The 270,823-nt window shown below is 58.8% G+C and overlaps 16 protein-coding genes and 3 long non-coding RNA genes across 24 annotated transcripts; 10 read left to right on the top strand and 9 right to left on the bottom strand.

The window, feature by feature from the left end:
* Nucleotides 1-1,934: 1,934 nt before the first annotated feature.
* On the top strand, nt 1,935-10,028 carry Slc5a5 (solute carrier family 5 member 5). The gene is made up of 15 exons (XM_059244937.1): nt 1,935-2,291; nt 2,880-2,945; nt 3,111-3,162; nt 3,267-3,334; nt 4,008-4,162; nt 4,414-4,554; nt 4,632-4,761; nt 5,431-5,519; nt 5,714-5,826; nt 5,894-5,964; nt 6,266-6,352; nt 6,431-6,612; nt 7,899-8,023; nt 8,978-9,093; nt 9,924-10,028. The coding sequence occupies exons 1-15, from the start codon at nt 1,935-1,937 to the stop codon at nt 10,026-10,028; spliced, it is 1,857 nt and encodes a 618-aa protein (XP_059100920.1).
* A 7,665-nt stretch (nt 10,029-17,693) lies between these two features.
* On the top strand, nt 17,694-22,417 carry Ccdc124 (coiled-coil domain containing 124). Its single transcript, XM_059244396.1, has 5 exons — nt 17,694-17,796; nt 20,512-20,681; nt 21,508-21,682; nt 21,762-21,876; nt 21,975-22,417. Exons 2-5 carry the CDS (start codon nt 20,523-20,525, stop codon nt 22,177-22,179), a joined length of 654 nt encoding a protein of 217 aa, XP_059100379.1. The 5' UTR covers nt 17,694-17,796; nt 20,512-20,522; the 3' UTR covers nt 22,180-22,417.
* Nucleotides 22,418-35,811: 13,394 nt separating this feature from the next.
* Kcnn1 (potassium calcium-activated channel subfamily N member 1) lies at nt 35,812-46,975 on the top strand. The gene is made up of 8 exons (XM_059244600.1): nt 35,812-36,291; nt 36,590-36,685; nt 37,467-37,885; nt 39,809-39,950; nt 41,443-41,553; nt 43,059-43,186; nt 44,472-44,541; nt 45,903-46,975. Exons 1-8 carry the CDS (start codon nt 35,899-35,901, stop codon nt 46,146-46,148), a joined length of 1,605 nt encoding a protein of 534 aa, XP_059100583.1. The 5' UTR covers nt 35,812-35,898; the 3' UTR covers nt 46,149-46,975.
* Nucleotides 46,976-49,300: 2,325 nt separating this feature from the next.
* Arrdc2 (arrestin domain containing 2) lies at nt 49,301-52,566 on the top strand. 2 transcript variants are annotated; one of them, XM_059244778.1, is made up of 8 exons: nt 49,301-49,675; nt 49,777-49,843; nt 49,940-50,087; nt 50,447-50,549; nt 50,627-50,883; nt 50,965-51,130; nt 51,565-51,722; nt 51,988-52,566. In XM_059244778.1, the coding sequence occupies exons 1-8, from the start codon at nt 49,402-49,404 to the stop codon at nt 52,039-52,041; spliced, it is 1,227 nt and encodes a 408-aa protein (XP_059100761.1). In that variant the 5' UTR covers nt 49,301-49,401; the 3' UTR covers nt 52,042-52,566. The 2 variants fall into 2 exon arrangements, with proteins under 2 accessions (XP_059100761.1, XP_059100762.1); XM_059244779.1 differs by having other exon boundaries at nt 51,991-52,041.
* A 12,186-nt stretch (nt 52,567-64,752) lies between these two features.
* Nucleotides 64,753-80,980, bottom strand: Il12rb1 (interleukin 12 receptor subunit beta 1). Its single transcript, XM_059244493.1, has 20 exons — nt 80,916-80,980; nt 80,454-80,735; nt 79,968-80,069; nt 79,780-79,902; nt 78,013-78,161; nt 75,578-75,640; nt 74,889-75,003; nt 74,299-74,468; nt 72,925-73,061; nt 71,221-71,287; nt 70,834-70,959; nt 70,493-70,575; nt 69,927-70,157; nt 68,931-69,108; nt 68,378-68,512; nt 67,214-67,369; nt 66,519-66,653; nt 66,224-66,320; nt 66,042-66,123; nt 64,753-64,986 (listed from the first exon to the last, which is right to left on the bottom strand). Exons 1-20 carry the CDS (start codon nt 80,978-80,980, stop codon nt 64,771-64,773), a joined length of 2,712 nt encoding a protein of 903 aa, XP_059100476.1. The 3' UTR covers nt 64,753-64,770.
* A 235-nt stretch (nt 80,981-81,215) lies between these two features.
* Nucleotides 81,216-86,818, top strand: LOC131894157 (uncharacterized). Its single transcript, XR_009374856.1, has 3 exons — nt 81,216-81,272; nt 86,305-86,336; nt 86,661-86,818. It is a non-coding gene; the product is annotated as an uncharacterized LOC131894157 (long non-coding RNA).
* A 6,832-nt stretch (nt 86,819-93,650) lies between these two features.
* On the top strand, nt 93,651-105,729 carry Mast3 (microtubule associated serine/threonine kinase 3). 2 transcript variants are annotated; one of them, XM_059244347.1, is made up of 26 exons: nt 93,651-93,795; nt 96,144-96,232; nt 96,299-96,368; nt 96,799-96,877; nt 97,014-97,171; nt 97,240-97,315; nt 97,582-97,791; nt 97,944-98,045; nt 98,117-98,249; nt 98,492-98,550; nt 98,936-99,021; nt 99,099-99,307; nt 99,551-99,689; nt 100,775-100,907; nt 100,991-101,156; nt 101,278-101,379; nt 101,625-101,747; nt 102,222-102,331; nt 102,500-102,636; nt 102,876-103,129; nt 103,322-103,537; nt 103,700-103,926; nt 104,059-104,181; nt 104,269-104,405; nt 104,450-104,658; nt 105,144-105,729. In XM_059244347.1, the coding sequence occupies exons 1-26, from the start codon at nt 93,707-93,709 to the stop codon at nt 105,665-105,667; spliced, it is 3,960 nt and encodes a 1,319-aa protein (XP_059100330.1). In that variant the 5' UTR covers nt 93,651-93,706; the 3' UTR covers nt 105,668-105,729. The 2 variants fall into 2 exon arrangements, with proteins under 2 accessions (XP_059100330.1, XP_059100329.1); XM_059244346.1 differs by having other exon boundaries at nt 93,652-93,795; nt 104,480-104,658.
* A 2,701-nt stretch (nt 105,730-108,430) lies between these two features.
* Pik3r2 (phosphoinositide-3-kinase regulatory subunit 2) lies at nt 108,431-116,788 on the top strand. The gene is made up of 16 exons (XM_059244665.1): nt 108,431-108,525; nt 109,830-110,543; nt 112,528-112,614; nt 112,789-112,839; nt 112,923-113,054; nt 113,151-113,349; nt 113,847-113,932; nt 114,071-114,179; nt 114,265-114,363; nt 114,445-114,625; nt 114,711-114,836; nt 115,092-115,234; nt 115,331-115,507; nt 115,702-115,773; nt 115,875-116,045; nt 116,135-116,788. Exons 2-16 carry the CDS (start codon nt 110,222-110,224, stop codon nt 116,337-116,339), a joined length of 2,160 nt encoding a protein of 719 aa, XP_059100648.1. The 5' UTR covers nt 108,431-108,525; nt 109,830-110,221; the 3' UTR covers nt 116,340-116,788.
* Nucleotides 116,789-118,419: 1,631 nt separating this feature from the next.
* On the top strand, nt 118,420-123,847 carry Ifi30 (IFI30 lysosomal thiol reductase). The gene is made up of 7 exons (XM_059244582.1): nt 118,420-118,586; nt 119,773-119,955; nt 120,051-120,125; nt 120,214-120,306; nt 122,412-122,564; nt 123,263-123,316; nt 123,589-123,847. The coding sequence occupies exons 1-7, from the start codon at nt 118,461-118,463 to the stop codon at nt 123,652-123,654; spliced, it is 750 nt and encodes a 249-aa protein (XP_059100565.1). The 5' UTR covers nt 118,420-118,460; the 3' UTR covers nt 123,655-123,847.
* Nucleotides 123,848-124,993: 1,146 nt separating this feature from the next.
* Mpv17l2 (MPV17 mitochondrial inner membrane protein like 2) lies at nt 124,994-126,996 on the top strand. The gene is made up of 5 exons (XM_059244786.1): nt 124,994-125,199; nt 125,416-125,586; nt 126,585-126,661; nt 126,739-126,867; nt 126,949-126,996. The coding sequence occupies exons 1-5, from the start codon at nt 125,013-125,015 to the stop codon at nt 126,985-126,987; spliced, it is 603 nt and encodes a 200-aa protein (XP_059100769.1). The 5' UTR covers nt 124,994-125,012; the 3' UTR covers nt 126,988-126,996.
* A 361-nt stretch (nt 126,997-127,357) lies between these two features.
* Nucleotides 127,358-131,446, bottom strand: Rab3a (RAB3A, member RAS oncogene family). Its single transcript, XM_059244787.1, has 4 exons — nt 130,236-131,446; nt 129,449-129,567; nt 128,616-128,740; nt 127,358-128,065 (listed from the first exon to the last, which is right to left on the bottom strand). The coding sequence occupies exons 1-4, from the start codon at nt 130,521-130,523 to the stop codon at nt 127,875-127,877; spliced, it is 723 nt and encodes a 240-aa protein (XP_059100770.1). The 5' UTR covers nt 130,524-131,446; the 3' UTR covers nt 127,358-127,874.
* Nucleotides 131,447-135,598: 4,152 nt separating this feature from the next.
* On the bottom strand, nt 135,599-159,256 carry Pde4c (phosphodiesterase 4C). 2 transcript variants are annotated; one of them, XM_059244298.1, is made up of 16 exons: nt 159,215-159,256; nt 153,822-154,027; nt 140,911-141,090; nt 140,496-140,532; nt 140,351-140,418; nt 140,227-140,276; nt 139,993-140,099; nt 139,511-139,604; nt 139,019-139,164; nt 138,837-138,935; nt 138,157-138,321; nt 137,978-138,077; nt 137,634-137,788; nt 137,056-137,178; nt 136,750-136,830; nt 135,599-136,255 (listed from the first exon to the last, which is right to left on the bottom strand). In XM_059244298.1, the coding sequence occupies exons 1-16, from the start codon at nt 159,254-159,256 to the stop codon at nt 136,046-136,048; spliced, it is 1,863 nt and encodes a 620-aa protein (XP_059100281.1). In that variant the 3' UTR covers nt 135,599-136,045. The 2 variants fall into 2 exon arrangements, with proteins under 2 accessions (XP_059100281.1, XP_059100280.1); XM_059244297.1 differs by having other exon boundaries at nt 136,750-136,932.
* Nucleotides 159,257-161,520: 2,264 nt separating this feature from the next.
* Nucleotides 161,521-165,492, bottom strand: Cist1 (colon, intestine and stomach enriched 1). The gene is made up of 4 exons (XM_059244494.1): nt 165,405-165,492; nt 163,430-163,720; nt 162,179-162,339; nt 161,521-162,087 (listed from the first exon to the last, which is right to left on the bottom strand). Exons 1-4 carry the CDS (start codon nt 165,490-165,492, stop codon nt 162,040-162,042), a joined length of 588 nt encoding a protein of 195 aa, XP_059100477.1. The 3' UTR covers nt 161,521-162,039.
* A 1,230-nt stretch (nt 165,493-166,722) lies between these two features.
* Iqcn (IQ motif containing N) lies at nt 166,723-181,919 on the bottom strand. 2 transcript variants are annotated; one of them, XM_059244943.1, is made up of 4 exons: nt 181,850-181,919; nt 177,422-177,545; nt 173,232-176,705; nt 166,723-167,774 (listed from the first exon to the last, which is right to left on the bottom strand). In XM_059244943.1, the coding sequence occupies exons 3-4, from the start codon at nt 176,682-176,684 to the stop codon at nt 166,800-166,802; spliced, it is 4,428 nt and encodes a 1,475-aa protein (XP_059100926.1). In that variant the 5' UTR covers nt 176,685-176,705; nt 177,422-177,545; nt 181,850-181,919; the 3' UTR covers nt 166,723-166,799. The 2 variants fall into 2 exon arrangements, with proteins under 2 accessions (XP_059100926.1, XP_059100927.1); XM_059244944.1 differs by lacking the exon at nt 181,850-181,919 and adding an exon at nt 180,846-181,079.
* Nucleotides 181,920-184,745: 2,826 nt separating this feature from the next.
* Nucleotides 184,746-186,903, bottom strand: Jund (JunD proto-oncogene, AP-1 transcription factor subunit). The gene has a single exon (XM_059244295.1). It carries the CDS (start codon nt 186,336-186,338, stop codon nt 185,313-185,315), a length of 1,026 nt encoding a protein of 341 aa, XP_059100278.1. The 5' UTR covers nt 186,339-186,903; the 3' UTR covers nt 184,746-185,312.
* A 19,580-nt stretch (nt 186,904-206,483) lies between these two features.
* Nucleotides 206,484-211,596, bottom strand: Lsm4 (LSM4 homolog, U6 small nuclear RNA and mRNA degradation associated). 2 transcript variants are annotated; one of them, XM_059244761.1, is made up of 4 exons: nt 211,308-211,596; nt 208,358-208,399; nt 207,055-207,334; nt 206,484-206,844 (listed from the first exon to the last, which is right to left on the bottom strand). In XM_059244761.1, exons 1-4 carry the CDS (start codon nt 211,308-211,310, stop codon nt 206,753-206,755), a joined length of 417 nt encoding a protein of 138 aa, XP_059100744.1. In that variant the 5' UTR covers nt 211,311-211,596; the 3' UTR covers nt 206,484-206,752. The 2 variants fall into 2 exon arrangements, with proteins under 2 accessions (XP_059100744.1, XP_059100745.1); XM_059244762.1 differs by lacking the exon at nt 211,308-211,596 and adding an exon at nt 208,623-209,494.
* A 5,286-nt stretch (nt 211,597-216,882) lies between these two features.
* Nucleotides 216,883-218,614, bottom strand: LOC131894315 (uncharacterized). Its single transcript, XR_009374882.1, has 2 exons — nt 218,346-218,614; nt 216,883-217,041 (listed from the first exon to the last, which is right to left on the bottom strand). It is a non-coding gene; the product is annotated as an uncharacterized LOC131894315 (long non-coding RNA).
* Nucleotides 218,615-235,964: 17,350 nt separating this feature from the next.
* Nucleotides 235,965-238,889, bottom strand: LOC131894512 (uncharacterized). Its single transcript, XR_009374935.1, has 2 exons — nt 238,655-238,889; nt 235,965-236,271 (listed from the first exon to the last, which is right to left on the bottom strand). It is a non-coding gene; the product is annotated as an uncharacterized LOC131894512 (long non-coding RNA).
* Nucleotides 238,890-239,617: 728 nt separating this feature from the next.
* On the top strand, nt 239,618-251,819 carry Pgpep1 (pyroglutamyl-peptidase I). Its single transcript, XM_059244700.1, has 5 exons — nt 239,618-239,731; nt 241,883-241,935; nt 248,433-248,549; nt 249,659-249,891; nt 250,427-251,819. Exons 1-5 carry the CDS (start codon nt 239,698-239,700, stop codon nt 250,617-250,619), a joined length of 630 nt encoding a protein of 209 aa, XP_059100683.1. The 5' UTR covers nt 239,618-239,697; the 3' UTR covers nt 250,620-251,819.
* Nucleotides 251,820-270,823: the final 19,004 nt, after the last annotated feature.

A 270,823-nucleotide genomic window follows, 5' to 3' on the forward strand; every position in this document is an offset into this window, starting at 1 on the left:
AACCAAAAGTTCCGTGGTCCTCCTCTCACCTGAGCTGCCGTCTCCAGCTGGGGAGTGGTGTCATGGTTCACAGTTCTCTGGACAAGGGAATTCTGGCCACACCCAGTGCTCGAGTTGCATGCTTTGGGCATGGAGCTGCTGCAGCTCTTGCAGGGGACCTGGGTTGGTCTCCAGCACCTGTTAGGCCCACATCTGTGACTCCGGCCCCAGGGGATCCAGTGCCTCTAACCTACAGGCACCCGCATTCACGTGCACCCACCGGGTCACCCGTATACACACGGTTTTAGGGTTTGTTACTGGTAGCGTGGGCCTGCCTGGCCTCAGATTCTCCTGAATGGGCTTTAAAAAGACCTTCCTGGTGGTGTGGTGGTGGCTCATCCCTGTAGTCCCAGCACTCGGCAGCCAGAGCAGGCGGTTCCCCAGGTCCAGGCCAGTCTGGAAAAAACAAGCAAACCGCACAGAGCTGTGCGAGCCCTGGGCTGGACTTCAGCCACAGCTCTGAGTGATGCTAGAACATTGGGCACAAATCTCTGCTGCTCGCTGTGACTAGTGTTGGGTCCCCACGTGTCAGTTGACACTTGAAGCCTGCCTGCCTCTGCAGAACAGTCCTGGTTCGGGAAGCTTCCCTCCAGTCCAGTTCGCTCCTGGGAGATGCCCGGTGCCGGTCCCATCTCTTAGTTCTGCTCTACCCATTCTCAAGCATTTTGAGGACTTGAAGGCCCTCAGCTCAACGTCCTCAGGACACCCGCCCTCCCGCCCTCCACACCAAGGCTTAGGAGATGGCTCTAGCCGGTCGTCCCAGCAGCCCCTCAGGCGCCTTCCTGTCCCAGACCCCTTGCTGCTGTGGGCCCTGATCCGCCTCAGACGGGACAGCACCCGTCCCACCATTGGGGAGCAGGGCCCTCCGAGCCGGTCTATAGCCTGTGGCAGAGGCTCCCTCCACTTGCTAGGTCACCCGAAACGTGGGGGGCTCGACAGGGGACCAACCCTGGACACCCCAGGTTCCCCACCAGCTCATCCAGGAAGGGTCCCACGGTGACAGCTCCTGAGCCGCAGGCTGCCTCGTCCCAAGCGGGTGAAGTCCTCAGTCTCTTAAAGCTATGAAAACGCCAGAGTACCAGCAATTGAGGGAGAAGATGGGCGCCCAAAGAACAAGCCAATGAGTTTGTGGAGGCAGGGAGGTCCACACTTGTCATCCCAGCACTAGGGAAGCTGAGGCAGGAGGATTGCCATGGTTTCGAGGCCAACCAGTGGGAAGGAAAAGGCAGGAAGACGAGGAGGCCAGGCCAGGTGTGGAGCATACTCCTGTCACCCCGGCCGGAACTCACACACACACACACACACACACACACACACACACACACACACACACACACGGAGGTAGGTGCAGACTGCCCTTGTGCAGACGGGGAGAAACTGAGTCCTAAACAGAAGGGAGAAATTCTCCAAATGTGTCCGAGCGCCTCCCACCGGGCTTGGCTGGAGGGCGAGGTTGGACAGTTCCCTGCCCCACACTGCGGAAAAAGGCCCATGCCCGCTGGGGGAGGGACTCAGTCGAGCGCTTTTCGGAAGCCCCCGAGAGGGAACCCCAGCGCCGGGTACCAAGCCGGGCAGGCTGCGCGAGCGCGGGTCTGAGCCTCCGTTGCCCCGTCTGCCCACAGCCCTGGACGTGGGAGAGAGTGTCAGGACACCAGTGTCGCGGAGCACCCCCCACCCTCGCCGCCCGCACCCCTGCAGGCCCGCCAGCCCCAGGGCGGAAAGGGTGCGGGTCGCTCCCGCCTCCCAGGCGGGGGGCGGAGCCGCGCTGACCCCGGAGCCCGATAAATCCGCGGCGCGCAGCCGGGGACCGACGGCAGGGCCGGGGCGCGCACGCACTGACCGAGCGAGGGTCCCGGACGTCTCCGCACCCTCCCCGCACCCAGTCACCTGTCCCCATGGAGGGCGCCGAGGTCGGGGCGCGGGCCACCTTCGGGCCCTGGGACTACGGCGTGTTCGCGGCTATGCTGCTGGTGTCCACGGGCATCGGGCTGTGGGTCGGCCTGGCCCGCGGCGGCCAGCGCAGCGCCGACGACTTCTTCACCGGGGGCCGGCAGCTGGCGGCCGTGCCCGTGGGGCTGTCGCTGGCCGCCAGCTTCATGTCGGCCGTGCAGGTGCTCGGGGTCCCCGCCGAGGCGGCGCGCTACGGCCTCAAGTTCCTGTGGATGTGCGCCGGCCAGCTGCTCAACTCGCTGCTCACCGCCCTGCTCTTCCTGCCCGTTTTCTACCGCCTGGGCCTCACCAGCACCTACCAGGTAGGGGACCGGGCCCGCGGGAAGGTTCCGGGAAGATGCCGCGGGCGCTGGGCACGGCCAGGAAGGAGGAAGCGCCAGTCTGGGTCCCACAGCCCGGACAGCCTCGGGGCGGCGGCCGCCCGCCGACACCGGTTCCCGCGTGCGCCCGGGCCCCCCACCCGCGCCCGCACACGGATCAAACGCCTGCTGCGAGGCCAGGGTCCCGCAGTATTTCCCAACCGCTCAACGCGTAGTGAAAACAGGAGGGCGCCGACCTGCAGTCTCAGCACTGGGGAGGCTGAGGCAGGAGGATTGCCATGAGTTCCAAGCCAGCCTGCACTCATTAGGGAAGCCCCAATCTCAAATCTGCGGGAGGAGGTGGGCACCCTGCAACCGTCCAACAAGAGTAGTGACACTCTGAAGGCTGATATCTCAGTACTCGTGTAGCTCAGGCAGGAGGATTGCCTGGAGTTCCAAGCCAGCTTGGTTTGCACAGAGAGACCCTGACTCAAAAGAACTCCGTGAGCGCAGGGAGAGGAGGGTGAGAAAGAACGGTGAGGGTGCTGGGGGTCGTGGCCGGTGACCCCCCCGCCCTGGTTCCCTCCGCAGTACCTAGAGCTTCGCTTCAGCCGAGCAGTGCGGCTCTGCGGGACGCTGCAGTACCTGGTGGCCACGGTGAGCGAGCTGCCCGCCCCGCCCCGCCCACGGCAGCCACGCCCACACCAGCCACGCCCGACCTGACCCACGCCACGCCCGACCTGACCTACGTCACGCCCACACCGTCCGGCCCCGCCCCTTCCCCGGCCCCGCCCCCCGCCTCACCGCCCTCCCCACCCGCAGATGCTGTACACAGGCATCGTGATCTACGCGCCCGCGCTCATCCTGAACCAAGGTCTGACTGGCGGGCGGGGGAGGGGCCGGGAGTCCAGGAGCCCAGGCTGGACCTCGCAGGAGCAGGCGGAAAGCCGGAGGCCTGACGGGAGGTGTGTTTTGCAGTGACCGGGTTGGACATCTGGGCGTCGCTCCTGTCCACGGGAGTAATCTGCACCTTGTACACGACCGTGGTGAGTGGGCCGTGGCCGCTGCGCGGTCTTGTGGGCGACCCCAGACGGGCAGCACCATCCCAACTCCCCGCCCCCCGGGGAGCCCCTGCCTGCCGGGGGGCCCCCACGGCCTCTCCTACCTGAGGCTCATGGGCAGGCACGTCAGGTGCAGCTGGACCCCGCAGCCCTGAGGGCCCCCATGCGCTGGGCTCCCCGGTCCCCAGGTGTAGCCTCCGTCTTTCCAGAGTGAGCTGGATTTAGCTGGAGCTGGCGACGCTCCGGCCTGCTCTCCTCTGGGTCCGCGGCTGTGCCACCTGAGGGGCCGGCACGCTCTGGCGCCTCTTCCTGGAGAGGCGGAGATAACCCGCGTGAGACAACAGATGCAGCGGCTGCTGTCACCGCGGCCCTGGGGAGGCCGAGGTTGCAGGCTTGCAGGTTCTAGGCCAGCCTTGGCTACGCACGCCTTAGGAAACAGGAAGGGTAATGAGAACAGGTACTGGAACGTCCGCCGGGACGGCCGGGCATCTTTCCCGTTCATTATCTTACCACCCGCGGGGAGGCACACTGTCCCCATTTACAGGTGGGGACCCGGGGTCCCACAAGCCAGGCGAGGTGGAGTCGCAGCCCCTCCTGACTCGGTGCCGGGGCAGCTCGGGGCAGGCGTGACCGCGTCCCCCTCCCCTCTCATGCACAGGGCGGTATGAAGGCCGTGGTCTGGACAGACGTGTTCCAGGTGGTGGTGATGCTCAGCGGCTTCTGGGTGATCCTGGCCCGAGGCGCCATGCTCATGGGGGGCCCCGGGAACGTGCTCCGTCTCGCCCAGAACCATTCCCGGATCAACCTGATGGAGTGAGAGACGGGGCCTCACTGTGTAGCCCAGGCTAGCCTCACATCGGTGCCTCAGCCTCCCCAGCACTGTGATGATGGAGGATAGTCTTTGAGTACCTCCTGTGTCTCAGAAGCGAGCAAAGCTCAACACAGAAAACCCGTACTCACACTTCAAAACCCACTGCCAACGTCCCCTTAGGATCCTGACCAGCGTGGGTGATCGGGGAGGAGACGTCCTCACGCGGCGCTAACCCGCCTCCTTCCCTACCCAGCTTTGACCCTGATCCCCGGAGCCGCTACACCTTCTGGACGTTCGTAGTGGGCGGCACGCTGGTGTGGCTCTCCATGTACGGCGTGAACCAGGCCCAGGTGCAGCGCTACGTGGCTTGCCGCTCCGAGGGCAAGGCCAAGCTGTGAGTATTCCGGAGCGGGGCCCCGCAGAGCGGGCACGGGCTGCCCTCGCCACACTCTCAGACCACCCCACCCCCAGGGCCCTGCTCGTCAACCAGCTGGGCCTCTTCCTGATCGTGGTCAGCGCGGCCTGCTGTGGCATCGTCATGTTCGTCTTCTACAAAGACTGCGACCCGCTCCTCGGGGGACGCATCTCGGCGCCAGACCAGGTGAGCGGGCTGCACCCTCGTCAGATCCCTGTCCCTTCCCATCGGGACAGGGCTCAGAGGAGGGCCTGGGAGCAGGAGGGAGCGTGGGCGCAGCGGGGACAGGCGACAGGGACGCCAGCCAACCCAGAGCCGCAAAGATGCCCCTGAGGACCGCATGACAGCACAGTGATAGGACCGCTGAGACAGGGACACCAGAAACAGAGAGGAACCACCCACCCACGCCCGCGCGTGACCGCCAGGGGCCCTGTCCCCACCCCCGCGCGTGACGGCCAGGGGCCCTGTCCCCACGCCCCGTGCGTGACGGCCAGGGGCCCTGTCCCCACGCCCCGTGTGTGACGGCCAGGGGCCCTGTCCCCACCCCCGCGCGTGACGGCCAGGGGCCCTGTCCCCACGCCCGCGCGTGACCGCCAGGGGCCCTGTCCCCACGCCCCGTGTGTGACGGCCAGGGGCCCTGTCCCCACCCCCGCGCGTGACCGCCAGGGGCCCTGTCCCCACGCCCGCGCGTGACCGCCAGGGGCCCTGTCCCCACCCCCGCGCGTGACCGCCAGGGGCCCTGTCCCCACGCCCCGTGTGTGACGGCCAGGGGCCCTGTCCCCACGCCCGTGTGTGACCGCCAGGGGCCCTGTCCCCACGCCCCGCGCGTGACGGCCAGGGGCCCTGTCCCCACAGTACATGCCACTGCTCGTGTTGGACATTTTTGAGGACCTGCCCGGAGTCCCCGGGCTCTTCCTGGCCTGTGCCTACAGTGGCACCCTCAGGTGAGTGCCCTGCTCGTCCCCAGCTGTGACTCAGCCTTGGGGGGCTCTGATCCACACTGACTGGCCATCTCCCCGAGGATGCAAAGTTCTGCCCATTAGGCAGAGGGCCTGCAGCAGGACAGTGTGAGGGCCGGTACCCAGGCAGCTGCTCTGTGCCCTGAGGCCACGCCCTTGTCCTCCTCCTCCGCCCGCAGCACGGCATCCACCAGTATCAACGCCATGGCGGCCGTCACTGTGGAAGACCTCATCAAGCCGCGGATGCCTAGCCTGGCCCCTCGGAAGCTCGTCCTCATCTCTAAAGGGCTCTGTGAGTTTGGGGGGCCGGGTGTGGGGCCGGGGAGGTGCTCCGCACTGACTCCCACCCCTCCCCACAGCCCTCATCTACGGCTCGGCTTGCCTCACGGTGGCCGCTCTGTCCTCGCTGCTGGGAGGCGGAGTCCTCCAGGTGAGACCCAACCCCACCTGCCCTGCACCCCCAACGTGAGTCCTAGCCGAGGCTCAGGGAGATGCCCAGGCCGCTGGGGACACCAGAGGGTGGGGCTTGGCGTGGTGAGCGCCTGCCGTCCCAGAGGCTGATGCAGGAAGGTGAGGAGTTCAAGGCTAGCCTTAGCTACATAGAGAGGTCCAGGGCATACCTGGGCACTGTCCCTGTCGTTGTCTACCAGCCTTCGGGCACAAAGAGGATTGGGGAAACTGAGTCCCGGGCGGTGGTAGCTAAGCCCAGCCTTCCTCCACCTGCCTCACAGGGCTCCTTCACAGTGATGGGCGTCATCAGTGGGCCTCTGCTAGGCGCCTTCACGCTGGGGATGGTGCTCCCAGCCTGCAACACGCCGGTGAGTGGGGCGGGTGTGGGCGTGGTCTTCGGGGGCGTGGTCCGGAAGCGCCGCCCCTCACGATGACCCCGCCCCCAGGGCGTCCTGTCCGGGCTGGCTGCAGGCTTGGCTGTATCCCTGTGGGTGGCCGTGGGGGCCACACTGTATCCACCCGGGGAGCAAATCATGGGGGTGCTGCCCACCTCGGCCGCCGGCTGCACCAACGCCTCAGTCCTCATGGGCCCACTCGGGGCTGCCAACGCCTCCGGCAGGGTCCCCAGGTGAGCAGCCCCGGGTGGGGTGCAGGGTGTGATGTCAGGGTGTCAACGGGCAGGGACTGGGAGCCGGGAAAGAGCATTGCCAGGGGGTAAACACAGTCTGTGCAAAGGCCCTGGGGCCACGTTTAGATTCCGGAGGCTACGGGGATGTGAGCTGAGTTTAACAGAAGGACGGAGGGGCCAAGGCAAAGGAATTACCTAGCTTTCGGCTTTATTTAATTTTATTTTAATAGTTGGAGACAGAGTCTCATGTAGCCCAGGCTGGCCCCAGAACTCTGTGAACAAGCCCGTGATCCTCCTGTCTCCACCTGCTGCGTGCTGGGATGGTGGGTGTGGCCCATCATGTTTGGGTACTTTTTATTTCTTTCTTTTTCAATATTATGTTTTTTATTGGGATGTAATTAACACCCTTCACAACTAGCCATAAAAACGTAGGTTTAGCTGGGTGTGGTGGCAGAAGCCTGTCTCAAGATGGAGGCAGCAGGTGAGATCATAGATCACCCTTGCTGCAGAGGTAGTTTGAAGACAATTTGGGCTACATTAATAAATTAAAATTTTTAATTCTCCCAGCTTCTGGGAGGATCCATGTTTTGAGTCTGTGGATTTATCTCTTCTGGGCTTTTCGAATGAACAAAATCTTAGAATATATGGGCTTTTGTGTCTTGACTTGTTCAGAAAGTTCACCCATGATTATCTGTGAGTGAAGGATATACCATTGTTTTTTCCCTTTTTGTGGTTGAGTAATATTCCACTGAGTGGATATACCACATGTGTGTAACTGCTCATCAGTTAAGGACGTGCGGCTGGTGTGCCGGTTGGGCTGGTGTGAACAGAATTTCAACAAACCTTTGTGCACAAAGCCAAGTGTGCATAAGCTTCTCCTCCCAGCACTCAGGAAGCTGTGACTTCAAGACCTTCTTAGACAACTTAGCTAGGCCTTGGCTCACAAGGAGGCCTGGGCTGGGATGAGTTCAGTGGTTGAGCACTCTCCTAGCATGGGGGAGGACCTGGGTTCCTTCAGAAAAATAAGAAGAGAAAATGCTCCATGGCCACCTGAAACCTCCCAGGCGTGGTCAGGCCCCGGGATGTTTCTCTGTGCCTGCCTCTGCTTCAGAGGTTGACCAGAGGGTTTTTCCCCTAAGCAATCAGTTCCATTTAATTCCGAGATTAGTGGGGAGCCATGGTGAGTGGGGAGAGCCGGCACGCTGAGTCTGAGTGACGCCTGAGCTGGCAGGGTGGGCGGAGCGTGTGCTGTGGACGGATGTCTCCTTACCTCCTCCCCGCCCCAGCCCTGGAGTGGACGCAGGCCGCCCTGCCCTGGCGGACACCTTCTATGCGGTCTCTTATCTCTACTACGGGGCTCTGGGCACGCTGACCACCGTGCTGTGTGGCGCCCTCATCAGCTATCTGACGGGTGAGTGCGGGGCCTCCATCGAGGTCAGCCGTTCATCCTCCTGCCTCCACCCCGACTCCCCAAAAGGAGAGCTGGAAGGGGTCCCCTTCCGCTGTGAGCTGGCACCTTCGCGTCATCCCCGAGGCACCCTGCGCCCCAGAGGCCGGTTCTGTTTTGCAGACGTGGGAACTGAGGCAGGTCCCTCCTGGAGAGTCCCAGCTAAGGCCCCGGGGTGTGGGGCGCTGTCCGCGGTCCTGAAACCAAATCTGCGTGGGGAGGCTCCTGGGCCCCACAGATTTCTGTTTGCCTGGGTTTGAGATGGGGAGTGGGGTCCTCATTCTGTAGCTCAGGCTGACCCTCACACTCGTGGCAATCCTCCTGCCTCAGCTTCCTCAATGCTTGCATGGCATGTGTGCACGCAACCCATGCCATGCTTACTTCTCTTGATTCACATATTTCCTTTTGAGACAGGGTCTCATGTAGCCCAGGCTAGCCTCAAATTCATTATGTAGCCGAGACAGACCTTGACCTTCGGATGCTCATGAGAACATGCACTGCCATGCCTGGTTCATGTGTTCTGGGGACGGAAGCCAGGGCTCCGTGTGTGCCGAGTAAGCCCTCTGCCACTGAGCTGCGGATCCGTTGATAACCGACCACAGCCCCAGCCTGGGTCCCGCTCTGATGGAGCGAGTTGACGCCCTCGGGTTTGCTGAACTTCTAGACACTAGGGTTGAAACAGTTTGTGGACTGAACGCTGGACACTGCCAGCTTGCTGAGAGGTGGTACCCACCTGTGATACCAACACTCTGGAGGCAGAGGCAGGAGGATTGCCATGAGTTCCAGGACAGACCCTGTCTCAAAAAGAGAAAAACAACCTAGAGTAAAGCCAACCCGCCTCCTCAGGAGTGGGCAGCCGTTGGGTGGCCTCGGGGCTGGACGGGCCCGACCCTGAGTCCCTGTGCTCCTGCCCCTCAGGCCCCACCAAGCGCAGCTCCCTGGGCCCCGGACTGCTGTGGTGGGACCTCGCCAGGCAGACGGCGTCCGTGGCCCCGAAGGAGGACGCCGCCACCCTGGAGGACAGCCTGGTGAAGGTCAGTTCCAGCTCGGGTGGCTGGGCACCAGGGCCGTGGGGACCCGGCGGGTGCAGCCTCGGGGCCGGGCAGATTCCTCTCCGCGGTTACAGCGCTCCCTTTCCCAGGGGCCGACACAGATGAGCACTGTCTATTTTTACCATATCTGTTTTTTTAAACAATTATTTCCTGCCTGTGGCGGGGGAAACTGGTTTCCACTCGAGAGACACTTCTGAAGAATATTCTTAAGATAACATTACTTAATTCAGAATTACATAAGAAACGGGGGGCGGGGCTGGAGCCGAGCCCGGGGACTGCAGAGCCCATGCCCCGAAAGTGGGAGACTGTCACCTCCTGAGAGACCAGAGTGACACAAAGAGGCTTTCCAGCAGGTGACCCCAGAGACAGGAACGCAAGGCCAACCTCAGCAGGCCTAAGGCCTCCAGGGCCCGTGAGAGCCTGTCTCAAGTGACAGTGGCCGCAGAGGACCCGGTCCCTGCCCAGCACCTGTGTCTGTAGCTCCAGGGGTCCCCTTCTGGCCTCCGCAGGCCCTGGGCCCGCACACACGTGCTAGCAAACACCCATATCCATAACATAAAATAATAATAATAATAATAATAATAATAATAATAATAATGTTATGAACCTGGGTGCGGGCCTGGTGGTGATCTCAGCACTGAGGCAGGAGGATCACTGCAAGTTCGAGGCTCCGCTGATACAGAGACCCTGACTAACAGCCTGAGACCGCAGGGCTGAGGCTCGGTGGAGCGCATGCGCACCACCGGGTGGCGGCGGCGGGTCCTCGGGGACCGATCTGGGGCGGGCATGTGATGTCCTCCGCTTTCTCCCAGGGTCCGGAAGACATCCCCGCTGCGACCAAAAGGACGCCTGGCCTGCTGCCAGGCGACGAGGCCCACCCGCTGTCCCCGGGCCGCGATCTCGAGACCAACCTCTGAGGCCCAGGACGCCAGGCGCGGCCGCGGACCTCTCTGATCGGCTGGACGGGAGCGCGCACCCAGGCCTGGCTGGCACTGGCTCGCCCCCTCCCTGTCCCCGGGTCCCGGTTCTGCATCCGCCGGGAGGCCGCCCGGAGCCTTGGGACCTTGTGGAGCTGCGGTCAGCGCTTGCGTAGGCCCCGCTGCTCCTGACAGCCGCCGGGGCCCATTCCACAGGCAGAGAAACTGAGGGCTGTCAACCCGACACCGGGCAGGCTCAAAGTTCAGGGGCATCCTCGGCTACGTATTTGAGGCCAGCCTGGGCTACAGGAGGCCCTGCCCCCAAACAAACACATGTAGGTTACCTGGCCTGCACTTTGATCAACAGGGAAGGGCTTGCTCAGCACGCAGCAGGCCCAGGGTCCCAGCCCCACCACCGCGAAGGAGTTTTTTAAAATAGTGAAGGGACGCAGACACAGGGAAACCGAGGCAGAGAGAGAGTGAGGTGTCTCCACAGAGCCCCCAGGGTGCGGGAGCGGCCGGGGACTGCCACGGGTTCGATTCTCAGAGCCCCACGAGACACACGGACATGGTGACACCTTGAGTGCGGACTTGTGTTTTGCAGAACTGTCAGAGAACGTGCTTCTTTTGTGATCAGCCACCCAGCCTCTGCTAATTCCTCACAGCTCCCACGCTTCCCACCCTTCACGTCTGGGTACGCGCTAGGCAAGCGCTCTACCACTGAACTGCACTTAGATCTCCATATGTTTTTGTTTTTGTTTTGGACACAGGGTCTTAAGGAAGTCTGGCAGCTGTCTACTGATCTCTCCACACTTTTGTGTATATCAATATTTCACTCTTTTTCAATGCCAAGTAGTATTCCATTGTGTGGACATACCACAATGTGTCACTCATTCCCAGCAGGTGGATAGCTAGCTTGTTTCCAGCTTTTGTCTACAATGAATAAAATTGCTGTGGGTTCATGTGCAATGGCGTATGACAATCAATCGGCTATCAGTATCTGGGCTCCACATCTGTGCAGTCCATGAACCCATAGACGGAAAATATTTGAAAAAAAATTTATCATTGAACCTATTTTGGGGTCCTGGTTCCCTAGGCAAATAGTGTAAGAAGTATCTACAGAGAGACAAATCCACTCTAAGTTAGGGAGTCCACAGGAACAAGCCAGCTATGGTGGCACACACCTGTGATCCCAGCCTTCAGAAAGCTGAGGCAGGAGAGATGCTATGAGTTCCAGGCTCGTGTGGGCTATGGAGTGTTTTCCTGTCTCAACAACAGACAAACAGGCGGACAGAGGGACAGCTGGTGTCATGACCTGGTGAAGATTTGTCGCCATGCCAAAGGCTCTGTCCCCAGCACAAGAAAGTCTAGAAGACTGTGTACGAGGGGGGGGGCTCTGTGCAAACAGGATGTGTGGGGGCCCTGAGCAGGACCACGTCCTGGAAGCCACACCCCTCAGGCCACCGCACCTCAGTTTCTCCTGAGGAACTCGTTTAGTCGGTGGCCATGGCCTGGCTGACTCCTGTGGCGGTGTTTGTTTATTTTGGGGGGCAGGACTGAGGTAAAGGCACATGTGGGCTGGCCTCTCAACTGCTCTATAGCTCAGAATGACCTTGAGTGCCTGATCTTCCTGCCTCCACCTCCTCAGTGTTCACTTTGTCGAGCAGGAAGCTCAGAAGCCTCCCACATCCTCTCCTCCAGGAACCCACCATTCCCTTATTTTATCTGTCTATTTATTTATTTGTTGGTTTTCTGAGACAAAGTCTCTCGGTATCACCCAGGCTGGTCTCGAACTCACAGAGACCTGCCTGCCTCTGCCTTCAGAGTGCTGGGGTTAAGAGTGTGAGGCCCCGTGCCCAGCCATCGCTCCCTTATGTGTTTAAAAAGGTTGATGCCTTTATTTGTGTGTGGAAACACACACCAACGCTGGGCATACGCAAGCCAGACAGCTTGCAGGAGTTGGCTCTCTCCTTCCACCACGTGAGACTGGAGGATCGAACCCAGGTTCTCAAGCTTGGCAGCAAGCTCCTTTATCTACTGCGCCCTCTCAATGGCCCTCTTTTCTGATTCACCCTGGCCTCGATTATTTTTCTTATCTCAATGGCAAACATCCCCAGAGCAGCATTAACTGACAGCCAGGGTGGGGGCAGCCCTGCCACACCTGGAATCTATATCATGTCTGTCCTTCGGTCACCTGACACAAGGCTGGCAGCCGGATCCACTCCCCAGCTCCCATCAGCCTGATTTCCTCAGTTCCTCATTTAGCACAAAGGCTCTATGTCTCTGAAGGGCTGTGGGATGTTATCTGCTCCTCAGCATGGGGAGCTGCTCTTGGGGAATTTTTCCTCCTCTTGGGTTTGAATGACCCGGGCCTCGGAGCTCCAGGGTCCCCCTGGTCCCTGGGATAAAATCCCACATGCCTCCGTCCGGTGTCCTTCACAGCTGGCTTCAATCTCTTAATATTGTTTTTAGCATTTTTGCACGCACAGGCCCCTGGCTGTTTTGTGCGGCTCTCTCCTGTGGTGGGGCTCTTTTGAGCAGGAATTCTAGAAGCTTGGTTGAAGCTCCACCTGCTGACTCACCAGACTCTGGTGACCCCTTCAAGAACCGCCTGCGGCCCTCCGGGACAGAGCACAGAGCCCTGGCCTTCCTCTCCTGTCCCCGCTCCCGTTGACTGCCCAAAGAGCCGGGGGGGGGGGCTCCCCTCAAGGGCTCCCCTCCAGGGCTCCCCTGCTGATCTGGCATCCTTGGCTGAGGCCAAGGGCCTGCTGACATTCCTGTTAGCTCTGGGGCAGCAGGGGCGCTGTCAGGAAGCCAGGAGGGACTGGGCCGCAGCAGACAGGAAGCAGTTAAGTTCCTTGGCAGCATGGGCTCCAGGCTTGGCTGGCTCCAGGACACCTGTGATGCAGAAACGCAACCACCCGGCTGAGTGGTCCACTCCTGTCTTCCCAGCACGTGGGAGGCAGAGGTAGGAGGACCAGAAGCTGAAGGTGTCATCCATGGCTTCATGGAGAGTATCAAGCCAGCCTGGGCTACCTGAGACTGTCTCAAGTCCTAGGCAAATTCGAGATTCAAGACCTGCCCACAGTCAGGCCTCACAGTGGCGGAAGTATTGGGGCTTCCTCAGAACTGGGGCTCCACACACACACAACATCATCCACTAGAATCTCCGGCTCTCCATACTGTTTTTGCCAAGACCTGCCGAGGCCATGGTTACTTAGCGGGAGTTGAAATCGGTTGACCTGGGAACACAGAGCCTGGCCAGACCCTGCTCTGTGCTTTACTAAAAACCCAGCGTCCGAAGTGGGGAGCATGGCTCAGCAGCAGAGTGCCTGCTGGTCATGTGTGAGTAGAAGGCATGACCTGAGCTGATCTGGTTACAGTGGGTGGCCAAGGTGCTGGCCTTGAGTTCAAAGGCCCCTCCCCGAGCCTGAAGCCCAGTGACAGACACAAAATGCTGTCTGCTCCTTGATGGGGTGGATGGTTTTCTCGAATTCACCCATCATGGGTGGGTGAGCCTGGACCATCAGGACTTTTAACAAGCTTCAAGAACAACCTCACCCCCACCATTTCTTCTGTAACAAAAATAAAAAGACAAATTCTAAGGGCCGGAGAGATGGCTCAGTGGCTAAGAACACTGGCTGCTCTTGCAGAGGACCCAGGTTCGGTTCCCAGCTGCCTCATAGCTCCAGGGGATCCGATGCCATTTCTGACCTCTGAAGGCACCAGGTACACATGTGCACATAATTAAAAATAACAAAATAAATATGTTTTAAAAGAAAAAAACTTTCAAAATGAATAAGATTAACATTTATTGAGCTGGACAAGGTGGTGCACACTTTTAATCCCAGGACTCAGGAGGAAGAGCCAGGCGGATCTCTGTGAGTTCGAGGCCAGCCTGGTCTACAGAGTGAGTTCCAGGACAGCCAGGGATACACAGAAAAACCCTGTCTTGAAACAAACAAAAAAGGAAAGAAAGAAAGAAAGAAAGAAAGAAAGAAAGAAAGAAAGAAAGAAAGAAAGGGAGGTGGGGAAGAAAAGAAAAAGGAAGGAAGAGTGTGGGGTTGTTTTGGGGCTCCTCAGTTTCCGCCACTGGAGCTGTGCTTGTCCAGAGAGACCCACAGGGTGTGTGATGCTGGCGGAGAGTCTGCAGGTTGCCCCCATATCAGCAAGCACACGGCCCACGTTATCCAGGGCAGTAGATTGCAGCTGGAGAGGAGAAGAGGGTCAACCCCAGAAAGCAAACAGGCCCTTGGCCTCTGCTTTGTGTCCCCAGGGGCCTTGTCACATGCTGGGCTTCGTGCCCATCCAGCCCACCTCGCATCAGGCTCCAGGGCGGCTGCTGGATCTGGTCCTTTCTCAAACATTTGTTTTGAGACAAGATGCCTGCAGGTGAGTCACGGCCAGGGCAGCTGAGGGGAGAGGGCCCTGGCAGGGCCGCAGCTGCACAGGCCCCAGGGCCAGATGAGAATCTGGGGTCACTGAGGAGGGACCAGCACAAGGCTGTGTTAGGCCAGGGGCCCAGAAATCCTCAAGGATTCCCATCCTGGGCTCCGGGAGGAACCTGACATACCCTGGGTGACAGCCACAGGCGCAGAAGTCCCCAGAGCAAAAGACTCCTGAAAAGTCCAGAACAGGCCAGGGCCGGGGTGACTGCCACAGTCGGCGGTGGAACGTTCTGGGACTTGGCAGAGGTGACAGGTCCCTAGAAAAGAAGATGCCAAGTCCCTGTAGACTGGACACCGTGGTAAGTTTCATTTTACATTTTTCATCAACTTTGATCGAATAAACCAGGCTTAGGCCCGGAGAGATGGGTTCAGCAGCCAAGAGCACTGTCCTTGCAGAGGCCAGAGTTTGGAGCCCAGCACCTCATGGAGGCTCACGACTGTCTGTGACTCCAGTTGAGGGGATCTGACACCCTCCTCTCACCTCGGTGGGCCGAATGCACGTGGCACACAACAGACACGCAGATGAAAAGGTCACACACACAACATTTAAAAAACAAAACATGCCGGGCGGTGGTGGCGCACACCTTTAATCTCAGCACTCGGGAGGCAGAGCCAGGCAGATCTCCGTGAGTTCGAGGCCAGCCTGGGCTACCAAGTGAGTTCCACGAAAAGGCGCAAAGCTACACAGAGAAACCCTGTCTCGAAAAACCAAAATAATAATAATAATAATAATAATAATAATAATAATAAATAAATAAAAAACAAAACACACCAGGCATGCCACTGTCATCCCCCACAGGCACATAGAGAGAGACCGAAGCCCCTCTGGGACTTGCTGACCAGTCCAGCTACACTGGTGACCCCCAGGTGCAGTGAGAGCCTCAAAAGAGGGAGGGCAGAGGAGGAAGGAAGCTGCCCAGCGCCAACCTCTGGGCTCCACACACCGAACAAACAAATAACTTAGAAACGCAATAGAAAACAATAACACTCAGGCGGTGGTGGCACACACCTTTAATCCCAGCACTCGGGAGGCAGAGGCAGGCAGATCTCTGTGAGTTCAAGACCAGCCTGGTCTACAGAGTGAGATCCAGGACAGGCACAAGACTACACAGAGAAACCCTGTCTTAAAAGATCAAAAACAAAAACAAGAAAACTATAGCAACAAAAATAAAATCAAAGCCAGGCTTGGTGCACAGTCATCTCAGCACTGGAGAAGTTGAGGCAGAAGGATTGCCACAAGTTCCAGGCCAGCCTGGGCTGCAGGGAGAGACCCCGCCTCAAACAAATGAAGCAGCAAACCAGATTAATCCTGTTAGGTTTTATCTGAATTCCAACAAAAAAAGAAAGAAATGGAAGTCGCTTCCTTCACACCTCAGCATGTGGGGCGAGACCCACCCCGGCCCGTGAGGAGGTCCGGAGGGCCCCCTGCGACCCACCCCGGCCCGTGAGGAGGTCCGGAGGGTCCCTCTGGCGCGGTGAGCTGGCGGTGACAGAGTCACCCAGAGTCTGTCTCTGCCTCTACCAGAGACTCACTTGGATGTCTGGGTTCATGCTAGCGGACCTGACTCCATTCTCTCCTCTTTTTTCATAGGGGATGAAGCTAGGGACAGCCCCAGCCTCCGGGGATCCCAGGCGGCCCCCGCCACCCCGCCTCCCTGCAGTGTGAGATAGCCCAGTTTGCTCTGGCTGCGGATGGCTGGGCTTGCTGACCGGGTAGCCGACCTCAGAGCACCTCACGTGCAGAAGATTAAGGCCCGATTCTGAGCAGACGAATCTGCAAGCGTGTGAAAAATGTACCTTTTGGGAGGAGCATGCAGAAGGTCCTTCAAGGTGTTTCCCAAGGTGCCCTCTGGGGCGGGGGGACCCCTCCTCCCCCGCCTCTTCTCCCTACTCCTAGTTTTTGAGGTGCTGTGGTCCCCCAATCCAGGCTGTCATCATGCTTGGCCAGCACGGCACTGGGGTAGAGTGAACTGGGTCTGTTCCCAGGCTGTGGCTGTGAGGGCAGCATCTCAGCAGCCCTGCTGTGACCTAGGGGAACCGTGTGCAACCGTTCCCACGGCTCACTGGGGTTTAACGCCATGCTATGCCAAGGGGCCTCAGTGTTTAGCGGGAGCTGGAGTCTGCAGGCCGCCTGGTCAGCCTGTGCTTAACTGAAAATGCACGACTTGAGCTGGGTGTGAAGCCCCCACTCCTGTCACTGCCTACGTGGGCCGCGTGGACACCAGGGTTTGGGGACAGCCTAACCTCCACAGCAAAACCAACTTCACAGAAAGCGGTGGTCGCCTGGCGGTGGTGGCGCACGCCTTCAATCCCAGCACTCGGGAGGCGGAGGCAGGCGGATCTCTGTGAGTTCGAGGCCAGCCTGGGCTACACAGAGAAACCCTGTCTCAAACACTAAAAAAAAAAAAAAAAAAAAAAAAAGACAAGACAGCGGTGGTGGAGGGGCTCAGTGCGCACAGTGCTTGCGCTCGGTTGGCGGAGTGCTTACCTAGCATGCATGAAGCACTGGGTTTCATCCCCAACATAGCCGGGGTGCGCGGGGCCCACCTTCACCCCAGGCCAGCCTGCCCTCCACGGAGACCCCTGTCCCCACCTGGACAGGTCACCCCGCCGCTCGAGGCCTGTCTCCAAACACACGGGATCACCGTCGTGTCGGAGCAGCCCTGCGTGGACTTTGCCACTCAATGGAATTAAGACGTTCAATAGCAAACACTGGCTTTATCGGGACAAACGTTTGCGTTTCTCCGGAGGCACCAGGTCCTGCTGTCACTCAAGCCCAGCCCGCCCTTTCCGTCCCTAGGGCGGAGCAAAGAATGCTGTTCTCGCTCTTGCCCTGAGCTGGGGTAGCCATGGGCCTGAAGTGCCAGGAAAGGCCGGGCCGCATCCCCGCGTGGGCCACGGTCGCCCCCTGGCGGCCGGGCCGCATCCCCGCGTGGGCCACGGTCGCCCCCTGGCGGCCGGGCAAACAAGTCCGGGCCGCCACCCACAGCTCCTATGTGACGCCGGCGCTGCCATCTTTTCTCCGGGCAGCGACCAGCTTGGTAAGGTCATTTTGTGTATTGTAGCTTTATCTTCCGTCTGTGTTCACCGGTATCTGAAACGAGGCTATAAAATGATATTTTGAGACATTTTTTGCTTAGAAAAAAGAAGAAAATCTGGCAACATTGGGTGAGAACTTTGGGTTAGCGGAAAACTGGCCGGCAGTGCCTCTACCAAGATGGCAGCACCGGAGCACGTCATGAGCGGCGCGCCACCGGCAGGCCAGTGCGCAGGCCCCGTGACGTCACCGACGCGCGACCGGGCCGGTGCCGGGGGAAGAGGTAGGAGCGGCTGCGGCGCGGGCGGAGCCGGGCTGCGGGGCTCGCTGGGCGGGCGCGGCTCGGCCTGGGGGTCCTCCCCGCGGGCAGGCGGGACCGGAGGTGGGGCGCCCGGCGGTGGGCGCTCCCGGCGCAGGCGCGGCAGATCGCGGGCAGCGGAGCCGGTTCCCGGGCCCGGCCCGAGCCGGAGGGCTTCCTGGAGGAGGAGGAGGGGGGGGGAGGCGGCGCTCCCGCGACTTCTGTCCCGCCGCGCGGCCGCAGCCACGGAGAGCCACGTGGGCACTTTTTGAGCGGGGTTATTTGGACCCCCGGGCTCATTTTGTAGCCGAGGCTGCCTCGAGCTCGGTGTCGTCCTCCTGCCTCAGCTTTGCCAAGCGGTGGGGCACCAGGCGTGCGCCGGCGACGCCCGGCCTGGCAGCGTCTCTTCCGCGGTGGTCATTTCCCAGGGAACCGAGGTGGTGCGGGCCCTTTGCGCACGGCCTCCTCGGTGCTCCTCCCCGGTGCTCCCCGGTGCTCCCCACCTGCCGGGACGATGATGACCACACAGTGGTCACTCGGGCAGGAGGGCCGAGTTCCAGGCCAGCCTGGGCAGGACAGCGGGCTCTGGGGGAAACTACCCCCCGCAGATGTCTTAGAAAGAACTCCCCGGTCGTCGCTCTCTGCGCCCAGGCTGCCCTGGCTCTGCACGGGCCGCCACGCCCACCCCGGCCCTGCAGTCCCAGTTTCCGGGTTAGAGAAGGAACGTAAGCCGGGCGCGGTGCGGCTGCCACGGGGAGAAGGTTCAGAGACTCCGTGGAGTTGGGTACCTCAGTTTCCCCAGTGTCCGGGAGACTGGCCTCGCTTCTGAACGTGTTCCTGGGAGCCCCAGAGAGGGGCCAGTGGGATTCAGGATCTGTTTGGGGTCCCGCTGGGGAGTCCCTGCCCCACGGCGGGTGTGTGTCGATTCTGCGGCGTCCCTGATGAGGAAACCGAGGCACGCGGGAGCGCCTTGGCCAACGAGGGGACCCAAGCCGCTCTGGTCCCCACTGTGCTCCGTCCCTGTCTGGTGGACTGTCTGAAGCAGGACAGGTCTTAGGAGCCGGGTCAGGGCCTGCCGCCCCAGCACGAGCTAGCCTCCTGTCGTCCGTCCGTCCGTCTGTCTGTCACACACACACACCCCTGTTGCGGGCCACCCCTGGCGAGTAGGGCAGGGCCCATACTACTGATAGGAATGGAATGGTTTTGGCCACGTAGCCAGCTCTCAGGACCCCTGCCCACATGGGGACCACACCGGCTGTGCCCACAGTGCCTAGCCCAGCCCTCACTCACCCGCAGCAGCTGAACAGGGCTTTGTAAGCCAGATAGGAGTGTGTCCTGAGCCCTGCCACCCTTCTCTTTCCTACTCCTCACTCACCACTGGAGCCTCCGAGGACCCCTGTAAACATACAGCCTCATTCCTGCCACAGGACCTTTGCACGCTCTGAGCTGTCTGCCGGGAATCCTCTGCCGATAGGATACACAGCTATGGATGCACAGGGTTTCCAGTAGGGCCAGAAAGAGGGGACTTCACACACACAGAGGGCTTGAGGGTGGTGATATCCTGGTGGTCCTGGGCCACAGGGTACTCTCATTTTGCTGCTGCACTGAGCTGGAGATGTGGGGGAGGCAGAGAATGTTCCAGAATAGAGCACTAGGCAGTCTGGAGATCTCAGGCCCGGCGTGCCGCTGCAGGCCCTGGGCAGGTGGGCTCTGCGGTGGGTGTATTTCGGCTGTGGCTGCTTTTTGATACGGACTCATTGTGTAGCCAAGATGGCCTGAAATGGGTGATCGTCATGCCACAGCCTCTCGAGTGTTTGGATCACAGGGGTACCCCACCACACCTGATACCCCAGCAGCATAGCCTCCCCCTCACCTGAAGGCCAGACTCCTCAGCTTGTCCCCTTACACTGGGGTGACTGAACCATCCCCACAATTAAGGTTCTGGGGGCTTAGAGTTGAGTCAGTCGCCACACAGTGCCTCCCCGAGGCACCCTGTGTGTCTTTCCATCTGGTGGGATCCAGTGTGAGGTTCTGTAGGGTGTCCCCCATCTGCACAGATTTCTGAGTGAGGGAACTCAAATTTGCAATTTAAAATAGGGTTCCCAGATGGCAGTGGGAGGGGAGTGCAGGGCGCCACTACAGTGTGACTTGTAAAAGCCAAGGATGGACACCGGCGGTGATCAGATACACTCAGTACAGCATATGCTACCGTAGACTGTCACTCCGCACTCCATGCTGATCGACAGCAGCCAGAGCGGCCACGTGGTGTGTAATCTGTTGATGGGAAATGTCTCCATGGACAAAGTCAGAGAGGGGAAAAGGGCTGGGGCAGGGGACAGGAGCGGCTGCTGAGACAGATGGGGTCTTCTGGACGAGGCATTGGTAGTCTTTGTACAACAATGTAATTGTAGTTAAAAAAATATTTCACGCCGGGCAGTAGTGGCGCACGCCTTTAATCCCAGCACTTGGGAGGCAGAGCCAGGTGGATCTCTGTGAATTCGAGGCCAGCCTGGGCTACCAAGTGAGTTCCAGGACAGGCGCAAAGCTAAACAGAGAAACTCAAGGGTAAGAGAAGATTGTGTTGTCCAGTCAACCTAGGCTACATATTGAGACCTTGCCTTTAAAAAATCGCTTTTGTATATGGTGTGTAAGTCACGGGGTGGGTGCCGACCAGCCCCTCTTGCCATGTCCTCCCTGCAGCCTGCTGAGGGATGCCCAAGAAGTTCCAGGGCGAGAACAGCAAGTCGGCCGCTGCCCGAGCTCGGAAGGCTGAAGCCAAGGCGGCAGCTGATGCCAAGAAACAGAAGGAGCTGGAAGATGCTTACTGGAAGGATGAGGACAAACACGTGATGCGGAAGGAGCAACGCAAGGTGGGTGGGGTGGGTCCTGGGACCGGCTCTAGGTAGCCGTGGAGGGATGCGGACCTAGCGGCCAGCCGAAGTGGCCTGCCTTTTTTCCCCGGCCTTGTGACCCGGGTCGGTGGTCGGTCCGAGCAGGGTCTACCTTTGAGCCCCGGGTCCCGCCATCGGCGGCCTGAGGAGTGTTGGGGGCCGTGCTGACAGGTCAGCCCACCAGGTGGCAGCAGAGTCGCAGCCTCTGCTGGGCTGGTGAGATGCCCAGCACCAGCTTCCTTGGCCTTTAGGGTTTGTGGACGGGTCTCCGTGACCCAGGCTGGGCTGGGATGCCTACGCTCGGCCACTCCTGCCTCAGCTCCTCCCGCAGCTCGGGGTACTCCAGGCTCACACCATGATCAGAAGTTCTTTGTGTCTCCTACTCGATACTGATGACTACTTGGTCCTGGGCTCTTGGAACTTTCCGGAAACTGTGCCTTCTTTGGGGGCAGGATCTACTGGCACACGACCCGGCCCAGGCCCTCTGCCCTCGCCACAGAAGAGGTCCCAAGGCCAGGAGTGGGGTCTTCAGAACCTGTGGGGAATCCCTGAGGGCAGAGGAGCCTCAGGATGATGCTGCCTCTGGCTTAGGGAGAAACTGAGGCAGACTCCAGCAGCAACTGCGAACCCAGACAGGCTTCCTTGCCCCGCGTTGGGGCGGAGGCCCACGGAGTGCCCTCGTGAATCATTTTCGCTGCCCAGGCCCATCTGCACAAGGGTGCCCGGGCGGGGGTGGAGAAGGAGGATCAGCACCCATTTGGGTTCCACCCCTGGGCCCCCCGTGGTGACGCTGTTGCTGTCACAGGAGGAGAAGGAGAAGAGACGCCTGGAGCAGCTGGAGCGCAAGAAGGAGACGCAGCGGCTGCTGGAGGAGGAGGACTCTAGGCTCAAGGGCGGCAAGGCCCCTCGCACGGTGCCTGCCAAGGTCACGCGCGCGCAGATCGAGGACTCCCTGCGCCGAGAGCAGCGCGCGGAGCCAGGTAGGCACGGGGCCAGGGCGGTGCGTCGCTAAGGACCTGGCCCACGCCGCATGCTCACATCCCGCCCCTGTGCCCACAGTGGAGAAGGCCAAGAGCCACCTGGAGCTGCCGCTGGAGGAGAACCTGAACCGGCGCGTGCTGGACGAGGGCAGCGTGGAAGCTCGCACCGTGGAGGACGCCATAGCCGTGCTCAGGTGGGCGGGGCCCGCGGGAGGCGGGGCCGGGGCGGGGCCTGGACCCGGGGCGGGGCGGGGCCTGGACCCGGGCTGGGCGCTGACTCCAGGCCCCACAGTGTGGCAGAGGACGCCGACCGGCACCCCGAGCGCCGCATGCGCGCGGCCTTCACCGCATTCGAGGAGGTGCATCTGCCGCGACTGAAGCAGGAGAACCCCAACATGCGGCTGTCGCAGCTGAAGCAGCTGCTGAAGAAGGAGTGGTTGCGCTCCCCCGACAACCCCATGAACCAGCGTGCGCTGCCCTTCAATGCGCCTAAGTGACGGAACCAGGCTCGAGTCCAGCTTGTCCAGGTCCAGCTCGTCCGAGTCCAGGCGTCCCCCTCCAGCCAGGCCTGCCTGGGGACCCAGGGAGTTCCGAGCCTGGGGCACTCCCAGCTGCGCCACCAGTCACCCTCAACAATCCAGAGGGTCCCCGCTCTGAGCAACACCTAGCCCCTGTGCGCCCTGTGGAGCCCGGCTGAGCACCCCGCCCAATAAAGGCTGTGGTGAGGCTGCCCGAGGCCCGTGTCCACTTGTGTGGTGGAGACCTCTGGTGAAGGGAGGGACTGTGTGGTGACCACGTCCGAACCACTGTCCAGACCTGCCGGCCCCGCCTGGACAGCGGGCAAGGTGACTGGGAAGTGGCTGAGGCTTGAGACCACACAGCAGCAGGGGGAGCTGCAGACTACTCCCCAGCCTGAGGTGTGAGGCAGGATTCTCCCAGCTGACAGTCAGGGAGCATGAGGGTGCTGGGCTGGCTGGAGCCGACAGGTGGAGGCCATTGGCCATGAGAGGGAAGAGCATAGGATTCGAACCCAGAACTGCCTTCTCTAGCTACGTCAACCCTGGAGAGCAGAGAGGGAGTCTGGGGGAGACCCACCAGCCTCTGTAGGCAGTGAAAACTGCATGCCAGTATGTGGAAGGCTGCCCTGCACCCTGGCCACATCCCTGTCGGCTGGATAGGAAGTGTGGTGGGGGCGGGGCAGGGCAATCAGCAGCTCTTACTGAAGAAGTGGAGCCTCCGTCCTGCTGGACGCCTGCCCAGTGGTCCCAGGGCATCAAGATGGCCCATCATGAGGAGAAAACGGCACATGGGTGGGGTGGGTGGAGGGACTTATCAGGTCCCACCGTGGTGACACCTCATACACGAAGTTGTCACCTGCCACTTGCTCCCTTCCCACCCCCTATTTTTTTTCTTGGATTCTCCCTACACAGCGACTGTGTCACCCTCAAGACCGGTGATCTATCCGTACCTTGTACCAAGAAAGATGCGGGTCCCTGCAGGTGTCCCCAGCTTCCAAAGGGCCAGGACTGGTTTTGATCAAATGTAAATCTCATGAAGTGGGGCTTTGAAGAGTGTGAAGGAGTTCTGCACCCCTTCAAGAGAGGAGGTCCCACTGACAAAAGCCTAGCTTGCCGTTAAAGGGAGAGTGTTGGTGAATGGACATGGCTGGAAAATGGTCTGGGGTAGTAGGCCATGGGAAACCAGTGTGGCAGGATGGGTCGGGGACATGGCCGAGCGACAGCACTTGGCTGCATGTGTGAGACCCTGGGCTCAGCCCCGGACTGGAAAGTAAAGAAATCCTAAATTAGGCACGGGGGTACACGCCTGCCACCCCAGCACTCGGGGCGCACGCCTACCACCCCAGCACTCGGGGCACACGCCTGCCACCCCAGCACTCGGGGTACACGCCTGCCACCCCAGCGCTCGGGGCCGCACGCCTGCCACCCCAGCACTCGGGGGTACACGCCTGCCACCCCAGCGCTCGGGGCCGCACGCCTGCCACCCCAGCGCTCGGGGAGCGCACGCCCCCACACGCCTGCCACCCCAGCGCTCGGGGCAGTCAGTTCATGGTCGTCTTGGCCCTATGGTGATGAAGTGGCCAGTTTGGGCTGCAGGATTCTAAATGGGTTGTGGGGATAGTGGTTCACCAGGGGCACCCCGGGAACAGGACTGGGGGTCCCTGGCATCTTGGAGAAGCCCTGGGCGAGGCTCGGTGAGGGTTAAGGGAGGGAACAGGAAGGCGCCATGCAGGGGGCGTGGCGGCGACGTAGCAGCCTGGCGTTCACACAGCTGGCCTGCACCCCTGAGCGCCATGCTCTCGGCTCCAGGTGCCTCAGCTACAGAACGGGCCTTGGTAGCTCCCCATAAAATGGTGTTCGCCTCCACCATGGCTGCGACTAAGATCTTAGGCAAGGTTATTCTGGCTGTGCTCTTGGGAGGCTGGAGTAGAAGGATTTCCTGGAGTTCAAGGTCAACCTGGGCTATGGAGACATAAAAAAAAAATATTCAGGAAGTTAGAGTTGGCTCGGTAGGTAAGATTCCACCCGGGTTCGATTCCGGCACCCACATGGCAGCTCACAACTGTAGCGACAGTGCCCGGGGCTCCGGTGACCTTTTCTGAGCTCTGCAAGGGCACCAGATCCACGCGTGGCGCGCACACATGCGTATGCACAGTCACGTGCGTCCAGACAAAACACTGCACACGTCGACGTTGGAAATCAGAGGCAAGGTCTGGTTAACCAAGATTGACCGTAAACTGATCCTCCTCGCTGGGAAGGGCACGCACCCTGCGGAAGGCGTCCCACGGACCCGCGGACTCCCCTGGTGACAGAGGAGGACGCCAGCAGGGGGGGCAGGGGCGTGGGGCCCACTGCAGAGCCAGTTCCCGCAGAGCAGACAACGACCAAAGCCAGTCTGAGGCAGGAGCACTGCTGTAAGTTCAAAGCCAGGCTGAGCCACATACAGAGACACTGTGTCAAAATAAAAAATGACGCAGACAGGAGCGGAAAGACCAGGCGGCAGCCTTTGTTCTGCAGAAAAACTGCATCTCCCGGAATCCCGGCCTGCGCGCATGCGCACTAGCGGCGGGGAAATCCCCGGCTCGGGATGCTGTGAAAGGGGAGTTCCGAGTAGTTACCAAGGAGACCAGCTCGCCCTAGCAACCACGCACCGCGCATGCGCGGAGGGGTCCGTTCTCTCACCTGGGCTTTCCCCCTGTGTGTGTGTGTGGGGGGGGGGGGGATGCCCCGCGCGCATGCGCCAGCCGCTGCACGTCCCCGGGGACTGGGGAATCCTCCACCCCAGCGCCCACGCGGTCCGGGGAAACCGGCTCCAACCAGACTGGAGCTTCCCGCGAGGGCGGCGGGGGCGGGCTGCCAGCGGGGTCTTCCCCACGATCCCGCCCGCGGTCGCCATGGCAACCGCGCGGGGGCTGCGAGTCAGGGCGACGGGGAAGCCGGGCGGGTGTGCGCATGCGCCGCCGAAGCCGGGGTCCCCCTCCGCGCGGATGCGGCGGAGACCACGGGGACAAAGGGACCCGCGGGGCTGTGAGCAGAGCCGGCGTCCCGGGCTCGCCCGCCCCGGGAGCTGCGGAGCGGCCCTGCACGGCTGCACGGCTGCATGGCCCTGCACAGCTGCACGGCTGCACTGCCCTGCACGGCTGCACTGCTGCACGGCCCTGCACGGTCCTGCACGGTCCTGCACGGCCCTGCACGGCCCTGCACGGCTGCACGGCCCTGCACGGTCCTGCACGGCCCTGCACGGCTGCACAGCTGCACGGCTCTGCACCGCTCTGCACGGTCCTGCACGGCTGCACGGCTGCACGGCCCTGTTCAAGGCCAGCGCGGACCCCGTGAGGCCGCGTCTAAAGATGAAAATAGAATGCAGGACGCAGAGCCTGCGACCGTCGTTCGGCTCCTCACCCCTCATCCCTCTGTGCCTTCTCATCCTCCACCATCTCCCCGGACCCCCCATCCCCCTCCACTTCCCCACGTGCCCATCCCCCGGCCGTGAACTCCAGCCGAGTACTAGAACGTGCCGTGCGCACGGAGCTCCGCGCCCCTCCCGGGGTTCCTGGCCTGGGGCTGCGCCTCCGATGTCCGCCAGGACCCGACCTGGCTGCGCCCTTCCCGACGCATCACGCAGATGCATCTGCGCTGGCCGTGCGCCGAGGGGCAGTCTCCTGTCGTGGGCCGCCGCGAGGCTACCTTTAGGGACGAGACTGCCTCGCGCCCTTGTCCTCAGCACAAAGCTTCCTTCCATCCCTCCTTTGTGAACCGGGGCGGCCCCACTGTTACTGAAGTTTCGGGGACGCCCTGCGGAGGGCACGAAGGACCTTCCGGGCCCAGGCGTCTCTGCGCAGCGCCCCTTCCTTGAGGCCAGGTCACCCCAGATGCAGCTCCCGCCCCCCAAGTGGCCTTTGGCTCCTCTTTCTCCTGGGGAGGAGGAAGGATGCACCGGGAACCGAGAGCCTCGGGGACCTGAAGCCCTGGCGAGGTGGCCCGTACGGACGCCGGGAGGGGGCGGTCACCTCGAGGCTGTGAAGAGGGGTGGGAGCAGTTGTCACAGGGCGGAGCTGGCAAAAGGGTCCAAGTGCTGTGGTCTCCAGGCTGGACCGGTTCCGAGGGACGCCGGGGTTAGCCAGGGGTCACCCAGGGGTCTGGGAAAGACAATGGGGCCTGGGAGAACTCAGGCTGGTCTTCTCGCTTGCAGGGGAGGGGGGTGCGGCCCGGGATGTGTCACGAGGCAGATGGTCCGTGAACCGCGGCTCGGGGACTCCGCTCAGGTCGACGTAAGGTTCAGGGTCTCCACAAGGGTGGGAGTCCTTTGTCCCCACCGCTTCCCGACTTTCTGCCTCGGGACGGCGTAGGGAGGGGTCGGGGGCAGCACGCACCCGCGGCCCTCCCAGCCGGGGACCCCGAAGTCCCCTCCTGTCCTCCCCGGCCTTCCCGCCGCCCCGCGGTGGGAGGGGCGCTCACGGCCGCGCGTGTCGCCGGCGCATCCCAGCCCCGCCCGTCCGCGGAATCCCCGGCCACCGCGGAGCGCGGCGCAGCTCACGACATGCTGCGGGGCTGGGGGACCGGCGGCCAGAGGGGACGGCTATTTTTAGAACAAATGGAAGAAAAGGGGAGGAAAAAATACAAACACCAAAATAACAACCACAACGAAAACTGATGGAGGCTCTCAGAGGCCTCGGCGCTCCCAGGAGGAAATACCCCTGCCTCAGCGCGTGGCAGAAGGTGGGTGGGTGCTCCAGGGTGTGGCCTAGAGGGAGGGGCTACGAGGGGGCGGGGGGGACGCCACCGAGAAGACAAAGCGAGGCATAGCTAGCCGCCCACATCTCAATTTAGAGAGCCACCCCAGAGGAGGGCTGGGGAAACTGAGGCTTGGGTCTGGTCGAGATCACCAGAGGGTCTCCGGCCTCTCCCCAGCCCAGGCTCTGCTTGCCCGCGCCTTCAGCACTCCAGACCCCCGGAGGCGCATTGTTCTGTCTGGGTGGTTTGACCTTCACGGTCCCGCCACCCCGGCCTCCGCCGTTAGGGGCGCAGGGGGGACCCCGGCTGCGTGGGCGGCGCCTCCCAGTCAGACACGGGAACGGAGAAGTTTCTCTGCCTGCCTCTCCGGTCACTTAGACCCCCTCCCCTCCTAACCAGGACCTTCCTGCCCGGGCCGCGTCACCAGCTGCGGGAGTCTCCAGGCGTCCCTCCCCTTGACCCTCCCCTGCCCGGGACTCGTCCCCGGCGGCCTCCTGGGCTCGGCTTCCTCCTGAAGCGCAGTCCCCTGGGGGAGGCCACGCTGCCGCGCCTGGCTGGGGTGAGGGCCGGGATTCCCTGTCGTAGCCTCAGTTTCCCCCGTCTGCAAACTGAGCGCTTTAAGCCAGCGGCCACCGAGGTGGCCCCAGCCCTTGGAGTGTCCTGGGTCGCTGTCTTGGGCCTCGGCGAGGAGCGCGCCGGGAGCCGGAGGGGAACCTGACCGTCCCCAGCGGCCGGGGTCCGGGGTCCCCGCTGCGGCGGCGCGCACACCTCGGTTCTCACGCCCTTGCCTGGCCGCCTGTTCACTTGGTTTTGCTCTTGGGCCGGGACGCAGGGGCTCCAGCAGCTGAGGCCGGAGACTGCTGGTGAGTTACAGACCGAAGTGGGGGGAGCGGGATGACAGGGTGATGAGGTGGGGGTGTCTCTTTACCGGGTTTCCCTAAGTCGACCTGCGGGAACCACGGGGTGTCCCTTCGTTTCCCCAGACCACCGGGAGCTGAGACTGCCCCAGAACAAACCCTGAGTCCCCGAGGAAAGGGGCTGAGCTCCAGGGTGAGGCTGGGGACTGCCGGTCACCCAGCGTGGCAGTCCTCGAGACCCCCGTAGCCCCTTCCTCGGGCATGGGCTCCTGCATTTGGTGGGGATTCCCTCGGCTGTGGCGGGTGGGAGCCTCGGAGATGACCCACAGGATTTTCCTCTGACTTTCTCGGAGTCAGCCCCCTGCGGTGGGTAGCTGGGAGGTCCAGAGAGGGTTAGTACTCACCCAAGGTCACCCAGCGGGGGGGGGGGGCAGAGCACTCACGAGCTCCCACAGATGGGGTCCTAGCTGGGTTTTTCCCGTCCTGCTTTATCCTTGAGCGTGGGGTGTGAGGCCCCCCAACCTGGTTCCCAGCAATTAGGGGGATTAAGTTAGGGTCCCCAGGGCTCACGAGAGACCTGGCGACGACGGAGCTTGGAGGCTGCCGGAAACCTTAGCAGAGAAAAGCCCAGGGGCAGGTGTCTAGAGGGGCGGGCAGAGTGACCTTGGCTGCCCTGCCTCTCCAGCCCCAAGGAACTGAAACCAGAGCCCCTACCCCGCGGCCACTGCCCCTTGCCCACAAGAGAGACGTGTCACGTTCAAGTTCACAGCACCGAAGGAGGGGGGACCGGGAGGGGGACCAGGAGGTGGAGGGAAAGGGCCCAAGGCTCGGGGGTGAGGCCTCTGGCATGGGCCTGGGGGAGCTCTGAGGACCCCCAAGGCGTCATGACAAATGAAGCGTTTCATCGTATTTTGGGAGAAAGCCTCACCAACGAAGCCCTGGCTGGCTTTGAACTCAAAGGCTGGCCTTTCTCTGCACCCTGAGTGCTGGGATTAAAAGCGTGGGCCACCTCGTCCAGCTTGGGTTTTTTGTTTTGATTTTGTGTTTGTTTGTTTCTTTGGCTTATTAAATACAGTATCTTACTTGGCCGCTCGGGCTGTTCTGGAACCTGAGATCTTCCCACCTCAATGGGCTCAAGCTGGGGGTCTCCACGCTTAGGAATCAATAGATCTTTAGCTGGATGGTGCACACCTCTAATCTCTGCACTAGGGAGGCAGAGGCAGGTGGATCTCTGTGAGTTCGAGGCCAGCCTGGTCTACAGAGTGAGATCCAGGACAGCCAGGGCTACACAGAGAAACCGCATTCCCCATGTGCCCTGGTGGCCTTCTGTGTCAGAGGTGTCCACAAGTGCACAGCCAGGGTTACACAGAGAAACCCTGTCTCGAAAAACAAAACAAAAGAGGAGTGCTGTGCTCCTGTCCCATCTGGTACCCATGTCTGATCCTTACAGGTGCAGAGAAGGAAAGCCACAGACGGAGCTGTTCCACTGCTGAGGGGCAACTTGGAGGGACTGAAGAACACGGGCCTCAGGTGAGTGGCTTCCAGAGCCCCTTGACCCCCAGGGTGAATTTCCTGGCCCTGGTCACCGTTGGGGGTAGGAAAGCTGGTAACTGCCAGGTCTATGGCTGGGGCCTTTCATTCCCGTGCTTGGGAGGCAGAGTCAGGAGGATTTTAGGTGGGAGACCAGCCTGGGCTACGGATTGATACTTTGTCTCAAAGAACAGTAACAGAAAAGAAAGGCAGACGGGAGGCAGCTAAATGGTGTGAGAGAGAGCGTAGGACCCGGGTGTGGATCTGCCGCACACACCGGAAGGGCAGGGTGTGACCAGGAGGATGGCGGGGCTCGCTGGCTACCAGCCCAGCTCCAGGCTCGGTGAGAGACCCTGCCTCAAGGGATCGACAGACACCTGACACTCTGGCCTACTCAGAGACACCCCACACACAGACAGAGAGAGACACAAACACACACAGAGACACACCCCCACACACACAAAATAATAAACAACGCCAGCAGGCCGGGCCCTGGAAGTCCCAGCACTGGCAGTTGGATACAGAAGGCACCGAAGTCTGAGGCTAGCCTTGTCTCTAGTGAGTTTGAGACCAGGGTGACATGAACCTTGTCCCTATAAACACACACACACACACACACACACACCAAAACTTAAATTCAATTAAAACATTTGAAAGAATTAATTTTGATTCTTTTAAAGCATGTGTCTGTGTGAGCATCCGCGTGTCTGTGTGGTGCAGGTGGCATTATGGGAGGTAGCCTCTCCATGTGGGTGCTGGGAACCCCACATGGAGCAGCTGGTGCTCTTGCTGAGCCGTCTTGTAGTCCTTAATTAAAAAAACAAAAACAAAAACAAAAAACCACTTTAGGCTCGGTGGCGCACGCCTTTAATCCCAGGCTCAGGAGGCAGAGGCAGGCAGGTCTCTGAGTTCGAGGTCAGCCTGGTCTACAGAGTGAGTTCCAGGACAGCCAGGGCTACGCAGAGAAACCCTGTATTGAAAATCAACAACAACAAAACTTTAAGAGTTTATTTCTTTTCATGAGCATTTTGTGCATGTATATCTGTGCATCACATGCAATGCCGCCCTCGGAGGCCAAGAGGGTGTTGGGTCCCCTGGAATTGGAGTTGCAGCTGCTAGTGAGGTGGCCTGTGGGCATCAGCCCTCTCAATTAGATATTTTAAAAGGTCTGGGGCTGCTGCTCACTTGGCAGGGCTCTTGCCTGGTCGACACCAAACCCTGGCTTCCATTTCCAGACTGGGAAAACTAGTCACGTGGGAGACGGAACCAGGAAGATCTGAGGTTGAAGGTTATCCTTGGCTACATAGTGAAGTTGAGGCCAGCCTGGACCATATAAGACCCTGTCTTGAAACATGAAAGCAAGGGCCGGGCAGTGGTGGCTCACACCTTTGATCCCAGCACTCGGGAGGCAGAGGCAGGTGGATCTCTGAGAGTTCGAGGCCAGCCTGAGCTACAGAGTGAGTTCCAGGACAGCCAGGGCTACATGGTGAGATCCTGTCTCAAAAAAAACAAAAACAAACAAACAAAAAAACCAATCAAGCCGGGTGGTGGTGGCGCACATCTTTAATCCCCGCACTCAGGAGGCAGAGCCAGGTGGATCTCTGTGAGTTCGAGGCCAGCCTGGTCTACAGAGTGAGTTCCAGGAAAGGCGCAAAGCTACACAGAGAAACCCTGTCTCGGAAAACCAAAAAAAAAAAAACCAAAAAAAAAAACAAAAAAACAAAAAACCAATCAAACAAAAAAGAAAACAAAGGAAAAACAAAATAAAAAATTTAAAGACCTACAAAAACAATGGCGAAGCTCCTGCGGTTAGGGAAAGGCCTGGAGCAGTGAAGGCTCCGGAGGACACCGGCAAGCGCGGGGACGCCCTCTCTGCGGTGGGTAGCGCTCTGTCCTCTCCGCAGCCGTGGAAACCGGTTCAGAGAGGTGGGTGGCCTGCTCAGTGGCACACGGCCTGCCGCCCCTCAGCCTCCACTCCTGACTGACGTCTAAGGTCGGCCCTGAGCTGGCGTAGCGCACTGTCAGCCAGTCAGCAGACATGGCCGCTATGTGAGGTCCACGGCGGCACTGTGTGCACGGTACAGACGGAGACCTCACCTTAAAAACAGCAGTGTCGGTTCTGAGGAAGGTCGCACCGGAGTTTGGGGGCAGAAATGCGGGTTTGCACAGGGTTTGAAACTCGCTGGGCGTGTGAGTGACCCGGTGTCCACAGAGCTGTGGGAAGCCGTGGGTGGCCCGGCTCTGAGTGTGGGGACAGAGGGAGGCCCTGCTGCATGCAGGGCGAGGGGGCCTGTGCCTGATGGCGATGCTTTGCTCGCTGCTGGGGGGTGGGGGCACCTTCCTGGAGCGCCCGGGAGTGAGGCCCCAGGGCTCCCTGTCACTGGCCTCCTGTCCCTGCCCAGGGCTGGTTGGGGGTCTGCGTTGTCCCCGAGGGTACAAGCTCTGTGTGCAGGAGGGCCAAGGACGCTGATGGGTAATTCCAGACCTCTGAGCCCCAGAGAGCCAGAATCAGCTCCCCAGGTGTGTGCCTCCCACTCCTGTGATGTGCTTCTCCCCTGTGATGTGCTTCTTCCTCCTGTGATGTGCTTCTCCCCTGTGATGTACTTCTTCCTCCTGTGATGTGCTTCTCCCCCCTGTGATGTGCTTCTCCCCTGTGATGTGCTTCTCCCCTGTGATGTGCTTCTCCCCTGTGATGTGCTTCTCCCTCCTGTGATGTGCTTCTCCCTCCTGTGATGTGCTTCTCCCTCCTATGATGTGCTTCTCCCCTGTGATGTGCTTCTCCCCCCTGTGATGTGCTTCTCCCCCCTGTGATGTGCTTCTCCCCTGTAATGTGCTTCTCCCCCGTGATGTACTTCTCCCTCCTGTGATGTGCTTCTCCCCTGTGATGTGCTTCTCCCCTGTGATGTGCTTCTCTCCTGTGATGTGCTTCTCCCTCCTGTGATGTGCTTCTCCCCTGTGATGTGCTTCTCCCCTGTGATGTGCTTCTCCCCTGTGATGTGCTTCTCCCCTGTGATGTGCTTCTCCCCTCCTGCTCCAAGGCAGTCGTGACCCGTTCCCTCTCGCTCTTCTGTGTTTTGAGCCCGGGCTGTGGCCAGGCTGGCCTGTACTTCCGACCCTGCGGTCTGGGGGACAGGTGTGGCCCCGAGACCAGCTGACTTCAGAGCCCGAGTGTGGTGGCAGGAGGAGTGACCAGGTTCCGCAGTGTCCCTCGGTCCCCCCAGGGCTGCCCAGCCCCGGGAGGGCCTGCTGCGCGGCGGTCTCCGGAGGACAGTTCCTGTCACAGGCGCCCACGGCGTACCCGAGGCTCCGCAGCCCAGGTCTAGGACGAAGGTGCAGCGTTCACTCCCTGCCCTGTCGCCACCGCTGGCTGCTAGGCGACCTCGTGCAGGCGCTCCTGGAAGGCAAGGTGGCCCCAGGGGAAGGGCGATGCAGCTGAGGCACGCGGCTGCGAGGCAGTGACGTCCTCGGTTGGGCTCGATGGTGAACGTGGTCAGCGTGGGGGCCACAGTCGGTCCTGGGCACCAGGGGGTGCGTGGTGAGTTAGGGACCGAAGGAGGGCAAACCAGGGCGTGACCCCGGTCCCCGGGAACTGCAGGTAGCTTGGTCAACGTTCATCAAAGAGGCTGAAGATGCGGCTCGGTTGGTTGAGTGCTTGTAGCTCGGTTGGTGGAGTGCTTGTGGCTCAGTTGGTAGAGTGCTTATAGCTTGGTTTGTAGAGTGCTTATAGCTTGGTTTGTAGAGTGCTTATAGCTTGGTTTGTAGAGTGCTTATAGCTCGGTTGGTAGAGTGCTTATAGCTCGGTTGGTAGAGTGCTTATAGCTTGGTTTGTAGAGTGCTTATAGCTCAGTTGGTAGAGTGCTTGTGACTCAGTGGGTAGAGTGCTTCCCTGGTGTTTGTGAACCCCTAGTTCCATCATGGCTCAAATAGGGCTTGATGGCACCTGCCTGTCCTCCCAGCACCCAAGAGGTAAAGACAGGAGGATCAGGAGTTCAAGGTCATCCTCAGCTACAGTGACTTAGCCTCCCACACAAGGAAAAAAAAAATAGATTCCTGGGTGGTCCAAGTAGGTTGCAGTCAGTGAGAAGGGCCTGTGGCCACAAGGGTGAGGTGCCCGGGGGCAGGAGGTTCAGGGGCTGGAGACAGAGCACGGTGCTGCCCGGCCCAGCCGGGTCGCCAAGGCCTGTCACCCCAGGCTAGCCCTGTCTGGGTCCACCTGTGCAGATGTGGCAGTGACCCCTGGGCTGACGGTCACTGTGGCTCCCATAGGAAGTGGCTGATCCTGGATCTGAGCTGTGGGTGGCTCTGCTGTGGCTCAGCGCCGCCCCCAGCTCCTGGGCACAGACCTGCCGCCCCCCTCCACCCTCCACCCTCCACCCCCCACCCCCGCAGCCCTCCCTGGGGAGCTGAGAGGCCTGGAGGGAAGCGTTGCCCCGGGCGTGCATGGTTTGGGGGCAGGGGGAGAATGGGGCCACCCCTTAGGAGACACCTGACACCTCAGCACCCTAGCGAGAAGGCCGAGGCAGGAGGATTTCAGTGAGTGAGTTCGAGATCAGCCTTGGCTGGGTGGGGTGGCCCAAGCCTGTCCCACGGGCGCAGGAGGGAAGGAGCAGGAGTTCTAGGTCGTCCTTGGCTACAAGCTAACCTGGGCTATCCGGTGAGTTCTGGGCAGCCTGGGCCACACGATGAGTCTGAGGCCAGCCTAGGCTACATGAGACCCTAATTCAAAACAAACTTGGACGTGGGAGCCCGGCAGGGCTGGCCGGGTGGGGGCGGACGGCAGGTGTGGGGTCCCCCAGCCCCATGGCTCCGGATCCCCGGAGCTCTTCCTGCCCGCGAGGCTGTGGGGTTCAGGACCGCTTGTCGGTCCCCGGCGGCCCGCGCACCGGCCGGTCACCGGGTCCCCTTCCTGCCGAGCGCCCGGGAGGGAGCTTTAAGCGTGGGCGGGGCCTGCGGGGTCATGGGGGCGGGGCCTGGCGCGCTCAGCCAATCCAGGGCGCCGCTCCTCAGGGGCGGGCGCTGTCCCCCACCCCGGCCGGCCGCGGCGGGGACGCGCTGGCACGCGGGTCCAGGTCCCCGCCGTCGCCGCAGGCACCGGCGCGAGGGAGCGGGAGGTCGGTAATCGAGTCCCCGGGCCACGCGACTGGGGACGCAGCTGCGGGTGGCGTGGCCGCGGGATCGGAGTCAGGGACGCGGGAGAGCGGGTGCGCGTGTCCCCTGGTGAGGGGAGGTTGCGAGTGGGGGACGCTGAGTCCACGAAGTCCGTGCACATAGTGGATGTGGCACGGCCGGTGACCTGAGCACATGCTCGCGGGCCAGTAAGCTCCCTGGCAGCCGATGGGCAAAGGGCAAGCAGAGCGGGTCACCCCGAGGAGCCAGTGAGCCTGCTGAGGAGGGACCTGGGGTCCTTCCTCGCCTCATGCGTCCCCCGGCTGCTGGGGAGGCCACCCCGCACAGTCCAGCGTTCTGGGAATTTTCCTCGTGGGCCGTTCTCACTGTGGTTCCTGTGAAGGGGTGCGGGGAGGTGGCCCCTGCTTGAGACTCACAGCAAGGGACACCTATTGGTCCGATTTTATTGTATTTTATTTTGAGACGGTCTCATGTAGCACAGGCTGTCCTTGAAGTCCAGAGCTTCCTGCCTCGGCCTCCCCAGTTGCTTAGGTGGAGTATGTGGCACCGTACCCGGCACAGCGGCTCACATCTGTCATTCCAGCGCCTGGTGTGTGCCTAAAGGCCGTCCTGGGCTGTCCAGCCTGTTTTTAAAGTAAATAAATGAATAAACGAAATCACAGAGGGACGGGGGAGAGCGAGGAGGAGGAAATGGGCAGAGCTGGTGTTTCGGGCCAGGTGAAAGAAGGGCACGGGTTAGTCACCGGCCTGGTGTCCCCAGCTCACAGCCCACCAGGACCAGCCTGGGTTCTGCCTGTGGCCCCACCCCGCGGGTGGGTGCTCACCAGCTCCAACACTGCCCGGCCTCCCTCAGCTTGGTTCTCTTTATGAAGTGGGAGCAGGATTTGCCCCGTGCTGGGACAACAGACAGTCCTTCTGACTGGAGGCTCAAAACGCAGAGTGAGTGCAGGTCTGGTCATGCAGGTGAATTCCCCCTGCCCACTGTGGAGCCGCCATCCTGTGTCCAGGAGAAGGCTGTCTCCAGGGAACCAATGGCACCTCCTGGGCTGCGCTTGGCACGCGTGTTGGGCAGCTGAGTCACAGCCCCAAACTGCTTCTTCATCCGTGGGGCGTGGAGAGTGGTACGCAATGGGTCTGTCGGACCCACAGGCCACCACCTCACCTGCAGCCGCTTCAGCAGCTTAGGGGAAGGGGTGGATCCAGGGCATGCTGGTGTCTGAGAGGCTGGGGTACCGGGGACCGCAGAAGGCTTTTGAGCAGAAGGCGAACACTGACCAGCTCTTTGCAGATGCTAGTGTGCTCTGGATTCTCCCGGGCCTTGGAATGTTCTGGAATGAGCGTGGTGACGTTCAGTTTTCTGTCTCCACAGGTCTGTTTGGGAGCCCCGCTACTGAGCCATGCCGGGCCCCCACAGGCCGGCCACAAGTCCAGCCCGGGGAGGCAGGTGGCCATGAGTAGCCGCAGCCACAATGGCAGTGTGGGGCGGCCTCTGGGCAGCGGGCCTGGATTCCTGGGCTGGGAGCCTGTGGACCCTGAGGCAGGCCACCCCCCGCAGCCTGCCCAAGGCCCAGGCCTGCAGATGGTGGCCAAGGGCCAGCCTGCTCGGTTGTCACCTGGTGGCCCCAGGGGCCATCTCCAGGAGCAGGAGGAAGAAGAGGAAGAGGAAGACGAGGAGGCCCGGCCGGGATCTGGGAAGCCCCCGACGGTCAGCCACCGCCTGGGCCACCGCAGGGCCCTGTTTGAGAAGCGCAGACGCCTCAGTGACTACGCCCTTATCTTTGGCATGTTTGGGATTGTCGTCATGGTGACAGAAACAGAGCTGTCCTGGGGTGTGTACACCAAGGTAGGCCCTGTCCCCACATCTGCTCAGCCTGGGGTTGGGGGCCTTAGCTGGGCCCCACGAGCAAGGACGAGGGATGCAGGAGGGAGATGCTGGTGTGGCTGCACGCACAAGTTGCCAGGAGCTGCAGGGGTGTGTGACACTGGGCCGTTCTCTGGCCCCTGCCAAGTCCCTTACGTGGCGCCCGAGGAGCTCTGGGGACAGACCCCATCTGGGCAGCAGTTGTCCCCACTTAACGGGTGCCTGGGTGGCAGTGCCTGGGTGGGTGCCGGGCAGTCCGCAGCGTCCGCTCTCTGTGCAGGAGTCCCTGTACTCGTTCGCCCTGAAATGCCTGATCAGCCTGTCCACCCTCATCTTGCTCGGCCTTGTCATCCTCTACCACGCCCGAGAGATCCAGGTTGGTACAGGGAGGCAGCGCCCGGCACAGGGTGGGCCTCTGGGATAGCGCCCCACCCTCGACCCCCAGTTCCCACACCTGTCCGTTTTCCAGGGCGTTGTTTGCTGTTTTTTGAGTCAGGGTCTCGCATAGCCCAGGCTGGAAACTACTGATTTTCCTGTCACCGTCTCGGGCGCTGGGTGACAGCCAGCAGACGGGGTCAGGGCAAGATGGAATTGGAAAGGGCATTCTCTGTGGTCCCGGTGGTCAGACCGGGCACCTAGGTGAGCAGTCTCCACCCAGCCTCCCTCCTTTTCCCTTTCATTGTGTGTGTGTGCACGTGGCCGCCATTTCTTTGGGTCCCGGGACTTGAACCCGGGTCCTCAGGCTTGCCAGTGAGCACCTTTGGTTGGCTTTCAGTTAGGACTGGAACTCAGAAACCAACATGCCCCATCATCCTAGCACTTTGGAGGCTGAGGCAGGAGGATTGCTGATGGTCCAAGGCCAGCCCAAGATAAGACCCTGACTCCAGATGGCCAAACAAACGAGCCGGACGGGGCGTCTGCATCTGTCATCCCAGCATTTGGCCCACTGATGTGTGAGGACCAGGACTTCAGGGTCATCCTTGGCTACATAGGTGTTCAGAGCCAGCCTGGGCTACATGAGACCCTCTCTCAAAAATACACAAACAAAAAATTTTTGTCTAAAATCCTGAGCTGGGTGAGGCTGAGACCTAGGCCAGCACTCCCACTGAGGGGTGGCCCCATGCTCGAGGGACCCACCAGCCATCCCCTCCCTGCAGCTGTTCCTGGTGGACAATGGTGCTGATGACTGGCGCATCGCCATGACCTGGGAGCGAGTGTCCTTGATCTCGCTGGAGCTGGCCGTGTGCGCCATCCACCCGGTGCCCGGCCACTACCGCTTCACGTGGACAGCGCGGCTGGCGTTCTCGCTGGTACCGTCGGCCGCTGAAGCCGACCTGGATGTGCTCCTGTCCATCCCCATGTTCCTGCGCCTCTACCTGCTGGCTCGGGTCATGCTTCTGCACAGTCGCATCTTCACCGACGCGTCCAGCCGCAGCATCGGGGCCCTCAACCGCGTCACCTTCAACACGCGCTTCGTCACCAAGACACTCATGACCATCTGCCCTGGCACCGTGCTGTTGGTCTTCAGCATCTCCTCCTGGATTGTGGCTGCCTGGACAGTGCGCGTGTGTGAGAGGTGACTGACCGCGGGCCACCTCCTTGAACCCAGACCCCAAGTCCCCACCTCACTCCAGACAGCCTTCCCATCCTCCAACCCTGATGCCAAGTCTCTACGTCCGTCCTGTGACCTGCAGGGTAGACATCACTGGCTGAGGACTGTGTCTGCCCCTGCCTGTGGCCTCTGTTTTCCCACAAAGACCCATCACTCTGTCCCCAGCCTTCTCCAGGCATCCCACACTGGCCTCTGAAATCAGCCCAGCAGAAGGGGCCACAGGCTCAGAGCTGTCCCCACCCTTGGTCCCTGTGCTGACACCCCACTCTTACTTCTGGGGATCTGGGGTAGGACTCGGGGCTGTGGCCACCGGGTACAGGCTCAAGTTTAATGTTAACTTTCCCTCCCTATCTCTGGCCTTCTGGACCCCAGGGGGAGCATGTGGGTCCCACCCTCATCTGAGCCACCTCTGGCCCCTCCACCCTGCACCCCCCCCCCCGTGACCCCAGCCACCCATCCACCAGTGTTACTCCACCAGCCAAGAGTTTAAGATTAGCTGCGAGGGAGGGAAAATACAGAGGAGGAGACTGAGGTCCTCAGGGGTCACAGGATGTGCTGGGGTCCCCTACCCGCCTGACCAGAGACAGGTGCAGCCTCATTGGCACAGGAGTGCCTCGGTGGCTATGAGGCCCATCCGCCCGATGCCCAGTCGGGAAAGGCCTTGGTGCGAGACCCATGCTCAGCTGCCCACGCTCACTCTGTCTTCCTGTCCTCAAGGCGTCAGACTGGTTCTCAGGGAGTCTGATGTGCCCACTGCTGTCCCTGTCACCCAGACCCACTCATCAGAGTGGGACCTCAGGGTTCTCCTCAGGCCACCCCCCTGAGCCGGGAGCCCAGGAGAGGGAGCACGCAGCCTCTTAAATACCTCTGCCGCTTGCCACCTCGCCCTGCTGTGACCCCACAGCCCTGTCCCTGCATGTCCTCTCCCCACACCTGGGTCACATGGAGCATCCCCGTAGCTGCAGTCTGGAATGGAGACAAAGCCTGTCATCATCCCAGCACTAGGGAGATGGAAGCAGGAAGATCAGGAGTTCAAGGTTATCCTTGACTACATAGCAAGCTTGGGGCCAGCTTGGGCTACATGATGCCCAGTTCCAAAAAGAAAAAAAAAAAAAAAACATAACTACAGAATGATCTCTGGCCAGGAGGGGTGGTGCACACCTTTAATCCCAGCACACAGGAGGCAGAGGCAGGAGGATCTCTGAGTTGGAGGCCAGCCTGGTCTACAGAGTGAGTTCTAGGATAGACTCCAAAGCTACACAGAGAAACCCTGTCTCCATAAACAAAAACAAACAAACAAACAAAAAAAACAGAATGATCTCTGGAAAACTCAGGATTGTGGTAAGTCCCTCACCACCACCCCCAGAGCCACTTCCTGCCGTCCCAGCCCCGGGCCGGGTACCCGGTCTCCACAGCTCTAGTAGGTGAGATGTCAGGATGCCTTTCCAGCAGAGCTCTACTGTGGGTGTCCCTCCCACACCCAAGGCCTCAGGCTGGGGACAGCACGTCCCTCAGCACGGTTCTCCTCTCTCCTCACATTACAGCCACCTGCTGGCTTTCTGTCTCCCCAGTCCTGTTCCTCAGGCCTCGCTGGCTGTGGTGTGGGAAGTGCTTCCCAGTGTCTAACCTGAATGCTTGTCTTCCCTATGTGGCTGTGCCTTGGGCCATCCTTGGCACTGTCATGGGGTTAGGGAGGGCAGACATGGCGGGTTGCAGGTGAGTGTCAGGGAAGGGAGAGGCTGGAAGGACCACGGGGGAGGAGGCGAGCACGGTGCCCCCACCCCAGTCCGTGAGCACCCAGGGAAACAGTCCCCATGCTAGGCATGTGATGGAAGCCCGCGGTCAGGGCAGCGTAGATGACCCAGCCCTGTCTATCCCCAACCCCAGGTACCATGACAAGCAGGAAGTGACCAGCAACTTCCTGGGGGCCATGTGGCTCATCTCCATCACCTTCTTGTCCATCGGCTATGGAGACATGGTGCCGCACACCTACTGTGGGAAGGGCGTGTGTCTGCTCACCGGCATCATGGTGAGTGCGGCCCCTGCCTGCGCAACCCTGGAGACAGGGACCTCACCCCTTACCTGCTCTGTGTGTTGCAAGGTTTTGTTTAGTGAGTTCTGGGGCCACCTCACCGTGCCCAGAGGCCCCAGCTGACCCCACATCTGATCTCAGAGAGCGCCTCTAAAAGTTGGTCTCTAGCACCTCTAGAAGCCCAGGAAGGAAAAGCTCTCACCTTGGTAGGTGTGGTCCACTTGGGACATCGGATTTCCCGTTTTCAGCAACGGTTTTCTTGTCTTTGTTTGAGACAAGGTCTCACTGTAACTCTGGCTGGCCTCAGACTCAGAGAGATCTGCCTGTGTCCGCCTCCCGAGTGCTGGGACTAGAGGTGAGCGCTAGTCCCACAGGCTAAACAAGTTTTCTGGGCCACCCAACTGTCTGGACCCCCAGGCCACCATTCCTGTTGAAGCACAGTGATGTATTCTTGCAAAAATAGGATCATGAGCCAGGCATGGCGGCACACGCCTGTCATCCCAGCATTTGGGGAGCTCAGACAGGAGGATGACCCACGCCATGTGGGCACCTTGTGAGATGCTGTCTCAAAACAAAATTAAACTAAAATTAAAAAGTTCTAGTCCACGTAGACTTCAGCTGGGTCTTGCCAGGCCCAGCTTGTGTGCCCCTTTCTCCCGAAAAGGCTTTGTGGCGTCTTTGCTAATTCACTGGCTGAGTTCCACCCAGAAGGAGAAAGGGGGAAAATGAGTATGGGCCCGCCCGCCCGCGGCGAGACCCGGAGCAGAAGCCTTCCATCCCAGAGAGGCCTGCAGGGATACACAACTGCATTCCCTAATGGGCCAGCCCCCTTCCAAAAAGTTCTGTGGTTAACCACAATCCCTTAATGGACACAGCTTTAAAAGCTTGACTCCTGCGAGGCTTGGTGGCGCACGCCTTTAGCCCCAGCACTTGGGAGGCAGAGGCAGGCGGATCTCTGAGTTCTGTCTCAAAAAGCAAACAAAAAAGTATGACTCCTTCCAGAAAGCTCTAGCCAACAGCGTGAGCCACACCCCAGACCCTTATTTTGACAGCCTTACTTTTGCCTTTGGGGCGCAGACGCTCACACTTCGGTCTCTCTCATATCCGGTCTCCATCACTTTCTCCTAGGAGAGAACCCACAGCTGTGTATTCCTTTGTACTGCCTGTGGCTCCCTCCCTCTGTCCTTTATCCTGACTCTGTAGTATTCCTCACAGAATTTTCCAGCTAGTTGCTTTGACCTTGTCAATATGACTTTTCCCAAAAGGAAGTTTCTGGGTCCTTCAAAGGCTAACCTGACCAGAAATGAGACATCAGGGCGGTCTCTGCACTATGCCTGGGCCCAGCAGCTGCCTCCTCCCTCCCTGGGTGGAGGGCACCCCTTGGGTATTGGCAGTGCCCTGTTTCACTGTGGCGGAGGGGCAGGCCCCGAGGGCTTCTCGGAGGAGGGTGTGCCTGGCGTTGGGACTGACATGCCCTCGTCCCACACAGGGAGCAGGCTGCACTGCCCTCGTGGTGGCCGTCGTGGCCAGGAAGTTGGAGCTCACCAAGGCCGAGAAACACGTGCACAACTTCATGATGGACACACAGCTCACCAAGCGGGTGAGCCCCCCCTGCAGGCCTTGGCGTGGGGGCCAGCACGCCTGTCTGTGGGTCACCGCAGCGGCTATGGCAGAGCTGCACCAGGCTCAGCCCCATGTCCACATGTGTTGGTGTCGCACACCTGTTGACTGTTCAAAGGAGAGGCACTCCGGAGTGGGACTTGGGCTTTCTGGCAGTAGGGAGGAACATTTCTGTGACCTGAACGTTGAGCCTCTGTTCAGAAGCATATTTGTTGATTGTACACAGAGGTTGTGTTTGGTGGACAAGTTCCTCATACCAAAACCCCTTGATCTAATCTATGTTCTGGGAAGGAGTCCTCACCCCCCACAACAGTCCCTATGGTGCATGGTCTGCAGCACCCAATAGTAAGGCCTCAAGTGTGCCTGAAAGTCTTGTGACCAAAGTCATGTAAGGGATGGAAAAATCCCTTCATAAAACAGCTCCGTAAATCATAGACAACAATCACTGTTCTCTACTATGACTTCTTCGAGGTCCAGGTACCTTCAACAAACCCGGGTACATTCTCCCGTTACCCTAGTGCAGTGAGATGCAGTGGAAACAACTGTATCTCTCCAGTGTCCCCTAGATACAATGACTCTACCAGACCCCATTACACAAGAACACAGTGCTACCAGCTTTGTGCAAGCTGCTAAGTGCATGGCGTGAACTTTTCAGCATTTGCACATTGCCCTTTGCGTCCGTGCCTCAGTTTCCCCATGTATAAAATGAGCGAGGGGCTGGAGCCCAGTTGGCAGAGTGCTTGCTTTACATGTACAGAGCACTGAGTCCCACCCAGCACCACATGGACCAGGCATGGTAGTCCAGGCCTGCCATCCCGGCACTCAAAAGCCAGAGGCAGGCGATCAAGGCCAGCCTCAGATACATAGTGAGTTTCAGGCTAGCCTGGGCTACATGAGACCCTGTAAAACAGTGGTTCTCAATCTTCCTAATGCTGCGATCCTTTAATACAGCTCCCCATGTTGTGGTGACCCCAACCATACAATTATTTTTGTTGCTACTTCGTAACTATAATTTTGCTATTGAATCATAAAGTAAATATGAATCATAAAGTAAATATCTGTGTTTTCCGATGGTCTTAGGCCACAACCCACAGGTTAAGAACCACTGCTGTGCTGGGCGGTGGTGGTGCACGCCTTTAATCCCAGCACTCGGGAGGCAGAGTCAGGTGGATCTCTGTGAGTTCGAGGCCAGCCTGGGCTACAGAGAGAGATCCAGGACAGCCAGGGCTACACAGAGAAACCCTGTCTCAAAAAACAAAAACAAAAACAAACAAAAAGAAGCTAGCGTATGCGAAGCAGCTAAATTCCCATTTCCAGTATTTGAGAGTCAGACACCCAGGTTATGTGAGATGCGGGCACGCGCCTCTGGCTCACAGTGCAGAACCCCGACGGTGGTTCTGGGATTTCCAGAGGTTTCTAGAAGTTTGTAGAAGTTTGAGGCCACCTGATGACGACCCTAAGGAACTGTTCTCTTCTGCTCCCCAGGTCAAAAACGCCGCTGCAAACGTTCTCAGGGAGACGTGGCTCATCTACAAACACAGCAGGCTGGTGAGGAAGCCAGACCACGGCCGGGTGCGGAAACACCAGCGTAAGTTCCTCCAAGCCATCCATCAGTAAGTCGGCACCTTCGCAGCCCTTTCCCTGCGCCCGGCCCTCAGCCACACTCCGCTGTGCCCTAGAGCTGACCCCAGCAATGTTGGCGAATTAGGAAAGATTCCGGAAGAGGAAAGGGGCGGGGCTAAGCGGTAGTCTGTCCAGGTGGACATCCCTGCGTGAGTCACCTGTGCCCTCAGATGGCAGTCTGGTGTGGGTCGCCTGCCCTCCACGCCCTTCCTCAAATGCTACAGTAGTTATTGAAGCCAAACAAGGTTGGATTAGGGCCTAGAGGGGGGAGGGGCTGGGGGGGGAGGGTGCAAAGCCCAGGCTGAGGCAGGGAGGTGGGGGGCTAGGTAAGAGAGCCCCCACAACCCAACTAGAGTTTGAGCTCCTGGGAAATCAAATAAATAAAACCTAAAAATGAGCAGTCCTGGAAACATACCCCGAGGGCAGTGCGGTTTGGGTGGGTGAGTCTTTCCGGTTCTGGTGGTCCTCTGGAGGCCGCACCCGGGCCTCCATCCTCACGGGCTCCTGCGCTGGATGTGGATGTGTTCTGTGTGTCTGTCTGCCCCTCTGTCCTTTTGCATTTTATTTTTGCCTGCGATGCTACGATGCTCAGCGGGTGCCAGGGTCACGCCCTCTGGGGGAATCCGCCCACAGCAGCCCCCTCCGTGGGGAACAGCACTCCAGGGGTCAAAGGGCACCATGCCTGACCAGCAGCCAAGGGGTCAAGTCCCGTCCGTATCCTGACCCCTGTGGTGCTGCCCTTGCCAGCCTGTGTCCTTGGCAGGGTATTTTCTGACCACGCTGCCCTGGGAGGCAAGGTGCCCGGCACCCGCCCCTCACAGGCCGCGGGATGAATGATGGGCAGCTCACCAGGGCTGCCTGAAATCACTGGGCGGTGGTACAGACGTGTCCCTAGGGGCTGGCCTCTCACCTTATGCGGCAGCCCCGGACCCCCCGCCAGGCGCTGGGGAGTCACCCGGGGACGAGTGCTGGTGGGCACGCAGCATGCTGCTACATGGGATTAAAATTGCGTTGTGCTTTTCTCTCTCTTTTTCTCTGCTCTGCCGGCTCCTGCCAGGGCTCAGAAGTAAGTCTTGGGCTGGTTGGAAGACGGGGGACACATGATGCCCATGGGGAGGGGCACACCACAGGTGTGTCCCTAGTGGGCAGAGAATATGTCCGTCCCAAGGGTGGGGTGTGAACAGGTCCTTGGGCCTGATCTAGACTCGCAGATGCATCCCAGCCTCAGCCCTGTAGCCTGCTGTACGTGACCTACCCTCACCCCTGTCTCCCCAGGCTGCGGAGTGTGAAGATTGAACAAGGGAAAGTGAACGATCAGGCCAACACGCTGGCCGACCTGGCCAAGGTGAGCATTGGGCAGGCCGGGAGAGGAGCGGCGGGGGACCCAGAGGGTCGGGTGTCCCGTCAGAGGGGGCTGGGAACTTACAACGCCGCATCAAGTGTTTCTGTTCAACTTGGCTCCACAGTTTAAGTTCACGATTAATATTCCAGGCACGAGTCCACAAACCAGGGACTCCTGGCTTCTCCAGGGCTGAGGCAGGAGGATCCTTAAGGCCAGGAGGTCAGGAATAGCTTAGGCTACATAGAGACCCAGTGTTGAATATGTATGTACAGCCCAGGAATCTGTTAGTGCTCCACCCTGAGCCACGCCCCCAGCCCCTCACTGGGGATTCTAGGCAGGGCTCCACCTCACAGCCCTGTTCTACCCAGTAATATTTTCTGAAGTTGTTAAATTATTTTTATTGTTTTTTGAGACAGGGTGTCATGTAGCCCAATATGGCCTGGAATTCACTTTGTAGCCAAAGACAGCGTGGAACTCCTGGTCCTCCTGCCTCAGTTTCTGGAGTTCAGGGATGTTAGTGAAAGGTCTTAGTGGTTTATTTCACATTGTTTATTCTAGCACTCAGAAGGTGCGGCAGGATGATTGCTTTGCAATCAAGGACTATGCATTTACGCAAGACTACATACCATGTCTGAAAATATACACACAAATAAATAAGTAAAAATAAAAGTCAAACCAGGCATGGTGGTACACACCTTCAATCCCAGCAGAGGCAGGCGGATCTCTGTGAGTCTGAGGCCAGCCTGGTCTACAGAGTGAGATCCCGGACAGCCAGGACCACACAGAGAAACCCGTGTCAAAAAAAAAACAAAAAAGTAAATAAAAAGTCAAGCTGGCTGGGCGGTGGTGGCGCACACCTGTAATCCCAGCACTCGGGAGGCAGAGGTTTGCAAGAGTGAGGCCAGTCTGGGCTGTATAGCGAGTTCCAGGACAGCCAGGGCTGCATGGGCTGCCCTGTCTCAGTAACTGCAAGAGCAGAGAAGAAGGCTCTGACCCCTCTGAAGGTTGGCTGCGGTCCTGGGTATCTCCAAATGTCACACCCTGGTTTCTTTAACAGTGGGGACAGGCGAGGTCCCGCCTGGGCGAGGATGTGGCAGCCCAAAGGACAGTGGCGGGGTCAGCGTGGCTTGAGCCTCAGCATCTGTCCGCTTGTCCCCAGGGCCCTGCGGCGGTGTTCGCGCGCCCCCTGGCGGCGAGTGTGGCGCCTGCGGCGGGACCGCGCCCCTCGGGCGCCGCCTGCTGGCCAAGGCCACGTCCCACACCGGCCGGCTGCTTTAACAGAAACTGCCCCTGTCCCGCTCTTCCGGCCCCGTGGTGGCCTCTGATGTCCTCAGCCCTCACTCGGTCTGCCTCCGTCTCCGCAGGCGCAGAGCATCGCGTATGAAGTCGTGTCCGAGCTGCAGGCCCAGCAGGAGGAGCTGGAGGCGCGCCTGGCCTCCCTGGAGAGCCGCCTGGACGCCCTGGGCGCCTCTCTGCAGGCCCTGCCGGGCCTCATCGCCCAAGCCATATGCCCTCTGCCACCGCCCTGGCCAGGGCCTGGTCACCCGGCGCCAGCCACCCAGAGCCCCCTCGGCCGCTGTGTGCCCACCGCGGGGTCGGACTGCAGGTGACTGCCTGCTGCTGGTCCCCGGACTGCTAGATCGTGGCCATCATGTGGCCACCGCGGGCTCCTCGCCGTGCTGACCACCAGACCTCCGGGTTTGTAAGCCTAGGCGGAGCTGAGCAGAGAGAACTGGCGTTCATCCCCGAGGCTGGACCGTGGGATCTTGCTGCCCCTGGCTGTCCCAAGCCCCCGGAGGGCAAGGAGTAGCAGCATTTCTAAGTAAATCAGGAGCTACCAACCCGCCGTCTGCTCACATGGCAGAGGGGGCCGCGCGCACCTCCCCAGAGGAGGTGGATGCCCCAGCCTGGGGGGTCCTGGAGTCCCTGTTCTGTACAATGCCTCTTCTTCAGGATCTCATCAGAGGGGTGAGGCCACTTGCCCGCAGACACACCGCAAAGGGCGGACAGACTCCACTCCCTGGTCCTGAGGTCAAAGTGAGGGCATGTGGGAGGGTCAGACTTGGAGGTGGTGGAGGCCAGGGTCCTTCCAGGCCTTGGGCACTTGGGGAACACTGGGATCCTGACAGGGATGGGTGGCCGGTCAGGACCCGGTGTGGAGCCTGATGAGCCACCTGGTCTCGGGGGATAGTGGCCCTGCGCCGGCTGCCTGGAGGCCCGGCTTGTGGGGAGGAGCTGCTGGGTGGAACTGGGCTCCACTCCCCTGCTGCAGCCCCGCCCCGGAGCCAGGCGGTGGGTGCTCCCTCCCGAGACTGCCCAGAGGGCCTGGGGAACATGGGCTCACCCTGTGCCCTGTAGGAGGCGACTGGGGTCAAACAGAACCGGGAGAAATAAACAGGGCCGGCCGGGCGGTGGCAGCCCTTTAATCCCTAGCGACACAGGGGACTTGGGGGGCAAAAATAAACAAGCCTGGCGGTGACCTGGGCCCCTCGGTGGCGACATTTGACAACAGTTCCTCAGACTCCGCACATAAAGGTTGGGGCATGATCCGAGGTGGGTGCGTCGCAGGGAGGCGGGGCAGCGTGAGTCCGCAGGGCCGCGGGGGGGCCCGGGTGGCCCCCGCCCGGGCCTGAGTGCGAGCGAGCGATCTGGGGCAGGAACCGGGGACCCGGGCCGTGCAGCTGGGTGCCCTGTGCGGTGCAGCGTGGGCGCCCTGTGCGGTGCAGCGTGGGCGCCCTGTGCGGTGCAGCGTGGGCGCCCTGTGCGGTGCAGCTGGGCGCCCTGTGCGGTGCAGCGTGGGCGCCCTGTGTGGTGCAGCTGGGCGCCCTGTGCGGTGCAGCGTGGGCGCCCTGTGCGGTGCAGCTGGGCGCCCTGTGCGGTGCAGCGTGGGCGCCGTGGGCAGCGGCTTCACCGCCGCGGAGGCCCACCTGCGGGTGCTGCTCCCAGGTGAGCTCGCAGGGGCGCCCTATGCAGCAGACACTCAGGAAGCTGAGGCAGGAGGATTGCCCGGAGCTCAAGGCCATCCAGACAGAGTTCCATGGCGGGACCCTGTTAGGTGTGGCTGCACACGTCTGTCACCCCAGCACCGGGGAGCCCGAGGCAGGAGGATAGTTCACAGGAGTTGGAGGGTAGCCTGGGCTACAGTCACAGAAAACATCAGGGCTGCCAGCGGCGGATGACCCAGTGCAGGCCTGTGACGACCCGGACGCAGAGGTCACGCGGGGGGACCCCTCGATTAAAGCGGGGATTCCGGCCCCGTGCAGGCGCTGGGAACCCCGGGTGGGCTACGGAGCCTTCTGTCCAGGACCTCCAGGTGCCGGGGCCCAATTCTCTCTCATCTCGGCACCCAGAACCCTGCCTCAGTTTACCTCGCCGTGTCTGCTGCGCTGGGTCCTTCCCTGGAGTTGGGGAGGGTCTGGTGGTGTTTGTGGGTAGGATGGGAATGAGCCAGCCTGGGGTACCCCGATGGAGTTCCCACCGCAGCGCCTGCTGCGTGCGCCGGGCTCCGGGCCCCTCACGCACCCAGCAGAACCAGGCCTCAGTGTACCCGACCGTGAAGTGGGCGGGGCAGAAGCGGGGGCTGCGCTTTCATCCTGGCGGAGGGTAGATCTGTGGGAACCCAGGGGAGCCCTGACGGCACCTGGGGGAGGTGGCGGCGACCGGGTGCTGCGGGAGGGCCTGCACTCGGGCCCCGCCCTGCCCGCCCGGCCGACCCCTTCCCCGGGGACCCGGCGGTTCGGGCCCCAGTGCACGCCCCGTCCACCGGGGGGCGCGCGCGGCCCGCCAACGCCGGCAGCACCCGAGCCACGCTCCGCGGCTCGCTCCTCGGGGAAACCGAGGCCCCGGGACGGGTCAGGCCGCCCCCGGCGCAGTGCAGCCCCGAACTCGCGGTGTCAGAGCGTCTGCTGGATTCGAGCCGGGTGTGCACGCGCTCCACACGCCGCCTCTGCGGCCCGGGCCCACGGAGGTGGGATCGAGCCCGAGACGCTGTCCTTAGACGGGGTCCCCTGGCCGACGGGGGCCCAGCTGGGGAAGGCGCCACTTCCTGCCGCGGCGATCCGCACCGCCCGAGGACGCGGCCCGCGGGGGAGACGCGGCTCCCGGGCCGGGCTCAGCTCCCGCCCCGAAACGACCCGACGAAGTGAAAACCGCCGCCAGCCGCACGCCGGAGGCTGACGCGGGCTGTCCCCAAAACAAAAGCACGCTGTGTGCTCGGCCCTGGCCCCACTCCCGGGCCTCAGTTTCCCTGCGGACCCCGGCTCTGCGAGACCCAGCCGCCGACCCTCGCCGCCCACTGCCCACGGGGCCACGCCCCCTCCGTGCTATTGGTGAACATTGTTCCGGTAGGCGAGGCTTCCTCGAGGCCACGCCCCCGATGCTACAGGCCGGAGGGGCGGGTTTCCCAGGCCACGCCCCTCACACGCTATTGGCGGCTTCCTCAGGCCACGGCCCTCGAGGAGCCTATGGCCTAGTTCAGCCAAGCCGGGCTTTCCAGGCCCCGCCTCCTCGCCGCGCTATTGGTGGAGTCTGTTCCGGGAGGCGCGGCTTTCTCCTCAGGCCATTCCTTCGCCGCGCTATTGGCCCAGTCTGTCCTAGGGGGCGCGGCTTTCTCTCTCGGGACCCGCCCCTGGTGGCGTTTTTGACGGAGCCTCTTCCGGTAGGCGCGGCCTTTCCCGCAGGCCCCGCCCCCGCCCCGCCATATAAGAGCGCCGCAGCCGCGGGTCCGGAGCGGTCCTCGGGTCCTGCGGGCCGGCGACTTCGCCCGCGGAGTTCGAATCTGCGGCGCTCCCGGACTCGCGGTGCTCCGCGTCGCGGGATCGAGCCCCGCGTCGGCCCGCCTTGGGGTTGGCGCCGGTCAGCGCGATGCTGTTCGACAAGGTGAAGGCCTTCGTGGTGCAGCTGGACGGGGCGCGCGCGGGCTCCGAGCCTGCGTTCCGCGGGGGCCAGGCCGTGGCGGGCCGGGTTCTGCTGGAGCTGGCGGGCGCGGCGCGCGTGGGCGCGCTCCGGCTGCGCGCCCGGGGCCGCGCGCGCGCGCACTGGACGGAGTCGCGCAGCGCGGGCGCCAGCACCGCGTACACGCAGAGCTACAGCGAGCGCGTGGAAGTCGTGAGCCACCGCGCCACGCTGCTCGCGCCAGGTACGGGCCGCGGGGCGCGGGGAGCCCCGGGACGCGGGACCCCGGGCCGGGCGCGCGGGCAGCCCCCGGCCGCGGACGCTCAGCCACTGTCTCGCCCCTAGACTCCGGGGATGTCGCCACGCTGCCCGCCGGACGGCACGAGTTTCCCTTCAGCTTCCAGCTGCCGGTGTAAGCTCCGCGGTCGCCCCCGGCCCGACTCCTCGGGACGCCCCGGGACTCGCGTGCCCCCGCCCCCTGCCCTGAGCCCCACTCTCGCCACCCCAGCTCCCTGGTGACCTCCTTCGAGGGCAAGCATGGCAGCGTCCGCTACTCCATCAAAGCCACCCTGCACCGGCCCTGGGTCCCCGCGCGCCGCGCCCGGAAGGTGTTCACCGTCATCGAGCCCGTGGACATCAACGCGCCCGCCCTGCTGGTACGGTGGCGCCTGGAACCTGCCGGGTGCACACCCCGAGGGCATCCCCCTGCCGGCGCGCTCTGCGCCCGCGTCTCGCCCACCCTCGGCCTCGGATGCCCGGTTGCGAACAGGGCGCCACGGGGCTTGCAGGGCTTTGTGGTGTTGGTTTTTGTTCCTTTCCTTCTTAGTTTTAGAGGTCTCTCCGGCCTCCGCTGCGGGAAGAGAGGTGTGCGCCGCCACGCCTGTTCTGTTCTTAATCTTATTCAACCTAGGACGGGTGCCAATCCCCCTGCCTCAGCTTCTTCCTGAGACTGGGGTCCTTTGACATAGAAGCGCCAAGTGTCCAGGCGCCCAGAGCGACCCTCATGTCCCCACAGGAGCCCCAGGCTGGGGTCCGGGAGAAGGTGGCGCGGTCCTGGTACTGCACCCGTGGCCTCGTGTCCCTGTCGGCCAAGATCGACCGCAAGGGCTACACTCCAGGTAACAGGTGGGGCTGGCTGCTGCTGGAGCGGGCAGTGAGCCGTGGGGAAACTGAGGCAAGCCGCCCCGTGCTGCAGGCGAGGCCATCCCTATCTTCGCGGAGATTGACAACGGCTCCACCAGAGCCGTGCAGCCCCGCGCCGCCCTGGTGCAGACGCAGACCTTCATGGCCCGGGGGGCACGCAAGCAGAAACGCGCTGTGGTGGCCAGTGTGGACGGGGAGCCCGTGGGCCCTGGTCACCGCGCGCTGTGGCCCGGCCGTGAGCTGCGCATCCCCCCCGTGGGCCCGTCCATCCTGCACTGCCGCGTGCTCAGTGTGGACTACTCGCTCAAGGTACCCCAGCAAGCCGCCCTACCCCTCCTGTTCGGCCGGGCGGGGCACAGGTGGGCAGTCCGCATGCCGCTGCTCCCTCAGGTCTGCGTGGACATCCCAGGCTCCTCGAAGCTGCTGCTGGAGCTGCCGCTGGTGATCGGCACTGTCCCCCTGCACCCCCTGGGCAGCCGCTCGGCCAGCGTGGGCAGCCGCTCGGCCAGCTTCCTGCAAAGCTGGGGCCTGTGCCCCCGGATGGAGCGGCCAGAGGGTGAGCACAGCCAGTCGCAGCGGGGTGGGGTGGGGCAGAGGCACGCCCGGGCCCCGCCCCTCCAGTCCTGGGGTCCCTGTGCGAGCAGGGTCCGATCCCAGCACCCAGCACACCGAGGCCAACTTCCGCTACTTAGTCATTGAGAAGCCGGGCAGGGCTGAGGAGACCCAGCCTCTAACACCAAGCCACAGCCGGGCGCCATGGCGACAGGCCCTTGAAGCCAGGCAGCCACCGAGGCACACAGCGAGGTCACTGTGTGCCGCTCTGCGTGAGACCCTGTCTCAAAAACAGAATGGGTCCCAGCTGAGGCAGGAGGATTGCTACAAGTTGGGGGTCAGCCTGGGCAACAGCGACACTGTCCCTAGTACAGTCATGTCACCCCGGGGCCCCCCAGAAGCCAGCCCCAGGGCCTCACCGTCCGGTCTCCCTTCCAGCGCCTCCTGAGTACTCAGAGGTGGTGCGGGGGAGCCAGCCGCCAGCCGCCTCCCAGGGCCCCTGCCCCGCCCTGGGCGACCCCGGGGCGACCCTGGAAGGGCCCTACTTCGCCTGTCTCCAGGAGTTCCGCTACCGCCCGCCTCCGCTGTACTCTGAGGTACGCTGCCTGCACCCTCTAGCTTCCGTGGGGTGCCTGGTGGGTCGGAAAGCTGATAAGCGAGCAGGGTGTGACGACCGGGCCTGTTGTCCCTCCAGCCCTGGGGAGGCTGAGGCAGGAGGATCACAAGATCAGGCCAGCCTGGGCTACATGGCAGGGCTTGTCTCAGATAGAAAGCGAACTCCTACGCTTGTGTTGGGGCCTCACACCTCCTGGTGACCGCTGGCAGGTGGGAGGTTGGCTCACTGGGAACTCTGTCTGTCAGGAGGATCCTAACCCCCTCTCAGAGGCCGTGAGGCCGCGCTGCATGACCTGCTGAAGTGAGAAGCGACGCCTCGGTACCAGGTTCACGATTCTCGGCCACTGGCGTCGGCGGGCGGTTTTGTGGGAAACAGTGAGGCCAGTGTCTTCCGACCTCGCACAGCACTGAGGAGCAGCACGTGACTTCTGTGGACCGGCGTCCCCTGAGCCTTCCAGTTCTCTGCATCTGACCAGTAGACTTCCCTGGAGGACTGTAGCCAGGGAGAGTCCAGGGTTAATACTTGGTCCCTTGGAACCAGAACCAGAGGGGAAGCAGAAGGCTTCCAGAGGGCATCCCAGCTGAGGCTTTGACGTTTGAACAGGAGCTCGGCACGCAGACAAGACAGGAAATGGCTGGAGCTCAGAGCGCCCACCGCCTCCATCCTAGGGTGGGGAGCCCAGGTGTGCAGGGCTTAAACATGGCCACACTGTAAGGTGAGCAGGACGGAGGCCCAGGGACAGACGTGTAGGGGAAGTCAGTGAGGTCCGGGGTTCCAGCTTTTGAGGACTGGGGACGGGGTGAGTCCAAGCTGTGTGTGTGATCTGCCAGGAGAGGCTCTGCTCAGGATGGAGACGCGGTGGCCTGGCGGGACCAGAGGGAGACTGGGCAGCTGGGCCGCGTCACAGCCGGCCGGGGACCTGCCGCCCCTCGTGTGAGCGATCCACCACCTTTGTCCATTAAAAATGAAAATATAGAAGTGGGAGAGACTGAGTCTCCTGTCCGGCCGCTGAGGCCAGAGCGGCTCCGACCCTGTCAGGACCTGATCTGGGGTGCCCCCCCCCCCCAGCCCTGCTCTGGACCAGTTCCGGCTGCTACTTGATCTTTAAGACGCGTTTGTTTTACTGCACGGCGCTCACAGAGGCGGGAAGGGGCCTCGGGCCGGAACCCGAGCACAGTTGTGAGCCGGGGTGGGTGCCGGGACCACGGCCTCCGAGATCGTGTTTGCGTTTCTAAGGCTTCCAGAGTGACTTTACCGCCTTGGGTGTGGTGTCTGCACGGGGTCCCCGTGCACCGGCCTGTGAACAGTTAAAACCAGGTTGAGCACTGAGGAAGCTGAGGCAGGAGGCTGCCTGGTGAGCCTGTAGCGGTAATAACGTCGATTCCGTCAATTACTATTTAACCCCGGCACCGGGGAGCAGGTGGGTGTAGGCCGTGGTGAGGAGCCGCCCTCACCAGACCCCGACGGTCTGCAGCCGCCGGTCCCCATCGCGGGTCGGGATCCGCCCCAGCTGCGCTGCGGGACGGGGACAGTTCAGGATGGGGCCTCTCCGCCCGGCCCGGGGTGACAGGCACGCAGGGCAGACACTCGCTCCGCTGGCAGCCGGTCCGGCCGGGCGGCCGTTCAGGAATCTGCCCACAGCCCGGCCGCCCTCGCCGTCTGCCGTGTCTCCCGGCACATTCTGTCCGCAGCAGGAAGCCCTGGGGTGCCGGGGAGGGGGCTGCTGTCCTGCTGGGCTCTGCTTACAGGACACCCTGTCCCCACCTCGCGCCCGCGCAGCCTCCAGGGTCCCCTCCCAGCTCGGGCTCGATTTTCCTGGGGAGGCAGAGGCCCCCAACCCCAGGGCCTTTGCACCTGCTCCACCGCGCGCAGCTGCTCCGACGCCTCCAGACCCCCGTTTGTTTTTGTTTTTGTTTGCTTTTGAGACAGCCTCGTGTAGCCCAGGCTGGCCTTGAACTCCTGATCCCCTGCCTCCACCTGCATGGCGGGCTGCATGGTTTATGTGTTCCTGCGCTCTGTCCACTGCGTCCCAGCCCTGAGAAAGTCCCAGAACAGCTGAGGAGGAAGCGGTGACCGGCCCGGGCCACTGGTGCCAGCCGTGGCCAGTGTGGGAGGGGAGACAGCCCGGGGAGGGACCTCAAGAGAGCCATCCCCCTGCAGGAAACCGCGGCTGCTCACGGCCAGGGCATGCAGGAGGCCCCAGCCCGGGGCGCAAAGCCCCGCAGGGTCTGCCCCGGCCAGCCCCGCCCACTTCCGGGCTCACGTGACCACGGGCTGGCCGAGCCTCGGCATTGGCTCACCGGACCCGACGGTGCCAATTAGACGGGGGCGCGGCAGAGGCAGTCCTGGGCCGAAGCCCGCTGCGCGGTGACCAAGTCGGTGGGGCGGGGTCCGGGGTCACCGGGACGGGAGGGACAGGGTCCCGGCCACACAAAGCGGAGCCTGGAGGAGCTGTGTCTGGAGTTGGGGTTTGGAGGGATGAAGAGGAGTTTGCCGGGGAAGGGCGTTCCAGCCCCAGGGAACGGCAGTCACCGATGCTGGGGACAGCCCTGGGGGCGCACAGGACCGGGGCTAAGCGGGGTGGCCCGAGGAGGCTCTAGGGATGCAGCCGCAGGCCGGAAGGGCTGGCGTTTCCTCAGCTGTGAACCTTTGGCCCAGGGCAAGATCAGGGGTCAGCCGGACTCGCCCTTCCCGACCAAGCGGGCAGCCCCTGTGGGCACTGCACTGGGCACTGTGGTCGGGGCAGGGGTGCTGCCCGGCACAGCACTGCCTGGGGAGTGCAGAGTCCCTCCCAGGAACAGGCTGTTCCCTGCGTGGGCAAACAGACAGCGACGGTGGGGGCGGGGTCAGCGCCCAGGGCGCGGGAGGCCGCCCCAGGTCTGTGCTCCGCGGCCCTGCCGGTTCCTGGTGGACGGGGACCCCGGGACCCCGGGGCCCCTAAACACAGACCCCAGATCCAGTTTGGCCACGTCCCTTTCCAGGGCCTTCTTATTCTTTTCTTTTCCTGATTTTTGAGACAGGGTTTCTCTGTCGCCCTGGCTGTCCTGGAACTCGCTTGGTAACTCAGGCTGGCCTCGAACTCAGAGATCCGCCTGCCTCTGCCTCCCCAGTGCTGGGATTAAAGGTGTGTGCCACCACCACCGCCTGCCAGGATGCCTCATTCTTGCTGGCACACTTCTACTCACCCTTCAAAATCCCACGTATACCTTTTTCTCTACCGCACTGGGCTTGGCTTCCTCCCTGCCTCTCCCAGCCCCACCTCTGCCCAGCCTGGCTCTGACCCCCACAGGTCAGGGTGTTTGTGTCTTGCACGGGTCACTGTTCCTCCGTCCTGATAAGGCTGAGGTGGGTCAGGGGACCACAGGACAGAGGAAGGACGATAGGGCCAGGTTTCTCAAGCACGCCCACCTCCTGGGTCCTTAGACACACTCACCGGCCACACAGGCCTGCGCATAATTAGCTGTTTTGTTTATTTGTTGAGGCTTGCCTGGAGCTCATGGTTATTCTCCTGCCTCAGCCTGCGGAGAGCTGGGCTCTGGGGCCAGTGTGGGAACTTGTTGATCTTGAGAGACATCACCAGGTGTCTGAATTCAGCGCTTCCACCGGCATCGCGGCAGGGGGCCAGCGCTGGCCCTGGCGGAAGCCCTATACCACCTTGAACCTGCAGCGCCCGCCCGGGGACAGTGTTTACCAAGTATCAAGTGACAGCGGCAGCTGAGACTGACTGGGTCACAGGAGGTAGTGGTAGTGCCAGCGGACGCCTGTGCTGCCGGTGAAACCCAGCCGCTGCTGGCCCGGCCCGGCCAGGTTGGCTGCCAGATGCCCGAGTCCAGGTGGAGAGGACGTGTGACGAGCTGATGGTGTTCTGCTTGGATCCAGCCTTGTCTGCCATCTGGCTGTGCCGCCGTGGGCAGTTCCTCAGCCTCTCTGGGCCTTGGCTTTCTCCCTGAAGTGTAGAAGTGTCTACCACAAAAGGCAGGCTTGCAGCTGACTCCGTTTCAGATGAACCCCAGACTTCCTTTTTCTTCTTTTTTCCTCCTGTTTGGGACAGTGTTTCACTGTGTGACTGAGGGTGGCCTGAAACTCCCAATCCTCCTGCCTCAGCCTTGTTGGATCAAGGTGTGAGCTTGCAGAGAAGGTGCCTGGGGGAGATGGCCTGGCTGGGGCATCACAGCCTCTGCAATCCCAGGACATTTGCATGCTCTGAGTGCTTCCCATCAACAGGCAAGAAGGGCCGTGAAATGGTTCAGCAGCCAAGCCTGAGGACCTGAGTTCGATCCCTGGGACCCCAGTGGCAGAAGGAGGGAACTGAATCCCACAAGCTGCCCTCTGACCTGCACATGAGCAGCAAGGCATGTGTAGTCCCTACCCCCTAGACAAAATGAATAAATATAATAAATAATAAAATAATTTTAGAAACATATTCAGAAGCAGTATAAACACTCACACACAACTTAGTCAAGTCCTGCCAGAGGGACACAGCTGGGTACGGACCCTTCCAGAGGCGCCAGGGCCCCAGGCAGGTCCCGGGGTTGTAGAGGCCAGGATGGTTTGGGGGGCTGTTCCAGCCTCAGTGGTGCTCAGGGGCAGAGACCTGGCTTCCATCCACTGAGCCAAAAATGAATAAATAAAGAAGAAAACCCTCCTGGTTTGGAAACTCAAGCTGGAGGTCAGAGTTTCGGCTCTCCTTCCCCATAGCAACCGGTGCCTGCGGGGCGGGGTACAGAGCTCCCCAGCACCCGGACTCGCCTGTAACAGATTGAGGGTGCAAACCCAGGCATGCCTCAGTTTCCTTCCCCCTCCGCGGGGGGCAATGAGCTCTCTGGCCTGGGTTGGCGTGGGTGACAAAGTTGGGGGGAAACACACTTGTTCTCTCTTTTGTTTGTTTAGGGTTTTGTTACTTTGTTTGTTTGTTTTGAGACAGTGTCTCGTGTAGCCCAGGCTGGTCTCAAACTTACAGAGATCCATCTGCCTCTGCTTCCAGGGTGCTGGGATTAAGAAATAATTTATTAATGGGATCAAGCAATGATAGTCATTATCATTATTATTGCAACAGAGTCTCACTATGTAACCCTGGTTGGCTTCTAATTCATGGCAATCCCCCTGCCTCAGCCTCCCAAGTGTTCAGACCCAGGTGCAGTTGCCATGCTTCAGGCTGTGACAAGTAAGCCTGGAGATGGACTGAGCGTGTCTTCCTGCCGTCGGAGTCTATTTTAATCTGATCTGTGGCACCAGAGAGTCCGTGTCTACGGTTTCTGCTGGGAGACTGGGGCTCTGAGCACATCAGGGCAGCAGGGACAGCCATGTCCCAGCAAGGCCACCCAAGGTCAGCTCTGGGACCGCCGATGTTCTAGAACAGTATTGGAGCAGAGCAAACCCCAGGCCAGGCTGTGGGGGTGCACAGCGTCCTCCACCGTGACCATCTGGAGACTCGGGTCCCGGGAGACGCAGGGATGAGGGCGACATGGTGACCAGAGCTACCAGCAAGGAAGGTGATGAGGACAGCCATACCCGGGCCATGCAAGCCTCTGGGCCTGTGTCAGGGCCCCTGAGAAACCCCCAAGTACATGGGGAACCTGGGGCCCGATGCCAGGCGCCGCCTGGGTCCCTGCACCCGAACACTGGGTGCAGCTTCTGTGGAGGATCGATGGACACATTGTGTCTCTCAGTCACCCTCTGCTGTGTTTCCTGAAGCAGGATCTCTGAGCACCGAACCCAAGGGGTTCTCCTGCCTCGGGCCCTGGTGCTGGGGTGATGGGTGAGCACCCACCTTTCACAGCTTAACGCCAGTGCCAGGGGATACGAACTCAGCTCTCCCACAGCAAACCTTCAACCCTGAGCCACTTCGCCAGCTTTGTTTGGTGGGCTGGGGCATGGGTGAGCACTACGGCCAGGTTGTCGTGGATCTGGGGCTGGCCCGTGGATCAGAGCGCGTTCCTGGCTTCTGGACATGCCTGGAATTTTCTGTGACGCTGAAAGGTTCAGAATGACTTGAGGATCCAGCTAGGCTGGGGCCCAGGGAGATCCCAAGTCTGTCCCAGAGACACCAGGAGCACAGTGCGGGCACGGTGGGCCGTCCAGGTGGACACCATGTGGCCATGCTCGGGGGAGGTGGGGGTGAAGGATTTGGTTGTTGCAGGGAGGTGGAAGCTGAGGGCCTTGGGGCCTTCAGGATGCTCGTGAGTGAGAAAGAAGAGGAGGAAGAAGGGACTTGACTATTTGAAATAGTGAGTGTTTGAATTACACTTTAATTTTACTTATTTACTTGTGAGGTGAAGTACCAGACCACACTGCTGAGGTCAGGGACCGCTTAGAGTCAGCTCTTGTCCTCCTCCATGTGGGTCCCAGGGATCGAACTCAGGTCCTCAGGCTTGGCACGAAGCAGCTTTACCCATCAGCCATATTGCCAGTCTGGGACTTGCTTTTTATTCCTACATCACCAGAGAAGTCCATCATCAAACCAGGAAAAATTCCATTCTCTACTCAGGCATGGAGGCATTGGCCTGTCATCCTGACATATGGGAGACTGAGGCAGGGGGATGGCTGTGAGTTCCAGACCACCCAGAGAACTACAGAGTGAGACCTTGTCTCAGACAACAACATCAAAGAACTGGTGTGGTCTGCATTCAAACAGCTGGGTGTGCTCAAGGTCATCCTGGGCTATACAGTGAGTTTGAGGCCAGCCTGGGCTATGTAGGGAGCAGAGGGCGGCACAGGGCCCAGCACTCTGGGGAAGAGTGAGGTGGCAAGACTGGTCCTACTGGACCCTGGGAGCAGTTCCACAGCCATGGTTACATCAGGGAGATTGCCACAGGGAGAGGCGCACTGGCCAGCGTGTTGGAATCCGGGGCCCTCGAGCTCAGGAGCTCTACCCCACAGTGGAGACTTCCTACCCCACGGTGGAGACTTCCTACCCCACGGTGGAGACTTCCTACCCCACGGTGGAGACTTCCTACCCCACGGTGGAGACTTCCTACCCCATGGTGGAGACTTTCTACCACAGTGGAGACTTCCTACCCCACGGTGGAGACTTCCTACCCCACGGTGGAGACTTCCTACCCCACGGTGGAGACTTCCTACCCCACGGTGGAGACTTCCTACCTCACGGTGGAGACTTCCTACCCCACGGTGGAGACTTCCTACCCCACGGTGGAGACTTCCTACCCCATGGTGGAGACTTTCTACCACGGTGGAGACTTCCTACCCCACGGTGGAGACTTCCTACCCCATGGTGGAGACTTTCTACCACGGTGGAGACTTCCTACCCCACGGTGGAGACTTCCTACCCCATGGTGGAGACTTTCTACCACGGTGGAGACTTTCTACCCCACGGTGGAGACTTTCTGTCCTGGTGGGGAGGGGCACCAGCATCCAGAGTGACTTTGGCCAGGTGTGAGGGCGTGTGCTCACAGTCCTAGGACTCAGTAGAGGCAGGAGGATGGTGAGTTTGAGACCAGCCTGGGCTATTAGAGGGAAACGCTTTCTCAAAAACACTGAAGAAAAAATAAAGAATAATGTATACAGATTTAAATAAGGATAGCAAGGGAGAAAAATCCGTGCTGTGCAAGTGTTAGGATCTAAGTTCAAATCCCTAATATACACTTAAAAGCTGGGTGCAAGCCGGGCCGTGGTGGCGCACAAGAGGATCTCTGTGAGTTCGAGGCCAGCCTGGTCTACATAGGAGTTCCAAGACAGCCAGGACTACACAGAGAAACCCTGTCTTGAAACCCCCCACAACAATAAATAGATAAATACATAATAAATGAATAAAAGTTGGGAGCTGACCCAGGAGGGCCACAGAGGTCAGTACTATGAGAGGCACCGTCCCAAGGAACAAGGTGGGGCTGGCGGGAGACTCAGAGGGCAAAGGTGCTTGCTGCCAAGCCTGACCGCCAGAGTTCGAGCCCCAGGCCCTACACAGCAGGAGAGAACCGACTCCCAAAAGTTGCCCTCTGATCTCTGCACAAGCCCTCAAGTAGATTAGTAAAAACACAATGAGAACGAAGGTTGTGGTCCCAGGGAAAGACACGAGACGCTGACCCCCTTCCCACCCCAGCTTCCACATGAGTGCAAGTACACACACACACACACACACACACACACTTACATACACAAATGATTTTTAAAAAATCAGGCCTTTTTGCTCATCACAGGATGCCTTGAAGAAAACTGCTCTGGCCGGGCGGTGGTGGCACACGCCTTCAATCCCAGCACTTGGGAGGCAGAGGCAGGTGGATCTCTGTGAGTTTGAGGCCAGCCTGGTCTACAGAGTGAGTTCCAGGAAAGGCGCAAAACTACACAGAGAAACCCTGTCTCGAAAAATCAAAAAAAAAAAAAAATTAAGAAAACTGCTCTGGCTGAGGGTCTTCCGTTTTTCACAGTGTGTGTGTGCACAAGAGTTCACTGCACAAAGAGGCCAGAAGAGGGCGCTGGGATCCCTGTACCCAGAGTCACAGGTGCTTGTGAGCTGCCGTGTGAGTGCTGGGAGCTGAACTGGGTCCTGGGCAAGAGCAGCTGGTGCCCTAACCACTGAGCCCTGAGGAATGAAATCTGAACCCCCCCCCCCCCTTGGCTGCAGGATCCTGACAAGCCAGGCTTTGTGAACATTTTTGTATTTTCTACTTAAGATGGTTTTGTCGGGATGACCTCACCGTAAGCCAGAGGATGTCTGTCGGTGTTAGCTTTTGTCAACTTGACACAAGCTGGTCGTTTGGGAAGAGGGACCTCAGCTGAGAAAATGCCACCGCCAGACTGGCTGCAGGGCATGTTGACTGATGGTGGGGGAGGCCAGCCCACTGTGGCCCTGGGGTCCATAGGAAAGCGGCTGAGCAAGCCCGTGAGCAGCACCCTCCACGGACTGCACCAGCTCCTCCTCCAGGTCCTGCCCTGTGTGAGCTCCTGCCCGACTCCCCAGTGATGGACAGTGACGTAAACCCTTTCCTCCCCAAGCTGCTTTTGGTCACGGTGTTCATCACAGCAACACAAGGGACATCCAGGACACTGTCTTCAGTCAGGGAAGGGACGCAAGCGGCACACGTGAAGGACTCCTGTGCCGCACACGAGGGGAGCGTCTGAGGGAGGAGACCCCCACGCCAGCTCCCACCACTTGCTCCTGCGTCCTCACGGATCCCCCCGGGGCGGCCGCACAGGCGGAAGGCGGGACCTGAGTTCTGCGCGGCTCCAAGTCCACTGCGAGTCCCCAGAGGAAAACGGCGTCATCCTCCCTGCTCCGTGCCACCCCTCAGGCCTGCACCCTCACCACGGGGCGGCTGTGACTGGGGCGGGGGAGCTGTCACCACAGCCCTGGTGGCCCGAGCCAGCAGGGACCTCGGCCACGCTTGGTCCGTGTCGCCGAGCCGGGGCCCAGGGCCCTGTCCCCCACCCCCTCTCCCGCCGCCCCGGGCGGTGTCACCTGGTGCGCCGTCTGCAAACCGATACCGGCCTGCAGCCTCTTGTGAAACCGGGCGCCACGGTTTCCGCCCGTGAGAAGTCCCCAGGCGGGCTGTGCGGGGGTGGCGGGTGAGTGGGCTAGCCGGAGTGGCCGGCTCTGTGCCTCAGTTTCTCTACCGTCAAGTCTACGCAGCTCATAATCCACCCAAGTCCCCGATCCTTGGGCTCCGCAGACCTGGCGGGGCGCGCTCTCAGGGAGGACCCCACACCGGCCCTGGGTCACCCCCTACACATGTGCAGCCTCGGACCCCAGACCGCCCCCTCCGGGAAGCCCCGGGTCGGATGTGGGGGCGTGTGGCCCAGAAGCCCCCGGCTTCAGCCCGCGCCCCCCCCCCCCCGTGCAAACGCGGACTGTGCGTACCGGGAGGAGGGGGGGGGACGGACCGGAGCGGGCGGGAGGAGGGGGGGGACGGGACCGCGGGGTTCCCAGCAGCTCCCCAGACGGGGAAACTGAGGCTCAGAGAGCAGAGGAGCAGCAGAGTCAGGAAAGGGACACCCAGGGCTTCCTGCGGCTCCACCCACTCCTGGCTGCTCTGGAGTGAGACAGACAGACAGACAGACAGGCAGGCAGGCAGGCACCCCAGTGAGGGCTGGGGGCGTGGTCAGGGTGGAGCCCCGCCTAGAATCCTCCAGTGAGGGGCTGGGGGCGTGGTCAGGGGTGGAGCCCCGCCTAGAATCCCCAGTGAGGGGCTGGGGGCGTGGTCAGGGGTGGAGCCCCGCCTAGAACCCCAGTGAGGGGCTGGGGGCGTGGCTCAGGGGTGGGGCCCTGCCTAGAATCCCCAGTGAGGGGCTGGGGGCGTGGTCAGGGGTGGAGCCCCGCCTAGAACCCCCAGGGAGGGGCTGGGGGCGTGGTCAGGGGTGGAGCCCCTGCCTAGAATCCCCAGTGAGGGGCTGGGGGCGTGGCTCAGGGGTGGAGCCTAGAATCCTCCAGTGAGGGGCTGGGGGCGTGGTCAGGGGTGGAGCCGCGGCGGGGAGGGTGGGGACCCTGCGGGCGAGGCCGCCCAGAGCGTCCTTCCCCGTGAGCAGCCCAGGCTAGCTCCCCGTCCGCTCAGCCCGCAGGACGCTGACTGGTGTGGTCCCCCTCGTCCACCTTACTGTCCCCACCTACCGGAGGCAGGTGTGGAGCCTGTCAAAAGCAGGGGCACGCGCTGCCTCAGTTTCCCCCCCCCCACACACCTCCCCGCGTCTGTCTGCCCTCCGGCCGGGTGGACCGTGGCGGGCTCTGGGGAGCATGCCGTGTGATTTAAGTCACTGCGTTCACACACCACTTGCTCACTTAGAGTGCACACCCCGGCGGCACTTAGCACATCCACGCGGTGTGCACACAGCGCCGACTAATTCCAGAGCGTCCCTCACCCCGTGTCTGTCTCCACGAGCGGCTCCTCCTCTGTCTGGGGATTAGACCGTCGGACCCTTGAGATCCATGGGTCACTTACCAGGGTCTCTGCGCTGCTGCTGTCAATCACCTGCACTGTGCTTTTGAGGTTTTTTTTTCCTTTTCACTGCTGAGTAATACTCCGCTGTGCGCCTAGAGCACATTTTATTTCCCTGCACATGTGCCTTCCTGGTCACTGCGACCCTGCTGCTCAGACCTGCGGTGATGACGGCCGTTCTGCCCCCCTTCCTCCCTCTGTTCACTTCTCTCGGCTCCCCTTCCTCCCTCTGTTTACTTCTCTCGGCTCCCCTTCCCTTCACCTTTCTTGTCCTGTTGTAGATGGAACCCAGGATCTTCCTCCACCCTCTAACCAGGAGCCACGCCCCCAGCCCCTCATTGGTGGGTCTCAGGCTGTCACTGTCCCTGAGCCACGCCCCCAACCTCTCATTGGTGGGCCCTAGGCTGTCACTCTGTCCCTGAGCCACGCCCCCAGCTACTCATGGGGGTCCTAGGCTGTCACTGTCCCTGAGCCACGCCCCCAGCCTCTCATTGGTGAGTCCGAGGCTGTCACTCTGCCCCTAGGCCCTCATTGGTGGGTCCAAGGCTGTCACTCTGCCCCTGGGCCACGCCCCACCCTCCCCGGGGTCCGAGGCTGTCACTCTGCCCTGGGCCACGCCCCACCCTCCCCGGGGTCCGAGGCTGTCACTCTGCCCTGGGCCACGCCCCAGCCTCCCCGGGGTCTGAGGCTGTCACTCTGCCCCTGGGCCACGCCCCAGCCCCTGGGCCACGCCCCAGCCCCTCCCCGGGGTCCGAGGCTGTCACTCTGCCCCTGGGCCACGCCCCAGCCCCTCATTGGTGGGTCCGAGGCTGTCACTCTGCCCTGGGCCACGCCCCCAGCTACTCATGGGGGTCCTAGGCTGTCACTGTCCCTGAGCCACGCCCCCAGCCTCTCATTGGTGAGTCCGAGGCTGTCACTCTGCCCCTAGGCCCTCATTGGTGGGTCCGAGGCTGTCACTCTGCCCCTGGGCCACGCCCCACCCTCCCCGGGTCCGAGGCTGTCACTCTGCCCTGGGCCACGCCCCACCCTCCCCGGGGTCCGAGGCTGTCACTCTGCCCTGGGCCACGCCCCAGCCTCCCCGGGGTCTGAGGCTGTCACTCTGCCCCTGGGCCACGCCCCAGCCCCTGGGCCACGCCCCAGCCCCTCCCCGGGGTCCGAGGCTGTTACTCTGCCCCTGGGCCACGCCCCAGCCCCTCATTGGTGGGTCCGAGGCTGTCACTCTGCCCTGGGCCACGCCCCAGCCCCTCCCCGGGGTCGAGGCCGTCACTCCTCCCCTGGGCCACGCCCCAGCCCCTCATTGGTGGGTCCGAGGCTGTCACTCTGCCCTGGGCCACGCCCCAGCCCCTCATTGGTGGGTCCGAGGCTGTCACTCCTCCCCTGGGCCACGCCCCAGCCCCTCATTGGTGGGTCCGAGGCTGTCACTCTGCCCTGGGCCACGCCCCAGCCCCTCCCCGGGGTCGAGGCCGTCACTCCTCCCCTGGGCCACGCCCCAGCCCCTCATTGGTGGGTCCGAGGCTATCACTCCGCCCCTGGGCCCTCATTGGTGGGTCCGAGGCTGTCACTCTGCCCCTAGGCCCTCATTGATGGGTCCGAGGCTGTCACTCTGCCCTGGGCCACGCCCCAGCCCCTCCCCGGGGTCCGAGGCTGTCACTCTGCCCTGGGCCACGCTCCAGCCCTCCCCGGGGTCCGAGGCCGTCGTCCGGCAGCAGGAGCCTGTTGGACGCCTGGGCTTCTCCCCGACCCGGAACTGGACGGACGTCTTGGTCACCATGCGCGCCGGCGCCGTCCTCCCACCGCAGCCGTGTCCTCCGGAGCCCCGCCCCCTGGACCCCGCCCCCGCCCTCCCACCGCAGCCGTGTCCTCCGGAGCCCCGACCCCCGGCGGTCACACGGCCCGTCCGTCCGGCTCTCGGTCGTGTTTATTCAGCGTCAGCCCTCCGCGCCGCCCCGGGCGCCTGCGTCGGGGGCTCTAGAAACAGACGCCGTCCAGTGCTCCCGGCGCGTCAAGCCGGGCTGCGGAGGGCGCCCTCTGATGTCCCCCGTGGGCGGTTTCTGGGCTCCCGTCTGATGTCCCCCGTGGGCGGTTTCTGGGCTCCCCTCTGATGTCCCCCGTGGGCGGTTTCTGCGGATGGTGGGAGGGGCGCCGTCACGCAGGCCGGTTCGCACCCTGCCGGCGCTGGGCGGCCTCCGGTGAGCCGCTCGCCCCCTGCGGCCTCGGCAGTCCCGGCCCCCCGGCCTCCGGGGCCCGCGCGGTGTCCGGGACGGCGGCGGCGGCGTCCGAGTCCCGGGCCTCCTCCACCACCAGCGTCTCTCGCGGGCACACCACCTCCGGGAAGTCCGCGGGGCCGCGCCACTGCCAGGCCTGGAAAGGGCACAGCCAGGCTGTGGGCGGGGCCAGGCTGTGGGCGGGGCCGGGACAGGATGAAGGGCTGTGGGCGGGGCCGGGACAGGATGAAGGGCTGTGGGCGGGGATGGGACGGGCTGTGGGCGGGGCCGGGACAGGATGACGGGCTGTGGGCGGGGATGAGATGGGCTGTGGGCGGGGCCGGGACAGGATGACGGGCTGTGGGCGGGGATGGGACAGGATGAAGGGCTGTGGGCGGGGCCGGGACAGGATGAAGGGCTGTGGGCGGGGATGGGACGGGCTATGGGCGGGGCCGGGACAGGATGACGGGCTGTGGGCGGGGCCGGGACAGGATGACGGGCTGTGGGCGGGGCCGGGACAGGATGAAGGGCTGTGGGCGGGGATGGGACGGGCTGTGGGCGGGGCCGGGACAGGATGACGGGCTGTGGGCGGGGCCGGGACAGGATGAAGGGCTGTGGGCGGGGATGGGACGGGCTGTGGGCGGGGCCGGGACAGGATGACGGGCTGTGGGCGGGGCCGGGACAGGATGATGGGCTGTGGGCGGGGCCGGGACAGGATGATGGGCTGTGGGCGGGGATGGGACGGGCTGTGGGCTGTGGGCGGGGCCGAGACAGGATGAAGGGCTGTGGGCGGGGATGGGACGGGCTGTGGGCGGGGCCGGGAGAGTGAAGCTGGGCGTGTGGGCGGGGCCAGGACAGTGAAGCCGGGTGTGGGCAGGGCCGGGACAGTGAGGGGGCAGGACAGAGTGAAGCTGGGCGTGGGCGGGGCCAGGTGTGAGTGACGCGGGTAGGTGGGCAGAGCCACGCCCCTGGGCAGATGGTCCCATTCTCAGGAGTCTTCCCTGTCCCCAGCCCGCGTGACCATCTTTGGATGGACCAATTGGAGCTGGCCCGGACCCGGGCGTCAGCCGGTGCGGAGGCCGGAGCCCCCGGGCCGGGCAGAGGAGGCCCTCAGGATAGGATTCTAGAGCCCGCGGCCCGGCTGTCCCGACGGCGGGCGGGCGGGCCGAGCTGGACCGTCCGCACCCTCCAGTCCGGAGCTGGAACCTTTACCTGCTTGCCCTGGCTGCCCGGGAGCTCCACGGCCGTGCTGGCACAGGGCGTGGGCAGGGGTGGGCACAAGCGCCAGGCGGCCCTGGGAGCGAAGGGCGGCAGGTCAGGGCCGGGGTCCTCCCGCCCTTGCAGCCCGTCCCCGCCCGCGGGGCCCCAGGTCACGTCGGGGAGGGCGAGCGTACCTGTTCAAGCCCACGTATCCGAGGCCGCCCACGAGGAGGACACTGGCGAAGCTCCCCAGGGACGCAAAAACGATGGCCAGCCGGGACATCCGCACCTCTGCGGGCCGGACGGCTCGGGGTGAGCGCCCGCCCGCCCCTCCTCCCCACCCCGCGGGGTCAGCGGGGACGCGCCTGGGAAGGGACTGTAAGCTTGGTTTTGAAGGATGAATAGGAGTTTGACACGTGGGGCCCAATATTTCGGCGGGAGGCGGGCGGGAGCACCTCCGCCGCGGGCCGGTGAGCCGGCCGCACTCACCGAGCGGGAAGCGCTGCGGGAGGCTCCAGGCGCCCGGGAGCCGCGCCGTGTCCGCCCGCACCTGCACCCTGTACGCGCCGCCGCCGCGCAGTCCCCGGAGGGTCACGCGCGTCTCCGCGGGCGGCACGAGCCACTCTGCGGGGGGAGGCGACGTGGGTTAGGGTCGTCCCGGGACCGTGGGCGAGCCTGACGCCGGGGCGCTGCGGGCCCGCGCTGGTCCCGAGGGTCGGTTCCCCGCACCCCCAGGGCAGCTCAGCGCTCCACCCGTGCGCGGACACTCAGGACCGGGGCTGTGAGAGGCAGCAAGAGGCAAGCACAGGATGCCCGCTCGGTGCAGGTCCTGGGGAGGCTGAGACAGGAGGATTGCTCCAAATCTGAGGACAGCCTGGACTACAGAGCGAGGCTCAGGAAGTCAAGCGCCAGGCCGGTGGTCCTCCGAGAAGGCCTCTCCTGCCCCGCCGGACCAGAGTTCGACCCCAGGGCCCGCCCGCAAGCTGTGCCCTGGCCCACGCGTACGGACACCACGCGCTCACACACAGTGACCAGTCAGTGCCTGATTACAGCGTGCAAACCACAGGAGCGGGTTGGTGAACCGCCCTCACCGGCCGCGGCGCAGTCGGCCCCGCCCACGGCTCCCGCGGCCCCGCCCACGACCCGCCCACCGCCCCCGCGGTCCTGCCCACGGCCCGCCGCACCTGACGCCCACTCGCCGTCCTCAGCCTCGCAGCGCACGACGTATCGAGTCAGGACCCCCGGACAGCCACCCAGCGGGGACGGCGTCCACTCCACGGACACCGAGTCCCCGCTGTGCTTCCTCACCGACACTTGGCGCGGGGTCCCGGCCACCGAAGCTGCACAAAACCCGTCAGCTGTGGGGCTGCGGGCGGGAAGGCCCCGCCCACCGCGGCCCCGCCCATCAGACCACTCATAGACACGCCCACCACGATAGCCGCCGTCCAGGCCCCACCCACTGCCCTGGCTCCGCCCACCTTTCTAACGCCCGCACTGGGTTCTCCATATAGCCTAGGCCACACCCACTGATGTGCTCCAACCATAGCGCTAGCATTTTGCCCGCCCACAGCCCTCAATTCCGCCCACAGTCACGGCTCCTCCTACAGCCCCAGCTCCTCCCACAGCCCTGTGTCCGCCCACAGCCTCGACTCCGCCCACAACCCCGGCTCTGCCCACAGCCCTGATTCTGCCCACTGCCCCAGTTCCGCCCACAGCCTCGGCTCCGCCCACAGCCGTCTCTGCCCACAGCTCCGGCTCCATCCACAGCCCTGGCTCTGCCCACAACCCTGATTCCGCCCACAGCCCGGCTCCGCCCACAGCCCTCAATTCCGCCCACAGACCCAGCTCCTCCCACAGCCCCGGCTCCGCCCTCAGCCCTGATTCCGCCCACAGCCCCGGCCCCGCCCACATCCACGGCTCCGCCCACAGCCCTGATTCCACCCACAGCCCCGGCTCCGCCCACAGCCCCGGCTCCGCCCACAGCCCTGATTCCGCCCACAGCCCTGATTCTGCCCACAGCCCCGGCCCCACCCACAGTCCTGATTCCGCTCACAGCCCCGGCTCCGCCCACAGGCCAGGCCCCGCCCACAGCCCCGGCTCTGCCCACAGCCCCGGCTCCGCCCACAGCCCCGGGCCCGCCCACAGCCCCGGCCCCGCCCACAGCCCTGATTCTGCCCTTAGCCCTGATTCTGCCCACAGCCCCGGCCCCACCCACAGCCCTGATTCCGCCCACAGCCCCGGCTCCGCCCACAGCCCCGGCTCCGCCCTCAGCCCTGATTCTGCCCGTGGGTCAGGTGACAGACACTCCAAGGTCACCGAGAACACAAACCCACAGACCAGTTACTCACTGTTACCCCCGAAGTAGTAACCGGACAGCACCGTGGACCACAGCAACGGCTTCTCTGGGTTCTTGGAGGCGAAGACAGCGACGCGGTAACACCCCTCCTGGTGCAGGCCGGGCCCTGAGCTCCAGCTGTGCGTCACTGGAAGGACCAGCAGAGCGGGCACTGAGTCAACTGCCCTGGACTGTCAGTGCTTGCCTAGGAAACTCCTACTCATGCTTCAAAGCCCTTAGCCTCTCCTGGATCCCTCATGCCGTTCCTCCAGCCTCGGCACTGCGGGAGCAGTTCAGCTCCAGACTGTCCTCTCCAAGACCCCAAAGTGTGCCCCAGGGCTCCCGCCCAGGCTCAGGATAAGACGGGATCACCGGCTCTTCTCCGACCTCATTAACTCGCCACCAGCAGCTGTGAACTGGCACCTTCCCTGGCGAGCGTGACGGGAGACTCATTACCCCGGGTGTGACCCGCCCAGGCGGGCCCCCGGGGACCGGGCCAGGGCTGCAGGTGCCCGGCCTCCTCGGGGTTCGGCCTCCGCCGGGACCAGGTCTGCAGAGTGACCTACCCGTCCCGGCCGGGCCCCCGTCTTCCGGCCCAATCAGGGCGCAGTGGGCGTGGCTCCTGCCGGGGCCCACGGCCTGCCACTCCACGCAGTAGGCGGTGCCCGGGGCCTGGGCCGCCCAGTGCACGGCTGTCTCGTTGCCTCCCACGCTGATGTTCGGGGTCCTCATCTCGGGGGGGAGCTCTGAGTGTGACAACGGTGACCAGCGCGTCAGTGACAACGCGCACCCACACTCGGCCTCTCTGAGCGCCAACTGCATGCCAGGCCATACTTTGCAGGAGCCACCTGTTTACAAATGGGGCTCTGCTCTTCGTTCCTGTTTTTGTTCCGAGACAGGGTCTCTCTGTGTAGCCCTGGCTGTCCTGGATCTCGCTCTGTAGCCCAGGCTGGCCTCGAACTCACAGAGATCCCCCTGCCTCTGCTCCTGAGTGCTGGGGTCACGGTTATGCGCCACTGTGCCCAGCCGTGGGTCTCCCTTTCGGTAGATAAAAATACTTCAGGGGCTGCCAAGATGGCAAAGCAGGTAAAGGCCACTGCTGCCGGCCTGGCAGCCCGGGTTCGATCCCCGGGCTCTGTCCTCCACGCACACACCCTGGCAACCGTGCCCGCACCAAACGGTGAGCTGTGCACAGGGGACCGTGCGACCCGAACCTGTCAGCGCAGCACCCGGGAGGCCGAGGCAGCGGCCTGACTCCAGGCCAGCCTCAAAGGGCACAGTAACACTTCCCATCCTCCTGCGGTGGCGGGGGTGGCGGCGGGGTGGGGACACGGACAGGCGCCTGCAGCTCCCACCGGGCCGGAGGCCGTCGGACCCGGGGCTGAGGTCGGCGGCCACCGAGCCGGCTCTGCGCCCAGTCAGATTAAAATGCACCAAGGACTGAATTCTCCGTGCGCCCTGCTCGCGACGCCGCCGTCTTAGGCTCACTGTGTGTGTGTGTGAGGAGCTGGGTGTGCAGGATCGAACCCGTGCCCCCGCCCCCCGGCCCTGGCACCTGAGACATTTAGGGCAGGAAGGTGCCACGTCCGGCTGGGGCTGAGGCCGAAGCGAGTCTTGGTGACCACTACCAGGTCGTAGGCAGCCCCGGAGAGCTTCAGCGGCTTGCCCAGGGACACGGTCTTCGAGGTCTTCCTCTGACACGCGCAAGACAGCATGTGCACGCGCACCAAGTGCTGCGCCTGCGCACCAGGCCTGACTCCCCGGCAACCCTCGGGGACAGGGGGCTGCGAGGCCTGCAGAGCAGGAGACGGGCATGAGGACCGGGACACAGCCTGGAGAGCCCGGGACGCCAGGGGGCGCGCCCTCCCTGCTCACACCCGCCTCCACAGCTCCCCGTACTGACAGAGACCGGGCTTACGTAGCCCAGGCTGGCCCAGGATGACCTTGACTGCCTCCCCCTCCTGCGGCCACCTCCCTTGTGCTGTGGTGACAGCTGCTGGCCACCATGCCCAGCCAACCTCGAGTTGACCCCAAAACCTGTGGCCTCTGCCACGCTGCTCTCTTCTGCCCGGGCCAACCACAGCCCAGGCTGGCCCAGGCCAACCACAGCCCAGGCTGGCCCTGTCACCTGCGCCTGCATGGTCAGATTCCGCCTTCCACCTTGGCCCAGGGGCTTCACCAGGAACTTGACCTCAGGCTGGGGAAAGGGTTCTGCAAGGAGAGGGAGACAGTCCCAGAAACAGGAAGGACGGGGTGGCCGCCCTCCTCCCGCCCTCCTGTGCCTGAAGTCTGAAACTTGCTTCCACATCCTTTGTTCCTTTTGAGAGAGGGTCGGGCTATGGAGCCCAGGCTGACCTCAAAAACACAATCCTCCTGCCCCAGCTTTCCTGGCGTTGGGATGACTGACATGTACCGTCTCACATGGCTCTGTGGACCCTTTCCTGGTGCTCGTAGCCCAGGGCCTCTCACCAGGTGGAACACACACAGAGATGCTCCAGCTGCTCCAGGGACCCCCAGGGGCCCCCGAGGAGAGGCGCCGCCGCCGCCGTATCTGGAATTCCTGGGCCATGCTCTCCGAAGGGCAGAGGCAGGACTCTGGGGAGAGGCAGGGTATGGATCACAGCGTGGGCACACTGGGGCTGACCAACTGTGTGCTCCACTGTCCCTGGGCCCCTCTGGCCGCTTCTGCTCCTTTGCTGGAGTCCTGCCCCCACCCCCCGCCCCCACCCCCACCCCCACCACGACCCTGGTTCTTTTACACCTCACTCTGTGGATTACAGAATAGGAATAAACCCACACTGAGCCACAGGGCAGGCTATGAGCCCTGCATACAGTAGGAGATTCATTAATGCTCACCAGAACTGCTGCCATGAATGTCCTCAATCACACCTAAGCCAGAGTTATTCTGGGGTCCACAGTCATACTAAAAGAGAAAGAGACTGGGTGTATGACTGGTTTTAACTTTGTGGCCCAGAAATGAGCTGGGGGGTGTGCTCCAGCAGGGAGGCCACCACCAGATCTGAGGACTGTGGGGGGGTGCTCCAGCAGGGAGGCCACCACCAGATCTGAGGACTGTGGGGGGGTGCTCCAGCAGGGAGGCCACCACCAGATCCCAGGACTGTGGGGGGGGGTGCTCCAGCAGGGAGGCCACCATCAGATCCCAGGACTGTGGGGGGGGTGCTCCATCAGGGAGGCCACCACCAGATCTGAGGACTGTGGGGGGGTGCTCCAGCAGGGAGGCCACCACCAGATCCCAGGACTGTGGGGGGGGTGCTCCATCAGGGAGGCCACCACCAGATCCCAGGACTGTGGGGGGGGTGCTCCATCAGGGAGGCCACCATCAGATCTGAGGACTGTGGGGGGTGCTCCATCAGGGAGGCCACCATCAGATCTGAGGACTGTGGGGGGTGCTCCATCAGGGAGGCCACCATCAGATCTGAGGACTGTGGGGGGTGCTCCATCAGGGAGGCCACCATCAGATCTGAGGACTGTGGGGGGGTGCTCCAGCAGGGAGGCCACCATCAGATCCCAGGACTGTGGGGGGTGCTCCATCAGGGAGGCCACCACCAGATCCCAGGACTGTGGGGGGTGCTCCAGCAGGGAGGCCACCACCAGATCCCAGGACTGTGGGGGGTGCTCCAGCAGGGAGGCCACCACCAGATCCCAGGACTGTGGGGGGTGCTCCAGCAGGGAGGCCACCACCAGATCCCAGGACTGTGGGGGGGGGTGCTCCAGCAGGGAGGCCACCATTAGATCTGAGGACTGTGGGGGTGCTCCAGCAGGGAGGCCACCACCAGATCCCAGGACTGTGGGGGGGTGCTCCAGCAGAGAGGCCACCACCAGATCCCAGGACTGTGGGGGGGTGCTCCAGCAGAGAGGCCACCACCAGATCCCAGGACTGTGGGGGGGGGTGCTCCAGCAGGGAGGCCACCACCAGATCCCAGGACTGTGGGGGGGGTGCTCCATCAGGGAGGCCACCATCAGATCTGAGGACTGTGGGGGGTGCTCCATCAGGGAGGCCACCATCAGATCTGAGGACTGTGGGGGGGGTGCTCCAGCAGGGAGGCCACCATTAGATCTGAGGACTGTGGGGGTGCTCCAGCAGGGAGGCCACCACCAGATCCCAGGACTGTGGGGGGGTGCTCCAGCAGAGAGGCCACCACCAGATCCCAGGACTGTGGGGGGGGTGCTCCATCAGGGAGGCCACCATTAGATCTGAGGACTGTGGGGGGGTGCTCCAGCAGGGAGGCCACCACCAGATCCCAGGACTGTGGGGGGGGGGTGCTCCAGCAGGGAGGCCACCACCAGATCCCAGGACTGTGGGGGGTGCTCCATCAGGGAGGCCACCACCAGATCCCAGGACTGTGGGGGGGGGGTGCTCCATCAGGGAGGCCACCATTAGATCTGAGGACTGTGGGGGGGTGCTCCAGCAGGGAGGCCACCACCAGATCCCAGGACTGGAAGTGAGTGGGAAGGCAGAACCACCGGCTCTGGGGATGCAGACCTCAGCTGGGTGATATTGATGGTGCTAAGGTGACCTTTGACCTGGGAAACACTCACCAATGTCCAATTTGTTGTGGGCGTCCGGCGTCTGATCTGCACCTCAGTCTGGACCTCATCGGAAACATTCCAATCCAGGCGTAACTGGCCGTCTGAACGAGACACTTTGACGTCTCCCGGGGGAGGGCTGACCTTGACTGGGGGGAAATTTGCCCCTGACTTGGATGTAAATCAGAAAGTTTGCCCGGTACCAGCCGTGGCGGCGCCCTGCTGAGGGACCCTGCACACCTAGCTGAGGCCCGCATTCTGTACCCAGAGTTAGGGGACAGGGGTCTTGTCTCAGCTTTTGTTTTTGTTTATCCAGTCAGGGTCTCTTGTAGCTGAGGCTGGCCTTGAACTCATGATCCTCCTGCCTCCCAAGAGCAGGCGGGACAAGCATGCACCCCCACGACTGATTTATGGGGTGATAGGACGAAATCTTAGGGCTCCACGTATGCTAGGCTCTTGTCTACCTGCTGACTTATGTCCCCAATACAACGATTTTAAAAGATAGATTGTATTAAGGGGCTGGAGAGATGACTCGGAGCTTAAGAGCACCTGGGAGAACCCAGCTTCGGTTCCCAGCACCCACATGGCAGCTCACAACTGTCTGTAACTGCAGCTCCAGAGGATCCAGCACCCTCTTCTGACCTCCCTGGGCACCAGACATGCAGGCAAAACATACACACATGTAAAAAATAAATAAATAAGCCTCAAAGAACAAAACACTGGGGGCATGGTAAGAGGTGGAGTCCCGCCTAGAACCCCCCAGTGAGGGGCTGGGGGCGTGGCTCAGGGGTGGAGCCCCGCCTAGAATCCCCAGTGAGGGGCTGGGGGCGTGGTCAGGGGTGGAGCCTAGAATCCCCAGTGAGGGGCTGGGGGCGTGGTCAGGGTGGAGTCCCGCCTAGAATCCCCCAGTGAGGGGCTGGGGTGTGGCTCCAGGTAGAGTATGAGGAAATCCCGGTCCCATCCTCAGCCTTATCCATCCCCCTGAAACAAACATCTTGCTGGAATATGTTCCCACTGACAAGTGAACTTCTTTCTGCCCTGGTTAATTGTCTGCATCTGGGAGTTCACTCCAGTGGAAGGGTGAGCAGTCCCCCTCACTAGCCTGCCCACATCCGTCCCCGAACCTGCCCACAACCCACATCCTCACACACGCACGAACACCCAGTACAGGACTGTGTCAGATACGCTGAGTCATGAAAACACAGTTCCCAGGGGGGCTCACAGGACTGTGGGGAGCAGAGAAGCCGCTATACCAGAAGGAAGCTAAGAGCCCAGCGCCGGGATATTCCCACGCAGCAAGACACAGTGCTGCCTGGAGCACCTCGTGTCACAGGGCTGTGTCCTGGACCTGGGGTGACGGAGGGACAGGTAAGACAGAGAGCTCACTCCAGTGGAACAGGTACAGGGATATCGCCAGAGACTTCAGGGTCCGGTTGCCGAGCCGAGACTCCACCCAGAACGTGACGTTGGACAGCACAGGGACACCAGCCTGCTCCGAGAACTGCACAGTCCTGGACCGGCCTGCAGGGAAGTAGCAGCAGCGCCCACCTTCAAAGCTGCAGGAGAGTCAGTGATGAGTCAGAGGAGTGGGTGGGCGGGTGGGGGTGAGGGGATGGCAAGACAGAACCATAAAAGGAGTTTGAGAATGAAGAAAGACCACAAAATGAGTCGGGCATTGTTTAATCTCAGCACCCGGGAGGCAGAGGCAGGTGGATCTCTGTGAGTTCAAGGCCAGCCTGGTCTACAGAGCGAGATCCAGGACAGCCAGGGCTACACAGAGAAACCCTGTCTCAAAAGACCAAAAGGGGGAAAAAAAGACTAGAAAACAACATGCCCTCTCTCCACCCCTTGCAGTGACATGCTGTCTCTCTAACCATCTTACATGACAAAGATTGGCAGGAATCACGTTAATCATGAGCTCACATACAGATCTGTGGGGATCTGGGAGACGTGAGGTTGCGGGGATGGGTCCTCACCAGCACCTCAGGAAGTGAGTGACATTGTCCTCAGAGTTGTCATACTGCCAGGAACATTCATATTCGGCTCCGGAAACCCTGTAGCAGCTCAAGTTCCTGGGTCCTGACAAGGAGCCTGCGAAAGATTATGGAAGTCTGAGAAGTGGGGTTCTCCTAGCAGACAGCACCCCACGTACCCAGCATCCCCTGCCCTCGTCCTGCCTCCCCGTTTGCCCTGGATTTTTTTTTTTCCGAGACTGGGTTTCTCTGTGTAGTTTTGGCACCTTTCCTGGAACTCACTCTGTAGACCAGGCTGGCCTCGAACTCACAGAGATCCGCCTGGCTCTGCCTCCCTAGTGCTGGGATTAAAGGCATGCACCACCACTGCCCAGTGCTGTGCATTTGGAGCGTCTCTATTTGGTTCCTTTTGTGAAATTTGTTAATAAATAAAAATGTCCCACAGAGTGAGAATGCATAGCAGGTGATTTCCCAAACGCTGGGCCACGTGAATAACAGGGACTTAAACCCTGTGGCCAGGCCGCAAAGGAGAGGGGTTGAGGGGACCTGTGCTCAGGGCAGTGCCTGGAAGGGACAGGCAGGTGTGGCTGTGTGGGGCCTGGGGTCTGGGGACCGCAGGACGTGGAAATACACATGGGGACAAGATGGGCAGAGCCCGGTGTGGCTCTCAGCCTGGAGGGGCTGTGCCAGACCTGAGGCTCCATCTGGGGACAGCGGCAGCTTCTCAAAGCAGCAGCTGCCAGCTCCGCAGGAGGCTGAAAGACAAGAGAAAACAACGACGACGTCCGACGTCCGTGTCACAGCACAGCGGGACTGTGAGCCCGGGGAGGGCACGGGTGGGCAGCAGCCTGCCTACCTCCTTTTCCGCCACAGACCCCCACCTCGCCAACCCCCACGCACCCTTACCCCCACCCCTAACCCACCCCGCACACATCTCCCCACCCGTCCGTGGGGCCGTCTGTCTGTCCTCTCCTCGGCCCTCACACCTCTCACTACCCCAGATTCTAAGCCCCCTCGGGTCCCTGTGGCTCCAGGGCGCACAGCATGGGACAGGGACAGACGGGACAGTGCTGCCCTAGAGCACCCAGTGGCGGGGGAGGTTGGGGCACACGGTGAGTGCACCTGGCTGCTGGCAGTGGGGACTGGGGACAGCCCCCCCCCCATGGTGCTGCCCTGTGAGCAGATTCACTGTGGTGCTTGGCCCCGGGGTCTGCCCTGCGTGAGAGTGTAGGACACTACAGGCGAGGATCTGCCCCACTCTGGGAGCCTCCTGGATTCTGAGGTGACGGGCACACTCCTCATCCGTCCCGTTCTCTCTGGTGACCCCAGCCCTGCAGCTGAAGCCATCCTTCCCGGCCATGCTGTCCCCATAGGAATCTGGGGTCCCTGCCTCTCGCTGTGTCCCCGAAGGCCTGCGGCCCTTTGGTGTGAAGTTCTGACCATCATCACCCCCTTGTGCCCTCCATCAAGCTGAAATGGAGGACCAACAAGCTGCAGATCCCCGGCCTAAGAGGAATGCAGAGGCACAGAGAGGCATAGAATGTGCCCAGAGTCACACAGCAGCCATGACAGGTGTCCTGAGAGCCTGCCTGTACAGACCCCATGTAAGTGTGTGTGCTGTGGGCTGTATGTGTGTATGCTGTGTGCTGTGTGTGTGCTGTGGGCTGTGTGTGTGTGTGCTGTGTGTGTGCTGTGTGCGTGCTGTGGGCTGTGTGTGTGCTCTGTGTGTGTGTGCTGTGTGCTGTGTGCTGTGTGCTGTGTGTGTGGGGGCTGTGTGTGTGCTGTGTGTGTGCTGTGGGCTGTGTGTGTGCTGTGTGCTGTGTGCTGTGTGCTGTGTGCTGTGTGTGTGCTGTGTGTGTGTGTGCTGTGTGTGCTGTGTGTGTGCTGTGTGTGTGCTGTGTGCTGTGTGTGTGCTGTGTGTGTGCTGTGTGCTGTGTGTGTGCTGTGTGCTGTGGGCTGTGTGTGTGCTGTGTGTGTGTGTGTGCTGTGTGTGTGTGCTGTGTGTGTGGGCTGTGTGTGTGCTGTGTGTGTGTGTGCTGTGTGTGTGTGTGTGTCTGTGTGTGTGTGTGTGCTGTGTGTGTGTATGTGTGTGTGTGTATGTGTGTGTGTGTGTATGTGTGTGTGTGTGTATGTGTGCTGTGTGTGTGTGTGCTGTGTGTGTGTGTGTGTGTGTGCTGTGTGTGTGTGTGCTGTGTGTGTGCTGTGTGTGTGTGTGCTGTGTGTGTGCTGTGTGTGTGTGTGCTGTGTGTGTGTGTGTGTGTGTGCTGTGTGCTGTGTGTGTGCTGTGTGTGTGCTGTGTGCTATGTGTGTGCTGTGTGTGTGCTGTGTGTGTGTGCTGTGTGCTGTGTGTGTGCTGTGTGTGTGCTGTGTGCTGTGTGTGTGCTGTGTGTGTGCTGTGTGCTATGTGTGTGCTGTGTGTGTGTGTGTGCTGTGTGTGCTGTGTGTGTGCTGTGTGCTATGTGTGTGCTGTGTGTGTGCTGTGTGTGTGTGCTGTGTGCTGTGTGTGTGCTGTGTGTGTGCTGTGTGTGTGTGTGCTGTGTGTGTGCTGTGTGTGTGTGTGCTGTGTGTGTGTGTGTGTGTGTGTGTGCTGTGTGTGTGTGTGCTGTGTGTGTGTGTGCTGTGTGCTATGTGTGTGCTGTGTGCTGTGTGTGTGCTGTGTGCTGTGTGTGTGCTGTGTGTGTGCTGTGTGTGTGCTGTGTGTGTGTGTGCTGTGTGTGTGCTGTGTGTGTGTGTGCTGTGTGTGTGTGTGCTGTGTGTGCTGTGTGTGTGTGTGCTGTGTGTGTGCTGTGTGTGCTGTGTGTGCTGTGTGTGCTGTGTGTGTGCTGTGTGCTGTGTGTGTGCTGTGTGTGTGCTGTGTGTATGCTGTGTGCTGTGGGCAGTGGGTAGAACATGCGCCCTCACATGTGCCTGCCTGCGAGGCCTTGAGCTGTTCTTATTAAAAAGATGGGACACGGGAATGGGCCAGGCCCCTCGGCAGAGGAGAAAAAGCAAACCAGTCAGACCCCTGCAACCATGGCCAAGGAGACCCCGTCTGACAGATGGCGCTCACCTGGACCTGGAGCTCTCTCTCCTCAGACCCCTGCCTACCCAGGAGATGTGGGGTGCGCACTAGGGAGGGAGGACTCACCACTCAGCCGGCAAAGTGGGAGGAAGATGAGGATGTGCAGGCTGGTCCCCCGCAGCCCCATCAGTTCCACGGGAGCCGTGAGGCTCCAGGAGCTTCTGCACCGCCAAAGGGGCCCAGCCACCCTGTCCCCACCCCGGAACACGCTGACGCTGAGAAGGGGAGGAAAGAAAAGAAAGAAAAACTCACCGTTTCCCCTGCCAGTCAAAGGGAAAGTGAAAGCCAGGAAGACAACCGCCCCACCCCCACCCCAGGTGTTACCCCCACACCTGGTTTATGGGGAGCTAGGCACGGAGCCCAGGCCTTCCTGCAAGCTAAGCAGAGACCTAGAAACTGAGGCCCAGCCTGTGGGTTACATTTTAAAGTCCTTTTCCCAGTGCCTGGGAGGCTGAGACAGGGGCTGGCCGTGGGTCTGTGGGCATCCTGGCCGTGGATCTGTGGGCATCCTGGCCGTGGATCTGTGGGCATCCTGGCCGTGGGTCTATGGGCATCCTGGCCGTGGATCTGTGGGCATCCTGGCCGTGGATCTGGGCAGCCTGGGCGTGGATCTGTGGGCATCCTGGCCGTGGATCTGTGGGCAGCCTGGCCGTGGATCTGGGCAGCCTGGGCTTGGATCTGTGGGCATCCTGGGCGTGGATCTGGGCAGCCTGGCCGTGGATCTGTGGGCATCCTGGCCGTGGATTTGTGGGCATCCTGGCCGTGGATCTGTAGGGAGCCTGGCCGTGGATCTGTGGGCATCCTGGCCGTGGATCTGTGGGCATCCTGGCCGTGGGTCTGTGGGCATCCTGGCCGTGGGTCTGTGGGCATCCTGGCCGTGGGTCTGTGGGCATCCTGGCCGTGGATCTGTGGGCATCCTGGCCGTGGGTCTGTGGGCATCCTGGCCGTGGGTCTGTGGGCATCCTGGCCGTGGGTCTGTGGGCAGCCTGGCCGTGGGTCTGTGGGCAGCCTGCTCTCTGTAGACTGTCTCAAAGGAAAGAAAGAAAGAATTTTAAGCGGTATGACTTTTCTCTGGAGATGTTCTCAGAGCCAGGCACATGGCGCACGCCTTTAGCCCCAGCACTCGGGAGACAGAGGCAGGTGGATCTGAGTTCCAGGACAGCCAGGACCACACAGAGTTAAAAATCTCCAGATTTCCAGGGCTCCGACAAGGGACACAGATAATAATCTTTTTGGGAAACTGAGGCCATGGGATGAGCTCACGGTGCTTTGGGAGGGGCCCCTTGGGGAGGAGCTGTGTCCCCAGCACAGCTGGCCGGGTTGGCCCAGGGTCAAGCCTCCTGAAGGCTGAGGTCAGAGCCTCCGGGACAATGCGGCTGTGTCTCGGCCCTGGCACGGGGCCACCTGGACCCTGTGACCCCAGGCCGACCGACTCCAATGGCGCTGGGGGGGAGGGGGGCACGGGGGCGGGGGAGGGGGCGGGGGAGGGGGGAGGGCAGGTGCAGGGGCACGCTCGGGAGGCTGAGGCAGGAGGATTGCCAGGGAGGGAGGAAGTTCGTGGAAGACTGTAGCGTGGGCTTCGCCCCTGTGTGTTCCCAGCACAGCCCTGTCTCGGAGAGGCCGCGCGGCTTGCGCCACGCCATAGCGGGGAAACTGAGTCCGGAAGGCCCAGCTGGAAGCACAGAGGTGGATTCAGGAGCTCCGCGGGGCCAGACTTGGCTTTTGGCCTTCGTCGGGTCCGCCAGCGTTGCCTTCACACGCGCGCGCGCACGCACACGCGCGCGCACACACACAGCACGCACACACGCAACACACACACGCGCACGCACGCACACAGCTGCCTCAGTTTCCCCAACAAGCCGCATATGAAGGCAGGCCAGGCTGCGTGGTGAGGGCCGGATGTGGCCCTCGTGGGCCTGGTCACGCCTCTCAGGTGACAGGCTGAGGACTTTGAGCCTGGAGGGCGTGAGCAGGGGGTCCGGGCGGGGTCGCGGCCCGCGTGTCTCCCCAGCGGGGCTAACCACCGGCGCCCCACTTCCAGGGGCGGCGAGCGGGAAGAGACAGGCCAGGGCCGGAAACCGCGGCGGAAGGAACCACTGATGTCGCCGCCGGGGACATAATTCCTGTGCCCGGGCCGAGCCTCAGTCCGGGGGTGTGGGGGGGGGACGGAGTCCGCGGGGACCTCCACGAGCGGCCCGCTCCCTCACTGCCCGGCGTGGGGCGGGACCCAGCCCTCGCGGACTTAGTTCGTTGACGTTGTTTGGCGGCCGCGCCTTGCAAACAAGGCCGCCCCCCCCCCCCCCCGGCCCTGGGGAGCCCGCCCGCCGGTGCGCACCCGAGAAGGGAGGACATAGGCCATAAAAGACGTCCCCGGTTCCGGAACGGCCACCGCCGCACCGGGGGAGCTGCACGGAGGGGCCAGTGGCCCCGAGTGGTAAGCCAGTGAGCAGCACAGCCCCGGAATACTACTCAGCCGTCAAAAAGGAGGGCGCACCTGACAGCGCTACGAGGTCGGTGGGGTCTGAAAAGCGTGAAACTGAGTGACAGCCAGCAGACCAAAGACCCCGCCCACGGGGCGGGGCCGACGGCGGGGATCTCGGGGGTCTCTTACGGCGGCGGGGGTGACGAGTGCACCAATGTTTGTCTGGGGCAGACTCAGGCGGCCCAGGCCGGCCTGCAGCTGTAGCCGGAGATGACCTCGGTGCTGGGAGGGAGCGCCAGCACGAGGACCGGGGGCGGCGTGCGGGGTGCGGGGATCCACGCCGCCCTTCAGGGGAGATGCCCGGCGCCTGCCAGCCCAGCGCTTCGGAGGCTGGGGGACCGCCGGCAGCTACCAGGGAAGCCAGCCTGGGCTACCCGGACCCCGTGCAGAGAACTCTAAAAACAAACCGGTTTAGAACCAACTTTTCCTTACAGGCGGCGTCGCGGGGCGTGGCCGCGCGGAGGCCGGGGGCGGGCGTCGGCCTCACGCCGGGGGCGTGGCCTCGCGGTCGGCGGAGCCGCGGCGCCGGCTCCGGGCCCGGGGGCGGGGCATCCCGGGTCAGCTGACCCGCAGGACCAATGACGGTCGGGGGCGGGGCCGGAGGGCTGGGGTGGGGCGGGCCCGGGGGCGGGGCATCCAGGGTCAGCTGACCCGAAGGACCAATGACGCTCGGGGGCGGGGCCGGGACCGGCGGCCTGGGGCGGGGCCGGGCGGCTGGGGCGGGGCCGGGCAGCTGGGGCGGGGCCGGGGCGGGGCCGGGGCGGGGCGGGGCCGGGGGCGGGGCCGGCCGCGGGGACACTCCGCGATGGACGAGCCGAGCCTCCTGCGGCGCCGCGGGCTCCAGGTGAGTCCCGGCGCGGGCGGAAGCCGGACAGTGCCTTCGGGGCGGAGAAACTGAGGCAGGGAGCGGGGAAGGCCGGGAGCGTCCGACGGCGCCTCTGCCCACCTGCTGCCCAGAGCGTTTTGCGCGCGATGGGAAGGGAGGGGTCTCCGTTAGACGGATGGGGAAACTGAGGCTGGGCCTCTGTCGTGGGGAGAAGGAGCTCCAGGGTCCCCACACCACATCCGCCGGAGGCGCCGGGCTCCAGCGTGCGCAGCCTCTGAGGTGGACAGAGCCCGCCGCCGGCCAGGGTCGTTGCTGGCAGCCAGCCCCCTGCCTCCGGCCCCTTCCACAGATGTGGAAACTGAGGCTCTGCGGGGGACGGCCCCGCACCCCCGAGGCTGTCCGGGCCACAGATCTGTTTGACAAGGACCAGCAGGGTGGGAGTTCGGTGGCTTCTCCGAGCCCCCGTTTCCCGGTTCACCGCGTTCGCGCCCCCGGGAAGTCAGAACGAAGGCAAGTGCAGGGCGCTCCCGGCGTGGGACTCCGGGAGACGAGGCCTCTGGCCTCCCTGGGCCTCAGTTTCCCCATCTGTAACATCTGGTGGTTCAGAGGCTGGGACCACACGGCTGCGCGGCCGACAGGAGTGCGGTGGGGACCCGCGCGCCGCCGGTCACCTGCGTCTACTGAGCGCCTGCTGTGTGCGGAGCCCCAGCTGCCCTAGCCCCGGGCGAGGAGGGCGGGGAGGGCCGGGTGCAGGGCCGGGCACAGGGCGGGGAGGGCCGGGCGCAGGGCGGGGAGGGCCGGGCACAGGGCGGGGAGGGCCGGGCGCAGTGCGGGGAGGGCCGGGCACAGGCCGGGCGCAGTGCGGGGAGGGCCGGGCACAGGCCGGGCGCAGGGCGGGGAGGGCCGGGCACAGGGCCGGGCACAGGCCGGGCGCAGGGCGGGGAGGGCCGGGCGCAGGCCGGGCACAGGCCGGGCGCAGGGCGGGGAGGGCCGGGCACAGGGCCGGGCGCAGGGCGGGGAGGGCCGGGCGCGCAGGGCCGGGCACAGGCCGGGCGCAGGGCGGGGAGGGCCGGGCGCAGGCCGGGCACAGGCCGGGCGCAGGGCGGGGAGGGCCGGGCACAGGGCCGGGCACAGGCCGGGAGTTTGGGGAAGTGAAAATTAAGCAAAGCGGCTCCCGGGGGGGGGGGGGGGGGCAGCGGGGCGGGTCCCCCGGGAGCCCAGCGCGGAGACCCGGGGAGGCGGAGTGGGGGCGGGGCTGGCGCGCGGCGGGTGTCGCCCGGGCCTCGGGTAGATGCGAGCCCGCCCTCGGCCTCTTAAAATAGAGACGCCGCCTCCGGGTGAGCAAATGGGGGCGCGGCTGACGTCAACAAGCGGGACCTGTTCCACGCGGGGGGTAAATATTTTCAGATGACAGGTCCCACGTTACACGCGGGAAAACTGAGGCCCGAGCTGTGTGGCGCTCCTCAGGGTCGGGGGTGGAGGGCAGCGCAGGGAGGCCCGGAGGGGGCTGGCAGGTCTGCAGCCGGGCGTGCTGGCGCACACCTTCAAGCCCAGCCCTGGGTAGGCTGAGGCAGAAGGGTCCCGGAGTTCAGGGACAGCCTGGGCTCCCAAACAGCAAACAATCCCGAAAATCCCATTTCTCAGAGCTGGGTGCGAAGGATAGGGGTGAGCGGGCGGCGAGAAGCCTCCAAGGGTAAAGGCGCTGGCGACCAAGCCTGAAGACCTGGGTTCGATCCCCAGAGCAGACATGGAGATTGAACAATGGACAGTCTCCACAATCCGTCCTCCGATGTCCACGCACGCGCCGAGGCAGCCGGCACACACACACACACACACACACACACACACACACACACACACACACGTAGGGTAAACACGAACAGACAAACTTCGGTGCCAAGACAATGTGGAGCCACGGCAGGTGCCGGGACGGGACAGCCTACCGACAGGAGACAGAGGACCTCGGGGACACCGAGTCAGGAGTGGGAACCCCTGTTACAGCCTGGGCTAGGGTCAGCGCTCGGCCAACCTTTGCAAACTGGCGTCTGCGATCGGGAATCCGGGCCTTTGGAGTCTCCGCCAACCAAGAGCGGGCTGCCCGTGACGGCCAGTGCCTGAGACTGGAGGTCCAAGGCTCCATTCCCAAGTGCTGGAGGAAAGCCCTCTAGTAGCCAAGGCTGGCCCTGACGCCTCACCTTTGTCTTGTTCCCACCTCCCGAGCGGGCACCACCAGGCCTGGTTGATGGCGCTGGGGACGGAGCCCAGGCCGGCCCGCCGCAGCCTCCGGGGTAGCTGGACGGCAGGCGATGCTCTCCCGTGCCACAGGATAGCCCACATGGGGGTCTACTCAGCCCTGTGTTCACGGCGATGCGGCATGCCTATCATCCCAGGAGTTGGGAAGCTGAGGCAGGAGGATAGTGTCGAGTGCCGAGGCCTGCCGGGGCTACAGAGCCAAATCCCCACCAGTCAGGTAGCTCCTGAGGGTGGGGTCGGGGCCGCCCTGCTCGCAGGGTCAGTTCCCTCCACTGTGAGATGGGCCGCCCGCCGGGCCGGCTCCTCCACGCTGTGTGGCCGGTCCGCAGGCTGGGCCAGCACTGGGGGACAGCACTCCAGCCCTGGAGGAGCCGACATACGACAGTCAGAGGGCAGACCAAGTCGGTGGCTCAGTGGGTAGGGTGCTTGTGGCTCAGTGGGTGGAGTGCTTGTGGCTCAGTGGGTAGAGTGCTTGTGACACAGTTGGTAGAGTGCTTGTGACTCAGTTGGTAGAGTGCTTGTGACACAGTTGGTAGAGTGCTTGTGACTCAGTTGGTGGAGTGCTTGTAGCTCAGTAGGTAGAGTGCTTGTGACTCAGTTGGTAGAGTGCTTGTAGCTCAGTGGGTAGAGTGCTTGTGACTCAGTTGGTGGAGTGCTAATGGCTCAGTAGGTAGAGTGCTTGTTGCTCAGTTGGTAGAGTGCTTGTTGCTCAGTTGGTAGAGTGCTTGTGACTCAGTTGGTGGAGTGCTTGTGGCTCAGTGGGTGGAGTGCTTGTAGCTCAGTGGGTAGAGTGCTTGTGGCTCAGTGGGTAGAGAGCTTGCGAGCACGCATGAAGCCCTTTGGCCCCAGCACTGCGTACACCGAGTGTGCCCCTAGCATTCAGGAGGTGGAGACAGGAGCCTCAGGAGTTCGAGGCCAGCCCAGAGAGAGGGCCAAGGCGACACCTGCCGCGATCCCAGCACTCTGGAGGCTGAGGCAGGAGGATGGCGCGTTCCAGGCCGTCAGCCTGCGCTGCCGAGAGAGGCCCCAAGTAAACAACAGCCGGGAGCGGGGCGTCCGTGTGGGAGCGGCCGCGGGAGCAGCTGGCGAGCGGCCGGGAAGCAGATGGCGCGGGGACGCAGCGGGCCCACTTCCGGGAGCTTTCCGGCCCGGCACCCCGCCAAGTCCTTCGGTGTCTTGGGGGGCGCTGAAGATGCCGACGCCGGGCTCTGGGGGACCCGCTGTTTTCTAAGCGCGTTCACGGGCACAGAGAGGCTGGGCGGTTGACAGACGCCACACAGCGGCTTCCCCAGATCCGAAGACGACGGCCACGACCGGGGTGCCAGGCTGGACCCCCGCGCCCTGTGTCCGGCGTGGTAGTGGGGGGAGCCGGAGTAAGACACACTCCTCCGGGAGTGGACAGGACAGGAGACCACGCAACCCCTGGCCGCCCCGAGTCCAGCGCCGGGCGGTTTCCGCCCCCTCCAATTGGCTATGGGGACGGTGACGTCACTGGTTGCCATGGCAAACGCCCGCCCAGGGACGTGGGCAGCCCGGAGCCCACCGCTGTAAAAATAGTCGTGTCCCCAGAGCGGCCGCCCCATGAGTTCGTCTGTGGGGCTGGGGTGTCTGGAGAGTTGTTTCCCAGCCCTCCCGCTCTGCGTCTGTGCCTCAGTTTCTCAACCTGTGCAGTTGATTCTGCTTAGGCCGGTGCTGGACTGAACCAGCAGGAGTCCCCTGGTTAGCAGTGCAGCCTTCCTGAAATCAAGCCCACTTCACAGCCGGGGAAACCGAGGCCTGGCATCTCTAAGGCCTTCGCAAGGCCGCACGCAGGTCTGGGAGTTAGGAGATTCTAACAGAGCTTTCTCACAATTTGAAAAAACCTCCCTGACGCAGGTGGTGGCACAAGTCTGTCCTAGCAGCAGCTGAGAAGCTGAGGCAGGAGAATCACAATGAGTTCCAAGCCACCCTGGGCTACATACAGAGAGTCTGTCCCCAACACAAAGCCGGGGTCAACTACAGTCAATCCACCTGTCACGAAGCTGGCAGCCGGTCTCCTTCCCTGGGATCCACAGTGAGAAAGGGAAACCCATTCTTGCAAGTTGTCACACATGTCCGTCACACACGTGCGCGCGCGCACACACACACACCCCCCACAGATTTTCCATATGTGTGTGCTCAAAAAGAACTCTGCAGTCCCAGTGGACCCCGAGGCCAAGGTTCTCTTTTGCCTTGTTGTGTGTAGGACAGAAGCCAGGGTTGGTGTAGACCAATTTGTTTGTTTTTCCAGACAAGGTTGCTCTGTGTCACCCAGGTTGTCCTGGAACTTACTCTGTAGACGAGGCTGGTCTCGAACTCACAGAGATCCGCCTGCCTCTGCCTCCCGAGTGCTGGGATTAAAGGTGTGCGCCACCACTGCTCAGCTCTTTTCATTATTTTTATTACATTCATTCATTTATCATGTATGGGCACGTGCACGCACAAACACTTGTGAACGAGGACAACTTCCAGGGGTCGGTTCTCTCCTTCCACTGTGTGGGTCCTGGGTGGTCAGGTTTGTCACCAAGCACCACCTACCCACTGAGTCATCTTGCTGACCCCATTTGTATTTTAAATAGTCCACTCACCTGCCCCCGCTGGCAGGGTCAAGCACTGGGCTTCGGGCGGCTTGGGGGCGGGTGAGAAATACTCAGGGGAGAGTGGCAGGCCACCTTAGGTGTGAGCAGGTCTTGACATGGCTGGGCCACGAGAGGCTGATGTGGGGTGCAGTGGGTGGGAGACTTCCTGTGCTGACCCCACTTTCTCTGTCTCATTTCAGAAAGAGCTGAGTCTTCCACGCCGGGGGCGCGGGTGAGTAATTTATTCAATGATTAATACAACTACAACATTGCCTTTCTTTTGCCGTGTGTGTGTGTGTGTGCGCTCACAAAACTAAAACCAAACAAACAAAAACCGTCCTCCACCTGATTCTTTGAGGCAGGGTCTCTCAATCAAACCCGGAGCTCAGCAGCGTGCTCTGGCGCTCTGTGATGTCCGCCTTCCCAGGCTGGGATTACAGGTGGGCCACCAGCCCCCGTGGGTTCTAGGGATCTGAACCCTGGTCCCCATCGTGCACAGCAATCACTTTAACCACTGAGCCTGTCCCCAGCACTCCTCTCCTTTTTTCTTTTAAAGAATGTTCCTAGCTTGGGATCCAGCCCAAGCATAGTTGGTGGCACCTGCCTGTGATCCCAGCGGCACCCTGGAGGCTGAGAAAGGAAAATGGGCAGTTCCAAGCCAGCCTGAGCTACATGAGACCCTGCCTTAAAAAATAAATAAAAATGAAAAAGCCACTAGCTGCAGGGTTTAACTCCACTGCAGCAGATTCGAAAGTCAAAGGCTCTTGAGATTGCTCAGTGCGGGAGGCAACTGCTGCTGTTCTCGGCACCCAAAGCGGTCCCACAAGCTGTCCTCCGACCTCCAGGTGTGTGCAGAGAGGAGCTCCCTTTCACTAAATAAATAAATGTACAAAAAGAAAAAGATTCGATCCTCAGCGCTAGGGAGGAAAAGTTATGAACTATTACCTTCTAACCCGAGTACATTGGAATGGGCTTGCGTACCCCGTGACAGGGACTCGCTTCCTTTCGGCGCCCGCCAACAGAATCCATGAGGCTGGCATCATCTGGGGAGATTCGGAGCTCAAAGAACATTTTGTTCTGTGCGTCCCGGGTTTACAGATGGATAAACAAAGCCCGGGGGTGGGGCTCGCCTCCTGTTCACTGAGAGCAAACAGCCCGGGATACCCCACCTTCACAGGCTGCGTGAGCCTCAGCTGGAGACTGAGGCGCTCCATGTTTTATCTTGTGCTGGGCCCTCCCTGTGGAGAAACAGGGGAAGGAGACGATTCAGCCCCTCTGGCTCTCGGGTTCTTTTGTTTGTTTGTTTTTCGAGACAGGGTTTCTCTGTGTAGTTTTGGTGCCTGTCCTGGAACTCACTCTGTAGACCAGGCTGGCCTCGAATTCACAGAGATCCGCCTGCTTCTGCCTCCCGAGTGCTGGGATTAAAGGCGTGCGCCACGACCGCCCGGCTCTGCTCTCCGGTTCTTAATGGGGACACAAACGGTGAAATGTGTGTGTTCAGGGGAAATTAAACAGAGAGACAGAGAGGCTCTGGGGGTCACTTGGAGGAGGTGAGGTTTGATCTTGGAGAGGACGAGCAGCGGGATGGGGCGCCGTAGGGACAATAGCGTTCCAGAGGGACTGGCAGTGGAGGAAGAGCTGGGTGGGGTAGAGAAGAGACTTGGGTCCTCAAAGTGGGGTCTCTGTGGCCCCCAGTCATGCGCACTGTGGCTGGGCTGGGGCGGGCCGGACCTTGCCCCGAGTGCGCCGTAAGGGACCGGGGGCGGGAGGAGCGCAGGGCACCGACCTCGAGGGTAAAGTGAGGGCCAGAGCCCTCGGGAAGCTGCCAACCCCGCACCCGTGCTGTACGTGGCTCGGCCCTGGGCTGTCAGGGACCAGGTCTGTGGGGCAGCGGCGATCGCAGGGCCCGGTCGCCTTTCCTTCCGACGCGTGGCTGGGCGAGCTGAGTGTCCCAGGGCCCGGGCCAGGAGGCCAGTCTGCAGCCTCCCCCGCCAGCGCGGGTCCGCTAGCCTGACTGCGCACGCGCCCCGTCGCTTGGTGCTCAGCCCCGCCGCACCGCGAGAGGCCCCGCCTCTGTCCCCACCCCCAACACAGTTCTTCGGTGTCCCAAGAGCCGGTCCAGAAGCCGAGCCTACTCTGAGGCCCCTGCCTCAAGTCCTGCAAGGCGCTTCCATGCGCCCCGCCCATCGAACACATTGTGAGGCCACGCCCCACCGGCCACAAGCCGTACTCAGCTAGGCGACGCTAGGCTCCGCCCTCTTTAGAGTACGCTTTTCTCCTCGGAAGCCCCGCCCCGCCCCCATAGACCCGCCCCGCACCCCATAGACCCGCCCCGCACCCCATAGCCCCGCCCCGCTCCCATGCCACAGACCCCAGAAGCCCGGCTCCGCACCCATAGCCCTGCCCACAACCCCGCCCCCAAGCCATAGCCCCACCCACACATGTAGCCCCTCCCGGGCCTTTAGTCCCGCCCCTCGGTCCACCTGCTGCCCCGCCCGCTGCCCCGCCCCACACCCGTGGCCCCGCCCCGTGGCCCCGCCCCCGCCAGCCTCCGGCGCGCGCGTCCCTCTGTCCATAGTCCCGGAGCTTCTGCTCGCGCCCGGTGCCACCGGGCGTCGGTTCCCTCGGCGCCGCCATGAAGTCCCGCAGGGAGAAATTGCTGATCCCCGCGCTGACGCTCGAGTGAGTACCGAGGCCCAAGCCCCGCGGTGCGGCCCCCGGGAGCCCGCGGGGGTCACGCCAGGTCGCCGCGCGGTCACCGCCGCCTCTGTCTTGCAGTCTGTCGCCGAGCAGCCAGAGCCCCTGCCTGCTGAGCCCCGGCAGCCCGTGCAGCCCATGCAGCCCGTCGCTGGGCCTGCAGCCCTGGAGGTGAGTGGCGCCGCCCCGCACGCGCGCCCGCCCGCCCTCCGCTCGGGCCTTTCACACCCCCTGGCCGCCCCAGGCCTCGGTGTCACCCCCTTCTCGGCTCCCGACCCCGCGGGAGCTCCCAGCTGCAGGCTGGGCGCGGGGCAGGTGTCCAGGCGACACCAGAACTTGACTTCCCGAGACAGGTGCCGGATTCCCAGGGCCCTGCCAGGTTGTGACCTCGAGGACCCGCCGGAAACTCCTCCCTCTGGTCTGCGCTAGTCCGAAAGCAGCCAGTTTACCGAGGGCCGCTCTGCCCTGGCCGTGTTTCCCAGCTGAGGAAACTGAGCCTCAGAGGCAGGCCTGTTCCGATTCCACAAGTCCGGGGGCCGGCGTGGCCACCACACCCTCCTGAGAGTCAGCACCACCTCGGTGACTGCTGGGCCGCTTTCAGAGGCTTACCGCCCGAAAGTCAAGAGTCTTGACTTACCTGGGAGCTGTTTACACCTTAGGATGAATGAGCTGCTCCGCACATTCTGTGGATTTTGAGTGGAGAAGACACGTAGCACCATGGGGTCCACACTGAATTCTAGACCATGATTACCTTCATTCACTCAGCAAACACTGTCTAGGCACCTACCAGCACTCCAGGTAAAAAGTCCATAGTGGAGAACAAGAATAAGTGAGACCCTCAGAGCGTTCTCAGTTGGCTGGAGGAGGTGGCCAGGGAACAGAGGATGACTAATGAATATGTTCAGTGCTGACCTCTTGGGGAGGTGACTGGAGATGTGAGCAGATTTAGGTGAAGAATAGCCCCAGGACTGAGTGTGCGGTGGTCTTGGGGCAGGGTGGGGTTTTTCTTTAACCCGCCTTTTGAGGGGAATAAAGGCCTTGTGGGGAAAGCTGGAGTGCCTGGAGCTGGCTGGGTTTGCCCAGTGACAGCCAGAACCTGCTGTCGCCACACTTCTTGAGGAGCAGGTGAAGAGGCCCAGGAGCACCCTGGGAGGTAGTGTGAGGACAGATGCATCTCTGAGCCCTTGGCTCCAACCCATGGGAGGGCAGACCAGAGGGAGGGACCCTGGGTTGGGGATGCCTGCAACTGAACAGGTTTTACCTGAAGGAAATGGAGGAGGCACTGTTGGGGAACCAGGTAGTCGCTGTCCCCACCAGAGGGCAGCAGAACCACTGCGCCGGCGGCCACACAGGCCTCAGCTTCTCCCCCTGCACTGGAACAGGATGGATCTGATTTGCTTAGCACCCTCTGGTCCAGGTGCTGTAGGAAGAAGATGCTCCTGTGTCCCACAACCCCTAAGGCCCCAGATCTTGTGCAGCCCACCCGCCTCTCCATCTCCATCTCCGCACTTGCCACTGCCCTGCTCAGAGTTCTCCCTCCTTTTCACGTTTGAGGCCTCACCAAGTCCGCAGAATGGAAGCTTGCACGAGCTTCCTTCCATACACCAGCTCACTTAACTGAAACCACTCAGGGCTGATTTCCTTGGGCTTTTTGTTTTTTGATTTTTTTAGATGCTAGGCAAAGGATCTGCATTTCAGCCACGCCCCCAGCCCCTCACTGGAGATTCTAGGCGGGGCTCCACCCTGAGCCACGCCCCCAGCCCCTCACTGGGGGATTCTAGGCGGGGCTCCACCCCTGAGCCACGCCCCCAGCCCCTCACTGGGGATTCTAGGCGGGGCTCCACCCCTGAGCCACGCCCCCAGCCCCTCACTGGGGGATTCTAGGCGGGGCTCCACCCCTGAGCCACGCCCCCAGCCCCTCACTGGGGACTCTAGGCAGGGGCTCCACCCCTGAGCCACGCCCCCAGCTCCTCACTGGGGGATTCTAGGCGGGGCTCCACCCTGAGCCACGCCCCCAGCCCCTCACTGGGGATTCTAGGCGGGGCTCCACCCCCGAGCCACACCTCTGATCCTTGATTTTTTGAGACAGACTGTTTTGTTTCGTCTATTGCTTTGTTTGTTTGTTTTTTAGACTTTTACCTCAAGACAGGGTTTCTCTGTGTAGCTCTGGCTGTCCTGGAACTCAAAGATCTCCCTGCCTCTGCCTCCCGAGTGCTGAGATCAAAGGTGTGTGCCAACACTGCCTGGTGAGAGAGCAGTTTTTTGGACAGCTTAGGTTGTAGGCCAGCCTGGCCTCAGACTTCCCGTGATCCTCCTGCCTCAGCCTCACTAGTGTTGGTGGAAGGAGTGCGCCCTGCTGAGTGCTGTGTGATTCTGAGTGCCTGTTTCCTTCAGAACTTTGAGACCCTCAAAGGCTTGGCCTGAATCTTTCTGCTCGCACTGTATGCTCCGGCAGGTATGCAGCAGGTGCTTACATGATGCTCTGGTGTGGATGAATGGGAAGGACTCTGCCGTCCTTCAGGGTGGAAGGCCATCTCGAGTTGGCCCTCTAGGACACAGAGACTGCCCCAGGGCCTTGGAGGACAAGCCCTGATGGAAAATAGATTTACCTGTGGAGCCAGAATATGGGGCTGGGGGACAGTGGGCGCGCCCTGTGGCATGTGGGAAGAGGTGACAGGAGGGGTTGGTCAGAGTAAGACACACCTAGGCTTTTGCCGTTTAAGCTGCAGCCCCAGCAGAGAGGCAATGCCAAAGGTCCAGAGCTGGTCACGGGTGGTATTGGACCCTGCCCCAAGAATGTTTCCTCCAGGCTGGGGCCTTGCTGGAAAAGCAGTAGGGAGCCGTGGAGCAAGTGTGAGCAAGATGTGCACTCAGCCGCTCACTCTAGGCAGTCACTCTGGATTAGCACAGCCAAGTTCTCCAGAGCTGGAAACTGAGGCCAGGGGGCTGGGAGATGGGGCTGCCAGGGAAGTGGGGGCATGGAGTGGGCAAGGCTTTGGGACAAAGGTCAGGGGTGTGTGTGGAGGTGAGCCCCCAGGCACAAGGGTGGGTGGATGGCTCTTCCTGCAGGGGAGGCCTATGAAACCCAGAGCCATCCCCATTTGGGTTCCCAGAGTCAGGAGGCTCTGAGCCTTTTGTAGGGGATTAAGACCTGACACCCAGAGGCACAGTAGACACTGTAATCCTCTTTGTCACATCTGGCCCCTACAGGCCCCGTCCTTGGGACTCACAACATGTGCTCTAGCCCACCCACTTCTCTCCAGGGCCTACCATGATGTGGTCCTCAGCTTTTGTCCCTGGAAGCCACCCAGCTTCTCGCTGGAGTCCTCATCCTCCACCCAAATTCTAAAGGTCTTTGCTTTCCAGGACAGACACGGGGATCTCAAGCACCATCCACAGCTCCCTGTTGCTCTTTCAATAAAACTGAATCCTTAATGCAGCCTGTGTGGATAGCAGCACCCCAGTCTGTGATCCTCTTATCCTCATTCTCTTCTTTCTCAGGGCCGAGGTCATCATGTGCCTGTCTGCCTGTCTGTCTGCCTTCTGTTCTAGTTCTTGAGAAATATAATCCAGTCAGGCCTTGAGTTCCTAGTCTTCCCTCTTATGTCCTGTGATGACAGGTGTATGCCACCAATCCCAAGAGTGATAAGGTGCTGGGGATGGAACCCAGGGCCTCCTCATGCTAGGCAAGCACTCTCCCAGCTGGGCTACATCCCCTCTTTCTTTGAAGTTACTCTTTGAATTTCTTCATTGTTTCCTGTTTATTCTCTCTCCCTTCTGAGACCGAGGACCACAGACCCCTCCCCCAGGTCACCCCTAGGTGTCCCAGAGGCAGGCAAACTGTAGATGTTCAATAAATGTTTATCGAGTGAATGAATGAGTGGGTATGGGTTTGTGCTCCAGCCAGCAAGGGTGGGGGGCACCAGAAGTGGCAGTGTCTGGGTGTACCTTGAGAAGAGGGATGGACTGGGGACACCCTGGGCTCCTGTGCCCCGGTTTCCTTGGCTATCTTCTTGTCCCAGGTATGGGGCCTTGGCTTAAATCCCAGTACGGCAGGGATAGAATGTCTAATGGTCAGAATGAGCCCCACTGGCTGCCTGGGACCTGCGGGAGAAGGACGTACTCCTTTGGTAACTAAGTGTGTGCGGCTTATCGCCTTTGCAAACGGCTTTTGTGGCGGCGCACGCCGGGCCTGTGTTGCCGCCACGCCAGGTTACAGATGGGAAGGAAGGGGCAGCGCCCGCGGGGCAGGCTGATCCCTAGGGACAGCGCGGCCAAGTCCGCACCCGCCGCCCAGGCCCTAGCAACGCCCCGCCCTCACTGCACAGGGCCCTAGCAACGCCCCGCCCATGCTGCTGAGACCCATAGCAACGTCCCACCCTCATCCTAGAGCCCCTCTCCCTGTGGCTACAGCCCTAGCAACAGCCAGCCTGTTGCTGAGGCCCATGGCAACGCCCCGCCCTCGCTATGCAGAGTCCTAGCAACGGCCAGGTAACCACGCCCCCTCTGCTCAGACTCCTAGCAAAGTCCTGCCTGTGATGCTGGGGTCCATAGCAACGTCCACGTTCGCTCCGGAGCCCTAGCAACGCCCGGCGCCATCCGTCAAGGCCCTCGCGACGCCGGGCGCCAGGCGGGTTCCAACGGCGCTCTCGCAGCGCTTCCGGCAGAGCCATAGTAACCACGGCTCCCTAGCGGCAGGCCCTGGCAACGCCCCGCCCCGCCGCCCTCCTCCATAGCGACGCCCCGCCCCTCTTGCTCCGCCCCTCGGCTGGGCGGGGCTCCCGCCGAGCTTCCTCCTTGCCGCCCGGCGCGTTCCCGGTAGCCCGCGGCCGCCGGGCCGCTCCACGGGGCTCAGGCTGAGTGCGGCCGGTGCGGCCGAGGCCCCGGCGCGCGGGGGGAGGCAGCATGTCGGACCCCAGCTACTGGACGGCAGTGGCGGCTCCCGGACACCGCAGCCGCTTGGCCAAGGGTGCGCTGCTACAGCGTTCCAAAAGGTAGGGGCGGCTTGGAATGCGGGGTCGAACGGGGGACGCCCGGGATTCGAACCTGGGACTCGGGCTGCGCAAAGCGAGGGATGTGGGAAGAATGAAGCGGTCTGTGCTGGGCGCTCAGCGGAAACGTTGGCGCAGAAGCAAATACTCATGGCCCAGGCTGACGAGTGGGTGGCAGGTCTGCAGCCAAGGCATGCCTGGCTTCTCCTCGGCCCAGGTCCTTCTCTGTAAGGTACAAGGCCGAGTGAGAGATGGTGCCTCAACTAGACCCAGGCTCAAATTGCGGTGTAGTACTACCGTGCTGTGTGACCCCAGGGAGTTCCCCAACCTCTCTGTGCTGGGGTTTCTCGGTGTTTAGGTTTGTCTAGATAGGCACAGTCTGAGTTGCAAGGACCATGAGTGCTGAATCCAAAGCTTCGTTTGTGCCCCAAGATACTACGGTGCCCTGCATGGCTTACGGGCCCATTAGAGCTTGCATACAAGGAGCTGTGTAAGCAGGCGGCGTTTACTGCGTGCTCAGGAGGGATGGTTCCAGGTTCTCTGAGGGGTCCAATATGGTTGTTTTCAAGGCCTTGCCTGTAAGCATGAGGGAGAGGAACCAGCCAATCTCATTGGCCACCGTTGCAGGACGTGGGGGCAGCCGGGGGCAGGGAGAGGGTGTGGCTGCCTGTGTGTGTGTGTCGTGTGCAGAGGGGGGGGCGCAGGAAGTCCTGCAGGGACCTTTGGGTTCCGCTTCTGCACCCACACCTCAGCCTAGGGGGCAATTCCTCCACTCTATCCGCAGCCCCGACTTCCCTGAGTGGGGAGCAGGCACAGTCCCCGAACCCGGGCTGGTGACTACTGTGTCCCACACCTGTGGCTCAGCGGCCCTGGGGGCGTGGCCTCCCGCAGCCAGGCTCTGAGCCTGCGTCCCCCAAGTCCACTTCCACAGGACCTGCTGGGTGTCCCGATGGGGAGACAGAGGCTCCGCTTCAGCTCCCGAGCTGAGCCTGGCTCCCGGCCGCTCTCCTGCCGTGCCCTTCGCGGCTGTGATGCCTCCCCTTTTGGCCTGCAAGCTGTGCCCCTCATCACCCAAACCCCCCTGCCTCCGCCAGGCCCTGCCTGTCGCTCCCTCTCTGACACTTCTGCAGAGCTGCGTTGGCGAGGGCTGTGTGGGCCGCTCTCCTTGTCTGTCAGAGCCGCTGTTGCTGGGTGACTGGAGGGGCCGGGAGGAGGGGGCAGGAACCTAATGGCTTCAGCTCTGCCAAGGGGGAGGCGAGACTCAGGGCCCAGTGGGCAGAAGGGGCCAGAGGCCTGGGCAGGGGCTCAGGGCAAGTGGCCAAAAGGGACATGGGATCCGGGGAGGGGAGGGGCGGGAAGTCAGAACATGGACAGTCCTACCTCACAGTCACCATGCTGACTTTGGGTATTTTCATTGGGTCAGACTAGCTTCTTGTTGTCTGTATGTAGCCCAGGCTGGCCTCCGACGCACAGAGAATTTGTTATTAAAGGAGTGTACCACCGCACCAGGAAGTAGTTAGCTCTTTGGGATCTTGGGAAGGTGGGGACAGCAGCTTCAGGGACAGGAGTACCTGCTTCCCACAGCCATGGGCTCAGGGCCACCTCCTGTCTCCCCGCTGACTTCAGTGTGCCTGGCAGGGGTCATGGTGTAAGGTGAAGGGCCAGGGGCTGGGAAGAAAGAAGGCTGGAAAGTCTGTCAGTGTGTCCTGGTCATGTGCCAGTGTGCCCATGAGGCTGGACGGGCTTCCTCCAACTGTTCTCATGGATCGAGGCTGGGAAGGAAGACTGAAACAGGCCATCTCAGGAGATCAGGCATTGAGACGCCCTCCAGATCCCAAGGCCAGCCTGTGCTACATGAGACTCGGGCTCAAAAACAAGAAGAGATGTTTGAGCCGGGCGGTGGTGGTGCACGCCTTTAATCTGCACTAGGGAGGCAGAGGCAGGAGGATCTCTGTGAGTTCAAGGCCAACCTGGTCTAGAGAGCGAGATCCAGGACAGCGAGGGCTACACAGAGAAACTCTGTTTTGAAAAACAAAAACCAGCCGGGTGGCGGCAGCGCACGCCTTTAATCCCAGCACTGGGGAGGCAGAGGCAGGAGAATCTCTGTGAGTTCGAGGCCAGCCTGGTCTACAGAGCGAGATCCAGGAAAGGCTCCAAAGCTACACAGAGAATCCCTATCTCGAAAAAGAAAAACCGAGAGGGATGTTGGTAACCCCAGCGGGTCTCAGAACCTCCTGCTCGCCGAGGGTGGTAGTGGTTGGTCTCACGCGGCCTGCAGCCAGCCCGAGTGCACTCCGTGCTGGGCCCCTGGCCCCTGAAGCTCACCATCTAACCAGTCCTTCCCTCCACAGCTGCCGCAGTGGAAACCGAAAGAGCTTGGTTGTGGGGACGCCCTCGCCCACCATCTCCAGGCCGCTGTCGCCACTCTCTGTCCCAACCGGTGAGTGGGGCGATCCAGGCGGGTGGCTGGGCCCCAGCTCCACCCTGACTCACCCCTCCTCAGCAGGCAACAGTCCCTTGGACAGTCCTCGGAACTTCTCTGCTGCAGCGGCCCTCAACTTCCCCTTCGCCCGGAGGTGGGTGTCCTCGCCTGGTGCAGGCCTAGTGCCCCTCACGGGGCAGACCTGGCCCTCACTAATTTCCCCCCTTGTCCCCTCCTGCCTGGCTCTGGTGGCCTCCCCCGTGGCTTCTGCCCTGGTAAACACGTGACCCTCCACAGCCACGTCTCTCATGGTGACAGGTAATTCGGAGTCCCGTGAAGGAAACGGGGGCTGCCGCTGTACTCGGAATCACTAACTCACTAACCGCATCACTTGCTCACTAACCAAGACATGGTGTGCCCAGGGCCTTGGGTTGTTGGGGGCCGTGATCCCCGAAACAGCCGACAGGTCAAAGCCTGTGTGGCACACGCACCAGGGAGGGCTTCCTGGAGGCAGTGTCTGAGGAACAGTGCTCTGGGCCTGGCCGCCTGCGGTCCTTGATCCATCTGCCCCTGACCCTCCCCAGGGCTGACGGCAGAAGATGGTCGCTTGCGTCTCTCCCGTCCTCCGGCTATGGGACCAACACCCCCAGCTCCACCGTGTCGGTACTGACAGCTGCCCGGGGGTGGACGGGGGCTCCGGGGAGGGCCCTCGGGGGCCGGGACGCCCTCGGCGGGCTGGGCAGGGAGCGGCCTGGGGTGCGCAGTCCGCGGTGACCCCGGCCTTCTCCCTGCTGCCCAGTCAAGCTCCTCTTCCCGGGAACGTCTACACCAGCTTCCCTTCCAGCCCACCGCGGACGAGCTGCGCTTCCTGTCCAAGCACTTCCGCAGCTCGGAGAGCGTGGTGGACGAGGACGGCGGCCGCTCCCCGCGGCTGCGCCCCCGCTCGCGCAGCCTCAGGTAGGCCTGGGCGGGACCCCGCACCCTGTCGGGCCTTCGGTGCCCCTCACCCGCCTGTCGCCTTTCAGCCCCGGACGCACCTCGGGGACCTTCGACAACGAGATCGTGATGATGAACCACGTGTACCGGGAGCGCTTCCCCAAGGTGTGCGGCACGCCGGCCGCTCTGGGCCAGCCCGCTGTCAGTCACCAGAGCCCCGCCCCTAAGGTCACCAGAGCCCCGCCCCCGGCCAGGCCCGCCCGCTGTCAGTCACTAGAGCCCCGGCCAGGCCCGCCCCCTAAGGTCACCAGAGCCCCGCCCCCAGCCAGGCCCGCCCCTGTCAGTCACCAGAGCCCCGCCCTCTGATGTCCTCCGGTCCTTCCCCTCCGCCCACCCGGCCCGCCCCTGCCACTCACCCTGCCCTCCCGCAGGCCACTGCGCAGATGGAGGGCCGGCTGCAGGACTTCCTGGCAGCATTCGCCCCTGGCGACCGCCTGGCCCTGGCTGACGGAGTCCTGGGCTTCATCCACCACCAGATTGTGGAGCTGGCACGGGACTGCCTAGCCAAGTCGGGCGAGGCCCTAGTCACCTCCCGCTATTTCCTGGAGATGCAGGACAAGCTGGAGCGGCTGCTGCAGGATGTGCGTGGGGGCGGGGCCGGCGGGAGACCACGCCCACGGGGTGGGCGTGTTTGGGTAACGCCTTCTTGGGCGGAGTTGCAGGCGCTCCCCACCGGGATGGGCGGGGCCTCGTCTGCGGGCGGGCCTCACCGGTGCCCCGCCCCCCGCCGCAGGCTCACGCGCGGTCCGACAGCGCCGAGGTGGGCTTCATCGTGCAGCTGGTCCGCAAGCTGCTCATCATCATCTCGAGGCCCGCGCGGCTGCTCGAGTGCCTGGTGAGCCGCCCCCGGGGGTCCTGGGGCTTGGGGACCGGCGAGGTCAGCGGCTCACGGCCTCTCCTGCGCAGGAGTTCGACCCTGAGGAGTTCTACCATCTGCTGGAGGCTGCGGAGGGCCAGGCCCGTGAGGACCAGGGTGTGAAGACTGACCTGCCGCGCTACATCATCCGCCAGCTGGGCCTGGCCAAGGACCCGCTGGAAGGTGAGCAGAGCATCTGGATTCGAACCCATGGCTCCCTGCCACCACGGGGTAGCGCTCACTGAGGCACTGGAGCCGCTGTCCGCCAGTCCCTGGCGCAGGGAGGTACTGGGGTCTGCTCTAGTTGGGGACACCTGGAGCACTAAGGTCCAAGTCGTGCTTTTCTGGAAGACTAATTCTTGCTCTTGGACTGTACAGTGAAATCCCACTTAAAATAAAAAAAGAAATACTACCTCGTTTGACAGAGATCCAGCCTCTGGATGACCTAGATGAAGACCAGTCCCCAGCTCCTGCACACCCTGAGGTGAGCTAAAAGCTGAGGCAGGCATGCTTTATCCTTTCCTGAGTGGCTGGAAGAGGGGGTAAGTACTGAAGCAGATGCTTAAACAGGTGTGATTTTGGGGGTGTAGCTGCAGTGTGACTGCCCCTCCATAGAGGTCTCCCACGCATGGGCTCAGCTGGAAAGAGCACTGAAAATGTGGGTCTTGAAGGGTGTATAGGAGTTTACCAGGAAGCAGGCTTTGTTAAAAACAACAACAACAACCAAAAGAAAAACCCAAAAACCCTAAGAAACTTGCATACTGGTTTGACAAGTTTGGGCAGAGAGGAAGTAGCCTGGCCAGTGAGATGGCAGCTTGACTTGGGAACAGCCTTGCAGTGGGGGACCCTGAGCCCCCTCTTCTGTGTAGAGCCAAGGCCTGGGCGGTCCGTCCCGGAGGAAGCCGTGTGAGAGCGACTTTGAGACCATCAAGCTTATCAGCAATGGAGCCTACGGGTGAGTCCTGGGTCCCCCTGGGGCGGCCTGGGCTCGGTACCGGCCGGTACCGCTCAGCTCTCCATTCCTGTGCCCAGGGCCGTCTACCTGGTGCGCCACCGGGACACGCGGCAGCGCTTCGCCATCAAGAAGATCAACAAACAAAACCTGATCCTGCGCAACCAGATCCAGCAGGTGTTCGTGGAGCGCGACATCCTCACCTTCGCCGAGAACCCCTTCGTGGTCGGCATGTTCTGCTCCTTCGAGACCCGCCGCCACCTCTGCATGGTCATGGAGTATGTGGAAGGTGCGGCCCCAGGCTGCCATGCCCCCCACATTCCCACCCCGGGCACAACTGGAGGTTCAGAGTAAGGAGCGTGGTCCCTGGAGAGCTCAGGATGCGGGCCGGGCCGGGAGGGGCGCGCCAGCAGGTAAGAAGGCCGCTGGGCGAGGGGGAGAGCTTGCAAGCAGTAGGCGCCCCCTGTGTGCAGAGGGCCATGAGAGCTCAGCCTCGCTGGGCGGAGCCCGAGCCTGACCCGGTTCCGTGCAGGAGGCGACTGTGCGACACTGCTGAAGAACATGGGCCCGCTGCCTGTGGACATGGCGCGCATGTACTTCGCAGAGACGGTGCTGGCGCTGGAATATCTGCACAACTACGGTATCGTGCACCGCGACCTCAAGCCTGACAAGTGAGCGGCCAGCCCGGCAGGGTGCTGCTGGGGCGGGGCTGGGTGCTGCTGGGGCGGGGCTGGGTGCTGCTGGGGCGGGGCTGGGTGCTGCTGAGGCGGGGCTGGGTGCTGCTGGGGCGGGGCTGGGTGCTGCTGGGGCGGGGCTGGGTGCTGCTGGGGCGGGGCTGGGTGCTGCTGAGGCGGGGCTGGGTGCTGCTGGGGCGGGGCTCTGAGCAGCTTGGGGCGGGGCTCTGAGCAGCCTGGGGCGGGGCTGGGTGCTGCTGGGGCGGGGCTCTCAGCGGCCTGGGGTGGAGCGGAGCTCTGAGCTGAGTTGGGGCGGGGGAGCGTCTGGGGGGGCCTCAAGGGCTGCCTGAATATCCCAGTATAACTACTTTAGCATCACAGAGACCCTGCAGACAGAAAGGCAGGGCAGATGCACACATTGAGCACCTACTCTGTGCAGGGGTAAGGGTCGCTCATTTGTTTAGTACCATCTGTATGTGAAGCAGGAATTGCTGGTGTCTCAGCTGTTTGCTACGTGGAGATGTGGGCAGAAGCGTTCAGAACCTTGTGCTATTTGCACTCGGCTCAGCTGATATATTTGGCACCTGCTGTTTATCTTGGAGCTTGATGTTCTGTGCAGCTGAAACAGTGCACATACACAGTAGTCACAAATACGTGCTTCTTCACACAGCTTAGACATACAGGAGGAGCCACATGAATGAAAAGCTATGTATACAGAAAGTGAGCTTCAGGGGGTGTTATTTTTAAGCAGTAGATGTATTTACAAGGTGCATGAAAATATAAGGTCATAGCAGGACATGGTGGCACACATCTGTTATCCTAGTACCCAGAAGACTGAGGCAGGGGTTCAGGAGTTTAAGGCTAGCCTGAACTACCTATAGTGAGTTTGAGGCCACCCTGGGCCACATGGGGGAAAAAAAGATTTTTTAAAAAGGACATGCATGCCGACATGGGCTACCTACCTAGTGAGAACTGGTCTCAAAACAAAACAAGAGCAATACGTCCAGTGGGGGCTTCAGTCTTGGCCACCATGCAGGGCTGCGGCCTCCCCTCCAGCCTGAGTGTCCTGGCCTTGCCCACAGCCTGCTCATCACCTCCCTTGGCCACATCAAGCTGACGGACTTCGGCCTGTCCAAGATCGGCCTCATGAGCATGGCCACCAACCTGTACGAGGGTCACATCGAGAAGGATGCTCGAGAGTTTGTGGACAAGCAGGTGCGATCCAACCCAGGGGCAAGACTGAAAAGCCTACCTCGCCAGTTTCCCCCAGGCCGACCTCATTTCCCTGTTCCGTACAGGTGTGTGGGACGCCCGAGTACATTGCACCCGAGGTGATCTTCCGCCAGGGCTATGGGAAGCCGGTGGACTGGTGGGCCATGGGCGTCATCCTGTATGAATTCCTGGTGGGCTGTGTGCCGTTTTTCGGGGACACGCCTGAGGAACTGTTTGGACAGGTGGTCAGTGGTACGTCTTACACAAAGGCTGTGACACTGCTAGGCGGGCTGGCCACAGCGCTAAAGCACTTGGAGGGACTTGTTGGAAGGTGCTAGAAAGGGCATCCTGTTCCTCCTCCCGCTCTTCTCAGATGAGATCATGTGGCCAGAGGGAGACGAGGCACTTCCCGCCGACGCCCAGGATCTCATCACTAGGCTTCTGCGCCAGAGCCCAATGGACAGGCTGGGAACTGGTAAGTCAGTGGGGGTGGCTTCACTCATGGCCCTGTTAACCAGGCTGTGTGGAGGAGGGAGCTTGCAGTAGGGTTTTGAAGAGTACATAGGAGTTAACTAGAAACTGTCTAAGACTCTGAAGACAGTAGCTGGGTCTGGTGCTCACTGTTTTCTTGACCACATTCCTGGGTCTGTTCTGGCCCCATCCAGTGGAGAGGGAGGCAGCCAGTGGGGGTCACACAGGGCTCAGCCTGCATGTCTACAGGGGGCACTCACGAGGTGAAGCAGCACCCCTTCTTCCTGGCCCTGGACTGGGCGGGGCTTCTCAGACACAAGGCGGAGTTTGTCCCACAGCTTGAAGCTGAAGATGACACCAGCTACTTTGACAGTAAGTGAGGCCCTCAGCATGCAGACCGGCCCTCACACCCCCCCCAGTGGGGTCCTCGGGATGCAGACCGACCCCTCACCCCCCCCCAGTGGGGCCCTCGGGATGCAGACCGGCCCCTCACACCCCCCACAGTTGGGCCCTCGGATGCAGACTGGCCCCTCACACCCACCCCAGTGGGGCCCTTGGAATGCAGACTGGCCCTCACCCCCCCCCCCCGGACTCAGTGCTTGTCAGGGTCCTCCCTGTTTCCTGGTACGTAAAACGGGAATGAAGCTCGGCGTTGAGACACCTCATTTTAGATGCACAAAGCCTGAGCTGTGGCCACACAGCTTTTGGGGACACAGTGGGATCTGCTCTGAGGCTGGAGACGCCTCCTGTGCTGGCTGGGCCAGCCTCCTCCAGTCCCTGCATCACGCACAGGCCTGGGCCCCTCAGGGTGTCCCCAGCTGCTCCACTGCTCCCTCACTCCCACAGCTCGCTCTGAACGTTACCGCCACTTGGGCTCTGAGGACGACGAGACCAATGACGAGGAATCTTCTACGGAGATTCCCCAGTTTTCCTCCTGTTCCCACCGCTTCAGCAAGGTGGGCTGGCCAGCGACCTGCGCTCCTGAGTCCGTTGGCCCGTGTGTTTGGTTTGTTTCTGAGACAGGGTTTTGTTCCGCTGTCCACCTCCCGCTGCAGCCTCCCTGGTGCTGGGATGACTGACAGGCGTGTGTCACGGTCCTCTTACTGACACTAAAACCCTCACAGGTTTACAGCAGTTCCGAGTTCCTGGCCGTTCAGCCCACCCCCACCTTTGCTGACAGGAGCTTCAGTGAGGACCGTGAGGATGGGTGGGAGCGAAGCATGGCAGCGGACCGTGGCCGCCGGCTGAGCGCAGACCTCCGGTAGGTGGGCTGAGGAGTTAGAGAGAGTCAGTTACAAAATCTGATGGTGAAGGAGCTTCCCACTGGCCGAGTAGAAAAGAATGAAATGTAAGTGGTCTCTGGCACGGTGGCTCCCATGGCCCCTTCTGTCCAGACTCAAGAGAAACAACGTCTCTGGAGAGTGGGAATTGGAAACTGGGATTTTCGGGTTAAATAGTTCTCCGAATGTGGCTGAGTGGCATGGCTCCTCCCTCCACCAGGCTGCGGTCGTGGACAGGTGCGCCCTCCTGCCAGCCCTCCTGCCAGCCCTCCTCCTCTCTGCCCGACCGGGGCCCCAGCCCGTCTCTCCTAAGCACCATCAGCTTGGACACGATGCCCAAATTTGCCTTCTCTTCTGAAGATGAGGGAGCAGGTTCAGGGCCTGCTGACCCCAAGAAGCCTGTCTTCATTCTGGGGGAGCCTGACCCTGCGCCCCCAACCACCCCAGTGACACCCAAGCCTTGCAGCCTCTCTGGTAGGTGGGCCTCAGGGAAAGCTCTCCAGAGCTGTCTGTCTGTCCGAGATGGGTTTTGGAACAGGAGCGGAGGTTTCTCCAGAATCAGACTTTTATAGTAAGGTGGCCCTGCACCCCCAGAACCCGCAGCCTAACTTCATACAGTTGGGGGTGAGGTGGAGAGGTGCCAACCTCGCCCATTTGTCCCCTCAGCTGACACAGCTGTCCTCAGCCACGCTCGCCTTCGAAGTAACAGTACGGGCGCCCGGCACTCGACTCCTCGGCCCCTGGATGCTGGCAGAGGTCGCCGCCTGGGAGGCCCAAGAGACCCTGGGCCTGAGAAGCCCCGGGCCTCCCCTGGCGGCGGGGGCGGGGGCCGAGTGCCCAAGTCGGCCTCCGTATCCGCCCTGTCCCTCATCATCACGGCAGGTAAGTCTGTCCCACACTGTTCCAGCTGGCTTTGCCGCGGGGTGGGGCGGGGAGATGGTTCGGGAACTGGCCTAGTGTGCACTGAGCTCCTAGGTGGGGCCCTGTGCCACCGTGGGAGAAGGACACAGACCCACGCGCAATGTCCCCGCTGTCCCCCCCCAGACGATGGCAGCGGGGGTCCCCTCATGAGCCCCCTGTCGCCACGCTCGCTGTCCTCCAACCCGTCCTCCCGAGACTCCTCCCCCAGCCGGGACCCGTCTCCCGTGTGTGGCAGCCTGCGGCCCCCCATCGTCATCCACAGCTCAGGCAAGAAGTATGGCTTCAGCCTGCGCGCCATTCGCGTCTACATGGGCGACAGCGACGTGTACACGGTGCACCATGTGGTCTGGGTGAGTCCGGGCCGTGGGACCCCGCCCTGCCCCACAGCTGGGGGAAACTGAGGCCTAGCAGCACTAGGCTCAGGTCGCACACGGGCCTGCGGGTGCGGCCTGGGCCTCTGACCAGCTGGACTGTGCCCGCAGAGCGTGGAGGAGGGGAGCCCTGCGCAGGAGGCGGGACTGCGCGCCGGGGACCTCATCACGCACGTCAACGGGGAGTCGGTCCTGGGCCTGGTGCACATGGATGTGGTGGAGCTGCTGCTGAAGGTGCGTGCGACGCGGACCCGGCCGCAGCGTGTCCCCACTGTGCACCCGGGTCTCAGGGCTCTCGGTGACTGCTGTCCCCTCCCGCAGAGCGGTAACAAGATCTCCTTGCGCACCACGGCCCTGGAGAACACCTCCATCAAGGTGGGGCCCGCGCGGAAGAACGTGGCCAAGGGCCGCATGGCCCGCAGAAGCAAGCGCAGCCGCCGGCGCGAGACCCAGGATCGGTGAGCAAGGCGGGCAGTGGGGCCCCGGCGCCCCGCCGGCTCAGCCTCCTCACGGTCACCCTGCGTGTCCCCAGGCGGAAGTCTCTGTTTAAGAGGATCTCCAAGCCTTCTGTGCTCCACACCAGCCGTAGCTTCTCCTCAGGCCTCCATCACTCTCTGTCCTCCAGCGAGAGCCTCCCTGGATCACCCACGCACAGCCTGTCCCCCAGCCCCACCACGCCCTGCCGCAGCCCTGCGCCCGACGCCCCCACAGGTGGGTGGGCTCACAGCCGGGGTGGCCTGGTAGCTGGTGCCCTTCATCCCAGCACTGAGGCAGACAGGCAGACAAATGAAGAGTCCGGGTCTACATGGCAGATCTCAGCCTAGCCTCGGCTTCCTGAGCCTGCATGGGGATATGAACATGTGTGGTGTACGTGACAGGAGTCAGTAGGGAGCCCGGGTGTGTGCTTGAGCTGAGGGGATGGCATAATGACCTCACGTTGACTGTCCACATGTTTAAGGGTCAGTCACAGCTTTGAGGAAGGGACAGGGTTAGGGTTAAGAGGAGGCAGAGGCGGCTTCTGGGAGGAGGGGTAAATGATATCTGGTTTTGATGGATGAGTAGGAGTTCACTAGGTCTAGGCCAAGGGCACTTCCCTGTGGGGATGAAGGGTAGGTGGTAACAGTGGAGGGCATGGGCTGTCGCCAGTCCAGGCCCCACCACCAGGAGGGACACTAACCAGTCCCTGTTGTCTGCAGACTCCGCGTCCCCACCCAGTGTCTCCCCAAGCTCCAGCAGCCCTGCCTCCCCTGCCACGGGCCACACCCGTCCCAGCTCACTGCACGGCCTGGCGGCCAAGCTTGGACCACCTCGTCACAAGAGCGGCCGCCGCAAGTCCACCAGCAGTATCCCACCATCCCCGCTGGCCTGCCCCCCAGTGCCCACGCCCCCGCCACGCTCGCCATCGCCCCTGCCGGGGCACATCCCCATACCCGCGCGGTCCCCTAGGCTACGCAGGGGCCAGTCGGCCGACAAGCTGGGCCTGGGCACCAGTGAGCGGCTGGACGGGGATGGAGGCCGGCGTGGCCGGGGAGCAGAGGCCGAGCTGGTTGTCATGAGGAGGCTGCACCTCTCTGAGCGCCGGGACTCCTTCAAAAAGCAGGAGGCGGTGCAGGAGGTGAGCTTTGATGAGGAGCCTGGACCGCCTCGGGCAGTGCCCAAGATCGCTGTGCAGGGTGCAGAGGGCACTCCGGGAACCCCGGGGCCAGCCACGAAGGACTGACTGCCACCCCTGGCCACAGTTCCCCACGGAGTCATTTCCACAAGGTCACACCTGGATGGGGTTCAGCCTGGGACACATGCCTAGAGGGTGCTCCCCCACCCAGGAAGCGCTGGGATGGGGGTGCCTGTGACTTGTACATAGAAGGCCTCACAACTAATTTATTACTTTTTATAAGCAATAGCCAGGCTGGCCGCCCTGGTGGAGGAGGCTGTCTGTCTGTCTGTCTTGGCCTTGGGCCCTGCAGTGCAGCCCTCAGACCCTGTTCTCTGGGCCAAGGCAGAGCACTCTGGGTAACTTGTCTTCTAGTTTGTTCTGTCCTTCCCACGTATGTGTGTGGACTGTGTGTGTCCCCTTCCCACTGCCAACCCAAGACCCACCAGGGCACACAGATTCTGTTTGGACAGAGACTGGGAGCTGGGTGTGCTGGCGCATGCTGGTGATCCCAGAACCAGAGAGGCTGGAGTGGTGGGCTGCACGCTGTGTCGATGGCGGTCCTCAGGCTGGTCCTACACTCTGCCTCTGGTCCTGCATGCTTCAGCTTAGAGAAAAGTGTGGGAACCAGGGGCTGGATGAACAGGGGTTCTCCAGATCGGGGTGGAACAGCCCATGGCCCAGTACAGGAAGTAGCCGGCAACCCTGAGGGCACCATTACAGGGAGAGAAGTGTCCCCTGCAGGGCTGGAACTGACACCCCACACCCCAAAACCATGTCCATGTGGGCATTCCCACCATGGCCAGCCAGGACCATGCGATCTCCTTGACTTCGGCTTTGCTGTGTGGTTCTGGGGGAATGTCTTGCCTATTCTGTGCCTGGGCTGCTGTGTTTACAAGACTAACCCCAGTGACTTGAGCACTCCCGGATCCCCCCGCTTTGTGTGATCCAAGCAAATGAGGCTCCAGAGGCCGGTCCCACCACGGCCCAGTGAGATTCCAGGCTCAAGACAGGTCATGAGGGAGCCCAGGTTATCCCCCATGATGCAGTGTGATCCAGCGTTCATCTAGCAGGGTTGCCCGTGATGCAGCACTGCCCACCCCGTCAGGGGTAAGGGGATTCCAGGCTGAAACCCGCTCTGCACCCTCCCTGACTCCAGCCAGCACTGCCTGCTGGAGGGACACCAAGGCTGTGCATGACTAGCCCTCCGCCCATCCTGGAGCTGGCACTGAATAAAAGCCCATGCTGACATCCAATCCTGGTGTGTGCATTTGTGAGTGGCTGGGGAGCTGGCAGGGGATAGGGGACAACTGTGGGCTCAGTGTCTGAGGTGGGTTTTGCAGGCTGTATAGGAGCTTGCTTAAGCACTTCAATCAGGCTGCATTCCAGCTACCTAAAAGGCTGGGTTCCATACTAGGCAGAGCAATGGGGCAAAATCTCTAAATTAAACTGAACAAAATAAAGTGTTTCCAGGCATGACAGCATACACCCGCAATCCTAACCCTGGCTGGCTGAAGCAGGAGGGTCATGAGCTCATGCAGCCTGGGCTCATAACAAGACTGTCTCCAAAGCTGCTCTTCAGAGGACCTGGTTGATTCCCATCACCCACACGGCAGCCCCAGTTCCCGGGCACCAGGTACTCACGTGGTGCAGACATACACGCAAGCAAGACACCCGGGCACAAAACAAAAAACAAAGCCAGGCGGCGGTGGGCGGTGGCACACACCTTTAACTCGGGAGGCAGGTGTATGTGAGTTCGAGGCCAGCCTGGTCTACAGACCAAGTTGGTCTACAGGACAGGGCTACACAGAGAAACTAATAAAAACTACAAAGCTCGGTGTGTGGTAGCACTTGCCTCTAACGCCAGCATAGTCTACACGGTGAGAGACCCTGTCTCAAAAAAAGTCATTTCGCTCTTTAATTAACAAGTCCGTTCATCTTCCTGTATTTTCCCTTAAAGAACACTTGATGTGAGTGTGCACCACCTGAGTGCAAGTCCTAGTCCCAGAGACACCAGAGGAGCGCGCTGGGTGGGGACCTGAGCCCGGCCCTCTGCCTGGGCTGCAACCCCCGTCTCCGTTTTCTACCCAGGTCTGTACGCTGAGCTAGAAAATAATAACGCCCTCCGAAATGAGCCGAACAAGCTCGGCTATTTCCGGTGCTCCCCACGCCAACTGCCAGGGCCTGTCGCTATTTCCGGAAACAATCGTGCTTCCGGGCTTCGGTTCACCTCGTTCTCGAGCGCGTTGGGCCGGAGACGCTTCGGCTGTTTCCGGACGCCGAGGGTTGCCATGGGAGCGCCTTCGCCTCTTGCGGCCGCCTAACCCGACGTGCTTCGGCAAGTTCCGGAAGCTGTCGGCGGCCGCCGAGCGTCAACTCGCAAGACCTGTGTTGGAGACCGTTCGGTTCCTCCAGACACGCTCCTCGGTGCTGCAGGTTCACAACTTCGTAAAAACAAACCGGCTGTGCCGTTCGGGGATGGGAGTCCAGCGGGGCCGGCCCTCCAGCTTCCGAGCGGACGCTCGCTCTCCTACCCGGCCGCGGCTCCCGTTCCCCGAGTCTAGCTCGACCGTTTCCGTATCCTCTCGACTCTCCCCGCCGGCCCAGCAGCCCCTCCAGGGCGCTCCCGACTCGGTTGCTCTCGGCTGTTTCCGGCCTCCCTCGGCTGTCTCGTGGCAATCGGCGGCCGACCATTCCCGCGGGAGTACGTTCGGCTGTTTCCGGACCGCATACCCGCGCGCTTCGGTCTCCGAGCTCCAGCTCGGTGCGGGGCGGGGGAAGACCCGCCCCCCAGGCCCGAATGCGTTCGGCTATTTCCGCCCGGGGGCGGGCCCGGCGGCTTGGAACCGCGGCGACGGCGGCTGACGCAGGGATCCCGCGGCAGCGGCGACGGCGGCGGCGGCGGTGGCGACGGCGCCCGCGACTGGGTGAGTCGATGGCGGCGGCGGGGACATGAGGAGCGTGGGGGGCGCGCGGAACCCGTCTCCGAGTCGAGCGCGGAGCGGTGTAGCCTGCGGAGCGGAGACGGGGTCTCCAAGGCCGGGAGGTCCCCGCCCGCACCGGGGCCGAGAGCGGGGAGCTTCGGGGCACGACCCGGGTCCGGCCACTTCCGGTGTCCGGGGTGATTTCGGGGTGCACGAGGGTCTAGCCGTTCTTGTGCGTGAGCACAGAGGCTGTGCGTGCCTCCTGGGCCCCACCTTTTGCATGGGGGGTTCCGCGGTACACCCCGCCTCCCGCGTGTGCAGACGCGCACGGCGCGGGGGCGGGCAGGAGGCTCCCTTAGGAGAGGCCTCCAATCCTCAGTTTCCCTACCCACAGCATGCAGGCCACAAGGGGCCGGACGGTGAATCACGCCAGGTACCCGGGACCATGAAGCCCCAAACCCCAGTAGGACACCTGCCCCTGGTCCCAAGATTTGGGGATGAAGCCTAGACCCTCCCCTTGGCACGATAAGCGCCTATTGGATGGCGCTTTTCTGAAAGCCACTGTGCATCCTAGGCGGGCGACTTCCACCCTCAGGCCTTTGCCAGGACCAGTCTGCCTGTCCATGTACTGCTCTGTCCCCCAGGAGGATGCACAGAGGACCGAACTGCAGGCTGGAATGGGGACCCAGGCCAGGACAGCTGGAGAACGTCACCACCTTGCAACCTGCCCTGGTGGTGCCCAGCTCCTGCCCCCATCCTACTGTGGCACTAAGGTGCCCGTGGTTCTTCCTGACACCTCCCCTCTCCCTCACATCACCAGAGGGCCCCAGACTAAGGCAAGCTGGGACACCCCTGCACCCTGCAGCGAGCCGAGGCTTCTGCTTCCTTGGATTCCCACCCAGGCCTCAGCTCCTGCTAGGCCATGTCCACTGCTCAGCTGGCCCAACCCCTCCTTGGGGTCCCCCCAGTTCCCCCGTTAGTCCCCAGGGCACCATTCCTGCACTGAGTCTAATAGGTCATGTGGTCGCTGCCTTTGTTCCTACCTTGATCTTGAGCTTGGGTGTGTCTGTGGTCTGGTCGAACCTTAGCTTCCTTCTAGTCAGTGGGGTCCTCCAGAGAGCTCCAGACCTGTCTCCCCATCCCTAGTGGGGACAGGGAAGCATTTAGCTCCTAGCAACCCTGAAGGAAGCCTGTTAGTGTGCCCTCTGCATATGGGCAACTGGTTGGTACTCAGAGGGACAGCGACCAGCCCCACGGTTGCTGGGGGATTCTGGCAGGGCTCACTCTGCCTTGTCCATGTCCTCTAGGCTGGCGTCCCTGGCTGAGCATGGTAGCAGCCTGTGGTCTGGGTTTCCTCGTCTGGTGTCAGGCACACCCTGAAGAGCCAGCAAGCTTGGGCACCCACGGCCCAGCTTGTGACAGCGTGATCTACCTGCCGGAGCCTGGCCATCTGATGGGGGACACAAGCTGAGTGATTCAAGGAAACACCAGGAACATCCGCCTCGCACAGGTGACTAAATGGTGGACTCTGTGACAAGTGGCTTTTAGTGATGGCCAGCTAGGCATGAGCGGCCCCCGAGGTCGCCTGTGACTTCTGGAAGTAGAGCTCTGCAAGTCTATCAGTCGGGCTGTCCCCGCCCATGGGGCCTCGGGAGCCCCCGGGAGCCACGTGACTGTCCAGACCCCACCAGACCCAGCCATGGCGGGCGCAGACGGCTTCCAGTACAGGGCTGTGTATCCGTTCCGCCGGGAGCGGCCTGAGGACCTGGAGCTGCTGCCTGGAGACCTGCTGGTGGTGAGCCGGGTGGCCCTGCAGGCACTGGGCGTGGCAGACGGAGGGGAGCGCTGCCCACACAACGTGGGCTGGATGCCCGGCTTCAATGAGCGCACCCGGCAGCGAGGGGACTTCCCTGGAACGTATGTGGAGTTCCTAGGGCCCGTGGCTCTGGTTCGACCAGGACCTCGCCCACGAGGCCCCCGTCCGTTGCCTGCCAGGCCCGTGGATGGGCCCTCCGAGTCAGGTGAGCAGACACCTTGGAAGAGGGACCTGTCCCTGCGGACCTTCCGGCTGTGTGGTTATTTACGGAGGGTCTCTGCTGGGACCCTGCTGTCAGTGAGTTCAGCCCTGGGGACAGGTCCTGGTCAGGCTCCTTGTTCAGGAAGTGAGAATGTGTCACCCTGGTGACAAGTGTGGTGAGTTGCTGAGGGTGGAGGCCCCCGGGCAGTGTGCACGGCTTGTGCAAAGGTCCTGAGGCAGGCTCCGGAGGCAGCCAGCAGGGAGTGCAGAAGGGAACTTAGAATTCTGAGTGCTTGTGTGTTCTGTGGACACGGGCCTCCTGCCAGCTGCGGACAGTGCTCTCCATGGGAGCCTCTAACCTGCTTTCACTCAGCCTCAGAGGCAGCACATTGGGAAGCAGGGACCCTACAAGCCTGTTGCCAGACAGGGTGGCACGTGCCAGTAACCCCAGCCTTCGGGAGGCTGAGATAGGAGGGTTACAGAGCGGCCTGGGGCTACTTGTGAAGAACTTGTGTCCAATGCAAACCGCATAGCTGGAGCCCCTCACTTGGGGTGGATCGGCAGTGCAGCTGAGGCCTGGGAGGTTGGCTCAGGCCACGCAGCATCTGGTGTCCCCAGAGCCCAGCCCTGGCCCTGAGAGCCCAGGGCCCCAGCCCATCCGGGCTCTCAGCCAGAGCCTGTGGCTGCCCCAGTAACAGCCGCCTCCCTCCCCAGGCTGGCCAGGGTCCAGCCACCTCATATGCCCCGCCTCACCCTCAAACCTTCAGGCCTGAGGTCTGCTCTCTGCAGCCTCAGTTTCCCTACCAGCAAAGGTCCCACCTCCAGGCCCTGAAGAACCACCTGGAAATGCTCAGCATTCCCCTGCATCTCTCAAAGGGGGTGAGGCCTTTACCCGGTTGGCATTGGGGTCCTGGGCCGTCGTACCCCTCCTCCCCCACGGGCAGGGTGCTGTCCACCTCCTCTCGCCCCCTGCCTGCTGGTTTGGGGGGTTTGTTCTTTCATTTTCCATGCAGCTGGGCCAGCTCCACTCAGAGAGGCCCCACAGGCCCTGGCTTGCCTCTGCTGCGTGCCAGGGCGTCCGTGCCGAGGGCCAGAGCCAACCCAGATGGGCGGGGCATGCAGAGCCTTGCTGAGGCGGGACACCTGTGCACAAAAGGCCATGCAGGGAACCAGGCCCTCCTGGGAGGGGGCTGGGCTGGGGCCCAGCTTAGTTGGGGTGGGGGAGGGTAGGAAGCCAGGTTGGGGAGCTTGCTATCCCAGTGCTGGGGAGACCAGGCTGTGGGTTTGGGGCCCGTGTGGGCTACGTGTTAGGACCCTCTTTTAAAACGGGGGGAAAAAGAAAGAGGAGGCGGCCCAGGCCTTTATGCCCAGCACTGTAGGAGGCAGGGTGGGCGTATCTGAGTTCAGGCCAACCTGGTCTGTATATTGAGACCCTGTCTCAAAAATAAAACCTAAAACAAAAGAGATACTACCATCTGGCTGTCTCCCTCGAAGTTTAAACCCAGACAGGGTTAGCCCCGCACTCAGGGTTGCAGAGCAGGCCACAGTGGAGTTTTGGTGGCTGTCACAAAAATCCCTGTGAAACCACACACATGTCCAACCGTACACGTTCTCAGGGAGCAGGCGTTGAGAGTCGTGGCAAAGGCCGGCTTTAGTTCTCTGCCTGTTCCAGCCTGGTACAGGAACTACTGCCTCCTCTCTGGTTTGGGAGAAAGGTGGTGTGTAGCCCAGGCTGGTTTGGACCCGGCCACCCTGCCTTCCACCCCTGAGTGCTGCAGGTCTCCCCCACGCCTCGCTCTCACCTCTTGGGGGGCCACTGTTGCTGGTCTTCTCGATTCCTGGTGGTAACTTGAGAAATCATTTCCCTCTAATCCAGCCTCCTTGTGGCCCCAGGTTCCCAAGCCAGGCCTCCGCCAGCTGCAGCCACCCACGCTGAGTCCAGCAGGGCATAGAGGGGTGGGGGCTCATGTCCTGTCCCGTCCCTCCAGGCCTGGCGCAGCTGGCAGAGCAGTTCTCCCCACCTGACCCTGCTCCGCCCATTCTGGTGAAGCTGGTGGAGGTCATTGAGCAAGCAGGTGAGGTCCCGGTTGACTGTTGGCGGTGGAACTCATGCCCACCCAGGGCCATCCTGGTCTCTGCACGGGAGGAGGCTGAGCCTGGCCGCTGTGGGAAGGGGTGACACCCAGTGGGGAGGTGGCCTGGGCCCCATGTGACTTGGCTAGTCAGTCTCATGGGTCTCTTTCTCCCAGGGCTGGACGCTGAATGCTACAGTAGGCCGGAGCTGCCCGCACCCCGGACAGGTCGGGTTCTGCTTGCTCTCCTCTGATGGGAAGGGTGGGCACGGGCACCAGGCTGGACTATGACGCCTTGTCCTTGCCTGCAGACTGGTCCCTGAGTGACGTGGAGCAGTGGGACCACACTGCCTTGTGCGATGCTGTTAAGGGCTTCCTGCTGGCGTTACCTACAGCTGTGCTGACTCCTGAGGCTGCAGCAGAGGCGCACCGGGCGCTGCGGGGTACACCCTGGGAGGGATGAGTAGGGGAACCAGGCGGTGGGTCGGTGGGTGGTCACTGGCCTGGCTGACCAGCCCTGGCTGGCTCTCTGCCTGCAGAGGCTGCAGGACCCGTGGGACCGGTGCTGGAACCCCCAACGCTGCCACTGCACCAGGCGCTCACACTGCGGTTCCTGCTGCAGCACCTGGGCCGTGTGGCCCGCAGAGCGCCTGCACAGGCCACAGCTGTCCACTCGCTGGCCAGTGCCTTCGGGCCTCTGCTGCTGCGTGCCCCTCCGCCCGGGGGTGACACTGATGGGTGAGTAGGCAGGACCCTTGACAGCAAGGGCCTGGGGGTGTGGTCAAAGGCGTGGGTGTGGCTCCATTGGGTGGGCAGGGCTGGGAAAGGCCCCTTTAGGGACAGAAGGCTGGGGCTGAGCCACAGGGGGGCTGGGGCCTCTGTGTAGGCAGAGTAGTCCCAGCCAAGGGGTGCTGGGAGGTACTTTCTCTGTGGGGTGGGACCCTGCTGGTTGGGGAGGAAGCAGGGACCAGACCTCCGGTATCTGGGGGCTAGAGTGAGGGGCTGCAAGCAGAGAGCGGCAAGTCCAGCCCGCGCCTTCCACTGCGATGTTGCTTCTTCGTTTTTTCTCACGGTGAGCGTGTATGGAGCACCGATTACGCGTGCCTCGCCACACCTGTCTTCCCACTGCCAACTGTTACCCTCCGCGCCTGCTGCCCCAAGTCTGTGCGCACGTGGGATGGAGGACATGGCACACAGCTGTCACTCCAGACCCTGACGCCCCCACTTGCCCCTAGGAGTGAGCCTGGGCCCGACTTCCCCGTGCTGCTGTTGGAGAGGCTGCTGCAGGAGCACGTGGATGAGCAGGATGCCGCCCCCCCAGGTGACGGCCCTCTCACCCGACCGCTGTTCCCGTGGGTGGGCAGTCTGTCCTGTTCAGTTAGTGCTTAGTACTTGCATGTTTTCTGCAGGTTCAGTATGCACTTGGTGCGTAATGCATGCATGTTTTCCTGTCTCCCAGCACTACCACCCAAGCCCGCTAAGGCAAAGCCGGCCCCCACAGCCCTGGCCAATGGAGGGAACCCGCCCTCACTTCAGGATGCAGAGTGGTACTGGGGGGACATCTCCAGGTAGTTTTTCTGCGGTGGAAGGTGGTTTGCGGGTGGGGGTGGGGTTGGACAGGCCGGTCAGTGGCTCCTTGCCCGTGTTCCTCAGGGAAGAGGTGAATGAGAGGCTCCGGGACACACCCGATGGGACCTTCTTGGTCCGAGATGCATCCAGCAAGATCCAAGGAGAGTACACGCTCACCCTCAGGTGGGGCTGATGCCCAGGCAGGGGGCGGTGGGGCTGTGGATTTGGGGCCTTCTATGGTGCTGACCCCGCCCCCCAATACAGGAAAGGCGGGAACAACAAGCTGATCAAAGTCTTCCACCGGGATGGCCACTACGGCTTCTCAGAGCCCCTCACCTTCTGCTCCGTGGTAGAACTCATCTCCCACTACCGCCATGAGTCGCTGGCTCAGTATAATGCCAAGCTGGACACGCGCCTGCTCTACCCTGTGTCCAAGTACCAGCAGGTGCCTTCTGCTCTGGGGGCAGCATGAGCTTTGGGCTGGGCCTGGGTTTGGAGTGAAAACACTGATGATGTGTCGTGGGTCCCAGGACCAGGTGGTGAAGGAGGACAGCGTGGAGGCTGTGGGCGCCCAGCTCAAAGTTTACCACCAGCAGTACCAGGACAAGAGCCGAGAGTATGACCAGCTATACGAGGAGTACACGCGGACCTCCCAGGTACCTGGGCTCTGCACACGGGGGACTGAGGTGCACAGGGGTGGCCCAGACCAGTTCTCCTGACACAGTGCCAGACACTGTTCCCTCAGTGGTGCTCAGAGTTCCCAGCAAGGACCTGAAGGAAGGATGTGTTTGGAGAGTGGAGCTGAAGGATGTCCCCTGAAGGAGACAGACAGTTGGAGCAAAATCACCTTTCACTACTGCTGAGGGCCTTTCCGGGGGTTCTGGGAGTTACTGAGATCACCCCATCCCCAGGAGCTTCAGATGAAGCGCACCGCCATAGAGGCCTTCAATGAGACCATCAAGATCTTCGAAGAGCAGGGACAGACGCAGGAAAAGTGCAGCAAGGAGTATTTGGAGCGCTTCCGGCGAGAGGGCAATGAGAAGGAGATGCAGAGGTGCGTGGGGAAGGCGCCCGGGGTTCCACGAAGGAGCTTGGTGGAAAGTGGGGTGGGCTTTGGAGAGAGCCGGCGTTTACCACGCCCCTCCCGCAGGATCTTGCTGAACTCTGAGCGGCTGAAGTCTCGCATCGCGGAGATCCATGAGAGCCGCACGAAGCTGGAGCAGGACCTGCGGGCGCAGGCCTCGGACAACCGCGAGATCGACAAGCGCATGAACAGCCTCAAGCCCGACCTCATGCAGCTGCGCAAGATCCGGGACCAGTACCTCGTGTGAGTGGCGGCGCCGCGCTTCCGCCCCCGCGCACCAGGGGGCGCCCGCGCGCACCATTGCCGACCTCCGCCTGTGCTGGCGAAGCCGCCGGGTCCCTGATGCCCCCTGCGGCGGCCGGAGGTGCTGCACTCGACCCACTCTAGCCTGCCTCAGTTTCCCCCGCACACAAGCTCACCTACTTCTCCCCTGTCAGGTGGCTCACCCAGAAGGGTGCCCGACAGCGGAAGATCAACGAGTGGCTGGGAATCAAGAACGAGACTGAGGAGTGAGTGGCGCCCTGCGGGCGGGGGCTTGAGAGGGGAGGGCGCGCGCGGGTCGCCGGGGGCGCGGGGTGAGTGACCAGGGCCTCCCCGCCTCACCCCACAGCCAGTATTCACTGATGGAGGACGAGGACGCCCTCCCCCACCACGAGGAGCGCACGTGGTACGTGGGCAAGATCAACCGCACGCAGGCGGAGGAGATGCTGAGCGGCAAACGGGACGGGACCTTCCTCATCCGGGAGAGCAGCCAGCGCGGCTGCTACGCATGCTCCGTGGTGTGAGTTCCCGCTGGGGTCGGGGTGGGGGGACGGGGACGGAGAGCCCGCCCGCGCGCGGCCGCCGCTGAGCCGCTGTCCCGGCCCGCAGGGTGGACGGCGACACCAAGCACTGCGTCATCTACCGCACGGCCACGGGCTTCGGCTTCGCCGAGCCCTACAACCTGTACGCGTCCCTGAAGGAGCTGGTGCTGCACTACCAGCACGCCTCGCTCGTGCAGCACAACGATGCGCTCACCGTCACCCTGGCGCACCCCGTGCGCGCCCCCGGGCCCGGCCCGCCCACTGCCCGCTGAGCGCGCCCGGCCTGGCCTGTCCACACCCCTGCCCCTCCCGGCCCGGCCTGCCGTGTTTACAGAGGCCGCGGGCCGAATGCCCGGGCGCCCCAGATTTTCAAGCCATAGCCCCGGGCCGGGGCAGGAAGGAACTGCGCTGGGCTGTTTCCAGGAACTTGGCCTGGACACTCGGGGCCGGGCGGGACCCGCCCCGCAGACCCCAACTTCCCCTCTAAAGGTCGAAGTGAAACCAGCGGCAGGGGGTTACCCGCAGTGCCGAGTCCCCTCTCCAGAAGGCAGACTAGGACTCCAGCCACCGCCTGGTCCTGCCCAGGACTGTGCAGTCCCCTCCCCTTGGGGACAAGGACCCTGGGAGTCACTGCCCTTGGACCCCACACCTGCCTAGGGCCGATGGGCAGCGGGTTTTGTACGGTACGTTTATTGATACGAATATGAAACATTGTACCTGTCGGCTGAGTGTCTTTGGGGACTGGGGTCCTCGGCCCTGCCTGGGGTCACGCCGCCATACACACCTGTCATTTCGATTCCCAAACAACTCAATGTGCCCTCCTCTCCATTTCAACCCTCAACACCAGAGAGGTCAAGACTTCGTCCAGGGTCACACAGCATAGCACTGCAACTCAGAGCCCCTGGCCTGTCTGGGGACCCCAGACCCAAGAAGAGCCCCTCTCTGAGCGCCCCGTTCCAGGCTGCTGGCCGCACCCAGAGGTTTGACTGCTCAGGCAGGCACCAGCTGTGCCTGGTCACACCCACCCACACGATCCACTCCACAACTTCCGTGTCGGGAGAGAGGTGTCAACAACCTTTCAGGCCACCCAGGAGGGTATCTGATGTCCCTGGTCGGCCTGAGCTGAGGTGAGGCCGTGCTCTGACGCCCTGCGCACCTGCTGAACAAGTCCCTAGGCCTTTCCTGTGCTCATTAGCAAAAATAAAACCCTAATAGCCTACCCAGGGGTGGGAACACATCAAGACTTACGCCCAGGAGTACTTGCTGAGTGCTCCCCATCCCCAACTTGCCTGTGTCCAGTTACCCGATTGTCCAAGAGCACCTTTGGACAGCGTCCATCTCTGACCCAGTCCCCTGTGGGTTCCTTTGCCTCAAAGTCCCGAGATGGTCCCAGGCCGCATCCTGGGGCGACTTAAAGGGAAACCCCACCTTGTGATGCCGGAACCAGGAAAGCTGAGGCAGGAGAGTCACAAGCTTGCGTAAGACGAAACATGTTACCTGTGCTCAGAGTGTGGCTCCCCCCTGGGGTTGGAGTCTGCCCAGACTATGTGAGGTTCCGGAAGGCCCCGTCTTGGTTAGAGCAGATCCCTCAGCACATAGGGATTCATGAGCTGTGGGACTCGCCATGGACTCGCCGTGCTCCCAGCAGCCTGCGGTGCTCTGCACAGAGAACCAGTCGCCCCAGCAGACCCCTGCTGAGTGACCAGCCAGGCTGGAATGCCTCCTGCCTGACTTGGTGCGTGCAGAGGCTCCAGTCCCAACCTAGTGAGCTCCGGGCCCTTCCTGGTGGCTCTGTCGCCAGCCGTGTGCCACTCGTGACCACTTTACGGGGGGGAAATTGCGGCTGATGGACAGGGGCAGAGTCGAGGCGCATTCCCGCCCCTCCTTTCCCGTGAGGCTCTGCAGTGCCGGGGATCTTGCCCACACAGTCCCTGGAACAAAGTATTCCGGCTGTGTCCCCAAGCCCGGGCCTTGGAGATGGGAAGTCGCCCTGCCCGAGCTGGCTGGCTTCTGTGCTGCGGTCTAGCCTGAGTCAGCAGAGCGGGGGGGGGGGGGATGTGCTGGGGCTGGTTTGCCCTGGCCTGGGGTGGTGGGGGCTGGAACTAGTGACTCTGCCTCCTGTCCCTGAGTCGGTCACTCTGGAGACCCTCCTGTCCCTGGTCCAAAGCCTCACGGGACGGGACATGCTGGCCGCGGAGGAGGGGACGCTGGACAGCACCGAGTGGCCTCGTGATTTGGGGCGCAACACCTGGCGGGGGTGGAGCCTCCAGGAAAAGAGGCCCTGGGGACGCAGGGGCCTGGGGGCGTGGTCTCGGGGGCGGAGCCTCCGCCTGCTTAAAGTCTCCCGCCTCCAAGGCCCCGCCAGCAGTCCTGCCGGACGTTCCTCCGCGGTCATGCCCCGGTCTCTGCTCCTGCCACTGCTGTCCTTTCTGCTGTTGCTGCTGCTTCCACTTGAGGCCCCCAGAGCAGCCAGGGCGTCTCCACTGCAAGCGTCCTCCAAGGCTGCGGCCACATGCAAGGTAGGTCCTGCGAGGGACGGACGGACGGACAGGCGCCCGCGTCTGGCGCCCGCGCAGACTTCTCCGCGGACCCATTCGGGGAACTCCAAGGTCCCCAAGGGACTCGCGCCCGGAGAAGTCCCCACCCCGCGTCCGGGACTGGCCGAGTCGTTTCGCTTCCCCATCGCGGTGTGAGACACGCAGCTATCCCCTTCCCGCCTTGCCTGAGCATTTATCAACCACCTACGGTATACATCTGAGCCAAGAGCTGAGGGGGAGGCGGGAGTGGGGTGGTTTCTGCGGCAGACCTGTTGAGCCACCGGCCGTCTCCACCCTCACGCAATTCTTGTCGCTTACTGTGTGCGTTCCAACCGAGAAGGGAGGGCCGGCGTGCTTCTGACACGAGCGAACACATGCCCCACACGCCAAGCGCCTTGCTCAGACTCCGGTTCGCCTCCTGCCCTCCCCGGGAACCGGAAGTCTGCATGCATGAGGCACCTCCTGTGTCTAGTCGAGCGTGAAGTTTCCCGGGGTCACTGGAGAGGAAGAATAAATAGAGTCTGCGTGGGTGAAAGGCATCGGCTCTGCTCTGGTGCGCAAAATTACAAAAGAAAAAAAAATGAGCATGCACTTGGCTTCAGGGTGTGCGTCGCCAAACAGGACTGAGAGCAGTAACTAGAAATATGCATGTCTTCTTTTTCTTTTCCTTTCTTTCTCTTATGTCATTGATTTGATTTGGTTTCTTCCTCCTCCTCCTCCTCCTCCTCCTCCTCCTCCTCCTCCTCCTCCTCCTCCTTCTTTTGAGGGCCGCGGTTTCACAGTGTAGCCCTGGCTGTCCTGCAACTCACTCTGTAGCCCAGGCTGGCCTGGAACTCCTCCCTAGTGCTGTGACTAAGGATGTGCACCACCATGCACGGCTAGAAATATGCCTGTCTTAGCGTTTGCCGATGTAGCCAGGACTGTGCATTTACTGAACGCTTACTGTTTGCAGCCTGCCAGTTTCCGTTTTGCAGATAAACTGTGATTGCGGAATGCGATGTAGACTGCAAAAAGCCTCAGAGGGCCCTGGGCGTGGCCCAGCGGGAGACCTCACGCTGAGCTTTCGCAAAGACAGCCCTGGGTCTGAGACTGAACAAACCATAAGCGGCTCAGCGGGGGCGACGGGCCCGGGGGCTGCACCTCACCAGAGGCCTCTCTCCCCCCCCAGGCCCACGATCTGTGCCTGCTCGGGCCACGCCCGTCGCCCCCTGCACCGCGAGTCAATGTCAGCCTCTATTATGAGTCCTTGTGCGGAGCTTGTCGCTACTTCCTGGTCCGAGATCTGTTCCCGACCTGGTTGATGGTTATGGAAATCATGAACGTCACCCTGGTGCCCTACGGGAACGCGCAGGTGCGCGGGAAGCGGGGAAACTGAGGCAGGAGGGTTGCCGCGGGCCGGAGACGCCTAGTCACCTGAGCTCACCAAGATCCGTTGGTGCCTTGCAGGAAAGAAATGTCAGCGGCACGTGGGAGTTCACGTGTCAGCACGGGGAGCTGGAGTGCAGACTGAACAAGGTGGAGGTGAGCTGCCCCTCCGTGAGGCCGCGGAGGGAACGGGGTGGGTAGGGGAGTGGCCACATTGCCCGACCACCCTCGCCTACCTCTGCAGGCCTGCCTGCTGGATAAGCTGGAAAAGGCAGCGGCCTTGCTAACCATCGTCTGTATGGAGGAGATGGAGGACATGGAGAAGAAACTCGGGCCGGTGAGCTGTGGAGGGGGCGGCGCACCGCAGGGCAGGGGGAAGGGACGAGCCGGGGTGGGGGTGGGGGCGAGCCGCAGGGCCTCTACCCCAGGTACACACACACACACACACACACACACACACACACACACACACACACACACACACACCGGCCCTGGGAGCTCCCATCTCTGAATAGAACCTTAGGACTGTGAACCGAACCTGGGACTCCACTATGCAGTCATAGATAACATGAAGAGAGATAAGCCAAAGCCAGGAGCTCCTACTTCCCAGGGCATTGTGGGAAATAACTCAAAGAGGTGATTCAGGCCAAACGGGCCCAGGCTTCCCGGCCTCCTGGAGCTTCAGTGCGGTTGGTGGGAAGGGTGTCTCCAGCAGAGGGAACAGCTTCGGAAACCCACCCAGGCGACCCCGAGTGCCTGTGCAACCGTCTCTGGGCAGTGAGGAAACTGTCTGGGGACGCTCGGGACTGTTGGCGAGATAACAGGTCTTGTATAATATCAGCTGGACCAGCCTTAATATTATACATCCCAGGGGCTCGGAAGAGATCTACGAACGGCGAGGACTGTTTTCAGGAAACAGAATCTCAGCACACCGAGCTCTATAGTCCACTTGCTTTAATTCCTCTGGCATAACATCCTTTATACACAGCTTCAGTTCTGTTCTCGTGCCTAGCTCCTTTCTTGCCTGATTTCTCTCTATATTTATCTACTGCTCCCTCTAAGTTCTATCTTAACTCTGCCTCATCTAGGTCCTTTTCATCTTGTTCTTACCCAGCTAGTACTTCCCCATCTGGCTCTTCCTCATCTTCCATCTCGTTCCTCTAGTACTCTCTTCTAGCCCTTCAATCTAGTTCTTCCCCATCTCAGTTTGTTCCTCTCAAGTTCTTACCCGTCTAGTTCTTCCATTCTCTTTTCTCTTCTCTGTCTCCCCGTGCCCTGGAAGTCCTGGTATATAAGGCCAGGCTTCCAGGCTCAAACAGAGGGGTGATAAGAATCACATAGGGAGCCAATAACCGTTAATTATCATTTGCAACCCCAAAGGGAAGTGACCAATGTGGAAATGAATTAACTAAAGGCTAAATTTGGGTAATATCTAAGAAGAGGGATCTTATGTGCTCAACTATAGTCTTAAACGTGATTGGTAGAAAATGTTAAGAATCTATAAGTTGCCAGGTCAATGGGAGAAAATAAAACTGCCTTCTTTTTTCCAGTGGCTCCTATCTGTCCAAGCTATCTGCCGTTTTTTCTGCAGGGTGGGGGAAGGTATGCTCAGTTGCTAGGCAACCTGTGTACAGCTAGATGCCTCTGGTGATAGTTAAAGGGAGATCTGGAACTGGAGGTAAGGTTTGGGAAAGGAGGAAGTAAAGCTTAATTGGCACATCCGCCAGGCCTTCTCAAACAGGTAGCCTGGGTGGTTAAGTCTGTTCTTAGAGAGTACAGAGGTATCTCTGATAAGGTACTTTCCTCCATCTGGGGATGGACCTGGCCGGATGCTGCCAATGACGATAATTACAGGGAGGCTTGAACTGGGGTTCAGGCTGAGCATAGCTGTCAGCGCAGAAGGTTTTCTAAATATTCTTAGAAGTGGTTAGGTAAGGAGTTAGCAGTCTATAAAGTTAGTAAGGCTGTAAGAAAGGAGGGTCCGAGCTGAATTGTGTAAAGCTATTACTTAACATCCACCTGACCTAGGCGATGTCTCCTTGTGGAATTTACCTTAAATCAGGAGACTTGCATGTGGACTGTTATTACTGCTAGTCCTTGAAAGTGGCCAAGGGAGATAATCTGATTCCAGAGAAAGCCTTTCCTGAGGCTGTTCTCCAAATACCTGGAATGTGTATGTCCAGAGAGTGATCAGTCCACACTGTCAGCCCTTCTTAGGGAACAGTCAATTGGGAAAACTATGAAGGCACACATGATTTTCATAACAGAAGACAGCTGATATATAACAAGCCAAGTCACACCAAAAACTCCTTGGGATTTGGCTTCCTCTGGAGGAATTCCCTGATTCCTCCAGGTAGTGACTTTGCCATAACCAGCTGAGTTCTTATGATCTAGTCCTGCGGCCACAGCAACAGGGGAACTGAGCAAAGCCCCCCCTCACAGTGCCTGCAGGTGTACGCTCCGGAGGTGTCACCAGACAGCATCGTGGAGTGTGCCACCGGGGAGCGGGGCACGCAGCTCATGCATGCCAACGCCCAGCTCACGGACGCCCTGCAGCCAGCCCATGAGTACGTGCCCTGGGTCCTGGTCAATGAGGTAAGAGTCTCAGTTAAGTGTCCCACAAGCTCAAGGCTCTGAGTTCAAATCCCCAGGCTGCAGGTGGTGTAATCCCAGCACTGTTTCCATGGGGCTCCTGGTGGAGTGCAGCTGTGACATGAGCTGCTCTTCCAGAGGAACCAAGTTCAATTCCCGGCACGTTCATCAAGCAGCTTCTACACTCACATACAGACTTCCTCAATTAAAAATAAATGTTTTGTTTGGAAAGTGACTGGAAGATACCACATGAGGGACTGGAGAGACAGCCCAGTGGTTAAGAGCACGGGCTGCTCTTGGAGAGGACCCTGGTTTTATTCCCAGCACCATAAGGAGGCTCACATCCTAACTTCAGTTCCGGGGGGGATCTAGCGCCCTCTTGTGGCCTCCATCAGTGCTGCACAGACACCTCAAGGCAAAACATCCCTCCCTACACGTGAAAGATGATAAACCTGAAGATAATGGCTTAATTAAAAAAAGACTCCAAAAAAGAAAAAGACACCCCATATTGAGCTCTAGCCTCTGCCCACACACAAGGTTTTTATACCCTGATACCAGTGACAAATCATTACCTTTCCTAGTTCAGCACAGCTGAGACTGTCCTGAAACAGTAATCCTCCTGCCTCAGCACTCGAGTGCTGAGCTTCCAGGCTCATGCATCCTCCCCAGCTGTGCTTAACCATATCTTCTGTGGCTTACAGAAACCTCTGAAGGACCCCAGCCAGCTCCTGAGCACTGTCTGTCAGTTGTACCAGGTGAGCTTAGTATAAATAAGTGGGGTTCGCCGGGCGGTGGTGGCGCACGCCTTTAATCCCAGCACTTGGGAGGCAGAGCCAGGTGGATCTCTGTGAGTTCGAGGCCAGCTTGGGCTACCAAGTGAGTTCCAGGAAAGGCTCCAAAGCTACACAGAGAAACCCTGTCTCGAAAAAAAGGAAAAAAAGAAAAGAAAAAAAAAATCAGTGGGGTTCAGCTAGGGGTTGCAGTCTCCCCGAAGGGTCCCGACTCCTAGCCTTTCATCCCCCTCCAGGGACTGGAGAAGCCAGACATCTGCTCCTCCATGGCCGACCCTCCCAGGGAGGTTTGCTACAAGTGAGGGTCATTGTCACAGGAAAAACGAGCCAGCTGCTCAGCTTTTCCAGATGCAGAACCCTCAAGAGATACCACCCATCAACGAGAAAACTCATACATGTCTCACAAAACAGACTCAAAACTCTTCAAGAATCTTGCCTTGTTTTCAAATGGTGCTAAATTTAAATTCATTGAATAAATAATTTAGATTGCTGTGATTCATTTTTCCTGGAGTTATAGTTTGTTTTTGTTGTTGTTTTGTTTCGAGACAGGGTTTCTCTGTGTAACAGCTCTAGTTGTCCTGGATCTCGCTCTGTAGCCCACGCTGGCCTTGAACTCACAGAGATCCGCCTGGCTTTGCCTCCCGAGTGCTGGGATTAAAGGCGTGTGCCACCACCGCCCGACTCCCTTTCTTTTTTTTTTTTTTTTTTTTTGGTTTTTCGAGACAGGGTTTCTCTGTGTAGCTTTGCGCCTTTCCTGGAACTCACTTGGTAGCCCAGGCTGGCCTCGAACTCACAGAGATCCGCCTGGCTCTGCCTCCCGAGTGCTGGGATTAAAGGCGTGCGCCACCACCGCCCGACTCCCTTTCTAATTCTTACAAAACTCCAGCGCACAGGATGGTGTGTGTGTGTGTGTTCACTGTTCCAGGAAAGGCGACAGTGTACAGGCGGGCGGGGTAATCGGAGCTGGAATCCCAGCCTGAGCATCTGAGAACAGTACGATTGCGGAGCAGTTAAAAGCAAAGAATACAGGAGGTCAGGATGTTTGTTTCTAAAGCGACACAAAGTTGCCCTGCAGAGAATACAGGAACTGCCTAGTGAACTGGGCCGTCCGTCTTCCAACCCAGGCACGAGGCACGGCGATCGGGGCAGTAGTTCATGGCCAGCCTGGGCTACATGAAAACCGGCCTCCAGCAGCTCGGACCGGTTGTCAGAGCGGTGTCCACGTACTGTGCCCGGCACACGGGGGAGGGCACGCCAAGGTCAGGCTCGCAGCTGTGCAGACACTCCCGGCCCCGCCCAGTCCCGGAGGCTTTGTGGATAAGGAGCGAGCCGCGCTGCCAGGACCTCCGTCCCCTCCCCCGCTCAGCCGGAGGCGCAAGGCACGCGATTGGTCAGCTCGGCTCGGGGGGCGGGACACTGCGGTCTATTGGTCCGCTGAGAACCGGTAAAGCCGAGGACTTCCGTGTTCGTGGTGACGTAGGGCAGCGCTCTCTGTCGATTGGTTGATACCCCCGAGAGGCGGGGCTCGTGGTTTCCGATTGGTCCGTGCCGCGCAGGGCCGGCGCCGAGGCGTATGATTGGCCCGTGCCGAGGGCGTGGCCGGGGGCCCGCGGCGGAGGCTCCCGAGCGTCGGCGGCCCGGGCTCGGCGGGGCCGCGGCCATGGCTTCCGGCGGCTGGCGCTGGGCTCGGAAGGCGCTGGCTGCCGGGCGTCCGCTGTTCCGGGGCCGCGCGCTGCTCGTCACCAACACGCTGGGCTGCGGCACGCTCATGGCCGCGGGCGACGGCGCGCGGCAGGCCTGGGAGGTGCGCGCGCGGCCGGGACAGAGCTTCAGCGCGCGGCGCTCAGGTGAGCGGGGCCGGTCCGCCGGGGACCCGGGGACCCGACGCCCGCCTCGGGGACCCGGGGACCCGACGCCCAGCCCCGGGGACCCGACGCCCGCCCCGCGGACCCGGGGTCCCTCTGCCCACCCCGGGGTCCCTCCGCCCGACCCGGGGACCCGGGGACCCGACGCCCGCCCCGCGGACCCGCCGGACGGCGCGCCCTGACTCTCTCCGCCCCCAGCCAGCATGTTCGCGGTGGGCTGCAGCATGGGCCCCTTCCTGCACTTCTGGTACCTGTGGCTGGACCGCCTCGTCCCCGCCGCTGGCCTGCGCAGCCTCCCCAGCGTGATGAAGAAGGTCCTAGTGGATCAGGTGGTGGCGTCCCCCATACTGGGCGTCTGGTACTTCCTGGGTAAGGAGCTCGGTGGCCCTCAGAGCTCGCCATGGGTAGACTGGCTGGGGCTCGGAGGAAGGCTGACGGGGGCGTCTCTTTCCTTTGTTTCGTCTGTTTGTTTATTTGCTTTAGTTTTCCGAGACAGGGTTTCTCTGTGTAGCCCTGGCTGTCCTGGATCTCGCTCTGTAGACCAGGCTGGCCTCGAACTCACAGAGATGCACCTGCCTCTGTCTCCCGAGTGCTGGGATAAAGGCCTAAGTCACCTCACCCAGCTTTTTAAAACACCCTGACCAGAAGGAGCCTGGGGCAGAAGAGTTCAGCTTCAGCCGTGGGGAGGTCACAGCCAGAGTGAGGGAGGCCTGCTCAGCTCCATCGCTCCTCCAGTCCAGGATCCCCCGCCTCGGTTTCCCACATCAGTTAACTTAGGTCTAGACAGACATCCACAGGCCGCCCCTGTAGATGGTCCCCGGAGCCTCTCATCTGACTCCAGCCCGAGTCAGGCTGACAGTTAAAGGGAACTGTCACACAGGGCAGGGCTCCCTGTGTAGCCCTGGCTGGCCTCGGACTTGACCATCGTCCTCCGCCTCCCAAGGGCTGAGATCACAAACCATGTGCACTTTTTGTGTACCTCTTGAGGAGTGTCCCTGGGACAGGACAGGGTCATGTGGGCGTGGGACAGACCCTCTGGGGGGTAAGGAGGCCAGGGAACCGCTGCGGAGCTGGAGTGGCAAGGACAGCAGCGTCCGAGGGGTTGTGGGGTAGTTGGGTGTAGATTTGTGGTCAGACGAGGCGTGAAGGGGTTCCTGGGGGGCGGGTGAGGACTGTGGTCCCCGGGGTTCTGGGAAGAGTGGCCCTGACCTCCTGGAGCACACCTAAATCGGGTCACACTCTTCCCCTGACCCGCCCCGGCCTGGGTCGCTGTCACGCAGTCCACCCCTGCACCCGGCCCTGCCAGTGTGGCTGCCCCGCAGCCGCCTCAGCCCTTACGTTCATTCACCTCTTGGTCGTCTTCCCAGGCCTTGGCAGCCTGGAGGGCCAGACCCTGGAACAGAGCTGGCAGGAGCTGCGGGACAAGTTCTGGGACTTCTACAAGGTGAGCGCCCCCCCACCCAGTTCTCCCTCCCAGCCCTGCCCTCCCCGCCGCCCGCTCTCACGGCCCTGCCTTCGCAGGCTGACTGGTGCGTCTGGCCAGCTGCTCAGCTGGTGAACTTCCTGTTCATCCCGTCACATTTCCGAGTCACCTACATCAACGGGCTGACGCTGGGCTGGGACACGTATCTCTCCTACCTGAAGTACTGGGTGAGCTCAGCCCCTGGGCGGGAGGGCTGGGCGGTCGGCTCCGCCCTGTGCCCGGCGTGACCCGCCCTCTGCCGCACACAGGCCCCTGAACCCCTTCCGACTCCAGGCTGTGCGGACTGAACAGGAAGCGCTGTGGAGGAGTATGTGGATGGACGCACTCCCCTAGGGGGTTCCAGGGCAGGCCAGAGCTCTGGGCCTGTCCAAAGCCCAGGCTGACTGAGCCTGGACCAGCCGCCCTTCGGAGTCCACGTGGAGAGTTCCCACGTGGAACGGCCTCCAGCACCCGCTGTCAGTCGGACCAAGCAGTCCCCTGAGGTTCCCTGGACCCCAGGTGACAGAGGCAGAGATGTGCCTTACGGCCTTGGAATGGGGTCTGGTTTGGCCTCAAAAAACTTCATGCGAGGTTGGGCAGCCGTGTGGAAATGTCATTAAATCCTCTTTAATCACAAGGCTGGCTGCCAGGGGCGGGGCGGGGCCGGCAGAGACTCAGCAAGGTCCATTCGCTTTATTGAACGGTGTGTAGTGTTGATAACTTCTAGGGGAGTGGGGGACACGTTTGACACTCATGACGTCAGAACAAGTTGGGGCTATCCCAAGTAGTGAGAGTGAACATATTCCCCGCATCCTATCCATCCCAAAGATACAGTAGCCTGGGGCAGAAGGCCCAGGCCAGCAGGATGCCAGCCTGTCAACCCAGTGGTCCACATGGCAGTCCCCCAGCCTCGGAGCTGGCAGGCCCCATCATCTCCCATCAGCCTACCAGCCTGCTTTGCGGTGACATCTGGTCCCTCTTCATGACCGACAACTGTGGATGGCTTACAAAACCGAAAAGGGGGGTGTCTTAAGGGGTGGGGATCAGGGGCTATAACACCACAGCAGAGCGGGGGTGGGGATATGTACAGGGTGGGATGGGGACGCGCCCAGGGAGCATCCTCAATAAATAAATAAATAGCTACGATAATAAATAGGGTGATGGGATGGGGACTTGCCCCTGGTGTGGGGGTTGCTCAGCAGGCACAATCCTGGTGAGGAGGTGCCTGCTGGTCGGTGAGCTGCGGGCCCTGCTTGGCGCCTGTGACCGCGGGGTCAGCAGTATCCAGCGACTCCGACATCTTCTCACAGATGACATCCACCAGACGTTCAAAGGTCTGCTTGACATTGATGTTGTCCTTGGCGCTAGCCTCAAAAAACTCAAACCCTGCATTGGGAGAATGTAGAAGTGACAGCAGAGGCCGAGGGCGGCCGTGTGAGGGTGAGTCTGCCGGACCCTGCCCTCTAGAGAAGATGGGCCACCCTGCAGACGCCCCTTCCTTCCACCTGCCGCCCAGCTGGGCTCCACAGTCCCATCCAGAGGCTCCAGCCCTCAGACCTGTTTCCCTGGTAGCTGGGACACATTTCCTCTAGGGGGCAGTCGGGTGCCACTGTCACAGCTGCCTAGGCTTGGCTGTCCCTTAGTCTACACCATCCTTCCACACCCGCATGCTGTGCCTGCTCGGGGAAGTGGCAAGGCTCCCAGCATGCACTCCTTTGCCCAGGTTTCGCTTTCTAGTCCAAAAACTTAGACTCTTCTGAGGCCCACCAGTACCAGTCCATCAGAACCACTGCCAAAGCCTCCTGGGGAGTGGCTAGTTTTCACAAGTGTGAACCACCTGGGTTCACGCTCATGCCCCGATCTCCAGGGTGTGTGGGTGTCGGGGGTCAGGGTCCCGGTCCAGCCTGATGAGGGCTGCAGTCCTGTGGGTACTCACCCAGATGGTCAGCGAGCTGCCGACCGCGTTCCGACGACACCACTCGCTCGTCCTCCATGTCACACTTGTTCCCCACCAGCAGCACCTGGGCGTTGTCCCAGGAGTACGTTTTAATCTGAGTCGACCTGCGGGGGCAGCCAGGGGCTGAGGGGAAGCCGGAGGAGCTGGCCCTGCGCTAAGTCCCTTGCTCCTTGGTGACAGATAGGCTTTGCTCCTGAGCTCAGGTTGTCCTGGACCTCTCCATCCCCCTACCTCGGCCTCCCACATGCTGGGATGATGTCTGCTGCTCTACTTCAAAAGCAGAGACGTGACAACTGGTTTGTGGTGCTGCGGGTGGAATCCAGGTTCTCACACATGCCAGCCAAGTGCTCGGCCAGTGGCAAGTGAGCTCAAGTGATGCCCCTGCCTCTGCTTCCCAAGTAGTGGGACCACAGACCCGACCTACCCGTCCCTGGTGAACAGAACATTTAAATACTACAGATCAGTGGGAGCCCTTGTCTCCTTATTGGTCACCCCGTGTTCCTTCCACAACCCCAAGCCTTGGGAACAGACCACGTGGTTTGTCCCACCCGACTCCTGTTCTTCATTTTCAGACGTGCTGGGGATGGAGCTCAAGGCTGTGTCCAAGTCAGGCAGGTACTCTCAACTGAGCTAGGAGTACTCCACCAACTGAGCCACAAGCACTCCACCAACTGAGCTAGGAGCACTCCACCAACTGAGCCACAAGCACTCCACCAACTGAGCCACAAGCACCCTACCCACTGAGCCACTGCTCTAGCCACCTCCAATTCCACTGTTCTGAGATCCTTTTGTTTTCTGAGTGAGCTGCTCACCAGTCCTGCACTGCATTGAAGGATTCCTCGTTGGTGATGTCATACATTAGGATGAAACCCATGGCGCCCCGGTAATAGGCTGTGGTGATGGTGCGGTACCGCTCTTGCCCTGCCGTGTCCTGAGGAAAGGAGATGGTGGTCAGAAGGGACCTCACAGCAGCCCCTCTGAGGGAGTGTGTCAGGGTCATCCAGGCAGCCCCTCTGAGGTCCAGGGACAGTGGGTGAGAAGAGTGGGCTGGGTGGCCTTTGTGCCCAAACATGCCAGGTGCTGCCCAATGCCCTGTGCCACACCCTATGCCAGAAATAGGGACTCACGGCACTGTTAAGAAAACACTCATGCCAAGTAGCGGTGGCACACGCCTTTGATCCCAGCACTCGGGAGGCAGAGGAGGGTGGATCGCTGTGAGTTCGAGGCCAGCCTAGTCTACAGAGCGAGTTCCAGGACAGCCAGGGCGACACAGAGGAACCCTGTCTCCAAACCCTCTCCCCCCACAAAAAGAAAGAAAACAACAAGGCCAGCCTGGTCTACATAGTGAGTTCCAGGGATCCATACAGAGACCCTGTCTCAAAGAAACAAAATAGTCAAAAATATCAAAAAATTAAACCTTGATGTGAAGCCCCGTCCTCCTGGCACTGGGGATATGGCAGCAGGAGGATCTGGAGTTCTCAGGCATCCTCGACTACCCAGCTGCCTGCTCTCACCGGACCACAGAGCAGGACTTGAGAACACCCAGGTGTGTGAGCCCGCCAGCTGCAGGCGGGGCACTTCTCCCCCGGCCCCACGCACCCAGATCTGCAGTTTGATCCTCTTGTCGTTGCGGTAGATAGTCTTGACCTTGAAGTCTATGCCGACTGTGCTGACGAAGGCCGGTGTGAAGGAGTCGTCAGCGTAGCGGAAGAGGAAGGAGGTTTTACCCACACTGCTGTTCCCAATGATCAGGATCTTGAACATATAGTCGAAGTTCTGGTCGGAGGACTCCTTCTGCCCATAGCGTGAGTCTGTGGCCGATGCCATCTGCAGGGCGGGGCGCAGAGGGCCTGAGGGGTGCAGCAGGACACGGCACGGGATGGGCATGCACAAGGGTGCCAGACACTCTCATTCCACCAGGACCCCCAGTGTCACATGGGCCCCACAGCACAGGCCCGGCTGTGACCTTGGCAGGCCCAACACTCCAAGGAGGCTGTGAAGGGAACACCTCTGCAGGTCCCTGGCACCCCAAATCTCCCTGCACCCTGAGAGGAGACTGAGGCGGGCCCCACCTTCCCATCAGTCTTTCATTACCCTAAAGAGACTCACGCGGGAACACCACAGCATGAGTACCTGAGGATCCCCAGTCCTCCCTCATCCTTATTCCTCTCCTGGAAGAACTGGGACCCTGAGGTAGCCGTATCACGTGACAGAGACAGGGCGAACACAGGCTGACATGCACAAATCGCTCGCGCGCATGCACACACAATGAAGCATCCAAGGCAGGCTGACCCAAACTCCTGCCCTGCGTGCGAAAGAGTGGGGCTAGCAGGAGAAAAAAGCAAACACATGATGTTTGCAAGCCCATGCATGTGCACAGCTCACTGCACCCATGCACGATTGCACACGCAGATTCCCCTACATCAGCCAGTGTATGCGTGTGCACCTGGCCATTGACGAGGACGTACCGCACACGCGGATGGCTCCACACGCGTGTCAGCGCATACTTGAACTCGGACCCACGCACACCACGCACGCGCACCATGCACGCACAAGGTTCCACAACCGTGCACGGTGCGCGTCCTGAGGTCACGCGAGCCTATCCATGACCAGCGGGCGCGCACACGCGTGTTCACCCCACGCGCACGCGCACGCATCAGCCTCCCGCAAGGCCTGGCCTTCCCCTCCCCCTCTGTCGCAGAGCCCGGGACCCAGTGCCGGGCAAAGGGTGAAGATTGCGGGGTGCGGGGTGCCGAACGGAGACCCAGAGCCACCACGCCCGAGCCGCGCGCCCCCCTTCTTCCCCAGCTGTCAATCAAACGCGGACCCGCGGTGTGCGGCCCCGGGCAGCGCTCACCTTGCCCGCTCCGAGCTGAGACGACGCTGACGGCGGCGACCCTGGCGACTGCACCGGCGACCGGGCCCCAGGAGCGGCGGCGGGGCTGCAGGCGGCGGCGGAGGCTCAGGCCCCTGCAGTCTTCGCTGACGTCCTGCAAAGCCAGGGGCGGTGCTTTCTATGCAAACGAGCCGTGACGTCAGAAGGCGGGGCCAGCAAGCAGCCGCGGGGCCCCACTGGCCAGCGCGGGCCCGGGAGGGGCGGGGCATGGTGAGCCGCTGGGGGCGGGGCTCTGAGGAGACTTCAAGGTCTTATTGACGGCCGCTCTCGAGCGACGGACTCCACATCCAATCAGCATTCTCTGACGTCTTGGGCGGCCCAATGGTGACCGCCAGGTGTTTGAAGGGCGGAGAGGCCGAGGCCCGGATCCAGCCCCGGCCGCGAACTTGTCCCTAACCCCCCCAACTCTTTAGAAACGTGCGGGACCCCTTCCAGGAGGCACCGAGGAGCTTGGTCTCGTGTAGCAGGCTGGCATCGAAATCGCCAAGTAGCAGAGGCTGACCTTGAACTTCTGCACCTCGCTTACCACAGTTCAGGGCTCAAAAGACCCATTGAAGAAGAAAAGACAGAGATTTTAATCCCAGTTCTCATAAGGCAGAGGCAGGCCAACCTCTGGAGTTCCCGGCCAGCCAGGGATTCACAGTCAGACCTTGTCTCAAAAACAAAACAGAACAGAGCAGGAGTGGAGGACGGGGGTAAGAAACGTCTGTCCATTTCGGTGTGCAGGAGCCCTCTGCACTGGAGGCCCCGCCCCATCTCCAGGGTCTGCAGTTGTAATAAAGAGTAGCGGTCAAGAGGGACGCCACCAAGCAAGGGCTGGTGGCGGATTCCCGTCACACGCCTACTTGGCATGTCCAGAAGGGAGAATTAGGAATTTACAGTCATCCTTGGTTATAATGAGTCCCAGGCCAACCTGGGCTACACAAGATCCTGTGTAGATTAAAAAAATTAAAAAAATTAAAGGGCTGAGGGGCTGGAGAGACGGTTTCAGGTGTGCATGTGTGCACACACATACACGCAAGCCAAACACCCATACACGTAAAAAATCCCTCTCTCTCTCTGGATTTTCAAGACAGGGTTTCTCTGTAGCTCTGGCTGTTCTGGAACTCTCTCTGCAGACCAGGCTGGCCTCCTCTGCCTCCTGCTTGCTGGGATTAAAGGTGTGTGCCACCACCGCCCGGCGTAGGTCTTTCTAATGGGCCTAGGATATTTCTCAGTTTGGTGAGGAGCCTGCATAACTGCATAAAGCCCTGGGTTCGAGCCCTAGCGCAGCATGACAGAGTGGTGTCCGCCTGTTGTCTCACACTGGGAAGAGAGAGGCAGGAGGAACAGATTTCCAAGGTCATCCTCAGCTACATAGTGTCTTGAGGCCAGCCTGGGCTACATAAAACCCTGTCTCAAAGAAAGAATCTGGCTCTGGGCAAAGAAAAAAGGGACTGATGGGTGCCCCGGCTTCTCTGTGCATTTAGGGCTCAGAAGTGTCCTGACCACTGAGTCCCAAAATTGCAATAAAAGACCCAGGAAGCAAAGGCCGTTCAGAGAGGCCACCCCACGCCCTTCACAGTGTGGACACTGGGGCCCAGGCGATCCTGTGTCCCCGGAAGCTGTGCGCAGAAATGCAGACTTCCGGGCTCTGATCTAACACAACGCACTCCTGCACATCTTCCCACCAAGGTGGGATCTGGGGCGGAGAAGCAGCGGACCCAGCCTGGGTGACTTGTCCCTCCGCGTTGGGCCCGGGAGGGTCCCATCGCCTCCATCCCGCAAGGAAGCAGAACTGGCCCCGTTTATAGACCACACCGCCGGTTGCGGAGGCGCCGAGGGACCAGAATAACTTGTCGCCTGGATGCTCGGCCGCCCCCGCGAGGAGCCTGCGATGCTCCGCCCGCTCCGGGGCCACGGGGAAGCTTGTTTATCTGCTCCCCCACCCGCACCAGGGAGCAGGGGAATGCAGAGCCACAGACACAAAATGACCATCAATCTGTTAGGTCGCGAGCGCCCCGCCCACGCGGAGGCTAGGGTGGGGACCGGGAACGGGTTTGAGGACAGAGGGGTGCAGGAAGGAGCTTGAGGCGCCCCTAGCCCGGCTTGGATTTATCCCCAAGGGATAAACTCTGGGGAGGAGCCGTGGGCCGCCTCCGGTGCCCTTTTATTTCAAAATAAAAATAGGGGCTGAGGCTCGGCGAGTAGAGCGCGTGTAGCTCAGTCGGAGGCAAGGCGACACAATTTGCCATCTGTGCACTTGGTAGGCTGAGGACCCTGAGTTCATCACCCTGGACCACTGAGTGAGACTGTCTCATAATATAAATATATTCAAAACAGCCAGGCTTGGTGTCAGAAACCTTAAACCCCAGCAGCGCTTGGGAGGCAGATCTCTGAGATGGAGGTTACGTTGTGAGCTCCAGGACAGCCAGGGCTCCATAGAGACCCCGTCTCAGAAACTAAGTGTGTGTGTGTGTGTGTGTGTGTGTGTGTGTGTGTGTGTGTGTCTGTGTGTCTGTGTGTCTATGTGTGTGAAAAGCCTGGGAGAATAAAAGGACAGGCAGAGGGAAACAGTATGAGTATTTGTCACATCTTTTTTGTTTTTGAGACAGGGTTTCTCTGTGTAGCCCTGGCTGTCCTAGAACTCACTCTGCTGCCTCTGCCTCCAGAGAGCTGGGATTAAAGACGTGCACCCCACTGCCCAGCTTGTCACATATTTTTAAGTTATATTCATTTATTTGTGTGAGAGATGGGGTCAGAGGACAGCCCGTGGGAGTCGGTTCGCTCCTTCCAAGAGTCCTAGGGCGTGAACTCATGTCGTCAAGCTTGGAGGCAAGCGCCTTGGCTTGCTGAGCCATCTTGCTGGCCCAGTAGTTTTATACTTTTGTGTGACTTCCAAATTCTCCCGCAGTGAGCACATATTACATATCTGGAAGGAAAAAGGAACATTCCATGCGTGACCCCAGACGGCTTTTGTGCCTCCTGGGAACAAATATCTGGAACCATAATATTTACAGAGGAAGTCGCCTGCCACCCTGCGCCGCTCTGCTGAGTTACAGACCCAGAGGGAACAGGGAAGGGGAGGGGAAAGGCCTTATGACGCATGCCTGTCACCCCAGCCAAGCACTTGGGAGGTGGGGGCAAGGAAATCAGTCCGGTGTGATCCTCTGCTACACAGTGAGTTGGACTCAGAACAGGCAACAGAACTTGTCTCAACAAGCCAGAAGATAATGATGAACAGGGAATCAGTCATCTGGTACCCAGAGGTCACCAGAACCCAGTGCCCACTGTCTGCGTGGAAGTTTTCAGAAGGCATGAGGGATGGCTTGTGCCACAGTTTCCCCACAAGTGAATGATGGGCCTGACAAGGTCTGTTCTATTTTTGCAGTGCTGGAAAAGGAATTAAGGACTTCCCACATGCTAAAGCTCCACCCCTGAGCCACGCCCCCAGCCCCTCACTAGGGATTCCAGGCTCCACCCCTGAGCCACGCCCCCAGCCCCTCACTGGGGATTCTAGGCTCCACCCCTGAGCCACGCCCCCAGCCCCTCACTGGGGATTCTAGGCAGGGGCTCCACCCTGAGCCACGCCCCCAGCCCCTCACTGGGGGATTCTAGGCGGGGCTCCACCCCTGAGCCACGCCCCCAGCCCCTCCCTGGGGATTCTAGGCGGGGCTCCACCCCTGAGCCACGCCCCCAGCCTCTCTTGTGCCTGCATAGCACCTCACCCCCTCCTCCTCCTGAATCTGGGGACCCACAGCTGAGTTTGCTGAGGCCCTACACACTGGTTTGAGCTCATCCATGAAGCCTACTGCAGGACAGACCGGCACTCCATCTCCAGGTTACTACAGGGAGACTGCATGGGTCCCGCCAGCCGTGTTTAGTGAACGTGTGAGCAGATCGCAGGGAGACAGAGGCGTGGGGGGGCCTTCTAGGAGGGTCACCTGCAGTCTCTGGTGTCAGGAGACACTAGACCTCAGTGGGGGTGGACCCTGCCTCTATTTACAAAAGGGATTCTCCCTGGGGACTCAGTAAAGGTCTGTGGCTGGACGGTTGAAGGCAGGACATCTAGTGACATCTAGACACAGCGACTGGGGGGCTGGGGTCGCTCTGCTCACAGGGCATGGGAACCGGGCTTCCGTCTTCCATCGAAAAGAATCCAAACGAACGAACGAAAGGCAGAGAGAGCCCCAGCCCGGGTGCAGGCTGAGGCAGGAGCAGTGTCGGGGAGGCACCCCCCAGACACCAGCGCCTTTCCAGCCAAGCCGTGGTCAGAGCGGACCCCAAGCCTTGTCTATGCGTAAACCTCGGCTGTCCGCCCTGACGGGTGGGAAGAGAAGCTGGTACCACGGGAATCGCTCCAGAGGTCACCAGCGCCCAGAGGTGCCCAGAGCCTGGCGGTGACTTCGTGGTCCATGCTAGGCTGGCCCCAAATCTTGTTGGATAAGGCAGGCCTTGCACTCTGGGCTGGTCCTGGAGGACAGGCGCCGGGTGACTCTGAGGACCGGATGTCCAGGGCCGAGCCTGTCCTTCATTATCCGTCCTCCTCCTCCTCTGCCTCCTCCAGGGTTAGCTCAAACTGGAACCTGTCAGGGCCCGTGGTGTGGGTGGGGCTGCAGGGTATTCTGCTCTGATACCACTCTCTGTTGTCTTCCAAGGTATCCAGCAGCTCCTGAGCGTCGGGGTGCACCAGGTCGGCCCACGTTTCCCACAGTGGGTGGGCGATGTAGTCAATGAATCCCACCTTAGGGTGACCGCAGAAGGGGCAAGTAAGTCACAGTGAAGCCTAGAATCAGCCCAATCTCAAGGTTATCTGCATGGTGTCCTATGCCTGGAATGCTCATTTCTCAACTCCTATTCAACCTTCAAAACCCTCTTGAAAGAACTCATTCTAGTCCAACATTCAGGAAACTGAAGCAGGCTGATCTGAAGCCAGTGAGTTCTATACCAGACTTCAGACAAAATGAGACTGTCTTCAAAACAACAAATCAGGCCCTAGCAAGGCGGTGGTGGTGCACCCCTTATTCCAGCACTCGGGAGGCAGAGGCAGGCGGATCTCTGTGAGTTCGAGACCAGCCTGGGCTACAGAGTGAGATCCAGGGCAGCCAGGGCTACACAGAGAAACCCTGTCTGGAAAGACAAAGAGCCCACCCTGTAGCGGAGCAGGGGCGCATCCCGGCAGGGGCAGTCACGGGTCACACGGGGCTCCCCACCCCCCGGGCGCGGCCCGGCACACACCTGGGATTTCTCCACCGAGGCCGTGTGCTTGTCACACATGGGGCTGATATCCAGGCCCAGCTCCCGCTCGCGGTCGCCCTGCTGGAAGAACTCGGCCATGATGCGGTCGGTCCACTGGCGGTAGAGCCGCAGCGGCTTGGCGGGGTTGCTGAGGTCAGCGCAGTGCACCAGGCTCTGTAGGACCTGCGGGGCGGGGTGCGGCCTCAGGAGGGCCCGGCCGCACCTCACCACATCCCTGAAAAGCTCAGTGCCCAGGGGCCCTCATCCCCCGGGTGGGGAAACTGAGGCTCCGGGCCGCCGGCGCACCTGGATGCGGTCAGAGTAATTGTCGAGGAGCAGGACCCCGAGGCTGGTCACCCTCTTCGTCTCCACCATGGTCTTGAGATCGGCCAGGAGGCTCATGTGTTTAGACATGTCTGTGGCCAGCACCTGGGGAGGGCACGAAGTCGCGGATGCTGCACTCTGAGACCTGTGCCTCAGTGTCCCCAGCGCGAGAGGGAGGGCTAAAGGGCAAAGCCCGGGGCACAGCCGAGCACAGGGAGCTAGGGCAGGCTTAGAGCCGAGGCAGGATCCACTCCGGGGCCGCCCGGGGTGTGCCCACGGACGCACTCGGGGGTGTCACCCCGCCAGGGACACTCGCCCCGGAGCCATCGGGCCCCAGAGACACACGCCCTGCCACAGCTGCCAGCTGAAGCCGCCCGCCTGTGGGCACGGACGTGGAGGCAGGGGATGGTGAGTTCCCAAATATAAATAACAACCAAGGAAAACCAAAGGCCCGAGCTAAGTACACCATGGCCCCCAATAAAGGAGAGCCCGAACCCCGGCCACCCGCCAGCAGGACTGTCGCCAGTGTGGAGGGGCCCCGCCCCGCGCCGTGACATCACCATGTCTATGACCATCCTGCGCAGACTCAGTCTCTGCTTGGCGCTGAGGTTCCGGAAGAAGTCGCAGTTTTCCGCCTGCAGGAGCTTGAAGCCCACGGCGAGGTGATGGTTCTCCAACACCGACGCGTCATTGTACATCAGCGCCAGCTCCGAGTCTGTGGGGACAGCCGGGCCTCGACCCCACTCCTCCCAACGACAGCTGGGCAGGGGGCGTCCCTGGCCAACTCCTAAGTATGCGGTGAAGCCCAAGCTCTAAGGCCCCTGCATGCAGAAAGCATCCAGGCCCCGGGCGCGCCTCTGAGTCTGCGCGCTAGGGTGATTCGGTCTAGGGTCCCCTCACTCACTGGTGTTGATGAGAAACTGATTGGAGACCCCCGGGTGGTCCACGTCGTGGATAGCGCATGCAAAGACAGCCGCCAAGACTTCCAGATCTGTGAACACGGCCTGGCGGGCCCTGGGCGTCAGGCCCGGGGGTGCCCACTCCACCCCGCGCCCGCCCGCTGCCCTCGGCTGGGCGTGGCACCTGCAGGGCGGGGGTGCCCAGCAGCACGTGCGCAGACTGCACCACATCCGCAGCATGCACGCTGTTGTGGTACGCCACGTCGGCGTGGTAGTGACCCTCCAGCGTGAGCAGGTACGCCAGCAGCGTGTCCGCGGGGATCTGGAACGTCTTGAGCAGGCCCCGCTCCTGGCGTGTCACAGACCCGGCTCAGGCCTGGCTCCGCGCTCCAGTTCGCCTCACCCAACTCCTGTGCATCCCTCAGTGCCCCTTCCCCCAGGACGCCCTGGTGCCGCGGCCTCCCTGAATTCCTCCAACTTTGCCGCCTGCCCCACGCGTTCGGGACCCGCTGTTCCAATCCAGGCCTCTTCAAGGCCAGACAGCGCTGGGCCTTGTCTAAAACAGCTGTTAAGGGCTGGAGAGATGGCCGGTGGCCAAGAGCGCTGACTGCTCGTCCAGAGGACCCGGGTTCGGTTCCCGGCACCCACTTGGCAGCTCACAACTGTCTGTGACTCCGGTTTCAGGGGACGCGACACCCACGGCAAAACACCAGTGTACACAAAACAAATAAATAGATTTATAAAGTAGTCACTAAGCCCAGTAAACTCCTGTCCGTCCTTCAGTGCCCGTCTAAATGCCCCACCCACTCAGGGAAGAGCTGAGGCCTGAACCCCGGGTGTCGGCGGGGAGCAGGGGTGGAGGACCTGGAGGACGCTGAACACCACGGCTGTGAGCGGCCGGCTCCCGCTCAGCTCGGCCACTCGGAACACGTCCAGTCCCCACTTGTTGGTGTCTTCAAGTTCCTGCAAGCGACCAGTCAGCGTCAGGGCTGCGGGGCGGGCGCCCGGGGAGGGAAACTGAGGCCCGCAGCTCCGGGGAGACCCACCTTGGCCAGCTGCCCCTCCTGGTCTGTGTGGACCCCGAAGCGGGGCACGGCGCCGGCGGGGAGGCTGGCGGGGCGCGGCGCGCTGGCCAGGGGCGCGGGGTGGTCCTCCGTGGGCAGCGGGGGAAGCTCCACCTCGGCCGGCTGGTCTGCGGGGGCGGGGGCTCGCACTGCCGCCCACGGGGGAGCCTGCCGCGCCCCAGGCCCACGGTTCCCCCGGGGCCTGGCCAGCCGGGCCGGGGAGACCCCGACTCCCCCACGCGCGTCTCCCCCACGCGGGTCCTCCCCACCGCGGGACTCCCCCACGCGCGTCTCCCCCACAGGATCTCCCCACGCGCGTCTCCCCACGCGCATCTCCCCACGCGCGTCTCCCCCACGCGGGACCTCCCCACGTGGGTCCTCCCCACCGCGGGTCCTCCCCACCGCGGGTCCTCCCCCACGCGACCCTCACGGCCTCTCCGGTCCTCCCCACCGCGGAGGTCGCCGGCCGCTCACCCAGGAAGGTCTGCGCGATGAACTCGGACACCTGGTTCCCCGAGCGGCCGGTTTCCGACAGATGGGTCAGCTCGCGGTTGAGCATGCGCTTGAACTGTGACAGGGCAGGGAGGAGGATGAGCAGGGAGAAGGGGGAGCGGGGAGGAGGGGAGCAGGGAGGAGGGGGAGCAGGGAGGATGACAAGCAGGGAGGAGGGGAGCAGGGAGGAGGGGGAGCAGGGAGGAGGGGGAGCAGGGAGGAGGGGGAGCAGGGCGGAGGGGAGCAGGGAGGATGAGCAGGGAAGAGGGAAAGCAGAAAGGAGGGGGAGCAGGGAGGAGGGGGAGCAGGGAGGAGGGGGAGCAGGGAGGAGGGGGAGCAGGGAGGAGGGGGAGCAGGGCGGAGGGGAGCAGGGAGGATGAGCAGGGAAGAGGGAAAGCAGAAAGGAGGGGGAGCAGGGAGGAGGGGGATCAGGGAGGAGGGGAGCAGAGGTGCTGGGTCCTCGCCTTGTTGGACGCCATCTCGCCCACCGAGCGCCGCGTCTGCAGTGTCTCCAGCTGCTCCAGGCACCAGTCCAGCTCCTCCAGAGTCTGCTGCGCCAGCTCCGAGTCCCCTGGAGGGGGCGGGTCAGGGTGGCCAGGGGGAGCCCTGCCGCCCCCGCCCTGCAGTGGCTGTGTGGCCCAGACAGGCCTGTGACGTGGGCGGGGGCGGCAGGGCTGCGGGTGGGCAGGGGTGCGTACCTGTGTGGGCGGGCGGGCTGCTGCGCGGAGGGGTCCCCAGGAGCGGCTGCCTGCGGACGCGGGCTTCAGGGGGGACCCGACCCCCCAGGCACCCCCGCCCCGGCCTCCGCCGCCCTCCCGGTACCTGGCGCTGCCCGGGCCGTGGGCAAGGGCGGCCACGTTGCCGCGCACGGTCCTGAGACTGGCCAGCACCTGCGGTGAGGGCGGTGCTCAGCTGTAAGGAGGCCCAGCTCCCCGGGTTCGCGTCCACAGGGCGGCGGGGCACCCACCTGGGCGAAGGGCGTGACGATCATGTCTTCTCCATGTCTGCAGGGAAAACCGCAACCTCTCTAACCAACCCCCACGTTACCGTATCTAAAACGGGAAACTGAGTCCCAAGGACAGTCGGGGTCTTAGAGTCAGGGCAGAAGTAATTGTTTCCCTTTTCATCACAGCTACTAGGGAGCTCAATAAAAGTACTCGTCCAGGGGCTGTAACTGGCCTTCCTGCTCACGAACTGGGAACCACTCTGTCCCCAACACCACGGTGTTTGCTACGGGCTGGATGTGAACAGCCCCGGGAACCGCCGCCCCGGGAACCGCCGCCCCGGGAACCGCCGCCCCCGGGAACCGCCGCTTCGGCGGCAAACCCTCTACGAGCTCCTCGGAAGAGCTTCTCAGTTTTTCCAGAGGAGGAAGGGCTCACAGTTCGCTGGCCGCCGAGGAGCTCCGGGACACGGCCTGGGGCGAGGGCTCGTGGTCGCTGTCCGAGCGGTACAGGAAGGACTCGCGCCGCTGGCCGTGCGGACCCGGGGGGTGGAGGGCGCGGCCGCACTGCGGGTCCAGGGGCCCCCTGCCGCTCGCCAACCCATTTTCCAGGTCAAAGCTGAGGGCAGGACCAGAGGGGGAGCAGCGTCAGGGGGCAGAGGCCACCGGTGCGTCTGGAGTGACAGCGGCCGGGCCACCGAGGCGGGCCTGGCACAGCCCGACGATTGGCCCCGCCCCACACAGAGCCTCGCCCCGAGGCCCCGCCCCACACAGAGCCCCGCCCCACACAGAGCCTCGCCCCGAGGCCCCGCCCCACACAGAGCCCCGCCTTTAAGGCCCCGCCCCACACAAAGCCCCACCTCGAGACCCCGCCCCACACAGGGTCTCCCGCCCCACACAAAGCCCCGCCCCACACAGAGCCCCGCTCCACACAGAGCCTTGCCCGCGAGGCCCCGCCCCCACAAAGCCCCGCCCCACCTGAGACCCCGCCCCACAAGGGCCCCGCCCCCACGAGACCCCGCCCCACACAAAGCCGAGGCCCCGAGGCCCCGCCCCCACAGAGTCCAGCCCCGCCCCCACGAGGCCCCGCCCCACACAACGCCCCGCCCCCGAGGCCCCGCCCCCCGACGGCACCCGCTCCTGCGAGCGTCCGTGTAAGGGGTCCGGGGAGCGGCTCCGCCGCTGAGAACACCGGCCGCTCCTCCCAGGACTGGGGTTCGCTGCCCCACGAGGGCGCGCAACTGTGACTCCACTCCCCGGGACGCACGCACGCGTGCTCGCACGCGTTCAGCCGACACACTCACACGTAGAGCAGACACACTTCTAAAGGGAGGAGACGCGTGGGGCGGAAACGGGCGCGGACGGAGGCGCGGTGCCGTGACCGTCCGCCCGGGTCCGGGCCCTGGGGCACACGGCCCTGCTCGTGCGTGCTCAGCCCGGTTGCGGGCACCTTACAGACGGGCGTCGTGACGTCACGCGGGGCGGGGCTTCGTGGGCCTGTGCTCAGGCCCCGGGGGTTCCCGTGAACCCCAAACTCGCCATGCCAATGCCTGCGGGTGGCGGTCCCCTTGCCGTCCCCCTTGAGACGACAAAACTGAGGCGGGGGCGACTGCAGGGTGTTGGGTTCGAATCCCGCCCTCGGGCGCCGGGGGTCCGGGAAGCTGCTTTTCTCTGGCTCTAAACTTAGCCGGGGTTGGCGGGGTCAGGCGGCCGTTCCATGACGCGAGCAGCAGCGGGCGAGGTCCGCGTTCCGGCTGTGGGAACGGCGCGGGCCAGGCGCGGTAAACTGAGGCACCGAGCCACAGAGGGACCTCGGACCCGCGTTCAGGTCCAACCTGCTGAGGACCTGCCGTCGTCTTCAGGCTCGCTCTCGGGGTCCAGGTGGGGCACTCCGTCCGCAGCAGGACCGCCGTCTCCGGTGCCGCCCGCCGCCCGCCACAGTGCGCCCACAAGGTCCCCTGACCGCGATAAGGCCCAGCCCACGAGGTCACAGCGCAGGCCGGGATTCGAACCCCGAAAAGAACCGGGGTCTCCAGCCCTGCCTCGGAAGCCCCGTCCGACCCCACAGCCCCGATCCCCACGAGCTGCACGGGCCCCCGCGGCTCCCCCCCCCCCCAGCTCCCTGGCCCGCTCCGCTCGCCTCACCAAGGCGGATGGGCCACCGTGAAGCGGCGCTGCAGGCGGAGGCTCCGGTTCACCAGCAGCTTCCTGCAGAGCGCGGGGGAGCCGCGCGGGGACCCCCGAGGGGAGCCAGGCGCTGCGGGGCCCTGCATGGCTGGGCTGAGGCCGGACCGGGAATCGGGGCCTTTTAGACGCTCGGGGCGGAGCCCAGGTCAGAGAGGAGGGCCAGGCTCCGCCCATCGCTAGGCTTCTCCCGCCCTGGCGCCGGGGGAAACTGAGGCACCGCACACCTACCACTCTATTCTCTAACTCTATTTCTAATTATATATTTATTGACTGATTTATTTTTAAGACGGCCTCAGGTAGCCCAGGCTGACGGCAAACTCATGGTAATCCTCCTGCTTCAGCCTCCCAAGTGCTGGAAAGATAGATGTTCGCCCCCAAGCCCTGGTTAAGGGTTGGTGCGGGTGTCTGGGCTGAGAACTGCCTCAGTCACACCTGCCGTTCCACCTCCGGGGCACCTGCGGAATCCAAGGACACCCCGACTTCAAAGTGCCTCAAAAAGAGGCATGTGGGCCGGGCGGTGGTGGCGCACGCCTTTAATCCCAGCACTCAGGAGGCAGAGGCAGGTGGATCGCTGGGAGTTCGAGGCCAGCCTGGGCTACAGAGTGAATTCCAGGAGAGGCGCAAAGCTACACAGAGAAACCCTGTCTCAAAAACCAAAACCAAACAACCAAACAAAAAAGGCATGTGGGAGTCGGGAAGGATGGCTGTCCCCTCCCAGGGAGAGGAATCCCTGAGGTAGGGGCAGCCCACCAGCAGGGTGAGGACGCTACCGAGATCGGACCAGTGATGACAGACCCTTTGCCAGGTAGGGGAAACCGAGGCAGTCCAGCTCCAGCCCCCAGGTCCCTGCGTGACCCCATGCACTGACATTCCCCAGGCCCTGCATCTGGACCGTTTCAACAGCCAGGCTGCGTTTCCCCCACAAACATCCGCCCGCAAAAGCGTCCCGCTGGGGCTGCTCCAGATGTCCCCACCCCGCCAGCGGGACCCCACGGCTTGGGAGATAGGGTCTGTGAAGTCTCCAGGAGTCAAAGGACCTAGTCACATTTGACAAAAGTGGAAACTGAGGCTCGCATGTCACAGGCAAAGGAAAGACCCAGAATGCCCAATGGACAGGCGGTACAGAAGGGTGGGGGCGGGGAGACAGCACACACCCCTGCAGCCAGCTCCTCCCTGCATGTCCCCAGGAAGGCGACACCCAGGTTTCCAGTCACCCTGGGGATCCACGGCTGTGGAGCAAGACTTCAGTGGGGACCTGAGTGACGGTGCAGCTGTAGCGGAGTTACAGGTCATGTGTGGGGAGGCTCGGACCCGGCCAGGAAGCCCCTCCAACCCAATCGGACACCTGCTGGGAACAGACTTCGCTGAGCCCGAGATGAAAATACCATCTGTGGCTGCTGGGCCGCAGCTAACTATAGCCATTCCCCAGGGAGCAGAGGTCCCAGCCAGGGTCCAGGGAGTCCTGACATCACTCCAGGCCTGAGGGAAAATCACTGTGGTCCCAGGGGTATTTAGTTCTACCCTCGAAATCATGGAAAATAGAAAGTGAAGACAACCATGAGGTCTGTGTAGCGCAAGAAAACGCTAGCAGGGACAGAGAGGTCGGTCCACTTGCCTGAGGTCACACAGCTGCATGACAGAGTGAGTTCACAGGATCCCAGGTCAGTGAACTCCCATGTCTGAGCCTCTCCACTTAACTCATTAATTATCCATCCCTCTGCAGTCCCAGCACCAGCCTAGCATTAACATTTTATTAATGGCTGTACTATAACAGCTTCATTCAGAGTTAAATCTGTGTTTTATTAATGGCTCCAGCAGTCACGGGGTATTAGCAGCTTTTAATACAGAGTAGAAGCCACAAAACCTGGACCGGACATTCAAAGTCTGGCCCCCCTGAGCTTCAAGGGCCACAGTCCCGCGAGGCCACACTGGACGGCCTCGTGCTGGCCTGTACCGCTGTGTGACTCCGGGAGCGCCCAGAGACAGAACGCCGCGCGGAGCCGCCCTCCTCCAGGCCCTGCTAGGGCTCTCCTCCAGCTCAGCTTGAACTCACACCTATGTAACCTGCCGGGCCCTCAGCCGCCTGGGCTCCAGGCTCTCCTCCACCTGCTGTTCCAGGATCCAGCCAGCCCGCAGTGGACCAGGGCAGGGCCAGGTCCCTCCCAGCCACGCCCAGGCCGTGAACAGGTGAGCGGAAGCCCCTCTTCCGCCCTGCAGGTTCACCCTTCCTTCTGAAACAGCCTCTGTCCCCTGCTGAACACACCTTGCTCAGCCTGTTCACTTCTCTGCTGCTCCACACCGCACTTACATCTTCCAGCTGGGCCTGCCTGACTCCCACCCTAGGACCCGCCCCTAGCAACCTGAGCCCCTCTTTGTAGGTCTCAATCCACACCTGGTAAACAGTAGGTGCTTCATAAATGCGTGCCATCCACTGCTTGGATGAGGAGGCTCAGACTAGGGACCAGAGCATCCATCTCCCAGCCTTGACTTCCCCGGGGGTGAGCCCCGCCCCTCCCACGCGGCTCTGTGAGGCACATTAGCGGCCCAGCCATGTGGGATCTCCCCTCCCCCACCAGAGAGGCCCAAAGGAAGTATGTTTGTTCTTTCTTGAAAATGGAAAATCATGAGTCATTGGAAAGGGTGGGGCAGACCCTACTGGGTCACCTGGGAATGCAGACCCGGTCCTCTGGGCCGAGGGAACCCATCTGTGCCCAGGGCTCTCCAGGGTGCTAGAAGCAGGGTTTGAGGCTGTGGTGCTGGGTGGTTCATGAGTACAGCCGTGCTCAGAGAGGGGAGTAATGAGGTCTAGATCCCCTAGGCTGGACTTCACCCTGGGAGCTTGTTCTGTCCCAGGGCTTCTTCTCAGAGCCACCAAGGACTCCTGTGGCTCCCAGGTGACTGTGCCTGGAGACACAGTCACAGCTGGAGACCCCCCCCACCACACTGTCCTCCTGGGACACTGCCTCACCCCAGAGGAGTCTCTTCATCTCTTATCCTGAATGCCTGTTCTAGAGAGCTCGGGAGCCCCACTCCTTTCTTCTTCCTTCTTAGACAGGGTTTCACACACCCCAAGCCGGCCTCAAACTGGCTATGCAGCTGTGGATGACCATGATGGTCCTCCAGCCCCAGGGTGCAGGGAGGACCGGTGTGTGGAACTGAAGGCTGGGAGCACAGTAGTGATCTGCCTACACAGGCACAGGCCCTGCCCCTCCTCCTTTCTTGTTTATAATATATTCTTGTTTTGTTTTGTTTTTCAAAACAGGGTTTCTGTGTATCCCTGGCTGTCCTGGAGCTCTCTCTGTAGACCAGGCTGGCCTCGAACTCAGAGATGCACCTGCCTCTGGCCCAAGTGCTGGGATTAAAGGTGTGCGCCGCCACCACCGCCGGGCTCCCCAGTCCTTCTTAAGTGCAAGAACGGACCTGTGTTCTGGCCCTCAAGGACCGGGGCAAGTGGCGGGCCGTGGATGAACTGCTTCCCAGCACCATGGCTGTGGGTCCTGCCCTTCCTTAGTAACCTAAGGGCCACCTGGATGCTGGGAGGGGGTTGTAAGGCCTCCTGAACACTTGTGAACATTCCAGAGCAGCCCTCCCCTCTGAAACCCAGCGGAGGACTGGCAAGGACAGTCCCACCCAGCTGCCAACACACCCATGGCCACCCAAAAGGAAACTCAGCCCGTACACAACTGCGTGTGACACCCTCGAGTGGGGACCCGCAGAGACACACATGACCGGAGAGTGGCGGCAGGCTGTACCCTGCGGTGGGGCACTGCAGACTGTCACCTGCAGGTGCCACAGTCGCACCCGGAGCCCACGGCACTGGGCACCCTGAGTCGCCCAGATCCACTAAACCAAGGCCACTTCACCTATCCTCAGCTTTTCCTCCGAGGTGCACTCCTCAAGGCTCCCGGTGTAGCCCCGGGAGCAGTCCCGACTCCTCTGCACCCCGCCAGCCCAGCACCCGGGTGCTCAGCCCCGCCCCCAGAAGACCTGGTCCCCCACAGCCCTCCAGACGTGGCTCAGTCACCTCCAGGCCACGCCCCCGCCCCACCGCCGAGGAGTCAGACCCCGCCCACAAACCTCAGGCCCCGCCCCTGGAGGGATCAGGATTTTACCGCACCGACCTATGCACCCCCTCCACGCGCTCATGGCTCAAGCCCTCGGCCCTCTGCAGACAACGCCCACTTATGCGCCGCCCCATCTCTTCCCGGTCCCCACCGACCCTGCCTTCCTAAAGGCCAGCACCTTCCCTCGCCAAGTGTCCCTCCCCAACTGACACCCTGACCGGCCACCACCGGCCACGCCCACTCCAGGCAGGCCCCACCCAGCCCCTCCACGCTCCGCCTGCTTTCTGTGGGCAGCTAGGCTGCTCCCCGTCCTCCTGCAAACCGCGACCCATACCCATCCGGTAAGTCTCGCCCCCTCGCCAGGCCCCGCCATAGACGTCGTCTCCTCGAACAGGCCCCGCCCAGGCCCCGCCTTCTCAGCCAGGCCCCGCCCTACCACCTACCGGCGGTGGAAGGAGCTGGGCCACGAGCGCCGGGACTTCCCGAGCGCAGGCCGCTCTCTGGGCTCCGGGTCCGAGTGGAAGCGCCGCTGGATGCGGATGGGGCGCCGTGGCTGTCCCCACAGGTGCTTCGGGGGCCGGGGAGGCCCTGCGCGGCTGACACCCGGGGTCTCCATGCGCGGCCCCGGGAGGGGCTGTGCAACAGAGCCGGGGTCCACCCCACGGAGCTCCTCTCCGCGGTGCTGAAGCCAGGCGGGGAAGATCGCAAGACTCAGACCTGAGGCTGTGCCCACTGGTCACCGACGCTCCCTGGCACTTGAGCGAGAAGCCTAGATTCAGGGTCTGGTTCCCAGAGACGCACGCTCAGAGATGCAGGCTCGAGGTCCAGGCCCAGCCAGCACAGGAGGGGTCCCAGAGAGACGGCGAGATTGGGAGTACCCCCTGCCCAGACACGTGCACACAAAGTCACAGGCCAGAGATCCCAAGAGATAAAAGCAGGGGACAGAGGGGAAGCCAGTCACTTCTCTGGAGCACCGCTGCTGTGCTAAGACCCTCATTGCGTCCCCACCCCTGGGGTTAAAGAGCTGGAGTGAAGACCCACCTTGCCTGTGAGCTCAGGGCAGCCAGCAGGACCCTGCAGACACCCCAGGTCTTTATAGCCCCACAGCGCTCAGACCCTCTGCAGGAAGAGATCTCATTGGCCCCAACACACCCCAGGGCTCCACCTTGCAGCCACAATTCCTGCCTCAGACCTCCCAGTTCTAGAAAACTCAGGTTCCCACCCCTCACCACCCCTCCTAGTCTCAGGGGGAATTTCCCGGAGAGTGGCAGAGAGCTGAGAGGACATTTTCCATCCTAATTAGCAGAAGTGTTGGCCCCAGAGAGCGCGGAGGAGATGGCCATGAGAGAGCCATGCCTCAGGCCTGGTGGAAGTCCCCTGAGGGCACTGTGCTGGGAGGGAACCGGCAGGAACAGCCTCAGGAGCTGTTATGAGGGTATGTGACATGGAAGTGACTCCACACTGCGCCTGTCCCCAGGCTGAAGACATAGGGGGCCAACCAGGGACTTAGTCTGTGCAGGTACTTGCCACCAAGCCTGAGGACCTGAGCTTGTCCCAGGGACCCACACGGTGAAAGAAAGAAAATCTCTCTGTCCCTCTATGTGCTCTCTGTCTGTCTCTCTGTCTCTGTCTCTCTCTGTCTCTCTGTCTCTCTCTGTCTCTCTCTGTCTCTGTCTCTCTCTGTCTCTCTGTCTCTCTCTCTGTCTCTCTGTCTCTGTCTCTGTCTCTCTCTCTCTCTGTCTCTCTGTCTCTCTCTCTGTCTCTGTCTCTCTCTGTCTCTCTCTGTCTCTGTCTCTCTCTGTCTCTCTGTCTCTGTCTCTGTCTCTCTCTGTCTCTCTCTGTCTCTCTCTGTCTCTGTCTCTGTCTCTGTCTCTCTCTGTCTCTCTGTCTCTGTCTCTCTCTCTGTGTCTCTGTCTCTGTCTCTGTCTCTCTGTCTCTCTCTGTCTCTCTCTGTCTCTCTGTCTCTGTCTCTCTCTCTGTGTCTCTGTCTCTCTCTCTCTCTCTCTCTCTCTCTCTCTCTCTCTCTCTCTCTCTCTTTCGGTTGGGTTTTGGTTTTGAGACAGGGCCTGTGGTGGTTTGAAGGAGAACGGCCCTCACAGGCTCATAGCCTTGAGTGCTTGCTGGGTTCCCAATCAATGGAACAGCTTGGGAAGGATTAGGAGGTGTGGCCTTGGAGGAGGTAAATCACTCTGTGGACTTAGGTTTCAAAAGTCCAGGAGAGCCTGGCATGGTGGCGCACGCCTTTAATCCCAGCACTCGGGAGGCAGAGGCAGGCGGGTCTCTGTGAGTTTGAGGCCAGCCTGGTCTATGAGTTCCAGGACAGCCAGGGATACACAGTGAGTGAGACGTTGTCTCACAAAACAAAACAAGCAAACAAACAAAATGCCCAGGCTAGGCCCACTCTGTCTGCCTCCTCCTCGAGGATCAGATGTGAGCTCTCAGCTACTGCTCCACACCCCGCCCGCCTGCTGCCTGCTCCACACCATGCCCGCCGCCTGCTGCCTGCTCCACACCCCGCCCGCCGCCTGCTCCACACCATGCCCGCTGCCCTGCTCCACACCATGCCCGCCTGCCGCCTGCTCCACACCATGCCCGCTGCCCTGCTCCACACCATGCCCGCCTGCCGCCTGCTCCACACCATGCCCACCGCCTGATCCACACCATGCCCACCGCCTGATCCACACCATGCCCGCTGCCCTGCTCCACACCCCACCCGCCTGCCGCCTGCTCCACACCATGCCCGCCGCCTGATCCACACCATGCCCACCGCCTGATCCACACCATGCCCGCTGCCCTACTCCACACCCCGCCCGCCCGCCGCCTGCTCCACACCATGCCCACCGCCCTGCTCCACACAACGCCCGCCGACCTGCTCCACACCATGCCCGCCCGCTGCCCTGCTCCACACCATGCCCGCTGCCCGCTCCACACCATGCCCGCTGCCCGCTCCACACCATGCCCGCCGCCTGCTCCACACCATGCCCGCCGCCTGCACCACACCATGCCCGCCGCCTGCTCCACACCATGCCCGCCCGCTGCCCTGCTCCACACCATGCCCGCCGCCTGCACCACACCATGCCCGCCGGCCTGCTCCACACCATGCCCGCCCGCCGCCTGCTCCACACCATGCCCGCCGCCTGCACCACACCATGCCCGCCGGCCTGCTCCACACCATGCCCGCCCGCCGCCTGCTCCACACCATGCCCGCCGCCTGCTCCACACCATGCCCGCCTGCTGCCCGCTCCACACCACGCCCGCCGCCCTGCTCCACACCATGCCCACCCGCTGCCCTGCTCCACACCACGTCCGCCCGCCGCCTGCTCCACACCATGCCCACCAGCTGCCCTACTCCACACCATGCCCGCCGCCTGCTCCACACCATGCCCGCCGCTTGCTCCACACCATGCCTGCCCGCTGCCCGCTCCACACCATGCCCGCCGCCTGCTCCACACCATGCCCGCCCGCTGCCCTGCTCCACACCATGCCCGCCCGCTGCCCTACTCCACACCATGCCCGCCGCCTGCTCCACACCATGCCTGCCCGCTGCCCTGCTGCACACCATGCCCGCCCGCTGCCCTGCTGCACACCATGCCCGCCCGCTGCCCTACTCCACACCATGTCCGCCCACTGCCCTGCTCCACACCACGCCCGCCGCCTGCTCCACACCATGCCCGCCGCCTGCTCCACACCATGCCCGCCCGCTGCCCTGCTCCACACCATGCCCGCCCGCTGCTCTGCTCCACACCATGCCCGCCCGCTGCCCTGCTCCACACCATGCCCGCTGCCCGCTCCACACCACGCCTGCCGACCTGCTCCACACCATGCCCGCCGCCTGCTCCACACCATGCCCGCCGCCTGCTCCACACCATGCCCGCCGCCTGCTCCACACCATGCCCGCCCGCTGCCCTGCTCCACACCATGCCCGCCGCCTGCTCCACACCATGCCCGCCCGCTGCCCTGCTCCACACCATGCCCGCCGCCTGCTCCACACCATGCCCGCCGCCTGCTCCACACCATGCCCGCCCGCTGCCCTGCTCCACACCATGCCCGCCGGCTGCTCTGCTCCACACCATGCCCGCCCGCTGCCCTGCTCCACACCATGCCCACTGCCCGCTCCACACCATGCCCGCCCACTGCCCTGCTCCACACCACGCCCGCCGCCTGCTCCACACCATGCCCGCCGCCTGCTCCACACCATGCCCGCTGCCCTGCTCCACACCACGCCCGCCGACCTGCTCCACACCATGCCCGCCCGCTGCCCTGCTCCACACCATGCCCGCCGCCCTGCTCCACACCATGCCCGCCCGCTGCCCTGCTCCACACCATGCCCGCCCGCTGCTCCACACCATGCCCGCCGCCTGCTCCACACCATGCCCACCAGCTGCCCTACTCCACACCATGCTCGCTGCCCGCTCCACACCATGCCCGCCGCCTGCTCCACACCATGCCCGCTGCCCTGCTCCACACCACGCCCGCCGACCTGCTCCACACCATGCCCGCCCGCTGCCCTGCTCCACACCATGCCCGCCCGCTGCCCTGCTCCACACCATGCCCGCCGCCCTGCTCCACACCATGCCCGCCCGCTGCCCTGCTCCACACCATGCCCACCCGCTGCTCTGCTCCACACCATGCCCGCCCGCTGCCCTGCTCCACACCATGCCCGCTGCCCTGCTCCACACCATGCCTGCCCGCTGCCCTGCTCCACACCATGCCCGCCGCCTTCTCCACACCATGCCCACCCGCTGCCGCGCTCCACACCATGCCCGCCCGCTGCTCTGCTCCACACCATGCCCGCCCGCCGCCCTGCTCCACACCATGCCCGCCGCCTGCTCCACACCATGCCCGCCGCTTGCTCCACACCATGCCCGCCGACCTGCTCCACACCATACCCGCCCGCTGCCCTGCTCCACACCATGCCCGCCCGCTGCTCTGCTCCACACCATGCCCGCCCGCTGCCCTGCTCCACACCATGCCCGCCGCCCTGCTCCACATCATGCCCGCCCGCTGCCCTGCTCCACACCATGCCCGCCGCCCTGCTCCACATCATGCCCGCCCGCTGCCCTGCTCCACACCATGCCCGCCGCCTGCTCCACACCATGCCCGCCGCTTGCTCCACACCATGCCCGCCCGCTGCCCTGCTCCACACCATGCGCGCCACCTGCTCCACACCATGCCCCCTGCCTGCTCCACACCATGCCCGCCCGCCGCCTGCTCCACACCGTGCCCGCCCGCTGCCCTGCTCCATACCATGCCCGCCGCCTGCTCCACACCATGCCCGCCGCCCGCTGCCCTGCTCCACACCATGCCCGCCGCCCGCTCCACACCATGCCCGCCGCCCGCTCCACACCATGCCTGCCCGCTGCCCTGCTCCACACCATGCCCGCCGCCCTGCTCCACATCATGCCCGCCGCCTGCTCCACACCATGCCCGCCCACCGGCCTGCTCCACACCATGCCCGCCCGCCGGCCTGCTCCACACCATGCCCGCCCGCCGGCCTGCTCCACACCATGCCCGCCCGCCGCCCTGCTCCACACCATGCCCGCTGCCCCTGCTCCACACCATGCCCACCGCCCTGCTCCACACCATGCCCGCCCGCTGCCCTGCTCCACACCATGCCCGCTGCCTGCTCCACACCATGCCCGCCCGCTGCCCGCTCCACACCATGCCCGCCGGCCTGCTCCACACCATGCCCGCTGCCTGCTCCACACCATGCCCGCCGCCCTGCTCCACACCATGCCCGCCGCCCTGCTCCACACCATGCCCGCCCGCTGCCCGCTCCACACCATGCCCGCCGGCCTGCTCCACACCATGCCCGCTGCCTGCTCCACACCATGCCCACCGCCCTGCTCCACACCATGCCCGCCCGCTGCCCGCTCCACACCATGCCCGCCCACTGCCCTGCTCCACACCATGCCCGCTGCCTGCTCCACACCATGCCCGCCGCCCTGCTCCACACCATGCCCGCCCGCCGCCCTGCTCCACACCATGCCTGCCCGCTGCCCCTGCTCCACACCATGCCCGCTGCCTGCTCCACACCATGCCCGCTGCCCTGCTCCACACCATGATGGTCATGGACTACCCCGGACTGTGAGCCATACGTTAAATGCTTTCTTTTCCAAGTTACCTTTGTCATGGTGTCTCTTCACAGCAGTAGAACAGTGTCTAAGACAGGATCTCACTTCATAACTCAAGCTGGTCTGGAACTCACTATATAGACCAGGCTAGCCTCAAACTCACAGACATCCTCCTACCTCTGCCTCCTGAGTGCTGGGATTAAAGCCATGCCCCTCCACGCCGACTCCCCGCCTGGTCCCCAGTCCTGCCTTCCACCCCTCCCAAACTGACAGTGGTAAGTTGCTGCCCGCCCTGTATTCTGTCTTGGAAAGCAGGGGTGGGGTGGGTGTAAACATGGGTTCCCATGCCTCTTGGCCTCACTGCAAAGATCAAAACAGACATTACACGAGATGCTTCCACCTTCACTGGTGTGCGCCATGATAAGCCAAGCTCCCATCTTGGTCCACACACCAGTGCCCCCACCCAGACTCTGCTGAGCCCCCTCCTGGGTCCGTTAACACCCCAGCCCCTGTCAGTTCCACCCGGCTGCCCCTGAGATGAGGCTGATTTTGAACTCTTGACCCTTCTGACTTCATCCCTCCAAGTGTCACACCCTGGTTTATATGGTGCTGGCTGAACAAGCCGTTTATCACCCAGAGTCTAGCCCCGGCCCCACCGCCCGGCCGTCCTGGCTAATTTTATGTCAACTCAACACAAGTTGGAGTCAGCAGAGAGGAGGGAGCCTCAACTGAGAAGACGCCTCCATAAGATCAGGTTGTGGGCAAGCCTGTAGGGCATTTTCCTAATTAGTGATGGATGGGGGAGGGTCCAGCCCATTGTGAGTGATGTCATCCCTGGGCTGGTGGTCCTGGGTTCCATAAGAAAGCAGGCTGAGTAAGCCAGGGGAAGCCAGCCAGGAAGCACCATGGCCTCTGCATCAGCTCCTGCCTCCAGGTTCCTGCCATGTTTGACTTCTTGTCCTGACTCCTTTGTTGATGTGAAGGGCTCAAGCAACACACAAATTCTGCCTCCTCTGGCTCCTCACCTGCTCTGAGTTGGGTCCTGGTTTCTCTCTTTCCCTCGAGTTCCGATGGTGAAAACCACATGGGCACCAGACTCTGCCTCCCCTGAGGACCTGAGGCTGCTGGACGGTGGAGGCATCAGCAGGGTCCCTGAGAAATGTCTCCGGATCACACCCCCACCTAGAGGGCTGGCAGGGACCGCTCCAGAATCCACCGGCTCCTGGACTCGCTGGGGAGACAGCAAGAAGTCACGAGCAGGGATATCGCCAAGGGACCCCGAGCTTCACAGAGTTCTCACCAGGACCAAGGCTGAGAACTGTGCCTCAGCTTCCCTGAGTGCATTAACCCTTGGTGAGCAGGCCGTGCGTGCGTGCGTGCATGCATGCATGCGTGCGGTGTGTGTGTGTGTGTGTGTGTGTGTGTGTGTGTGTGTGTGTGTGCGCGGTGCGTGTGTGTGTGTGTGTGCGTGCGTGCGTGCGTGCGGTGTGTGTGTCTGTGTGTGTCTGTGTGTGTGTGTTATGGTTTTATTCCATTTATTTTTATCGACTTATTTGTGGGGAGCACACACATTCCACAGCCCACAAGTAGAGGTCCGAGGACAACTATCAAGAGTTGGTTCTGGGCCGGGCGATGGTGGCGCACACCTTTAATCCCAGCACTCAGGAGGCAGAGCCAGGCGGATCTCTGTGAGTTCGAGGCCAGCCTGGGCTACCAAGTGAGTTCCAAGAAAGGCGCAAAGCTACACAGAGAAACCCTGTCTCGAAAAACAAAAACAAAAACAAAAACAAAAAAGAGTTGGTTCTATCCGCCCAGCCTGTGGACCCCGGGACTGAACTCAGGCAGGCACTTGCTGAGCCATCTCCTTAACTCTACACTTAAAAAAAAAATCTGTGGTGCTAGGTCCTGTCCCTCACTCCTAGTCACTGGTGCTGGGGTTTGAACACAGGGCCCTGGGAGCCATGAGCTGGGCACGCCCCACTCCTGGGCTGTTGACGGGAAGGGAATCGGGATGGCAGGGAGCTGTCCAGTGCTGACCGCAGCCGGCCCCACGAAATGGAGCCTTCCGGGAAGGGTGCGGTCGGTGGGGACCAGCGGGCGGCTCAACCCTCCGCCGCTCTCTCCTGAGCTTCGCAAACGTCTGTCTCCAGCATCAGGCAGAAGAGTAAGTGGGGAAACTGAGGCCTGCCAACACAGCCACAGGGCCAGAGCGGGTCCACGGTGTGGAAGGGCGAGAACAGACAGCGGCTGAGCCTCGATGTGGACCGGGCACAGGACAAGGCTCCTCCCTGCTCTGGATCGTCCGGATCACACCGGCCAAACTGATCCTCTCTCTGCCTTGTGCCCCGGTCGGATCCTTGTAGGACTCACTATAATAGTCACCATTATAGAAAGCCTCCCCAATTCCCAGCAGAGGGCCTGGGGGCGGGGCTTCGGGGTGGGCCGGGGGCGGGGCTTCGGGGCGGGCCTGGGGGCCCAGGGAATGTACAGGGCGGGTCTCAGAGAAAAGTCCCGGGTAGGGCTCAGGGGAGGCCTGGGGCGCGGCCAGAGCAGGGCTTGGGGCGGAGCTCAGGTTCTGTATTTTATTCTGTAAATATTTTTTGGGGATTTTTTTGTGCTGTCCAGAGCCTTGTAGCTCTGTGCGTAACACCCGCTAAGACGCTCCTTGGAGGGTGTGGCCGCCTTTGGGTTGCTTAGACTTTCTGCTTTGCTGGGAATGGAGCCCAGGGCCAGCAGGTGCTCACCAGAACTCTAGACAGAGATGGTGGTGAGTGAGGGGAAGAGTGGATTCAAGCGTGATCAGGGCTTAGGATGAGTGAGAACTCCTTCGCCAACAATCTTAGGAGAGACTAGAGTCAGGCAACATGGAGCAGACCCCCGGGGTAGTAGAGCTTCAGGAAATATGTGTGAGGCCAAGGTTCCATCTGTAGGGAGTTTCTGAGAGTGCTGACCAGGTCTAACCCAGCTGCTGGAGGCCACAGACAGGGGCTGCTCTGCCCTGGGTGAGAAGAGGTGGGAACAGGGTCAAGTGGGAACAGCCTGGGGTGCGAACAGCCTGAGGTGGGAACAGTCTGGGGTGGGAACAGCCTGGGGTGCGAACAGCCTGGGGTGGGAACAGCCTGGGGTGCGAACAGCCTGGGGTGGGAACAGTCTGGTGTGGGAACAGACTGGGGTAGGAACAGCCTGGGGTAGGAACAGCCTGGGGTGGGAACAGCCTGGTGTGGGAACAGGGTCAAGTGGGAACAGCCTGGGGTGCGAACAGCCTGGGGTGGGAACAGCCTGGTGTGGGAACAGCCTGGGGTGGGAACAGTCTGGTGTGGGAACAGCCTGGGGTAGGAACAGCCTGGGGTGGGAATAGACTGGGGTGGGAACAGCCTGGGGTGGGAACAGCCTGGGGTAGGAACAGCCTGGGGTGGGAACAGCCTGGAGTGGGAACAGCCTGGGGTGGGAACAGGCTCAGGTGGGAACAGCCTGGGGTGGGAACAGCCTGGGGTGGGAACAGCCTGGGGTGGGAATAGGCTCGGGTGGGAACAGCCTGGGGTGGGAACAGCCTGGGGTGGGAACAGCCTGGAGTGAGAACAGACTGGGGTGGGAACAGACTGGGGTGGGAACATCCCGTGGTGGGAACAGCCTGGGGTGGGAACAGACTGGGGTGAGAACAGACTCAGATGGGAACAGCCTGGGGTGGGAACAGCCTGGGGTAGGAACAGCCTGGGGTGGGAACAGCCTGGAGTGGGAACAGCCTGGGGTGGGAACAGGCTCAGGTGGGAACAGCCTGGGGTGAGAACAGACTGGGGTGGGAACAGACTGGGGTGGGAACATCCCGTGGTGGGAACAGCCTGGGGTGGGAACAGACTGGGGTGAGAACAGACTCAGGTGGGAACAGCCTGGGGAGGGAACAGCCTGGGGTGGGAACAGACTGGGGTGGGAACAGACTGGGGTGGGAACATCCCGTGGTGGGAACAGCCTGGGGTGGGAACAGACTGGGGTGAGAACAGACTCAGGTGGGAACAGCCTGGGGAGGGAAAAGCCTGGGGTGGGAACAGACTGGGGTGGGAAGAGCCTGGGGTGGGAACAGCCTGGGGTGGGAACAGCCTGGGGTGGGAACAGCCTGGGTGGGAAGAGCCTGGGGTGGGAACAGCCTGGGGTGGGAACAGCCTGGGGTGGGAACAGCCTGGGGTGGGAACAGCCTGGGTGGGAACAGCCTGGGGTGGCTTGTCCTCAGATCCCCTGGGTGCTGGTCCTCTCCAGGAATGGAGACCCCACCCTCAGATCCACCCTGAACCTCTTGCTTGCTGTCCTAACCTTCCCACAGAGTAGAAAGTCCACACCCTCCCCGTGGCTCCCAAAGCCGCGTCACCAGCTCCTGCCTCCCCCAGCCTCACCAGCCTCCTCCTCAAGTTGCCTCAGCGTCTTTGCAGTTACTGCGCCTCCTCCAGGAAGCCCTCCCCAGTCTCCCAGTGGCGCCCCTGCTGCCAGGTCACAGTCCCCTCCTAAGGCATGCTCAGATACTCACCCCGTTTTACTTTTCTCTCTGTCCTTCTTTTCCTCTTTCTCTCCCTCCCTCCCTCCTTCCTTTCCTTATTTCCCTTCTTGGGCAGAGTCTCAAGAAAGCAGTGTACACCTGTCATCCCAGCACTTGAGAGACTGAGGCAGGAGCATTACCATGAGTTCCCAGACAGCCTGGGCTACACAGTGAGTTCATGTCTGAAAAAAAAAGTTTAAGCCATATTCGCACATCCTTTTTTGGTGGGGGAGGGAAGTGGGTTTGTTGTTTGTTTTTGTTTTTCGAGACAGGGTTTCTCTGTGTAGCCCAGGCTATCCTGGAACTCACTCTATAGACCAGGCTGGCCTCGAACTCACAGAGATCCTCCTGGCTCTGCCTGCAGAATGCTAGGACTAAAAGCCTGTGCCACCACTGCCCGGCACAAACACCTTTAATCCCAACATTCCAGAGGCAGAGGCATGTGGATCTCTATGAGTTTGAGGCTATCCTGGTCTACATAAGGAGACCCTAACTCAAGTTGTTTTAATTTTAATTTTAAGAATGTTTCAGTGTAGAAAATATGGGCCTGTGAGATGGCTTAGCAGGTAAAGGGACTTGCCACCAATCCTGATGATCTGAGTTCAATCCCTGTTACCCACATGATAGAAGGAGCAACTCCTCAGCTGTCTGTGCCGTGGTATGGACACCCACAGACCCTAATGCAGGTGTGCATGTGAACACACACATAAGGTACACAAGCAAAATATGATTTAAAAGTTAAATTAAAGAGCAGGAAAGGTCTGTGGAGAAGGCCCAGTGGGTGCAGGTGCTTGGCACTGAGCCTGACGATTCCATCCTGGGGCCCACACAGGAAAGAGCCGACTCCCACAAACTGTCCTCTGACCTCCACGCACCCCATGGCACCCCACCACACACTAACTCAATAAGTGTAACTTTTTAAAGAGGCTGAGCATGGTAGCATAAGACTCTATTCCCCCAGTGAAGCAGAGGCAGGCAGATGTTGGTGAATTTGAGGCCAGCCTAGTCTACACAGCAAGTTCAAGGCCAGCCAGGGAAAGCCTGTCTCAAAAATAAATAGATAATTTAATGGCAAAGACTGTCCGGGCAGCGCCTGGCCAGCCTGTGAGCCTCGTGGGGCTGCCTGCCCTTCTGAGTTCCACAGAAAGCCCTCCCCTCCTCCCCCACCATTCTTCTCTCCCTGCGGCTCCCTCCCTGACTCCTGCCCTCCCCAGCTTTCTCTTTCCTGTTCCCAGCCTCCAGGCAGTGGATGGAGCCCTGCCTAGCCTACATGCAGCCCTGGGCTCCATCTGTAGCACCACACACACAGGAGGCGTGAGCCCTCAGCCTGTGGTCCGGGCACTCAGGAGGCGGAGGCACAGGGGTCAGGAGGTCAAGGTCATCTTTGGCTACACTGAAAGTTTGAGACTAGCCTGGGCTACATGAGACCCTGTCTCACCTGGGAAAAAAAGTATGCACACACAAGAATGAACAATAAATCTAAAACAAATGAAGGGGATTCTGCAGAGATGGCTCAGTGGTTAAGAGCACTGGCTGCTCTTCTGCCGGACTGGATCTGTTCCCAGCACCAATATGGAGGCTCACAACCGTCTGTAACTCCAGTTCCAGGGGATCTGATGTCCTCTCCTGGCCTCAGTAGGCACTGCACCCATGTGGTACACAGATACCTTCCAGCAGAACTTCTATACACATGAAATTTAATTTTTTTTTTTTTAATGAATGAAAACTATCTTGCATTCGGGTCGTGGGCTTGGCTCACTGGTTTCCCGGAATCCTGGGTAGCCTCTCTGTACCCGAGTTTCCCCTGTGAGCTCACGTGGGGCAACTCGGGGCCTTTCAGAACAGGGACCTCAGGCCCGGGGTCCACACTGAGCCCAGATCAGTGCTGCTCACCTCACTCAGCAGGAAGGACAGTGCCGCACCGCACCGCCTCATGGTGCAGGCTTCTCTAGATGAGGAAGGGGGTAGTGAGACCCTGAGTGCCTGGCAGCCAGCTTCCGGAGCCGAGAGCTCCATCAGCAAGAGCAGCCAGGGAGCAGCTGTCTGGAGAGGTTGCTGCACACATCTGGCCAGCCCGAGGGGCTAGAACCCTGGGCCAGGTCAGCTGGGGAATCCCTTCAGCTCCCAGCAGAACTCTGGTGCTTGGGGGGCTCCTGAGACCCCAACTCCCCAAATGCAGGACCCTGTCAAACTGACACAGATCTGGTACTCACCCCAAGCTGCTCTTGTGGGGACCTGTGCATCGTATGTGTTCTGTGACTTCCTCAGGAGCAGGAGGCGCCCCGTCCGTCCGTTCCCCGCAGAGTCCTTTAACTCAGCACCAGACCCGAGCTGAGCCAGGCGGCACCCTCAGGATTGGAGGAGGGGGTAGGGCGGGGTGACCACAGGGCCGGAAGGTGTGTGAGTGCCCATGTGTGACCAAGTGTGTGACCCCGTGTGTGAACACAGGAAGTGGAGACAGAGTGTGGGGGTAGTGGGGGTAGTGGTGCATGGCCAGGCAGAAGGTTTAATTGTTAATGTATTTACATGACACAGGACAGAAATAGCCTGAGACTGAGACCACGTTACCTTGGTATTTGGGGGGTAATGCACCAACCAAGGCCCCTCAAGGCTCTAGGAAAGCTATTCCACTATGCTGTGCTGCTCCAGGTGCTTAATGATCTTCTCTGGTCAAATTTTATCCACAAATTAGAGCTGCAGCCAGAAGTGGGGAACCCAGGGAGCTGGGGCTGGAAGAGGACTGTGGCCACTCTCGTCTGTGGCTCTGAAACAATATTTCACCCCACCCTCCACAGACTGGCCACAGGTCCTCACACCACCTACGACAAGGGACCTCACAGCAGCCAGGGAGACCCCCCACCACAGTGAAGGGCAGGTCCTGGGTCACTCACCCTCTGCTGGAGACACCAGTGGTGGCTCGGAAAAGCTGGCTATCTGGAGGGTCCCCGGCCACAAGCCCAAGCCACCGCAGGAGGGGATGGGCAGAGGATCTGAGGCAGCCAGCACTGTCTGCCCCCGACCTTTGCGCAGGCCATTGGCACCTCCTGCCCCAAGGTTTTGAGGCTTGCTGGAAAAATCCTTCTCCTTCCCTTCACACCCAATTGGCTCTTGTGTTCTTCAATGTTCAACAAGTCCACGCCTCTCCTACCACAGGGCCTCTGCTCACACTGTGTGGGCCTCTCCTACCACAGGGCCTCTGCTCACACTGTGTGGGCCTCTCCTGCCACAGGGCCTCTGCTCTACTGTGTGGGCCTCTCCTGCCACAGGGCCTCTGCTCACACGGTGTGGGCCTCTCCTGCCACAGGGCCTCTGCTCTACTGTGTGGGCCTCTCCTACCACAGGGCCTCTGCTCACACTGTGTGGGCCTCTCCTGCCACAGGGCCTTTGTACGTACTGTGTGGGTCTCTCCTACCACAGGGCCTCTGCTCTACTGTGTGGGCCTCTCCTACCACAGGGCCTTTGTACGTACTGTGTGGGCCTCTCCTGCCACAGGGCCTCTGCTCTACTGTGTGGGCCTCTCCTACCACAGGGCCTTTGTACGTACTGTGTGGGCCTCTCCTACCACAGGGCCTCTGCTCTACTGTGTGGGCCTCTCCTGCCACAGGGCCTCTGCTCTACTGTGTGGGCCTCTCCTGCCACAGGGCCTCTGCTCAACTGTGTGGGCCTCTCCTACCACAGGGCCTCTGCTCACACGGTGTGGGCCTCTCCTGCCACAGGGCCTCTGCTCACACTGTGTGGGCCTCTCCTACCACAGGGCCTCTGCTCACACTGTGTGGGCCTCTCCTGCCACAGGGCCTCTGCTCTACTGTGTGGGCCTCTCCTGCCACAGGGCCTCTGCTCACACGGTGTGGGCCTCTCCTGCCACAGGGCCTCTGCTCACACGGTGTGAGCCTCCTACAGTGATTTGGGTTTGTGGCGTTCCCCAGCTGCTTCCCATTAGGTTTGGGTCATCCTGAGAGAGTGGCCTCTGTCCTGCCAGGACACTGGGTCACACAAGCCCTTGGGGTGAGAAGAGCACCCTGCCTCCTGCCCCGTGGCTCCCTCTGAAGTGCACGCCCATCTCCAGCTGTCACCCCGAGAGCAGACACAGGGTCACCAGGGTGACTCTGGTACAGATGCTTAGTCACTACTGGTCACATGAATCATAGCTCAGGAAGCACCCATGAATACCAAGGACTTCATTTATTTACTTATTCATGTTTTTATGTGTTTTGCCTGCAAGTATGTCTGTGTATCTATCACCTGCCAGTCTCGTGACTGTAGAGGCAGAAAGGGGGCGTCGGGTCCCCGGGAATTGGAGTCGCACATGGCTGTGAGCTGCCATGTGGGTGCTGAGAACCAAACTCTGCTCTGGAAGAGCAGCCAGTGCTCTTAACTGATGAGCCATCTCTCCAGCCCCCTCAATTACTTTCCTTTTTTAAGACAGTCTCATGTAGCCCAGGCTGGCTCAAACCCCCTATGTAGCCCAGGGTGGACTTGAACACCTGGTCCTCCTCTCTTTACCTCCCAAGTTCTGGGATGACAGACATGCTCCATCACCCCTGGATTGACTTGATTTTTTGAGTTGAGTACTAGATGTGTGGGCCAAACTGGCCTGAAACTCCTGGGCTCAAGCCATCCTCCTGCCGCAGGCATATCCCCAGGTCAGCACAGTGGGACTTTTCCAGCGACTGCTTTTCCCAGGCGTTACCCCCAACTCATCTCTAGGCCTCTGACAGTCAGGATTGTAGGCGGTCTGCAAATGGCAGCCTCTGGCTCACACTGCCCTAGAAGAGGAACACACATGTCAGCATTAAGCACCGCAGGGGAACGTCTAATGGGAAGACAGCTGCCCGACCCTGAGGACACCCATCTCACCATGGATACTGTATCCAGATTATGAAAAGCTGGCACATCTCGATTACAGCGTCTGACGGCAGTGAACGCAGAGCCAATGAGCAAGACAGACACAAGCAGACACACGGCAATCACCACGCCCGGGTTCCTGTGTGATGTGGAGATCCACAGGCTGCCTGCATCTGGGGAGAGGAAGGGGTCAGCCCTGGCCAGAGCCACGCCCCCAGCCCCTCACTGGGGATTCTAGGCGGGGCTCCACCCCTGAGCCACGCCCCCAGCCCCTCACTGGGGATTCTAGGCGGGGCTCCACCCCTGAGCCACGCCCCCAGCCCCTCACTGGGGATTCTAGGCGGGGCTCCACCCTGAGCCACACCCCCAGCCCCTCACTGGGGATTCTAGGCGGGGCTCCACCCCTGAGCCATGCCCCCAGCCCCTCACTGGGGATTCTAGGCGGGGCTCCACCCCTGAGCCACACCCCCAGCCCCTCACTGGGGATTCTAGGCTCCACCCCTGAGCCACGCCCCCAGCCCCTCACTGGGGGATTCTAGGCGGGGCTCCACCCCTGAGCCACGCCCACAGCCCCTCACTGGGGATTCTAGGCGGGGCTCCACCCTGAGCCACACCCCCAGCCCCTCACTGGGGATTCTAGGCGGGGCTCCACCCCTGAGCCACGCCCACAGCCCCTCACTGGGGATTCTAGGCGGGGCTCCACCCCTGAGCCACACCCCCAGCCCCTCACTGGGGATTCTAGGCGGGGCTCCACCCCTGAGCCACGCCCCCAGGCCCTCACTGGGGATTCTAGGCGGGGCTCCACCCCTGAGCCACGCCCCCAGGCCCTCACTGGGGGATTCTAGGCGGGGCTCCACCCCTGAGCCACACTCCCGGGCCTATGTTGTTATTTTATAAGCAAGTATATAACTGCATGTGGATTTTTTTATTTGCTTTTTTTCTTTTTTTAATATGGGACCCACCATGTGGCCCAGGTTGGTCTCAAACTTGAGGTAATCCCGCTGCCACCTCCTCCTGGTGTCAGGAATACGGCACTGGGCCCTGCACACAGCTACAACTAGATAAAGCAACCTGTCTTTCTTGCACATAGCTGCGTCCTCAGGAGCCAGCACACGCCAGCAGGTTAACAAGGGCACAGACAGTGGGGTAAGGTGGCTTGTGGGTTGACGCCGGCCACACACTCCCGGGGCTGTGTCGCCCCCTGCTGACTGGTGCCAGAACTGCAGTCAGGTTCCAGCCCACACCCCCAATCCTCACACTTACCCTGGCCAGGACTGAACACGGTGGGTGACCCTTGCAGAACCGAGTTCGTGGACTGGGGCATGGTGCTCAGCTCAGAACCTGGAGAGCCAGAGCTGGGGAGAGAGGCTGTTTCTGGCTCTGGGGAGACTGAGCCTGGGTTTGTACCTGTGGAGCTGGAGTCTGGAGTGGGGGATGAGGGGGCAGGCGATGTCTCTGGACTTGAGGTGGAGGGGGCAGGCGATGTCTCTGGACTTGAGGTGGAGGGGGCAGATGTTGGCTCTGGACTTGAGGTGGAGGGGGCAGATGTTGGCTCTGGACTTGAGGTGGAGGGGGCAGATGTTGGCTCTGGACTTGAGGTGGAGGGGGCAGATGTTGGCTCTGGACTTGAGGTGGAGGGGGCAGATGTTGGCTCTGGACTTGAGGTGGAGGGAGCAGGTGTTGGCTCTGGAGTTGAGGTGGAATCCTGTGCTACTGTGCTCTCCCAGAATACTGTAAAAGCAACACCTGAAAAAAAAGATGGGTGTGTGTGTGTGTGTGTGTGTGTGTGTGTGTGTGTATGAAGCTTGGGCAGCAGGCAGGAGGGTGGGAGGCGCTCACTTTGATCTCAGCCCTGCCCAGCACGTCAAGGACTTGCTTTCTTACCTTTGGCTAACAACAGCGCTCTGAGCTGAGCTTGCAAATGCTCTGGACACCTAAGACAACCCTGCCTGACGCTCAGATCTGGGCTAGAGTGCTACCTGTTACGACTCAGGTACTGATCATCTGTCACACTTCCCAGAAGAGGGAAACTGAGTCTCAGAAAGTTGAAGCATTACTCAGCTCTGCCCCGGGGAGCAGGTACCAGCCCTGTCCAGAGGTTTCAAGAGCCCTGAGAACTGGGGAGCCCTGAATTAGACTAAGATTTGAACTCTGCCCCAAACACTGGCCACACGCTCTACCATTGAGCCACACCCCAGCCTCTGCCAATCCCAGGATTCGGGTGTCTGACTCACTGTCCCTCCAGGCTCCCCGGTTTCACATCCCATCCCTACAGGAGTTCAGAGGCTGTGGAAATAGTTCCTGGTCTACCTCCCGCCATGACTTCCTTCCCAGGTCCAGGTGGCTCCAACCAGGTGTGCGGGGCACAAGGTCACTCATTGGCCGCTTTGCCCCTCCCTTGTCCTTTCTGCCGGGGTGAGCGCTCTGCTTCCTCCTAGCCTCGCCCCACACAGCAGATATGAGGAAATAACATCTAGGTGCTGACCCTGAGTGCAGGGAGGGTATGTCCAGCCGACCCCTCCCACACCTCAGTCTCCCAGGCCCTTCAGCAAAGGAATCTAGGAATGTGAGTCCACACTGAGAAATTTCTGGGGAAGTGAAGCGGACTCAGGTACCGACGTAGTGGACCCCAAGCCAAACCAGAACTTGGGAGTAAATTAAGGTCCTAAGTGAGCTGAAAGTGAGTCTGGAAAGAGGAGGTGTGGCAAACACCAACCCTACTAAGTACCTGGCACTGAGCAGGTCCTCGTGATTTACTGGAAACTAGAAAGGAGAGTAGAGGTGCTTTGGGCAGTGTGCCTGGCACTGGGCTTCCCCCGGTCTCCAAGATGGAAGGCTGGAGGTGCCAGGCCATGTCAGTCAGCCCTGATACGGTCGTTCACGGGCTGGAGCCAGCCTGGGCTTCCAGGGATAAATGTGGGACTTTGGGAATGAAACCGTCCTCTACAATAAACTCAACTGTCTTCAGGAACAGACGGAGGGAATTAAGTCGGGCGCCCCGAACTTCTCCACCCCTGGCCCTTCCCACCATCAGGGGAGTGTGTGTGTGTCCTCTCCACTGCTGGATGGGGCCCCGAAGTGTCGGGGAGGTCCCTGGCCTCTGTCCCAGCTCAGGTGGCCCTGAGGGGTTGGTACAGCCCTGCTGGTGTCTGGGAGGGAAGGGGAGAGAAGGGTCTGAGCTCGGTGTCCCCAGCCCCGCGGTCCCCCGGAGCCACGCCATTTCCCTCCACCAGCTTACCTGAGAATACCAGGACGGCAGAGGAGTCGCCGGGTCTCACTAGCAGCAGCAGGGCGAGCGCCAGGGGCAGCAGTCGGGAACCCGCCATTCCTGCGGACCGCCCAGGCTGCAGGTGCGCGCCCAGCCGCGGCCCGCCCGCCCGCCCGCCCGCCCGCCCGCGCGCGCCCCCTGCCGGCGAGCGCGGGAGCGCAGGGCGCCGGTTCGTTCCCACGCTGCCCTCGGGGACACCGGCGCGTGGCCGCTGGGGACACCCCTGTGTGGCCACTTGGGGACACCCTTGTATGGCCACTTGGGGACACCCCTGTGTGGCCGCTGGGGACACCCCTGTGTGGCCGCTGGGGACACCCCTGTATGGCCACTTGGGGACACCCCTGTATGGCCACTTGGGGACACTCCTGTGTGGTCACTGGGGACACCCCTGTATGGCCACTTGGGGACACCCCTGTGTGGCCACTTGGGGACACCCCTGTATGGCCACTTGGGGACACCCCTGTGTGGCCACTTGGGGACACCCCTGTGTGGTCGTTGGGGACACTCCTGTGTGGCCACTTGGAGACACCCCTGTGTGGTCGCTGGGGACACCCCTGTGTGGTTTCTGGGGACACCCCTGTGTGGTCGCTGGGGACATCCCTGTATGGCTGCCCCAAGCCAGAGAGGAATACGGTCTCTGGCTGCCAGGCTCCCCCAAGCGGGGCCGGCAATGCCTTCGTCTCCCATGGAACCTCCCAGCGTTTTCGGGAGGAGGTACTCTCGTACTCTCCAGCCGAGGGTGGGCTGCCGGGCCGGCTCTCACTTTGTTGTTCATCTTTGGTTTTGAGATAAGGTCTCACCATGTAGCCCAGGCTGGCCGAAAACTCCTGGTGAGTCTCCTGCCTCAGCCACCCAATGCTGAGATGACAGATACCACCACACCCAGCCAGACGCAGGTGTGTGTGTGTGTGTGTGTGTGTGTATGAATGTGTGCTATGTGTGTGTGTGTGTATATAAATGTGTGCTGTGTGTGTGTGTGTGTGTGTGTGTGTGTGTGCGCTCGGGGAAGTCAGAAGACAAATTGTGGTAGTCAGTTTCCTTATTATGTGGGTCCCAATGATCAAACACACAGGCACCTTTCCCAGCTGCGTCATCTCACTAGCCCCAGACACTTCATGTCATTAGCCCTGTGACACACAAGATTTCACGCTAGTGACCTGTGGCCCCTGAACAATAAGGCTCTCCAACCCTGGCTACAGATCCCACACGGGCTGGAGCCGTTGGGACTCATTACCGCTGGCGTGATCTAGACTTCCCCTTGTCTCTTAATTCAAGACGTGACCAGAGGTGGGCTGTAGCGCTCTTTATTCACGAGACCCATGGGGCCACAAGGCCACCATGGTGCCTCTGCCCACAGCCAGGGGCCTAGACACCAGGCCAATGCAAAGAGTAAGCCCTCGAGGTACGGCGTGAAGTGTCCCTGGAGTTGGCCCACGGGCTTCCTGTTCCCAAGAGTGCATCCGTGGTGAGGCAGCTGCGGGTATAATGTCCCCTCCACGTGGCCTGGACCGTCTTGGCTGCAGACTGTTGCTGGCTGATCTGACGGCGGGTCCTGTGGCCCTTCCAGGCTGCCTGGATGAGGGTGGCTGCTCTGTGCTGCTGGCTGAGCAGGGGATGCGGCGGCGGCGGCCGGGGCACCGACGCCCAATGCGAGCCGGACTGGACTGAGACGCCCTGGCCAAAGCCTTGCACCACGCGAGTAGACAGTGTGTGGCCACACACATGGCAGGTGCGTGGCTGGGACCCCACGAGCATCACAACACTGGGCGGACTCTCTGCCCGGGGACCCAGGGCCAGGCAGAGGCTGCAGACATCGGGCTGACAGGACAGAAAGCAGCGGTGTTCGGAGCTGTTCCTGGTGTCAGAGTTCCCCTGGGCTCTGCCACCGTGCCCCGGCCACATGGTAGGGAGCAACACCTGGTGGGCCAGGGCCCGGCGAGTGCAGTAGCCACGCCAGGCAGCCTGGATGATGGTGGTGGCCCTGAGCAGCCTTGCCAGGTTCCGTCGCACACGGTAGCCACGCCATGTCGCTTGGATGATGGTGGCCCACTGATGCCACACCTTCACAGTGCGACGCACCAAATAACCACGTGCACACGCCTGGATGGTGATGATGGCCTGGACGACAACCTTCTCCATGGCACGCACTGATACCAGCAGCTCAGCCGAGGGCTTGTGGTCCAGCGCTGCCTCTGCCCCTGAGGGCTCCCAGGGCCTGTGGCCCCTGCTGGGATGCCATGTGCCTCGGGGTACCCCAGCATGTGCTGTGGCTCTGACCGATACGCTGGGGACTTTGGAATTCCATGACTGGCCAGCAGCCGGGCCGGCATCCACAGGGCCCTGGGGTACAGTGGGGGGTGGGGATATCTTATTATGGCCAGTTTTAGGGTGTGTAACAAGATGGGGTGTGGTGGGGACCCAGGAACTCCCATCAAGGCTTGTTTTAGGCATTGTGATATATTGAAGTCTGTGGCCATAAAGCATGGTGGGGACTCTCTGGGTACCCTCATCCAAACTAGTTTTGGGAGCTGTGACGTGCTGATGTTGGTGGCTGTGAGGGGCAGTGGGGATTGGGGAGCTCCCGTCATAGCCAATCTCAGAGCTGGTGACATACCGAACGTTTTGGTCATGGGTTGTGGTGGGGACCAGGGAACCCACGTCATAGCTAACTCCAGGTCCTGTGACACAAGGCGGCCTCTGGCCTGGGTGTGTGGTGAGGGTAAGCATTGTTCTTGGCTGGCCAGTGTGTCTGGTGTCGTGGGCAGCCTCACCAAGAAGGGGTGATGACTCAAGGGCCAGAGACACCCCTTGAACTCCGGAGGCTGTTTTCTGTCCCCTCCCATCTCCCAAGTGGATGACGGGAGTGATGCCCACCATGGGTGTACCCGAGGACCACTTGTAACTGTCCAATGAGTCCTGAGATTTCTTCTTCAGTGGACTACTGAAGGGTACCAGTCTGTCCATGGAACCTTCTAGAAGTTCTGAGACAAGGCTACTCTGAATGGAGCGGTGGGAATTTTTAGCAGTGAGGGGTTCTCGGTGGTTACTCTTGGTGTGGTTCTGAGGTTCTCCCATCTGGGAGAAACTGGGAGCCCTATTTTTAGTTAGAGGTGCTGAATCAGTCCTCCCTGAGCTCTGGAGAATGCTGGGGCTTCCTGTGCTGACCTCTGACCCTGGAGGCAGCTTGGCTGTCCCATCAGTGTTGGGACTCAGCTGTGGTGGGCCCATGACTGCATTAGAAGCTGGAGGTTGGCTTGAACGGTCAGCCACAGGGGCCTCCTGCAGGCTCGGGGTCCCGGAAGCAGGGCTTTCTGAGGGTAAGGTCTGCACAGGGGTGATGTTATGGGCTGTGGGGTGCTCACCTAAACTTGGGGCCTGTACAGGCACGAGGGTGATACCTCTGGCTCGCCTGGAAGCCTCCTCTGCCAACAAGGCCACTTGGTCTTTGAGAATATTTTCAGCTGCCAGGGTCTCACGTTCATGACACTCACCTCCCGTGGCACCAAGGCCCATCCACGAGATGATTTCGAGACCTTCAGATTTGACAGGGTCTATGCCAGGCTCCAGTGCTGAGGACACTGTGTTGTGGATTTGTCTTGGTTTCAGCAAGGTCGGGTTATCAACACCGACGAGCTTTGTCAGCCCAGGGTCTGAACTAAACTGTGAGGTACTTGACAAAACTGTGGGCAAATGTTGCTGATCCTGAGACACTCTCTGGACTGCGGGGGCTGGTGAGTGGGCACTGGCCAGGCTGGTGACATGGGGTGCCAGGAAGGAGACCCGGGAGTGTTCCCCAGACAGTGCTGCCTGATAGGGACGTGGACTGATTCCTACCAGCATGGACCCTGGAGCCACGCCACTTGCCACAGCACCCAGAGGCATACTAGGAACTGTCCCACTGGCCACAAAACCCAGGCGTGGGCCTAGGGGATGCGAACTTGGCAAGGGTTCTACAGCTGGGCTCAGCTTCTCCCTCCTATCATCCATCTCTTGAGGGTGACAGGGGGCCACGCCGCTGGCCACAGAACATGGAGGGAGGCCGAGGGCCATGTCACTGGCCACAGAATCTTGATGGGAGCTCTGAACCTCACCACTAACCACTGTTTCTGGAGGTAGGTTCTGGGCCTTGACACATACCATGGACTCTGTGGGGACACTCTGGGCCACACCATCCACTATGAACTCTGGGCAGACACTCTGGACCACACCATCCACCATAATCTCTGGGGGGACACTCTGAGCCACGCCATCCACCATAAACTCTGGGGGGACACTCTGAGCCACGCCATCCACCATGGACTCTGGAGGGACACTCTGAGCCACGCCATCCACCATGGACTCTAGAGGGACACTCTGAGCCACGCCATCCACCATGGACTCTAGAGGGACACTCTGAGCCACGCCATCCACCATGGACTCTGGAGGGACACTCTGAGCCACGCCATCCACCATGGACTCTAGAGGGACACTCTGAGCCACGCCATCCACCATGGACTCTGGGGGGACACTCTGAGCCACGCCATCCACCACGGACTCTGGGGGGACACTCTGAGCCACGCCATCCACCACGGACTCTGGGGGGACACTCTGAGCCACGCCATCCACCACGGACTCTGGGGGGACACTCTTTCCTACGCCTCTGATCACAGATCCTTGAAAAAGGTTGAGATTCTCGATTTCAACCACAGGCTTGGGGACCAGTGCCGAGGGCACTTCTCCATTTACAGAATCCTGGGCCAAACCCCCACCTACAGCACCCAATGCTGTGTCTGGAATGACCATACTTGCATATCGGCAACTGGGTGGGACCATAGTGGCCATAGAGAGGAGCTGGGGGTCTAATGTGACAGGAAGAGAGGCACAGGTCTGCGGGAAGCTGGTACCCAGCTGGTTTGGGAAGAATTCAGATGGGACCTGCATACCAGCCATCACAGCTGGCCATGGGCCCTGGCCCACACCTGTAGTCACAACAGCCTGTTCGTGAGTCCAGGGGGCATCCACTGGCAAGGCCCAGGCAGCCATGGGGGGTGGATTGTCCCCCTGGCACATACTTAGAAACAGTCTAGTAGGCACGGGCCCCTGGGACATCCCTGGGGCTATGCCTCTGAACCATGTCTGACATGGGACATTGGCCCCTAAGGTCAAGCCACCATCTTCTGCAGGCGCCATGGACTGAGCTGCGGGACCCGGGGGCCCCTTGCTGGCCTGTGTCAGCTCAGAGTAGACCGTGGGATCCTGAGGGCTGGGCTGGCTCCTGGTACCTGTCATGAGTCTGTCCCCTGGGCTGTCACAGACTCCTAGGGATGGCTGGCCTAGCCTACTCATCGCCCACGGACAGGACCCACCTAGGCTGAGCATGGAGAGCTGGTTCTGAGCTGTACTGCGGTCCTGGTCCTGGTGTGCGGGCTGCTGCGGGCCAAAGGCCGGCTTGCTGCTCCCTCGACCCACGCCACACACCACAGTGGGTGGCAACAGGCTCAGGGTGCCCAAGCTGGCCACAGATGCCTGGGCAGGATTAGGGCAGACCCTGGGAGCCACAAGTGGGGATCTCAGACTGGGGGACACCCTGTTGGCCAGGGGCACCTGGAGCACTCCAGGAACCACACCACTGGCTGTGGTTGGCTGACCGAGGTTTGGGGGTGCCCTGTTGACCACAGATGCATGGGCCAGAGTTGGGGACATAACACTGACCGCAAAAGGCTGGGCTAGGCTTGGTGGCACGCTGTGGGACATGGGGGGCTGCACAAAGTTTGAGGTTACAATCGTGGCCACACAAGGCTGGGTGAAATTTGATGGCATGCTGCAGGGCACAAATGGTTGGAAAAAGTTTGGGGACACCCCAGTGGCTACAGATGTCTGAATTGAGTCTGGATGCCCTGTACCGTGTCGGGGCATGGGAGAGGAGCCAGCTGGTGGCCAGCTGTTCACAGGTGACTGAGCGGCCCTTGGGGCCACGTGGGTAGTGGCACACAGCTGGGGCTGGCTTGAAGCTAACCCAGGGCTCACTGGCTGCTTGCCTAAGACCACCACATCAGCACCAGAGGTCTGGGTAAAGTTTGAGGGTACCTCGGAGGTCATATGTGGCTGGGTATAGATTGGGGACCCTCTGTAGTACAGAAATGGCTGACTAAAATTTGTAGGTAACCCATAATACATCAATGGTTCTGTCAGTGTTGGGGATACCCCAGTATCCATAGATGGCTGGGCTAAAGTTGGGAACACCCTAGTGGCCACAGATGGATGGGCCAGGCTTGGGGCTACCCCAGTGTCCGTGGATGGCTGGGTCAGGCTTGGGGACACAGTACTGGACCCTGCAGGCTGAGATGAGATTGGACACAGCCCTGTGGTCTCTAATGGTTGACTTAGGCATGGTGATACCTCACTGGCTTTAGGTGCCTGGCCAGGGCTTGGGGCTCTCCCATCAGCCAGTATGTCCTGGGGTAGGGTAGGATCCAGCTGAGTGACCCCCCTTAGCTGCAGGTCTCTAGCGTGGATCTGGTGACTCCCCCCACGCCAGGGTGCAGTGGTGTCCTGGGACAGTCCCTCTGATAGGTCTCCAGTACTGTAGTCAGATCCACTATCCGAGTCCCAGTGGACATTCAGGGCCAGGCTGGTGCTCCGGAAGAGGAGGGGCCCAAGATCCAGGGGTGGCCGTTGGAACTGGGGGACCGTGTGCTGAGAACCAGCTGGCCATGTTCTTTCCAGCGGCCCCCGGGGCCTGTGCCTCACCTCCCTGGAGCTTTTCAACACTGGCTGGGAGTCCTGCAAGTCATCCTCCCCGCGACCACCCAGAACTTCTGAAGGCGTCAGGCTGGATGGTGTGGAGGCGCTGGCCGGGGTGCCGCTCTGCAGGGAACTGTGAGAGTCCCCGTTCTGGCTGTGGACAACTGAACCCCTGGGATAGCTCTTAGCTAACACGATCTTTGGGTGTTGCGGGAACGCGGCCAGTAACTCATCCAGAAGGGATACGTGGTGGCCAGTGGCCTGCCCCTGGGGATGGGATGGGGTCAAGGGTACTTGGGGATGCCTTTCCTGTTTGGGGGTGGATGTGCTGGAGACCTTTTGCAGCTTAGGATCTAGGTACACTGACGATGACTGGCCACTGTGTTGTTCATCTACTATAGTCCTCACTACGGTGACTATTTCCTTATCGGCCAGTCTATGACCCAATGGCAGGACCTGCCTAACATTCTGCTTCGGTGATGGAGTTCGACTCTTGACTATGGAAGAGCAATGGCCACAGGGAGACATCTTGTGTGCCCCCAGGTTCGGACACTGGCACGCACCGCCCTGGCAGGCGGTGGGTTGCTGGAACATGGGGTACTTCCCACTGCCCACGCCACTCGAATGTTTGCTGGCCTCCATGTTGCCCTCTCGGTCTGACGCCCATGGGCGGGGCACCCTGCTGGCCAGGGGTTGCTGGCGGGAGCTCGGGGCTGTGCTGCTGGTCACTGATGGCTGGTTACTGCTTGGGCCCACACCATTGGCAACAAGGGGCTGACACGGACAGGGAGGGGGCTGTTGGGAAGATCGCTTGGGGACATGGGGACCCTCACCACACGCCATGGGGTCAAAATCCAATGGCTTCAGGTACAGACCAGAACAGAGTCCTGAACCCCTCTCCCGGGACAGTGTGGGTACTTTGAGTAGGGGACACTGGTAAGTGCTGGTAACCATCCCTCCAGAAAAGGAGCCTATGGGGGACTCTGGCGAGCAGGGTGACCCCTCCAAGGTGGCCCCATCCCCTTTACCCCACAGGATCCCATCGGCCTGTCCGCCCTTCCATGGTAGCCTGACCTTGCTACACCGTGCTCGTACGGGACCCAGCGCAGGTCCCCACGCCACCGACAGGCTTCCGCTGCAAGTCACCTCCACTGGGGCAGGTGCCGCGGTCATCCGGCTTCCCACCATTTTCGAGGTGGCCTTGGGGAGGAAGGCACCCGTTCTCTGGGCCATCTGGGCCAAGGACTGAGTGAACACAGCGCCCAGCTCACCCTGGCACAGAGCCTGGCTGAGCGTGGTCCTCTCGTCCTCTGTCAAGACCTTGCACAGGACCTCAGCCAGCTTGCCCTGTGTGGCTTTGCTGAGTTCCGGACGCAGCTCACCACGGGACAGGGCCCGGGACAGGGTGATGCCCAGTTCACCCCATGACAACACCTTCATCAATGCCATTCCCAGCATGCCTTGAGGCAGGGCCTTGACCACAGAGGGCCCTAATACTTCCCGGGACAGAGCCTGGCTCAGCGCTGTCCTTACTTCCCCCTGAGAAAGTGTCTTGGCTAGGAGTGTCCGCAGGTCCTCAGGGGAGCCTAGCATGGCCACCAGGTCTGCACACAGGGATGCAATGGACGCTGCCAGGTCTTCATGGCAGGACACTGCCTGGCTGGGCACAGGGGGTGGTGCTGGGTTCTGGGTCTGTCCACGGTCACCCCAGGATTCTGCATTGCATACAGGGGGTCCAGTGGGAGTCAGCAGAGGTACCAGCATGCCTTGGATATCTGTGGCCACTGAGCGTGGGTTCTGCGTGGCCTTGTTTTGTGCATGGCTATGGAGCGGGGGCTGGGTCATGTTCCTGTCATCTGGCTTGGCACGGGGTCCGGTGTTAAGTGTCCCAAAATGTTGCCAGAACTGGACAGGTGTCTTGGTCGTGCCTAGGAGTGGCTGCGACTGGGTCTTGCTACTGAGGTCAGTGGCAGGGTGGGCAGCCAAGAGGCACTTGGCCGTTTCGGAGGCCAGCTCGGCCTGAGGCTGGGTCTTCGCCAGCCCCATGGGCAGATGGGCCTGGGATGGGGCCTTGGCCAGACATGTGATGAGATGGGCCAGGGACGGGGCCTTGCTGAGTTTAGTGGGCGGACAGACCTGGCACGCGGCCTTGGCGGGTTTGGTGTTCGTGGTTTTCGAATGCTCAGCAGGTAGACGCAGCTGCGGTGAGCTTTTGGTCGGGTGAGAGGCCATGTGGTGCTGGGAAGTGGGGGTGAGTGGACATGTGTTTGGGTATCCTTCAGGAGGGACAAAGGTCATCCCCGGGGAGCGTGCTTTCGGGGAGGCTGTGGCTGAACATGACGCAGCCGGGTGAGCTCTTGACACAGGTCTGGTCTGTTCGCTCGCAGGTTGGAGCTGGGCCGTGAGTGACATCAGGTGTGCGGCCAGTGGCGAGGAGGACGGGGCGGCAGAGGGACCGACGGGTGGACGTCGTCCCTCAAGTAGGCCCGTGGCCAGCCCGGATATCGGGTGAGACTGTGACAGAGCCTTAGAGACCGGTGAGGACGGAGGGGCTCGGGGATGGCTGGTGGGTGGCTGGACTTGAGAGGAGGCCGTGGTCAGGGGGACAGCCAGCTGGGCCTGGGACAGGGTCACAGTCATCTCTTCCGGCATGTACACCTTGGAGTGGATCTTCACAACCTCCGCCTTCTGCTGGATCTGAGTCAGGGGCTTGTTCCTGTCTTCTGTCACTCTTGTCCACGACAGAGCCCTGGTGACAATGGTCGCATTAGTCTTGGGAGCTGCTTCCTTCTTGGGTACCCTCGGGGGCCCAGGCTTCATCTTTTCTGCTTCCGATGGAGACTTGGCTGGAAGTTTAGGAGCCACAATGTCTCGATGTCCATGGGGTCCACAACTGCCCTTCTCCTCGCCCAAGCACGACTGAGAGGCCACCTTGACCACTGCGGTGGTCTGCTTGGTGCTCACGGCGACCTTGGTGTTTTGGCTGTTCAGGTGGACTTGGGATGGGGTGTTGGGAATGCCAGCAACCACTGGAGTTTGGGGTGGACCCCTGGGACCTGAGGCTGCCACTGTAGGGACCAGACACAGGGTCCTGAGCACAGCAGCCACGGAACGTATCTGAGCTGGAGTCTTGGTTATCATCGCCGCCAGGCGAGTCTGAGGTGAGGGCTTGACTGTGGAGCTCGCCTGGGTGGAGGTTTTGGACGAAGTAGATGCTGCACATGGCTGAGGTTGACTTCTGGTGACTGGACGCATCTGGGGTGAAGTCTTTGCCATCATGGGACCAGGGCCAGTCTGTAGTGGGCACTTACTGATGGGAACCCTCGGGCGTGGTGAGGCCTTGATTGTGGAGGTCACAGCACACCCTGGGGGCTGTACCCTGGCTGTGGGGACCACAGACCGCATATGCGGTGCGGTGCTAGAGAATGAAGGATTGGGTCGTACGTGAGCCAGGGGCCTGGTCACCTGGGAAGTCGGGCAGGTTACTGGCTGGTTCTTCATGACCGTTGCTGGGGATGTGGGGCACGTCTGCATCTTCATGACCGTTGCTGGGGATGTGGGGCATGTCTGTAGCACACTCTTGGGTGCTGTGGCCACTGTGGCTGGGGACTTAGGGGCGGGAGCCACTGGACACACCTTGGTAGGGGTCTTGTTGACTGGATACGTATGTGGTGGGGCCTTAGGGACACATGCTTCAGTGTGGACATGGGTCTGGGTCTTCATGGATCCATGGATGGCCTGGATACATCTCCCCGCTGCTGCTGACTCTGGGGTCCCCAATCTGATGGTCTTGGAAGCCACGTGCCTGCTCTTCACACTGTCCCCTTCCAAGTGTCTGATGAGACAGGAGCTCCTGACAGTCTTGGTCAACATGCAGGGTGGATACTTGGGACCTGTGGGTCTGCCAGTCACAGGCTGCTGTGGCAGGAGGCCACCCTTGTGGACTCTGCTGATACAGGGACCTGGGGCTGCTGTGGTGTGTGAAGGGACCAGGCTGTCATTGGACGGGAACTGAGTTTCCTTGCTCACCATGACTGGCGGCGGGTCCTCTGGGGCATGAAAGCGTACCTGCTGTGGGGGGTGATAGGGGATGTCGTCCTCCTCCTCCCTCTTCGCTTTCTTTAAGGTCATCTTGTTGGAGCGCATCAGCCGGCGCGTGCTGAAGCGACGCCAGGCCTCCTGGATGGCCTTGGCCGCCGTCATCTGCGAGATGAGCTTCTGCCGCAGCCGGTAACCCTTCCAGTTGGCTTGGATGACGGTGGCCGCCCTCGAGACCATCATGTCCATTTCGTCCACCAGGATGTTCTTGAAGGCCTGGCTCTCCACCACAGCCCGAAGGCGGGGCACCTGCTGTGAGGACGCTGCTGCCGGCTCCTTGGGTGGACAGGAGTCACTCTGGGGCTGAGGGTACGGCTTGGCGGCTTTCTCCTGATGAGCAGGGGTTTGCTGGGGCTGGGGGAGGCACGGCCCACCCGGTGACGCGAGGTGTGGGAGCTGGAGTGGGGTTGCCGGCTGCATCGCTGCCATTCCTGAGCCGAGTGGCAGAGCCTGGGGGTGACAGGATGGGGTTTGATGGGGGGGATGGACAGACAGATGGGTGGAGAGTGGGCGGGGGGGGGGTGGACAGACAGACAGGTGGAGAGTGGGCGGGGGGGTGGACAGACAGGTGGGTGGAGAGTGGGCGGGGGGATGGACAGACAGACAGGTGGAGAGTGGGCAAGGGGATGGACAGACAGACGGGTGGAGAGTGGGCGGGGGATGGACAGACAGACAGGTGGAGAGTGGGCGGGGGGGGGGATGGACAGACAGACGGGTGGGTGGAGAGTGGGCGGGGGGGTGGACAGACAGACAGGTGGAGAGTGGGCGGGGGATGGACAGACAGACAGGTGGAGAGTGGGCAGGGGGGGTGGACAGACAGACAGGTGAGTGGAGAGTGGGCGGGGGGATGGACAGACAGACGGGTGGAGAGTGGGCGGGGGGGGTGGACAGACAGACAGGTGGAGAGTGGGCGGGGGGATGGACAGACAGACAGGTGGAGAGTGGGCGGGGGGGTGGACAGACAGACAGGTGGAGAGTGGGGGGGATGGACAGACAGACAGGTGGAGAGTGGGGGGGGATGGACAGACAGACAGGTGGAGAGTGGGCGGGGGGAGGGGGGGTGGACAGACAGGTGCAGAGTGGGGACAACACCAGCGGCCCTCGGCCCTGTGACATGTGGCCGAGGCCGCCCCCCCGCCCCCCCGCAGGCCCAGCCAGCTCCTTACCTTGGAAGGTCATAGAGTTGGAAAAGGAGCAGAGAAGGCGTAATCTTGGAAGTCAGCCTGTACGAGGAGGCCGTCTTCAGTTCTTCATTCCAAGAAATGTGCACAGCAGCACTCTGGGCTGGTTCTGTCAGAAATACCGACGGGAGGAGGGAGGATGGAGCAGGGAGGAGGGAGAGGAGAGGAGGCAGGATGGGGGTGCCTGGGGAGGAGGCCAGTGTCACCCGGCAGTTAACACCTGCACATTCATATAACAGGGATTAGGAGGGTCCCGAGGACACATGCGGGTCGGGGGAGGGGTCCATGTCTTTGTTGTCTAGAAGGGTGAGAACAGCCACACATGCACACACACTCAGCACACTATTCAGCCAGAAGTGCAGTCTACACCAGCAAGATGGCTCAGCGTGGGAGTAACTGGCCAAGCCGGACCCAAGTTCAAGCCCCAGAACCTCCTGAGTGGGAGGAGGTTAGCAGCTCCCGCAAGTCATCTGCGTCTGCATGTACTCCTGGCGCATGCACCCCCCACGCAAATTAATACTCATCAATTAAAAAAATTAGGTCAGGGGCTGGAGAGGGCTCAGTGGTTAGCGGCACTTGTGGCTCTTGCAGAGGACCTGGGTTCGGCTCCCAGCACCCACGTGACAATTCACAACCGTCTGAAACGCCAGTCTCAGCAGATACGACGCCCTCTTCTGGCCTCAACAGGCACCAGACACACATGTGGTACACAGACATACATGCAGGTAAAGTACCTATGCACATAAAAAAGGGAAAACAGAACAATAAAAAACTAGACTACTCCTGGGAGCACACCCCTAACCCACACCCGGGAGGCAAAGGCAGGTGAATCGGTGCAAGTTTAAGGCCAGCCTGGGCTACAGAATAAGACCCTGTCTACATAGATAAATGATAGTCAAATGATCCTAATTTAATTTTCCTACCAAATATGCACCTTTTAAAAATATATTTATTGGTTTTTGAGACAGGGTTTCTCTGTGTAGCCTTAGCTGTCCTGGATCTCCACCACATGGCTGAAATGTATTTATTTGTATTTTATGTGCATTGGTGTTTTGCCTGCATGTATGTCTGTGTAAAGGTGTCAGATCTTGGAGTTACAGACAGGTGTGAGACGCCACGTGGGTGCTGGGAATTGAACCCGGATCCTCTGGAAGAGCAGTAAGTGCTCTTCACTACTGAGCCGTCTCTCCAGCCCTCCAAATATGCACTTTAAACACAAAGACTTGGACGTGTTGAATGTAAATAAGTCGAGACAAATGCACCAGGCCAAGGGCGAGAGCTCCCAGGTTGTCATGACTGTGTCCACAGAAGAGACACAATCAGAAGACCAAGGGTCAACAGACACACCACACCTGACAGAGACCCGGCGGTGCTGAAGACACAGCCGACTAATCCACAGTCGCAGCTGGAGGGGTTTGACTCATTTTTCTTCGTGATACAGTTTCTCTCTGTAGCCCTGGCCGTCCTGGATCTCGCTCTGTAGACCAGGCTGGCCTCGAACTCACAGAGATCCGCCTGCCTCTGCCTCCCGAGTGCTGGGATTAAAGGCGTGCGCCACCACGTCTGGCTATAATCTTTTTAAAATATTGTTTTATATGTGTATCTGTGAGTGTGCGTGTGTGACGTGTGTGCGTGCTTCAGTTACAGGCACGTGCACTTGCTCAGGCTGTTCTCTGGGCACTGGGATCCAAGCTGGTTTTCATGACTGAGGAGCAATTGCTCTTGAGCAGAGCCATCCCCACATGCCTCCCTGCCTTCTGTCGTTTTTAGTTTTTACAATTTATTTCATGTATATGAATGTTTTCTCTGTGTGTATGTCTATGCATTATGTGTATGCAATGCCTGTGGATGCCAGAAGAGAGCGTCGGATCCCCAGGGTGGGAGTTAGAGATGGCTGTGAACCCCTATGTGGGTGCTGGGAATCAAAGTGGATTCTCTAGGAAAGCAGTCTTAGATCCTGAGTCGTCTCTCCAGCCCGTTTTATCATTTGATTTCATTAAAGATTATTTTTAGTGTTATTTATATATGTATCTGGATAGTTTATGTCAACTTGACACAAGCTGGAGTCATCAGAGAGGCAGGAGCCTCAGCTGAGAAAATGTCCTATGAGGTGAGCCTGTGGGCATTTTCTTCATTAGTGATTGATGGTGGAGCGGGGACACACCTGGGCTGGTGGGCCTGGGAGCTGTAAGAAAGCCATGGGAAGCATAAGCAGCACCCCTCCCTGGCCTCTGCATCAGCTCCTGCCTCCAGGTTCCTGCCCTGTGTGAGCTCCTGTCTGACTTCCTTCCATGATGAACAGAGATGTGGAAGTATAAGCCAAATACACCCCTTTCCTTCCCCATTTGCTTTGGGCATGGAGTTTCATCACAGCATAGAAAAACACTAAGACGATGCTGTGTGCACACAGGTGCCCTTGGAAGACTGAAGAGAGCTCCTGGAGCTGAAGTCACAGGCACTGAGCCACCTGCTGTGGGTGCTGGGGACAGCGGACTGAGCCCCACCTGCCGTGGGCGCTGGGGACAGCGGACTGAGCCCCACCTGCCGTGGGTGCTGGGGACAGCGGACTGAGCCCCACCTGCCGTGGGTGCTGGGGACAGCGGACTGAGCCCCACCTGCCGTGGGTGCTGGGGACAGCGGACTGAGCCCCACCTGCCGTGGGTGCTGGGGACAGCGGACTGAGCCCCACCTGCCGTGGGTGCTGGGGACAGCGGACTGAGCCCCACCTGCCGTGGGTGCTGGGGACAGCGGACTGAGCCCCACCTGCCGTGGGTGCTGGGGACAGCGGACTGAGGCCCACCTGCCGTGGGTGCTGGGGACAGCGAACTGAGCCCCACCTGCTGTGGGTGCTGGGGACAGCGGACTGAGGCCCACCTGCTCTCCCATGTGCACCACCATGCCAGCTGCAGAGGGGCCTTCAAAAGGTCTCTTCATGATTATCAGGACAGACAGACAGGGCTGGGGCACAGCAGCATTCCAGCACCAGGCTCACCACACAAGCACCTGATCTCATTAGAACATGCGTGAATGTTGGGTGTGTGGAGGCGAGCCGATCTCTGTGAGTCTGAGGCCAGCCTTGGCCACAGAGCAAGTTCAAAGACAGCCCTGTCTCAAAAAACAAACAGGTGTTGAGGCTTATGTTTATAAAGCCAGTGCTGGGAGGCACAGGCAGGGTCCCAAGGGCTCTCTGGCCACCCTGCCTTGATGACTCAGTGAGCCACAGGCCAGTGAGACCCTGTCTCCAGAAACAGTAAGTGCCAGGCATGTGATAGCACACGCCTTTGATCCCTGAACTAGGGAGGCAGAGGCAGGCAACTTTCTGTGAGTTCGAGGCCAGCCTGGCTGACATAATGGCACCCTGTCTGGTGAAAGCAAAAGAAAAGAAACTGAGTCCAAAAATTGGAGTTACCTGTCCACGGTCACTACAGGGTCCACGACAGAGCCTGGCTCACTGAGTCCAGTCAGCAAGGGTGACCACCAGCCCTCACCTTCGGGTCAGGTTCCAGGGGTGTCCTCAGTCCTGGAGTGGTCACGGTGCCCCCCAGGCCCTCAAGACACCCCTGGCTTCAACACTGAGCCAGGATGGGGTCAGCAGCTGAGCCTCCATTCTGTGCACCCTGCAACCCAGACTGCCCTCTTTATCCAAAAGAACACTCATCTGTGGGAGGACATCTGTGACACCCCAGCATGCGGGGAGGGGCTGCGGGCAGGCTCACAATCAGTAATTGTCACCACAGCCAGTGACGGGCATGTCACTGCACAGGAAGCGGGGTCAGACCCTGAGAACTGGGGAGCACGAGCTAGCATGTGGACTGGCGCTCAGGTAGAGTGCGAGAGGTTACATGTTCCATCTCTAGCACCCCATAAAATCAGGTATGTGGGTATCTGAGGCAGGAGGATTGTTGTCAGTTCCAGGACAGCTTGGGCTACAAAGCTGGGTATTGGTGGTAATGCACGATTGTCAGCCTAGCACACAGGAGGCAGGAGAATAAAAAAAATCATGCTCATCCTCTCCTAGTGAGTTCAAGGCTAGCCTGAGCTACACGAGACCCTATTTAAAAACAAAAACAACAACCACAAAAAACCTCCATTCGACCCAAGACCTGGTGAGGGTACAGAAGAAGGAAATTGAGAAACAGGACTGTGGGGGGTTGAAGGAGGAATGGAGGGGCACCACAGCAGGCTGGGGACAGTTGTGAGCACATCTGAGAAACGGTGTTCCCCTGTTAGTCACACAGGGCAAGCACATCTTATCTCGGCTCACCAGGGTTGGTGCCCAAGAGACAAAATACCGTCAAGGCTTGGGGGACCCCAAACTGTCTCTGACGGGCTGAGCTACCACAGCCCAGAGGACCCAGATGTTCTTGGCAAGAGCGGGGTGACAGATGAGTGGCACCCCACCAACCCACTCACCTGTCCCCAGAGCTGAAGGCACCAGCCCCACTGGCCAGCCTCAGGACCCTGGTACCCAAATGTCTTTATGACTCACGGCTGAGTTCCGACCAATCCCCAGCAGAGTGGAGGGAGGTTCTAGAACACAGACTTGGGCCCCTGGCAGGACAGGAGGGTCTGAGCTGTCATGATGGTTACAACCTATACCAAAACTTAGGGCTCCGAGCATACAGGTGACCCCCAACCTCTCCCCTTGTCATATCCTGATGGAGGTCTGTCACCCCCTGAAGTATCTGCCGGGCCCGCAAGATATTCTAGAGGCGGGCTGGAGAGATGGTTCAGAGGTTAAGAGCACTGGCTGCTCTTCCAGAGGTCCTGAGTTCAGTTCCCAGCAACCATATGGTGGCTCACAACCATCTATAATGGGATCTGAGGCCCTCTTCTGCTGGGCAGGGATACATGCAGACAGAACACTGTACACATAATACATAAATAAATCTTAAACAAACAAACGAACAAAAATATTCTAGAGGCATCCCTGTGGGGCATGAAAAGACACACGGGAATCCTCTAGGGCCCACGGCAGTCATCACACTTCCTGGGAGTTTATGGGAGGGTGCCAGTGAGTTTTAGGCCAGGACTCTACAAACAGTTCCCGGCCAGCCTGGGCTACATAGGGAGACCCTGTGTAGAAACAAACGAAAACACAAAACAAAACAAGTAGGCATGGACTGTGAGCCATGTCTCTGGGAGGCGGTAGGTGGAGTGAGGCCAAGGTTCTGGGCCACCTCCCCAGTCTGGGCTAGCACCCAGCGTGAGTCACAGCTACACAGGCCAAGGCTGACACACACCTTGGCCTGTGCACGGCACGCTCAAGCCAGAACCACTTAGCCCGGCCAAGGGGCTGTCAGAGCAAGGACTGCGGGCCGTCGGAAGGAGGAGACCCTGTGCCCCACCCCCACCTCTCTGACCTTTAGCTACTCTGAGCACTTCTGGTGAGCAACCTTAGCCTGTGACAGACCAGGAAACTGAGGCTCATGTCTCTATATGGGCTTGAATTGCAGACCCAGCCTCTCAGTGCTTGAGAACAGAAGCCAGAGCCCAGGCTGCCTTGGCACATGCTCTGGCACTAAGTCCTTGGTGTTTTGAGATATGGGTTCCCAACGCAGCCCAGGCTGGCCTGGAACTCATGATCCTCCTGCTCCCTGTATCCTGGGTGCTTAATCACAGGCTGCAGTACCCAGCCTGGCTCAGATCAGCTGACTAGAAAAAACACTCATCAGCACCACTTCAGCGGCTCACACCTTTATTCCCCGCACTGGGGAGGCAGAGACAGGTGGATCTCTGCGAGTTCCAGGCCAGCCTGGCTACATGGTGGTACCTTGTCTCACACAACAGGACAAATCTTTATAAAGACCCGAGCTCCATCCAGCACTACAAAAGCAGGAAGAGTCGACTTGGCGGTGCACGGGCATCCCCGCATTCCAAAGGCCAGGGGAGAGTTCAGATTCCGACTGCGTTGTGTGAGATAGGGCTCCAAGCCTGGCTTCTGTAACCTTCGTCCACTCTGAAAGGGACGGGGAGGCAGAACCTAGACCAGGACACTTTGTTCCATAGCATAAGACAGAGGCCCGCAAAGAAAGAGTATGTGTCTGGGGCAAATGGTCCCCTAGCTGGACTCCAGTGCTTGGAGCTCAGGAGAACGCCCGCCCAGCATGGACAAAGGCCTGGGTTCCATGCCACACTACGTAAACCCAGCTTTTGTCATTCCAGCACTCAGGAAACCTCTGCTCAAGTTCCTCTGTTATTACTGACCTTTGTTTTTCTAGACAGGTTCTCACTCTGTAGCCCAGGCTGTATAGGTCTGAAGAACCCCCTGCCTCAGCCTGGAAAATGCTGGGGTGACCAGCATCACCAAGCTGGGCTCAACAGTGCTGTTCAGGGTGGGCAGGTGGGTTGGAGCAGGGAGAACAACAGGAGAGAAAGCCCCTTCTTCTACAGCCAAGGGGGCAGGTACCTACTGGCTTAGGGGGTGATCTTGGACACATGCCCCCCACTAGGACTTACCCTGTGACCCTAGCACCCATGCTGACATCCTGAGGGGACCCCAAGACACAGGGTCTCAACAGCAATGGCCAGGGCTGACAGGAAAGTGCACGACTTGGCGGGTGGAGCCCTAGGGTCCAATCTCCCTGCTTGGCCGTGCCTCTCAAAGGCAGAAAGAAGGCTGTGGCTGACTTGAAGGAGGGCCTTGCCTAGCGTGCCCCAGGTCTGAGGCTCCATCTCCAGCATCCCAAGTCAAGACTCGCTGGGAGTGCGGGCAGGCCTTTAGCCTTCAGGAGGCAGAGGCAGGAGAATCTCTGGCAGTCCCAGGCCTGCTTGGTCTACAAAGCAAGTTCCGGGGCAGCCAGGACTATGTTGAGTGACCTCAAGCCAAGAGCTCAACATCGCTGAACAGTGTTTCCTCAAACGGGAGAACAGGTGCCATGGAGAGGGGGCGTGTCGGGGAGACAATTAAACGCACCTCCAGGACTCTGGGCCGCCACCTTCCCGTCCTGGCCCGAGGTGCCCCGGAAACCAACAAAGGCGAATAAAGCCTCCGACTGAGAACCGAGGCCCCACGGGTGAGGCAAGCGCGTGTGCGCACCTCCTCCCTCTTCACCTCAGTCACCCTCTTCCCAAAGCACGTACCAGCTGTGTTGCTCAGGCTAGCCCAGGAGCCGAGTCCCGGCGCCACCCAGGCCAGAGCCGGCAGCCTGCACCTAGGTGGCGCTCGCCCCGCAGATGTGCAGTCCCGGCCCGCGCCCACGCCCCGCGGGGGAGTTGGGGGGAGGGAAGGGACTGGGGGGGGATGGGAGCGGGCCAGGCCCCGCCCACCGCCGGCCCGGCGGGGGAAGAAGGAGGCGGACAGCCAAGCTGGCGTAACGAAGACTTTACTGAAAACACAAAACCGGCGAACCAAGAATTACGGAACAGGAATGTGGACTCGCAGCAAAACAAAACCAAACAAAAAGAGAGGGGTAGTGTCGGGAGGAGGGAGAGGAGGAGAGAGAGCGGAGGGGGAGGAGTTTTTTTTTTTTTCTTCTTCCCGTTTCTTTAAAAAACCAACACAAGGAAACACACACGCAACACGCAACCAACGTTGTTCCCGAGTAGAAACATAAATAGGGCGGAATCGGACACTCCCGTTCTCTTCCAAAAGGCAAAAAAAAACAAAAACAAAAAGGAAAGAAGGCAGAGCGGAGGCTGCGCGCCTCTAGGAGCCCCTCCTCGGCGGCACAAAGGGGCTGCCGGGGCGCGGGCTTGTGCAACACGCGCGAGGCTGGGGAGACAGAAGTGGCGCGAGGGCGGGGGTCGTGCGCTCGGGGTCCCCACCCGGAGTTAAGGGGGGTCCAGCTTGTCGAGTCCGGGGGCACCGAGTCTCGGAGGAGTCCGGGGTGCCCCCCCACCGCAGCGAGTCCGCGCATGCGCCCCGCGCTCAGGCTCAGTACGCGGGGACCTGGTGCTGGGGCAGCAGCTGGCAGCCGCTGTTGACGTGGCTGAGGACTTTCTGTTTGAGCTGCGCCACCTGCTCGCGCAGCAGGCTGGCGGTGGACGCCAGCTCGGTGTTCTGGCTCTTGAGGGTCTTGACTTTCTCCTCCAGGCGCGAGATACGCTCCAGCTTGCGCTTGCGGCACTTGGAGGCGGCGATGCGGTTGCGCAGCCTCTTGCGCTCCGCCTTGATGCGTTCCTGCGTGTCCATGTCGATGGGCGACAGCGGAGGGCTGTCGCCGAAGCTCGGGACGTCCGGCACGGTCTGCGGCTCGTCCTTGAGCGCGGCCAGGCGCGGTGGATGCGGAGGTGGCGGCGGCCCGAGCGCGCCTGGGGGCGGCGGGAAGGGCACCGGCTCCGCGGCGAAGGCCACGGTGGCCGCGCCCCCAGGGGGCCCGGCGCCACCCGCGAAGCTGCTCAGGTTGGCGTAGACGGGGGTCTCGGCGGCTCCCGGAGTGGCCGCCAGGTCCCCGGGCGCGGGGGGCGCGGGGGCCCCCGATGTGGCCGCGGTGGCCGCGCCCAGCTGGCTCTGCTTGTGGAGGTCCTCCAGCGCCTTGACGAAGCCCTCGGCGAACTCCTGCTCCTCGCTGGCCGCCACCTTCGGGTACAGGAACTGCGTGCTGGTCGGGGTGGTGGTTACCAGCCCGTTGGATTGGATGATCAGCCTCTCCAGCTCCGGCGACGCGAGCTTGAGCAGCCCAAGGTCCGGCGACGCCAGCAGCCCGTCGGGGGCGCCGTCGGGGCGCAGCGCGGAAGGTGCAGTGGCCGACCCGGGCTTCAATCCTGCCGCTCCCTGCTCCGCCAGGCTGAGCGTCAGCGCGTCCTTCTTCAGCATGCTGCTCGTCGGGGGCGCCCCGGGGAACGCGCGGCCCGGGGGCGCGAAGCCACCACCGCCGGGGGCCCCAGCAGTACCGGCGACGCTCGACGCACCCGCAGCCAGGCCGCTCAGCGCCTCCTCGCCGTAGAAGGGCGTTTCCATCCCCGCCTCCCCCGCCGCGCTCGGCCCCGGGGCGGGGGGAGTGGCCGCGGCCTCCCCGGGGGGCCCCGTGCGCCCCCCCGTCCGCTGCCCGTGATGCCCGGCTCCGCTGCCGGCCGCTCTGGCCCGCGACGCCCGCGCGCACCCTTATAGCCTCGGCCCCCGCGATGAGCTCACCGCCCCCGTTCGCCATTGGCCCGAGGTGACGTCGTAGATTTGCATAAAGGGGCGGGGCCCGGGACGCCCTCGCTCCGCGGCTGCTGCGGCCGCTGTTGCCACGGGCGACGCTCGCTACATGGCACAACAGCGCGCTGCATTGTGGGTTGACGTCATGGGGGTGGGGCTGAGCGCGGCCTGGCCGGGTCACCACGCCCGGCGTGGAGTGCGGGGCTCAGGCTCCGTCCTTCTCGCTCTCCCTCCCCCACTCCGTCCCTTTCTCCTCCCTCCGTCCTAGCCTTTCCTCTCTCTCCTCTCTCTGTCTCTCTGACCCATCGTCCGTGTGTCGGTCTCTCCCCTCGTCTCAGTTCTGGCATTTCTCCTGTGGCGTGATGGGCCGGGTCTCACGGAAGCCACGCCCCCTGCGGGGCACGCCCACCGGAGACCACGCCCCCGCGGAGGGCCCAGGCTGCGGGCTGGCAGGTGCGGGCGGGGCAGGGGAGCCCCGAGCTGCGGGGCGCTTCCCGCCCTGTCGGTCTCTCCGGAGCTAAACCTCCCTCCCTGCCTTCCCAGAGGGAAACTGAGGCCGCGCTATGTGGAGTCCCCAGCGTTCATCTGTGAAAAAAAAGTTTATTCTTTGTTTTGAGACAGGGTCTCATCCTCTAACTTCTGCTGACCATGAACTCACGTTAATTCCCCTGCCTCACCTTGCCAAGTGTTTCAATAGCAGGCCTGAGCCGCTTCACCTCGGCATGAAGGTTTTGGTTTTGTTCGTTTTACATTTGACTCCGTGTGTGCGTGTGTGTGCGCGCGTGTGTGCGCGCGCGTGTGTGCGTGTGTGTGCGCGCGCGTGCACCTGTGGAGGTCGGAGGACAGCTTGTGGGAGTCGGTTGTTCTCTTCCACCCTGGGATGGGATCGTGCTCAGTTGTCAGGCCACCCCCCACCCCCACCCCACCCCACCCCACCCCACCCCACCCCACCCCCACCCCCAGGGCCCTGGTTTTGGATATTTTGAGACAGGATCTCACTCTAGCCCAGACTGACTTCTGAACTCCCAGCAATCCTCAGCCTCCGGGGTCCTGGATGATGATGTTTACCACTGGGCCTTGCTTCCAATACGCATTTGATTTTAACTCTGTTTTCTTTGAGACAGGGTTTCTCTGTGTAGCTTTGGAGCCTGTCCTGGAACTCACTCTGTAGACTAAGCTGGCCTCGAACTCACAGAGATCCGCCTGGCTCTGCCTCCTGGGTGCTGGGATTACAAGCCTGTACCACCATGGCCAGCTTGATTTTGACTTTTCGGACAGGCATTTGCTCTATACCCTAGCCCACTAAGAACTCAGGGCAATCCCCTGCCTCAGCTTAGCTGCTGGAATGATGGACCTAGTCCCGCATGATAGGTGGGTCTGGGGTTTGATGTTTTGAGTTTTGACGGTTTTTTGTTTGTTTGTTTGTTTTTTTTGAGACAGGGTTTCTCTGGGTAGTTTTGGTGCCTGTCCTGGATCTCACTCTAGACCAGGCTGGCCTTGAACTCACCAAGATCCGCCTGGCTCTGCCTCCCGAGTGCTGGGTTTAAAGGTGTGCGACACCACCGCCCAGCAAGTTTTGTGTTTTGACAGATGGTCTCACTTTACAGCCCTGGCTGGTTTGGGGTTTACAGAGATATGGGCCTGGCGATGCTGAGCTTAAAGACCGGCATGCAAAGGGTGTACTGGCAATCATCAGTTTATCAAGTACCGGGGTGACAACCTGGGCACCTTACCATGGCGTGAAGTTCGGGGGTGAGCTTGTGGGTTTTGTTTTTGAGTTTATTTTGAGCCAGAATTTCCTGTAGCTCAGGCTAGACTTCAGAACTGATCCCCTGCCCCCACTTTCTGAGTGGGAAGACAGGTGTGCCCCCCAAAGCCAGTCCCAGCCTGAGTGCTCCAGCAAGCCTCTGGGCAGCCATGGTGGTACATTCTTCCGGCTGGCCCTGCCAGGGCCTGAGGTGGGTCCCAAGTGGAGCTGGTGAAAAGATCCCGGCTGGTAATTACCCCCTAATTAGTACAGTAGGCCCGCCAGGCCTGGCTGGTGGGGGGACCTGGCTGGCGGGGGGACAGGCCCCCCACTCAGGCCCCTGCCTCCCACCCCTCACCATGGCCCTGTCTGACCCAGGTGGCGGGCCAGCTCCTTCCTTAGCACCTCCACCTGGTGCCACCGCACACCCCAGCCTTCCCGGCTGTGGCCTCGGGCCCGCACACCCAGCTCGCGTCCCCTGCTGTAGCCGAGGGGTCTCCCGGAACAAGGGGGGACTCCTCCCCGCACCACACAGGACTCCTTTCCCAGGCTGGGCCCCCGAGGGTTGGGCCTGCTGCTGCTGCTGCTGGCCTGCCGCCAGCCGGCCCGCGGGCCGGTCCCGCCTCTCCCCGGGGCCGGTGCGGAGCCGGGACGCCAGAGGCTCCGCCCTGACCTTGGGCCTTGGCCTTGGCCGTGGGGGATGGGCTGGCCCTCTGGAGGCGGCGCCGGTTTGAGCTGGTTGAGGACCTTTCTGTGTGCCTGTTTTCCTATCAGCCCCGGAGCATTTTTGTAGTTACATGGAGACTGTGAAGCATTGTAACGGCTGGATGTTTCCTTGTTTTTCCAGACGGGGTTCCCTGTGTCGCCCTGGCTGTCCTGGAACTCGCTCTGGAGACCAGGCTGGCCTCGAACTCAGGGATCCGCCGGCTGGGATTAAAGGCGTGCGCCACCACCGCCCGGCTGAGTGTTCTCGATTGCATTTCTGTGGGAGAGAGCGTGCTGAGGATCTGTTCTCTCCCATTATGTGGGTCTTGTGGACTGAACTCGGGCCCTCCCGCTTGGCAGCAAGCCCCTTCACCAACGGAGCCACCTCGCCACCCCATCAGTCACTGTTTAATTCTGTTATTTGGAGAAATGTAAGCGGCGAGTCTTGGGTGCTCTTAGCCTCCCCAAAATGTCCCCACTCAGCCTTCAGACCCTCAGTAAGGGCAGGAGGGGTGAGAACGGCTGGGGGCGCTGGGTTGGACCCGAGACCCGCGCCTGGCGTCTGTCCGAGGATGGGGCTGCGGCGGTAACCGTGCCCACGTAGGGCTGTTTTCGTTTCTAACCTGGGCAGTGTCTGGGGAAGGAAATGACCTGCCCAGGGTGCCACAGCCCAGGCTGGAGACGGTGCGGCCCCCACCCGGAACCTGATGTCTCGTGAGCCTGGTTCGAATCCCCAGGCCCTCGGTCCCTGCCACAGTGCGAAGATAAATTTGACTTTCTGGTTTATGTTTTCGGTCTTCACTTGAACCGGCAGAAACCGATCATCAGCTTCACAAAACGGGAAGACCCAAAGGCGGCCCCTGGGAGGAGCTGAGGCAGGGGACTGCCCCGGCGTGTGGGGGCAGACTGTGGGCACGGTCCCCAGGTGGCTGGGCCGTGGGGCGGCCGCATTTTTGGGGGTCGGGTTACCGGGAAGGCCGCGGCCTCCGGCCCCTCCCGCGCTGCTTCCGCCGGCGCCGGGACCGACCGCGACCGCAGGTGTCTGCGCAGCCGCGCCCGGGACCACGTCCTGTTTCTGGGTCGCCGCCAGCTCGTCCAGCCTCGTAAAACCCTCTGCAATGGGGAAACGAAGCGCGCCCCGGGCTCCTCGCCGGCCAGGGCCTGCGGGTGTGGGCCGACACCGGCTGATGACACCGGCGGACACCGGCCCACACCGGTCCACGCCGGCCCACGCCGGTCCACACCGGCTCTCACGCCCAGGGAACTGCGTGCGCTGAAATGCACCTGCCGCCTCCTGGCCGGGCGGCGAGGTTGGCCGGTCCAGGTGTCTGATTTTGTTTCTTGGCCCATCCCACCTCCTACAAGGCCTTTCGGAGCGGGGTGAGTGGGTGGAGGGGTTTAAGACATCTTGCTCTAGGCTCCTTCACAGCAGACAAGTTTTTGTTTTTTGTTTTTCTTTGAGACAAGGTTTCTCTGTGCAGCCCTGGCTGTCCTGGATCTCGCTCTGTAGCCCAGGCTGGCCTCGAACTCACAGATCCGCCTGCCTCTGCCTCCTGAGTGCTGGGATTAAAGGTGTGCGACACCACCGCCCCGTCCGAAGACCGGTTCTGAAACACTACATTTATCTCTTTGGTGTGTGTGTGTGTGTGCGCGTGTGTGCGTGCGCGTGTGTGTGCGTGTGTGTGTGTGTGTGTGTGTGTGTGTGTGTGTGTGCTACAGCCACGTGTGGGTCGGAGGACAACTGTGGCAGCCAGTGGAGTCTGCCTTCTATCGTGTGGGTCCTGGAGACTGAACTCAGGCTCGGGGCAAGGGCCTTTACCTCTGAGCCACCCCACCAGCCAGCCTAGAGAACAAGTCTTTCTGAGGCACTTTCTAAGCCTAGTGTGGGACACACCTGTCTTGAGGCATCGAGAGGCAGTCTCAACTAGACAAAGTCTGAGGGCAGCCTGGGGTACAGGGTCAGTCTCAAAATACAAACGAAAACAAGAATTAATGAATAAATAAGTAAAGGAATGAAGTGTGCTGTAGTAAGCCACTTTCTTTCTTTTTTAAAGACAGGGTTTCTCTGTGTAGCCCTGGCTGTGCTGGATCTCGCTCTGTAGTCCAGGCTGGCTTCGAACTCACAGAGATCCTCCTGCCTCTGCCTCCAGAGCGCTGGGAGTTAAGGTGTGCGCCATCACCGCCCGGCTCTCATTAAGCCTCATCTCTTTTCTGATTTTGCTTCAAAGTACCCTTTGGATCACAGGGATGGAAGGCCTAGAGTCCCATACCAGAGCTCAGGGGCCAGGGCTAGGGTGGGACCTCACAGAGAGCCGTCTTCAGGACAGGGAGCCCCAGCCACACACATAACTGGGTGCTCTTGTCCCCCCACACACACAGGTGTGGGACCCAGCACACAGTAGGTACTCAGTTACTGCAGCCTCGGGGGTGATGTCGGGCCCTGTGTGAGGAGGGGGTTTGCCTCCATCTGACCCAACCCACCTCCAGGTTACAGGGTCTGGGCCAAGGCCGCCCTCCTCCTCCACCTGGAGGCCCGGGACTGTCCCCACCCACGGTGCTGCAGGCCGGTGACAGTCTTCCTGGGGTGTGTGTGAATGGTACAGGCTGCAGGGAGGGGAGAGCTGGCCGCCCTGCAGACAAGCGCCCTGCAGACCAGCCGCCTGTGCTGGAGAACCGGGGACCCTCGGTGAGGAGAACCAGGGCCTGCCCCTCCCCCGGGCAGCCACCGGGAGGGAGGGACTGGTCCTGGGCACCTCCCGACGGCCTTCCCAGGAGGCGGGAGGACGAGCTGGGCTACAGAAGGCACACGAAGGGGCCCCGGACTGGGCAGAATGGGGACCCCAGGAACGTGGGGACCAACGTGCCAGCCGCGGGCTGGGAGCCGGGCCTGGCCAGGCGGCGCGGGGTACCCAGAGGGTGGCCGCGGCAGTGGGGTTCGGCCACCGCGCCCTGGGGAAACCGAGGCACAGGGCCCCATTCTGTCCCCTCCCCCTGCGCCCAGTCCCGGGTCCTCGGCTGGGACGAACTGATTTAGGGTTTGTTTGGGGATTTTTTTTTGGTGTGTTCAGAACGCAGATGCGTCCTTACCCAGTTCTCGTGTAGCCTGTGCCTCAGTTTCCCTTGCTGCGCATTGGCACGGGTGCGCGGTGCAGCCCGGAAAGGGGGGAGAGAACGAGCCTACAGTAGGCGACAGCCCCCTGCCTCCGCTGTGCCTCATCCCGCCCCCCTCCGCCCCAGCCCGCTGCTAATCAAACCCAGCGCTGGGGGAGGGGCGGCGGGAGAGCCGCGCGGGAACACGAGTGGTGCGAGGCCCCGGTCCGTCCGTCAGCACGACCCCCGGGAGCCAGGACCCGGCCACCAGCGGCCGCCCCTCCTCCTGCGCCCGCTCCCGCCCCCTGCCCGGCCCTCCTCCCTCCCTCCTCCCTCCCTCCTCCCTCCTCCCTCCCTCCTCCCTCCCGCACCGTCCTTTGTCCTCCTTTCCCGCCTTTCCTCAAAGCAGCCAATCCCGTGTAGATCTTGAGGCCGCATCGGGGGACCCCGAGTAGCTTGAGCCGTCTTAGGGTCCAGCTCCCCAGTCCAGACTGCCAGCAGCTGCCCAGGGCCCCTCGAGGCAGCCCTGTCTGCCCCGCCTGCCGCAGGGCCTCAGTGCACAACCAGGCAAGCGAGGCCGGGCTCCTGAGCCTGGGGTGCTGGAGAGGACCCAGAGGCCAGGGCACCTTCTGACGCCGCCACCTTACTTTCCCTGTATCCCTTTAGGACCAGCATGGCGATGTGCGCCTTTCCTTCCTTCCTTCCTTCCTATTGCTGGAAATTACCGAACACGCCGGGCTGTGTAGCCTGCCTCCGACTGTAAAAGCACCCGCTGCTCTTGGAGAGGACCCAGGTTCAGTTCCCAGCACACATGTGTGCACACACATGTGCACACACAAACACACACACATATGTGCACGTGCACGTAATTTAAAGTAATAAAAATCTTAGCCGGGCCGTGGTGGCGCACGCCTTTAATCCCAGCACTCAAGGGAGGCAGAGGCAGGTGGATCTCTGAGTTCGAGGCCAGCCTGGTCTACAGAGTGAGTTCCAGGACAGCCAGGGCTACGCAGAGAAACCCTGTCTTCAAAACAAAACAGAAGTAAATGTTAACCCTGAAGGTAGACTGGGTGGCTGACACCCAACTCTCAACCCAGCCAAGGTCCCAGACCCGCCTGTTGTCCTCAGTCCTCCATGGGTTCAGCCCCTCTGTCACCCCCGTCTGACCCATGTTCCTGCCGGGGCTGCCAGGGGTGGGGTGGGTTTTCCAATGGCTGCTTCCTCCTGAACTTAGACAGGCTGGACCTTCAGCTTCTCCACAGGGGTCCCCTTGAGGTGACAGCTGGCACAGTAGTTAATAAAGCAGCAGTATTCGGGGACCTAAGAACTGAACAACTGGACAGCCTGTAGCACAGGTACCCAGTCGACGCCAGCCAGAGTCCCCTCCCCGTCCAGAATGTGTCCAGTCTAGCCTCTACCACACTTAGCAAGAGAAACTGGGAAACTAACCTGTGGGGTTGGATTGGCAGCACTCTGGGTGGGGAGGAGGCTCAGGGACACCGTGAGGTGTCAGGACACAGATCACCTGAGTGTGAACAGCGACCAGTCTCTGGAGTTTTGGGGGACAGAGTGTTTAGCCCAGGCTGACCTGGCTCACTCTCTTTATGGACACCAGGCTAGCCCCACACTCACAGAGATGATCCTGCCTCCTAAGTACTGGGACTAAAGGCTTGTTCCGCCATGTCCAGCCTTCAGTTTAACTTCTTTCTCGTTTGCTTGTTCAATGCTGGGATTAAAACCCTTCAGTTTAATTTTTTAAATTGGAGGCCTTAAGACTTTAAAGAAACCTAGGTAGTGATGTTGCACGCCTTTAATCCCAGCCCTCTGGAGGCAGAGGCAGGCTGATCTCTGTGAGTTTAAGGCCAGTCTGGTCTACAGAGTGAGTTCCAGGACAGCCAGGGCTACGCAGAGAAACCCTGTCTCAAAAAAAAAAAAAAGACTTTAAATAAAACTGAACTCTGTGTTTGGACTTGGTAGAATATTAAACAAAGATCTCATGGGACCAAAGAGAAATCCACCTGAGAGCTGGGCTCTGTAGAGATGGCCCTTTAGGACTGAAGGTGGGAACCAGAACGATGCGCTACTCAGCTGGCTAGAGTCGGCCCAGGCTTCGAGGTACCAGAAAGACCAAGACAGGTCTGGGTCTGTTTTCAAAAGTGCCTTTGTCCTGGTGCACACCTTTGGTGAGATCTGGGCAGGAGCGTGGAGGAGGAGGGTCTCGCAGACAGTAAGGGTGAGCCCCTGTCCGCAGATGGAGAGACAGCAGCAGCACACATCCCTGGGCACCGAGGGTACCCTGTGACAGGCCCCGGGACAGACGGAAAGCGGCGTGGCCTCGTCAGCATGCGAGTGTGCCTGCATGAGTGTCACCGCCCTGCGGCACCCGAGTGTCGACATGCGGGGAGGCAAAGGGACTGCCATGTAAAGGGGAACTGAGAACAAGTACAGCTCTCCATCCCTCGGCGCCCCGGCTTGGCCTTTGGGTGTGAATGAACGCTGCCTCCCGGCATCTCCGGTCTCAGTCCTGCAGCCTTTCCTGGCTGCTCACGTCTGGGAAACAGACTGCGAGCTCACCTCCACTGTTACTGGGGAAGTCGGGAGACGTAACCTCCCCTGGCACCGTCAGACCAGACCAATGGGTCTCCTGGTGAGCAGGGCAGGGATCCCAGGGAGGCCCAGGAACCAGCCAAGACTGACTGGTGAGAGCCGGGTGGGCACCGGTAAGCCTGCCGGAGAGGCCCGATGATCACTCTCGGAGCTGTTGTCTGTCTCGCAGGAGAAACCGCGGCTGTGAATCCATGGCGGGGTGTGTGTGTGTGTGTGCGTGCGTGCGCGCGTGTGCTGTGTGTGTAGTAAAAGGTGGGTCGGCCCTAGCTTGACCAAGGATGAGTGGTGAGGCTCATACAGCTTAGAGGGGCCTCTTGGGAGCAGTTCTGACACTGGGGTCCCAGCAGATGCTAAGACCAGGACCGGGAAGGGTGGCTGGAGAGCAAGTGCAGGCTGGTTCCTCCCCTGTCCCTCCCCATGTGTGACCAGCAATGTAAACCCACCCCACGGAGTGTGAGCAGCACCATGAAGACACACAGCTGGAGAGACCTCCGCGGTTAAGGGACTTGCTCTTCCAGAGGAGGTGGATTCGGTGCCCAGCACCTACGTGGCTGCTCACACCACCTGAAACTCCAGTTCCAGGCAATCCAAGGACCTTCTGGCCTCAACAGGCACTGCACACACACGGCACACAGACATGTATGTAAGTAAAACACATAAAATAAAATTTTAAAAATGCCAAGTTTCACAAATGTATGTTCAGGGACTTACGTTGTTGAATACATCAGGGTGGGGTGGCCCCCAAGGAGCCTCTAGATAAAGAGCTAGTTTAGAGGTTTTAGTCCTGGGGACCCAGGACACCCTGACGGATCTGCTACACTGGCAAGATATGTTCCTCTCTTGGCCGCTGTGGCAGACCTGTCTGAAGGAGAACTGTAGATTCGTGGTGACCCCGAGACACCCTCATCGAAATGCAGACCCAACAGGCTCCCTCTGCCTGGGGAAGGGGGGGATTCCACACCCCTCATGGAGCCACTGAGAGCCCTGGACCCTGACAGAGGCCTGAGATGCCTGTCCTAACTCTCTTATACGTGCCAAGGTGCCTTGCAAACGCCACTCGGGGAAGCTCAGGCCCCTGAACTACATCATGACCGCCAGGTGCAGGGGCCCAACGCACCTTCATGTACCAGTCGCCCACCAGCTCAGAGCTCCTGAGCTGGAAAAGAGACCCGTATCCACCCAGAACCTCGGGCTCTGACTGATGCGATGCAGCCCACCCTCCCGGACCACCAGCCTGTGTGGATGACTGCCGATAGCCTCTCCTGACAGTTGGACACTGAAGGACATCATGAATTACTCAGGCTGCTTTGAAATGGCTGGAGCACTACCAGGAAGGGACAATGGATATCCAGGCTTACACCCAGAACTAGTTAATGATGGCTGGTTTTGGTTTTGGTTTTTCAAGACAGCATTTTCTCTGTGTAGCCCTGACTGTCCTTGAACTCTGTAGACCAGGCTGGCCTTGGACTCAAAGATCTGCCTGCCTCTGCCTCCTGAGTGCACCACCATGCCTGGTCCCCAAGAGGAAGGCTGGCCAGAGGCCTTGAACTTGAGGAAGGCCTCAGGTGCCCTAGGGGCCGGCAGGGCCCAAGTGGTTTCTGAGAAGCTGTGGGGAACCTTGGCCTTAACACTCCCTTTGGCTTAGAAGTGACTTGGAATCAGCCAATGGTTAACTCAGCCTTTGTCAGCCAGGCCCAGGGAGACCTCTGCAAGTCCAAAGACTTCTCTGGAGTCAGCACCAGCAACTAGAAAGTTGCTACATTGATGCTACTCTAACCAAACCCAGGAGGTCCAACCGCAGAAGACAACTGTACAGGAAGGCAGATCGGCCACTGCCCTCCGGGATTGGCCCGGACACACCCAGGGAGGTTCCCCGGCCGGGGCTGGGCAGACCAGGGCCTGACCAGAAGGACTGACTGCCTTGTTCAGAGGCGAGATTACAATGACCAAGCCACCAAGCGTGAGGTCCCTGACGGTCAGAGAATTACCAGACCTGGGACAGCAGGGGTGAGGCTAGCTGGTTCAGATGCTCCTCAATATGAAGCTGGTTTGGCCACTGTGGGAGACTGCAGCAGCCTAACCCCAGGAGCCCACAACCTGGATGACTGGAGATCATGGCATACGCCAGGGCAGAATATGTCTCTGTGAAAGGGGACCCATGGGTTGTGTCCCTTTCTTACTGTGTCCACAATGCACATTAGGTGGCCAGGAAGTCCTTCCCAAACACCAGTAACCCTGACTACTGTGGCTCCCGTGGGTCAGGACCGTGGGAACACTGGATGACCAGGTAACTTTTGACCCCGACGAACAAGCTACCCTGACCTGGGGAAGCCGGAAGCAGGAATCACAACCCTCACGGTCCTCCAAGAAGAATGATGTTTCTAGAACTTCAGGGAGCGGCCCCTATGGAGATCTGAGCTCCCCTGAGGTGCGAGTTGAAGGCAGATCCCCTCAGGCTGCCCTGAGCTGCAGCCAACAGTGGAAGTCCTAAAGCTAGGACGGAAGGGAGGCTGCAAGGTATCACGGAACAGGAGACAGATCTGTCAAGAAAATGCCAGTTCCTTTGTCTCCACCATCCCAAGGACGGTGCCAACTTGGCTTGGGGGGAAAGCAGGTTGTTGGCCAGAACTGGTTCCTGCAGCCCAATGCCAGGTCATCAACGCCCCGCCCGGCACGTGCCCAAGCCCTGCTTCCCACACGTACGTGAGTGTAGCGCCAGCATCACAGTGGGGGCCTGACCCAAATGTTGGGGTTCTGGGTCTGTCTAGCACATGCCAAGGCTTGTCATTTGGCTTTGTCACCCAAGCCGGCCACCCACCTGTGGGCATTCACAGCCGTGGCCCTCAGTGTCACAGGCTGACAGACTGACTATGGGACACAGATTAGCAAGATACAATAAACTGGGCAGTGCTGGCGCACACCTTTAATCCCAGCACTGGGGGGCGGGCACAGAGGCAGGTGGATCTCTGTGAGTTCAAGGCCAGCCTGGTCTAAATAGAGAAACCCTGTCTTGAGAAAATCAAACTCACGGACAGTCAGACTTAACAGACCCAGCTCTTGAGGCCAGGACATTGAGCGTTTTACCCCCACTGGCAGTTTCACCAAAGAGGGGGCACCTTGCAGGGTGGCCCTAAATTCCAACACCACTAAAATGAACCTCAGAACTTGTGGCCTTTGGGTGTGAGTCCTGACCTGACAGGAATAAATGGGGTTTCCTGGCAGACAACCTTAGTGTCCCCTAATTTTCTGTACCCCCCAAAAATCCTGCAAGGAATTGGCCAAACATTAACCCGGTGATCATGTGAGCAGCTTTGTGGTGGCACCCGGAGGCCCCTGCTGGTAGACTGTAGGACACTCGTACATTAGTCCATTTCATGTCCCTTCCACTGTGGCACTCAGACACCCCTTCACACCTCAAGGCCCCTTAACTCCAGGGGGCTCGTCTGACCCCCACACTTAGATAGGTGCTATAGGAGCGTCTGACATCATCAGCTCTACTCTAGACAGGAACTACTGCATTTCTTACAGCCAGAGGCAGTCTGTGGGCCACCAGGAAGACAGCTCGGGGCCGAAGATCAGCATTACATGATTGTAGCTGGGAACAGTGGATCCCGTGTCATGCTGGAGGGGCAGGCTCCAGACACGACCGTTTCCAGGGCGCCCAGGATCAGTGCCCTCACTGAGGAAGAAGGTGAAGGGCCGGCTCTCGGCTCAATGGAAGAATGGTCCGCACGGCAAGGAGGAGCCCTCCCACACGCTTAGTCATAGCTGACTCGGTTTGTCCATTAGAGGCCCAGTCCAGAGCCCTCCAGCAACTGCCAAGCAGAGTGTGAATAAAACCGGGTGTGTAGGACTCTAGTCTCTGTCAGGTGCGGCGTGCGTGCGTGTGCCTGTCGGGAGCTCCTCTGGAATCCTGGCTGTCGGTGGCCGCTGTCTCCTGGACCCTTTGTCCTTTTGTGCGCACTGTCAGCCAGTGAGAAGGGTTGAGGTGGAAGGCAGCGGCCATGGCCTGTGCCGGCTCACTAGCCCCCGGGACACTGAACATTTGTGTGCAGAGGTGCAGTGTGCCTTGCTCAAAACCTGAAGCCATCTGTCTGGTGATTTGTGACCCTGATCTTTTTAAAAATTTATATATATATATATGAGTGATATATATATATATATATATATATATATATATATATATATATATATATATATGTGATTTGCCTGCATGCATGCCTGTGTACCTTGTGTGCCTGGTGTCCTTGGAGGCCAGAAGAGGGTGCTGGATCCCCTGGAACTGGAGTTACAGATGGTTGTGAGCATCCATATGGGTGCTGGGAACCAACCCCGGGTCCTGAGAGAGTTGCTGGTTCTCTTAGCTGCCAAGCTGTCCCTTCACTCCTCCATGCTGTCTCTAAAAGACAGACAGACGGACATGTAGGGTGTGTGGGGTGGGCAGGGACCCTGCTTGCCTGAGAGGCTTGGCGTGTTGTGGCCTTCTGTTCTTACAGGCCATCTCCAGAGCTGGACACACCCTGGAGGAGGCTATGGCAAAGTTCTGCCCAGGGCGTTACTTCTCACCCATGTGCTTGTCCTGTCCCTGTAGCGCTGGCTGAGGCCAGGGACCTTCGGCATTCCTAGCTGTAACACGAATTGCTAAACGGTCTTATTAATAAAAAAAAAAAACCCAAAGCCAGATATTGGGGTGAAAGCTGAAAGACCAGAGAAACAGAACAAGCCAGGCACGTTCTTACCTCTACAAAATCCTCAGCCTCGAGAGAGGGACTTCCTGTTTACTCACGCCTTATATACCTTTCTGTGCCCTGCTGTCTTCCTTCCTTCCTAGTGCTGGGATTAAAGGCATGTGCCACCACACCTGGCTCTGTTCCCAGTGTGGCCTTGAACTCACAGAGGTCCAGATGGATCTCTGCCTCCTGAATGCTAGGATTAAAGGGTGTGCCACCACTGCCTGACCTCTATGTTTAATATAGTGGCTGGCTCTGTCCTCTGATCCCCAGGCAAGCTTCATTGGGGTACACAATATATCACCACACCTGCCTCCTCTCCCGGCCTTGGCATGCCTGGCTGAGTGGTCGAAGCTCCCAGGGAGCAAGGGCAGGCAGGATGCTGGCCGGGCTGGGGCTCAGCCAGGGGCCTCACATCCTGGGAGTAGAAATAGTTAACAAATAAGCAAACAAGAGCCACAGAGTTGGGTGGTGACACCAATCACAGCAGAAAGAGAAGTGTGGGGACGGAACTTCCGGTTCATAGCATTCATTGGTGGATCGATTGTTCCAGAAGGCTCAGGGAAAGGTCCTGGGGTCAGAATGTGAGGAATGAAGGGAGGGGTGACCCTTGGGGGTCCCCAGAACATCACCAGCCAGGGTGTGAGGTTGAGTCATTACCACTCCATAACTTCTCTTCTTTCCTCAGTTTCCCCACGAGTGTGCATCCCCCAGGAAAGGCCTGGACTCAGCTCTGGCCATAACCCCACCAATGCCCCTGTGCCGTCCTGTGATATATGGTTACCCGGCCCTTGAAACGTGCCACCTGCTCCAGGAGACTGAGGGCCTTCAGCTGGACGCAGTTCAGAAGTTAGACTTCCTGTCTCCAGTGATGCCCGAAATCTGCTAAAAATATCCGTGCCCCCTGCCAGGGAGCCAGCTATGACGCTGGCCGGGCTGCAGTGACGATGTTGAGCCCAAGGAGCATCCGGCAGAGCCGGTTGCCATGGTGATGCTGACTCAGAGGCAGAGGCAGGTAGCAGCATCTGGTACCCGTCTGCCCGCCTCTGCCTGGCCAGCACTGAGCATCCTCTGCTGGGGACCAGGGTCGCTGGCAGCTGTGGGGGAGGGGAGACAGGAGACAGATACCGCAGTCACGGCAGGAGGGTGACGTGTGTGTGGTTTGTAATGCCCTTGACTGAGGGCCCATGGGGTGCACACACACGCAACCATCCACCTGACCTTCCCACCCACCCACCCACCACGCTCCCATCTGTCCTTCTGTCTGTCCATCCCTTCACCCCACATTTGCAGAGCATGTCTTGGGCACAAGGTAGTCACTGTGGGGACGAGGGTCTGGGCTGGGTGATCTCATGGTCACTCCAACCCACACCTGGAGCTGGCTAAGACACCACCGGTTCCTCATGTTCCTGTCTGCCCCCCCCCCGCCCCCCGCCCCGTTCCCACAGCCACAGCAGCCACAGCAGCCACAGCAGCCACCGTGCATACCCTTCTCCAGCACCCACCCACTCTCAGCCATGTCACTGGTCCCTGCCCCAGGACCTTTGCTTCTCCAGTTGCTCCAAGGACCCTTTTCTTCTTCAGCTGGCCTCTGGGTGCCATTCTTGGTGACGCTGTCTCCAAACAACAGAGTAAACCAAACAGACTGCATGAAGAGGTGAGCGGGACATGGTGGTGCACGCCCATCGATCCCAGCTCAGGTGAGCAGGGCATGGTGGTGGACGCCCATCGATCCCAGCTCAGGTGAGCAGGGCATGGTGGTGGACGCCCATCGATCCCAGCTCAGGTGAGCAGGGCGTGGTGGTACACACCCATCGATCCCAGCTCAGGTGAGCAGGGCGTGGTGGTGGACGCCCATCAATCCCAGCTCAGGTGAGCAGGGCATGGTGGTGGACGCCCATCGATCCCAGCTCAGGTGAGCAGGGCATGGTGGTGGATGCCCATCGATCCCAGCTCAGGTGAGCAGGGCATGGTGGTGGACGCCCATCGATCCCAGCTCAGGTGAGCAGGGCATGGTGGTGGACGCCCATCGATCCCAGCTCAGGTGAGCAGGGCATGGTGGTGGACGCCTATCGATCCCAGCTCAGGTGAGCAGGGCATGGTGGTGCACGCCTATCGATCCCAGCTCTCAGGAGGTGGAGGCAGGGGGAATCTGCGAGTTTAAGGCTAGCCAGGGCGACATAAAGACCCTGTCTTAACCTGCATGTATGAGGTCCTGGATTTGATCCCTAACACACTGGGTCACCCCAGCACTGGGAGGAGACCCCAGGACTTCGGCCAGGCTACCCTACTTGACAAACTGTGGAGCTAAGGGAGACCTTACATCAAAGAAAAACAGGCTGGTGTGTGGGGGGATGCCTCAGTTAAATGCAATCGCCATGAAGCCAGACCACCCGGGTTCCGTCCCCTGGGACCCACACGGCGGAGGGAGAGAACAGCCCCCCCCCCAGCAAGCTGTCCTCTGACCCCACACACCACGCTTGCACACACAAACCCCATAAATAAATAAACGATAGAAAAACAAACGTTTGAAAAACCAAAGCAGATGCCTCCTGAGGAATGGACCAGACACTGCCGGTGACTTCCACATTGGCACGTGCACACAGAGAGATCACACAGAAATAAGGCGTATCAAAGAATAAAACCCACTCAGTAAACACAAAGCAACCTGGGCTTGCTGAGAACCTGGGGTCAGGGAGGCCGGCTCCCTGAACTAGACTGTCTGGGGTGACTCACCCTCCCTCAGGGAGAAGCAGGTGGGGCAGAGTTCTGCCTTGACCCATGGGGCACCTGCTGAGTGACGGCTGAGGCCAGCACCCAGCTGGCGCGTGCTGGCCCCGGGCCTTTGCACGTGCTGCTCTGGCTGGCCGGGGAGCCTGGGCCTGTGCCCGCCAGAATCCCACCACGGAGCGGAGGGAGCTGTCGCCATCCCTCCCCCCACCTTGTGCACCTTTCTTAGGCCTCCAGAACGATCCAGGGCTTAGCTAATGAGGACAGACAGGCCCATTTGGGGGGAACTTGGCTCTGCAGAGTGACCCCAGGAGGCTGAGAACTCACTCCTGAGCCTCCTGCCTCAGCTGGCTCTGAGACGTCTCCACGAACAAGGTCACAGGCTTCAGAAAAGGACCCCCTCACAGGGGGCTGCTCCAGGGATGACAAGGCCCTGCAGCAGGGAGGGTGGCGTGATGGAGAGGCTGCAGGACGCTGGTATTTTTAGGCACTGAACGAAGCCCTGAAGTATGTCCATGGCCCCTCCCGAGAGCAGGCTGGGTGACTGTTTTGGAGCCTGGTTCCAGCAGAGGCGGGATGGGATGGAGGGCATGAGTCACTGCCTGGTGGCTTCGAGGAGGCCGGGCCCAGGGAGGGAGCCTGCTGGGTGGGATCTCATGTGGGTGCGGTGGCCTTGGTGCTGCCCCCAGTGAGGCTCGGCCTAATGGAAAAATTGCCTGGGTCCCCAGTGGGACACAAGTCGGTCTTCACCAACTCCAGGGCTTGTAAAAAGTAAGGTATAGGCTGGACGGTGTGGTGGCACACACCTTTAATCCCAGCACTTGGGAGGCAGAGGCAGGCGGATCTCTGTGAGTTCAAGGCCAGCCTGGTCTACAGAGTGAGTTCCAGGGCAGCCAGGGCTTTAAAAAAAAAAAAAAAAAAAGAGTAAGGTCTGGACAGCATGAGTGTTCCCAAAGATGCCACTCCATACATTTATTGACTACTTAGTGTTTGTGTTATACCAGGCTGGACCTTGGGTGATCACCATGCTGTGCATTTACTGAGCACTTGCTGTATACCAGGCTAGCCTTAGGGAGACTGCCATGCTATACATTTACCTGCTGTATACCAAATTGGTCACAGGGATGACTGCCATGCCACTATTTACTGTGTTCTTCCCATGTACAAGGCTAATGGCTCACCTGCACCACACATTTATTGATCACCTCCTGCATACCAGGCTGGCCCTAGGGTGGGAACGTCATGTATATGTGTACTGAACACTTACTGCAGTGGAGGTGCAGTTATTATTACACAGCAGGGAAACTGAGGCACAGTTGGGTTGAGGCGGTCCAGGCACCTTAACCAGCACCTCTATGGCTACAGTTGCTAGTCAAGGGCCTTGTTTTGTTGTGTCCTGCTGGGGAGGGAACCCCAGGCCTCCCCACAGGCTGAGGGAGCCGCACCCCTTCCCAAGGGAGGATTTTTTTATTTTTTGCAAGTGTATCACTGAGAAGCCCAGCAGCCCCTGCAAGGCGGAGCCCAGAGGAATGGAGGCTTTGGCAGAGCAGGGCCTCACCGCCCAGGTCCTCACCGCCCAGGTCCTCACCGCCCCGGTCCTCACCAGCTCTTGGCTCCTTGTTTGGCCCTTGAGGCTGAGCCCAGAGGTCACAGGCAACGTCAAGTTCTGGGAGGCGAGAGGGAAGCTGGGTCACCACCCACTCTGGGTTTCGTTATTGTTGTGTTCTGTTATTTTTCTTGAGACAGGGTCTCCCTGTGTAGCCCAGGCTAGACTTGCACTCGCAGAAATCCACCTGCCTCTGGTGCTGGGATTAAAAGCATGTGCCTGACCGTCCACCGCTGTCTATGGCTGGGCAGTAAACACGGGCACCCTCCTGGGGGTGCTCTCAGGAGCCTTGGCAATGTGCTGGGGACACATGCCCGTCACCTGTCACCCAGGAGTGGAGGTGGGATTAGCTAGAGCTGAGCAGGCCTGGAGCCCAGGCAGGAGGGACCCAGCCTGGGTCTCCATAACTGATGGGGGAAGGGTGGCCAAGGAGGAGCCCTTGGTTTCCCAGCAGCAGGCTTGAGCTGCCCACTTCTCTCTGGCTCCCATCCGCAGACATGCCAGCAGGCCCCAGGGAGGCCGCCCTGCTCTTCCTATGGGAAAAGCCCCAACACCTCCCCTCGTCCAGCTCAAGTCTGCTGGCCACAGGGACTCTGCATCCGCCTGCAACACTAACTCTCCAGGTGGCCTGCAGTCTTGTCTCATACACCCCCAACTTCTACTGCTCAGGATCAAACCCAGGGCTGTGTGCACCCTAAGTGTGCTAGGACTCTCCATGGTACCTGGGGGTCAGAGTTCTCCCTTCCACCATGCAGATCCTGGAACTCAAACTCAGGCCGTCAGGCCTGGCAGGAGGCACCTCCGCCCACTGAGCCATCTCACTGGTCCCCATTTTCCAGTCTTGAATGCCACCTGACCTCTTCCCTGGTGGCCTCAACTGGCTGGCCTCTTGTCCCTGCTTCCCCTGGGCAAGGGCCCCACCATGTTGCCTGGTGCCAGTCCCCGCACACTCGGCTAGCCTTGGGGCCACTGTGGGATGTCTTCGGGTCCACAAGGTGCGTGGCCAGGCACCCTGGTGCCCCTCAAACTATAGTTACTGAGGTCTGCCTGCAAGGGGTCAGGAGGGGGCGAAGGGAACATAAACATGGTGGCAAACCACCCGTCATGAAGCTCCGCCCACAGGAGAGCCGTGGGGGTCAGGTGATGGGTGTGGACGCCAGCCCAGCAGGCCTGGTTTAGACAGAAAGATCTGGAAACCAGACTTCAGGAACTAGGCCTGGCTTCTGGTTTCCTTTTTTCTGCAGAGGGGCTGAGGCCGGGTTCCTGGAACTCACTGGGAAGAACACAGAAACCCCATTTGGCTCAGAGGCTTCTCGAAGCCAAAGCACCTAAGCCAGGAGGGTGCACGATCCAGGATGCAAAGGCAGCTGAGGTGACTGTCTTGTGTCCTGTGGGACAGGAATGGGGAGGGACACAGGGGCCCAGGAGGCAGGAGACGGAAGGACAGGGGACCTGGAGGGGCCTTGAGGAGAGGGCCAGGGTACAGATCTAGATCGTAGCCCTGCAGAGTGGCGAACACCTTTAATTCCAGCACTCAGGAGGCAGAGGCATGAGGATCTCTGAGAGAGCTCTAGGCCAGCCTGGTCTACACAGTGAGACCCTGTCCCAAAAACAACAAACCCCAACACTAGATTTTATTCATTTATAGTGTCTGAGGCATGCGTGGCCTTATTCTGCAGCTAAGGATGGTTGGAACTCATGGCAATCCTCCTGTTCCCACCATACCAGGCCAGATACTCACAGATCTGAAGTGTGGGCATAGTGAAGACAAGGTGGAGTCCATGGGCTGAGTGGCTGTACCAGCCACAGTCCTTACTCCGGGGCAGGCCTCAACATGGTGACCTGCCTGCCACGATGTGCTCCCTCAAAGTGCTGCCCAGGCAGGGTGTCACATGGGACCCAGCTGTGGGAGGGGGTGGCCCTGTGGTAGACGGCATCAAGACCAGGCCACAATGCCAGGGCCACCTGCAGACTAGCACTAGGCTCTAGCTGGGAGGGACACAGACCTTCCCAACCAGCTGGTTTGAACTCTTTTTGAGACAGGGCTTCTCTGTGCAGCCCTGGCTGTCTGGAACTCACTGTAGACCAGGTTGGCCTCGAACTCAGATCCACCTGGCTCTGCCTCCTTCCTGAGTGCTGTCTCGCCAAGTGTTCTTTTTTTTTTTTTTTTTTTGGTTTTTCGAGACAGGGTTTCTCTGTGTAGCTTTGTGCCTTTCCTGGAACTCACTTGGTAGCCCAGGCTGGCCTCGAACTCACAGAGATCCACCTGGCTCTGCCTCCCGAGCAAGTGTTCTTGAAGCCCTGGGTTCCAGCCCCGGCACCCCCTGGCTGTAACTCCATTTCCTGGGGGTCTAATAGCATCTGGTCTTCGTGGGCACCAGGCATGCATATGGTACATACACACGAACAGCCACACACAGAAAAATAAGTGTAAGGAGAAAAGTTCAGCCCACACTGTGTCCTGGCCGCCTGCCCTGGGGAAACGACCTGCCCTGACCCCCCATGGCCTGCCTCCGCCTCCACAGTGCTGCATCATAGACCTGGCTTTTTCGAGTGTCATGTAGCCCAGGCTGGCCCGGAACTCCCATTCCTGCTACTGCCTTCTCAGTACGGGGTCCGCTCGACTCTCACCTCTGCTAGGGGACCAGGAGACGGAGACACTGTGGAACTGCTGCATCTGAGGATGAGCTGGCCAGGGCTTAGGGAGGTGATCTGGGTTGGGCGACGGTGGAGGGAAGGGCTGGCTCTGTCTGTGATGCTCGCCTTTATTTTCATAACAAGAGATAAGGGGTCCACTGGGGAGGGACAGGCCAGCCCGACACGTGCTGACCTATGGCTCCAACATGAAACTCAAAACAAGCCTGGAAAAAGCCGGCCCTTCAAAGAACATCCAGGGCTTCAGAGGTGCCTCTGACTTGGAACCTTCCAGAAACTGAGCCAGTGGGAGCCAGGGGCTTCACGCAAAGGCGCCCAGAGGCTAGCCCACCGTCCTGGGCTCTGCTTGGTCTGTGCCTATTCACTGCTTGCCCGCTTGCCGTCCTGGTTTCTTCTCGGGCTGACCACGGCCCGCACCCGGGATGCCACCCCGGCCCCGGCCACCAAACACACCTGCAGGGAGAGAAGAGGTTGTGGCTGAGACACCAGCTTCCCTGTGCAGGGGCCACAAATGGCAGGTGGAGGACTGGTCTGCGGGAAGAGCCCAGGCTGCACCGGACCCCCATGTCCTCGTCTGCCCACAGGGGCCCACACTGCCATGGAGACTGCACAGGGTGCAGAGGGGGTTCCCGGGTGTCCCCCCTGACCCCATCGGGAACCTACCTCGGCCAGCACCACCCATGCCTCGGCCTTTCTGCTGCTTCTGCTGTTGCGGTCCCCCTCGCCCTCGGCCCTTGGCGGCCTCCTCCCGCACCATGTCGATGATCTCATCAGGGATACGCAGGTACTTGATGGTGCTGCCACGGATGTAGCACTCGGGCATCCGCCAGAACTTGTCGCCGTCCCTGGACGTGCAGATCACCTCTCGGAGGTTGATGTTCATCCAGTTGTCGCAGCTCACCAGGTGCCCATTGTAGGTCTCCCCATTCTTCAGCTCCACCAGCTGCAGGAGAGCAGCTGTGTGGTCAGGTCCCGCCCCACACGCCCAGACACACCTGGCTTCTCTTCCTCAAACTACGCCTTTCGTGCAACTCAACAGAAGCTTTAGGGCTCGGCTGTGAGGAGCGGGCACAGCCCTAGGTTCCCTACACAGCGCATGAACAGACAAATCACAACTCCACACTAGCTGGGCATGGTGGCACACACCTGTCATCCCAGGACTCTGGAGGCTGAGGCAGGAGGATAGTGAAGAGACAATGGGCAAGCCCAGCCCGGTCATCTACACGAGGAATATCACACAGCCAAGAAAAGTGGACGAACCTCAAAACTGTTAAGCGACACACACAGACCACATGTTCCTCACTCAGAAATGCCCTTAAGATGGAAAGGCAGACACTGTGGACAGACAGACAGAGGCCAGGGGAAGAACTGGGGACGAGTGCTGAGGGAAATGAAGTTTACTTCTGGAATGAGGCAGAGGTTGAAGTCTGGCTGTGTAAGTCCAGAAACACACTACACGTCAGAGGCGGCATTCCTGTGGTGCTGGGGACAGCACCGAGGCCTGAAGCATTCTAGGCCACCTCTTGCCACTCGGTCACACTCCTGCTCCTTTTAAAAAAACTGAGTCTTACAAGTTGCCCATGCTGGCCTTCAACTCATAGCAACCCTCCTGCTGCAGCCTCCCAGGCAGCTGGGATGACAAGGAGTCACTGTGCTGGTCTTCTGTGTGGTGACGCTGGGGATGGGACCAGAGTTATGTCAGGTGCTCAGATTTTGGGCCTTTTACTCTTACTGTTGGATTGGTCTGTGTTCAGGGAGGGTGTGAGTGTGGAGGGCAGAGGCCAGCTTCAGGGGAGTCAGCTCTCTCCTGCCATCACCATGTGGGTCCTGAGGATCGAACTCAGGTCCTCACACTCGGCCGCAAGCACCTTTACCCCCTGAGCCATCTCTAGCCCGTCCAACATGAACTGCAAAGGACTGGGGTGTGGACACGTGAAAAGAGGTGGCCCGGAGCGGCCGTCCTTACCATGGGGTGATTCTGCGCTGTCTTCAGCAGTGACAAGGGGAGCTGGAAGGCAAACATCACCGTGAGTCCCGGACGCAGGTGTGACTGCAGGCAAGACTACCCGCTGCACATGTGACCCAGGCACGGGCGACCTCACACTGTCCCTCCTGCAGGTGACAGCCACCCACACTTGCCTGGACCATGCTGGCCCTTTCTCCATAACTCCTGCCACCCAGAACCACAGGCACAGGCCGGGGCGTGGCCCTCCATGTCTAGAGGTAGCAACCTTGTAGGCTATTTATCTGCTTGCTCTCCTGATGGCGTCTTGTTATACAGCCTAGGCGGGCCACAGCCTTCTGAACCCCAAGGCTACACAGTGCCTGGGATTTCCGGTTCCATGGTTTTGGGGATGAGGCCAAAGGTTCCAAATCCAGTGGGGAAGGAATCCCTGGAAACACAAAGCACGCCCTGTTGCTGTGCCTCTAGACGGGGTGGCTTGGGGCATCGCCTGGGGCATGGGTGGAAGGGCTGAGGGCTGGTCCAGGACATGGTGACAGAGCAGCTGGTAACACACCTTCCAGACCCACAAACACCAACACAAACTCGGTGTGATGCTGCACACTTCTCACCCCAGCACCAAGGAGGCTGAGGTTGGGGGGTCTTCAACACAGCTTGAGGTCAGCCTGAGCTACATGAGACCTGTCTCCAAAACTACTACAAAAACCAAAACATAGCTGGGTGTGGGGGCGCACATGTTTAATCCCAGCACTCAGAGGCAGAGGCAGGTGGATCTCTGTGAGTTCCAGGCCAGCCAGGGTTATACAGTGAGGTCTCATCAAAACAAAACAAAAAACCCAACGAATCAAAACACAAAACAAAACAAGGGACCCAGACTCCTCAGAAGCCACCAGGTCCAGTATGGTGACTTTGGGTTATGAGAGGACTGGGACCCTGCAGCCCATGGCCCTTCCTCAGAAGACTGGGGAGCCTGGTGGCAGAAGTAAGCTAGAGCACACTTCCGGTAGAGGCTTCCTGGAAGGACAGGAGGTGGAGGATCAGCTTGTGCCAATGGGTGCTGGGCAGACGGCCTTGGTGGTCAGTGACAAGGGTGTCCAGGCTGATCCTCAAATAAATAAATAAGAGCCGCAGCATGGCAGCCTATGATAAGTAGCCTGGGATACATGAGACCCTGTCTCAATAAGGGAACAAACACAACAGTCACCCGTGCACAGCTCCCTGGAGCTGCTGGGGCCCAGCCCAGGCAGGGAGCTGCTGCCAGGCCATCCTGCTGAACTTTTGTCCCTCCCGCCAGGGCCCAGCCACCGCCCAGGGTGCCCTTCCCCAGACTTTCCTTGCCCAATGCTGCTGAGCATGGCCCTCTCTGGCCAGACCCTAATGGCCACCCTGTTTCCACCCACCACAGCAGAGGCCGCTCTGTAATTACAGGGTAATTAGCACCAGTCTCCCCGGCTAGACAGGAGATCAGTGTGGGTGTGGGCTCTGCTGTGGCAGAGAGGGGCAGTAAACACTTGCTGTACACACAGGGGTGGGGACACTGCCAGCGGGGGCACCCAGCACAGGTGCATCCTGTCTAGCCCCACAGGTAAGGAAAGTGTGCTCTGGGGACACAACCCTGAAAGGCTGTGGTGGCCCTCAGTGACCATGTCGGGGGACAGTCCAAACCCATCGTGAGACAGGAAAGGACCAAGTGGGGTTCGTGGAGAAGTCATGAGTTAGTGCTATGGATGGGAAGGCCTGGGTTACAGGATGGGCACCAGCCAGGTGGGCCAGGGTGGACACGGTGCCCGGGAGAGCCACTGGCTTTGGGAGGGTGCGATGTAGCTCCCTCCACACAAAGCACCTGCAGGTGTCACAGCCACTGCCTCTGGGCTCCAGTCCCAGCACCTCCCACCAAAGGAGTCTGTTTCAGGAAAGGAAATTCCTTCTTGGCCATCCTCCAGACTCTGGGGTTCAGTGTGTAGATGAGATGGGTGGAGGCCCAAAGCCGAGGGCTCTGAGTTCAGGAACGCTCAGCTGGGACACTCCTGTCCCAGACTGACCGCAGAGATCTGGGAGTGTCTCTGTGTGATTGCAGGGGGTGGGTCTCCTGCTCTGGACGCCCTGGGCAACTCCTCCAGGAAGGCCAGGGCTCAGGGGCTGGGCGGATGCCGCGTGGTAGGAACGGACTGAGTCTTGGGGGCCCCGGGGATCCCACACCACACAATCCAGGCATAGCGCTGTACTCTGAAGGCAGGATCGGTAGTTCAGGGCCAGCCTGGGCTATGTCAGACCCTGCCTCCCATCCTGAGACGGGTGTGGAGGTGTACACGTGTCCTCCCCACACACCAGAGACAGAGGATGGCGGATCACGAGTTTGAGGCTAGCCTGGGCTACACGATGTCCAGTTTTAAGAGCCAACAAACACAATCGGACATCCTACCATCAAGAACTGAGGAGATGGATTATGTCTGGCTCTGCCAACTCGGGTCAACGCGCCGCTCGATAGAGCACGCAACTACGAGACCCGCCCTCCTTCGCCACCATGCCGTCCCAGGGGTCCGGGCTGGGGAGGCCGCAGCCTGGGGAAAGCACTTCCTTCCTCCTGAGCAGGACATGCTGTGTGTCCCAAGAAGAAACAGCACTCTGTGCTGGATGTGCAGCAAAAACAGTGGGCAGCTACGGCCAGACGCCGTTAGAGACAAATTCGGCCAAAGGAGCCCATGAGACCTGAGCCCCGCCCACTTCCCGGAAGTACAGCATTCCCATCAATGACGGTGACAAATCCCGGAAGCGATCATAGTCCCTCTTCCGGCCGCAAAAACGTGCCCATCCAGAGACAGAGCCGCAACAGCGGCGGGCTGCGACCCTGGAGAGGCCCCGGGGGCCTCCGGCCTCAGTTTCCCCCACCTCTCAGCAGCCCGAAGTCGCTGAGCACGCGCCGCGCCGCGCCGCCCCGCCCCGCGGCCCTCACCATCTTCCCAGGGAGACACTTCCGCCGCTGCACAGCCGCCCGCGCTCCCGTCGGCGGCCCGCCGCGCGCCACCAGCCTGAAAGGGACTGACAGAGACTCCGGCCAATCAGAGAGGAGCCCAGGGGCTCTCACCCAATTGGCGTGGAGTAGGGTGGGGCCTGCGGAGCGCGCCGGCCGAGCGCGCCGTATTCCCACCGTGGGATTGAGGGGGCGGCCGTAAAGTGCGTCGACGGAGAGACGCAAAAGGCCGCGGCGCGCCTCGCGCCCGCTTCAGGTGTATGCTGGGAAATGGCGCCTGCGCAGACGCGGGCCCCCGGGTCAGGTGCGGCGCCACACCGTGGGCGAAGCCGGTTAGTGCGTGTGAAGCGCGCGAGGCTGGGACGCCCGCCGGCCGGCTAAGCCAGGCGGCCGCAGGAATGTGAAAACCGACGGCTGGGATCGTGCTTTGACGCAGGCAGGCCTCCTGGGCAGCTGAAGGTGATCTTCAAGTCCCAGCGTAGTCCTCAGCCTCCTGAGTGCAGGCGTTGTCCGCTTGTGCCGAGCGCAGTGAAGGATGCCTTGTCAGGAGCCCCACCACGCCTGATGACCAAGGCTGCACTAATGACCAGACCCCAGGATGCCCACGGACAGTCTGTAAGCAGAGACCTAGAGAGAGGCCGCCGTGATCTGCACAGCAGCCAGGGCATCTCCAAGATCCTGACCCTGCTAGAGGCTGGACCTGACCTCCATTGCACAGGTGAGCAGCCTTGGGACTTCAGAGTGGACCTGTGCGGTGACATCGGCATGATAAATATAACATTTTTATGCTAACTGTTCGTATCTTCCTTCTCGCTCAGGACACCGCTGTGGACCACCACGCCAGCCCCCTGCTTTTTCTTTTTTCTTTTTGTTCCTCGAGACAGGGTCTCTGTGTGGCCCTGGCTGTCCCGGAACTAGCTCTGTAGACAGGCTGGCCTCCACCTTACAGACATCCTCCTGCCTCTGCCTCTGCCTCTGCCTCTGCCTCTGGCGTTCTGGGATTGAAACAGTGTGTCACCATGCCCAGCCTGCTGCACATTGTGTCTTCAGGTGCCCATGCCCAGAAAGCACTGTATCCACCGAGCCATCTCCCCGGGCTTTCTGTTATTTACTTTTATTTTCTTGGGCTGCTGGGGATGGAATCGGAGCTCAACCCTGAGCTGTCCCAGGGCTTTACCAAGCTGCCGAAAAGCTCTGGTGCATAATGTCGATGGTGATATTCCCCTGTGCCCAACTCTGACCCAGGAGACTCCCTTGGCACCACTACCCAGGGCTCTGTGAGTGCTGGAAGTCTGCACTGTGTCTCAGAAGGAAGGGTGGAGGCCCTGAGCTCTGGCCCCACACCACCAAAACTTAAAATACAAATGAGTAAATACTGGGGAAGTTGAGCACAGTGGTACACGACTGTCATCTCAGCACTGAGGAGGTGGAGGCAGGAGGATCATATGCTATCCTCGGCTACACGTGCAGTTCAAGAACAGCCTGGTCTCCATGACTCCGTCTCCAAAAAGCAAAAGAGAAATGTGGCAGGGGACCCACTGACCTCCTGTCTTAGGTTAGGGATTCCCTGGCAGCCCAGAATCTTGTGAGATGGGGACCAAATGATTCGTGATGTCTCCTGTGGGGATGAGGATTTGGGACACCCAGGGAAGAAGTACCCCATGATGGGGGCCTTGCACCCCAACAGCAAGGCCAGTGAATTCCAGCAGTTGGTGTCAGCCTCCATGGGGAGCCTGGGCTAGCTCACGCTCCTCCTAGTGGGCAGGATCCTTGAGCCCCGAGGTGCTGCTGGGAATCTCACTGGGTCACGTCGGTGGAGCGACCAGGACAGAGCTGCCTGATGGCTACGGAGAACAGTGTCTCACTCAGCGCGGCAGAGGAGGAAATCGCAGGCTGGGCCACCCCTTCCAGCCTTTTCTAGACTTTTCTCTGAACAGTCTTCTTTGCAGATTTCCAAAACTCCCTTTCAAGCTTGAAAGCTCTGCTTGGGCGCCCCATGTGGTGCAATTGCGTCACTTCAGTTTTGTTAGATAACCCCTTTTTTCTTTTTTTTTTTTCCTGGACGACTGGGATGAAACCCAGGCCTCACACATAAGCCGCACCCCAGCCCCTCAATACGGGATCCTAAGCTGTCACTCCACCTCTGAGCCACGCCCCCAGCCCCCTCACTGGGGGATTTTAAGACCCTGTCCTGACCTACTGAACTTTTCACAAGTTTGCTTTTAGAGTAGTCATAGCGGAGTCCTCTGACTGGCCAGACCTGGGGCCTGTTTGCGTGATGACCAGGGAGACACCTAACAACAGCCTCAATTAACGGTCCTCACTGACTTCTTTGCACTTCAGCTCACAAGACAAGATGCAGGGAAGAGTTACCACAGCTGGCTGTGCAGAGAGCTTTGAAGTGTGGCCTGGGTGCTGTGGCTGCAGCAGTTTGGAGCAAGTGCACGTGAGTGCCTCTTCTTCCAAGATGTGGCACGAATCCTAACTGGTCTAATAACAACCCGGAGCCAGATATTGGGGTACATGCTGAAAGATCAGAGAGACAAAGGAGCAAGCCACAGCCACTTCTCACCTCACCAACTCCTCGGCCTGAAAAAGGGGCCGAGCTCCTGTCTCCGCCAGCTGGCCTTATATTCCTCTCTCCTCCCAGCCCTACCATGTCCTGATTCCTCCTCCCTAGTGCTGGGATTAAAGGCCTGTGCCCCCCAAGTACTGGGATCAAAGGCATGAGATTCCCAAGTGCTGGGATTGAAGGCCTGTGCCACCACGGCCTGGCCAATATGGTTAACTAGTGGCTAGCTCCACACTCTGATCTCCAGGCAGGCTTTATTTGTAAGAGCACAAACAAAATATCACATTTCCCTTTTTTTGTCTAAAATAAAAAAAGGTTATAACTAACATAAGAAAAACTATATACAATAAGTACAATAACTATATACAATATATACAGGCAATAATTACATCAACAATGTCTAGTCCATTAACAATTGACACATTCAGAGAAAATGTTCCATATCTGTCCTATCTTGGAGTCTGAAATGTTGTACCTAATTCACTTTCTATTCTAACTTGCATTACAAAAATTGTCTTTTAATGTCTTTCAACCCTATATACTTTACACCTCTTTAGTGAATTTCTTTTCTGAATCTGGTAACAAGGAAAAAGATAACTATAAAGTCTTCAACTCCATCAGAGAACTGAGAAGGAAATAATATTACCTGAGTAAGCAGGAAGTACAATCAAGTCACTTCCAAAGAACTGTGAGTTATGACAGAAACAGCTGGCTGCCTGGACAGTCACCCAAGGTTCCTCTGCAATGTTGAAGCATCTATCTTCAGCCTACAGGCCTAACATATCTGACAGACTTTTCTGTGAAGCAGGATTTTCTAAAGGACCTTCCTACCTTGTCTTGGCAAGGTTTGATAGTCCTGCTTCTCCAGTTTGGACAGTACACTGTCCGTAGTTGAGACAAGGGCATTTTCTTGCCCAGTGGATAACTTTTGCCACAAACAAAGTAAACTCCATATGGAGTTTCTTCAATGCCTATCATCTTCTCTGAAGTAGGTTGTGTTAGGGTCCTAGAGAAATCCCACAAAGACCATCATTCACGTCTCTAGAAAGCTTCCAGCATGCTGGGGCCTGCCATCCATACAAAGGCAAGATGGCGAAGACCCTGAGAGACACGTGAGCTCCTTTTAAGCATAGCTGAAGGGGAGTGTCTAAGGAAGTTAGCTTTGTCCTTGAGTTGCTGTGGAGGCTAGCTGTACAAATTGACCATGGGGGCCAGCTCAGTGGCCCAGGCTTGGTGCGTCTCATCTCCCTTGACCTTGTGGTCAGGGACACCAGTGATCGATTGTCTTTTGTTCACGGCTCCTCCTTAGAAACTGCCTGCTCAGTCTCAGGAAACTGAAATTGAGGCCTGATCTCAGAGAGAAGACTGAGCAGCCTGTTATGGCATCTGCTTGGTCCTCTCAGATTGGTGTAGCCAGAAACAGACATGTCTCATTGTCATAAAAGAAAAAAAGAACCTATGTTCTTGAAACATCTTAAATGCCACATTCTGTAGATGTCTGAAGTGTTTGAAGATGACCTGTCTATCTAAAATATATTTCACTTTGACCTTGAAAACATACCTAACGTGACTACAGTTGTGATTGTAATAGGTGACTAACTACTAACCTGCATTTCCTTATTACCCTGAATAGTTGGTAATAACTTTCAAGGACTAGAAATTTGTATTACACTGTTAAATAATTGTATGGGTATAATAGCCTGAACAAGATTAGAAACATATGTACAATATGTTCTAACAAAAAATCTTAAAATTGTATTAACAAAGATTCATATCAATGTAAAATAGTTAAAATAAATAGTTGCTTTTTAAAAGTAGATCTACCCTTTTATCCTATTATATCTATATCCCCCTCCCCCTTTTTTCTTTTCAGAGTAGATTCAATAATCTACCCTTTATCCTATTATTTTATATCCTCTTTTTTTCTTTTCAAAACAAGAACCCTGAATCTAATCTCCTTTGTATAACTTTTTTCCTGTCCATTACCAATAACAACTTGTAATGTTGCACCCTAAATGATAACAATATCCATAACCCATTGAATGACCAAAACCCACCCACCCCACCACTTGGGAATGTGGGTATCATGTTCTTAAATTTACTTCCTGTTGTCTGGGGGAGATGGCATCTTTAGGGGATTCTGAAAAGAAAAATTTGGGTTAATTGTCAAGTCCTGGGAGAGTTAGCTATACAATTTGTTGTCCGGTGTGTGCATAATGGGAAAGTGCAGGGCTTATCTCAAGTCCTGGCTAGAGTAATTAGTGAGGCTGGATCATCTCAGCTAGTCACCTCAAAATTGTCCTGAGCAGTTTGTAGTACAAAGCCGATCTTTAGTTGGTGATTTCAGCTTAGTGGTGTTATTATAGTCCTGGTGGAATCATCAGTGTGGGGCCCCATCCTCCTTTTGGAGACTTCAAAGATTGCTGTTAGGCTTGGTCTTGGTTCACTGCAGAAAACTTAAACATTTTAATGTCATATGCAGCAGATCTCAAAGAGGTTAAAGGATCGATATTTGTTATGTATATTCAGAGTACAAAAACTGAATTCCTAGCTACCTGATAGAGACTCAAATGTGAAATCATGCACAGGAAGCTAGATGAAGCTTTTTTCTAGAATTAGTACTCTATATGACCATTAATATCATGACAAAAAGTTTGAAATATATACATATTAATCTTATAAAATTTGAGATAATATTTGTAACCTTAAGAGAAGCTTTAAAGAGTCAAAATAAAACCGAAGGATCACGAGATGAGTGGCAATAAAATAGTCCCTGAATTCTGGTTTTTCTTCTGTCCCATATCATATCAGGTGGCTCTTCTGACATGAGCAAAGATTTTGGATTTTACTTTAACAAGCATGCTTGGGTTTAGAGAAGGAGACAGCCACAGCTCCAGTGCACAGCCAGCTTTAATATTTAATTGAACTGGGACTACAAAAAGACCATTTGCCTTATATGTCTGTAGAGAAGAGCAGAAACAAACATTTAGGAAGACTTATGAAATTTTATTCTGTTGAAAATGTGATATACCGACAATTTACACTTTTTCTTGAGACAACTTTTCTGGATGATTTGTCCTTTTTCTTCACATGTCTCATCTGTTCAGTGGTCTTCAGATTCCTTAGCTGGACGCCTTCATTCTCCTGGAAAGACAAAAACAAAACCCTCCCCAACCCTGACTTTAGGGAGGTTCCCTTTTGGCACGTTATATCTGATCAAATGAGAAGCATTTGTTAGTCATGTAAGTTAGTTTAAATCGGGTGGTCACGCTGTTTGCTGAACTATCGCCTCTTCTAATTCAGAGGTCTCTCTCGTTCCAAACGCTGAGTGGATGATGCAATAGAGGACAACTGAGTCACCCGGGTGGCTCAGCAGTCGAGGAGCTTGCCACCAAGACTGGTGAACTGAGTTCAAGTCCTACTACACACAGATTCTCCTTAACAAACATATAATAATTTTGTTCACATTTAAAAGAACAATTTTTATTTTCTTTAACTTTTAGAACTTGGTTTTGTATTACTATTGTATGTCCTGTGGGCACACGTGGGGGAGGGTCCGTGTGCCATGTGTGGCCTTCAGAGGCCAGCTGTGACGCCGGCCTCTCCTCCAGTACTCTCAATCTCACTTTTGGAGGAAGGGTCTCCCACCCATTCTGAAGCTTGCCCGTCTGCCTGTCCAGCCAGTGCGCTCCTGGCGTGCCCCTGACTCCCCAAAGCTGGGCCATGCAAGGCTGTGTCTGGTCTTTGAACTCAGCCTTTTGCTTGTACAGCCCATGCTGTCACCCCACTGGGTCATCTCCCCTGGGCCCCTAAACAAGCAGTGGCCCAGTGGCCCACACCTGTGTGTCTTAGTCACACCTGTTCTATTGCTGTGACGAAACACTGTGACCAAAAGCAGCTTGGGGAGGAAAGGGTTTGTTTGGCTGACACTTCATATTGTTGTTCATCACAGAGGGAGTCAGACAGGAACTCACACAGGGCAGGACCTGGAGGAGGAGCTGATGCAGAGGGCATGGAGGGGTGCTGCTCACTGGCTTGCTCAGCTGCTTTCTTATGGAAGCCAGGACCTCATGCCCAGGGATGGCACCACCTGGAATGGGCTGGGCCCTCCCCCATCAATCACTAATTAAGAAAATGTGTTACTAGAGACCAGCCTGGTCTACAGAGTGAGTTCCAGGACAGCCAGGGCTACACAGAGAAATCCTGTTTCAAACCACCCCCACTCCCCACCCCCAAAAAAAGAAAGATAGAAAACGACTTACAGACAGATCTGTGCAGGCGTTATTGCATTACAGACAGATCTGTGCAGGCATTATTGCCTTACAGACACATCTGTGCAGGCATTATTGCCTTACAGACAGATCTGTGCAGGCATTATTGCCTTACAGACAGATCTGTGCAGGCATTATTGCTTTACAGACACATCTGTGCAGGCATTATTGCCTTACAGACAGAGCTGTGCAGGCATTATTGCGGTTCCCTCTTTTCAGATAACTGTAGTTTGTGTGTCTAGTTGACATGAGACCAGCACACCTGTCATCCCAGCACATACACCCTGAGACAAGAGGACTGCTGTGAGTTTTAGGAAGGATGGGGATCGGGCGATGGTGGGGCTTGCAGCCATGCATGCCTACCGGTGCCATAGCAGCATGACAACTGTGGACTCATTGGTGCTTACTGCGCAGATTTGAGTCCTGCTGCAATGGAGGACTTGTGTCTGTGGCAGGGAGGGAGGGAGGGAGGAAAGTGATAGGTTTCCTGTACCCTGAGAATAAGTAAGCCGGATCAAGCCAAATTAAAAAGTAATATTTGGGCAAAGCTCTCCCAGGGGACCCTCCATCCCCCAGAGACGAGGGGAAGGAGCAGGAGAGAAATCACATGACTGGTCTAGAGGAGGGGCTTAAATACCCTGTAGGTGTGAGCGATGACACGTCCTCCAAAGGCTGGGTTTGTGCCCAATTATAATGCTTTGGATGGAGACTTGGGGGGCTGGCAGCCTCAGGGGAGGAGCTGCTGTGACCACCAGGAGTGCAGAACTGGACTTTTGGGGGTCTCTATGAAAGGACGGGGTATGGGGAGGAAGGAATGGGACCAAGCTGGAGATTCCAACTGAACAGGAAGGAAGGAAGGAGGGAGGGAAGGACATGAATGTAAAGGGAAAGTTGGCGTGGGAGGAGATAGAAACGAAGGAAAGGGGAAGAGGAGGGACGTGAGGGAAATTTGTCAGAGCTGTGTGTGAAAGTGTCTGGATGAAGCCGTCATCCTTCAGTGAACACAGGCTGGTACAGCACACCTTAATCCCAGCACCCAGGAAAGAGGCGGGTTACTGTTAGGAGCCTGCACTCACGCCTGCACATGCGCAGTTCACAGTTCGGGGTCTTGCATCATCAGTGTGCGCTGGCGACTGTGTATGCGCCTTAAAAAGCCGACGCAGACCCCACCCTCCCTCTCTGCTCTGCTCCCTCCCCCCACCACCTTTCTCTCTCTCCAGGCCTGGCTCTCCTCTTTCCCCTCCCCCCTTCCCACCTAATAAAGCTCTGAAAACTCACACTGGGTTCTGTCGTGACCCGGGACCTTTCCACGCGGTAACCAGAGCCGCCACCAGCGCCGTTTATCACCCTTTCATTGGTGCCATGACTCAGGAAATTCCGCTCACTCAGTGTCCAGGGCTGAGTTGGAACCTATACCGAGGACCTGCGACTGCCCGCTACACATTTGCCCAACCGCCACCGCGGCCGCCACCGCAGCCACCACCGCAGCTGCCACCGCAGTACCACGTAGGGACTGTGCTTGTGCGACCGCGACCGCGTCTCCCCACCACACTTGCTGCCGAGATTGGTGAGTCCCCGCCGATTCCCGAGTCTGCAGCCTGAGCTATATTCCTCATGCCGACCCCCGGGGTCCTCGGCTGTGTAGCACAACACATTCTATCTTGAGGAATTATAGGATGCTGTCCGGGCCCCGGGGGTCCTCCGGGTACGTACGTCCCAGCCCTTACCCTTATCGTGACAACGATTCCGGTAATTTGTGCTGTTAATGCTGGTCTGCAGACTGCCTATTCTCAAGGACACTTGAAATAGGAGCCTGGGGATCCCATTTGTTATTTTAATTTTTTATTTTTCTCTCTTGGCGCTGCAGCCATGGGACATAGGGGCTGATACCAGTAAATTTAGCTGTTTCGACCCCAATATTTCACAGGAATTATCTAACTTCTGCCAGTGAACAGGCAAATGAAAAGAGTTGCCTTATCCCCAAGCTTTCTACCGAAGCTCTGAACCCTCCTCCTTCTCCATCTCTGATTCTTTCTCTGCCATATGCAACCACTTCTGTCTGTCTGACTTCGGCTTTCTGTTCTCCAGCAATGGGTGGGCTTTAACTCACCTTAACTCCACCCACTCGTTCTCACGCTGCCCTGAGAAGCACAGACGGGTCTGAAACAGGCTAGAATCCATACAGTAATCAGGATGGCTCTTTAGCCAGAGAAGAGTTCACACCTGCCTCCTGGCGGGTCTTCCTAAAGCTGTCCTCAAGCCAATAAAAAAGAAATTCAAGACAGAATAAAATCCATCTCTTGTCCCCCAGACCTCCCCGACATAGGGCTAAAACTTAAGCATCTGGAGAGCAAGGCTCCTGACCCCACAGGTGGAAGGTTTTTTTGTTTGTTTTTTTTTTGTTTGTTTTTTTAATAAGCAAAAAGTCTAGAATGTTAGGATCCTGCCCTCACCCCTGCACATGCACAGTTCGGGGTCTTGCATCATCAGTGTGCGCTGGCGACTGTGTATGCGCCTTAAAAAGCCGACGCAGACCCCACCCTCCCTCTCTGCTCTGCTCCCTCCCCCCACCACCTTTCTCTCTCTCCAGGCCTGGCTCTCCTCTTTCCCCTCCCCCCTTCCCACCTAATAAAGCTCTGAAAACTCACACTGGGTTCTGTCGTGACCGTGACGTTTCCGCCACCAGCGCCATTTGTCACCCTTTCAGTTATTGACGTAAAGTAGAGGCTAGCCTCTGCTACATGGCAAACATTTCCAGCATTACCGGAATCAAAAGTAACAAATGAACCAACAGTTCCAACAGTGCTGATGTGGGGCATTCCTGTTACCCAGCCTTAGGAGCAGGGGCAGGGGCATTGCTCCAGTGTTGAGGCTATCCTGGTCTGTACAGCAAACACTTCTGAAAGCAGAGAGGGCGGAGAAAGAAAAGAAAGAGCCGGGAGATGTGAGTGATGGCCATGTCTTTAATACCAGGAGGCAGAGCTGGGTGGATCTATCGAGTTTGAGGCCAGCCTGATCTACATAACAAATTTTGGACCAACCAGGGCTACATAGTGAGAAGCTGTCTCAAAAACAATGTAAAATAAAAAATGAAGAAAAGGTGGGGAGCTGCAAGCGTGAGTAAAGACACGTACTGTCCAGACTTGGAGATTCGCAGACCATGCCTGGAGTGGAGGCAGTGAAGGTAGGGCCGTTAGCTCTCACCAAGGTCTGTTATGCGTAAAGATCTGTACACACTGTCGCAGGCAGGCCTGGCTGAGGCCCTGGGGCTGGAGCTACAGGCTGCACTTGTCCTGTTTCTCCAGGGTGTTCACAGAGTTCCTGATGGCGTGCTAGCAGGGGTGTGGCCTGGCTGTAGGTTTGCCTGGTGTTCCTTTTGGTCCAGGTCTCCAGGGAGCGTCTGACTGATGCCAACCAGGGTGATAAACAGCCCCAACTCGCTGCTTGTTTACAGGGAAATGAGGGACTCAGATAGGAACTTAAAGCATGCACCTTCCAAGCACCGGGACATCCATGTGTCGGACATCTGCACACACAACACCCCGAAACCTGCCTTCCGCAGGAACCCTCCCACATACATATAGTTAAAGGTTCTTGCGAGCATTGTTTACAGGTGGGGGGTAATGCGATAAATCCGTGGGAGTCTGGTTAAGGAGTATTAGGGGAATTTATTAGGACATAAACTGAGGAAATACACTCACAAATACAGAATGGAATATACAGCTGAAGTCATCCTCTGATCTGACTGGGAGTGAATCCACCTCGAAGTTCGATCACACCAGGAAGAGGGGCAAAGGAGAAGGGCCGTGACCCTTCTCCCTGTCCTTTTAAGAGGTCAAGTATAATGGCAAGAAGCCCCGCCTCCTTCGGGCCCCATAGCCAAAGGTCATAGGTAGAGCAAATACCACTACATTTCCCTTTTTTGTCTAAATAAGAAAGTCCTAAACTTAATGCAAACTATATACAATAAGAATGATTGCGCCGTGCGGTGGTGGCGCACGCCTTTAATCCCAGCACTCGGGAGGCAGAGCCAGGCGAATCTCTGTGAGTTCGAGGCCAGCCTGGTCTACAGAGAAAGATCCAGGACAGGGACCAAAGCTACACAGAGAAACCCTGTCTCAAAAAACAAAACAAAACAAAAAAACAAAAAAAAAAAACAAAAAAAAAAAAGAAAAGAAAAAAGAATGATTATCAAGTATTGTCCAGGGAAAACAAAGGGTGATAACATAAACAAAAATGCAATTACAACCAACAAGAACAACATCAAACAAGAAACACATGCTAAATGTCCAGAAATGTCCAGATCATAGGTAAATGACAAATTAAGAAGATTATTCAAATAGCTGTCCTATCCTGAAGATTCTAACTCTAGTACTTAATATGTTCTACCTAAGATACAAGAAGACTGTAACTGTAACTATCTAGTCTTCAACTCCATCATAAACCTGAGAAGGAACATAATAATACCTGAGAAAATAAAAAATGCAAGCAAGCAATTACCAAAATTCTTTTTTTTTTTTTTTTTTTTTTTTTGGTTTTTCGAGACAGTGTTTCTCTGTGTAGCTTTGCGCCTTTCCTGGAACTCACTTTGGAGACCAGGCTGGCCTCAAACTCACAGAGATCCGCCTGGCTCTGCCTCCCGAGTGCTGGGATTAAAGGCGTGCGCTACCACCGCCCGGCTTACCAAAATTCTTGTGAGAACAGACAGAGACAGCTGGTAGCCTGGACCATTACCTGAAGTTTCTCAGCACCGTGGGGGCATCCAAATTTGGCTGCAGCCTAGAATATCTGACAGGCCATTTTCAGAAGCAGGAATTTTTTTTGTTTTTTGTTTTTTGTTCTTTGTTTTTCGAGACAGGGTTTCTCTGTGTAGCTTTGCGCCTTTCCTGGAACTCACTTTGTAGACCAGGCTAGCCTCGAACTCATAGAGATCCGCCTGGCTCTGCCTCCCAAGTGCTGGGATTAAAGGCGTGCGGCACCACCGCCCGGCTTAGAAGCAGGAATTTTAAAAGACCATCTTACCCTGTCTTGGCAAGATTCAGCAGTTGCTTTTCCTTGTGTCCCGCTTGTCCAGAAAGGACAGCATTCATACTGTCAGCAGTCGAGGCAAGGGCAGTTCTTTGCCCAGCAGGCCATTTTGTGCCAAGAAGAATACAAACTTCCAAACAGAAATATCTTAGAAGTCCAACATTCTCTCATGTAGTTTTCTCTCTGGGTCCCGCCAAGCCCCGGCAGTCTCCGACAACCCACTTATAAAATAAACACACAGACGCTTATATTATTTACAAACTGTATGGCCTTGGCAGGCTTCTTGTTAACTGTTCTTATATCTTAAATTAACCCAATTCTATAAATCTATACCTTGCCACATGGCTCGTGGCTTACTGGCATCTTTACATATTGCTTGTCATGGCGGCGGCTGGCAGAGTCTCCCTCTGCCTTCCTGTTCCCTCAATTTTCCTCTCTCTTAGTCCTGCCTATACTTCTTGTCTGGCTACTGGCCAATCACTGTTTTATTTATACAGAGCGATATCCACAGCACTCTCGGGATCAGATTGTTGCTGTGAGGAGCAATCGTGTCTCACATCATCAGAGTTCTAAGTTATCAGAACATTTAAATGCCACATTCTCCAGGTCTATGAAGTGTTTGGAGACTACCTATCCATCTGACATATGTTTATGTAAGTCTGGAGAACCTAACTAACATAACTATAGAGATGACAAGCAGAGGTGACTATAAATCTGTAAGTCTTATCTACCTAAATAACCTAAGGACTAAGGCTTCACATTAACAAGATAAACAGTCTGTAAGCAGATGTACCATATAAGGACAATGACCTCAAAATTGTGACAGTACACAAAATAGCTTAAACTGAGGTAGGAATATATAGCACAATATGATAAAAATATCCTTGATCTGTATCAATATACAAAATATCCTAAACGGAGGTAGAACATACATACAGTATGACAAATACAATTTTACATTTGTGTCAATATACAAAATATTTCAAACAGGAGTAGAAATATATGTACAATATAACAATTATAGTTTTGTATTTGTATCAATATACAAATTATCTTAAATAGGAATATAAGAATTGTTTACATTTGTATCAAATATTCAAGAAATATACAGGTGGCGCCTGGCTGTGAGGCATGGGTAGGAGGGTTTCCACAGGAGGAAAAGGCGTGCACTCGAAAAACTGGAAGCTGAGGTGTGAATACAACTTGATAGTAAAAGTGGTAAGTGTAAATAAAAAAGCAGACACACGGTAGAAACTTTGTGAACAAGTGTAAAAAGTATGGGCCAAGGAAATAGAAAACAGATGTTTGTACATTTTTTTTTTTTTTTTTTTTTTGGTTTTTCAAGACAGGGTTTCTCTGCGTAGCTTTGCGCCTTTCCTGGAACTCACTTGGTAGCCCAGGCTGGCCTCAAACTCACAGAGATCTGCCTGGCTCTGCCTCCCGAGTGCTGGGATTAAAGGCGTGCGACACCACTGCCCGGCTGTACATTTTCTTAAAGATATCTTAAAAGCTAGAGGTACCAAAGTAGGACGTCAGCAACTGTGTTAGAATTTGTAGAGATTTGTCCTTGGTAGCTCCTGCCAGGTGGCGGCTTGTGTATTGCAAGAGAGGCCATATGCTAGATGGGACTCGCTAACCGCGGTGAGGCCATCGTCTCGTGCTGATGTACTTGGTTGTCTGTGTAAATGTTACTTGTTTCTGTCTACTAATCTCCCTCATTTTCCTCGAAGAGCCGGAGAGAAAGGCATGGCAAGGGCCGCCTCCCTCTGTCTTGCTATGAGGCCCACAGCATGAGTGGAGCTGGTCTTGGCCAGCAGGCGAAGCCCGCAGCCAGCCAGCAGCTCTGTGAGGGTGAGGGTGTGCATTCTCAGAGCAGGAAGGGCAGAGATGGGGGCTACCGGTGAAGGGGCCGGGAGTTTACTGTCTGCAACTGTCCAGCTCTGCTGAAAGCTGAACAGAGAATCCGAGGTTAATTGTTAATTTTTACAGTTAGAGGAGTTGAAAACGTTTTCTTCAGGAACACTGGCAGCCAAGGGCACACTCTGTGCCCACATCCCCCTCCCTACCTTCCTAAGCCAAGTTCTTCTTCACTGTGATAACTTCAAGGTCTCTCCTGCTGGCCAGCAGCTTCCCACCTTAACCCTTCTCTGTCCTGATACTGCTTGAGAAAAAAGTTGACTTACCAGCCTGCATACTTTGAAAAGTTTTCACTTTAGAACAAAAGTCAAGGACACATTATGTTTGGGAGAAATTATGCTTTTGCTTCCACAGGAAAATAAAATTTACATGGATTTTGGTTATTTGAGTTCAATGGATTACAAATACGTTTCATCATTTAAGAGAATTTATCGCAAATTATTATTGGTTCAGATAAGAAAACTGCTGCTAATCTCAAATGCTTCACATTGCTAGAGGTTTTTTTTTATTTTATTTATTTATTTATTTATTTATTTATTTATTTATTTTGGTTTTTCGAGACAAGGTTTCTCTGTGTAGTTTTGCGCCTTTCCTGGAACTCACTTGGTAGCCCAGGCTGGCCTCGAACTCACAGAGATTCGCCTGCCTCTGCCTCCCGAGTGCTGGGACTAAAGGTGTGTGCCACCACCGCCCGGCGCTAGAGGTTTTTATATATTAATGCAAATATAATTTTTGCTATGATATATACATATATCTATATGTTTCTATTCTTGTTTGAAATGTTCTAAACTGCTGGGAAGAAACCACACGATAAAGGACTTTGATGGAAATTTGTGTGTTGTCTGACAAGCAAAAGAAAGTGAAAGACTGGAACAGTGAAAGGAAAGGAAAAAAATAATTTGTCCATTTCTGGCTGATGCAGAAGAGCAAACACAGAGAAAGGCTGACCTGAAGGCACATGGGAAGCTGTAGAAGGCCTGAGGGGATGTGAACTACGCTGAATTTGAAGGGAAACTGTAAGATATATTGGAGATTTCACAATAAGTTAATTCTGGTTGGTTTTCTTCATTTTAAAAATTAGCTGATGATTCTGCTTTTACAATATTTAGGGCATATATTATATCCTAAAGAATTAAAGCCTCAGAAATTAGAAATGAGAAAAGATGGGTTAAAAACTTTGAATGATTTTCAAATGTTATTAGGAAACATTCAATGGTAACGATCTTATTTAAAATTATCTACTGGTGATTTAGAACCTTTGGATGATATTTTAAAAGGAGATAGTGATGCTAATCCACCCAGACAGCTAACTGAAGAAGAAAGGCGGGTCCTCTCACAGGCTGAGAATGCTGTTCAGTACCAGCAGGTACATTATATCCTGCACACGAGACTGACTCCTATGAAGTATTATGGCAAAATTGTTCCTCTTTTATGATTACATCTTCCTGCTTCACCAGTTACAGTATTATATTCATACTACGAAGGTACAGCATGTCTACTGCCAAAGAGTCCAGTTGAATCTGGAAGATATTTTGGCAAATAGCCTGAGATTATTAGTGCGCAATTCACTTGACAAGAAATTGATTGGCTGTTTCAAAATAATGATTCTCGGGCAATTGCTCTTGCTCAATTTTAGGGTCAAATTGATAATCATTATCCTGCTGATCAATTATTACAATTTGCTCAGATGCATTCTTTTATTTTCCCTAAAGTAGTAATGCAAAGTCCAGTTAAAGATGCTGCTTTGGCTTTTACTGATGGTTCATCTAATGGGAAAGCAGCTTATGCGAGAAATGGAAAGGGGTATGTAGTTCAAACTCCTGCCGCAGCTCAGGTGGTCAAATTGAGAGCTGTTGCTATGGTCTTTCAAGTTCTGAAAGATAATTCACTTAATTTATATACAAACAGTCATATTTATAGAGCTGTTTAAGTTATAGAAACTGTTTCTTATATTAAAACTACTAATAAGCAAATAAGTATGTTATTTCAATAAATTCAGGATGCCATTCATTTAAGAAAATTGCCATACTTTGTGGGACATATTAGAGCACATTCAAATCTTCCTGGTCCGTTGGCTGAAGGTAATGCTTTAGCTGATGAATTTACTCAGTTGATCACTTTTTCTCAAGCTGAGCTTGCTCAGAGATCACATGCTTTGCATCATCAAAATAGTAAAAGCTTAAGAAAACAATTTGGTTTAACAAGAGAAACTGCTGGTCAAATTGTTAAGAAATGTGCTCTGTGCCCACAGTATTTGCCTGTACCTCATTTTAGAGTAAATCCCCAAGGTCTTCTTCCTAATCATTTATGTCAAATGGATGTCACTATTACAGAGTTTGGGAAATTGACATATGTGCATGGGACAGTTGATACTTATTCAGGATTTTTTTTTTTTTGGTTTTTTGAGACAGGGTTTCTTTGTGTAGCTTTGTGCCTTTCCTGGAACTTGCTTTGTAGACCAGGCTGGCCTCAAACTCACAGAGATCCACCTGCCTCTGCCTCCTGAGTGCTGGGACTAAAGGCATGCGCCACTACCGCCCGGCTTATTCAGGATTTTTAATGGCTTCTGCTCAAACTGGTGAAGCTACTAAGCATATAATTGCTCATTGACTGAAATGTTTCTCCTATATGAGGATATCAAAAGTTATTAAAATTGATAATGGATCTGGATATGTTAGTAAAGCTTTTTATCAATTTTGTTCTCAATGGCAAATTGAACATAAAACAGGTATTCCTTATAATCCTCAAGGATTGAAAGAGTTCATGGCAGCCTCAAAATACATCTTCAACAATTAAAAAAAGGGGGAATTAGCCGGGCGGTGGTGGCGCACGCCTTTAGTCTTAGCACTCGGGAGGCAGAGCCAGGCGGATCTCTGTGAGTTCAAGGCCAGCCTGGGCTACCAAGTGAGTTCCAGGAGAGGCGCAAAGCTACACAGAGAAACCCTGTCTCGGAAAACCAAAAAAAGCCGGGCGGTGGTGGCACACGCCTTTAATCCCAGCACTTGGGAGGCAGAGGCAGGCGGATCTCAGTGAGTTCGAGGCCAGCCTGGTCTCCAAAGCGAGTTCCAGGAAAGGCGCAAAGCTACACAGAGAAACCCTGTCTCGAAAAACCAAAAAAAAAAAAAAAAGGGGGGGGGAGAATTATACCCTCAGTCATCACATACTCCTTTAAATCATGCCTTATTTGTTTTAAAATTTTTAAAATGTGGATGCTGCTGGAAAATCTGCAGCTGATCGATTTTGGCATGAAGGCACCACCACAAAATTTGCTTAAGTCAAGTGGAAAGATCCTTGTACTGGTTTATGGAAGGACCCTGACCCTGTTTAATATGGGGGTAAGGACATGTTTGTGTTTTTTCACAGGACGAAATTGAAGCTCCTTGGTTGCCTGAAAGATTGGTGTGGTGTGTGGAGCAGAGAGATGCTGGTCCTGATGTTGCTGATGACCATCCAGAGACACCAGAATGAGACCTATTAGGCCTATGTTCCTGATCCACCGATTTTACATCCCGCAACTTGGGAAGGAAAAGAAATTGTGGTCCCAATTAATGATACTAGGTGTTTAGACTGACCTGTCACCCAAGAGTTCCAGATTGCTCACAGTTTTTCTTATACTGGATGTGGTAAAGGGGTTCCTGTATGTTTTGCAAAAGTATATTACTTTGGAGGGATGGCTTGGAGTGTCTCCAAAACAAGCATTGGGGCATGATAAACAACGTACACATTATACAAAGTTATTGCTTCCTCAGGGTAATTGGATAAGTAATATTTCACCCCCTGAGTGATTTCCTCCATGCACAAAAGAAATGCAAGTATCTGACAAGACTTCGTCATGGAGACGATGTACTGGCGTTGCCTGGCATTGCTCCTTCCTTCCTCCCTCCCTTCCTTTCTTTTCTTTCTTTTGTTTTGTTTTGTTTTTCAAGACAGGGTTTCTCTGTGTAGTTTTGGTCCCTGTCCTGGATCTCACTCTGTAGACCAGGCTGGCCTCGAACTTACAGAGATCCACCTGCCTCTGCCTCTGAGTGCTGGGACTAAAGGTGTGCAACACTGTTGCCCAGGCTGGCATTATTTCTTTAAAGTATCACATCACAGGGACACAGCAGTATATTCTTGATTGGCCGGGAAATCAGGATGATTATAGTGACTCTTATCCTGTGTCTACAGCAGAAACTTGGGACGAAGGACTGTCAGCTGGAATTTGGTATTCCAGTACTGGATCTCCACAAACTTATGTTTGGAAACTTGCTGCCACCATGGGAACAGTGGCAAGACATTCCAGTCGCTTGAAACCTGTTTGTCCTTTGAAAGGAACTGTTTTAGCTTGTGTTAAAATGCTCTATGTTCTTTTAGTTCATGAAGCAAATATTTCTATGAATGGTTCTATGTTTAATGTATCATGTCTTAATTGCATTTTGACTAATTATATTTCTCAAATGGATAATCATCCTCGTGTAGTAGTGTTAAAACAACCTTCTTTTGTAATATTTCCAGTATATATGAGTGATCCATGGTTTGATGATAAAGGGTTATAAGTGATTGAAGAAATCAAGAAAGCTTTAAGCAGACAGAAAGGTGTTGCTGGATGAGTTATAGCAGGAACTGCAGCCCTTGTTACTATCCTGCTACTACTACTGTTGCTTCAATGCCTTTGTCTCAATCCTTCCAGACAGCAGGGTTTGTTAATCAATTGTCTACAAATGTTTCTATGACATTAGAGATTTAAGAAGATATAGATGTGAAAATGGAACATAAATTGAATGCTTTGTATGGTGTGGTACAATTTCTGGGAGATGAGCTCCAAGCCTGAAAACTAGAGTACATTTGAAATGTCATGCTGATTATGAATGGATTTGTGTTACATCTTCTGTGTATAATGAAAGTGCTATTGGATGGGAAAGAGTTAAGGCACATATTAAAGGAATTTGGCATGATTCTAATGAATCCTTAGATTTGGCTAAATTACATGAAGAGATTATAGAAATGGAAAAGGCTAAATTGGATTTTGATGCAGTTAAAACAGCTGAAGATATTTTAGAACAGTTTAAAAGGGCTATCCCTTCATGGTCATCATTTATGTTGCTCTTAAGTAGTGTTGTAGTTATTGGAGCACGTGTCTTAGTAGACATAATCTCTTTGCCTATGATTTTCAAGCTGATTATGAACTCATTATGGAGATTGGGCTCAGAACTCCATGGAGTGAAACTCCGCACATTCCTGACTTGACACCAGAGGCTGGTAGCCAAAGATGGTTAAGTTTTCTTTGCCTCCTTTCAACCTAAGATAGAACATGAATGAGGGAATTCATGCTCCCATGACGGGTAAGATAGGAGTGTGGTAAGGAACAACCTAAGACAGGCACAGTCATCTGAGAGACCCAGTGGAGTCTTAAAATAAATAAAAAAGGAGGAATTGTGGGAGTCCACAAGTGACTCAGTTTCCCAGTTTGAATCTGAAGTCTATTCTGAGTCAATAGAGTTCAGACTTACTTGCTCCAGGGCTGTGAGAAAGTCCTGATTAGCCCAGAGGAAGGAACACATTCTCTAGCTAGATGCCAGCTGCTGATGCCAGCTGCTGACGCCAGCTGGAGGTACACTGAGATAGAAAATGAAACTGCCTGCTGCTTGAGAGAAGGACAGGATAGACAGTGGTTGAATGCTTGTGCTGTGCATTGTTCTACCTCTGTCCTTCAAAACTGTACATAAGCTGGCTGTGAAATAAACTTGGGGCTGTCCGGCATTGACTGGCAGTCCTCTCAACTTGTCTTAATTGTCTCTACAATCCTCAAGCCTCCACCCAGATGCCCAGTGGACTCGTAGGCAGGCTCTGACAGTGTACATATTTTAATCATCCAAATCCTGAGAAATGAAACACATACATCTGCCAAATTTCACTTCTTTGTATACTTTTAGGATTGCTTCCTGCAGATAATGGAGTTTGGTTTAGAAAGAACAAGTAGGACATTTGTTTTTTTACAATTTCCTTAGCTTGTTGCCAAGTGATGTAAAAGTACTTTTTCAAACCTTTGCTGTTTACATTGTGTTTCTTATGAAATTCTGAGACTTCTAGCATGTTACCTATTAATAATTGATCAATCTCATCATTACCTTGTGCTAGAGGACCTGGCAGATCCATATAGGATCCGATATGTGTTATATATATAGGATGTTCCCTATTTATAATGAGCTGTAATATATAAATAATGAATTTAATTATGTGTTATCAGGAATAAATTGAGCAGTTTCAATATGTAAAACAATTATTTCTGTGTATTGAGAGTCAGTAACTATATTGAGAAGTTCTATGAAGTCCAATAGTACCATAAGAATGTGTACAGTTCTGACTTTTGTACAGAATTGTAAGGGCTTTGAACCACTTTACTTAATCTCCTGATTTGTATCTTGCCTTTCTGGATTTATTTGCATCAGTATACAATGTTGGAACTCCAGAAATTGTTTTTTGCCATATAATGTGAGGAAGGACCCATTCAGTTTTTTTCAAAATGAATTCTCTTCTCTTGCTTTTGGGATAACAGTTGTTAATCTCTCCCAAAGAGTTACTGCAGGCTCTTTTCAGTATTCATTATCTTTTCATAAAGAGTAGATTTCCTCATTAGATACTACAATTTCTGCTGGGTTCATTCCTGTAAACTGATGAAATCTTAATTTTCCTTTTAGAATCAAATCAGAGATCTTTTCTACATAAGTCTTTAACTTCTTACTTGATATATGTGGTATAAATATCCACTCCAATATAATATCTTCCCTCTGCATCAAAATCCCTGTGGGGGAGTATCTGGAGGGGAGTATGACCAGAATGCAGTTAAGTTCTGGATTCACACGATCCACATGTGCCTCTCCTATTTTCTTTTCTACTAGAGCCAATTCCTTCTCAGCTTCAGCTGATAATTCTCTTGGACTATTTAAGTCCTTGTCCCCTTTTAGGGTATTAGCCACATTTACTAGTCCATCTTTAGGTATTCCAATGGTGTTCTGTAAGTTGGAAATGCTTCCTAACAATGTTTGAAAGTCATTAAGAGTCCACAATCAATCTCTTCTGAGTTGTACCTTTTGGGGTCTAATTTTTTGGGATCTATCTTATATCCTAAGTAATTAAAAGAATTTACTCTTTGTATTTTTTCAGAAGCAATTTGTAGTCCCCAGCGAGGCAAAACTTTCTTTACTTCTTCAAACATGTTTTCTACAGTACCTAACTGTGGATCAGCTGATAAGATATTATCCATATAATGGTAGATTATAGATTGTGGAAATTTTGCACAAATTATTTCCAACAGTTTTTGCACAAAAACATTGGCACAGGGTAGGGCTATTTACCATTCCCTGTGGGAGTACCTTCCATTGATATCTATTAACTGGCTGAGAATTATTTTAAGTATGCACTGTGAAAGCAAATCTTTCCCTGTCCTTTCCTTGTAGAGGTATAGTGAAGAAACAGTCTTTTTGTTTTGTTTTGTTTTGTTTTTCAAGACAGGGTTTCCCTGTGTAGCTTTGTGCCTTTCCTGGCACTCACTCTGTAGCCCAGGCTGGCCTCGAACTCACAGAAATCCACCTGGCTCTGCCTCCCGAGTGCTGGGATTAAAGGCGTGCGCCACCACCGCCGGGCTACAACTTCTTCTTATATGACCTGGTTACCACAGTTAAAACATTTGATACTTTGATGTCTCCTTCCACCTTTGGAAATAACTTCTCCTATCCAAGCCTCATCACCATAGTTAGGAGACTCAATATTGTTTGTGTATTGGATCCATTGTTCCATAGGTGCTGATCTGATCTTTAAAGTTGTAAGTATTCTTCTGCATTCTGTATTAGCATTATCAAAAGCCAAAGATTGAGTTAATACTTGTCTTAATTCTTGGTCTGATATAGTATTGTTTATAGCCTTGGTCAGTCTTTGTAAAAAATCAGTAAAGGGTTTTTGTTTTTTTTTCAAGACAGGGTTTCTCTGTAAAGAAAAATTTTATTAATTTGTTTATTTATTAATCAGTTTAAGGCATAAAATTATCAAGTAATTTTCCCTCCGATGGAATCCTTGAGAGCTGGCCCTAACAGTCCTAGGTGTTCCCGAAGTCCCAGTTCTCGCGATGGTTTTGGGGTGTAGTAGCGAGTTCGGCCAGCAGGTGTCGCAGGTATAGCGACAGAACAGGTCTGGTGTGGGCTGACTCAGCTCCCTGAATGGGCTGCTGCGAATCACTCACTCACCCAGGCAAAGCCTACCTGGGCAGAGCTGCCCGGATCACAACTGAGGCAGTACGCAGAACAACGGTGGCGGCCGTGCACAGAATGGGGATGTGGCAGCAGGGGAGCCAGGCTGCCAGGAGGGCGTGCTCTCGAGGGTGGTGGCCCAGGTTGTCCCGGAATCGGCAGCAGCTACACCGAACGGTTTTAAAAGTAAAGGAACAGTCTGCTGGTAGTCTCTAACCAGGCTGGGGACTGTGGCCCGGTCCAGCCGCCTCAAGCACAGAGCTAGAAAGGCTCCTATCGTGGGTACCTTTCTCTCTGACGCGGTTCTCTATCCACTGCAGAATGCGTGTGCTTCTGGCAGTGGACACAAGAACTGCTGCCACGTGAGCCACCAGGCCTGGGCAAGAGCTGCCTGGCTTATAGGCTCCCAGCATGGCCGCTGTATGCAGGCGGTCACTTGAGCCCATGACCCCTCTCCCTTTCAAGAGGTCAAGTACAATGGCAAGAAGCACCACCTCCTTCGGGCGCTATAGCTCAAGGTCATGGGTGGAGCAAATGCCAGTTCATGGGGGGAGCAAAGAGGCAGGGAGAGAGGCTGAGAGGGTAAAGTGGTTTCTGCGAGGGTCTGAAGACCTGAGTTCAATCCCAGGGCACAAGTGAAGAGCTGGATACAGAAGTACACATCTGTAATCCCAGCACTGTGTGCAGAGAGCTGAACCTGCCAGAAGCTCACAAGTCACACGCTACTTTGATGCGGTGGGAGTGGTGACCGACACGTGGGTTATCCTGGCCATGCACCAGGCCCTGGGCGTGGTGATGCACACCTGTTATCTCAGATTCAGGAAGATAAGTTCAAGGGCATCCTTAGCTACATAATGAGTTTGAGGCTAGCCTGGGCTACATGAGATCCTGTCTCAGTAAAAACAAAACAACAACAACAAAATAAGAGAACACATGAGCCTTAGCATGGAACCTGTTCCACCCCAGGCCAGTGTCCTTTGGCCCCTGCCCCAGGAATGTGCTGTCCTAGGCACAAATGACCTGGTTTTCGTACAGCGGGCAAAGGCTCAGGGTGGCTCAGGTGGCCTGCCCAGGAAGACAACACAGTGGCTGGCTTCAGGGGACTTTGACCAGGAGGACATGGGGCTCCCGTCCCTCCATAACGAGATGCAGGTGTCTGGAACTCCAGAAAACCTCTCCTGATGCTTCTGTGTGGTCCCAGCTTCCAGAGTGTCCCAAGAAAGTGGCATACAGGCAGCATGCCAGACCAGCAGAGGGGGCTCTGAGTCACCAAGCCCCCCACACTGCCATGGTAGTCTGTCCTGAGAGCAACATCAGCAGGTGATGGGGACAGCATGTCACGGCCAGCACAGGTCACATTCTCTCATTGCCACACTCAGGACCTGGATTTCCAAATCAGATATAACAGTTACAAATTTGTTTTTATTGTTGCTGTTGCTGCTTTGAGACAAGGTCTCAGGAGTCTGGGCTCTGACTTTTTCTTCTCTTTGGCTTATTGCAGAGGAGGGCCTTGGCACAGGGCGAGATTCTGGGGAGGAGCTTCCTCCCCACTGGAGTACTGGGTGTGCCCAGCCCCGGCCCTGCAGGCTGACAGGCTTCCCTCCCTCCTCCCCTCCTCCCTCCCTCCTCCCCTCCTTCCTTTTCTCCTTTTGATCATTCTTTGTGACCCACAGAGTTTAATTAGGGTCTTTACAGGAACATGGCAGCTGTCCCAGGGGTATGCCACTGGGGATAATGCCTCTCCCTCCAGCCGCCGCAAACTGCCTAGAGACCTCAGGTCCCCTGGGCCTCCTTGGGCCCTCTCTTTGTGCTCATCCTGGTAGGGAGATTTTGTGTGTGCACATGGAGGCAAGAGGTCATATAGGGCCTTCCTCTATTGATCCCCACATCAGTTTTTGAGGCAGAGGCTCTCTCTGAGCCTAGAGCACTCCCCTTGTCTGGGCTGACGGGCTAGTGAGCCCCATGGACCCTTGGGTCTCCACCCCTAGTGCTGGTGTTAGAGCCTTGCACAGCCATACGTGGCTGCTTGTGTAGGTTCTGGGGATTCAAACTCAGGGCCTCACACTTGTGGGGGCACTGTCCCTATTGAGGTGTCTCCCCATACCTGCCCCTTGGGGAGTTTTGCTCCACGGTTGGTTGGAGGCCCTCTGAGTACCCCAGGGTTATGACCCCGGCTTTGGGGTGGTCTATGGTTTCTCTCAGCCTGGACTGGAGGTTAGATAAAAGCCAGCATTCCTTGGGAACTTGTGAAGCTGGGTCCCCTCTACGGAAAGGAGTCATTTCCCTATGGCTGGCAGTAGGGACATATGGCTACTCTGTCCAGCTCACCGGCTTCCTGCCCCAAGGGCGGGATCAGAATATTAACATTTCTGTTTGGATTATTATAAAAAGAGGTGAGTTATGGGAGCAAGTGGAGGAACAAGACTGAATTCTCGAGGCTGCTTCAAGCTGGCAGGGGGCAAAGTGGGGAAGGCGGGAGTGAAGAAGTATTGTTTGCTGTCTTCATGGTTTTTACCCTAACCTAGCCCTCCAGCCTGTCCTGGGAACAGAGAGCACAGGTCGACGTATTCTCCATAGCTGCTTCAAGCTGAGCTGGGGAGCAGGTGTCCAGGACCAAGGCAACGGGGCATTTATCATAGAGGAATTTATTGTAGAGGAAGAAAATAGTTACATTTTGCTGCACTGGCCCACCATAAGCCTTCTGCAGGTCCATGTCTCACAGACTGAAGTCAGCAGCCAGTGCCTGGATATGTCAGTCAGCCAGACAGAAGTCCACTGAAACAGATGCAGGCTGAGACGGGAGTTACAATTCATGAAGTTATTTGGACCCTTCAGGCCTGTAGCTTTGGAGACCAGGAGAGAAACGCGCTCCGCAGGAATAGGCATGTGAGAAAGACTCCTGAGCTGGAATCTGAAGAGCAGCTGCAGACTCACACCTGCAGGTTAAAAACCTGAGCTTGTGACCCAAATAGTATCAGAACTGCGTTAATGTTAAGATCTGAAATCTTAAGCATCTGCTGCTACCCTGTCCCGGCATAGGAACGTGCTGTCCCCACCTACCCGAGCAGCCGCTAAGGAAGGGGACCAGGCCGCAACTGAACCTCCACCCTGCCCATGCTGCCCCTAGTAAAGATGGCAGTGAGGTCACACGACCTGTCTGTTTCGACCTTAGCCAAAATGGTGGCTTGATCCCGTGGTTGCCCTTATTTAAGATGGCACTGCCTGATCTCGTGGTTGCCCCTATCAATTTAGGCGCCTGACCACGTGTTCATATTGGTTTTTTGGTTTTTTTGTTCTTTTTTTTTTCTTTTTTTGTCCCAAAATAAATTGAGCAGATAAGGAACAGATAAATTGAAGCGTTTAAAAGTCAGGCAGAAAGAGGTTAATGTGGTCATCTCTCAGGTCCCAGCAGCAGCAGCAGCAGAGAAAAGGCTGCCCGGGAGGGAGGGGTGGGGGCTCCAAGTGGTGGCAAGAAGCTGGGCTGCCGGAGGGGCAAGGCCTGGGTGGCGGTGGGGCAGAACTAGTCAGGTGGCCGGATCTTTGTGTGGGCAGTTCGTGGACTGCTGGGGCTCAGGGCTGCGCACCTAAGTCCCGCGGGCTGAACAGGAGGTCCCGGCAACACAGTCAAGGCGGCAGAGGGAAAGATGTAAGAGAGAATTACAGACAAGGGGAATCAGTAGCAGGGACGGGCAGAGAGTGAGCTTTTCCTGGTGGGCACGGTGCGGAAAGGGACCCGGGACAGGAGATGGGGAGGGAGAGGGAGGGAGGGAGGAGGGTGCTCACCTCCTGGGAGGAAAAGCTGAAGGGTGAGAGAGGGGCGAGTTTTTCCTCTGGAAGAGGCGTCTCCATGAGGACGCAGGGCGGCCCCAAGGGGCGGGCTCAGGACATCAACACCTGCTTGTCACTCAGTCCAAGGCCCACTCGCCTCTGGGGACAAGGCCGGGGTCTGTTCTCTTCTTACGGGTGTTTCTACAGAACCCACAACAGAGGACACAGGCTGGCAGGGGTGTCCCGTGTGCCCGTGGAGTGGTCACACTTCCCTCCCACAGAAGCTCCGAGCAAGCAAGGCCGCCCTGTGAAGCAGATGGAGGGACCACACCACAGCAACGAACAGGACTTAAAATCAGAAACCAGCAAAACAGGGCTTCTGGGAGAGAGGGGTGGGCAGACAACAGAGGGACCGACCCTCTGCGGGAGGCGACAGCCAGGGGTGGGGGGTGGGGGGGTGACTCAGCCCCACAGGCTTGAGGGCCCAAACCGGTAATAAGATACTTTCTGAGGCCAACCTGGGTCTGCCTAAGGGCCTTAGCAACAGCAGCTGAGACATGGTCTGGAGATGCCCTGGACCAATGGGAGGCAGCCATGTCACACCAGCAGAGGCATCTTCACCAGACCTGCCCCGGGGTGGGGGTGGGGGGGGATGGGGATGGGGGGGATGGGGATGGTGAGGGGTGAGGGGTGGGGGGCAGTGGGGGGATGGGGGTGGGGTGGGGTGAGGGGTGGGGGATGGGGTGGTAAGGGGTGGGGGGTGGTGAGGGGTGGGAGGGAGTGGGGTGGATGGGAGTGGTGAGAGGTGGGGGAGTGGGAGATGGGGTAGTAAGGGGTGGAGGGTGGTGGGGGTGGTGGGGGGTGGGGGGGGGGTGGGGGGGGGTGGTGGAGGTGGTGGTGGTGGGGGTGAGGGGTGGGGGATGGTGGGGGGGTGGGGGGTGGGGGGTGGGGTAGTAAGGGGTGGAGGGTGGTAGGGATGGGGATGGTAGGGGGTGGGGTGGTGGGTGGTGGTAAGGGGTGGTGGGGGTGGCAGGTGGAGGGTGGGGGGTGGGGGTGGGATGGTGGGGGTGGGGGTGGGATGGTGGGGGGTGGGGGGTGGGGGTGGGATGGTGGGGGTGGGATGGTGGGGGGTGGGGGGTGGGGGTGGGATGGTGGGGGTGAGGGGTGGGGGTGGGATGGTGGGGGGTGGGGGCGGGATGGTGGGGGGTGGGGGGTGGGGGTGGGATGGTGGGGGTGGGGGTGGGATGGTGGGGGGTGGGGGGTGGGGGGTATGGGGTGGTGGGGGGTGGGGGTGGGGTGGTGGGGGTGGGGGTACCAGGCGTGCCTCGTCCGGAATAAACTGACCTTGTTTCCACATCCCCCCCCCCCCGCTGTGTCATTGACCCTGCGCCTCCTTGGCCCCCAGAGGGAAGCACAGCGCAGGGCGCTGACGCGGTGGGGAGGAGCTTCCTTTAGTGGAGGTGATGCGGAGAAGGAAGTCTAGACCGCGCACAACCAGGTGTGCGGCGGGCACAGGCCCGGGTGGGTCCCCTCCTCTGCGCCCTCCCTCACCTCGTGCTGGGGACATGTGTCCCTTCGGCCAAGGGCTCTCATCGGTGCCTCAGTGTCCTTGTTTGTCAGCTGCGATGAACAGGATCAAAGGGTTCCCGCGTCGCAGGTTCTGGGCTGTAGGTATGCAGTCCGCGCTTAATGGAGGAGGATAAATACATGATCGGCCCGCCCTAGTGTGAGCTTGGAAGTAAACGTTCTCTTCTTACAGGAAGGGAAACTGAGGCTGGGAAGGGTGAAGGGGCACACTCCCGTTGCCCCCTTGAGCACTGGAGGCCGCGCTGGCTCAAGACCAGGTAGGGGGAGAGTCCTGGAGGATAACGGGCGTGGCCAGGCAAGGGGGCGGGGCGAATGGGTAGGGCAGGGCGATGCTGGGGCGGGGCCTAGATGGGGGCCAGGTAGCCCCGCCTAGCATTTCAGCGGGGGGCGGGGCGCGGGGCGCGGGGGCGGGGTCTAGAGTTCAGAAGGGGGAAGTGCTGGAGGGCGTGGCCTGAGCCAGGCACAGCCAGGTCGTGGGTGGGGACGTGGACAGTGGCCAAGGGGCTTTGGAAGGCTCAGGGCGGGGTGCACTGGGGGTACATGAGGACACGTGACCTGAGCCTGGTGGGCTCCAGGATGGGCGTGGCTTGGTAGTCTGAGGAGTCTGGAGCCTACGGGGTCTGAGAAAGGCTCGGGGGCGTGGCGGCGCTCGGAGGCGTGGCGGCGCTCGGGGGCGTGGCTCGGAGCGTCCCCTGTCCCAGGCAGGCCTTGGGGGTGGGGCTTTGGAAGGCTCGGGGGCGGGGCTATGTAGGGGTGCGGCTTCTAAGGGGCGTGGCCTGGAAAATGGCTTGGCCAGGGCGCTTGGTCAAGGACGTAGCCGTGCGCTCGGGGCTCGGCGGAACCGCGGGCCGGCGGCGCAGGGGCGCGCACACGGCTCGGGGGCGTGGCCGGGGCGTGGCCGCGCAAGCCCAGCGTTCGGGGGCGGGGCCGGGGCCGGGCGGGGCTCGCTGGCGGGTCGGTGTCCGCTCCAGTCGCCGCCGCCGCGGTCCTAGTGAGCGCGTCCCGCCATGGAGCAGCCGCGGAAGGCGGTGGTGGTGACCGGTAGGTGAGGCCGGGCCGGGGGCGGCGGGGCAGGTGCTCGCGGTTGCCACAACTTTGCAGTTGTCGCCTCCCGCGACAGCACCGTTCGGCCCTGGTGACCTGCAGAGTCCGAGGTCCTGCGGCCCGGAGTTCGGGACGCGTGGGGACTGGGGTGCAGAGAGGTCCCCTGGCGCGCTGCAGCCCCTCCCCGCACCTCCAGAGCTCCGGCTTGTCCCCACCCCGTGACTCCGGGGACAAAGGCGGGTTTACAGCCAGGAAAAGTCCGGGTGACACATGGTCCACTCAGAACCCTGCATTGTTGGGGGGCCTGCAACCCGGGTTGGCGCAGGTGGAGGGTCAGCCTGCGTCAGCCTGACCCCAGAATGACCCGGGGACTCCTGAGCCCCGCTCCTGCTGTCGCCAACACCCCCGGAAGCTAACTGTACTTATTTCCTGAGACCGGCCTGGGGCCACTGGTGGAGTCAACTCCGCCAGGCCCGGAGGAGGGCACTCAGGTTAACCTCTGCCGGAGAGGCCGCGGGGAGCGAGCTGGGAAACTCCTACAGGTGTGTTGTAACTCAGGAAGGTTGTGGCTGGAAACTGCAGGGAGCGGCTCCCCTGCTGGGCAGGTGTGCGTAGCTGTGCCCCGATCCCTGGGAGCACTGGGGGGCGGGTATTTGCTGGTTTATTGAGAGTCATTCCATCGCTCTGTCCCTCCGACCTGGAACTTACTCTGGGATCCAGGCTGGCTACACTCAGGGTGATTGTTTAGCTGAGCAGTGTGTGCCACCATGACGAGGGGCCCCAGGACGTGGCCTCTACCTGCTGGCCTGAGGTATGGCGGCCATTTCTTAACATTGGCAGCAGGTGGGCCCCTTATCACCTGAGTTACACTAACCCAGGTTCTTTGAAGGTGAGCGCGCGTGTGTGCGCGTGCGCGCGCCTGAGCATGTGGTGGTCAGAGGTCAACCTTAGGTGTCACTCAGGCTCCGTCCACTTGGGTTTTTGAAAAGTGTCTCTCATTTGGGAGCAACTTAGGAGATATTTCTCAACCTGTGGGTCATGACCCCTTTGGGGGTGTCAAACGTCCCTTTCTGAGGGTTCGTCTAAGACCATTGGAAAACACAGATATTTACATTACGACCCCAAATAGTAGCACTCTTATAGTTAATAAGTTGGAACAAAATAATTTTATGGTTGGGGGTCACCACACCATGAGGAGCGTTAGGAAGGTTGAGAACACTGCCCTAAAGCTTGCCGGTTAGGCCAGACTGGTCATTGAGCCCCGAGGATCTGTCTGCCTGTCTCTACTTTCCCAGCCCTGGGGTACAAGTGGGTGTCACCACACTGCGCTTGTGAACTCAGGTCCTTGTGTAACAAACATTTTACTCACTGAGGTATTTTTCTGGTTCTCTTTATTTTGAAACAGGGTCTCATGTCGCCTGGGCTGGCCTGAAACTCAGTTCTCTTGCCTCAGCCTCCAGACACTAGGTCTGAGGTGTGGGCCACGGCTCAGTTGTCTTGGCTTCCTTTTTGTTTTCTCAGTGTGACTGGAACAGGGAAGACCAGCCTACCAAGGGTGGATTTAACCCCAGCGTGTTCTCTCTCTTGCTGTGTACCCTCAGCAAGTCTGCTTCCCCTCTCTGCTTCAATCCTGTCTTCAGAGGGAAAGAAACCAAATGGCACAAAGCCTCAGGAGTCTGTCTTGGTCAGAGATAGGGCCTGGAGGGCGAAGTGGCAGGGAGTAGGCGGGTGTCCAGATAGTCTGGCCTGGAGACATACCCACCCCGCCCCGCCCTGTGAGCTAGTCCTCAGTGCGGACTCATGGCAGCCCACGGTCCCGAGGTCCCAGAGTTGGAAGACAGCAACTCAGTGATAAAATAACCATAGTTGACATCCTGGCTGGAGAAGGAAGTAGCGACCAGAGAGGCCCGTTTCCTGTGGGTCCTACCAGGTGGGACCTGGGAGCCAGGGACACGGGGGCCAGGCTTGGCAGCCTGTGCCTGTCATCCCAGCACTCGGCAGGTGGAGGTCGAAGGGTGTCAGCCTGGAATCCATAGCTGGGCCGGACTGGGAAGGGTGGGGTGATAGACTAGTGTGGGGCTGTGGGGGGGGGGGAGACTTCAGAACGCTGAGGTGGGAAGAGAGTAACGTCTCTTTTCCTGTTTTCAGGGTTTGGCCCTTTTGGGGAGCACACTGTGAACGCCAGCTGGATCGCTGTCCAGGTAACTGAACTGGGGGAGAAGCCTAGCCCAGAGCCGAGTGTGTTTCCACGTGTTTAAATACAGTTTAGACATCTCGGATTCCAACCAATCCAGCTTATGTTTGTTGAGCCTTTTTCCACTTTTTGTTGCTGTTTTGTTTTGTTTTTAGCCTGGTTGTAATTGTATAGCCCAGGCTAACTTCAAACTCATGATCCTCCTGCCTCAGCCTCTTGAGTACTAGAACCATGCCTGGCTGGAAGCCTTTTCCGTCGGGCTGGTGCTGTGGCACAGGCCTTTAATCCCAGCACTTAGGAGGCAGAGGCAAGCAGATCTCCATGAGTTCGAGGCCAACCTGGTCTACATAATGCGTTCTAGGACAGCCAGGGCTACATAGTGAGACCCTGGGTAAAAAAACAAACAAAACTACCTTGAGAAAGGCCTGTGTGTCCCAGCCCATGCTGCCAAGGCTGGAGAGCAGATGGGCGTATTGGGCGAGGGCTTAGCCTCTTAGGAAGGAGGGGACTGACCCTCAGCTTCTGCCCTGGGAGCCTCAGGAGGGTGTCTCTTCCCAGAGCCCGATCCAAGGAGTGACTCCACTAACCTGTGTTTCCTTGCCAGATGGGACATTCAGACAGACAGGCTCGGGAACAATTGAGTGGGGAGAGACAGACGTTTGGTTCTTAGATAAATCAGCTGGCAGAGACGGCAGCCGGACCCGGATTAATTTTAGCCCATTAGCTGTGTGATTTAAGGGTTCCCTCTTCCCACCCAAGACTCCCACGTCCCCCGCCACCAGCTCGTCACCTCCCCACCTCAGAAGTCTCAGTCGCTCCCTTTGCTTCCCACCTGCGCTCTGCCAGCCGCATGGAAGACTCCAGGATCCCGGGGACCTTGCAGATGGGAGTGTGGCCGGGGCCCCTGCTTGCACACCCGCTCCCCAGAGCCCCAGACAAAAAGGTCCAGTGTGTGTCTGAAGACTTGTGTGTCTGGCTTTGTGTGAGTTGCAGACAGGGAGGCTTCACGGGCTGAGTGGACACAAAGCCAGTGTCTGGATTCCTGGGCCCCAGACACCACCATCTGCATGTAAATAGGGAAGAAATCAATTCAACAATCTTTGGGAATTCCCTTAGAGCTTTGGGGCTCCGAGGGGAAACCTCCGTTTTGTACAGACACCCTGACTGTTTCTCATCTTATTCCTTTAAAAAATGTCATTTATTTATGCATCTGTCTATTGTGTGCATAGAAGGGCACACACAGGGGTAAGAGGGCACTGTGTGTGTCCCCAGGGTTGAACCTGGCTTACCAGGCTTGGCCCAAGCTCTGTTACCTGTCAAGCCAGACCTTACTGTCCCCACTCCCCACTCCCCCCCCACCTCTTTTTTTGTTTTTTAAAGTTTTGAGACAGGGTCTCACCCTAGCTAACTTCGAACTCATCCTCCTGCCTCAGCTTCCCCAGTGCTGGATGACAGGTGTGTACCACTATGCCTGGCTCTTTTGACTGACTGATTCATCGATCAATTTTCAAACAGAACCTCACTCTGCAGTCTTGGCTAGCCTCAAACTCAATGTGATTCTCCTGCCTCAGTTTCCCAAGTGTGGGGATCACAGAGGGCACCTCAGTCCCAGCTTTCTCTTCATTCCTCACCCCCAGGTCTCTGCGTGGAGACTCAGGTGGATGTCAAGGGCCAGGAAGCCTCTGGCTTGCTACTGCGACGTCTGTGCCAGAGCGGGCCTCGGTGACAGCCTGAAATGATTACTACCACCATGAGTCTAGACAGACCCTCCAAGGAATCGTGCCAGCAAACAAAGGGGGCTCTGTGTGGGGTCAAGGGACTCGCCAGATGCAGCCTGCAGCCATGCCCAATTTTGTGACTTTTGAGTCTTTTCAGGTAGATGATTGGGGACAATGCCACAGCTGCACCCTCCTGCCTGGTGCTTTCCGGGGTGCTGAGCACTGAGCCAGGATGCAGGGAGTGGGATTTGGGATTCACGCCCCCTCCCAGGAGGGCTGGAACCAGGTGTCAGGGGCAAAAGGCGGTCAGGTGAAGAGTGACACGTCTGTCAGAAAGTGTGTCAGTGCCGAAGGGCTGCGTCTCCCGGTGGACGCTCACGGCCTTCACGGGGACATTAAACACCCGCTTGTACCCACCAATTTTCTGGGTGAAGCCCTCTGCTACAAACTGCTCATCCTGGCCACATAGGAGTCCCTGCCACCCGAGGGGCTGGGAAGGAACTGAGGACAAGTGCATAGCCAGAGACCAGCTATTGATGTGTGTGAGTGTGTGTGCGCGCGCACGTGCGCACGCATGTGTGTGTATGTGTGTGTGTGTGAGTGTGTGCGCGCACATGCGTGTGTGTGCATGCACGTGTGTGTGCGTGTGTGTGTGTGTGTGTGTGTGTGTGTGTGCGCGCGCGCGCACGCGCGAGTTTTCTTTAGTCTGTTTTTTGAGACAGGCTTTCTCTATGTATCTCTGGCTGTCCTGGAACTCACTATATAGACTAGGCTGGCCTTGAACTCACAGAGATTCCTGCTGCCTCTGCCTCCTGAATGCTGGGATAAAGGTGTGGGCCACCACACCCAGCATTTTGTTTGGTTTTTGAGACAGGGTCTCAGGTAACCCAGGCTGGCCTCAAACTCACTGTCAGCCAAGGCTGGCCTTGAACTCCTGACTTCTTGGCCTCAGCATTACAAGGGCTGAGGGACGAGCTGACAGGCAGGTACCATCACAAAGGCACAGCCCTGTACTCGTCTGTCCACTCCTTGTGCTCTGTCCCACGTCAGGGAGTCTGCCGTTGGGAGCAGTGTGGAACCTGTGGGGATGGCGTGAGGAGCCTCCAGAGGCCGGGACAGCCATATGTAGCTGTGTTGACAGACCCCTGAGGCCACAGTGTCATCTGGATCTGTCCCCAGGAAGCTCCTCAAAGATAAAGCAGGTTATGGTGAAGATGGCCCGGGCATGGTGGCACACAGCTGCCACCCAGTACTAGGCAGTCAGAGCAGGGGGTCGGGAGTCCCGGGGTGGCATGTGACATAGTGGCATCCTGTATAGAGACAAAAACAGCTATTTCCTAACTTAAATTTAACTTTTTTTTTGACAGTGTCATTCTGTAGCCCAGGCTGCCCCGCCCCCCACCCCCGTTCCCCCATCTCAGTCTCCAGGGCAGGCATGATGGGTGTGTACCAGAACAGCAGGCTTCGGGACCTGAAGTGGTCCCCAGGGCTGGTGTGGTTCGGTGCACGTGCCCTTGGGTGGGGTCCTGTCCTGAGTGACTTCTTGAAGCAGAAGGGTTGTGATGTTAGTGAATGGTGTGGGCTTTTTCTTTTGGTGCCTGAGCCCTGCTTTCACTTCCTGTTTTTCTTTTCTTTTTTCTTTAAAAAAAAATTTATTTAACCTTATTTATTTTTTTATTAAAGATTTATTTATTTATTATGTATACAGCATGTATGACCAGAAGAGGGCACCAGATCTCATTACAGGTGGTTGTGAGGCACCATATGGTTGCTGGGACTTGAACTCAGGACCTCTGGAAGAGCAGTCAGTACTCTTAACCTCTGAGCCATCTCTCCAGCCCTATTTAACTTTATTTTATACGCATTGGTGTGAGGGTGTCAGATGCCTTGGACTGGAGTTACAGACAGTTGTGAGCTGCCATGTGGGTGCTGGGAATTGAACCTGGGTCCTCTGGAAGAGCAGCCAGTGCTCTTAACCGCTGAGCCATTTCTCCAGCCCAGCTTCCGCCTTTTCTAAAATACAGGTTTACACCCTGATTCAGATAAAGCGTGAGTGACTGAGCATTCATCCCTGGGGCTCTGAGGTGAGCACGGAAAGGTCTGGAGTGTCGTTTGTGTGTTTTGTTGCTTTTTTGAGACAGTTTCACTATGTAGCTCTGGCTGTCCTAGAACTCACTATGTAGACCAGGCTGGCCTCGAACTCATAGAGATTCTCCTGCCTCTGCCTCCCGAGTGCTGGGGTTAAATGTGCACCACATCTGCCTTTTTTTCTTTTTTTCTTTTTTCTTTTTTTTTTTTAAAGCAGGGTCTCATGTAGCTCAGGCTGGCCTCCAATTCACTCACTCTGTAGCCCAGGCTGACCTTGAAGTCCTGATCCTCCTGCCTCTACCTCCCTAGTGCGTGGTGGGGGCGCGGTGACAGGCACGTGACACCAGGCCTGTCCTTTCGTTTTGATTTTTTAAATTAGGTTTATTTTAATTATGAATGTGCGTGCATGCCCGTTACGTGGTGTTGTGTGTATACATGAGTTCAAGGACTCCAGATGCCTGAGGCCTGGGATCCCTTGCAGATGTGAGGCACCTCATGTGGGTACAAGGTGCTGGCCTCAGCTCCACTGGAAGAGCAGTGAGCAAGGCCCCTTACCCTCTAAGCCCTCTCCTACCCTTGTTAATTTTTGAGACAAGATCTCACCGTAGCCTAGATATTTCTGGAACTCACTGCAATCCTCTTGCCTTAGCCTCTGAGTGCCGTGACAGACACACCACTTGCTCCACTGGGGGTGGTTTATTTTGCTTTTCTATTTTGTTAACCAGTGAAGTTCAAAAGTCCATCAAATACAGTTGCCGTGGCGACAGCTTGCCCTCTGCCCCTCCCCTGACGTGCACCCAGCAGGTGGCGCACATCCCCTGCTCTGTCTGTTGGGTTTGTAATTCTTTCATGCTTTTTGTTTGAGTTTAGGGTATTTGCAGAGTCAGGCTCTCCTTGAACTCCTAATCCCCCTGCCTCCACCCTCCGAGTGTTTGGGATGACAGGTGTGCACCGTCACACCTGTGCTGGGGATGGGATCCTGGTCTTCACTGCACGCTAGCTGAGCACTCTGCTGAGTTACAAGCACTGTGCCAGCTGAGCTGCCAGCACTCCTAACAGCTGAGCCGCAGCCCCAAACCTTTTTTCTTTAGTTTCTTGTTGTGTGAGACAGAGTCTCATGCTGTAGCCCTGGCTGGCCTGGAATTCATTATGTAGAGAAGGAGGCTGGCCTTAATCTAGCAGCAATCCTCCTGCCTCAGCCTCTCAAGTGTTAAAACAGTCCTCAGTAATATGACAGTAACATCTGGCTTAACCTCCTTTTTTATTTTATTTTATTTTATTTTATTTTTTGGTTTTTCGAGACAGGGTTTCTCTGTGTAGTTTTGTGCCTTTCCTAGAACTTGCTTTGGAGACCAGGCTGGCCTCGAACTCACAGAGATCCGCCTGCCTCTGCCTCCTGAGTGCTGGGACTAAAGGCATGCGCCACCACGCCCGGCTCAACCTCCTTTTTTATAAAGCCCCCTGGCCCCAGTATTTCATTACAACTGCAGAAATAGAGTAATCCTGTTCTGCCCAGATTAGGACCCCCAAAGAGACCACTGGAGACCAAAGATGTCCAGAATGCAGTAGCAAGGTTTACTTCTTAATACATGTGGGAGCCCGTTCTCGGGTTCCTCGTGGCTTTACCCAGCAGGTCCGCATAGAGGATGATTAGGACCACGGGCCTGAGAGCAGGTGTCTGAGATGGTCTGCACTTGGCTGTGCTGGGGGAGGAGGTCTTTTGCTCCACCCCTTGGCATCTATAAAAACCCTGGGGCAGAGACAGTCAGGGCCCGTTGGAATAGGTTCCAGGCCCTCTTAAGGCTATCCTTTATTTTCTATCTGTTTATCTCCGCGATATTCTCTGCAATAAATCCTTCTATCTAATATTTCCTGCTGCTCACACTCAAGAAAACTCTGGGGAACTGTGGGGGTGGTTGGGTAAACATCCCACAAATACAAGCTAGCAGGGAGCCCCCATCCGCAGCACCCGGCTAATCGAGGCACGGAGGAGAGTTCCTCTTTCTAGGGGAGGTTAACTTTTGAAGACAAAAACCAAAAAATTCTTCAGAGAGGAGGGAGTTAGTACGGGTCTATCCTTGATTGGTCCAGTTTTCCTGAGCTTGGACTTTAGCTTATTTTTTGCTCTGTCAGGAGTTTTACAGCCCATCTCCAAAATCTGGTCATGTTATCTCGGGGGAGGGGGCGTCTCATGGTTAGTCACCACCAGATAGTCTGATTTTGTACCTTTTAAAACTTCTGACTTCACCCTGTCTGGGAATGGGGAACTGACTCGGTTCTGGCTATTTTAAGATGTCCCTTTCCTCAGCTCTCCGGGCTTAGGGGGAACTGGGGTGGGGGTCTCTCATTCCGGATCTTTTTCCAGCTCTGCGTGTCTTCCCTGATCTTTCCTGAAGACCCTGGGCTCCAGCAGCCTGGCATTTCCCGGGTGGCCAGCCCTGCAGTGGTCACGGTCACGAGGGAGATACTGCTGGACCGGGGTGTTCAGTGAGTTGGGTGTAATTAATGCTTTTTTTTGAGGGGGATCAGGGTCTCATGGAGCCGAGGCTGCCTTCAGTTTTTTTGTGTAGCTGAGGATGACCTTGAATATCTGGTCCTGCCTCCATCTCCCAAGTGCTGGGGTGGCAGGTGTGCATCTGAAGCCAGGACGTGCCGCCCTTGCGGCCTCCCCACCCTCACACCATGTCTTCTCTCCCAGGAGCTGGAGAAGCTGGGCCTTGGGGACAGCGTGGACCTGCATGTGTATGAAATCCCTGTGGAATACCAGACCGTGCAAAGGCTCATCCCTGCGCTGTGGGAGAAACACAGCCCCCAGGTGAGCAGTTCACAGGGGCACCCTAGGAGATCCGTGCTCCCCAGTCCTTGCTCAGTCCTGTGAGAAGGCATCATGACCAAGCAGCTCATAAATCCCGGGCTGCAGCTGGGGCGAGCTCACAGTTCCAGAGGGTTAGTCCACAATCATCACGGGGCAGAACCCACCCCCAGTGACACACCTCCTCCATCAAGGCCACACCTTCTAATCCTTCCCAAACAGTTCCATGCCCTGGTGACTAAGCATTCAAATCTATGAGCCTGTGGGGCCATTCTTACTCAGACCACAGCGCCTCCGCACAAGGCCACAGCCGCACCTCACCCTTGAACTTTCATGGATTCTTATGGAAGGGAGGGAGATGGCAGTGACTGGGAACTGCATAGACCCTCTCTGCCCTCCATGTGCCAGCCAGGAAGGGTTTGAGCAAGTCACAGTTAAAGTATGAGTGTGTGAGACCCTGATGTCCACACAGCACCACCAAAGAAAGTATTAATACAGAAATGATGACTTTCAAAACACACCTCAAGCCGGGCACAGGGATGGCAGACACCTGTCACCTTGGCAGTCAGGAATTCAGGGAGAGCCTAGACTACATAATAGACTGAGGCCAGCTTGGGCTATATAAGGCCCTATCTCAAAAGCAAAACAAAAACCTGCCTTGGGCCCCCCACACACACACACATAGGGTTTCTCTGTGTAGCCCTGGCTGTCCTGGAACTCTGTAGACCAGGCTGGCCTCAAACTCAGAGACCTCCCTGCCTCTGCCCCCCAAGTCTGTCACCGTGCCCTGCTGCCCTGGGCTTTATAAACAGCTACATAATATGCCAGGCTGTGGTGGCGCACGCCTTTAATCCCAGCACTCTGGAGGCAGAGGCAGGCGGATCTCTGTGAGTTCAAGGCCAGCCTGGTCTACAGAGTGAGTTCCAGGTCAGCCAGGGCTACACAGAGAAACCCTGATGCGGAAAAACAAAAAACAAAAAACAAAAAAACCCACTAAAACCCCCAAACAAACTATATAATAATCATTTTGTAGCAACAACAAAAAAACTTACATGCTTTTGCGCCTGTGGGTGGGTGTCTGCTCCTGCTAAGCCCCGCCCTTCTGTCCCCAGCTTGTGGTGCATGTTGGGGTGTCGGGCATGGCCACCACAGTGACGCTGGAGAAATGTGGACACAACAAGGGCTACAAGGGACTGGACAATTGCCGCTTCTGCCCCGGCTCACAGTGCTGTGTGGAGGATGGCCCCGAGAGCATTGACTCCATCATTGACATGGATGCTGTGTGCAAAAGGGTGACCACGCTGGGGCTGGACGTGTCTGTCACCATCTCCCAGGATGCTGGCAGGTGGGGTCCTGGGCACACGAGGGGCCGGTGGCGGGTGGGGTTCTGGGGGCTGAGCAGCAGGTGTCCTCCTGTCACCTCCACCTGACCTGAAACCGTCTCCATAGACCAGGCCGGCCTAAACTCAAGAGATCCACCTGTTTCTGCCTCCTGAGTGCTGGGATTAAAGGCGGGCTCCATCATGCCCAGCAAAATAAAAGTTTTAGAAAATGGAGAAAAGTTGCCGGGCGGTGGTGGCGCACGCCTTTAATCCCAGCACTCGGGAGGCAGAGCCAGGCGGATCTCTGTGAGTTCGAGGCCAGCCTGGGCTACCAAGTGAGTTCCAGGAAAAGGCGCAAAGCTACACAGAGAAACCCTGTCTCGAAAAACAAAAAAAAAAAAAAAAAAAAAAAAAAGAAAGAAAGAAAATGGAGAAAAGTCTGCCAGAGTCCCCAGAATTCCTCTAGCCCCTGGGTTCTCCACCACCTCCCAAATGTCCCCCAGCACAGGCTTGCCTGGAACCGACTCTGACTCCAGTGTCTCCTCCTCCCCAACCCAGGTACCTCTGTGATTTCACTTACTACACCTCGCTCTACCGGGGGCGCGGTCGGTCAGCTTTCGTCCACGTGCCCCCACTGGGCAAGCCTTACAATGCCGACCAGCTGGGCCGAGCGCTACGGGCCATCATCGAGGAGATGCTGGGTGTCCTGGAGCAGGTTGAGGGCGACATCAGCTGTTGCCACCAGCACTGACCGCCGTCCACACCCAGGTGCTGTGAGAGGAGACACAGGGGGCCGTGGGAGGGCCTGACTCACATCTGCTCCTCCTCTTGGCGGACCACAGGCAGGTGGACGCAGAGAGCTCTGTCTGGATATCGTCCTGTGTCTGGGGACACAGCCGCTGTGCCCGGGGCTGGGGCTGGGGTGACGTGGCCACAGCTGGGGGCCGCACCCCCGCCATGCCCCTGCCTTGCCCCCAGCACACCCTGCTTTTACAGGGCTGTGGATGGAGTCAGGGCCTTCTCTCTGGCCAGGGTCTCACAAAGTGTCATAAAGGAGTCCGCTCTAACCTGTCCCTGTACCCTGGACAGTCCCCGGCAAAGCCACCTGGAACTTGGCTGCCTTTTCTGTCCCCCACCCAGTGGTAGATTAGGGAACGGAGTAATTTATATTCCCAGTGTTAAAACTTCAGGCTTAGCCCACAAGTGTCTTCTCTTTCTCCTGGAGGGGGAGGCCTCTTTTGCCTCCTGCCCTGAAAACGCCATCACACTTTGGGTCCCTGTAGTGGGTCCCCTTTGCTCAGAAGAGCAAGCTGCTGTCGCCACCGAGGGCCTGGCCCTTCCCTGGGCGGCACTGGCCCTGCCCTGACCCTTCCTTTCCTTGTTTTCTTTCTGAGTTTTTAGAGCGCGATTGTTGTCTTTTTTTTTTTTTTTTTTTTTTTGAGTCAGGGTCTCAGGTAGCCCAGGCTGGCCTTTTGAACTTACTATGTAATCTAGGCTGGTCTCATTTGAACTCCTGATCCTCCTGCCTCAGCTTCCTAAGTGCCGGGAGGACAAGTGTTTGGCAGTACAGAGGGCCCGCCGGGGACCGGAACCTGACAGTAGCGGAACCATCACCCAGCATCTGTGGGTTTTCTCTACTCGAGACAGATGGCCTCTAGTGTCCTCTTTGGGACCCGGGACCAGAGGCTGCGTCGTTGCCCAGGCCTGTCCCTGCATTTGTACCAGCCACAGGGACATCGGGTGAACCGTTTGGAAGTGTGCTTGGGACGCAAGCCAGGCCTTGTCCAGGACTTTGAACTTCCAGGCCTGGAGGAGGGGCTGGATGTGACGTGTGGCCTGGACCCCATCCAAGACAAAGCTCAGTTCCTGCCGCCAGAAGCCACGTACATTTTGGATGCCACCCTCTGTTTTGTGGAGGAATAGAGGGGGACCTCACTGTCCCCAAGTGTGAGATCTGGATTCTCGGATAACTTTTCATCCCTGTACCTTTGTATTGTTGTTTGAGATGGGGTCTCATGTAGCCCAGGCTGGCCCCCCAGTCACGATGTAGCTGAGGCTGACCCTGCTGCCTCAGCCTGCCCAGTGCTGGGTCACATCTGTGGGTGTGGCTGCCAGGTTTAAATTATCAGGGTTCTGTCCCCTGCCTGAGCTCACGCTCTCCTCCAGGGCGAGCACAAGTCATGGCTGCATGTGGGGACTCAGGCGCAAGGGATCCCTCAAGACACTTAGGGACGTCGTCGTCGTGTAGACCAGGCTGGCCTTGCCCTTCTGATCCTCCTGCCTCAGCTTCCCCCAGAGATGATAGGGGCACCACTGCCCCTGGTTTCTGATCCCGGTGACTTTGTTTGGGTTTTGTTTTTTGAGGCAGGGTTTCTCTGCCTGAACTCTGTAGCTCAGGCTGGCCATCCAACTCGTGGCAATCCTCCTGCCTCAGATGTACCCAGCTCCTGGCAAGTCTTCAGGTGGGCTCCAGGCTGCACTCCACTCTCAAATTCCTCAAAGTTTCAGGCAGGACCCTGGAGGAGGGGAGGGGCAGGAGGGCTGGGGAAGATGTGGCCCTGCACCCAAATCCACGTCTCGATCCTTCAGCTCACCTGTGCCAGGAGCACCAGGCACTTCAGCTCAGACACAGGACCGCCCCCAGGCACCCCGCGGGTGTGCGTGCCCTTTTCTAGTCTGTGGAGCTGAGGGGTACCCTGGGACATGGGGCTGGGCTCATTTATTTAGGCATCCATTAAGCAGCCCCCTGCCCTGACCAGAAAACTTGATTATTTTTTTCTCCTTGTTTCTTGGAGGTGGGGCTCAGGGAGTCTGGTTGCCAGGTGTAGGTCTAGCCTGGCCGCATTTGACTCTTGAGGAGCAGGTCACCCCCAACCCTGCTGTTCCTCGCTCCCGTTCTCACCTTAGGAGAAGAGAGTAGGATGAACGGGGCTGCTGGGAGCAGGACAATCCCATAGATGGGCGGAGGCCGGGGGTGGGCAGGGCCAGCATCCTGCAGATGCCATGGCAAAGAAAGCCAGGCTGGGCCCAGTGGTGGAGGAAGAGAAGTAATGATGGGATAGAGTTGAAGCCAGGGGCACGAGCAGGGCCAGTGGTGTCTGGGCTCTCAGCCGGCACGAGAAAGTCTGATTTACGCTGTCAGCTTGGACATTGGTAATGTAGCTTCTGGATCAGTATCTGTGCCCAGGGCCTGCTCCAGTGTCCCCAAGCCCACATGGAGAGGCAGGCCGCAGGGAGCTGAGGCTGGCCCACCATAGTGGGACCCAGATCTTTTGGATTTCTTTTTTTTTTTTTAAAGACAGGGTCTTCTGTAGCCCAGGCTGGCTTCACACTCACTACATGGCTGAGGAAGACCTTGAACTTCCCCTGGCTCCATGTCCCAGGGAGGACAGGTATAAGTCACCACACCTCATTTGGAGGCAGATTTTTTTTTTTTTTTTCTGGTTTTTTGAGACAGGGTTTCTCTGCGTAGCCCTGGCTGTCTTGGAACTCTGTAGACCAGGCTGGCCTTGAACTCACAGAGATCCACCTGGCTGGAGGAGGCAGATCTTTGAAGTTATATTGATAGTGTCAGCTAAAGCTGGGAATCTCAAGGTCTACTCTGCTCATGGCTGGCATGGAAGCCTCCAGAAAACGGTGGCCCCTGAGGCCGAGGGAAGCTGGAAAAGCGGACTCAGGTTGCTTTTGTGCGCAGCTTGGGCTGGGAGCCAGGCCAGCTGCTGTGTACACAGGCTGCTTGTGCCTTCGCCCCGTGGGTGACCTCTCAGTGGGCAAGGGCAGTGCCTCCACCCCGCCCCTTTCCTCCTCCGCCCCGCCCCTTCCCCCCCACCGTCTAGACAGCTCACCTTTGACCTCCCTACTTCTTGGAGAGTCTGAGCCCAGAAGTCCCCTCTGGGTATGAGAAGACAAAGGCTGATTCTTCAGTCTCAGCCAAAGACAGCACAGTCCCCGTGGGGTCCCCGTGGGGTCCCCGTGGGGTGCTGACGGCTTCCCTCTGCATCCACAGGCTGGGGAGCAGGAAGAGGGGGAGTTATGTCAGGTGAAGTGACCCCACAGTGTCGGCTGGGGGTGGGCAGGCGTCTCGTGTTTTATGCATTAGTGGGGCGTGAACCCAACTCAGTGTTCAGGTTTGAAAAACCAAATCCCGAGTGGCAGCTGCACACACCTGTCTGTCGGTGGCTTCTGCACACACCTGTCTGTCGGTGGCTTCTGCACACACCTGTCTGTCGGTGGCGGCTGCTCACACCTGTCTGTCGGTGGCAGCTGCACACACCTGTCTGTCGGTGGCTTCTGCACACACCTGTCTGTCGGTGGCAGCTGCTCACACCTGTCTGTCGGTGGCTTCTGCTCACACCTGTCTGTCGGTGGCTTCTGCTCACACCTGTCTGTCGGTGGCTTCTGCTCACACCTGTCTGTCGGTGGCTTCTGCTCACACCTGTCTGTCGGTGGCTTCTGCACACACCTGTCTGTCGGTGGCTTCTGCTCACACCTGTCTGTCGGTGGCTTCTGCACACACCTGTCTGTCGGTGGCTTCTGCACACACCTGTCTGTCGGTGGCAGCTGCTCACACCTGTCTGTCGGTGGCTTCTGCTCACACCTGTCTGTCGGTGGCTTCTGCTCACACCTGTCTGTCGGTGGCTTCTGCTCACACCTGTCTGTCGGTGGCTTCTGCTCACACCTGTCTGTCGGTGGCTTCTGCACACACCTGTCTGTCGGTGGCTTCTGCTCACACCTGTCTGTCGGTGGCGGCTGCTCACACCTGTCTGTCGGTGGCAGCCGCTCCTGATTTCCGGAGTAATGGAGACAAGCTCAGTGTCGGGATTTCCAGGCTGTAAGGGTCTCCTCATCCAGGCCCTGGAGGTGGAGGCAGGAGAACCCGGGGTTCAAGGCCAGCTCCTCCTACATAGTCAGAGGCCCAACTGGGCTACATGAGATTCTGTCTTAGCAAACCATCAAGTAGAGAGTAAGAGGGGCAGGCAGGATGGCTCAGTGGGTAAAGTCAGTTCCCACCAAACATAAAAGCTTCAATTTGATCCCCGAGCACCACCAGGTGGAAGAGAAAGGCCCCAAAAGCTGTCCTCTGCTCCACACATGCCACGGCACACGTGCGCACTCAGAGACCCACAAACTAAAACGTGGGGGGCGGGGAGTTGGCTGCTTTTAAAGGGTAAGAACTGGAACCTGGCGCCTCTCTATTGCAACTCCAGCACTCGAGGCTGAGGCAGGAGGATGGCCTTGAGTTTGAGTCTAGCCTGGAATACAGAAACCCCTGTCTGAAAAATGAACAAAAAGCAAAAGAGAGGATTACGGGACCGGAAAGATGGCACTGGCCGCTCTTGCAGAGGACCTGTGTTCAGTCCCTGCAGCCACACCAGGTGGACTCACGAGGGCCATGACTCCTGCTCCAGGGGATGCAGCGCCTCCTCCTGGCTCCCCAGACACGGAACTCTCACAGACACAGAATTAAAATAAACTTGAAAAATAACGGGAGACAGGAGACCCTGCTCGGCCTCCTGAACGCTCCTCCCTCAGCTGCTGGGGGAGGCGCACAGTTGGGCGTGGAGCGTGTCAGGGCCCTGCACTGGGACCTGGCTCACTGTGGCCCGGTTCCCTGTCACACTGGGGCTCAGGGTTTCACATCCCAGTCTTGGTTGGGGGACTCTCACAGAGTTTTTCTTTTAAGAGGTTTAACTAATGTTGGGTGGTGTGAGGCTCTTCACGCCCAAGGCTTGGGGTGGCCCAGCCCAGGGAGGCCACAGCCACACCTTGTGAAAGTGCTTCCCTTTGGCCTGCCTGGGGGCCTCGGTAGCTGTCCTGTTTTCTTATCCCATGGAGGGGGCTGTCCTGCCCTCCCGAGCCTCCTCCAGCCCAGTGTGCCTTCTCTTTGACCTCAGTGCTCCTGCTGAGTCCCCAGCCTGGTGTCTGGGACCCCAAGAAGAGATGGCCTGCCAGGCTGTGCCCTGGGACACCTCACACTTTTTACCCAGAAACCAATAAAGTTGTTGAAATGTGTCATTGTGTGTCTGATGTCACCTCCTGGGACTTACACCTGGCTCCAACAGCCAGGTCTTCTATGGCCCCCTTGGGCTGGCCTTGAACTTGTGGACTGAAGCCCATCCTCTAGCCTCAGCCTTTCTGGGTCTGGGGCCAAGGTATGAACCAACATGTGTAACTTCCTTTAGGAGTAGACTGAGATGGACCCCCAGCCTCACCTGGGAGCCCATCCTTATTCTAAGGGTCCGGAGGATCCCAAGGTGGAATCCAGGCCTCAGCTTCCCCGTCTCTCAGCGGCCTCCTGTCGCCTCCACTCACTGCCGGCAGCTACGCACTTGGTTGCTTGGTCAACAATTTCTCTGGTCAGACAAGAACCCAGCTTGACAAGAAGGAAGAGATGGGATGGGGAGAGATGGTTCATGCCAAGCCAGGGCATGTGACTCTGGCCTGGGAACGCAGATCCCTGTCACCCTGACTGTCACGCGCCACAAACTTTTATAGTCACAGAAAGTCATAAACTAGCACTCAGTGGTGGGGACACAGGATGTGGTTCGCAGGGGTTCGCAGGGGCCCTGGCGACATTCCCAGCTGTGAGATCAGCAGATACAGGCCAAGAACTTCAACCGACAGTGAGACACCCAGGCAGGAAGTGCAGTTCTAAAGGACACCTGTGCCCCTCTCTTGTCCATCAGAATGTTGAAACAAGGGACCCGAAACATTAGAGTTTCCCCAGGATTCTCTTGCTGCAAGAAGGAGAAGGCTGAAACCCTCGTGCACCAAAGCTGGAACTTAACTTGCCACTAGCAAAGACTGCACACAGCTCCGACTTCCTGTCAGACCGCCTTGCGGGAGTGACTGGAGCTGAGAGCAGAGGAGGACCAACTCTGTGCGGTCTGACACTGATGGGGTTGAACCCTGAGCCTCGTCTGAGGACCCTGCAGGGCACTCTTGACCCTTCTGATCTTTTTCCATATGGAATAAATCTTGGGCCGGTGAGACGGCCCAGCAGGTGAAGTCCGAAAATCTGAGTTCCGGCCCCAGTGACTTACCTGCTAGAAGGAGAAAAATGATTCCTGTAACATGAGACCCTGACTTTCGTTTATTTATTTGGTTTTTTGAGACAAGGTTTCTCTGTGTAATCCTGGCTGTCCTGGAACTCACTCCATAGACCAGGCTGGACTTGAACTCAGAGATTTGCCTGCCTCTCCCTCCTGAGTGCTGGGATTAAAGATGTGCGCCACCATACCTGGTCAAGACCCTGTCTTAAAACACACACACACCCCTGGTAAACTTCTAGATGTCACTCAAAATGCCATGTTTGGGAGGGAAAGGGTCACACTGTGTGACAGACCTGAATGGGAGTGAAGGTCAAATATTGCTTCTGTGGACCTTAAACAGGTCCTTCCTCCTCCGGGCTGCCTGCTTTCAGGTCTCCCTCTGGCTCTGGCAACTTGCTTCCAAGGAATGTGCAGCTTTTACAAGTACCTCAGACCTGCCCAGACATGTCCCAGGTCCCCCGGAACTGGGAGGGGGACCAGACACCCTGGCTTCTCCTTGTGCAGTACTGATAAGGGAATGGGGAAGTATGATAGAGAGGGAGCCAGAGCCAGAGATGGGACACACAGGGAGCAAGTGAGGAGTTTTAGATTTTCAGCTTCTGGGTTTCATGGTTCTTTTTTCTAATTGTTTTTTATTTTATTTTATGTGTGGGTATTTTGCCTGCATGTGCGTGTGCACTGAGTACATGCAGTGACCTCAGAGGCCGAGGGGGTGTCATTGGAACCATCTCTCCAGCCCCTGATTGTTTATTTTTATTTATTTGATTTTCGTTTTTGGAGATAAGGCCCACATAACCCATACTAACCTAGAAATCACCAGATAGGTAAGGGCGGCCTTGAACTCCTGATTCTCCGGCCTCCACCTCATAGCACCGGTGTTGGTAACTCTTACTTTACCATGAGGGTACCATGGGGCAGAGAGAGCCCTGGCTAGTCAAGATGAAGATGTGGGGTGACCCAGGGAAGGGTCTGTCCTGCTGTGGTATCTCAGTTTCCCCAATTTTCCCTGGTAACTGCTAAACACACACTCGCCTGTTGAGGTTACATATCTGAGTTCAGCCAGGGCCCAACATTCAACAGGCACTTCATTTTTATTTTTACTTTTTCAAGACAGGGTTTCTCTGTGTAGCCCTGGCTGTCCTGGAACTCACTCTGTAGCCCAGGCTGGCCTCGAACTCACAGAGATCCTCCTGCCTCTGCCTCCCGAGTGCTGGGATTAAAGGCGTGCGCCACCACCGCCCGGCTTCAGCAGGCACTTCATAGATGTACAGGCTGAGCATGGGAACCAGGGTCCACGGCAGACACTGGGAATTGCTTTGCTGAGGCACGTGGGGCCTGCAGAGGGTCAGCTGATCAGCCCCCCTCATACCTCCCCCACAGGGGCTCAACTGACACTTTTGTCCCCAGAGTCCTGGCGGAGTCACCCTCAGCAGCACCCACACACTGCCCTTTCTGCTGGGAACTCAATCCCACCCCCTCTGTACAGAGTGGAATGTTTGGACATGAGTAAGCCCACAGAACTGTTGAAAAGATAAGCCATAGAAAAAGAGTGTCCAAGAAGACTCCAGAACACCGTAAGTCTTCAAGGAATTATCGGAGCAAAGGGAATGAACAAAATACAGAGATAGTGTGTTTCCCAAGAAAATAGTGACCAGAATCTTAGTCACTTAAAACCTCCAAGAAAGGAGCCAGGCATGGTGGCGCACTCGGGAGGCAGAGGCAGGAGGATCTCTGTAAGTTCGAGGCCAGCCTGGTCTACAGAGCGAGATCCAGGACAGCCAGGGCTACACAGAGAAACCCTGTTTTGAAAAACAAAACAAAACTTCCGAAAATGGGGCTGGGGGCGTGGCTCAGGGGTGGAGCTCCTGCCTAGAATCCCCCAGGGAGGGTCTGGGGGCGTGGCTCAGGGTGGAGCCCCTGCCTAGAGTCCCCAGTGAGGGGCTGGAGTCAGGACTTGGGGTTCCTACAGTCTCTGTCACACACACACACACACACACACACACACACACACACACAAATGGAACCTAATTTCTCTGTGGTTCTTAGATTTTTAGGCCTGAGCAGGGCGTAGGAGCTCTGAGCACCGTGGTCACAGGCTTATCTCCGCTCTCTGTATCTCTATGAGTGTGTGTGTCTCTCTGTCTCTTTATCTCTGTCTCCCTCTGTCTGTCTGTCTGTCTCTGTCTCCCTGTCTCTGTCTCTCTGTGTTAACCACGTGCTCTGCCTCTGAGTTGTTCCAGCCCTGATGCTTTTACAAGTTTTGGCTATTTGTCCATTGTACCCAGAGTCCCCTGAAGACCACCAAGAGACCAAACCCGATTCAAAAGCAAAGAGTCTGTATTGTTATGAGTTAACTCGGGACTCTCTGTCCGTCCATCTGATGCAGCAGCAGAGCAGGAGAGACTCCAAGTAGCAATGGGCAGGGTTTTTAAACCAGGGGGGCCTGGGGTCTACAGACTACATAGGAACAGACTCAGGATTGGTTTATGCGAGTGGCAATCATGTTAGTAACTTTTAATTGGCTAGGGTTAGTTGGGGGTTTGTCAGGGCTACAGTTATCCATTTGGGGGCAGGCCTGGACAAGTCCCAGGCTCTGTTCTTGAGCTGCCATGGAGGCTGGCCTCACACGTTCACATTGACCCATGAACGTAGCTCTAAGTTGGTGAGGGGTCCCAGACAGTAAACAACTGGCTGAACCTTGAGCAGTCAGAGTACGTGCAGAAAGGGAGCTACTGCAAGGACTACATCTTTTGTTCATGATCCTCCCAGAGACCACTTGCTCAGTCTCAGGAAACTGAAATTGAGGCCTGATCTCTGAGAGAAGACTGAGCAGCCTGTTATGGCGTCTGCCTGGTCCTTGTGTGGCTGAGTAATCTGTATTCTATTTTTTTCTAAACATAATTCTTTACTGATCTTTGGAAATTTCACATCGTGCACCCCAATCTGACTTACCTCCCATCCCTCCATACCCACCCCTCACCCCTGCAGTGTGCCCCCCAATTAATTAAAAACAAAACAACAACCAAAAAAAAAGTCCCCCTCACTCCTCCGTCTTTCCAACATTGTTCCTTCATCCTCGTGGCATCGGGAGCTGCGGTGTGTCACACATCACACCCTTTGTCCACTCAGCACCATCCAGAGAATGTTCAGTGCAATGAGTCACTGGTCTGGTCCAGGGCCTCTGGCACACCATCATCCCTGGACCCTCACTGACATCCCTCTTGGATATCCTGATCCTGCATTGTTCCACAGAACCAGTCCCTTCGCGCACTCCAGCAGGTCGTAGATGGGGTAGATGACAGAATGGGCCAACCCAAGGCCCAGGATGTGGGTCTGGGTGGTAGTCCCAGTCTGGGCTATTGGGACCACCTCCTCAGTCAAGGGGCAGAGTCAGCTCTCTTAGGCCCATGCCATGGGCTCCCACACCTATGGTGCGGGGTGGGACCGGCTGGCGCAGCATGGCCCTTGGATTTGAACGCGCATGGTTCTTACCATCCCCTGTGGTAACATGAGCTGTGGACATCATCCCAGCCCTGGCTGCTGTTGGGCCCCGGGCCCCGACATGGCCCACAGTAGCAGCCTGAGCCTGGCCTGGTGGGCTGCACAGGCCACTTGGATTGGCCTGACACCCATAGAAGTGGAGCCCTTGGACACCAACATGACCACAGGTGGCAGCCCAGACCCCAGATACTGGCATTGGCATTGCCTTCGATGGTTACACCTAGCACCATTATGCACCATGAGGAAGGAGAGAGACAACATTCATGGGTACCAAAGATTTTAATAATTCGCCACGTAAGTGGGTCACATAAGTGATCCATCAGGGCCACAGGACAAGGACTCGGGAGCCTTGTTTCTCCTGACCCCTAAGCAGGGGCAGAAGTGGGTTTATAAACCCAAAAATCACAAGCATTTGTTGCCAAGTTACAGTTAGAATTTTCACCAATCAGGATTTAGAGATTAGGAGCTTCCTTGAGTGTCCGTCACTGTCAACCGATATACTATGCAAGCCTTTCAGTCCAAGCAATCAGATTCGTTCGTTCTTCTGTCGTTAGGACCAGCCGTAATGTTTCTAAAGAACTAAAGGTGCATAACGACTATTTCCATGGTTTAGGGAGGAGGTTGAACAGCCATTGGAAACCTGAACTTTATTTCATCCTGCAGGTAAAATGGAGTCTGAAGTCAAAATGGCAGAACTCAGGCCAAGGTGCTTTTGCCTGCTCCCTTCAGTGGTATCAGGAACCACGAACATCAACACTGACCCTGGCTGTGGTAGGACCTCAGGCCCAGACATGGCCCTGGCGGTAGCATATCCCATGGACACCACAATGGCCACAGGTGGTGGCCCACACTCTGGCCATCCCCATGGTCTTGGTGGCAACATGGGTTGTGGACGTCAACATAGACCCCAGCTGTCACAGACCCAGATATGGCAGTAAGCAGCAGCCCAGGCCCTGATGCCACCCTGGTCCCAGATGGCACATGGGCCACCAACATCAGCCCATGCCCACCGCGCTCGCCTCTTACCACAGCACACAAACGGTTCCACCTCTTTCTCTCTCACCGCTCACCGAATACTAGCTCATCCTGTTGATACCCAACTGCCTGACACCTTGTGGTGCTGGGCAGGCATGCGGGTGTTTCAGGAAGATCGTGAGGACCCAGGCTGCCCTGTGGGTGTCTTTCCCCCGCCTGAGCTGCATGGCCCGTGGTCTGTATTCTAAACTTCACAGCATATGTAACTTCTAAATGTTTTCTGCTTCTGCTGAGGATTCTGGGGTTTTCTACAGTCTGACGGTGGAGACTGAACCCTCCCTTCCGGTTACTTGCCTCTGTTAATTTCTCTTGCACAGTTACTTAGGCATCAACCTCCACATGAGGGTGTAGAGGAGACACAGCCGTCCTCCTCCAGGGGAAGCAATACTTCACCATCAAGTCCGAAGCAGCTCCAGCTTTCCTTCATGGCCTCCCTCTTCCGTTTCCTTCTGTGAGACAGGGTCTCGTGGCCCCCAGGCTGGCCACAAACACACTGTGTTGCTGAGGGCGACCTGGGATTGCTGATCTCCCTGTCCCCACCTTCCACGTGCTGGGGTGACCGCTGTGGCCGCCAGGGACAGGTTGCTGCAGAATATCCATTCACACTGTGTGAAAACGAGTCGCTTTGATTGGTTTAATATAGAGCCGAATGGCCAATGGCTGGACAGGAGAGGTAGGCGGGACTTCTGGGCAGAGAGAGGAAGGGCACTGAAGGAGTCGGACATATGCACAGAGGAGGGGTAACCAAGCCACGTGGCAGGACGCAGATTACTAGAAACAGAATTTGAGTTATAAGAGCTAGTTTGGAAAAGGCCTAAGCTAAGGCCAAGCTTTCATAATTAATAAGTCTCCATGTCGCTATTTGGGAGCTGGCTGTCCAAAAGAAAGTTCAATCGAAACTCACGGCTTAATGCAGACAAGCACTCCACCAACTGAGTCACAAGCACTGTGGCAACTGAGCTATAAGCACTCCACTAACTGAGCCACAGCACTTTACCAAAAGCGTCACAAAACCTCTACTGAGCTATAAGTCCTTTACCAACTGAGCTCTAAAGCATTCTAACATCTAGATTTTAAGCATGCTACTAACAGCCACAAGCCCTCTACCAACTGAGCCACAAGCACTCTACCAACTGAGCAACAAGCACTCTACCAACTGAGCTACAAGCACTCTACCCACTGAGCAACAAGCACTCTACCAACTGAGCCACAAGCACTCTGCTAAGTGAGCCCCAGCCCCAGTCCCATTCACTTTCCTTGACTGTGGTGCTAGGAATCAGTGCTCACCATCACCAGGTGACATACAGACCCTTTCTGCTGGGGACAGGATTTCTTTTCCCAGTGAGCACATTCTTTTTTTTTTTTTTTTTGGTTTTTCGAGACAGGGTTTCTCTGTGTAGCTTTGCGCCTTTCCTGGGACTCACTTGGTAGCCCAGGCTGGCCTCGAACTCACAGAGATCCGCCTGGCTCTGCCTCCCGAGTGCTGGGATTAAAGGCGTGCGCCACCACCGCCTGGCAAGCACATTCTTTTAAACAGGAAACAATTTTGGATTTTGTGACCTGACAAGGTCACATGGTTTCCCCTTATTTTCGCGTTATTAATGGCTGTATTATCGGAACTGATTTTTCAATGATGACTCACTCTGGAATTCCTGGGGTGACCGAGACCGAGACTGGGTCACAGGGACTAATCCAGCTGCTAAATTCATGCGCTGGCAGCTGGTTAGGGATGGAGGGTCGGGCCACAGCTCCATGCCTCCACGTATCTTTTCTAGCTTGAGAATGAGAGTGGTGATGGCCACACACACCTACGATCACTTGGGAGGCTGAGGCAGGAGGATGATTAGTTCTAGACCAGCCTGGACCACTTGCTGAAAACCTGTCTCAAAGGAAATGAAATGAATAAACAGTGGTAATGACGGGTGGTGTTCCTGCTTCTCCTTCTGGAAAAGAACGGACATTAATTCTTCTGTAAATGTTTCATCGAATTCACCTGTAAACCACTCTTGTTTGGGACATTTTTCCCTGGGAGATTCTTGGTTAGTGATTCCAGCTCCTTTATTTATTATAGGTCTCTCGAGATTTTGTTTGTGTTTCCGTGTATATGATTGTGTACACGTGAGTGCAGAGGGGCCCAGCGTAGGGTCCCCTGAGCTGGAGGTGAGATGCCACCTGACCTGATGCTGGGAACTGAACTTGGGTCCTCTGAAAGAGCTGTGTGCTCACTTAATTCCTGAGCCACCTCTCCAACCCCTCCTCATATATATTTTTTAAATTCAACATTTTTGTTTGCTGAGACAGGCTGTCGTGCAGATGAACTTAGTGTGTAGCTAAGAGAGCACCACACTCAGTCATGACTGGAGACTGAACTCAGTACCTCATGGGTGCTAGGCCAGCATTTTACTAACTAGGTTATATTCCCAGACCAGAGTTCAGAATCTTTTTTGTTTGTTTTTTGTTTTTTTTTCGAGACAAGGTTTCTCTGTGTAGCTTTGGAGCCTGTCCTGGATCTCGCTCTGTAGCCCAGGCTGGCCTCGAACTCACAGAGATCCGCCTGGCTCTGCCTCCCGAGTGCTGGGATTAAAGGCGTGCAGCATCACTGCCCTGCAAGAGTTCAGAATCTTGATTATCAACTCCAGTTCTTTATTTGTTTTATATATATATCTTGAGATTTCAGATTTTTGTTTGTTTTGTTTATTTTGAGGCTCACTGTGTAGGCCTGACTGGCCTGGAATGCTCATGTAAATCAGGGTGACATCCAACTCACAGAGATCCACCTGCCTCTGCCTCTGGGTGCTGGGCTTGGAGGTGTGGCACTGGGGATTTTAGAAGTTTGGTTTGACTCCCAGCCCTTTGGGATTTTCTTTTCCCTTTAGGTAACGTGTTTTCGGGGTGTGTCTGCTGCATCCCGATCTTCTCCTTACTGTAGGGCTCCCCACCCCCTCTGTTCTTCCTGGAGTCAGCAGCACTGGCCCGCTGTGGGTCGGACTCTAGTTACATGTGAGTTTATGTTGCAAACTCTCCTTCTCAGTACCGATCTAGCTGTTTATTGGGTTTTTATTGTTCTCTGTTTTGACATGGGGTCTGATGTAGCCCAGGCTGGCCCCATCACGATGTAGATGAAGATAACCTTGAACTCCTGATCCTCCTGCCTCAGCCTCCTGAGCTGGGCCTCCCAGGTGTTCACTCCCACGCCCGACAGCGTTTATTGCCTTGACTAGGAAAGCGTTTCGGTCCGATACTGCCTGTGGGTCGGTGCCGCTGTATCTCCAACCCTCCCTACGCCTGCTTCTCCTGGTATGTCCTCGAGATGGCAGGCCACGGCTTCAGATCCTCCATGGCTGCCCCGCGGCCTCCTGGGGAGGTCTGCCCAGACACCCCTGACCCCCGTGACCCCTGTGACCCCCCCGACCCCTGTGACACCCATGACATCCCTGACCCCTGTGACACCCGTGACACCCCGACCCCTGTGACACCCCTGACTCCTGTGACACCCCTGACCCCTGTGACACCCATGACACCCCGACCCCTGTGACACCCATGACCCCTGTGACACCCATGACACCCCGACCCCTGTGACACCCATGACCCCTGTGACACTCCTGACCCCCATGACCCCCGTGACACCCGCGTTTGGTGGCTTACAAGTTTGTTGCTGTCACTTTCGAGACAAGGTCTCACTGTGTAGCCCAGGCTGTCCTGGAACTCCCAGATCCTCCTTCCTCTGCCTCTCCAAGGGCTGAGGCTAAAGTCAGGCGCCACCACACCTGCACTGATTTTGTTTTCATTCATGGCGAAGTATTTCTGATTCACCGTGTTATTTCCGTAAGCCCATGTTCAAGTGTCACGGGTCATACAGGTACTGTGCAATGTGACTATTATCTCCCCACCTTCTTTTTTTTTTTTGAGACAGGGTCTCATGTAGCCCAGGCTGGCTTCAAACTTCTTATGTAGTTGAGGATGACCTTGAAATCCAGATCTCCTGCCTCCACTCCCAAGAGCTGGGCACTGGGCGTGGGCCGCCACCCACTGCAGGTTCAGTCAGTTGAAACTGAAGAATATGTTTCCTATGGCTTTGCTATTTTTACATTTATTGGGCGTTGTTTTATGGCCTAACTCATAGCTGCCCCTGGAGAATGTTCTGAGTGCCCTGGGGAAGTGCCGGTGTTCCTCCAGATGGAACGTTCTGGAGGTGTGTCTCTCACCTCGCTGACTGGGCGGAGGGTATCTCTGTGACCCCCACGGCCAGCAGGGTGACAGTCTTCAGGAGGCAAGAAGGCAGTCGTTCAACACGACTCAGGAGCCAGTGTTGGTTCAAACTTTGGAAATCTGACCCAAGTAGTTTATTTTAGGCATGTTTAAGAGCAGGACAATTTGGTGAAAACTTCCCTGGTGATAATTAACTCAGTCCCATATGTACAACAAAGTACACATAAATCTCCTTGAGGAACAAAGTAAACTAAATAAAGATCAGACGAGACTCCATCGAAACTCGTCATAAAGTACATGTGACACCTTCCATAAAGTTGGGTTCTATAGATTGACAGAGAAACACACTCATGATAAGGGTCTGGGGGGAGGACCCGGTCTCAGCCACACAGATACCGCAAAGGTCACCAGGGACATTAACTACATCTGCTCCCACCCTTCTGAGCGGTAATATGTCCCTTCCTTTGAAGGAACAACACTGTGTGTTTAACGTTCCAGGTCCCCTAGTGCTCACCTGTGAGCACAGGACGTTTGTACCTCCTACATCTGACTGGATGTCCATGGCCTCTTCTCTGCCACTGAGGGTGGAATCCAGGGCTTCAGGCTGCTGGGCAGGGCCCCGACCACCACATGCTAGCCCAGCTCTGACCATGTGGTGCAGGGAAGGAACCGAGGCCTGTGGGGTGACCTCTGACTCCACGCACACGCCTGTGGTATGCCCCTCTCCGCACAGTAAATACATAAAGGTTAAAAAACAGTGTAACTGACATACTTCTAAGTATGGTGGCAGGGTAGAGGCACGTCTGTCATCCCAACTCCCAAGATGCTGAGGCAGGAGGATAGTGAACTTGAACCCAGCTTGAACTGTATAGTGAGAATCTTGTCTTGGAAAAACAATAACAAACCCCAAAACAACAGAAAAACCAAGCATCGAGGTGCATGCCAGCACCCGGAGCAGAGGCGGGCGGGCCTCTGGGAGACTGAGGCCAGCCTGGTCTGCAGAGTGAGGTCCACGCCAGTTTAGAAGTGATGTGAAAAGAGCCACTTGCCATCTCCCTTCAGTGCGAGTGTACTCTCTGTAGAAGGCCTTGTTGGCCGAGTGTGCTTGTTGTATTTATAACTGTGGATTTGTTTGTCTGTGTAGATTTGTGACACAAGTGTAACCAATCTTTCGCCGTCCTGCCCGCCAGCTCCCAAATAACCACACGGAGTCTTCTTAACTATGAAAACTCAGCAGACAGCTTAGACTTTTTCCTAAGTAGTTCTTATAACTTAACCCATATCTTTCCATCTATGTTCTTTTAAGTGACCTGGTTACCTTTACTCTGTACCCTCCATGCAGCTTCCTCTCCGGTGTCTGCCCTTCTGCTTCCCAGCATTCTTTCTGCCCCCAAAGTCCTGCCTAGCTATTGGCCAGTTAGCTTTTTATCAAGCCAATCACAGTGATACATCTTCACACAGTGTAAAGGGACATTCCACAACACAGGAGACATGAGATCAGGTGTCCTCAGAGACCAGAGATGTCAGATCTGCTGGAGCTAGAGTTCTGGGGTTGTGAGTCATTTGACATGGGTGCTGAGAGCCAAGCTAGTGTCTTCTGCACGAGCAGCAAGTGCCCTCAACCGCTACACACTTGCTCCAGCTCTTAGCGTGCTCTTAGCATGCCCCGTGATCCTCCTGCCTCTCTCCTCCAGTGATAGGATGACAGAAGGACTCTAGCCAGCCCAAGCATGGCAAGCATGGCTCCAGTGGGCCTTGCCCTTCTCTCCATTGTTAGAATTCCTAGCCACTCCCCCAGCTACATGGCCGTGCATGTGCTGGCCAGAGGCTCAGTCATCCCAGGGCCTTAGTTCCTATGTAATCTGTGCGTGACCACGTAATCTATGCGTGTGCGTGGTGTAGCTACATAAGCCCATATGCACATGTGTGGGGGGACCTATGAAAGCGGGTTCCACTTATCCCTCCTCTCTCTTCCTGCACATCATTCCATGGGCCTACGCACACCTTTCCTGTTCCCTTCCCTGAATGAACTCTTAAAGTGGGTGGTGGTGTTCCTCCTGGCTTTTGTCGCACAGTAAACAGCGCTGCTTATTAACATTGGTACCGGGACTCTCTCACTGGGAACCCAGGGTGGCCATTACAGCATTGGGACAACCCATTTCTTTCATTTCGGACACCGAGACACTTAGTCCTGGGGGAGTTTTGGGTCCCACCTCTTCTTCTCATTTTCCTATTGTTAGGGTAGAGGGACAGCCTTACCCACCTCACCAGACCCCACCACTTAACTGTATTTTCAGGGGTATCCCTCTCACCCACACATTTTTAGTTGCACCAACCTGCCCTGTGCCCCTAATGGGAAGAGATTTTCTAGCTAAAGTAGGAGCTTTTATTTCGTTTGCTCCCCCCATTTGCCTCACTCCCGACTCATCAGCTTCAGGACCCCCTCCTGTCTCTACTGACCATATTCTGCTTCATCAGCTTCCCTCTGCGTCTCTAATAACATATTCAGACTTCTAATTAACCACTCAGTTAATTATTACAGGACCACCATAGAGCTGGAGGCCAAGGACCATCAAGTATACCCAGGTGGTAAGGAACAGTAACAGTCCAGAGGTACTTACACCCCCAGACTCAAAAGGGTCTGGACTCTGCAAAAACAGACTTTAATATAACCATCTATCACTGTTAAATGTCCTCAGCAACTGGTCACCTGTGTCTCCTGGATGCTAAACTAAGAAAGAAAACAGGTACCTTGAGGTTTGTCTCAGATAAGGTTTATCTCAGGTGAAAATTAAAAGCATGTTCCAGATTTCTCTCCTCTCTCCCTCTCTCTCTAACACTAACCAATAAAATCCTGATAGCAGAGTACTGAACATTATAATATCATGGCTACCAGCTCAAGATCTTAAATTCCCTATGGCTGCTTCTTAATATGTTTAAAATTTTTTCTGAGCTCCAGAGCCAGCTTGAATCCACCTGGACAGGTCAGATCCACTTCAGAGAAGTATAATTCAAACTATCCTGGTCCCGGGACACCCTCCCTGGGGGACCTCTTAGGGACTCCCCCAGGTAAAATTTTTTCTAAACATCCTCTTCTGCCTCACCAGCACCCAAACAGTCACAGAGACTGAAGCAGCGGAAGGCGATGGATGATTCCCAAAGCAGCGGAGGACAATCCACTACCTCAGGACATTCAGCTACCCCCAAAGCCCCGTTCCCTACCCCCAAAAGTTAACCAACACCCACCCAGTCAGCTGGAAGCAGTTTTGGGATCACCCACCATTTTTTATAAAAAACAGAGTCTGAAGTGTTAGAATTCCTAGCCACTCCCCCAGCTACACGACTCTGTGTGTGTGTGTGTGTGTGTGTGTGTGTGTGTGTGTGTGTGTGTGGTGTGTGTGTGCATTCGCGTGTGCTGGCCAGAGGCTCAGTCATCCCAGGGTCTTACATCCTACACAATCTGTGCGCTGGGAGATCACGTAATTTGCACACAGTGTGACCATGCAATCTATGCGCATGCGTGGCGTAGCTGTGTAAGCCCATATGCGCATGTGCAGGGGGAGCCTGTAAAAGCGGGTTCATCTATCCCTTCTCTCTCTTCCTGCTTAATGAATAACATTCATTCCCTCTGCCTTGCTGAAATCCTTTAGATTACGTTCCTAAAGCGAACCACACAGGTCTGTTCCCTTATTTGGCTGTGCCATCCTCTATGAGCTCTTGGTCAGCTGATCTACAAGGCTCTGCCCACTGAGCTACACCTGAGCTCTGCCGACTGAGCTGGCTTTCAACTTGAAACACTTTTGCCTTTCTTTTATTTGGCTTGGGGTACAGCTGCTGTGGGTGCAGAGGTCAGAAAACGGCTTTCAGGGTCGGTTCTCTCTTTCCACCATGCGGGTCCCAGGGCTGATCCCAGGTGTGAAGTGCAGCCCCTGGTGAACCTTCTGGCTTGCTCTGGTGTTTTCAAGCTGTGAAAAAAAAAAAGAAAGGAAAAGGAAGGAAGGAAAGAAAGAAAGGAAGGAAGGAAGGAAGAAGGAAAGAAGAAACAAGAATATTAAACTCACAGTGGCTGGAGATGGCTCAGTGGTTAAGAACACTGGCTGCCCTTCCAGAGGGCCTGGGTTCAATTCCCAGCACCCACATGGTGGCTCACAACTGTCTGTAACTCCAGTTCCAGGGGATCTGACACCCTCACACTGATACATGGAGACAAAACACCAATCCATGCTCATAAAATAAAAAATAAATAAACAAATAAAAAGAATATAAACCAGACCTGCTGGTGCTCAACCAGCCTTTCCAGATTATTTTCTTTGCATCAACCTCTAGGCCTTGAACTGTCAGCAACCCTCCTGCCTCAGCTCCTGGGCACCAACACACTCCAAGGGAAGGACTTTCATGCATCAGGTATCTTTATCACTTTCCACCTTTTTAAAGAAAATCTTTGAGATTTGTTGTATGTGCATGAGGGTTTTGCTGCATGTCTGTGCACCATGAGCATGCAGTGGTCGCAGAGACCGTTGTGAGCAGCATGTGAAGCTGGGAACCGAACCAGGGCCCTCCAGTTGCCCTTGACCACAGACCCGTCGCTCCAGTCCCTGCTCCTCCCTGAGGCTGGAGCTCTCTGCTTTGTCTAGACTGCCAGGGCCGCTGAGCCCTAGGGACCTGCCTGCGGGGTGTGCGTGTGTGTGTGTGTGTGTGTGTGTGTGTGTGTGTGTGTGTGTGTGTGTGTTCCCCTCTCCCATCCGTGTCCCCCCCAGGTTTCAGCAGCCCGAGGGTTTAAGCAGCTGGGGTAGGGGCGCCGAGTAGGGGGCAGACAAGGCCCGAACCTTGGCATGAGAGGCGGTGCTGTGATTGGTGGGAACACGCGCTTCGTTCACACAGAGGCTGGCTGGGATTGGTTCAGACACGTTGACCCGCCTTCCTCCTGGCTATATAAGCTGTCTGCCCAGGGTTCCGGAGCCCGAGCTCTGGCCCTGCTGGACAGAAGCCGCCAAGGGGGAGGGTTTTTGTCGTGGGTAAAGGGAGGACATGTCCAGAGGCAACTGGACGAGTCCTGAGCAGAAACAAAGAGAAACCAACCGGACACAGCCGGGGCTGTCGGCAAGAGCGCGGGATGGACAGATTCTCCTGGACAGAAGGATGAGTGGCTGGGGGAGAG

This window comes from Peromyscus eremicus, chromosome 17 (genome assembly GCF_949786415.1).
Source record: "Peromyscus eremicus chromosome 17, PerEre_H2_v1, whole genome shotgun sequence".
NCBI classification, from domain to species: domain Eukaryota; kingdom Metazoa; phylum Chordata; class Mammalia; order Rodentia; family Cricetidae; genus Peromyscus; species Peromyscus eremicus.

Excerpts from the sequence above, each read along its gene's own strand:
- Slc5a5 (XM_059244937.1), top strand. The coding sequence starts at position 1,935 with ATGGAGGGCGCCGAGGTCGGGGCGCGGGCCACCTTCGGGCCCTGGGAC. Across the intron at positions 4,555-4,631 it reads TCCGAGGGCAAGGCCAAGCT|GGCCCTGCTCGTCAACCAGC; the intron begins GTGAGTATTCCG and ends CCCCACCCCCAG. Across the intron at positions 6,353-6,430 it reads TCCCAGCCTGCAACACGCCG|GGCGTCCTGTCCGGGCTGGC; the intron begins GTGAGTGGGGCG and ends CCCCGCCCCCAG.
- Ccdc124 (XM_059244396.1), top strand. The coding sequence starts at position 20,523 with ATGCCCAAGAAGTTCCAGGGCGAGAACAGCAAGTCGGCCGCTGCCCGA. Across the intron at positions 21,683-21,761 it reads AGAGCAGCGCGCGGAGCCAG|TGGAGAAGGCCAAGAGCCAC; the intron begins GTAGGCACGGGG and ends CTGTGCCCACAG. Across the intron at positions 21,877-21,974 it reads GACGCCATAGCCGTGCTCAG|TGTGGCAGAGGACGCCGACC; the intron begins GTGGGCGGGGCC and ends CAGGCCCCACAG.
- Kcnn1 (XM_059244600.1), top strand. The coding sequence starts at position 35,899 with ATGAGTAGCCGCAGCCACAATGGCAGTGTGGGGCGGCCTCTGGGCAGC. Across the intron at positions 36,686-37,466 it reads ACCACGCCCGAGAGATCCAG|CTGTTCCTGGTGGACAATGG; the intron begins GTTGGTACAGGG and ends CCCTCCCTGCAG. Across the intron at positions 41,554-43,058 it reads ACACACAGCTCACCAAGCGG|GTCAAAAACGCCGCTGCAAA; the intron begins GTGAGCCCCCCC and ends TCTGCTCCCCAG.
- Arrdc2 (XM_059244778.1), top strand. The coding sequence starts at position 49,402 with ATGCTGTTCGACAAGGTGAAGGCCTTCGTGGTGCAGCTGGACGGGGCG. Across the intron at positions 49,676-49,776 it reads CGCCACGCTGCTCGCGCCAG|ACTCCGGGGATGTCGCCACG; the intron begins GTACGGGCCGCG and ends TCTCGCCCCTAG. Across the intron at positions 50,088-50,446 it reads TCAACGCGCCCGCCCTGCTG|GAGCCCCAGGCTGGGGTCCG; the intron begins GTACGGTGGCGC and ends ATGTCCCCACAG.
- Il12rb1 (XM_059244493.1), bottom strand. The coding sequence starts at position 80,980 with ATGCCCCGCCCCCGGGCCCGGAGCCGGCGCCGCGGCTCCGCCGACCGC. Across the intron at positions 80,070-80,453 it reads TTTCAGACCCCACCGACCTC|GAATTATGTCCCCGGCGGCG; the intron begins GTAGCGCTGTCA and ends GCCCGGGCACAG. Across the intron at positions 70,960-71,220 it reads CATTCATGGCAGCAGTTCTG|AGTCCTGCCTCTGCCCTTCG; the intron begins GTGAGCATTAAT and ends GCCTCTCCCCAG.
- Mast3 (XM_059244347.1), top strand. The coding sequence starts at position 93,707 with ATGTCGGACCCCAGCTACTGGACGGCAGTGGCGGCTCCCGGACACCGC. Across the intron at positions 96,878-97,013 it reads CCCCCAGCTCCACCGTGTCG|TCAAGCTCCTCTTCCCGGGA; the intron begins GTACTGACAGCT and ends CCTGCTGCCCAG. Across the intron at positions 103,927-104,058 it reads CGGTGCACCATGTGGTCTGG|AGCGTGGAGGAGGGGAGCCC; the intron begins GTGAGTCCGGGC and ends CTGTGCCCGCAG.
- Pik3r2 (XM_059244665.1), top strand. The coding sequence starts at position 110,222 with ATGGCGGGCGCAGACGGCTTCCAGTACAGGGCTGTGTATCCGTTCCGC. Across the intron at positions 114,364-114,444 it reads GAGTACACGCTCACCCTCAG|GAAAGGCGGGAACAACAAGC; the intron begins GTGGGGCTGATG and ends CCCCCAATACAG. Across the intron at positions 114,626-114,710 it reads CTGTGTCCAAGTACCAGCAG|GACCAGGTGGTGAAGGAGGA; the intron begins GTGCCTTCTGCT and ends CGTGGGTCCCAG.
- Ifi30 (XM_059244582.1), top strand. The coding sequence starts at position 118,461 with ATGCCCCGGTCTCTGCTCCTGCCACTGCTGTCCTTTCTGCTGTTGCTG. Across the intron at positions 120,307-122,411 it reads TGGAGAAGAAACTCGGGCCG|TGCCTGCAGGTGTACGCTCC; the intron begins GTGAGCTGTGGA and ends CCCCCCTCACAG. Across the intron at positions 123,317-123,588 it reads CTGTCTGTCAGTTGTACCAG|GGACTGGAGAAGCCAGACAT; the intron begins GTGAGCTTAGTA and ends ATCCCCCTCCAG.
- Mpv17l2 (XM_059244786.1), top strand. The coding sequence starts at position 125,013 with ATGGCTTCCGGCGGCTGGCGCTGGGCTCGGAAGGCGCTGGCTGCCGGG. Across the intron at positions 125,587-126,584 it reads GGGCGTCTGGTACTTCCTGG|GCCTTGGCAGCCTGGAGGGC; the intron begins GTAAGGAGCTCG and ends TCGTCTTCCCAG. Across the intron at positions 126,868-126,948 it reads TCTCCTACCTGAAGTACTGG|GCCCCTGAACCCCTTCCGAC; the intron begins GTGAGCTCAGCC and ends TGCCGCACACAG.
- Rab3a (XM_059244787.1), bottom strand. The coding sequence starts at position 130,523 with ATGCCCATCCCGTGCCGTGTCCTGCTGCACCCCTCAGGCCCTCTGCGC. Across the intron at positions 129,568-130,235 it reads GGATCAAACTGCAGATCTGG|GACACGGCAGGGCAAGAGCG; the intron begins GTGCGTGGGGCC and ends TCCTTTCCTCAG. Across the intron at positions 128,741-129,448 it reads TTCAATGCAGTGCAGGACTG|GTCGACTCAGATTAAAACGT; the intron begins GTGAGCAGCTCA and ends CTGCCCCCGCAG.
- Pde4c (XM_059244297.1), bottom strand. The coding sequence starts at position 159,256 with ATGAGGCGGTGCGGTGCGGCACTGTCCTTCCTGCTGAGTGAG. Across the intron at positions 139,165-139,510 it reads CATCGCGCAGACCTTCCTGG|ACCAGCCGGCCGAGGTGGAG; the intron begins GTGAGCGGCCGG and ends CCGCCCCCGCAG. Across the intron at positions 138,078-138,156 it reads TGGGCACCCCCGCCCTGCAG|GCCGTGTTCACAGATCTGGA; the intron begins GTGCCACGCCCA and ends AGGGCCCGCCAG.
- Cist1 (XM_059244494.1), bottom strand. The coding sequence starts at position 165,492 with ATGGCGGGTTCCCGACTGCTGCCCCTGGCGCTCGCCCTGCTGCTGCTA. Across the intron at positions 163,721-165,404 it reads TGCCGTCCTGGTATTCTCAG|AGCCAACATCTGCCCCCTCC; the intron begins GTAAGCTGGTGG and ends CCTCAAGTCCAG. Across the intron at positions 162,340-163,429 it reads CGTGTTCAGTCCTGGCCAGG|ATGCAGGCAGCCTGTGGATC; the intron begins GTAAGTGTGAGG and ends TCCTCTCCCCAG.
- Iqcn (XM_059244943.1), bottom strand. The coding sequence starts at position 176,684 with ATGGCAGCGATGCAGCCGGCAACCCCACTCCAGCTCCCACACCTCGCG. Across the intron at positions 167,775-173,231 it reads TACGAGCACGGTGTAGCAAG|GGCCCTGTGGATGCCGGCCC; the intron begins GTCAGGCTACCA and ends ACTGTACCCCAG.
- Jund (XM_059244295.1), bottom strand. The coding sequence starts at position 186,338 with ATGGAAACGCCCTTCTACGGCGAGGAGGCGCTGAGCGGCCTGGCTGCG.
- Lsm4 (XM_059244761.1), bottom strand. Across the intron at positions 207,335-208,357 it reads CAGCGCAGAATCACCCCATG|CTGGTGGAGCTGAAGAATGG; the intron begins GTAAGGACGGCC and ends GCTCTCCTGCAG. Across the intron at positions 206,845-207,054 it reads CATGGGTGGTGCTGGCCGAG|GTGTGTTTGGTGGCCGGGGC; the intron begins GTAGGTTCCCGA and ends CTCTCCCTGCAG.
- Pgpep1 (XM_059244700.1), top strand. The coding sequence starts at position 239,698 with ATGGAGCAGCCGCGGAAGGCGGTGGTGGTGACCG. Across the intron at positions 239,732-241,882 it reads GAAGGCGGTGGTGGTGACCG|GGTTTGGCCCTTTTGGGGAG; the intron begins GTAGGTGAGGCC and ends TCCTGTTTTCAG. Across the intron at positions 248,550-249,658 it reads GGGAGAAACACAGCCCCCAG|CTTGTGGTGCATGTTGGGGT; the intron begins GTGAGCAGTTCA and ends TTCTGTCCCCAG.